The sequence below is a fragment of the Oncorhynchus kisutch genome, linkage group LG11 (assembly GCF_002021735.2).
Source record: "Oncorhynchus kisutch isolate 150728-3 linkage group LG11, Okis_V2, whole genome shotgun sequence".
NCBI classification, from domain to species: domain Eukaryota; kingdom Metazoa; phylum Chordata; class Actinopteri; order Salmoniformes; family Salmonidae; genus Oncorhynchus; species Oncorhynchus kisutch.
Genome location: NC_034184.2, coordinates 13,201,359 through 13,487,631, shown reverse-complemented (window position 1 = coordinate 13,487,631; position 286,273 = coordinate 13,201,359). Strand labels below are relative to the sequence as shown.

Here is a 286,273-nt window from a genome sequence, read left to right as displayed (position 1 = left end):
TCTCATTTTTATTTATTTTTATATTGTAAATATCCAAAATAAGCTTTGGCAATATGTACATTGTTGCGTCATGCCAATAAAGCGAATTTAATTTAATTTTAAAAATTGAGAGAGAGAGGGGAATGAGGCATGGATGGTTGGTAGAATAGGCCTTTATGGTGCCTGGAAAAAGAGTGTTGTGGTGTATGTCAGGGAAGAGATAACACAACCATCATACCTGGTCATGGTCTCAGTAGGAAAGAACTGCAGCTCGTTGTGGTCGAGGCTGAGGCGCGTGAGGGTGAACAGGCCTGCGAAGGCCTCAGTGGCCATGTAGTTAACAGAGTTGTGGCTAAGGCGCAACCACTTTATGTTCTGCAGGCCCTGGAAGGCCATGTTGGGGATATAGGTGAGCTGGTTGTGGGTGAGGGAGAGCAGGTTGAGGAACCCCAGCTGAGAGAAGGCCCCTGGCTGGATCTCCTCCACTCGGTTACGGTCAATCAGCAGCTGCTTCAGTGAGGAGAGACCGTCAAACGACTCCTGGAGATGGGAGAGGAGAGAGAGTGGGAGGAAGGGGGAATGAGAGGGAGGGAATAGAGTGGGAGGAAGGGGGAATGAGAGGGAGGGGAGAGAGTGGGAGAAAGGTGGAATGAAAGGGAGGGGAGAGTGGGAGGAAGGGGGAATGGGAGGGAGGGGAGAGAGTGGCGGCAAGATAGAGAGAGAGAGATAAAGGGAAATGAGATGAAGAAAGAGAGTGTGGAGCTTTTCATTTTCAATACCAAGTTCTCCCAGAAACATAGTCAAACCACAGAAACAGTCACATATAACACTGTGCAAATCTCTCTCACCTGATAGAGGATCTCCATGTTGTTGTTGGCCAGGTTGAGGAAGACGAGACGGCCCAGAGCACGGAACGCCCCCTCCTTCACGGTGCGGAGATTGCAGCGCTGCATGGACAGGTGTGTCAGGTACGGCGTGTGTTTGAACGCACCTGATGGCAGCTCTTGGATGTAGTTGCTTCTCAGATCCAGTTTCACTGTGATCTGATGGGGGGAAGGGGTTGATAATGATTGAGATTTGTTTGATATGATTTTGTTATTCAACCTGTAGTGTCCTCGGCTGCACGTTTTGGTTTTTGCCCTAGCACTACACGGCTGATTCAAATAATCAACCCATCACCAAGCATTATTTGAATCAACTGTGTAGTGCTAGGGCAAAAAACAAAACGTCCACCCAGGGGGCCCCGGGACATGGTCTGGGAAACCCTGCTGTATTCAAACAGGTTACCCCTTGAATTGTAATCATTAGGCTTACTTCATAAAATCCAAAATTTCAATGAGTCAGTCACATGGGGTTTAGGCTTACCTCGTCGATTGTGGAAGGCACCTCTGTCAGGTTTTTGTTGACACAGGTAACAGTGAGTGAGATTTGGTCACATATGCACTCCTTTGGGCACTTGCCAAGGAGCGCCCCCGGGATGGCCAAGAACAGTACCAGCAGAGACCTCAAGGCTACGGGGCAGTCCATCGAATACATCTGGAAAATCAAAGGAGATTCAACTGGCTGCGCAAATATTATTCTACTACAAGATAAACAAAGTTGACAGCCATTCCATATCCCACGTAGACCTATATGTTTTAGAGAGTCTCAGTCTTATCCTTTTATCGAGTTAATCTAATTTCTCAACCCGTCTATTTTTCGGATTAGAGTCATTTGGACTATTTGCTTTCTCAAGTCTTTGCAAGTATGCGTCGGTTTTCGCCGGTCTACATTCCACGGCTTAATTATCAACTCCGTGAGACGCATCTCGACTTGAAAAGCCGTTTCACACCTCGCCGCGTTAAAACTATCTATATACATGTATTTAAATGTGGTCCCAACAACTCCAATTACGCATACGGTTAATCCATTCGTAAAACGATATAAATCCGTATTTATTCAATATCCTACATAAGATAATAGTTATAATGTATCTTTATGCTAAAGTTCCCTAACTGATTGTAGGCTAAAACTCCACGAGACCATGCAGCTTTGGTCATTGGTCATTGTCTTACAACTGGACCGTTTTATCGTCATCTCTTCATTCAAAGACTCAATCACAGACACTCTTACTGACAGTTGTGGCTGCTTCGCGTGATTTATTGCTGCCTCTACCTTCTTGCCCTTTGTGCTGTGGTCTGTGCCCAATAATGTTTGTACCGTGTTTTGTGCTGTTGCCATGTTCTGTTGCCTTAGGTCTCTCTTTATGTAGTGTTGTGGTGTCTCTTTTCGTGTTGTGGTGTCTCTTGTCATGTTGTGGTGTCTCTTGTCATGTTGTGGTGTTGTGGTGTCTCTTGTCGTGTTGTGGTGTCTCTGTATGTCGTGTTGTGGTGTCTCTTGTCGTATTGTGGTGTCTCTTGTCGTGTTGTGGTGTCTCTTGTCATGTTGTGGTGTCTCTTTATGTAGTGTTGTGGTGTCTCTGTATGTCGTGTTGTGGTGTCTCTTGTCGTGTTGTGGTGTCTCTTGTCATGTTGTGGTGTCTCTTTATGTAGTGTTGTGGTGTCTCTTGTCGTGTTGTGGTGTCTCTTGTCGTGTTGTTGTGTCTCTTGTCATGTGGTGTCTCTGTATGTAGTGTTGTGGTGTCTCTTGTCGTGTTGTGGTGTCTCTTATCTTGTTGTGGTGTCTCTTGTCGTGTTGTGGTGTCTCTGTATGTAGTGTTGTGGTGTCTCTTTATGTAGTGTTGTGGTGTCTCTTGTCGTGATGTTGTGTCTCTTGTCGTGTTGTGGTGTCTCTTGTCGTGTTGTGGTGTCTCTTTATGTCATGTTGTGGTGTCTCTTTATGTAGTGTTGTGGTGTCTCTTGTCGTGTTGTGGTGTCTCTTGTCTTGTTGTGGTGTCTCTTGTCGTGTTGTGGTGTCTCTGTATGTAGTGTTGTGGTGTCTCTTTATGTAGTGTTGTGGTGTCTCTTTATGTAGTGTTGTGGTGTCTCTATGTAGTGTTGTGGTGTCTCTTGTCGTGTTGTGGTGTCTCTTTATGTCATGCTGTGGTGTTGTGGTGTCTCTATGTAGTGCTGTGGTGTCTCTTGTAGTGTTGTGGTGTCTCTTGTCGTGTTGTGGTGTCTCTTATCGTGTTGTCTCTTGTCGTGTGGTGTCTCTTTATGTCATGTTGTGGTGTCTCTTTATGTAGTGTTGTGGTGTCTCTTGTTGTGTTGTGGTGTCTCTGTATGTAGTGTTGTGGTGTCTCTTGTCATGTTGTGGTGTCTCTTTATGTCATGTTGTGGTGTCTCTATGTAGTGCTGTGGTGTCTCTTGTAGTGTTGTGGTGTCTCTTGTTGTGTTGTGGTGTTTCTTTATGTCATGTTGTGGTGTCTCTGTATGTAGTGTTGTGGTGTCTCTTGTCATGTTGTGGTGTCTCTTTATGTCATGTTGTGGTGTCTCTTTATGTAGCGTTGTGGTGTCTCTTGTCGTGTTGTGGTGTCTCTTGTCTTGTGTGTTTTATCCTTATTTGTATTGTATTTTCAATTCCAGCCCTCCTGCCCAGAGAAGGCCTTTTGGCAGGCCATCATTGCAAATAAGAATTTGCTCTTAACTGACTTGCCTAGTTAAATAAAGGTTAAAAAAATTTGAACATCTTGCGTAAAAAGCTTAAGACCTGTCTGAATATATGGGTAGAGCAACTAAAAAATTTAAAACTTGTCAAACCTGCCCTTTCCAATCACATGCGTCACCAGATTCAGACTGTGAGAAAATGTATTTAGAGGGTAGGCCTAATAGCCAATAATAGCAAGAATGGCATGAATCCCAATGTTTCTCCTAGTTTCATAATGGAAATTCACTAATTGAAAGTGTTTTTCCACATCTAAAGACAGTATTTGAATGATAGCCTACATACACACGTTTAAGCTATTTCATCACAATGAAACCGTTATCACCTTGTAGTGTGATGTCGCAGTCTACCTGAACCAAAACAATTCACTAAGTATGGAAATATGGGTTTGGGAGATTGTCCCTACCTGAAACGAGGAAAGTTTCCAGATAAATCAAACTAAAACGATGTAATCCTTGTTGACCACTAGCCTACTTGTTACTACTTAGCAATTGAAAAACTGTTTTAACACATTTTTCAAAGATGTCTCCACCTACAATGATCACAGACCGTTGTGAATTTTGAGTGAAAGAGAGAGTTGTGAGAGAGGGGGAGAAATAAGAGACGGTGGAATTTCCTAGGGCAAAGGCTGTGTGTCAGTGTCCCCCCGGGGATAAGCAGTTTAGACCGCAGTTGAGCTGGCACGCCGGCTGCGCACAAAGACGCGCAGTGTATTCACGGCTGGGCACAGGACTCACCGCTGCCGAGTGTCTCCTGTAAATAAACCAGGGGGAATGGGGGAATACATTTCCCTCTATTGGTTTTCTACCGTTACCTGGCTATTCCACGACAACTTTCCCACGTCTCTGTCTTTTTTAAATAAGGTATAGGCTGACAGAAAATCATGACAGTGTATTTGACCCATTCTGTCCAATCTCTAGAAGTTATTAAAGTCCGGCAGTTTTTTCCCATTATTAATATATTATCAATATCGGAAGGTCTCAACACAAAGTCGACGCTTCATTCTAACGCAACCTAGACAGCATCTCTCCACCATGTACCGTTTACTCACTCACTCTCGCTCCGTATTCGTGTCCCTGTTATTCAGCTCCCGTTCTTTGTACTGCCGTTTATTCTCTCACGGTCCCTGGTCTCTCTCCCATGCTCTTCCCCTGGCTGTACCCCATCCAAAATAAACTTCATTATCCCTCCATTCACTCTGACCCCGTCTTTCGATTAATTTCTCGTGAGTTTCAAAGTGCGCAGTAGAGCTGCGCCTCAGGGGATGTATAAACAGTATGCATATCGCCTAGCTACTGTACGGCTTCTATGGGGAGGCTTGAGGCAAACTAACCAGCCTCTCCAACAACTAAATGTCAGTGACTGGTGTTCCTATCAAATATTTACACCTCTTAATAGGTCTAATGTAGGCATACATGTGTTTAACATAGATGTTGAGGTAAATCCCTGGCAGTGAAAATAAACAAGAGGAATTGCCTCTGGTTTGAGGATTACCGTTTAAGTTTGATTAAAATGAATAAACACACCGAGGACTCTTGGAAAAGTAATATTTTATCACATCACTCACTTCATCTCAATACAATCAGATTAACATGAAAAACATCAATATAGTCCTGATGATACTGTACATCTATTCCAATGTTATACAGATCAATGTTCATTACATTAAAGTTGTAAGACACATGAGAATCAAAGGTAAATTCTATTTCCCCCATAAGTTCCCTTTCAACAAGTTAGTCTCCTGAGCTCCACATTGTTATAACGGCATACAGTACAAGAGCAATACATACATAGATGTCTATTCCTGTCCATACGGTGCGATGCACAGGCATACTGTAGTCCACTCCTCACCGTCTGATGCACAGTAATGAATCTGACCTGGTTGAACTCGGGAATAATATGGTGGGATAATATTAAGGCTGAGCAGTACAGACGTGGCCAGCTAGGTTAATCTAGAACGTAATACCATGTTCTTACTGAATCTGACCACCATTCTTGTTTGTGTACCCATCAACTTCAATATTTATTCTGTTTTTCAAATCACTTTCTCCCCACGATGTCTTTAGTTTAAAGGCTTAACGAAAATGTCCCTTTTTTGTAAAAAAAAAATTGTAACAAGATCAAATAGAAAAATAAAATTGAGGAAACCCTGTCTGAATAACTAGTCTTCAATACGTCTTCATTGGAGGAGCTTCATGAATCTAAAACGCACAGGTATGTATTGAGTGTAGGTAGATTGGTTTTCGTCCCCTTCTTCTGTCCAGTGTAAAGTATCTATGCGAGGTCCTCATGCAAGGATTGTCCCTTTATCAGTGCAGTGTGTGTCCTGAGTGGGAGTGTGTGCGTAGGTTGTGTGGCTTTGACTGGTTCATTTGGGCTGCAGGAGGGCTCAGCATTCCGGGGAGATCCTTCTCTCCAGTGTGGACTTGAGACTATCTCGGGCATGGCTGCAGGACTTCAGGGCTTTACCGTGCCTGTAGGTTGCATACACAGACGCATAAGAACTTTTACCTCCACGACAGTGGGAAAATCTAAGCTCATCACAAGATAAAATTAAAACAAGAAAATAAATGTATTTGAAAAGTTTCAAATAGTATTTATAGGAAATTATTTTCATATAGAAGTAGTTGATTAAGCCAAATACACAGAAAAAGTATTTAAAATACAAATGTCCTGTATTTGAACCCAGGTCTAATTACATCACAGTGCAATAAATGACTTTCCAATAGTCCCAGTCTATATTTATGTAATAAGGAATTCCCCTTGACCACCATATAAATACAATTCAAATTCTGTGCGTCTAGACGCCATTCTGATGTTATAGTGACAGTATTGAAATGTAATTTATTCCATTGTGATGTATTAGAAGATTAGATTTGTTATTTTTCTTCATGGAGGGACACCCTTGAGACCCCAAGGATCATGGAGCTGCCTACTATTCAATGTCTACAACCTACCCAGACAGACTAACGGGAACACACACACACCCTTACCTGGCGACAAAGGTGTCCAGCAGGGTGGCGTGGTCCTGGGGGAAGTAGTCCTGTTGGACAGCGTGCTCCAAAACCAACAGGTGACCAGGTAACACCTGCACCTTCTTCACCTTGCCCTCACCCTGGACAGCACAGATTAACATGGGAGCCATATACATTAGGGTTGGCATTACTGCTAATCAGAGTTGGGCTACATTTTTGTAGCCTGTCAAGTTAAATAAATCTCATAGAAAACAGGACATTTTTTGTTCATTTCCTGCAAGTAATGGATTTGAATGGATTGACCCAACATGGTAACTGACATGGCTGAGACTCAGTGAACGGTATAAGCATGTTGTACATAGTGTTGCTACCTTGAGGAGCCCCAGCATCACCAGTAGAGTGGACAGGAAGCTGTAGGTCTGCAGGGAGGAACCAGAGAATGCCTTCTTCAACAGGATGTCTGTAGGACAAGCAGCACAACTTAGTCACATTAAGAGTCCCACTCCAACACAGAGGCAGGATGCCGGACAGGACTTAGAGAAGAGGGTGTTTGACTGTTTAGGCTCACCAATAGTCTCCAGGACAGCCTTCTTGACCTCATGGTCATCACTGTACAGAGAGGAGATTCTCAGGAAGGCATCGGCAACCTTATCAGGGTCAGAGACATCCACCTGACCAGAGAAGTTTGCACAATAGATGTTAAAACCCAATGACAACTGTTATTGCCTTCTAACCTTACACAACAAGGCCCTCTTCAGATACACTTTAACTGTTGAAGTGTGAATGGCCCATGACCACAGTAATAATTTACGTGTTGCTGGATGAGTCCAGTCCTGTTGTCCCCCAGTTTGAGCAGTGTCTCAGTGGTGGGGGAGCTGAGGAAAGAGAGGATCTCTGGATGACAAGTTGGCTCAAGCTTCACTGGACTCTCGCTTTCATCCTTCACTCCATTCTCCTTCATCTCTTTGCCATTCTCCTCATCTTCAACCTCCTCATCCTCTTCTTCATCAGGCTCTCCCTCATCATCACTATAGAGCGTAAGAACAAGGCCAATACAGCATCTAGGACGATAGCTAAATGTTGTATAATTACACCTGTGATGACATCCACACACACCTACCTGAGAGATGCCAGTATGTCAGCCCTGTCCATGTTGTCCATGGTCTCCTTCAGAGCCTCACACCCCTCCTCCCCCAAACAGTTACCTGGACAAAAACAGATCATATATTATAAACAAAACACACAAAATGGATTTGTCATTAACACTTGGATCTATATTTCATGGCCATTCAGACTGATTGAAGTAGTGTGTGGTGAATAATACCATTGAGATCCAGTTTTTCCATATGGGGTTTGTCTTGTACGGCCTGAGCCAACACCAGTGCTGCAGCTTCCGTGATCTCCCCAAAGGACAGATTTAGCTCCTGAAAACAGGAATGAACAATCAGACAAGAATGGGTAATCCACCCACACACACACCTCTACTGACCTTAAGAGTGGGCAGTCCCTCTCTCAGGACAGCAGAGAGAGCGATGGCCCCTTCAGAACGCACCAGGCAGTCCCCAAAGTTGATCACCTGCACAGTCCTCAGGTGCCTCAGAGCCTGGGGACAGAGAGGGGAATAGATCATTATAAATTAAGAGAACTCGTAAAATAAAACCTTGTTAATACACTAAAATGTATATGATGGCCCCAATCAGCTAAATAACAATTTTGTCCTGCTTAGCACCAAGATGTTTGACTACAGCAGAGCACTAGGCAGACAATTTGGCAGTAATACCTGAGCCATAGCCAGTGCCCCTCTCTTGGTGAAGGTGTTGTCGTTGAGGTTGAGGATGCGCAGGTGGGGGTTGTGCTGCATGGCGGTGGCCAGAGCAGTCACCCCAGCATGGTTGATCCCATTCTGGGGCATGTGCACCTCCTCTAGGCTTCCCATCAGCTGATGAGAGAGGAGGAGGGAGATGGAGAAACAGAGCACGAGAGAAATTAGGGGGAGGGAGAGTGCACAAAAGAGAGGGGAGAAAAAAAAAGCAAGATATTAGGCCAAGCTGCATCTAACAAGCTCAGTGTGTGAACAAGAGACATGTCTTTATTACAGAGAATAATGATATGGGGATAGATCCTCATCATAAAGTTGCAGTTTGTGTCCGTTTGTCTGTACCTGAAATGCCAGGGCAAGGGCTGTGGCTCCTTCGTTCTCCAAGCGGTTTCTGCCTGCTTGGAACACTTTCAGTTTCAGTGGGGCACCGAGAGCACTGGACTGTTCATGACACTCAGTCAACGCTGCCGCCAGGATCTAACAGACAAAACACTGGTTACTTTGTGGCACATCCTAACAGTAGACCAGAAAAACGAATGATGGAGAAAAGTAATTGATGGCCTATGCTCCTAAGTCAGTAAGTACTAGCAGTCACACAATTGGTGTTTCCAAACTCTCACCTTGCCCCCTCCGATGCCCATGCCACAGTTGTTGAGTCTCAGCTCCTGTAGAGAGTGACACGCAGAGCTCTTCAGTAGAGTTTCAATGCCCTTTACCCCATCTGGTCCAAAGGCGTTATCACTCAGGTCAAGCTCTCGCAGTCTGGCCCCTGCTGTCATCAACGCACTGCCCAGGGACCTCTGAGGATGAAGAGAGACATGAAGAGCTACAGACTTGTGGAACATACAGTGGCAAGAAAAAGTATGTGAAGCCTTTGGAATGATCTGGATTTCTGCATAAATGTCATAAAATTTGAGTTTGTTATTCACAAGAAGCCTTGCCTGCTGTGAACCATGCCTCGAACAAAAGAGATCTCAGAAAACCCCAGATTAAGAATAGTTAACTTGCATAAAGCTGGAAAGGGTCACAAAATTATCTCTTAAAGTCTTGATGTTCATCAGTCCACGGTAAGACATTGCACTGTGAATGTTTACACTGTGTTCAATAAAGACATGAAAATGTAAAATTGTTTGTGTTTTAGTTTAAGCAGACTGTTTGTTTATTGTTGTGACTTAGATGAAGATCAGATCAAATTTTATGACCAATTTATGCAAAGTCCAGATAATTCCAAAGGGTTCACATACTTTTTCTTGTCACTGTATATCAGTATATGTATAAAATTAGATGAAGCACAAGGGGAGGTTGTTAGTGTTGACTCACCAGGGCAGTTGGGATTTCTGAGCGCAAGCGACCCGTGAACATATCACTCCAGTGGCAACTCTAAAAAATAAACAGTTAAGCAGGATGTAAAGAAATACACTCAACAGTAAAATGCTGACACCCTCCTAAGGATCATGGGGTGAATGGGTGACTTCACTATTTTCAGCAGTAGGCCCAAGTCAGTTTGCTTTGCTCATCCTGGGAGACAGACAATTGATCTCAAGCCTCTCTCCACCCAGTACCTGAAGTTGGTCTTTGCACTCCAAGGCTTTGGCGATAGCCTGCGCTGCCTCCACTCCCACTGTGTTTCCCTCCAACCGCAGGGCCCGGAGTCCCTGGTACTCCTCTATTTCCCGCACCAACTCCTTCACTGCAGAGACAACCAGATTCACCAACAGATGACATAAGACTATTATCAAAGCTGTTAACCGTGTTGGCATTGTTAGAGAACAATGCCATATTTAAGTCTCCTGTTGTTGACCAGTTTGCAATCAGTGCACTCACCAGACTCTGTGTTGTCCAGCTTCAGTCCCTGGCCCTTGTAGCTCAACTCTCCGTATTCTACATGAGTCTTGGACAGCGCCTCGGCCAGCAGGGCAATGTCATCGGAAGCCATGGTGGGGTCTGTCGTGTTGTATGAAAGTAAGAACAGTGAGTTGAATTGGCTCGCAAAGTACAGATGATTAACAATTTACTGACAATGAGTACCAGGCATTACCAATGACTATTATTACTGTGCTCATATGAATCAACTACTCAGCCAGGTAACATGAGGTTTGAGTTGCATAGCTAGATAACAAACATAACGGGAAAAGAGAATGCAGTAACGTAGCATTCTGTTTGTTAGTGTGACAAGCTACTAACGTTAAACTATAGTAAGCTAGCCGGCTGCTAGCACACCGACGTTATCCAAAATATAAGTACTCGTTCCTTTAGACGAGTTCGCCTAAAGAAGGTTCAGTTTTTCAGCTCTTACGACAGCAAATATACACAAAAACAACATATTTAATTGTTGACAAACATGTTACAGTACCGTAACGGATGATATATTATGATAGTCGCGTTGCCTCCTTCCGCGCGCTTGTTGCTACAATGATTAACGTCAATGTTTTTTCTTCTTTCAGTTTTTTGTACACAGGCCCACTAACTAGATTGCTCTTTTCCGCCACTTTGTGGAGTGGAGTTGCAACCTGTTTGCAATACAAGATTGGAGGGCAAAGAGCGCCTGAAAACAACCTTTCGAGAAGAAGAAGAGGATCAAGTATACTCACCGTACAAATCAGCAGTGGTGGAAAAAAGTTGAAAATTGTCATAATTGAGTAAAAGTAAAGATACATCAAAAGAAAATGACTCAAGTAAAAGTGAAAGTCACATAGCAAAATACTACTTGAGTAAGTCTAAAAGTATTTGGTTTAAAACATACTTAAGTATCGAAAGAACATTTTACGAATTACATTTACTTATGTATTAAAAGTATAAGTACAAGTATAAATAATTTATAATTCCTTATATTAAGCAAAGCAGATGGCCACATTTTCTAGTTTTTATTTATTTATTTGCGGACAGCCAGGGGTTTGCTAACCACGTTTCCATCCAACCATTTCAAGGGATGAATTACCTGACACATAAAAAAGTCATGACCAGCCTGATGAAAACAGGAAATGTCCAGGGCCAGATTAAGAAATCACAGGCCTTCCCGACTGTAGGCAACCGGTAACTTACAGAATCAAGGAAAAACATGAGTAAATGAGAGATACAAATGATATGTTGTGTTGTGGGGTGCATTTTCCTTCCAAGACACATTGAAGCTGTTCTGGCAGCTCGTGGTGCCCAAACACCCTTTTAAGACTCAATGTTGGTGTTTCCTTTATTTGGGCAGTTACCTACAGTGGGGAGAACAAGTATTTGATACACTGCCGATTTGGCAGGTTTTCCTATTTACAAAGCATGTAAAGGTCTGTAATTTTTATCATAGGTACACTTCAACTGTGAGAGACGGAATCTAAAACAAAAATCCAGAAAATCACATTGTATGATTTTTAAGTAATTCATTTGCATTTTATTGCATGACATAAGTATTTGATCACCAACCAACCAGTATGAATTCCGGCTCTCACAGACCTGTTAGTTTTTCTTTACGAAGCCCTCCTGTTCTCCACTCATTACCTGTATTAACTGCACCTGTTTGAACTCGTTACCTGTATAAAAGACACCTGTCCACACACTCAATCAAACAGACTCCAACCTCTCCACAATGGCTAAGACCAGAGAGCTGTGTAAGGACATCAGGGATGAAATTGTAGACCTGCACAAGGCTGGGATGGGCTACAGGACAATAGGCAAGCAGCTTGGTGAGAAGGCAACAACTGTTGGCGCAATTATTAGAAAATGGAAGAAGTTCAAGATGACGGTCAATCACCCTCGGTCTGGGGCTCCATGCAAGATCTCACCTCGTGGGGCATCAATGATCATGAGGAAGGTGAGGGATCAGCCCAGATCTACACGGCAGGACCTGGTCAATGACCTGAGGAGAGCTGGGACCACAGTCTCAAAGAAAACCATTAGTAACACACTACGCCGTCATGGATTAAAATCCTGCAGCGCACGCAAGGTCCCCCTGCTCAAGCCAGCGCATGTCCAGTACCGTCTGAAGTTTGCCAATGACCATCTGGATGATCCAGAGGAGGAATGGGATAAGGTCATGTGGTAATGAGACAAAAATAGAGCTTTTTGGTCTAAACTCCACTTGCCGTGTTTGGAGGAAGAAAAAGGATGAGCACAACCCCAAGAACACCATCCCAACCGTGAAGCATGGAGGTGGAAACATCATTCTTTGGGGATGCTTTTCTGCAAAGGGGACAGGACGACTGCACCATATTGAGGGGACGATGGATTGGGCCATGTATCTCGAGATCTTGGCCAACAACCTCCTTCCCTCAGTAAGAGCATTGAAGATGGGTCGTGGCTGGGTCTTCCAGCATGACAACGACCCGAAACACACAGCCAAGGCAACTAAGGAGTGGCTCCGTAAGAAGCATCTCAAGGTCCTGGAGTGGCCTAGCCAGTCTCCAGACCTGAACCCAATAGAAAATCTTCGGAGGGAGGTGAAAGTCCGTATTTCCCAGCAACAGCCCCGAAACCTGAAGGATCTGGAGAAGGTCTGTATGGAGGAGTGGGCCAAAATCCCTGCCGCATTGTGTGCAAACCAGGTCAAGAACTACAGGAAATGTATGATCTCTGTAATTGCAAACAAAGGTTTCTGTACCAAATATTAAGTTCTGCTTTTCTGATGTATCAAATACTTATGTCATGCAATAAAATGCAAATGAATTACTTAAAAATCATACAATGTGATTTTCTGGATTTTTGTTTTAGATTCCGTCTCTCACAGTTGAAGTGTACCTATGATAAAAATTACAGCCCTCTACATGCTTTGTAAGTAGGAAACATTGCCGATTTTTGCAGGTTATCAAATACTTGTTCTCCCCACTGTGTTCTCTGCCCACAACCGTAAGGCTCTCAAGAGAGTATTGAGGTCTGCACAATGCATCACCGGGGGCAAACTACCTGCCCTCCAGGACACCTTCACCACCCGATGTCACAGGAAGGCCATAAAGATCATCAAGGACAACAACCACCCGAGCCACTGCCTGTTCACCCCGCTGTCATCCAGAAGGCGAGGTCAGTACAGGTGCATCAAAGCTGGGACCGAGAGACTGAAAAACAGCTTCTATCTCAAGGCCATCAGACTGTTAAACAGCCACCACTAACATTGAGTGGCTGCTGCCAACACACTGACTCAACTCCAGCCACTTTAATAATGGGAATTGATCGGAACTGATGTAAAATATATCACTAGCCACTTTAAACAATGCTACTTAATATAATGTTTACATACCCCACATTATTTATCTCATATGTATACGTATATACTGTACTCTATCATCTACTGCATCTTTATGTAATACATGTATCACTAGCCACTTTAAACTATGCCACTGTTTACATACTCATCTCATATGTATATACTGTACTCGATACCATATACTGCATCTTGCCTATGCCGTTCTGTACCATCACTCATTCATATCTTTATGTACATATTCTTTATCCCTTTACACTTGTGTGTGTATAAGGTAGTAGTTTTGGAATTGTTAGCTAGATTACTTGTTGGTTATTACTGCATTGTCGCAACTAGAAGCACAAGCATTTCGCTACACTCGCATTAACATCTGCTAACCATGTATGTGACAAATAAATAAAAAAATGATTTACATATATACAGTACCAGTCAAAAGTTTGGACACACCTACTCATTCAAGGCTTTTTCATTATTTTTACTATTTTCTATGTTGTAGAATAATAGTGAAGCAATCAAAACCATGAAATAACACATGGAATTATGTAGTAACCAACAAAATGTCATTTTGAGAGTCACATAAGAACAAATTCTTATTTTACAGATATTTTACGGTTGTGATACAGCCCAGGATCGAACCCGGGTCTAGCACTGTGATGCAGTGCTTTCGACCGATGCGCCACTCTGTCCCCCACATATGGAATCATGTAACCAAAAAAGTGTTAAACAAATCAACTTATATTTGAGATTCTTCAAAGTAGCCACCCTTTGCCTTGATGACCGCTTTGCACACTTGGCATTCTCTCAACCAGCTTCATGAGGTAGTCACCTGGAATGGATTTCAATTAACAGGTGTCCATTGTTCATTAGAGTTAAAGTTCATTAGTTAACAGCCTCAGCAATTGCAGCCCAATAAATGTTTCACAGAGTTCAAGTAACAGACACATCTCAACATCAACTGTTTAGTGGAGACTGAGTGAATCAGGCCTTCATGGTCAAATTTCTGCAAAGAAACCACTACTAAAGGACACCAACAATAAGAAGAGACTTGCTTGGGCCAAGAAACACAAGCAATGGACATAAGACCATTGGAAATCTGTCCTTTGGTCTGGTGAGTCCAAATTTGAGATTTTTGGTTCCAACCGATGTGTCTTTGTGAGACACAGAGTAGGTGAACGGAAGATCTCTGCATGTGTGGTTCCCACCGTGAAGCATGGAAGAGGAGGTGTAATGTGTGGGGTGCTTTGCTGGTGACACTGTCTGTGATTGATTTAGAATTCAAGGGACACTTAACCAGCATGCCTACTACAGCATTCTGCAGCGATACGCTATCCCATCTGGTTTGCGCTTCGTGGGACTGTCATTTGTTTTTTCAACAGGACAATTACCCAACACACCTCCAGGCTGTGTAAGGGCTATTTGACCAAGGAGAGTGATGGAGTGCTGCATTAGATGACCTGGCCTCCAATCACCGACCTCAACCCAATTGAGATGATTTGAGATGAGTTGGACCACAGAGTGAAGGAAAAGCAGCCAACAAGTGCTCAGCATATGCGGGAACTCCAAGGCTGTTAGAAAATAATTCCAGGTGAAGCTGGTTGAGAGAATGCCAATAATGTGCAAAGCTGTCATCAAGGAAAAGGGTGGCTACTTTGAAGAATCTCAAATATAAAATATATTTTGATTTGTTTAACACTTTTTTGGTCACTACATGATTCCATATGTGTTGTTTCATAGTTTTGATGTCTTCACTATTATTCCCCAATGTAGAAAATAGTCTAAATCAAGAAAAACCCTTGAATGAGTAGGTGTCCAAACTTTTGACTGGTACAGTACCTATATGACCATAGTATTTACATTAGCAATTGCTGCACAGCTTAGTGGTGGATCAAATGAATGAAGGCTACCGTTGGCCTTGTATGTTTTGATCCAGAACAAATAAGATGAAATGTGAGTGAAATATGAATTAATGTTATTGTACATTGGTTGAAATCAAATCAAAACAAATGTTATTTGTCACATGTGCTGAATACAACAGGTGCAAACCTTACTGTTACAAGCCCTTAACCAACAATGTCGTTTTAAGAAAAATAAGAGTTAAGACCTAAATTTACTAAGAGTAAATGAAAGAGTAGGTGTCTAAACGTTTGACTGGTACTGTATCTTAAGATGAACAAACTAACTGTAAGTTGCTCTGGAAGGTCTCCCGAGTGGTGCAGTTGCCAGCTGTGCCACTAGAGATTCTGGTTTGTCTCTGGACCTACTCACTGTCACAGTCATACTCTGGACCTAGTTTTGTCCCATGGAATAAATGTTGTGGATCTTAATGTTTTTCCTCATAATCCTGGACTATCGGACCACCGTTTTATTACGTTTGCAATCGCAACAAATAATCTGCTCAGACCCCAACCATCAAAAGTCGTGCTATAAATTCTCAGACAACCCAAAGATTCCTTGATGCCCTTCCAGACTCCCTCTGCCTACCCAAGGACGTCAGAGGACAAAAATCAGTTAACCACCTAACTGAGAAACTAAATTTAACCTTGCGCAATACTCTAGATGCAGTTGCACCCCTAAAAACTAAAAACATTTGTCATAAGAAACTAGCTCCCTGGTATACAGAAAATACCCGAGCTCTGAAGCAATTCTTCCAGAAAATTGGAACTGAAATGGCGCCACACCAAACTGGAAGTCTTCCGACTAGCTTGGAAAGACCGTACCGTGCAGTACCGAAGAGCCCTTACTGCTGCTCGATCATCCTATTTTTTCAACTTAATTGAGGAAAATAAGAACAATCCAAAATGTATTTTTGATACTGTCACAAAGCTAACTAAAAAGCAGCAGAGGATGGCTTTCCTGCTGTACATACCTAATTCAGCAGTAATAAATTCATGAAATTCTTTGAGGAAAAGATCATGATCATTAGAAAGCAAATTACGGACTCCTCTTCAAATCTGCATATTCCTCCAAACCTCAGTTGTCCTGAGTCTGCACAACTCTGCCAGGACCTAGGATCAAGGGAGACACTCAAGTGTTTTAGTACTATATCTCTTGACACAATGATGAAAATAATCATGGCCTCTAAACCTTCAAGCTGCATACTGGACCCTATTCCAACCAAACTACTGAAAGAGCTGCTTCCTGTGCTTGGCCCTCCTATGTTGAACATAATAAACGGCTCTCTATCCACCGGATGTGTACCAAACTCACTAAAAGTGGCAATGATAAAGCCTCTCTTGAAAAAGCCAAACCTTGACCCAGAAAATATAAAAAAACTATCAGCCTATATCGAATCTTCCATTCCTCTCAAAAATGTTAGAAAAAGCTGTTGCGCAGCAACTCACTGCCCTCCTGAAGACAAACAATGTATACGAAATGCTTCAGTCTGGTTTTAGACCCCATCATAGCATTGAGACTGCACTTGTGAAGGTGGTAAATTACCTTTTCATGACATCAGACCGAGGCTCTGCATCTGTCCTCGTGCTCCTAGACCTTAGTGCTGCTTTTGATACCATCGATCACCACATTCTTTTGGAGAGATTGGAAACCCAAATTGGTCTACACAGACAAGTTCTGGCTTGGTTTAGATCTTATCTGTCGGAAAGATAACAGTTTGTCTCTGTGAATGGTCTGTCCTCTGACAAATCAACTGTATATTTCAGTGTCCCTCAAGGTTCCGTTTTAGGACCATTATTGTTTTCACTATATATTTTACCTCTTGGGGATGTCATTCGAAAACATAATGTTAACTTTCACTGCTATGCGGATGACACACAGCTGTACATTTCAATGAAACATGGTAAAGCCCCAAAATTGCCCTCGCTAGTAGCCTGTGTTTCAGACATAAGGAAGTGGATGGCTGCAAACTTTCTACTTTTAAACTCGGACAAAACAGAGATGCTTGTTCTAGGTCCCAAGAAACAAAGATATCTTCTGTTGAATCTGACAATTAATCTTGATGGTTGTACAATCGTCTCAAATAAAACTGTGAAGAACCTCGGCATTACTCTGGACCCTGATCTCTCTTTTGACGAACATATCAAGACTGTTTCAAGGACAGCTTTTTTCCATCTACATAACATTGCAAAAATCTGAAACTTTCTGTCCAAAAATGATGCAGAAAAATGAATCCATGCTTTTGTTACTTCTAGGTTAGACTACTGCAATGCTCTACGTTCTGGCTACCCGGATAAAGCACTAAATAAACTTCAGTTAGTGCTAAATACGGCTGCTAGAATCCTGACTAGAACCCAAAAATGTGATCATATTACTCCAGTGCTAGCCTCCCTACACTGGCTTCCTGTTAAGGCAAGGGCTGATTTCAAGGTTTTACTGCTAACCTACAAAGCATTACATGGGCTTGCTCCTACCTATCTTTACGATTTGGTCCTGCCGTACATACCTACACATACGCTACAGTCACAAGACGCAGGCCTCCTAATTGTCCCTAGAATTTCTAAGCAAACAGCTGGAGGCAGGGCTTTCTCCTAAAGAGCTCAATTTTTATGGAATGGTCTGCCTACCCATGTGAGAGACGCAGACTCGGTCTCAACCTTTAAGTCTTTACTGAAGACTCATCTCTTCAGTAGGTCATATGATTGAGTGTAGTCGGGCCCAGGAGTGTGAAGGTGAACGGAAAGGCTCTGGAGCAACTTGCTTGTCTCTACCTGGCCGGTTCACCTCTCTCCACTGGGATTCTCTGCCTCTAACCCTAGTACAGGGGCTGAGTCACTGGCTTACTGGTGCTCTTCCATGCTGTTCCTAGGAGGGGTGCGTCACTGGAGTGGGTTGAGTCACTGAAGTGATCTTCCTGTCTGGGTTGGTGCCCCCCCTTGGGTTGTGCCGTGGCGGAGATCTTTGTGGGCTATACTCGGCCTTGTCTCAGGATGGTAGGTTGGTGGTTGGAGATATCCCTCTAGTGGTGTGGGGGTTGTGCTTTGGCAAAGTGGGTGGGGTTATATCCTGCCTGTTTGGCCCTGTCCAGGGGTATCATCGGATGGGGCCACAGTGTCTCCTGACCCCTCCTGTCTCAGCCTCCAGTATTTATGCTGCAGTAGTTTATGTCTTGGGGGGCTAAGGTCAGTCTGTTATATCTGGAGTACTTCTCCTGTCTTATCCGGTGTCCTGTGTGAATTTAAGTATGCTCTCTCTAATTCTCTCTTTCTCTCTTTCTTTCTTTCTTTCTTTCTCTCTCTCGGAGGACCTGAGCCCTAGGACCATGCCTCAGGACTACCCGGCATGATGACTACTTGCTGTCCCCAGTCCACCTGGCCGTGCTGCTGCTCCAGTTTAAACTGTTCTGCCTGCGGCTATGGAACACTGACCTGTTCAATGGACGTGCTAACTGTCCCAGACCTGCTGTTTTCAACTCTCTAGAGACAGCAGGAGCGGTAGAGATACTCTCAATGATCGGCTATGAAAGCCAACTGACATTTACTGAGGTGCTGACTTGTTGCACCCTCGACAACTACTGTGATTATTATTATTTGACCATGCTGGTCATTTATGAACATTTGAACATCTTGGCCATGTTCTGTTATAATCTCCACCATGCACAGCCAGAAGAGGACTGGCCACCCCTCATAGCCTGGTTCCTCTCTAGGTTTCTTCCTAGGTTTTGGCCTTTCTAGGGAGTTTTTCCTAGCCACCGTGCTTCTACACCTGCATTGCTTGCTGTTTAGAGTTTTAGTCTGGGTTTCTGTACAGCACTTTGAGATGTCAGCTGATGTAAGAATGGCTATATAAATATATTTGATTTGATTTGAGTCCAGTCTCTATTGCAGCTGGCCCTGACCGGGAGAACCACGGGGCAGCACACAATTGGCCCAGTGTCGTCTGGGTACGGGGAGGGTTTGGCTGGCAGGGATGTCCTTGTCCCATCACGCTCTAGCGACTCCTGTGGCGGGCCAGGCACATGTATGCTGACATGGTCGCCAGGTGTACAGTGTTTCCTCCGACACATTGGTGTGGCTGGCTTCTGGTTTAAGCGTGTAGTGTGGCTTGGTTGGGTTGTGTTTCGGAGGACGCATGGCTCTCGACCTTCGCCTCTCCTGAGTCTGTACGGGAGTTACAGCGATGAGACAAGACTGTAATTACCAATTGGATACCACGAAAAAGGGGTAAAAACAATACATTGCTCTGGATGTAAGAGTGTCTGCTAAATGACTAAAATGTAAACATAATATTTTATAATCTATTCAAAGGGGTTATCTGTACCAAAATGATGTAGCTACTGTGCTGCCTGCATCACCAGGTCAATAGTCTGCCACGTGTTGAGAAATATCAACACTTTTTGACAGATCACTTCAAAATCTGTTCAATGATAAATGGATGACTGGATGGATGACAACTCTGACTGCGTGCTCGTCAATGCAACTCGTCAATGCCCCCTCCTAGCGGTCACATTGAATATAACTACACTCAACCAACCCACAGCTCTTTAGGACCAAGCGTCTCATAATCTTGAGCGCAATTTGGAGAAGTACTGTAGCTAGCTAGCTTTGACTGTGCAGAATTTTAGGTGAAAACTCTCACATGTTCTGTCCAGATACTGCAACCCGTTACCGGGAAAGTGAACAAATAAATATGTGTCTGGATGATTAATATTTTGAAGGTCCTTATATAAGTAGATATTCACAATTTAGTCCTATTTATTCTGGTAAAGCAGTCTTTGGAGAAGAACACGGTGTTGTTTTCGGTGAGTAGCTAACGTTTGCTAGTATGCTATTGCACTGTCAACTACCACAAGACGAATTTACAAAATACGAAGCTGTGTATATATATCTATGTCAGTCATTTGCTACTTATGTTGAATTGACCTAGCTAGCTAACTGGCTAGTTAGACAGCTAACTGGCTAGTTAGCCCTGGTGTTCAGATGCTGTCCCTGCCACCAGCAAGTTTGCTCTCCATAATAAATATAAAACATACGTTCTGTAATAAGTTGATTTGCCAGCTGATATAACTAGCTACTGTTATGCATTTTCTATATTCACTGGTTAGTTAATGGATATATTGATGTAGTGTCACTGCGGGTTGAAGTCGGAGCCTGAGACAAACCAAAGAGTTGACAGTGGATTAGCTAGCTACAAGCTAAAGTTAGTTAACTAACCTAAGTCGATAGCTAGCCACTTGAAGTTATCCTGAAACTTTCATCCCAAAATCGTTTGTATTGTTTCTTGCTATCCAAGCAATTGAGCATTTCCTAAACATGTATTATACGTAGTTCATCAGCTAGCTAACTAGGTATTGTGGTTCGGTACACCGTGTTTATTCTGCTGTATTTGCAGCTAACGCGTTACTCTCATCCGAGTTATTTTTAGGCAAGCGCGAGGATAGACATGCAGGTTATTATTAGAAGGCCTCAAAATGGAAGAAAGTGTTGCGGTTTGTCATGTCTGATGTACTCTGTACTTGTTGTCTGTGGCTTTTTAGATCTGACAACAGCGTACTTTGTCAATCATGAACATATTGTAATTTCATTCAAAAATAATATAACAATAAACCTGATCTATTCTTTAGCCATGGATATGGAACGACAGAAACGAAGGGAGGAAATCCAGAAAGCTATGGGCTTTATTCAGTAAGACATCTTAATATTTTTATTTTTATATATAGTCGGTACACATAAACACGAAGAACGTATGTGAGGTGGCACTGATTAATGTATCTCACATTTTCTCTACAGGTCCTCCTTGCCTTTCCCAGAGCCTGAGAATTATGCGGTACCTATGTGTTGCTTACAATGTTTATTCTCTTGCCTGACCCATCAATTGTATCCTTCCACAAATCTGCACTTTATCTCAGTTCTGAATGATCTTTTATCATCCTCATGATCTCTCTCCCCCCTGCCGCCTCCTATTCTTCAGGCTTTTTTGACCCAGTTGGTGTGTAACTTGCTGGACGAGGGAAACACAGTGTTTCGGGATGGGGAATGGAGGCAGGCAGCGCAGCATTACAGTGAGGGAGTCAACGTGGCCCGCTATGCTCAGGCAGAGGCACTGGTCATTCCCCCTGAGCTTCTGGAGAGCCTCTATGTCAACAGGGCAGCGGCACACTCTCAGTTTGTAAGACATACACACACTTAACAATATTGAAATGATTACCATATTCTCAAAAGTTGTTAAAGCAGTAATTATAAACTGGGTGGTTCAAGCCCTGAATGCTGATTGGCTGAAAGCTGTGGTATATCAGACTGTATACCACAGGTATGACAAAACATGTATTTTTACTGCTGTAATTACATTGGTAACCAGTTTATAATAGCAATAAGGCACCTCAGGGTGTTGTGGTATATGGCCAATATACCACGACTAAGGGCTGTGTCCAGGCCCTCGTTGCGTCGTGGATAAGAACAGCCCTTAGCCGTGGTATATTGGCCTTATTGCTTAATTATATCACGTCAAGCACTTTATCTATACATAATGGATCCCACATTTAAGTCAGTTCTTACACCCAGTCCCCATCTTCTCTCTCCCTTTCCACCTCCCCTCTTTCTGTTTGTCTCTCTTTCTCTGTCTGTCTCTCTCCCCCAGGGGGAGTTTGAGCGGGGCGTACAGGACTGCGATAGCGCGCTGTGCGTGTGTGAGGGCAGTCGCAGGGCTCTCTACAGGAAAGCTCTATGTCTGAGAGAGCTGGGCCGACTCAGGGAGGCCTATGAGTGTGGCACCGGGTGCCTGCTCACTGCCCCACATGTAAGTCAAGGCCACATGGCACCCAAGGGCACTTGAACTGTAGTTAAATTAAAATGATGAATCCTTGTAGGATTCATATGGGATCACCAATTTATTTCACTACATCATTTTTAGTTACTCACATTTCTTTAATGTGTCATGTCAGTTAGTCTTATAGTTTATGGAATGTACTTTGTGTCATACAGGACAGGCAGGTGGGTGAACTGGCCCAGGACCTGGCTAATAAACTGGGCCTGAAGGTTCGTAAGGCCTACATCAGCTCTCAGGTGAGTTCAGACACATCTTACTCTATCAATAGTAGGAATGCGCCCCTCAGATCCAAACGATATCTGCCACGGTCAATATAAATGTTACTGTTGTCTTCACAGGTGGAGTCCTCAACGTCAGGGAGGGAGAGCAATAGAGAGAATTCTTCACCCACAGGGGAGGTGAGTGTCTGGTTGTCTTGTTTTTTTATTTTTTTTCTCATTGCCATTTTCTTATTAAGGGCTAATGGGATGAATGGTTGTTTTAATTGTCCCAGGGTCATTAGGGTTTGGCCGGGGTAGGCCGTCATTGTAAATAACAATTTGTTCTTAACTGACTTGCCTAGTTAAATAAAGGTTAAAAACATGTTTATCAAGCCTTGTCTCTTTTTGTTTAGACTTCCGCCAACGGGCTAGAATCTTTGACTGACATTGCATCAGGTATGGCAGCACAACATGAAAACGTAACATCACGTTTAACTTGAATGATTTATTTGTCATTGTCATTATCGTTCTTCTCTAAAATTCCCTTCTCTCTATGGTCCTATTTCTTAATTTCTAGTTTTTCTTCGTCCCTCCTCCGTTCCAGCTGATCTGTCCAGTGCCCAGTGTATCCCTGCCCCTCTGGCCACGCCCATCCCTGTCAGTGACGAGCCCTCGAGCCCAGTGGCCATGCCCTGTGCTGACCTATCAGAGAGCCCCAGTACGGTCCTACCGCCCATGCCCTACTCCGTTCCCGTGTCGGAGCACATGGAGGAGTGCAGCGTGATCGCTGACGATCTGGACAGCCTGTTGGGGGACTGCATCTCCAAGAAAGTCAGCGAGGTGAGAGGGTTGCTACTAGGATCACTCCAAGACAGGATGCTGTTTGTGCTGTGCCCTCCCTCTGTTGACGGGAGAGGATGTACAGATAACACTATATGAATATTTTAAGAAAGTATCTCTGTGACTTGGCTGACCAAGGGTGCACATTTTAGTGGTTTAAAGGAGAAGTCTGCTTTTTTACAACCTAATCTCTAGTTTTGATGTAAATGGCATGTTATAGAAGGGTCCAGGTCTTCATTTTATTTATTTCTTTTCACTTTTTTGAGAAACTTACCCCAAACCAGAGATTCACTTCCTCGTTGTGCAGTATGCGGGCTCTGAAAAAACATGAACAAAACAAAAACTCTTAAACACCCAAATATGTGGTTTGTAAAACAGGAAAGCTCCCCATATAGTGATGCAGGTCTTTAGATGTTGTACACATGAAATTGTGCCATTCTGTACGTTATCCGCAACGTTATATTCAATTTTGTGCGACTCAAGCTGTTTCTCCTATGCAGCATTCCATTCTCTGTGTAGCCTGCTGCTAGAGTGGCTGGAGAGGAGTTGCTACAAAATGTAATATAATGTTCGGAATGATACAATTTCATGTGTACGACATCTAAAGTCCTGCATCACTATACTGAGAGCTTTCCTGTTTCTAAAACAACATATTTGGGTGTTTTTTGAGCTTTTGTTCATGTTTTTTCAGATCCCCCATACTGCACCCCGAGAATGAGAAAGTCAATCGCTGGTTTGGGGTAAGTTTTTCAAAAACAAGTGAAATCGCAAAAAAAGTATCTGGACTATTCTATAACATCCCATTTACAACCAAAATAGATTTGGTTGTAAAAAAGCAGTCTTCTTCATTAACTTCCACCACTGTACACAAGTACATTACACGGAGCACAGAGTTACAGTGGGTCAAAAAAGTATTTAGTCAGCCACCAATTGTGCAAGGTCTCCCACTTAAAAAGATGAGAGAGGCCTGTAATTTTCATCATAGGTACACTTCAACTATGATAGACAAAATGAGAAAAGAAATCCAGAAAATCACATTGTAGGATTTGTAATGAATTTATTTGCATATTATGGTGGAAAATAAGCATTTGGTCAATAACAAAAGTTTCTCAATACTTTGATACATACCCGTTGTTGGCAATGCCGAGGTCAAACGTTTTCTGTAAGTCTTCACAAGGTTTTCACACACTGTGGCTGGTGTTTTGGCCCATTCCTCCATGCAGATCTCCTCTAGAGCAGTGATGTTTTGGGGCTGTTGCTGGGCAACACGGACTTTCAACTCCCTCCAAAGATTTTCTATGGGGTTGAGATCTGGAGACTGGTTAGGCCACTCCAGGACCCTGAAATGCTTCTTACAAAGCCACTCCTTCATTGCCTGGGCGGTGTGTTTGGGATCATTGTCATGCTGAAAGACCCAGCCACATTTAATCTTCAATGCCCTTGCTGATGGAAGGAGGTTTTCACTCAAAATCTCATGATACATGGCCCCATTCATTCTTTCCTTTACACGGATCAGTCGGCCTGGTCCCTTTGCGGAAAAACAGCCCCAAAGCATGATGTTTCCACCCCCATGCTTCACAGTAGGTATGGTGTTCTTTGGATGCAACTCAGCATTCTTTGTCCTCCAAACAAGACGAGTTGAGTTTTTACCAAAAGGTTCTATTTTGGTTTCATCTGACCATATGACATTCTCCCAGTCTTCTTCTGGATCATCCAAATGCTTTCTAGCAAACTTCAGACGGGCCTGGACATGTACTGGCTTAAGCAGGGGGACACGTCTGGCACTGCAGGATTTGAGTCCCTGGTGGCGTAGTGTGTTACTGATGGTAGGCTTTGTTACTTTGGTCCCATCTCTCTGCAGGTCATTCACTAGGTCCCCCCGTGTGGTTCTGGGATTTTTGCTCACCGTTCTTGTGATCATTTTGACCCCATGGGATGAGATCGAGGGAGCCCCAGATCGAGGGAGATTATCAGTGGTCTTGTATGTCTTCCATTTCCTAATAATTGCTCCCACAGTTGATTTCTTCAAACCAAGCTGCTTACCTATTGCAGATTCAGTCTTCCCAGCCTGGTGCAGGTCTACAATTTTGTTTCTGGTGTCCTTTGACAGCTCTTTGGTCTTGGCCATAGTGGAGTTTGGAGTGTGACTGTTTGAGGTTGTGGACAGTTGTCTTTTATACTGATAACAAGTTCAAACAGGTGCCATTAATACAGGTAACGAGTGGAGGACAGAGGAGCCTCTTAACGTCTAGCGTCGAGCAATCCCGTATCCGGGAGCGTAATTATAGCCTCAAGCTCATTACCATAACGCAACGTTAACTATTCATGAAAATCGCAAATGAAATTAAAGAAATATATTCACTCACAAGCTTAGCCTTTTGTTAACAACACGGTCATCTCAGATTTTCAAAATATGCTTTTCAACCATAGCTACACAAGCATTTGTGTAAGAGTATTGATAGCTAGCATAGCATTAAGCCTAGCATTCAGCAGGCAATATTTTCACAAAAAAAGAAAAGCATTCAAATAAAATAATTTACCTTTGAAGAACTTTGGATGTTTTCAATGAGGAGACTCTCAGTTAGATAGCAAATGTTCATTTTTTCCAAAAATATTATTTGTGTAGGAGAAATCGCTCTGTTTTGTTCATCACGTTTGGCTAAGAAAAAAATCTGAAAATGCAGTCTACAACGCTGAACTTTTTACCAAATGAACTCCATAATATCGACAGAAACATGGCAAACGTTGTTTAGAATCAATCCTCAAGGTGTTTTTCACATATCTATTCGATGATAAATCATTCGTGGCAGCTGTGTTTCTCCTCGAAGCAAACGAAAAATACACGCAGCTGGAGATTATGCAATAATTGCAACGGAGGACACCAAGCGGCCATCTGGTAGATGTAGTCTCTTAAGGTCAATCTTCCAATGATTTGCCTACAAATACATCACAATGCTGTCGACACCTTGGGGAAACGACAGAAAGTCTAAGCTCATTCGTGACCCATACACAGCCATATAAGGAGACATTGGAACACAGCGCATTCAAAATCTGGGGCACTTCCTGTATGAAATTTCATCTTGGTTTTGCCTGTAGCATTAGTTCTGTGGCACTCACAGACAATATGTTTGCAGTTTTGGAAACGTCAGAGTGTTTTCTTTCCAAAGCTGTCAATTATATGCATAGTCGAGCATCTTTTCGTGACAAAATATCTTGTCACGGGAACGTTTTTTTATCCATAAATTAAAAGAGCGCCCCCTATATCCAAGAAGTTAAAGAAGTTGTTACAGGTCTGTGAGAGCCAGAAATCTTGCTTGTTTGTAGGTGACCAAATACTTATTTTCCACCATAATTTGCAAATAAATTCATAAAAAATCCTACAATGTGATTTTCTGGATTTTTTTTCTCATTTTGTCTGTCATAGTTGAAGTGTACCTATGATGAAAATTATAGGCCTCATCTTTTTAAGTGGGAGAACTTGCACAATTGGTGGCTGACTAAATACTTTTTTTACCCCACTGTATGTATTTCTGGTCTAGAAGGAGATTTAGAATAAGATGGATAATGTCATGTCTTTCTCCCTCAGTCACAAAGCCCAGTCCAGGGTGCTATCCCCACCAACCTCCCCAACACAGCTGTGGGTCTGCACCCTCCATACTCCTCCAGCCTCCCCGCCCCCTCGCCCCAGCTCCCCCCTGCCTTCTTCAGCTCCTCGGTCAGCCAGATGCCCTCCTTGGAGCCTTACCCCTCACTGGGCCAGAGGGACCAGACCTCCACACAGGCGCTGGACGCCCTGGGGGCCTTCTCCCCGGGGACAGGGGACATGGAGGGTAAAGGAGGGGTTGGAATTGGAGGCCTGGACTCACTCTCTGAGTACACTTTGCCTGGTGAGTGGATGAGACATATGAACAAGGTGTATGGGTCAGGGTGTGTGTGTGTGTGTTTGGGGATGTCAATTCCATCAAAACAGTAAAGCCATTGTAGCAGGCTTTTTGGCCATTATCCAGCCTTTTACAACCATACAGTTTAAATGTGCATTGGCTGTTTCTTAAACCTTCACTGGGACTGCCCAGCGACCCTGAACAGTCCTCGGGGCATTAGTTGTTGTTGAAGCTAGTCCGTGTCAGCAGCACTGCTGTAAGGCCATATGGTGTCTGATATCTGTGTCCTTGTGTTGCTGTTCTCCAGGGGGAAGAATCTCTCACAGCTTCATCCCTGGGATCTGCAACCACAGCTCCACTCACACGGTAAGACAGCAGCACAACGCCTGAACACCACGATGGATACTCAACTTCTTTCTCCTCTTTTATCATGACATGGATGTCTCTCTCTTACTCTGCTTGTGTTGTTCAGGCCCCAGATTACATTTATTCCGTTATTTCTCGCTGTTGAGATACATGCAAGTTATCGGAACTAGGAGTAAGTTGTGTTTTTTGATAAGACACTTAAATCTGTTGATGGATTGGCTTGTCTTCCCCCCTCAGAATGTCCCAGCAGGTACTAACCTCTCCCTGCTCTCCCGGAACCCACTGGCTGCCACCCACGAGTTCAGACAGGCCTGCCATGCCTGTTACAGCCGCATAGGTACACACTGATACCTTCACCTTTCTGTTCCCACTCCAGAATATGTTACGTTAATGATTTCTTTCTTTTATACTGAGCAGTATTAAGTCAATATTGTCTGTTACATCAATGCTAACATAATTGACCCTTGTGGGATAAATAAAGTATATTGAATTGAGTGCTGCAGTTGAATGTCCCCCTAATCTTCTCTCTGCAGGTCCACGGGTGATTGACTACCAGTACCAGCCAGAGGCGGCTCACCGCTGTAAGAGGGACGTGCTGCTGTGTCGCTTTAAAAACACAGACGACCCCACATGGAAGAGAGTCAGGCCTCGCCCCGCTAGAAACAACTTCCTCGGGGCCTTTGTGCTCTGCAAAGGTACGTGTGTGTGTGTGTGTGTGTGTGTACGTACGTGTGTTCACTCACTCAAATAAGCACTGATGGTTGAACGTCATCTCTCACTGCAGAATTTTGGCAGTAGTTTTTTTTAATGCCTGCTGCCCATTAGTGATAGTAAAGATCATCTACTCTCTACCTTCCTCCTCCGTCTCCCTGAAGAGGTCCAGGAGCGCCAGGAGTGCCAGTATGGGGAGAACTGCACGTTTGCATACTGCCAGGAGGAAATAGACGTGTGGACCCAGGAGAGGAAGGGGGCTCTGAGCAGGGAGCTGCTGTTTGACCCGCTGGGAAGCACCGAGAGACGGGCACTCAGCGTCACACGCCTGCTGCAGCTACACATGGGCATGTTCATGTTCCTCTGTGAGGTAGGGTGTGATACACACAGACCTCAACATGGAGAACTTTGAAGAATTCAGTATGTACAGAACATTCACACACTTTCTTCCTCTGCAGGAATGTTTTGACAGTAAGCCTCGCATTATCAGCAAACGCAGCAAAGAGAACTTGGCTGTCTGCTCAAACCTCACCGCCCGACATCCCTTCGATGATAACAAGTGTGTCTTCTAGAACTTTCTGTCCTTGAGTGTATCAGATCCAGACAAGCAGTTGATCTTAGCATAATCCAATTTCCCTCAGACAATATTACAGTCAGCTACTTCCACCCTGGCCCCTTCTATGTTCTTCTCGCCCTCTCTTTCTCCATCTAATTTCTCTCTTCCACGTCTCCTCAGGTGCCTAGTGCATGTGGTGCGTTCGGCCAACGTGCGCTACAGTAAGGTGCGCCCGCTGCACCCCCTCTGCCAGTTTGACGTGTGTCGCCACGAGGTGCGTTACGGCTGCCAGCGCGAGGACAGCTGCTCCTTCGCCCACTCCGTCATAGAACTCAAGTGCTGGGTACTGCAGCAGGACACAGGTACACATGTTTATATATATGCACACACACACACACTACAAAGGATTGCTGCAAAATAACCAAAGTTCATTCTATCATCTGTTACTTTGTCTCTCAGGTATCACCCACGAGGAGATGGTACAGGAGTCCAAGAGGCACTGGTACAGGCTAGAGCAAAATGCTCAGAGACAGAAGGTGAGCGTGAGATGGGCACCATGCCCTAATACAATACATAATTTTAGTTATTTTAAGGGCCTGATTTATAAAATGTCCCTCTCTCTTTCAGCCTATGCATGTCCCACACCAGAGCTGTGGTGGGGTAGGGGGAATTGGGGGGGGGGACAATCTCGGGGGTGGAGGGGTTGGCTCCGGAGGTGGAGGAGTTGGAGGAGGAGGGAGAGGCAGAGGGTTGAACCTGAAGATGAAGTTTGTCTGTGGCCAGTGTTGGAGGGACGGACAGGTCAATGAACCAGACAAGGCCCTCAAGTACTGCACTGCTAAAGCAAGGCACAGGTGAGAGACTAGGGCAGCCTGGGGCCATATCAAACTGACATCTGCACTTCTCTTGTCAATATAAGGCTGCCGGGCCTACCATCTGATTTATGACCAGGCCTGAACTGATCTTTATTGGATCAAAGGAATGTTAATGAAATAGGCCCATTAAAGGATTAACTCTATAGAAATACAAAATACCTCGCTCTGAATGGTCAATTTTACTAATTTGATAGGGGGAAAAATAACTCATTTTCTTTTGCCCATATCTCCTCCCTCTCTTCCTCTTTCACCCTCTCTCCAGCTGGACTAAGGAGCGTCGGGTATTGCTTGTGAAATCCTTTGAGAAGAAGAAGTGGGTCGTTGTGCGGCCGCTTCCCTTCTCCCGTACATACCCACAGCAGTACGACGTAAGTGTCTCCCGCTCCTTCACTCCCTCTTTTCTCCCCCCTCTCTCATACACAGCCACACAAGTATGACCTGAGTCACCCCTCCTTTTCTCCATCCCTCCCTTCTCTCTGGGTCTGTTTTTAATCTCTCCAGTCAGTCAGATCCAGGAGACCTCTCACATGCTGAGTACAGCTGACTGTCTATAGCCCACCTTATCCAATCTCCCATTTACCTCTGTTTCAGCAACCCTCTCATCCCCTATAACATTGCCTGCATATAATGTTTACCTAATAAGCATTTTTACCTTTTTTTCCGCAATAGGTTAGCTATTTCTTGCTAATACTTGTGAAGGAAAAGGGTTTCGGTTTCAAATAAAACCCAATAAAATTATTTGGGGAGTTTCTCCCATTCTTCTCTGCAGATCTGCTCAAGATCTGTCAGGTTGGATCGGGAGTGTCACTGCACAGCTATTTTCAGGTCTCTCCAGAGATGTTCAAGTCTGTGCTCTGGCTGGGACACTCAAGGACATTGAGAGAGACTTGTCCCGACTTGTGTTGTTTTGTCTGTGTGCTTAAGGTTGTTCTCCTGTTGGAAGTTGAATGTTCACCTCACTCTGGGAACCTGCTCCAGAGCGCTCGGGACTTCATCAAGGATCTCTCTGTACTTTGCTTTGTTCATCTTTCACTCGATCCTGACTAGTCTCCCAGTCCCTGCTGCTGTAAAACATCCCCACAGCATGATGCTGCCACCACCATGCTTCACCGTAGGGATGGTGCCAGGTTTCCTCTAGATATGACGCTTGGCATTCAGGCCAAAGAGTTCAATTTTGGTTTCATCAGACTAGACAATAATGTATCTTATGGTCTTTAGGTGCCTTTTGGCAAATTCCAAGCGGGCTTTCATGTGCCTTTTACTGAGGAGTGGCTTCCGTCTGGGCACTCTACCTGACCAAGGCCCTTCTCCCCCGATTGCTCAGTTTGGCCGGGCAGCCAGTTCTAGGAAGAGTCTTGGTGGTTCCAAACCTCTTCCATTTAACAATGATGGAGGCCACTGTGTTCTTGGGGACCTTCAGTGCTGCAGAAATGTTTTGGTACCCTTCCCCAGATCTGTGACTCGACACAATCCTGTCTCGGAGCTATACGGACAATTCGTTCGACCTCATGGCTTGGTTTTGCTCTGACATGCACTGTCAACTGTGGGACCTTCTATAGACAGGTGTGTGCCTTTCCAAATCATGTCCAATCAATTGAATTGACCACCAGTGGACTCCAAGTTGTAGAAACATCTCCAAGGATGATCAATGGAAGCAGAACTCAATTTCTGAATACTTATGTAAATAAGCTATTTCTGTTTTTAATTTTTAATACATTTGCAGTAGTAGTAAAGCATTGTGTTTAGTTAAAATAAAATGTGGGAAAGTCAAGAGGTCTGAATATTTTCCGAATGCACTGTAATTCTGTAATTTAGTTATGATGCTTGTAATAGCCTAAACACATTCAAATCCACGTCATAATATTCAGTGCCCTCTTGTTTTCTCCCCGCCTGTGAAATTTGTTGCATCTCACGCCTGCACTTATCTGACCAATCAAACAGCGCAGGTAGAGCAGCTTGCTAATTGGTGGAGTAAATGAATGAGCTAAATGTAAAAACTGTTGATTTCACATGTTAAAACATTACTGCGGCGGCAGTGGTGCGGCGGCAGTGGTGCGGCAGTAGTGCGGCGGCAGTTGTAGTGCAGCAGTAGTGCAGCGGCAGTGCAGCGGTAGTAGTATGGTAGTAATAAAGCAGTGTCTCCCTAGATGTGTGTCCATGTGATGAAGCAGAAGAAGTGCCACTACATCGGAAATTGTTCCTTCGCCCACAGTCTGGAGGAGAGGGACGTCTGGACGTACATGAAGGACAACAGCTGTAAGATTTTCTGTTGCTTTTCCTCTCGTGTTCCTCTCTTTTTGTGTGCCAAACAAATAATGTATCTGTTGGAAATGCTAACCCCCGTCCTGTACACAGTGAGGGACATGCAGCAGATGTATGACATGTGGCTCACGATGACCAATCAGAACAGACGCACTGACAGAAGCCTCATGACCCCGCCTCCGGAGGAGAAACAGGTTTCGATGACAACCGACTACACAGAGTCATTGGTGAGGGGCTTTCAAGTCATGAGTTTCATTAAAGACGGGTGGCTTTTTGTGTTGTTTGATATGGAAAGACCATTTGATTTGTCTCTGTCAGTCTGGGCAGCGGTTGTCGGAAGGAGGAGATATGTGAGTGTTGTCGTGCTGAGGAGGAGCTGGCCCTGGAGACGTGGATAGGAGACCCCGCTCCCACTACACCAGAGACCAGCTACAGTACCTACCGCCTGTGACATCAGTCTGAATGCAAACACACATACACACCTTACAGTACAACAAATTGCTGTTGCAACAGGCACCAACTCGTGTGACGCACACACACAGAAAGTTGTGTATAAGAACATTCACGCCCATAATCTGAAGGGTTTGGAAGTTAACTTCAATCTGAACCTCAGTGTATCTCTAACACGCTGCAGATGTCAATGTACTTTATGTGTCCATTATATTACCATTGAAGGCAAATATCGAATTGTCAGCAAAAAGAGAAGGCCCCAAAGTCGCCCCTTCTAACGAATACGGAGTGGCTGTGTGGCCGATACTTCTTCCTGGTGACTAAACAACCAAACAAATTGGCCTGCATAATATATATATTTAAAAAAGGTTTGTTCAAATCGCCCTAGTTTAAAAAAAATTCAGCTGTTCAGAAATATGAGGCAAATGCGCAGAACGTGATGTGGTTGTTTAGCTCTGGGAATGAGGTGCCCAGGGGGGCAGTGCATGGGCAGAATGGGGTGGTTGGATTCGGTCATGCAGCATCAAACTTAAAAATAAGCCCCTTATCTATGTAGCTAGGGGCAAATGTCTACAACCAATTCCTACCCTCCTTGTGGGAACCTAGAAAGAGGGAGAGAGAAATCGGACAGAAATGGTTTGTACGCCATTTTGTTTGTCCATGGGAGTTGGTGCTTCACTCTATTCGTCTGCCATATTGGTAGAGTATGAATGTAAAGCCAGTCGTTATGAGGAAGTCATAAAAATAATTATGGTTGTGGAATGTATTCGGAATACCCAAGACAAATCTTATATAACATTTAAAATGACCCCCTATCCCGCCTTTTATTAATAGAAATGGCACAGTAGTCTTGGTTATATACTGTAAGCAAGCTAGGCAGCCTTACCTGTGGCCAGCAACGACACGTATTCACATACACACTGAGTAGGCTCAGAATGGAGCAGTTTCATAATATTGCATTGGAGGGCTATAGGGAGTGACTGCAGACTCTTCACTCAGACCCAGTCAAACAACATACTGTACCGTATGCTTAAAACCTGGAGTTTTCACGGACTACATGAACAAGTCTGCGTCCTAGTTATAGCCTCTCTATAACAAGGCTCCAGATGTTATCCGGGTCAGGTGACGTGACTTCATCTGGCATGTCTACCACCAGTTTAACTAGGATCAAGTGAGGTTACCTTTGCCCTGTTAGCCCTCCAATGTAAACCTATGCTGATTTAGCCAGGGAGAAAAGATAAGCTCCAAATCACAAAGACTGAGTACAGGGACAATACATGGGGTTAAGATGCATATGACAGAACATTAGGGATTCCAATAAGGGATTCCACAAGAAAGGGGAGGGATTGTAGGGTAGTGCAACAGGATGGAGCTTGAATGGATCCTGGAGTATGGTGGCTTGGTCACATAGGTGGGCAGGTTAGGGGATGGGCACTGGACAGGTAGCTGGATCCTGGGGTGGGTGGGCACTGGACAGGTAGCTGGATCCTGGGGTGGGTTGGTGGCTGACAGGCTCGGGTATTGTGAGAGAGGGAGGGCATTATGGAAGCAATGATGAATACATAAAAAGTAAATTAAAAGTAAAATGACTACCCATAAAGTAGTCTAAAGAAGACTGACTATCTATAATGTAGGCCGACTACCCATAATGTTGGCTAGTGAGACTGTGTGTGTGTGTGTATATATATATATATATATATACACACACACACACACACACACACACACACACACACTAACTAACATTAATTCACAAAATATATCTAGGCAGGGACAGGTTTTTCCCATATGGCCAGCATCTTGTTCCCTTATACCCGCACCAGACATTATGTAATGGAGGTATGTCTGTATTCATATACATTATATATACATATTTACAGATATTGGTATACTACTAAAGATAATTGATAACTTAGCAGTTAAGCTTAATTAAATATAACCTAAAACTTGTATTGATTACATAGAACCTCTTGTTATTGAGCTATGCTATATGACATGTATCGCTGAACTAGATGACTAGTGATTTTATTGCTTCTGTGAGGGTCATTCCAGAGATGTCTGTAGGAGCAAGGTTGACTGATTCTCATAACAGGATATGAATTGAATGGTTTTAGCTAAGCCAAAAGAAAGGGGATTGGTTGGGTTAAATGTCAACATGAGGGACATGATCATCTCAGAACCCAGACAACGTATGGTGTGTACTTGCCATCTGATGAGAGATTTGATCAATGTGGAAGTAATGGGTCTGGTAGGGAAAGTGTTACTCAATTGGAAACAGTTTTTGATCTAATTAGTTTTTCCCATTGATCAATAAACAATAGAATGCCAAGGTACTCCCTTCTATAAACATCAGTGATTTAACAGATTCACCTAGATAGTAGAGTAGGTCAATAAACTGTCCAATCAGTTTTAGAGGAGTAACAAGAGGTGGGAGAGGCTTCTTCTGGAATGACCCAGGTATTTGCTTAACTGAGGGAACGTATTACTACTGCTACTACTACTATTATGATGATGATGAATTATGATGACGATAATGATTGCCATTATGACTATTTCTATTCTCCTATATGCTATTGATATACGTATATATGTTAATTGCTATGTATAACTCTCTTTATAAATGTATCCATGTATGAATATAATACTTTACTGTAAACAGACGTATGTGTATGTTAAACAGGACTGTCCAGCAGGCAGGCCAGACAGGGAAGAGTTCATAGTTTACCTTGCTCAAACTGGTACGAAGAACAACTCTGTTCAGTTTTAACATACTTGCTGACTGTGACCTCACTCCCCGCAAGTTGGTTACGTAACAGGAACACAAGCTAACATGGCATCAGTGTTCACAGGGCACCCTAGATAACAGCAGACCGGTTACTGGACCAGGTTGTTGCTGAAGATCTGATTTGATATAGTCTTGGTTGCTTGAGGTTAGTGGATTATAGGGGAGTTGAGATTGTATGGAAGATAAGGTTGGTCAGTCAGTCCAATGGAATGTGCTAGTGACACTTTGAATTTCCAAAAGCCATGTAAATCGCTAATGATTGTTTTCCTGACTGCTACCGAGTGAGATTATATAATCAATAATACTCTATCATTTATTTAGTCATTAACCCTGCTGGAAAAACTCCAAGCATACATTGACGTCTGTATACATCAGTATAGCACCTTATTCAATATATACCTATATAAAAGTATACATACCCCTATCATATAATCCTACTTTCTATGATACATATAATTATACTTAGACACCTGTATAATTAATTTAGATAAGTGGTTCTGGTTGTTTGAAAAGGTCATAGTCTGATTTCATTGGTTATGTGCACAGTGCACACCATACTACATAAGTCCTTGTATCTGCTCTGTTACTAGGTTTGAGGGGCCTCCTTTGTCATCACAGTGTGCGGTTACCAAACAAAGGGGTCAGAGACAGGCTGGCATTTTAGAAGTGTTCAATCAACAGCCTTTGTTGTTTTAACTGACTCATGGTTGTAAACAAACAGTTATATCAGAAGGGTCAATAATAATCTCAGGCCTTGTGCTTAGAGGGGACTGGAGGAACCGAAAAGTGGTCAGACCAGACTGTATCCAAACCCACCAGAGAGAACCGCATTCGATCATGAGACTGACTGATTCGTCTTGGTTTAAGAAGAGGCTTTGACCCCAAAAAGCTTAGTCAGATGTTTATTTCTCCTGTTGTCTTTCCAAGTAGAAGGCTGAAGACACTCTTGTAAACCTTGGTTCACTCCATGTTCATTATTGTGCCACACAGGCATTCCCTGTATTAAAAAAAGAGAGACACTTATGTGAATTGACACTCACCCAGCCACACCCACCCATAGCCATACTCACCCAGCCACACCCACCCATAGCCACAATGAGCTGATATTAATTTACATTAGCTTTCAGAGTTATTGGATTATTTTCAACTATTTGGAATAGGAACCAGAGTTTTAAGTGAAAAACAAGGCCTCTATTTGTGTTAACTCTGTTTTGTCTTTATTTTCTCTTTTTTTTTTTCCCTCCCTGGTTGGAAGTGAATTACGATGATAAATGGACCAAATCTCTTGAAGGTGTTTAACAATAAACAGAGTGTTTTAGAGAGATGGTGTGACTTTGTTTTTATTATTCTCCCCAAATGTTCAGTTTAGTGAAAGTATGAATGGATTATTGATAAATGTTTATCTGAAATCTGTCATCTGTTGTATTTGTTTCTATACTCGCAAAGTTTAGAGGGACCAGAGACACTTATAGGCTGCCAGTAGTTCTGAGATTTTAGTTACTGGTGAGCAATGTCTCCATGCTGAAACCCCCCCAAAAAACTGATCTACTGAATCCACAATGATCCTAGGATTCTGATCCAGTACTACTATAACCTGGCTGAGGTTGACTGAAGTGCTCAGTGTTTTGCACGTGCACAAGATAGGGCAGGTTGCCAGGATGCTTCACGTGTGTATGAAACAGGATGAGGGTGGCAGGTAACCTAGTGATTAGAGTGTTGGGCCAGTAACTGAGAGGGTGCCGGTTCGAATAAATTTGTCTGTGCCCTTGAGCAAGGCATTTAATCCCCCAAAAATTCCAGGTGTGCCGTACTACTATGGCAGGCTAACCCTGTACATTTTTATTTATTTAACCTTTATTTAACCAGGTAGGCTAGTTGAGAACAAGTTCTCATTTGCAACTGCGACCTGACCAAGATAAAGCAAAGCGGTTCGATACATACAACAACACAGTTACACATGGAATAAACAAAGTTACAATCAATAATACAGTAAAAAAATCTATATACAGCATGTGCAAATGAGGTAGAATAAGAGAGGTGAGGCAATAGATAGGCCATGGTGGCGATGTAATTACAATATAGCAATTAAACACTGGAATGGTAGGAAGTGCAGATGATGAATGTGCAAGTTGAGATACTGGGGTGCAAAGGAGCCAGATAAATAACTACGTATGGGGATGAGGTAGATTGATGGGCTATTTACAGTTGAGCTATGTACAGCTGCAGTGATTTGCTCTGACAGCTGGTGCTTAAAGCTGGTGAGGGAGATATAAGTCTCCAGCTTCAGAGATTTTTGCAGTTTGTTCCAGTCATTGGCAGCAGAGAACTGGAAGGAGAAGCGGCCAAAGGATGAATTGGCTTTGGGGGTGACCAGTGAGATATACCTGCTGGAGCGCGTGCTGCTATAGTAACCAGTGAGCTGAGATAAGGCGGGGCTTTACCTAGCAGAGACTTGTATATGACCTGGAGCCAGTGGGTTTGGCACTGTGATAGACTGCATCCAATTTGTTGAGTAGAGTGTTGGAGGCTATTTTGTAAACTACATCGCTGAAGTCAAGGATCGGTAGGATGGTCAGTTTATAGGTATTTGTAGTTGTCCATATATTTTAAGTAAGAACCGTCTAGAGTAGTGATGCTGGATGGTCGGGCAGGTGCGGGTAGCGATCGGTTGAAGAGCATGCATTTAGTTTTACTTGCTTTTAAGAGCAGTTGGAGGCCACGGAAGGAGAGTTGTAGGCATTGAAGCTCATCTGGAGGTTAGTTTACACAGTATCCAACGAAGGGCCAGAGGTATACAGAATGGTGTCTTCTGCGTAGAGGTGGATCAAAGAATCACCAGCAGCGAGAGAGACATCATTGATGTATACAGAGAAGAGAGTCGGCCCGAGAATTGAACCCTGTGGCACCCCCATAGAGACTGCCAGAGGTCCGGACAACAGGCCCTCCGATTTGACATACTGAACTCTATCGGAGAAGTAGTTGGTGAACCAAGCGAGGCAATCATTTGAGAAACCAAGGCTGTTGTCTGCCGATAAGAATGTGGTGATTGACAGAGTCGAAATCCTTAGCCAGGTCGATGAATACGGCTGCACAGTAATGTCTCTTATCGATGGCGGTTATGATATTGTTTAGGATCTTGTGCGTGGCTGAGGTGCACCCATGACCAGTTCTGAAGCCAGATTACATAGCGGAGAAGGTACGGTGAGATTCTAAATGGTCGGTAATCTGTTTGTTATCCTGGCTTTCAAAGACCTTAGAAAGGCAGGGTAGAATAGATATTGGTCTGTAGCAGTTTGGGTCTAGAGTGTCTCCCCCTTTGAAGAGGGGGATGACTGCGGCATCTTTCCAATCTATGGGAATCTCAGTCGATACGAAAGAGAGGTTGAACAGGCTAGTAATAGGGGTTGCAACAATTTCAGCTGATAATTTTAGAAAGACAGGGTCCAGATTGTCTAGCCCGGCTGATTTAACACATTTCACTACACCTATCCGGTATATGTAACAATATAAATAGAATGTTGATCATATAAAATTAACTGTCTGGGTGTGGACCAGAGAGAAGACCATCAATCCCACATTACATTTCTTGATTTGAAGAAATCCCTTTATTTGCATACTCAAAATAGACTGTTCAGGGGCAGAACGACAGATTTGTACCTTGTCAGCTCGGGTTTGAACTTGCAACGTTCCGGTTACTAATCCAACGCTCTAACCACTAGGCTACCCTAACTATGAAATAACACACATATGTACAGTGCCTTGCGAAAGTATTCGGCCCCCTTGAACTTTGCGACCTTTTGCCACATTTCAGGCTTCAAACATAAAGATATAAAACTGTATTTTTTTGTGAAGAATCAACAACAAGTGGGACACAATCATGAAGTGGAACGACATTTTATTGGATATTTCAAACTTTTTTAACAAATCAAAAACTGAAAAATTGGGCGGGCAAAATTATTAACTTTCGCAAGGCACTGTAGTAACCAAAAAAGTGTTAAACAAATCAAAAAAATATATATTTGAGATTCTTCAAAGTAGCCACCCTTTTCCTTGATGACAGCTTTGCACATTATTGGCATTCTCTCAACCAGCTTCACCTGGAATTCTAACAGTCTTGGAGTTCCCGCATATGCTGAGCACTTGTTGGCTGCTTTTTCTTCACTCTGCGGTCCAACTCATCCCAAATCATCTCAATTGGGTTGAAGTCGGGTGATTGGAGGTCAGGTCATCTAATGCAGCACTCCATCACTCTCCTTGGTCAAATAGCCCTTACACAGCCTGGAGGTGTGTTGGGTCATTGTCCTGTTGAAAAACAAATGACAGTCTCATGAAGCGCAAACCAGATGGGGTGGCGTATTGCTGCAGAATGCTGTGGTAGGCATGCTGTGCCTTGAATTCTAAATAAATCACTGACAGTTTCACCAGCAAAGCACCTCCACACCATTACACCTCCTCCATGCTTCACGGCGGGAACCACACATGCCGAGATCATCCGTTCACCTCCTCTGCGTCTCACAAAGACACAGCAGTTGGACCCAAAAATATCACATTTGGACTCATCAGACCAAAGGACAGATTTCCACCAGTCTAATGTCCATTGCTCGTGTTTCTTGGCCCAAGCAAGTCTCTTCTTTTTATTGGTGTCCTTTAGTAGTGGTTTCTTTGCAGGAATTTGACCATGAAGGACTGATTCACACAGTCGCCACTGAACAGTTGATGTTGAGATGTGTCTGTTTCTTGAACTCTATGAAGTATTTATTTGGGCTGCAATTTCTGAGGCTGGTAACTCTAATGAACGTATCCTCTGCAGCAGAGGTAACTGGGTCTTCCTTTCCTGCGGCGGTTCTCATGAGTTTCAGTTTCATCATAGCGCTTGATGGTTTTTGTGACTGCACTTGAAACTTTAAAAGTTCTTGAAATTTTCCACATTGACTGACCTTCATGTCTTAAAGTAACGATGGACTGTCGTTTCTCTTTGCTTATTTGAGCTGTACTTACCATAATATGGACTTGCTTTTTTACCAAATAGGTTTATCTTCTGTATACCACCCCTACCTTGTCACAACACAACTGATTGGCTCAAACGCATTAAGAAGGAAAGAAATTCCACAAATGAACTTTTAACAAGGCACACCTGTTATTTGAAATGCATGCCAGGTGAGTACCTCATGAAGCTGGTTGAGAGAATGCCTAGAGTGTGCAAAGCTGTCATCAAGGCAAAGGGTGGCTACTTTGAAGATTATAAAATATATTTTGATTTGTTTAACACTTTTTTGGTTACTACATGATTCCATATGTGTTATTTCATTGTTGATGTCTTCACTATTATTGTACAATGTAGAAAATAGTAAAAATAAAGAAAAACCCTTGAATGAGTAGGTGTGTCCAAACTTTTGACTGGTACTGTATATTGCCCTACTTTACCTACTTTAAGGAATAAATGGAATACTACTTCTATCTAATATGCATAATCCTATTTTCTGTGCAGAGAACAGTTTTCCCATTTTATGTCAGTATACACATAGATGAGTGACCTTCTGTATTTAGAAAATATACTGAACAAAAATATAAACGCAACATGCAACAATTTCGACAATTTTACTGAGTTACAGTCCATATAAGGAATCAGTCAATTGAAATCAATTCATTAGGCCCTAGTCTATGGATTTCACGACTGGGCAGGGGTGCAGACATGGGTGGGCCTGGGAGGACATAGGCCCACCCACTGGGGAGCCATGCCCAGCCAATCAGAATGAGTCTTTCCTCACAAAAGGGCTTTATTAAAGGTAGAAATACTCCTCAGTTTCATCAGCTGTTCGGATGGCTGTTCGGGTGGCTGTTCTCAGACGATCCTGTCGGTGAAGAAGCCGGAAGTGGAGGCCGGTTGGATGTACTATCAAATTCTCTAAACCGATGTTGGAAGTGGTTTATGGTAGAGATATTAGCATTCAATTCTCTGGCAACAGCTCTAGAGGACATTTCTGCAGTCAGCATGCCAATTGCATGCTCCTTCAAAAGTGGCATTGTGTTGTGTGACAAAACTGCACATTTTAGAGTGGCCATTAGTTCAAATCAAATTGCATTAGTCACATGCGCCGAATACAACAGGTGTAGACCTTACAGTGAAATGCTTACTTACGAGCCCCTAACCAACAATGCCGTTTAAAATACAGACAAGAAAGAAAAGTAACAAGTAATTTAAGAGCAGCAGTAAAATAACAATAGCGAGACTATATACAGGTGGGTACCGGTACAGAGTCAATGTGCGGGGTCACCGGTTAGTGAGGTAATATGTACATGTAGGTAGAGTTGTTAAAGTGACTATGCATAGATGATAACAGCAGAAAGTAGCAGCGGTGTGAAAGGGGGGGGGGGGGGGGGCAATGGAAATAGTCTGGTTAGCTGTTTGATTGGATGTTCAGGAGTATTATGGCTTGGGGCTAGAAGCTGTTTAGAAGCCTCTTGGACCTAGACTTGGGGCTCCGGTACCGCTTGCCGTGTGCTAGCTGAGAGAACAGTCAATGACTATGGTGGCTGGAGTCTGACAATTTTTCGGCCTTCCTATGACACTGCCTGGTATAGAGGTCCTGGATGGCAGAAAGCTTGGCCCCAGTGATGTACTGGGCCGTATGCACTACCCTCTGTAGTGCCTTGCGGTCAAAGGCTGAGCATTTGCCATACCAGGCAGTGATGCAACTAGTCAGGATGCTCTCGATGGTGCAGCTGTTGAACCTTTTGAGGATCTGAGGACCCATGCCAAATCTTTTCAGTCTCCTGAGGGGGAATGGGTTTTGTCGTGCCCTCTTCACGACTGTCTTGATGTGTTTGAACCATGTTAGTTTGTTGATGATGTGGACACCAAGGAACTTGAAGCTCTCAACCTGCTCTACTGCAGCCCCGTCAATGAGAATGGTGGTGTGGTCGGTCCTCTTTTTCCTGTAGTCCACAATCATCTTCTTTGTCTTTATCACATTGAGGGAGAGGTTGTTGTCCTGGCACCACATGGCCAGGTCTCTGATCTCCTCTCTATAGGCTGTCGGTGATCAGGCCTTCCACTGTTTTGTCATCGGCAAACTTAATGATGGTGTTGGAGTTGTGCCTGGCCGTGCAGTCATGAGTGAACAGGGAGTACAGGAGAGGACTGAGCACACACCCCTGAGGGGCCCCTATGTTGAGGATCAGCGTGGCGGATGTGTTGTTACCTACCCTCACCACCTGGGGGCGGCCCATCAGGAAGTCCAGGATCCAGTTGCAGAAGGAGGTGTTAAGTCCCAGGGTCCTTAGCTTATTGATGAGCTTTGAGGGCACTGTGGTGTTGAACACTGAGCTGTAGTCAATGAATAGCATTCTCACATAGGTGTTCCTTTTGTCCAGGTGGGAAAGGGCTGTGTGGAGTGCAATAGAGATTGCATTATCTGTGGATCTGTTGGGGCGGTATGCAAATTGGAGTGGGTCTAGGTATGGTGTTGATGTTGATGTGAGCCATGACCAGCCTTTCAAAGCATTTAATGGCTTTCCTATGTGAGTGCTACGGGGCGGTAATCATTTAGGCAGGTTAAGGCAGGTTAACTTTGCTTCCTTAGGCACAGGGACTATGGTGGTCATTTAGGCAGGTTAACTTTGCTTCCTTCGGCACAGGGACTATGGTGGTCTGCTTGAAACATGTAGGTTTTACAGACTCAGTCAAGGAGAGGTTGAAAATGTCAGTGAAGACACTTGCCAGTTGGTCCGCACATGCTCGCATTGCACGTCCAGGTAATCCATCTGGCCCCCCGGCCTTGTGAATGTTGACCTGTTTAAAGGTCTTACTCACATTGGATGCGGAGAGCGTGATCACACAGTCTTCCAGAACAGCTGGTTCCAGCTCTCATGCATGTTTCAGTGTTATTTGCCTCGAAGCAAGCATATAAGTTATTCAGCTAGTCTGGTAGGCTTGTGTCACTGGGCAGCTCTCGACTGTGCTTCCCTTTGTAGTCTGTAATAGTTTGCAAGCCTTGCCACATCCGACGAGTGTCAGAGCCAGTGTAGTATGATTCGATCTTTGTCCTGTATTGACGCTTTGCCTGTTTGATGGTTTGTCAGAGGGTTTAGCGGTATTTCTTATAAGCTTCTGGATTAGAGTCCCGCTCCTTGAAAACGGCAGCTCTAGCCTTTTGCTCAGTGAGGATGTTGCCTGTAATCCATGGCTTCTGGTTGGGGTATGTACGTCGGACACTGTGGGGACGACGTCATCGATGCACTGATTGATGAAGCCAGTGAATGATGTGGTGTACTCTTCTATGCCGTCGTAGGAATCCTGGAACATATTCCAGTCTGTGATAGCAAAACAGTCCTGTAGCTTAGCATCTGCTTCATCTGACCACTTATTTATTGATCTAGTCACTGGTGCTTCCTGCTTTAATTTTTGCTTGTAAGCAGGAATCAGGAGGATAGAATTATGGTCATATTTTCCAAATGGAGGGCGAGGGAGAGCTTTGTATGCGTCCCTGTGTGTGGAGTAAAGGTGGTCCAGAGTTTTTTTCCCTCTTGTTGCACATGTGACATGCTGATAGAAATTTTGTCAAACGGATTTAAGTTTCCCTGCATTAAAGTCCCTGGCTACTAGGAGCACCGCCTCTGGGTGAATGTTTTCTTGTTTGCTTTTGGCGGAATACAGCTCATTCAATGCTGTCTTAGTGCCAGCCTCTGACTGTGGTTATGTAAAACAGCTACAAAAAATATAGATTAAAACTATCTAGGTAGATAGTGTGGTCTACAGCGTATCATGAGATACTCTACCTCAGGCGAGCAATAGCTCGAGACTTCCTTAGATATCATGCACCAGCTGTTATTTACAAAAATACATAGTCCGCCGCCCCTTGTCTTACCAGACGCCGTTGTTCTATCCTGCCGGTACAGCGTATAACCAGCCAGCTGAATGTTGATAGTGTTGTCGTTCAGCCACGATTCCGTGAAGTATAAGATATTCGTTTTCAATGTCCCGTTAGTAGTTTAATCTTTCGTGTAGGTCATCTATTTTATTCTCCAAAGATTGCACGTTTGCTAGCAGAATCGAAGGAGGTGGAGGTTTATTCGATCACCTACTAATTCTCAGAAGGCAGCCTGCCCTCTGGCCCCTTTTTCACCACAGACTGTCCGTGGTGAGTAATCACAGTCCTGATGTCCAGAAGTTATTTTCGGTCATAAGAGACGGTAGCGGTAGTTACAAACAATGCAAATAAACAAACAAAAAAACACAATCGGTTGTGGACATCAGCCTTCTTCTCCGGCACCATTGTTACTTTTAGTTGTCCTCAGCACAAGGTGCACCTGTTTAAAGATCATGCTGTGTAATCAGGGTCTTGATATGCCTGTACAGCACTTTGTGACATCGGCTGATGTAAAAAGGGCTTTATAAATAAATGTGATTGATTGATTGATTGGTTGATTGATTGATGCCACACCTGTCATGTGGATGGGATTACCTTGTCAAAGGAGAAATGCTCACTAACAGGAATGTAAACAAATTTGTGCACAAAATTTGAGACAAAGCTTTTTGTGCATATGGAACAATTCTGGGATCTTTCATTTCAGCTCATGAAACATGGGACTAACACTACATGTTGCTTTTACATTTTTGTTCAGTATACTAACTGCAGCAGGAGGCAACTTCAGAGGTTTTTTGTAGAGCACATACAAAAGTTTGTATAACTATCCCAAGATAGAACAGAGCCTGTCATTTCCAATAGAAACAAATCAGTCACAGTGGGCATAACAAGCAAGGACAGGGGCAGGGCCAAGCACATTCTAGCGAGAGCCTATTGGCACGTTCTACCACATATTTGCATATTTCCATTAGGCAACGCCTACTCTGAAGTGCAATACGTCAATTCACCCCTTCCCTCCTTCTAAACAACCCATTTTTTTAAAACTTTTGCAAAGGGTAAAATCTACTAAACTTAATCAACTCTGTTCGTAACAGAATTTTGTTTTGGGAACAGGAAACTGTTTTGAGATCAAACGTTTAATTGATGAGACAATTAGTATAATGTCTGAAAAATCCATCTCGCCACATCGTCTCCAACTGCCGGCCATATTTGGTAGTGAGTGGAAACGCCAACCGGATGCTTGTCAATAGACCTTTTGCGCAACGTAGCAACGCCCACTTCCGCTCAACTTCCTACCCGATACAGCCTGATACAGCCTGATTGTACCCATACCATAATATTTTATCATTAATATTTATCATTACCTCAGTATATTAATATATTATAATATTATACACTGTATTATACACTGCTCAAAAAAATAAAGGGAACACTAAAATAACACATCCTAGATCTGAATGAATGAAATATTCTTATTAAATACTTTTTTCTTTTCATAGTTGTATGTGCTGACAACAAAATCACACAAAAATGATCAATGGAAATCACATTTATCAACCCATGGAGGTCTGGATTTGGAGTCACATTCAAAATTAAAGTGGAAAACCCCACTACAGGCTGATCCAACTTTGATGTAATGTCCTTAAAACAAGTCCAAATGAGGCTCAGTAGTGTGTGTGGCCTCCACATGCCTGTATGACCTCCCTACAACGCCTGGGCATGCTCCTGATGAGGTGGCGGATGGTCTCGTGAGGGATCTCCTCCCAGACCTGGACTAAAGCATCCGCCAACTCCTGGAAAGTCTGTGATGCAAGAGCGAGACATGAAGTCCCAGATGTGCTCAATTGGATTCAGGTCTGGGGAACGGGCGGGCCAGTCCATAGCATCAATGCCTTCCTCTTGCAGGAACTGCTGACACACTCCAGCCACATGAGGTCTGGGTTCCTCCTAACGCATTGTCTTGCATTAGGAGGAACCCAGGGCCAACCGCACCAGCATATGGTCTCACAAGGGGTCTGAGGATCTCATCTTGGTACCTAATGGCAGTCAGGCTACCTCTGGCGAGCACATGGAGGGCTGTAAAGCCCCCCAAAGAAATCCCACCCCACACCATGACTGACCCACCGCCAAACCGGTCATGCTGGAGGATGTTGCAGGCAGCAGAACGATCTCCACGACGTCTCCAGACTCTGTCACGTGCTCAGTGTGAACCTGCTTTCATCTGTGAAGAGCACAGGGCGCCAGTGGCGAATTTTCCAATCTTGGTGTTCTCTGGCAAATGTCAAACGTCCTGCACGGTGTTGGGCTGTAAGCACAACCCCCACCTGTGGACGTCAGGCCCTCATACCACCCTCATGGACTCTGTTTCTGACCGTTTGAGCAGACACATGCACATTTGTGGCCTGCTGGAGGTCATTTTGCAGGGCTCTGGCAGTGCTCCTCCTGCTCCTCCTTGCACAAAGGCGGAGGTAGCGGTCCTGCTGCTGGTTTGTTGCCCTCCTACGGCCTGGCCTCCTCCACGTCTCCTGGTGTACTGGCCTGTCTCCTGGTAGCGCCTCCATGCTCTGGACACTACGCTGACAGATACAGCAAACCTTCTTGCCACAGCTCGTATTGATGTGCCATCCTGGATGAGCTGCACTACCTGAGCCACTTGTGTGGGTTGTAGACTCTGTCTCATGCTACCACTAGAGTGAAAGCACCGCCAGGATTCAAAAGTGACCAAAACATCAGCCAGGAAGCATAGGAACTGAGAAGTGGTCTGTGGTCACCAACTGCAGAACCACTCCTTTATTGGGGGTGTCTTGCTAAATGCCTATAATTTCCATCTGTTGTCTATTCCATTTGCACAACAGCATGTGAAATTTATTGTCAATCAGTGTTGCTTCCTAAGTGGACAGTTTGATTTCACAGAAGTGGGATTGACTTGGAGTTACATTGTGTTGTTTAAGTGTTCCCTTTATTTTTTTGAGCAGTGTAATTCTTGTTGAAAATTTTGTTTATCCGTTCAGTTAGTGATTTTTGTAATTCTATCGTGTTCTGCGTGTTTTTTTGTCTCTATCTAGAAAACGTTAGCTACCAGTATCTAGCTAACGCTAATGCAAACGACGTTAACGTTATTAGTTGGTACAGCATCTTTATTGAAAGTTAAGAAATGAATAAGATTTCATTGAACCTTCTAGTGGGCTTCGACATCTGAAGAAGGGAGCAGTACCGTTGCTATTCCAGTGGAATATTACCATGTCACTGATGGGAAGCATCAACTGCATCTGGGCTGTGGCTCGCCTCACAAAACTACCAGTGTGGGCCTCTTGTGAAGGTGTGGGCCAAGGAGCAATGAGCTACTACTGCAATGCATCTTTCCTTTTTTTTGCTGTGACCCTCCACATTGTCTAACACCCTGTAGTCAATTTATTGTTAATAAACACCTCTGCTTCTTCTCCAAACAAAATATTATAAAGAGTTTATTTACAGTGACAAGAGAACAGAAAAATGTAACTGAATTATTTTAAATAATTAATTGCACAGACAGATTTGTTGGTTTGTTTCTCTTTCATTGAAAGATAAAGGATGCTGTCCCTTGTTATTTAGTATTTCCTGCCACAGAACTTTTGCATGTACACATAAGTAGTACCAGTCACCCTTCTCTCTAATTAGTGAGAACACCACTGGGTCTCTATGTATTCTCTCACCTGAAGAGTCTATGTGAAGCTGGTCTTCTTCACTGACGACAAATGTGCAGCCTTGAAAGTTGCTATGCAGCCTGTAGCCATCCAGGGGCAGTGAAGGGAATGGTGGTGTCTCCATATGGTGAACTATGTGTTACATTGTGATTGGAGGCTGCTGGTAAGACAGGAGGCTCCCCACCTGTACCTTTACAAAGTGGGAGTCGACTAAAGGCTTTTCAGCAGACATCCCCATGCTGCAGATCAATGGCTTGGATTGAGGGTCAAAGTTATTGTATGTCTCTTCAGGAGCGTTCCAAAATGGCTCTGTAGAGTTTAGAGTGCTGCAAAGCAGCCACTGTGGTTAGCCAATTTAAACCATGTACTTGAAACCACCTGAAATTAAATAATTTTATATCGTCAAAGTGTAATAGGATATGACCAGCTACAACCTACTATACTGGCTATTAGGGAATACTCACCTAATCCCTCCTTCTGCCATGTGATTTTTGATGGGCTTGGTGATGGTCATTTTGCCTATGGGCACAGGTTGTAGACCCTGTAAAAAGACAGTACAAGGGCTCTATTCTAAATCGAATCATGAGACAATTTAAGTTTTCATTAATTAATTTATTAGCAGCCGCTGTGATTATTATGATGTGATGATAAACATATGATGTTAATATGTGGTATAGCTATTAAAACATACCATAGTCCTTGGCTTATGCCACTGCTGCTCGGCCTTTGTGCAGCTGTGCACAGGTGGGACGACTGATGTTCCCATCTAGGAATAGTGTGCAGACTGGAATAGTAATGCAACTGTGTGGTTGCATAGTGCAGTGCCAGAAACACATGAACAGTGATGTTGTCATTGTTACTGGCTCAGAGTGCTTCAGTACAACCTACGTGGGGATATAAAAATAAAATGATTTGACAATAAAATCACTCAACATGTGTCACGACCAGCAAACAGACATTGACTGACACAACATGCAACAGCCACTAAATTCATTACAGCAATACGTGTTTAAACGTTCCATTAAGGGTATATTCCCTTGTTTAAATATAATTTAATGCGTCCAACATAACAGAGTTTACATAAACAGCAAGGAAGACAACTGAACAATTACTACACTAAGAACGGTTTCATAGACATGGGTTAGGCCTAGTCCTAGACTAAGCAATGCCTCTTAATGCAGATTTTCATTGACAGGAACTTCTTAGTCTAAGACTAGGCTTCATCTCTGACTGTGTAACCGGCATGTACAGTCGTGGCCAAAGGTTTTGAAAATGACACAAATATTAATTTCCACAAAGTTTGCTGCTTCAGTGTCTTTAGATTTTTGTCAGATGTTACTATGGAATACTGAAGTATAATTACAAGCATTTCATAAGTGTCAAAGGCTTTTATTGACAATTACATGAAGTTGATGCAGAGTCAATATTTGCAGTGTTGACTCTTCTTTTTCAAGACCTCTGACTGATGGCAGCCCATTCTTGCATAATCAATGCTTGGAGTTTGTCAGAATTTGTGGGTTTTTGTTTGTCCACCCGCCTCTTGAGAATTGACCACAAGTTCTCAATGGGATTAAGGTCTGGGGAGTTCTGGCCATGGACCCAAAATATTGATGTTTTGTTCCCCGAGCCACTTAGTTATCACTTTTGCCTAATGGCAAGGTGCTGGAAAAGGCATTGTTCGTCTCCAAACTGTTCCGGGATGGTTGGGAGAAGTTGCTCTCGGAGGATGTGTTGGTACCATTCTTTATTCATGGCTGTGTTCTTAGGCAAAATTGTGAGTGAGCCCACTCCCTTGGCTGAGAAGCAACCCCACACATGAATGCTTTACTGTTGACATGACACACCTTGTCTTCTTCTGGACAAGCTTTTTTCCAGATGCCACAAACAAGGGGGGGATTCATCAGAGAAGATGACTTTACCATAGTCCTCAGCAGTCCAATTCCTGTACCTTTTTTCAGAATATCAGTCTGTCTCTGATGTTTTTCCTGGAGAGAAGTGGCTTCTTTGCTGCTCTTCTTGACCACAGACCATCCTCCAAAAGTCTTTGCCTCACTATGCATGCAGATGCACTCACACCTGCCTGCTGCCATTCCTGAGCAAGCTCTGTACTGGTGGTGCCCCGATCCCGCAGCTGAATCAACTTTAGGAGACTGTCCTGGCCCTTGCTGGAATTTCTTGGGCACCCTGAAGCCTTCTTCACAACAATTGAACCGCTCTCCTTGAAGTTCTTGATGATCCAATAAATGGTTGATTTAGGTGCAATCTTACTGGCAGCAATATCCTTGCCTGTGAAGCCCTTTTTGTGCAAAGCAATGATGACGGCACGTGTTTCCTTGCATGTAACCATGATTGACAGAGGAAGAACAATGATTCCAAGCACCACCCTCTTTTTGAAGCTTCCTGTCTGTTATTCGAACTCATATCAGCATGACAGTGATCTCCAGCCTTGTCCTCGTCAACACTCACACCTGTGTTAACGAGAGAATCTCTGACATGATGTCAGCTGGTCCTTTTGTGGCAGGGCTGAAATGCAGTGGAAATGTTTTTGGGGGATTCAGTTCATTTGCATGGCAAAGAGGGACTTTGCAATTAATTGCAATTCATCTGATCACTTTTCATAACATTCTGGAGTATATGCAAATTGCCATCATACAAACTGAGGCAGTAGACTTTGTGAAAATGTATGTTTTGTCATTCTCAAAACTTTTGGCCACGACTGTAGTGTGACAAACAGCTGACTTTTCACCCTACACTCAAACTGTGTGGTTTCTCATTTTTCCTCATGGACCTGTAGCGGAAAACCCTTTTGCTGACCTCTCCTGTCACTCTCCTGTCACTTTTTTAAAAGAATGAGCATTCATGTCTGTAAAAGGCATGTCTTAAACTACATTACAGCTTTCAGTATATGTCTTTGTCTGGTCTGATAGGCAACTTGGCTATACATAGTTGAAAAGGTAACTGGAGACAACGTTTGAATCCTTTTTTCCACTTGGAGGTTGGTGCTTTGCTATTTGTCTTGGACAGACGATGTACAACCTTCACTGTAGTCTTTGGCAGCTCTTGCAAGCGCCTTGAGTAAAACAGTGCCATGGTTGGTAATTGCCAGCCACCTTACTAGTTAGCGTGTTAATAGCTAGCTAGCTAAGAGACAAAAAAAGACACAGAACACAATAATTGAATTACAAAAATCACTAACTGAACGGATAAACAGAATTTTCAACAAGAATGATTAAAAAAACGCTATAGAAATATGATTATATTAATTTACAGAGATAATGATAAAAGGAGCGACTTCGATGCTAGTATGGCTACAATCCAGCTGACAGGAAGCTATGTATCGAGCGATGCTGGGCCAATACCCGGACGACGCTGGGTCAATTGTGCTCCACGCTATGGTACTCCCAACTACGGCCAGTTGTAATACAGCCTGGATTCTAACCAAGGCGTCTGTAGTGACACCTCAAGTACTGAGATACAGTGCCTTAAACCGCTGCGCCACTCGGGAGCCCCATATATCTGTGCTTATTTTCTTTGGGTAAATATGGAAAACGCTTCAAATTGGCTTTCCATTTTATCAGACAAAAGCAGACACCTATCACGAATCTTCCCGTCGTTGGTATTATAATTGTGTGTGAATACCTGGCAGTAATTGGCTAGATCAGCCAGGATTGGGGAAAAAAACAATGGAAAAACAAGGCGCTAAGGGGCGGGACATACAAACCAGTCATGAAAAAAAGTTTTAGTTTTCTCAGTTCGTCAACATTTCGTTCTATATGTGATTTTTTTTGTTGTCTTCTGATGAACTAGGAAGCTTTGACAAACCTTGTCACCTTCAAATATCTGCTCCAGCTTTTAATTGATAGTCAGACCAGGTCATCTTTACAAGCGTTTAGAAAAGTCGAGAAATATGTCTTATTTTGAGATTCCTGAGATGTTCAAAGCTCTGCTTGAGGATCCCTTCACTATTCCTACCATTGATTGCAACGGTAAGAAGAAGCGAAATAATCGTATGTTTTTGTGTGCAAATTGTCAATAAATTGCATTGTGACTGAATGATCAGGAATAATGTTTTCCCAGCGCTGTAGTAAACGAATCCACGTGCGACAATGTTGCAACTCAAAACATATTTGATACAGTACGTTTGTTTTCAATAAATGTATCTTAACAGTCTCTTCGACTACAAATACAATATTTTGGAGTGATTTCTCACTGCGAATCCTATATATTGCGTAACATCAATAAAATCCTGGTGCCATTTTGACAGTGGTTACTAGAACGACCTCAGATTAGCCTCGTGTGTAAGGGCGTTGGGCCAGTAACTGAACGGTGGCTGGTTCGAGCTAGGCTATAGGTTTAGAGCGTTGGGCCAGTAAAAGACAGATTGCTGGTTCAAATCCCCGAGCCGGCAAGGTGGAACAATCTACCCTGCCTCTTGACCAAGGCAGTTAACCAAACCACTGCTCCCCTGGTGTGGATGTCGATTAAGGCAGCACCTCTTTGATTCAGAGGGGTTGGGTTAATGCGGAAGTTGTGCAATTGACTATAACCTTGTTCACACAGCAGGCCTTAACGCTCAAATCAGTTTTGGACTACTGACTGTTCAAACACCAAATCGGATGTGTGTGTTTTCAAACAGCAGTCGTTTGCTGACAAGGCTGCATTAGTTGTCATAGTAACGACGTGTGTGTAGGCTAATTGGTGGTGCTCGTGCTTTCTATCACTGAGAAGTTATATAGAAAGCTAAGGTGACAACAATACTGGACGTTTCCCAGTTGCTTTGAATGTTCAAAAGCATAATTTATTAATTGAAAGCCTCAAAGGATAAGATTATCCAACTTTCAAAATGATTCCTTTTTGGCTAGCCACAGTTGTCAGCTAAATAGCTAACTGTGCGCAGCGCCTCCAAAAATGAATCTATCAGCACTTAATTCATTGCACACACCTCAACTGCCAGGCAGTGCGAGGTGGGATATGTATTTTCCAAAACATGCATCCTGTTTGCAACAAGGCACTAAAGTAATACTGCAAAAAAAATGTGGCAAGGCAATTTACTTTTTGTCAATACAACACATTACTGAGTACCACTCCATATTTTCAAGCATAGTGGTGGCTGCGTCAATTTATGTGTATGCTTGTAGTCGTGAAGGACTGGGGAGTTTTTTTATGATAAAAAATACACGGAACGGAGCTAAATACAGGCAAAATCCTGGAGGAAAACCTGGTTCAATCTGTTTTTCACCAGACACTTTGAGATTAATTCCCCTTTCAGCTGGACAATGATCGAAAACAGGAGGCCAAATCTACATTGGAGTTGTTTACCAAGAAGACAGGTTATGTTCCTGAGTGGCCGACTTACAGTTTTGAATGAAATCTGTTTGAAAATCTATGGCAAAGACCTGAAAATGGTTGTCTAGCGATAAATATTTTTATGTTGTTGTTAATATTGGTATGAACATAACAAGATTCAACAACTGAGACATGAACTGAACAAGTTCCAAAGACATGTGACTAATAGAAATTGAATAATGTGTCCCTGAACAAAAGGGGGGTCAAAATCAAAAGTAACGGTCAGTACCTGGTGTGGCCACCATCTGCATTAAGTACCGCAGTGCATCTCTTCATGGACTGCCCCAGATTTGCCAGTTCTTGCTGTGAGATGTTACCCACTCTTCCACCAAGGCATCTGCAAGTTCACAAACATTTCTGGGGGGGGGGGAATGGCCCTAGCCCTCACCCCCCAATCCAACAGGTCCCAGACGTGCTCAATGGGGTTGAGATGGCCATAGCAGAACACTGACATTCCTGTCTTGCAGGAAGTCACGCACAGAACGAGCAGTATGGCTGGTGGCATTGTCATGCTGGAGGGTCATGTCAGGATGAGCCTGCAGGAAGGGTACCACATGAGGGAGGAGGATGTCTTCCCTGGAACACACAGCGTTAAGGTTGCCAGCAATGACAACGAGCTCAGTCCGATGATGCTGTGACACACCGCCCCAGATCATGACGGACCCTCCACCTCCAAATTGATCCCACTCCAGAGTACAGGCCTCGGTGTAACACTAATTCTTTCGTTGATAAACGCGAATCCGACCATCACCACTGGTGAGACAAACTGCGACTTGTCAGTGAAGAGCACTTTTTGCCAGTCCTGTCTGGTCCAGCGGCGGTGGGTTTGTGCCCGTTGTTGCCGGTGATGTCTGGTGAGGACCTGCCTTACAACAGGCTTACAAGCCCTCAGTCCAGCCTGTCTCAGCCTATTGCGGATAGTCTGAGCACTGATGGAGGGATTGTGTGTTCCTGGTGTAACTCGGGCAGTTGTTGTTGCCATCCTGTACCTGTCTCGCAGGTGTGATGTTCAGATGTACCGATCCTGTGCAGGTGCTGTTACACGTGGTCTGCCACTGCGAGGACGATCAGCTGTCCGTCCTGTCTCCTTGAAGCGCTGTCTTAGGCGTCTCACAGTACGGACATGGCAATTTATTGGCCCCATCTGCAGTCCTCATGTCTCCTTGCAGCATGCTTAAGGCACGTTCACACAGATGAGCAGGGACCCTGGGCATCTTTCTTTTGGTGTTTTTCAGAGTCAGTAGAAAGGCCTCTTTAGTGTCCTAAGTTTTCATAACTGTGACTTTAATTGCCTACAGTCTGTAAGCGGTTAGTGTCTTAACGACCATTCCACAGGTGCATGTTCATTTATGGTTCATTGAACAAGCATGAGAAACAGTGTTTAAACCCTTTACAATGAAGATCTGTGAAGTTTTTTGGATTTTTACAAATGATCTTTGAAAGACAGGGTCCTGAAAAAGGGACGTTTAATTTTTGCTGAGTTTACAAATGTAAATAATCCAGGTGGCCATTTGATTAGTTTAGTTGTTCAGCAGTCTTATGGCTTGGGGGTAGAAGCTGTTAAGGAGCTGTTTGGTCCTAGACTTGCCGTGCGGTAGCAGAGAAAACAGTCTATGACTTGGGTGACTGGAGTCTCTGACAATTTTATGGGCTTTCCTCTGACACCGCCTATTATTTAGGTCCTGGATGGCAGGAAGCCAAAAAAACCTAACAAAAAAACCTAACAAAATAGCACAATTGTTTAGGAGCATGTAAAACGTCAGCCGTCCTCTCCGGCGTCATTTTATACGGTATATTAGGACTATTAACAGCTTTTCAATCATTTGTGAAGCATCTATGAAGGCCTTGTAAAGGATTTATGAAGGTGTCATAAAGACATAGCAGTGGACAGCATCTCTGTTTTCTCTTCTTGTGCTGTGGTGTGGATGCTGGACTAGTTCTGTGTCAGAGGAGGCTGGTGGGAAGAGCTATGCTATACTGACAGTACAGCTAACTCCACTCTTAAAAACAACTACAATACATGAATGCTGTCCTTGCCTTTGCTTGATCAGTTTGAAAACAAATGTTTGACAACTCACAATTTAGAATCATGTTTTTAGTAAGGGCTTGTGCATTTGGTTTTCATGGTGTACATCAGTGGAGACTGCTGAGGGGAGGAAGGCTCATAATTAGCATTTTACATGTTTTATTTAACCTGTATTTAGCGAGGCAAGTCAGTTGCAGAACAATAAAAAAATAAAGAAAATTAAAATATAGGATAAAACACAAATCAGGCCAAGACACCAACACTACATAAAGAGAGACCTAAGACAACAACATAGCAACACATGGCAACACAGCATGGTAGCAACACAACATGGTAGCAACACAACATGGCAACAACATGGTAGCATCACATGGCAGCAGAACAACATGGTAGCAGGACAAAACATGGACAAAATATTATTGGGCATAATAATGGCTGGAATTGAGTATAATGGAATAAATGGAATGGTTTCAAACACATTAAAACCATGTGTTTGATGCCATTCCATTTGCTCCATTCTGGCCATTATTATGAGTCATCCTCCCCACAGCAGCCTCCACTGGTGTATATGCATATACATTTTTTAATTTAACCTTTATTTAACTAGGCAAGTCAGTTAAGAACAAATTCTTTACATCGGCCAAACCCGGATGACGCTGGGCCAATTGTGCGCAGCCGTATGGACTAGCCCGTGTCTGAATATATGTAGGCTGTTTAGTGTATAAATAATTGTAGTGTGTATAGTAAAGTATCATGCTTAATGTGAGTGACTGGCACAATATCGTACGGAGATATGTCCATAAATACAGTGACTGAAAAAAATGTGTCGTGGTAAAATGCCAGTAAAATAGCGACACCTGTCTCAAATCGCAAAGCTCCGCACCTCCCCCTGGCAATGCAGCAGAGCAGACCGGTCCTTCACTTGTACTCAATTTGAATAGTAGGCGATCACTGCGCAGTCTTCATTGGTTCTCCGTGTTTTGTGTTTTTGCATACGATGATGGCACGTGTTGCCATGTGAGAACGAAGCGAATGAACCAGGGCTCGGTTTCCTTTTATTTTAGACTTTAAATGATTTTGGGAAACCGGGTAATTTGTGACTCACAATTGCTATGTTATATGGCATAGGCTAAACAATAAAACAAATGTTATTTTCTCACAAAGGAGTCATACCGCCTATAGATTATTGTTTGATGCCCAGAATAGCTGGTCAAATAAATAGGCCTAAAAACACATTTGTTCCTAGAGAAATTTTGACACTGCATGCGTAAGGTACTGTCACTACACACAAACTGTACCAACATTTGCTTTCCTAAGTCTAAAGTATGGATATATATATCATTGAGGTTGTTCCACCCTCCCAACACGTTTCCTCTAATTTATGCAGAGTTACAACAGATATATAATATGGTCAACCAATGGTATATCACACCTTGCCTACGTTGCTCCGAGAATGTTAATATTCATAATGGTAGAGTAGAAAAACACCAATCAGAACAGGGCTATTGTATATTTTCTACTCAAGAGGTGTGGTTTCTGTTGACCAACAAAACGTTTTTTGTTGCGTTATTTGTAGAGTCAGTTCATACTCTGAAGAGGTAGTCTAATGTAGTATCGTTCGCTGTTACATTGTGACATTTAGCCAAATTGCAGTTTCACTAACAGATACTTTTGTTTTACGGAGAGGATATTCTGTTACATTCGCCTATGCTTCATTGTTGAATGAGTCTATCTTAAAAATTGTTTTTGCGTAATTGCCGTATAAAATGTCAGGAGAGCCGATCACCACCACACTGGAAACCTTCATGGGGTCACCGGGTGCTTTTCCCGTGGTATTGAAGAAAATAATGGAAATGCCCCCACCGAATTTACTCGAGGGCGACGATGGTAAGTCTACTCTAGATGCTTCTCTGTGTGGGGTTTGAACGCATCGTTTGTTCTAGGAAAATAACTGAGAAGAGGCCGAATTGTGCCGGAGAAAGCCGAATGCGAATACAACGTATGCAATGCAGGAAATTGGTACACAGACTCACACCCTTTCTGTTTGTTGTTTTTATAGTGTTATTATCTATAAGAATTCAGCTATCCCTTCATCTGAATTTAAACTAAAATTGGGTAGCTACACTTAAATTCTGGGGTTCGCAGACAGCACACCATTTTTAATGTCACGTACAGTGAAATGCCTTTCTTGCAAGCGCCAACAATGGAGTAAGCAATATCAATGTAGCACTAAAAATAGCATAAGGCTAGTTGACAGTAAACTCCTCTCTAAACCTCATCACAACTCCGTAACTTTACTGGAACCACTTTTAGTAGGTCACATTTTTCTGTCTCCTAGTGTCACGGTCCACTTTTCTACCAGATTCTGATGTAGTATTTCATCATATCTCCTCCATTGTTTGATCATGCAGGCTTCATGTTTCAAACTTGTGGGCTAGATTGTCACATGGACCACATTATTTATTTATGCATGTGTGTGTGTCCTGAGTGTTTTATCCACAGCCATTTACAATCTCCTGAATGATCATGTCAAATAAACCCTTTTCCAATGATTGTCTTCTCCTCCATTTTTTTTATCCACCCTGCCATAACTCATAAAATTAACCATTGCTTTTCTGTTTTACTGCCACAGACAATGACAAGGAGAAGCTGCTTATGGGGGACAATGTGGACCTTGAAGGAGGGAGTGGGATGGGTCCGTCGGCCGCCCTGACCCCTGCCATCTGGGATAAGACTATCCCGTACAATGGGGAGACCTTCCACCTGGAGTACATGGACCTGGAGGAGTTCCTCATGGAGAACGGCATCTCCACCTCACCCTCATCCCTGGACGATGCTCTCAACATGGAGAATGCAGCGAAGACAGAGATGCCCACCACCATGGCAGCCAAGACCAAGAGAGCCCCAGCCGCCCCCATTTCACTGCTGCCCATCCTGGAGCTGGATCAGTGTGAGGAAGAAGGGGTCACTATCACCCTCAACAGTATTGATATAGCAGATGAGACAGGTAGGCCGACATCTGTGAGACCTTTAGAGCCTTATGCATTTAAATATTAGTCTGTTAGTGTTGTTACACTGGTAGTTACATGGTATAATGTGTAAGTAATACAAAAAGTGAGAGAAAAAATGCATTAAAGATCAAAGTAAACCAAGTAAGTTGTTCTCGGTTCTGCTATAGACAGTCAGATAATCTGAGCACCAAGGACACACGACACATGTACAGGGAAACACTGTCGCTGCCGTAGATGGTAGAGAAAATAGATCGTAGCTATGCTGACCAACAGATGTGGGCTGGGCTCCGTGGAGGCCATCCTTATCAAATGTAGAAGTCTTTAACTTGATGTCTGCCAATTTGAGTCACTGGATTTATTCTAATCTACTCCAGTTCAGGATATAAACAGGATATAGCCAAATATATGGTTCTGGAACAGGATTTACATTACTTGCAGTCTCACATAAAAGAATGCCTCATTTACACCAGGAGCATTTATTTACCAACCCGTAAAACTGATAGTAGCATTTTCACATTAACACAAACGGTATACTTGAACCCTAATGCTTGGTCACCTGTGTCTCCCCACAGAGGTGGTGACAGACAAGGACAGGCTGACCCCTGAACCCACCGACCCAGAGGAGATTGAGGTGGACGTGAACTTTGACCCAGATCCTACCGACCTGGTCCTGTCCAGTGTTCCTGGAGGAGCGCTGTTCAACCCACGCAAACACAAGTTCTCAGAGGAGGAACTCAAACCTCAACCGATGATCAAGAAGGCCAAGAAGGTCTATGTACCTGAGGATTCTAAGGTAAATCAGTGACATGGAGGCTGGAAATGTGGGTTTGGTATGTAGGTAGGTGTACACAGCTTTTTCTAATTCCAAGAAGAGGAATTGTTTATAAAAAAATAGTAATATTTAATTTTGTATTACAGTACCATCAGTTAGTTCATAGAGCATTCAGCCATTTTGAAGGTCGCTTTAAATTACTTATCACCAGTGAGGGAAAACAAGAGTTTGCTTTTCAAGGACGCTTTCAATAACTTAGCAGCGACATTGAATTGAAAGCATGCTCTCAGCATCAAGATCGCTTTCAATAAAAACCTTGTTCTCTTTCTCCTGGTACTCTGCTCTTTCTCCCTCTACACCTCTATCTCCTCACCAGGATGAAAAGTACTGGCAGAGGAGGAAGAAGAACAATGTGGCAGCGAAGCGTTCGCGGGACGCGCGGCGACTCAAGGAGAACCAGATCACAGTGCGGGCGGCATTCCTGGAGCGCGAGAACACGGCGCTACGACAGGAAGTGGGCGAGCTACGGAAGGATTTTGCCCGCAGCAAGAATGTTGTGGCCCAATACGCGGCCAAATTCGGAGAGCTGTAAGGGTCCAAACACAGACAACCGCTGGCCTGTGCACACAGATTGCATCAGCCAGTCACTTCATTTTGGTCAGGTCACTAAGTAGTAACATCTTTAGTTTATTGTGGTCAGGAATCAGTTGTGAATACCCACTGTTGCGCTTCATGTGATAATGAAATGTTAACCCTCCCCTCTTCACCTCATGTTAACTCCTCTTCCTCTCCTGGTAAATCATCTACTTTTTCTCTTTTCTTTCAAGTGCACCGCTGGAAGACAAGTAGGCTACTAGTGATTTTATTTGTGGCAAAACAGTGAATAAATGAGTCGAATGGATTGATGGATCAGATGATGAAGAAGAACAGGAGGAGGAGGAATGTGGAAGACCCATGCTTATTGTTTTTAAAACTTGTGTGAGTAGATTTTCATATTTAAGTGCTTATTTCAATGCACTACAATGAGTGTATTTTTGATCATGTTCTGTACACCATTGGCCAGTAAAAAGATAATTGTGTTCATATTTTGAGGGATTGAAATTGGTGGGGTGAGGGTGGGTGATATTTTACTTAGTAAACTGAAAAGGATTTTTATCTTTTAGAGTTTTAGTCTAAACTAGCATGGCTTATACTTTTACTGTGAACTTTGGTCTCAATGGGACTTCCCCTGCAAAAGAAAAACAGCTAAAGAAAATGCATAAATAACCTTCAAATACAATAACTCAAGTTAATCAGGGGACTATTAATGCTTGGTAGTAGTTTTAAAACCATGTTAGGAAGACCTTCAATACAAATCTCTTAATGTACAATTACATGTTAAAACTTGCTCCAAACTGTGTATAATGATTTGTAATATTTCAAAGTCTCTCTGTCTTCAGTCTGTTGTCCATTGCTCTTGGATCCTTGTCATTTCAAGGAAATTGATTCACTCTTCAGGTTCTGTATTTTTTTGTGGTTTTTATTAAGAAATGCTTCGAAAAGTGGTGTACAGTATAGAACCCACAAATGTAAATAGTAGCAGAGCTATATTTTCCAGACTTTTTCCTTAGTTCGAAGTATAACTCGATACAAAAACATTATAAACCAGTTGACTTACAGTATCTATAACATAACTGTGCAATTGATGAGTTTTCTGCAGTTAGAGTATGTGTTCAACCAAAAGTAAAACTCCAACCTTGCTCCTGTTTACTACTTTGGAATGCTTGGAAAGCAGTTTATCCAACTTCTCTGGGACCTTGATCTTCTACAGACATACAGATATGGACAGTTACCACACTCAATGTAAAAAGGTGAAATGTTATTGTGTTTCTGCAATGAGTAGAATACATTTTAGTTACCTCATATGAAACCGGTAAACAGGCTACACATGAAATTTGGTTAAGTTTGTGTATGTTGACGGTTTTTAAAATAGCTTTTGATAAATGTTACTGTTTTTGAAATTCCTTTTGGTAAAGCCAGGTTTCTCAACTCATCGATGTGGTTTGAACTGGGCCTCACAGTTTCAACAAGGACCTCAAAGTGTCTTCAGCCAACTCATTGCGATGCCCAGTGTCTGTTTACATGACCATATCAGACCCCAAAACTCAAGTCTCTTTTCAGGGTTTCTGTCTCCTGGGTTTTGCTCTTTGGCCTGTGTGTTTCCGTGTTACCAAGCCCGCTTGTCACGTTCCTAATACCTGCTGATGTAATAAGAGGAAAATAGGTGAATACAGTGCTTCCAGCTCATGTTTGGGAAATTCTTTGAAGATTTACCTTTTGGAAAGTAGTCTGGATTTTATTTTTGTAAAGATATTTGATTGTTTTGTTTGTGTTGTGTGTGTTAACAGATAAGAACCTCATTCAAATGGAAACATTCATTTATTGGTTGTTTGCTAAATCTGGACAAGATAAGACAACCCTTTGTGTGTTAGAGGTCTTCCAGTCTTTAGACTACTCTAGGGTCAGTTTCCAACTAAAGTCATTATCACCCTGGCTTAAATAGCAGAAAATACTGGTTCTTCTATATGAATTCCGTTGGCTGTTATAATCCACTATAACTCTAGATTAGTGCTCAAAGCTGATATCTGCACAAAATGATGTGTAACATCATTAGGGCTTTCATTAATAATGTAGGAAAGCGTTCCAAGATTTTGATTTGGAAAAGCTGGTAGACGATGTAAGTTTTATAAAACATAAGATAATATCTTGATTTCCATAAACCAGTAAACAATGTCAGTAAAACACTGACTTGATTGGGTTACCGCTAAACATTAGCACACTTCCTGACATGTTCAATATTTTTGGGGAAAAAAGTATGCTACAACGTTTTAAGAAAATGTGCACATATGTTATACAACTGGTGCAGGGATTTTTTTTTAGAACTGTTGGAGAATGATCTAATCTTTTTTTAAACATTGTATACACATTTTGTGGCATTTTATGTGTGGATAACGTGTGCCCTGTATATGAATAAAGCATTGTTGAAAACTGAGCTTACAGTGAAGGTGTTGTTTTGTGGCTAAATTACATGTCTGTGTTTTAAGTGTAATATGACACCCTGTCTCGCTGCAGTACTATCTACTTTCATGAGGCACTGGGTAAAAGCTGACAGACATGAGTCTTTAGAAGAAACCAACCAGACAAAGGAACACACCATGAATAGCCTTTCAGGACAGAGTTTATCCATTGGCTCTTTTTTGGCATTTTACTTGGCCTTAAAATAAACTTCTGTCCATGCCAGGTGTTGTGTAACGCATTCAGTCACTGTTGTATAAGCCTCTGAAACGATGCCATCTGTTGGGGGAGATAGGGAGGAAGAAATGATGAGGAACTGGCCAAGACCAGCAAGTAATAGGGCTTGATTGAAATTGCAGCCGACAGTGCAGCCGACTATCGACTGACAGATCTACAACGAACCTTGCATCATAAATAACTAATCATTACTTATTGTAAGTCAGTCAGTCATAATTGACCCATGAAACATGAAGTTTTACCTGGTTGAATCAATGTTATTTCCATGTCATTTCCACACCAAAAAAATAATTGTGATGTTGAATCAACATGGCAAACTGATTGGACTTGCAAAAAGTCAACATTAGGGCATTTATGGCATTTTACTGGGCTTAAAAGAAACCTCTGGCCATGCCAGGTGTTGTAACACATTCAGTCACTGTTGTATAAGTCTCTGAGACTGGGAGAAACCACAAAATGCTGAATTTAACTCAACAAAAGGTTTAAATCTTAACTAGACATTGAACTGACATCTGCCCAGTGGGTAGTCCATGAGGTTATGCGATGGGACCAACCATAGAGTTAGTTAGAGGACTCATCTTTATTTGTCTCATTATGGTGTCTGACAGCATAGGCAGGACTATAGAGGAGTCATAAATAACTGCATATGTGGAGTGTTTCTGAAAGTGGTGTTGCAAAATAATTGGGAGGAGCAACATACGTGGGTGTATGGAAACAATAGCTAATTGGACAGATTGGTTGATACTCAAGTCTGTTTTGTTACTTCCTCATAGCATTTTAGCTAAGCCTAACTCTTCTCCTAACCTCCCACGTTAATAATCCTAACCAGTTTAGCTAAAATGCTACAAGAAAACAGCAAGCAGCCCCAAAGTCCCTCACAAACTTCTACAGATGCACCATTGAGAGCATCCTGTCGGGCTGTATTGCACCGTCCACAACTTCAGGGCTCTCCAGAGGGTGGTGTGGTCAGCCCAAAACACCATCGGGGGCACACTGCCTGCCCTCCAGGATATCAACAGCACCCGGTGTCAGAAGAAGGCCAAGAAGATCATCAAGAACCTCAGCCACCCGAGCCATGGCCTGTTAACCCCACTACCATCTAGAAGGCAGAGACAGCACAGGTGCATCAAAGCTGGGAACGAGAGACTGATACCCAGCTTCTATCCCTAGGCCATCAAACTGTTCAACAGCCACTGCTAGACGGCCTCCACCCAGTAAATCAAATCAAATTTATTTATATAGCCCTTCGTACATCAGCTGATATCTCAAAGTGCTGTACAGAAACCCAGCCTAAAACCCCAAACAGCAAGCAATGCAGGTGTAGAAGCACGGTGGCTAGGAAAAACTCCCTAGAAAGGCCAAAACCTAGGAAGAAACCTAGAGAGGAACCAGGCTATGTGGGGTGGCCAGTCCTCTTCTGGCTGTGCCGGGTGGAGATTATAACAGAACATGGCCAAGATGTTAAAATGTTCATAAATGACCAGCATGGTCATATAATAATAAGGCAGAACAGTTGAAACTGGAGCAGCAGCACGGTCAGATGGACTGGGGACAGCAAGGAGTCATCATGTCAGGTAGTCCTGGGGCATGGTCCTAGGGCTCAGGTCCTCCGAGAGAGAGAAAGAAAGAGAGAATTAGAGAGAGCATATGTGGGGTGGCCAGTCCTCTTCTGGCTGTGCCGGGTGGAGATTATAACAGAACATGGCCAAGATGTTCAAATGTTCATAAATGACCAGCATGGTCAAATAATAATAAGGCAGAACAGTTGAAACTGGAGCAGCAGTACGGCCAGGTGGACTGGGGACAGCAAGGAGTCATCATGTCAGGTAGTCCTGGGGCATGGTCCTAGGGCTCAGGTCCTCTGAGAGAGAGAAAGAAAGAGAGAAAGAGAGAATTAGAGAACGCACACTTAGATTCATTCAGGACACCGAATAGTACAGGAGAAGTACTCCAGATATAATAAACTGACCCTAGCCCCCCGACACAAACTACTGCAGCATAATTACTGGAGGCTGAGACAGGAGGGGTCAGGAGACACTGTGCTCTGCCCCTCATTCACCAGCCGGCTACCACTGGGTACTCTACCCTGCAGGTAACATAAACATTTGCATACAGTCCTTATCTTGTTAATAGCCTTGTTGCTCTACTTGTACTCTCAGTTATAGTATTGTGTACATTGGACTGGATTATGACTCTGTTTCTCCTGTTACAGAACCACTAGCATTCCACTATCTCTCCCACTTTGCATCCCATGTTCATCTTCTACTGTGATTGAATAAAGTTCCAGGGTGTATTAACTCTTGGACTGCTTTATGCCCCTCTAACCGGGGGCGGTGTCAGTTAGTCACAAACCAGTAAAATACTTAAAGCCGGGTCGCTCTCTTTCACATTTTGGATTATTGTGTGCTTGTGGACATTTACTGCATTGATTGATAGGAACTGGGAACATGAACATTTAGCTGCACCCGCTAAACTGTGTACGCAACAAATACAATTTTATTTGTCTTGCATTGCAACCAATCTGCCCAATTTGCTGTTGTTTCCATATGTTGACCCTCCCACTTATTTCACAATGCCCACTTTTAGACACATAGTGCTTTTTTTTTTACCCCTTTTTTGTGATATCCAAATTGGTAGTTACAGTCTTGTCCCATCGCTGCAACTCCTGTACGGAGTCAGGAGAGGCGAAGGTTGAGAGCCATGCGACCTCCAAAACACGACCCCGCCAAGCCGCACTGCTTCTTGACACACTGCTTGCTTAACCCAGAAGCCAGCCACACCAACGTGTCAGAGGAAACACCCTACAGTTGACGTCCTCGTCAGCGTGCATGTGCCCGGCCGCCACAAGGAGGTGCTAGAGCGCGATGGGACAAGGACATCCCAGCCGGCCAAACCCTCCCTAACCCAGACGACGCTGGGCCAATTGTATGCCACCTAATGGGTCTCCAGGTCGCGGCCGGCTGTGACACAGACTGGGATCGAACCCCGATCTGTAGTGACGCCTCTAGACCGCTGCGCCACTCAGGAGGCCACATGGTGCTTTTAAGTTAACTGTGAACTTGTAGAAAAAAGTTCCAATCATGACGTCAGTCATCTTCAGGTCAGAATGTTAGAGCTCTAGAAATAGGCCCAAGTTCCTGACTTGGAATTCCGAGTTGAATGACCGTTCAAAACCTCTTATTTTTTCCCCCAGTCAGAGCTCGTTTTTTTTTCTTGAGTTGTTTTGAACGCAGCAATACTCCACGAATGCAGTTACCCATACTTGCCATTGAGGCCATCTCCGTTTTGAAGAAGTCAATGTTCTTATTTTGTGTTGAAAAAAAGCATAAAGGTTAAAATGGTGATTTACCGTGACCCGCAGTGCTGGAGTCCTGAATCACATCTTGTGTCATTCATTTGTGGCCACTAGATGGCGGTGATATAGCTTAAAGCCATTTACAAACCATACAACTACATTTGAAAACATCCTAACTTCAGTGGTGTAAAGTACTACTTAAGTAGTTTTTGGGGGTATCTGTTCTTTACTTTACTACTTATATTTTTTGGCTACTTTTACTTCACTACATTCCTAAAGAAAATAATGTACTTTTTACCCCATTCATTTTCCCTAACACCCAAAAGTACTCGTTACATTTTGAATGCTTAGCAGGACAGGAACACTGTGAAATTCATGCACTTCTCAAGAGAACACCCCTACTGCCTCTGATCTGACGGACTCACTAAATACAAATTATTAGTTTGTAAATGTGTTGTGTTGGATCGTGCCGCTGGGTCTCCGTAACAAAACAAACAAAAAAAAGAAAATGATGCTGTTTTGCTAAATAAGGAATTTGAAATGATTTATACTTTTGATACTTAAGTATATTTTAACAATTACATTTACTTTTGATACTTAAGTATATTTAAAACCAAATGCTTTTAGACTTTTACTCTAGTATTTACTGGGTGACTTTCACTTGAGTCATTTTCTATTAAGGTATCTTTACTTTTACTCAAGTATAACAACTGGGTACTTTTTCCCACTACTGCCTAACTTCCCCTCACAGTCCCTTCAGTTTCGCTCAAGTCCCGTTAGTTTGGCTACTCAGCCTACCTTAGTTATCCCTCAACCGTCATAGACCTGCCATTCCCAACCAATCAGAGCGATTGGAAATGCACAACTGGACACTGCACCCGTCCACTCAGGTCAGCGTTATCCGAAGGGAGAACACACATGTTCCTTAGGACTGTTTATTGTCGACAGTAACACGAATGTCTGAATGTTGTGTGTGCATCAAAATAGCCATAACAATACGATTCCAAGTCATTCGGATTACCAAAACCATATAAACATCTTCAAAGGAAACAGCTGGGTCTGTGTGTGGTGGTGACGACTATCATGAGTACAGTGATGGGCCTCAACATCATGTTCTAACTGGACAGCACTATTGAGGACAGAACCAATCCATACGTTAAGTATATAGCGGGTGAGGGCATTTACAGCTCAATTTACTGCTCAAACAGGTGAAGGCATACCAGCCAATCGTTTTTACGTGGTCCTTCTAACCGTATTTAGTGACCAATAGTTTTTTATTTTTTATACATGGCCCGTCATTTCTCCGGATTTAGCGACCAATAGTTTTTACAATACGTCTATTTTCCATAAAATATGTTCGAATTTACAAAGTAGTTTCCATTGTGAAGGCAGATAAAGCATTTTTACAAAAAGCAATCACTTTGGCATGTAAAAACTAAACGGGTCGTCTAACTCCACCATTAAACCGATAAACAGTAGAATACAGCATTGTGGAGGCACATGCTTTTAACAAATTAACATGCAGAGGTTTATTAGATTTGCAAGTGATGGAACCATCCCTGAAAATCTCCCTTAAACAATGAGAGGCACCCCAGTTCATTGTTTGGGGAAATAGAGATTTGTGGGAAACTATTGCCAATCTTTCCCGATGGTAGTTCTTCCCAGTTCTAGTTTCATTATATGAAATTCGATTTCATTCATGTGTAAAACTCAGTTCATCCCATAAAATGATGAACACTAGATAATTAACCCAAAACTACAGGGAAAATGCAATCATGTGCATTGCAATAATGTAAAATAAAGCTTTATTGTATTGTCAAAACATGTTCACACACAAAGGTAAAAACGTTCATACAAAAAAACAGAAGCAAAGCACTCGTTGGACAGGCCTGTCTTCACCTCTTCTTGAAGCCATACTTCTTCCGTTCATAGAAAAGGTCAGTCTTTGAACTGCCCAAGTTCACAATCTTGGGGCATCCATCTCGCTGTCACATCCAGTAGAGAGGAGTAGAAAAAATTACTTGTTGGTGTATTCTCACATTACATTGACATTGTTCAAAATGACTATTACTTGTACAACCACACATTACTTGTACAAGCACATATCATTACTCAGCATCTCAGACACCTTTCCATTTTTCACACGACATTGATCAAGAACGGAATATGTCGAAGAAGCACAATATTGATTGATTCTGTATAGTTTATTGGAAACATTGCATACGGGAGCATTGAATGGTGTGAAGGTTTTTCTACACCTTTTATGAGAGAGAGAGAGCAGGTGACTAACGTCTTTCTCCTGGATGGTGCACTCTTTGCAGTAGTAAGCGTCAGACACCCCGGGTCCTCCACATATGACACAGCGCCCCTGGTACGACCCGTAGTTGCACTCGTCACAGATGCGCACCAGTGTGCAAGGCCTCACATACGAGTCACAGATCACACACTTTCCATCACCTAGGAGAGGAGGGAAGAGGGGGATGAGACTTTAATGCCGTGGCATTTTGAACTGGGGTAATTAAATATAAAAGTAAACCATGTGTTGATGATTACTGTCTCTATTCTAGGAGTTATGAGGGTAAATTAAAGGGCAGCAAATACATATGGGAGAAAGGGACAACATTATGTAAAATATGTTTTTGAAACTTACATTTCTCGCACAATCTTCCAATAGCTGAAAAGTAAACAATAGAACAAACAGTGAGTGAACATGAATAATGTAGCTAGCCAACAAAGCATTGCTCCATAAAGCTAAGGGTTATGCACTCAATAAGACATCTTACAAGCTCTCAAAAACTCAAGGGGCTTACCGCCTTCTCCCTAGTTAGCCATTAGCGTCGCCCACAACTGCCTCATGTGAACTACAATCCCGACGCTGTTTTTAACATTTAGAAACATCAATAATCACCGCTTGCTATACGGCTTTCGAAACATATAGCGCTTACCTTTCATCAGTGAGAAAGAAACGCACCATTTTTTAAAATAAAACTGCTACGTGTTTCACAGATTCATCCAACAAAACTACACTTCCCGATTCATGCTTACACACAGGTGTTTGGAGGAGCATGCTAGATAGCTAATTAGCAGAGGTGGTGGCCTCGCCTAACATAGACAAGCGTGTAACATGGAGATACGGCAGTGTGAGAACACTAACCCTATCAAGGTGTGTAGACTTTTTTTCTTCTTCAGCATTTCTCGCTGCTAAGTATCTTATGCTTCCAAAACCATACCACAAGCGATGCATGTTAACTTAAATGTTCAGACCGAGCGTCGGGGATCTTAACAAAAAAACTCCCCACTACAGAAGATGCCTTTGTCCAATGACTCATGTTTAATGGAACTGAGAGTCATGATCAAGAGCTATTATCTTACTAGCTAGTCTACTTAACCACCATCACATAGCTATAACGTTCAAATCAAATGTTTTGTCACATGCGCCGAACACAACAGGTGGTACCTTACCGTGAAACTCTTACTACAAGCCATTAACAATGCACTTCAAGAAAGAGTTAATAAAATTGACTAAATAAACAAAATTTAAAAAAAAATCCAATCAATAAAAAAGTAACAATACATTTACATAACAGCAACGAGGTCATATACAGGGGGTACTGGTACTGAGTCAATGTGCGGGTGTACAGGTTTGTTGAGGTATGCATAGGTAAATGCATAGATAAATTCCCTAGGGTAGCTGTTTCGGCCCCTTGCTTTTTTCAGTTTTTACTAACGACATGCCACTGACTGAGTAAAGCCAGAGTTTCATGTATGGGGATGACTCAACACTATACTCGTCAGCTACAACAACGACTGAAATGACTACAACACTCAACAAAGATCTGCAGTTAGTTTGAGTGGGTAGCAAGGAATTAGCCCCAAATATTTCTAAAACTAAAAGGATTGTATTTGGGACAAATCAGTCACTAAACCCTAGACCTCAACTAAATCTTGTAATAAATAATGTGGAAATTGAGCAAGTTGAGATGACTAAACTGCTTGGAGTAACACTAGATTGTAAACTGTCACGGTCAAAACATATTGATGCAGTCGTAGCTAAGATGGGGAAAAGTGATGGGGAAAAGCGATGCTCTGCCTTCTTAACACTATCAACAAGTCAGGTCCTACAGGCCCTAGTTTTGTCACACTTCGACTACTGTTCAGTCATGTGGTCAGATGCCAGAAAAAAATACTTTGGAAAATTGCAATTGGCTCAGAACAGGGCAGCACAGCTGGCCTTTGGGTGTTCACAGAGAGCTAATATTAAAAATATGCATGTCAATCTCTCCTGGCTCAAAGTGGAGGAGAGATTGACTTCATGACTACTTTTATTTATGAGAGACATTGACATGTTGAATGCACAGGGCTGTCTGTCTAAACTACTGGCACACAGCACGGACACCCATGCATACCCCACAAGACATGCCACAAGAGGTCTCTTCACAGTCCCCAAGTCCAGAACAGACTATGGGAGGCACACAGTACTACATAGAGCCATGACTACATGGAACTCTATTCCACATCAAGTAACTGACGCAAGCAGTAAAATTCGATTTAAAAAACCACCTCATGGGACAGCGGGGACGGTGAAGCAACACAAACATAGGCACAGACACGATAACATACGCACTATACACACACGTACACATGGATTTAGCACTGTAGATATGTGGTAGTGGTGGAGTAGGGGCCTGAGGGCACACAGTGTGTTGTGAAATCTGTGAATGTATTGTAATGTTTTACAATTGTATAAACTGCCTTAATTTCTGCTGGACCCCAGGAAGAGTAGCTGCTGCTAATGGGGATCCATAATAAATACACTGCTCAAAAAAATAAAGGAAACACTAAAATAACACATCCTAGATCTGAATGAATGAAATATTCTTAATAAATACTTTTTTCTTTACATAGTTGAATGTGCTGACAACAAAATCACACAAATTATCAATGGAAATCACATTTATCAACCCATGAAGGTCTGGATTTGGAGTCACACTCAACATTAAAGTGGAAAACCACACTACAGGCTGATCCAACTTTGTGTAATGTCCTTAAAACAAGTCAAAATGAGGCTCAGTAGTGTGTGTGGTCTCCACGTGCCTGTATGACCTCCCTACAACGCCTGGGCATGCTCTTGATGAGGTGGCGGCCAACTCCTGGACAGTGTGGTGCAACGTGGCGTTGGTGGATGGAGCGAGACATGATGTCCCAGATGTGCTCAATTGGATTCAGGTCTGGGGAACGGGCGGGCCAGTCCATAGCATCAATGCCTTCCTCTTGCAGGAACTGTTGACACACTCCAGCCACATGAGGTCTAGCATTGTCTTGCATTAGGAGGAACCCAGGGCCAACCGCACCAGCATATGGTCTCACAAGGGGTCTGAGGATCTCATCTCGGTACCTAATGGCAGTCAGGCTACCTCTGGCGAGCACATGGAGGGCTGTGCGGCCCCCCAAAGAAATGCCACCCCACACCATGACTGACCCACCGCCAAACCGGTCATGCTGGAGGATGTTGCAGGCAGCAGAACGTTCTCCACAGCGTCTCCAGACTCTGTCACATGTGCTCAGTGTGAACCTGCTTTCACCTGTGAAGAGCACAGGGCGCCAGTGGCGAATTTTCCAATCTTGGTGTTCTCTGGCAAATGTCAAACGTCCTGCACGGTGTTGGGCTGTAAGCACAACCCCCACCTGTGGACGTCGGGCCCTCATACCACCCTCATGGAGTCTGTTTCTGACCGTTTGAGCCGACACATGCACATTTGTGGCCTGCTGGAGGTCATTTTGCAGGGCTCTGGCAGTGCTCCTCCTTGCACAAAGGCGGAGGTAGCGGTCCTGCTGCTGGGTTGTTGCCCTCCTACGGCCTCCTCCACGTCTCCTGATGTACTGGCCTGTCTCCTCGTAGCGCCTCCATGCTATTGAACCCTACACTGACAGACACAGCAAACCTTCTTGCCACAGCTCGCATTGATGTGCCATCTTGGCCTTCTGTAGCGCCTTATAGTCAGATGCCGAGCAGTTGCCATACCAGGCGGTGATGCAACCGGTCAGAATGCTCTCAATGGTGCAGCTGTTTAACTTTTTAAGGATCTGGGGACTCATGACAAATCTTTTCAGTCTCCTGAAGGGGAAAAGGTGTTGTCGTGCCTTCTTCACAACTGTCTTGGTGTGTTTGGACCATGATAGTTTGTTGGTGAAGTGGACACCAAGGAACTTGAAACCCTCGACCCGCTCCACTTCAGTCCCGTCGATTTAATGGAGGCCTGTTCGGCCCTCCTTTTCCTGTAGTCCACGATCAGCTTGTTTGCCTTGGTCACATTGAAAGAGAGGTTGTTGTCCTGGCACCAGGTCTCTGACCTTCTCCCTATAAGCTGCCTCATCAGTGATTAAGAAGTCATGCTTGGCCACGCAGTCATGGGTGAACAGGGAGTACAGGAGCGGACTAAGCACGCACCCCTGAGGGGCCCCAGTATTGAGGATTAGCGTGGCAGATGTGTTGTTGTTGCTACCCTTACCACCTGGGGCCAGCCTGTCAGGAAGTCCAGGATCCAGTTGCAGAAGGTGGTGTTTATTCCCAGTAGGGCTGGGCGGTATACAGTATTTTATGATATACCGGTATTTATGCAGGGACCGGTTAGGGTTTTTACTTTACCTTCTGTACCGGTATTTGAATGTTTGGTTTGTTAAATGTGATACGCCATGTGTAATGTCAATATAGTTTACTTCGCTACTTGAGTCATCTCTCTCCGTTTTCTCTCCATGCCACTTTCCACACAGACCTAGCCACGCCCCGTCACTTAAGGGGCGCATTTGATGTTCCTCAACTACGAGACACTTGCATTCAGTCTGCATGATCAATGCAGCACATGCAACAATGTTGACGACAACAATGCTGTTTTCACTTTGCTTCTTAATATAAATCCACTAGTGTTCTAGAATGTTACTATTAGTTTGTTTCTTACATCAGCAAACAGCTAGTTTGTATTTTTTTTGCAAGTTGCCCTAAATCTTGTGAGACCCTAATTGTTAGCCGCTAATGCTAATAGCTAGCTAATAAATGTACTGAGTATGAGCAAAAGTAGCTAGCTAATACAAGTGATGGTGTAGACCTAAATCAGCATGCTGTTTGTGCAACAGTATCTTCTAAATCAAAAGAGGAATAAGCAAAGCAAGAATATGTTAGCAACATGAAGTAGGTAAGAGAAAACATGCAATGTAGCCAAAGCTTATAGGGTCCAGTAGGAAACACTTATCAACACTTTATTTCCTACCCTGTCACAATAACTCCTCGCCGGTATTTTAATTTACTGTCATCTCAAACAACACTGTATTCAAAGTGCCCACAATTATATTCTAACTATATAATTAGAATAGTCATTCTATTTCCATGATTCCAACAGTTTTGCTCTAATTCGCAAGTCAAATCGCAATTGCAACATTTGGTTAAAAATAAGTTCTACATTATTTGCCCATATCATGCAGCCCTACGTGGCAGTGTGGAAATTCTCAATTGAGCAGTGGTGTAAAGTACTTAAGTAAAAATAGTTTACGCCAAGTACTACTTAAGGCAGGTTTTTTGGTATCTGTACTTTACTATTTTTGACAAATTGTATTTTTACTTCACTACATTCCTAAAGAAAACACTGTACTTTTTACTCCATACATTTTCCCTGACACCTAAAAGTACTCATTACATTTTGAATGCTTAGCAGGACAGGAAAATGGTCCAATTCACACACTTGTCAAGAGAACATCTCTGGTCATCTACTGCCTCTGATCTGGAGGACTCTCTAAACAAATGTTTGTAAATTATGTCTGAGTGTTGGAGTGTGCACCTGGCTATCCGTAAATTAAAAAAGGAAATTGTGCAATCTGGTTTGCTCAATATAAATTATTCACACTTTTGATACTTAAGTATATTTAAAAAACAAATACTTCTAGACTTTTACTCAAGTAGTATTTTACTGGGTGGCTTTCACTTTTACTTTAGTAATTTTCTATTAAAAAGGTATCTTTACTTTTACTCAAGTATGACAATTGGGTACTTTTTCTACCAGTGCTGAAATTTGTTTTGGTTGAAGTTGATTTGAACAGTATAAAACAATCAGAATGGAGAAAGACTCATTGAAATCACTTAGAATGTATTTGTTGCCACCCGAGGGTCACACACTACTTACAGTGCCTTGCGAAAGTATTCGGCCCCCTTGAACTTTGCGACCTTTTGCCACATTTCAGGCTTCAAACATAAAGATATAAAACTGTATTTTTTTGTGAAGAATCAACAAGTGGGACACAATCATGAAGTGGAACGACATTTATTGGATATTTCAAACTTTTTTAACAAATCAAAAACTGAAAAATTGGGCGTGCAAAATTATTCAGCCCCCTTAAGTTAATACTTTGTAGCGCCACCTTTTGCTGCGATTACAGCTGTAAGTCGCTTGGGGTATGTCTATCAGTTTTGCACATCGAGAGACTGAAATGTTTTCCCATTCCTCCTTGCAAAACAGCTCGAGCTCAGTGAGGTTGGATGGAGAGCATTTGTGAACAGCAGTTTTCAGTTCCTTCCACAGATTCTCGATTGGATTCAGGTCTGGACTTGACTTGGCCATTCTAACACCTGGATATGTTTATTTTTGAACCATTCCATTGTAGATTTTGCTTTATGTTTTGGATCATTGTCTTGTTGGAAGACAAATCTCCGTCCCAGTCTCAGGTCTTTTGCAGACTCCATCAGGTTTTCTTCCAGAATGGTCCTGTATTTGGCTCCATCCATCTTCCCATCAATTTGAACCATCTTCCCTGTCCCTGCTGAAGAAAAGCAGGCCCAAACCATGATGCTGCCACCACCATGTTTGACAGTGGGGATGGTGTGTTCAGGGTGATGAGCTGTGTTGCTTTTATGCCAAACATAACGTTTTGCATTGTTGCCAAAAGGTTCAATTTTGGTTTCATCTGACCAGAGCACCTTCTTCCACATGTTTGGTGTGTCTCCCAGGTGGCTTGTGGCAAACTTTAAACAACACTTTTTATGGATATCTTTAAGAAATGGCTTTCTTCTTGCCACTCTTCCATAAAGGCCAGATTTGTGCAATATACGACTGATTGTTGTCCTATGGACAGAGTCTCCCACCTCAGCTGTAGATCTCTGCAGTTAATCCAGAGTGATCATGGGCCTCTTGGCTGCATCTCTGATCAGTCTTCTCCTTGTATGAGCTGAAAGTTGAGGGACGGCCAGGTCTTGGTAGATTTGCAGTGGTCTGATACTCCTTCCATTTCAATATTATCGCTTGCACAGTGCTCCTTGGGATGTTTAAAGCTTGGGAAATATTTTTGAATCCAAATCCGGCTTTAAACTTCTTCACAACAGTATCTCGGACCTGCCTGGTGTGTTCCTTGTTCTTCATGATGCTCTCTGCGCTTTTAACGGACCTCTGAGACTATCACAGTGCAGGTGCATTTATAAGGAGACTTGATTACACACAGGTGGATTGTATTTATCATCATTAGTCATTTAGGTCAACACTGGATCATTCAGAGATCCTCACTGAACTTCTGGAGAGAGTTTGCTGCACTGAAAGTAAAGGGGCTGAATAATTTTGCACGCCCAATTTTTCAGTTTTTGATTTGTTAAAAAAGTTTGAAATATCCAATAAATGTCGTTCCACTTCATGATTGTGTCCCACTTGTTGATTCTTCACAAAAAATACAGTTTTATATCTTTATGTTTGAAGCCTGAAATGTGGCAAAAGGTCGCAAAGTTCAAGGGGGCCGAATACTTTCGCAAGGCACTGTATCTCGCCTCTGGTGCTCTGAAAGTCCCTTTGATTGTAACATGTGGCCTTGAAGTGATTTTACCACTTGAGGTCACACAGAGAGGCTGCCAAGTGCCAACACGTGAATGTGGAATGACTTTGACATGACTGTGGTAGACACGTGTAGGCCAGGGTGGGTTAATGACTATGCCCACTTGCGTCGAGCCATCCCGGATCCGGGATCGTGAATACAGCCTCAAGCTCATTACCATAACGCAACGTTAACTATTCATGAAAATCGCAAATGAAATGAAATTAATATGCTAGCTCTCAAGCTTAGCCTTTTGTTAACAACACTGTCATCTCAGATTTTCAAAATATGCTTCTCAACCATAGCAAAACAAGCATTTGTGTAACAGCTAGCGCAACTAGCATAGCATTTAGCGTTAGCATCAGCAGGCAACATTTTCACAAAAAACTGAAAATCATTCAAATAAAATAATTTACCTTTGAAGAACTTCAGATGTTTTCAATGAGGAGACTCTCAGTTAGATAGCAAATGCTCAGTTTTTCCTGAAAGATTATTTGTTTAGGAGAAATCGCTCCGTTTGGTGCGTCACGTTTGGCTACCAAAAAAAAAACGAAAATTCACTCATCAAAACGCCGAACTTTTTTCCAAATTAACTCCATAATATCGACTGAAACATGATAAACGTTGTTTAGAATCAATCCTCAAGGTGTTTTTCACATATCTCTTCATGATATATCGTTCGTTGAAAGCCTCCTCTCTCCTCTCAATCACTGGATGACTGCGTGCAGCTTGTAGATTACGCACCAATTTAGACAAAGGACACCGGGCGGACCCCTGGTAAATGTAGTCTCTTATGGCCAATCTTCCAATGATATGCCTACAAATACGTCACAATGCTGCAGACACCTTGGAGAAACGATAGAAAGGGCAGGCTCATTCCCGGCGCATTCACAGCCATATAAGGAGACAATGGAAAACAGAACCTCAAATTCTGCCCATTTCCTGGTTGAAGTTTCATCTTGGTTTCGCATGTAGCATGAGTTCTGTGGCACTCACAGATAATATCTTTGCAGTTTTGGAAACATTAGAGTGTTTTCTTTCCAAAGCTGCCAATTATATGCATAGTCGAGCATCTTTTCGTGACAAAATATTGCGCTTAAAACGGGCACATTTTTTTATCCATAAATTAAAAGAGCGCCCCCTATATCCAAGAAGTTAAATCTAAATCGGCTTCCTATTTCTCAACAAAGCCTCCTTCACTCACGCTGCCAAACATACCCTCGTAAAACTGACTACCCTACCAATCCATGACTTCGGCGATGTCATTTACAAAATAGCCTCCAACACTCCACTCAGCCAATTGAATGCAGTCTATCACAGTGCCACCAAAGCCCCATATACTACCCACCACTGCGACCCGTATGCTCTCGTTGGCTGGTCCGCACTACATAGTCGTCGCCAGTCTCTGCCTGGCCGGTTCCCCTCTTTCCACTGGGATTCTCTGCCTCTAACCCTATTACAGGGGCTGAGTCACTGGCTTGCTGGGGCTCTCTCATGCCGTCCCTGGAGGGGGTGCGTCACCTGAGTGGGTTGATTCACTGTTGTGGTCATCCTGTCTGGGTTGGCGCCCCCCCCCCCCCTTGGGTTGTGCCGTGGCGGAGATCTTTGTGGGCTATACTCAGCCTTGTCTCAGGATGGTAAGTTGGTGGTTGAAGATATCCCTCTAGTGGTGTGGGGGCTGTGCTTTGGCAAAGTGGGTGGGGTTATATCCTTCCTGTTTGGCCCTGTCCGGGGATGTCCTCGGATGGGGCCACAGTGTCTCCTGACCCCTCCTGTCTCAGCCTCCAGTATTTATGCTGCAGTAGTTTGTGTCGGGGGGCTGGGGTCAGTTTGTTATATCTGGAGTACTTCTCCTGTCCTATTCGGTGTCCTGTGTGAATCTAAGTGTGCGTTCTCTAATTCTCTCCTTCTCTCTTTCTTTCTCTCTCTCGGAGGACCTGAGCCCTAGGACCATGCCCCAGGACTACCTGACATGATGACTCCTTGCTGTCCCCAGTCCACCTGGCCATGCTGCTGCTCCAGTTTCAACTTCCACCTGACTGTGCTGCTGCTCCAGTTTCAACTGTTCTGCCTTATTATTATTCGACCATGCTGGTCATTTATGAACATTTGAACATCTTGGCCATGTTCTGTTATAATCTCCACCCGGCACAGCCAGAAGAGGACTGGCCACCCCACATAGCCTGGTTCCTCTCTAGGTTTCTTCCTAGGTATTGGCCTTTCTAGGGAGTTTTTCCTAGCCACCGTGCTTCTACACCTGCATTGCTTGCTGTTTGGGGTTTTAGGCTGGGTTTCTGTACAGCACTTTGAGATATCAGCTGATGTACGAAGGGCTATATAAATAAATTTGATTTGATTTGAAACCCACTGGCTCCAGGTCATCTATAAGTCTTTGCTAGGTAAAGCTCCGCCTTATCGCAGCTCACTGGTCACCATAGCAACACCCACCCGTAGCACGCGCTCCAGTAGGTATATTTCACTGGTCATCCCCAAAGCCTACACCTCCATTGGCCGCCTTACCTTACAGTTCTCTGCTGCCAATGACTGGAACAAATTGCAAAAATCACTGAAGTTGGAGACATATCTCTCTCACTAACTTTAAGCGTCAGCTGTCAGAGCAGCTTACCGTTTGCTGCAGCTGTACACAGCCCATCTGTAAATAGCCCATCCAACCAACTACGTACCTCACCCCATGTGTTTTGTTTTTCTGCTCTTTTGCACACCAGTATTTCTACTTGCACATCCTCATCTGCACATAAATCACTACAGTGTAAATTGCTAAATTGTAATTATTTTGCCACTATTGGCCTATTTATTGCCTTACCTCCTTAATTTGCACACACTGTATACAGATTTTGTTATTGTGTTATTGACTGTATATTTGTTTATTCCATGTGTAACTCTGTGCTTTGCTTTATCTTGGCGAGGTCACAGTTGTAACTGAGAACTTGTTCTCAACTGGCCTACCTGGTTAAATAAAAGGTGGGGGAAAAAGTGTCCCGCTCCTTGAAAGCGGCAGCTCTAGCCTTTAGCTCGGTGCGGATGTTGCCTGTAAACCATGGCTTCTGGTCGATGCACTTATTGACGAAGCCGGTGACTGAGGTAGTATACTCCTCAATGCCATTGGATGAATCCTGGGAACATATTCCAGTCTGTGTTTGCAAAACAGTCCTGTAGCGTAGCATCCGCGTCATCTGACCACTTCCGTTTTGAGCGAGTCACTGGTACATCCTGCTTTAGTTTTTTTTATTGTAAGGATAGAAATATGGTCAGATTTGCCAAATGGGGGGCGGGGGAGAGCTTTGTATGTATCTTTGTGTGTGGAGTAAAGGTGGTCTAGAGTTTTTTTCCCCCTCTGGTTGCACATGTGACCAGTGATGCCAATTTAGCAATTCTGTTGAGCAACTTTTCAGACTACCCTCGCAACTATTTTTTTCAAACAATACCTAGCAACAAATTTAGCCACTTTAAAAAAATGGATTTGCAACTTTTGAAAAGTGACTTAAACGCTAAAATGTTCCCTCTAAATGACACAAAAACGACTTTCTCTGTCACACACTGTCACAACACACGTGCCTGGCTGCAAAAGTGCATTGTGAGTGACGTCAGCAGCAGGCGCTCAGCTCGTGCACGGCAGCAAAAGGCCTGCAGCAATTTCAGCAAATTGCAAATCATTGTTGGCTGACTGCAACATCAGTAGGGGTTCGACGAGCCAAACCCAATGAATAGTTGGTCAAGAATGTGGCCACTTTTTTTCTTTTTTTTTAGATGGCCAGTCAATTTGTGTAACGTAATGACGCAGTTTTACGTTATCACGCAATGACATCACAACGTCATTTAGCAACAAGTCAACCTTCCTCTAGCAACTTACCCTGAAAATTAGTTGGAAACACTGCATATGACATGCTGTTAGCATGGGCGGATGCAATAACGTTAATGGGTTGGTGAAGAAGCAGGTTATGGTCATGAACACAAGCATTTCGCTACACCCGCAATAAAATATTCTAAATATGTGTATGCGACCAATACAATTAGCAAATGAATGTGCTAACATTATGCTATCTTATCTAGCCAGACACTTTCAACAATGGGCAAGAGCTCGGCACTTATCATTGCTTATTAGAAGTAAGTACTAATGCAATGATAAACATCAAATAAACACCTTACCAACACCAGCTTGTTTTCTACAAAATATCAAATCTGGATGATGTTTAGCCATTCTCGCGAACGGAGGGAATACGATCGTTATTTTGAACTTTCAACTTTGACCCACAGAAACACGTGACATTTGAACTTTGTATTTAATTTAAGTTTAGTTTGTTTTTCGGATCATGTCATTTTTGTTTATTTCACGTTAGTTATTACTATTTCTATGGACATGTCAGTGAATTAATCCAGCTAAATTCAAGGAGTGAATATTACATATGAAACGCACAGAATTCATCCCGTGGTCATTTTAGCTACATTATTAACAACATATTAGATTAGACATTTCAGGGTTTCATTTGTGGCAGTCATATCGCATATTAGTTAAGAACAGTATATTCTATATACATCTCCGAATTAAAAATTCGAGTAGGATCTATAACATCTCTATTTCTAAAACAACTTTACACGTCCGTTCTATTTTCCTGCAAAGACACGCGACTTTGACAGCTGCGAAATCTGACGTCACCTCTGCTCGACACATCTTTGTCAGTGAACAAAATGGCGACCTACTGTCTTACCGTTGCTCGGCTCCAGGTAAGCGACAGTTTTTCACTAGTTTAATTGAATTTATGCGCCATCGATGTGTGAGAATTCACTCTTAAATACAAGTGAAAGCACATTGTTTGTGAATCTTATGTATAGATATGTTTGTTTGAGAGAGTACGATCAAATTCTTGTCGGCCACTGACCCAGGTCATCGTGTCCTGGGTTACCACGAAGCTCGCTAGCTAGCTTCGTCAAGGAGCTCAAGTTTGTCATTGACACACAGATATGGCTATTTAAAGACACTTGTATTGTGTACAGTTTGATGAATATGCTCAACTTTAAGATATTATCGCTCTCTATGTTATTTCAACCGAGGACACGTTTATTGATTGCAAGGTTAACGCAAGGTTAGGGTACATAGCAACCACACAGGGCGCTGGCATTCACGACGCAGTCTGGCCAGTGACCAAAACAACACCGCTAGAATAGTGTCCCCCATAGAGGTGTCATTGAAACAGTTTGTCATACGAGTCTTAACTGTTTTTTCATTTTTTTATCTCAAAGCCCAAAGGGAGTGATTGGCCTTATGCTAAACTTCGTCGGCTCTTTTTACTTCTATTTTGATATGTTATAGATATTTTATAGGTGTTTGCTGTTCCTAATATGGTTTCCTCCCCATACCTTTGAGTGACAGCACCTCCTTGTAGACACGGAAAGGCAAAATACAATTTCAATGATGTATGCTGTTGTAGTCAGGGATTTTCATTGAAGGACCCATTTAGGGCTGATTATTGACTAAACATTTGAATTTGCCAGATAATTTTCTTGATAATAATTTTCGAAATATTTTATATTTATAATCTGTTTCACCTTGCGTTAGAATCATTCTTTATGTGCTCAACAAGAAAATCTGTCTGTTTTTACTGACATTCGTACTATACTTTTTTCTGTTAATAACTCTGACTTTGCTGATGACTGCTTTATTGAGGAAAAATGTACTTACTGTGATTTTTGGTTGCCCCACCTAGCTATCATAAGATGAATGCACTAACTGGAAGTCGCTCTGGATAAGCGTGTCTGCCGCCTGCTAAAAGACAAAAATATATTGGACAGTCCCATTCACATACTGCACTCTGTACACACGCTTGTGCATAACTTCCTGTAATAAACCCACTCTTCATGCTTTATTTATTGTCTTGTTGCTGATGCAGGTGCTCTTTGTCATCCAGGGTGGGCTACAGTACTGCAATCAAAGACTTATCTAAATCTAGGCCCAAATTATTTTGATGTACATGTTGTTGTTTTTTGTTCATGTTGAATTAACTCTGTTGTCAGCTTGCCCTGGGCCAGGGTGTGCGGCGTCTGCATGTGTCTGCAGCCTTCAATGCCAAGGCCAAAGTTTCAATGAGCCGCTTTGAGCCCAGCAACTACGTCAGCTATGAGAAGCTCAATGAGAACGTCAACATTGTGCGCAAAAGGTCAGTTTACCCCTCCACCATTTACATCAGCATGTGTCCCTGTTTCATTCCATGCTTATAGTGAGATGGCCAACAGGCCAGGGTGCCAGTCTGTTTCTGACTTAGCCAACTTCATTGTCTTGCAAGGGCAATGATGGGACTGTAACCCAAGTTTTTTTTCTGTTCAGTGTCAGCTTTACAATTAAAGCTATTTGTAGCACTTGGCCTTTATATTAACTTAGCACCTTCTCTGCCTTCCTCCCTTCCAGACTCAACCGTCCCCTCACTCTCTCTGAGAAGATCGTCTACGGCCATCTGGATGACCCTGTGGGGCAGGACATCGCCAGGGGGCATACGTACCTACGTCTGCGGCCGGACCGCGTGGCCATGCAGGATGCCACGGCCCAGATGGCCATGCTGCAGTTCATTAGCAGTGGCCTGCCTTGTGTGGCTGTGCCCTCCACTATCCACTGTGATCATCTGATCGAGGCCCAGATCGGCGGAGCCAAGGACCTAGCGAGAGCAAAGGTGAAAGGTCAGGGAAGGCCTGAGCAGGGGATGGATAAAAAAAAAAATATATTATTTAACTAGGCAAGTCAGTTAAGAACAAACTCTTATTTACAATGACGGCCTACACCGGCCAAACCCGGATGAAGCTGGGCCAATTGTGCTCCGCCCTATGGGACTCCCAATTACGTCCGGTTGTGATACAGCCTGGATTTGAACCAGGGTGTCTGTGGTGACGCTTCTAGCACTGAGATGCAGTGCCTTAGACCGCTGCGCGACTCGGGAGCCCCAGGACCAGGTCGTCAGTCCTGGTGGCTGGATACAGGAATAGGGAATAATGTACCCATAATAATATTTGGCCTTTTCTCTTGGTCCTTAGGACATTAATGCAGAGGTGTATAACTTCCTGGCCAGTGCTGGAGCCAAATATGGAGTGGGATTCTGGAAACCAGGCTCTGGCATCATCCATCAGGTACTGTAACAAGGCTACTCTGAATATGACACTGAAGCCTCATGTTTCCCTGGTGTTAATTGCTGGCAGTGCACTCACTTGATAATAGATAAGCTGTCTTTATAGAATTAAGTTCCTAAAAATGTTGATATGAATTTCATTATTTATTCACATAAGATATTGCACCTTTTTATAATGAAGAGCAGAGCTATCTGTTTACAGTGGTAAGTGCCATAACTGACTCTTATATCTCACCCATTCAGATAATCCTGGAGAACTATGCCTACCCAGGGGTGTTGCTGATTGGCACAGACTCTCACACACCCAATGGTGGTGGACTGGGCTCCATCTGCATTGGAGTGGGAGGGGCTGATGCTGTTGATGTCATGGCTGGCATCCCCTGGGAGCTCAAATGTCCAAAGGTAAGTGGGATTCCCAGTTTATATTGAACACACTTATTTTTCCCCAGTCCCAGTAATGTAGTACAGTATGATACTACATAAACCTCACTAAACCATGTTCTCCTCCTGTCAGGTGATTGGGGTGAAACTGACAGGTAAGCTGTCAGGGTGGACGTCCCCCAAGGACGTGATCCTGAAGGTGGCTGGGATTCTGACCGTGAAAGGGGGTACTGGAGCCATTGTGGAGTACCACGGACCTGGGGTGGATTCCATCTCCTGCACAGGTCTACTGCACACTGTATTACTGTCATTATCTAACTAGGATGGTGACCAGCTGACCACCGCTGCTCTTTGGTCTAATGTACTTCTGTTTTTCTATTTATGGTGTGAGGAGCACAATCATCAATCGACAGTGTTCACTATCAAGCAACATTGTAGGACATTTTGTGTTTGTAGGAATGCCCATAGAAACCCCCAGCATATTGTGTGTTTTAGGAATGGCCACAATCTGCAACATGGGGGCTGAGATTGGAGCCACCACCTCTGTGTTCCCCTACAACCACCGCATGAAGACCTACCTGGAGAAGACTGGCCGCGGAGGTCAGTCCATCATTGCGTGATGTGCAATGATCTGTCAGGTGATGTGCTGAATATGTTTGTGTGAAGTTCTGGGACTGCATCCCAGAAGGCACCCTACGGGAAGGTTTGTCATTTCTTTATAAGAGATGCTTGATCCATTTATCCGACCCCGTTGCCCTCCCACCCCTCTCAGACATTGCTTCCCTGGCTGACGATTATGCTGACCTGCTGGTTCCAGACCCGGGCTGTGAATATGACTCGATTGTCGAGATCAACCTGGATGAGGTGAGTCCCCTCCCCTGCTCTTTCTCTCTCACATACACACACACACATCCAACCTGACCCGTGCTATCTTTCTCTGTCCTTCCTAGCTGAAGCCCCACATCAACGGGCCCTTCACCCCCGACCTGGCTCACCCCATGGCAGACATTGGGGCCACGGCAGTGAAGAATGGCTGGCCCCTGGAGGTCAAAGTAGGTCAGTGCAGTCTTCAGATCTTTTTGACCTCACAGCTGGCCACTGCGTCTCACCACCATGTGTCTCTGTTCAGACCTTAATATTAATTGGCTATAACTGTGATATTACTATATATACTTTCTGTCTTTAGCCTTATACACAGATGTATAGCTGTTCTATTCAATATGAGAAAGTAGACATGCAGTGGGTGGCTGCTTAATCTGTCCCCTCCCCTCAGGTCTGATTGGCAGCTGCACCAACTCCAGTTATGAGGACATGGGCCGCTCTGCCTCCGTGGCCAAACAGGCCTTGGACAAAGGGCTGAAGTGCAAGGCCGCATTTACCATCACCCCCGGGTCTGAACAGATCCGTGCCACCATCGAGAGAGACGGATATGTGAGTCCCTGGTACCAGTAGATGGGAAGGGGATATGACCAGGGTTCGAACTGCAGGGGTGTCTGGGGTGCTGATCTCTCCACCCAACAAATCAGGGCAACAGGATAACAGTTGTAAAATATTGTCGACATCCTCCTAAGTATCAAGGATGTTAACATTGGCCCAGCTCTGCTCTCTATTTTAAGGGCATCGCAAGTAGGGGGTTTGTAAATTGGAGCTCTGGATGTTGAGATCCTCAGCAGGAGGATACTGCTGTGTCCTGGGCTCCTCCTGACTGGCCTACTGCTAGCTCCTCCTGACTGAAGATGTATGTATGTTGTTCTGTAGTCCAAGATCCTCGGTGATGTTGGTGGAATGGTCCTGGCCAACGCATGTGGACCCTGCATTGGACAGTGGGATAGGTAATAGTCAGTTGACTTAATAATACGTATATTATCACCTCATTCATGTTCATTCTGTTAACATTCATTTTGAAGTTGAAAGTCTTCTATTAAAAGTGTCTTAAGATATTGCCTGTGTATCAAATGGCACCCTATTCCATATGTAGAGCAGTGCTTTTGACCATGGCCCAAGGGCGCTGGTCAAAAGTAGTGCACTATATATGGAGTAGGGTGCTATTTGGGACCGTGGTAAGTTGTTGTTTCTGTTCAGGCGTGATGTGAAGAAAGGAGAGAAAAACACCATCGTCACATCTTACAACAGGAACTTCACCGCTAGGAATGATGCCAACCCAGCCACACACGCCTTCGTCGCCTCCCCTGAGGTACTGTTAAGACTGAATACACAAACACCAGGGTTTCCGTTAAGGAAATGTGGCACTGGACATTTGATTGGCAGCATTTTAATTTACCGGACATTTGAGAAATTTACCAGACACATACATTGGGAGCGTAACCTGATTAGGGCATCAATTCATGGTGCTCAGGATGACAGAAATCACATTAAGATTAGGGTTATTCCTCTTAACAGAACATCGAACTCGAGGACGGAAGAGTGTGCATCCTTCTTACCAAATTCCAATATGTACTTTTCCTCAGCCAAAATGAGTAAAAAAAGACAACTGTTAATCTGCTAAATTGTAATTATTCGCTCCAATGGCCTATTTATTGCCTACCTCCTCATGCCTTTTGCACACACTGTATATAGACTTTCTTTTTTCTGCTGTGTCATTGACTTGTTTATTGTGTCATTGACTGTACGCTTGTTTATTCCATGTATAAATCTGTGTTGTCTGTCACACTGTTTTGCTTTATCTTGGCCAGGTTGCAGTTGCAAATGAGAACTTATTCTCAACTAGCCTACCTGGTTAAATAAAGGTGAAATAAATAAAAAAAATCTTTATGCTGTGCGCGTGTGATAAACACAACCACTAACAAAAATAGACACGAGCCAATTTAATTCCACAAAATCATGCAACCTATAGATCGATAAGCATTACATGTTATTTGTATTTCCATCAATGAATAGGCTAAAAAGCATTATTTTGTAATGTGTTTCTTTTTTTCTGGCCGGCGCCAGTTAGGGCCGTTGTCCTGTTGTATTAATTTTTTTATTTTTTATTACCGGCTAATAGATACCTTGACACACACACTGCTTCTTTGCTGATTCGCCTTCATACTGTTCTCACTCACTCCCATGATAGATATTGTACACTTGCTCTCACCGGTAAACACTACACACCACCAACTACTTTGTCCTCTCCTCATCCAGATCGTCACAGCCCTGGCAATAGCAGGAACCCTGGATTTCAACCCTGAGGTTGACTACCTCACTGCCGCCAACGGAGAGAAGTTCAAGCTGGAGCCTCCCAGCGCAGACGAGCTGCCCAAGTTGGACTTTGACCCTGGTCAGGACACCTACCAGCACCCCCCTGCAGAGGGTGGATCCAAGCTGAGGGTGGACGTCAGCCCCACTAGCACCCGGCTGCAGCTGCTGGAGCCCTTTGACAAGTGGGCGGGCGGAGATCTGGAGGACCTACAAGTCCTCATCAAGGTCAGGGGTCAAAGGGGGAAAACTAGGGTCTGTTCAGGAGGGTGCAAAGTTGCATATCTTTCTGATTTAAAAATATATTTCTGGTCAAACGTACTCTTTCTTGCATCCCACCATGCTCGCTCTCTCTGTCCATCCAGGTGAAGGGGAAGTGCACCACAGACCACATCAGTGCTGCCGGCCCCTGGCTAAAGTTCCGTGGTCACCTTGACAACATCTCTAACAACATGCTGATCGGAGCAGTCAACATAGAGAACGATGGCATCAACAAGATCAAGAACCAGCTGACGGGAGAGTATGGCGGTGTTCCTGACGTCGCCCGCCATTACAAGGTTAGCTCTCAGGATGATGAACCTTGACCCCTGGCTCAAACAACATCCTCACTTGAGATTAAAAAGTGTACCCTCGGGGGCCTCCCGGGTGGTGCAGTGGTTAAGGGCGCTGTGCCATCAGAGACTCTGGGTTCGCGCCCAGGCTCTGTCGTAACTGTCTGCGACCGGGAGGTCCGTGGGGCGACGCACAATTGATCTAGCATCGCCCGGGTTAAGGAGGGCTTGGCCGGTAGGGATGTCCTTGTCTCATCGCGCACCAGCGACTCCTGTGACGGGCTGAACGCAGTGCGCGCTAACCAAAGTTGCCAGGTGCACGGTGTTTCCACCGACACATTGGTGCGGCTGGCTTCCGGGTTGGATGCACGCTGTGTTAAGAAGCAGTGCAGCTTGGTTGGGTTGTGTATCGGAGGACGCATGACTTTCAACCTTCGAGCCCGTATGGGAGTTGTAATGATGAGACAAGATAGTAGCTACTAAAACAATTGGATACCACGAAAAAGGGGTAAAATTGAAAATAAAATAAAAAAGTGAGTGACACAGTGGTGTAAGGCACATCGCAGTGCTAGCTGTGCCATTAGAGATCCTGGTTTGAGTCCAAGCTCTGTCGCGACCGGGAGACCCATGGCATAGCGTCGCCCGGGTTAGGGGAGGGTTTGGCTGGCAGGGACATCCTTGTCCCATCGCGCTCTAGCGACTCCTGTGGCGGGCGCATGGTCGACAGGGGTATTGTGTTTCCTCCAGGTTAAGCGTGGCATTGTGTCAAAAAGTAGTGTGGATGCATGGAGAATGCATGGCTCTCGACCTTTGCAACTCCCGTACGGACTCGGGAGAGAGCGATGGGACAAGACTGTAACTGGATACCATGAAATTAGGGCAAAAAAATTTTGATTTAAATTTCCCTTTTGAAAGGATGCTGTGCGCCTTTCATAGACACAGAATACCCATAAACATTTGGCCATCAGTGTAGGAAATAGCAATGAGTGACTTCCATCCTCCTGTTGTGTTTGTTTAATGTTAATTCATTCTGTGTTTCCGCTCCTTAGCTGATTATAAATCCATAATAATACGTATATTATCACCTAATGTTGTGTTAGATCTTTTTATCAACTTAAGTTCTTTACAACATTACAAGTTTTGAACTTCTATTTATGGCCTGTAGGCCTCATTGACCTGAGCTCATACAACTTGTTTTTGAGTTAAAAAAGTGTAATTTATGGATTATTTTGACTATAACAAATACTCAGATTAAATATATTGTGCTATTTATCACAGACTGTTTTGTGTCAAAGTTTAACAAGGACTCTCCTCACCAGTGTCATGATCAAAGATATGATCAAGAGCCTCACATACAGTATATCGTTTGGTCATTGTGCTGCCACAGAATGAATTGTGAGCAAGGCCTTAAAATCTTTATATACCTGAGCTGCGACAAAAGTTCTATATATTATTAAAACTATGTTGCAATTATTTGTGAGAATGCCAACGTGTGGTTGCCATGGAAGCCAATCTATTTAATCTGAGTGTGTGTGTGCTCAAACACACATGCATGTGGGGGTCTGGGAGAGGAAGTGTGTCCATCTGATGAATGGGCATGTGCCTGAACTCAATTTTATACACTAAATGTAGTCTCACCCATTGATTTCTTATGACCGGTCATTTTTGACCAGGAACACCACAGGTGTACAAAAGATAAATCATTTTAAAACTCTTTTTTTTAAAAATGAAAATCCTACATTTTGTGTGTTCAGATGCCCTGCGTGAACAAAGTCATGGAACCTTATGACAATCAGATTAATTGAACTACATTTTTCAGAGAGAACATCGGTCCAATTTGACCGGAACACAACAGGAGGGTTAATAGTTTCCCTGATGTGTTTGATCTCTCCCAGGCCAACGGTCTGTCGTGGGTGGTTGTGGGAGATGACAACTACGGTGAGGGATCCAGCAGAGAGCATGCCGCCCTGGAGCCCAGACACCTGGGAGGAAGATGCATTATCGTCAAAAGCTTCGCCAGGATCCACGGTAACATTAAAGGCCAAAAGGGACCGTATGTGTTGTGTATGTGTGCACGCCTTTAGAACATTGCAACTACACTGCTCAAAAAATAAAGGAAGCACTAAAATAACACACCCTAGATCTGAATGAATGAAATATTCTTATTAAATACTTCTTTCTTTACATAGTTGAATGTGCTGACAACAAAATCACACAAATTATCAATGGAAATCACATTTATCAACCCATGGAGGTCTGGATTTGGAGTCACACTCAAAATTAAAGTGGAAAACCACACTACAGGCTGATCCAAATTTGATGTAATGTCCTTAAAACAAGTCTAAATGAGGCTCAGTAGTGTGTGTGGCCTCCACGTGCCTGTATGACCTCCCTACAACGCCTGGGCATGCTCCTGATGAGGTGGCGGATGGTCTCCTGAGGGATCTCCTCCCAGACCTGGACTAAAGCATCCGCCAACTCCTGAACAGTCTGTGATGCAACGTGGTGTTGGTAGATGGAGCGAGACATGAAGTCCCAGATGTGCTCAATTGGATTCAGGTCTGGGGAACGGGCGGGCCAGTCCATAGCATCAATGCCTTCCTCTTGCAGGAACTGCTGACACACTCCAGCCACATGAGGTCTAGCATTGTCTTGCATTAGGAGGAACCCAGGGCCAACCGCACCAGCATATGGTCTCACAAGGGGTCTGAGGATCTCATCGCGGATCTCATGGCAGTCAGGCTACCTCTGGCGAGCACACTGAGGGCTGTGCGGCCCCCCAAAGAAATGCCACCCACACCATGACTGACCCACTGCCAAACCGGTCATGCTGGAGGATGTTGCAGGCAGCAGAACGTTCTCCACGGCGTCTCCAGACTCTGTCACGGCTGTCACGTGCTCAGTGTGAACCTGCTTTCATCGGTGAAGAGCACAGGGCGCCAGTGGCGAAGTTGCCAATCTTGGTGTTCTCTGGCAAATGCCAAACGTCCTGCACGGTGTTGGGCTGTAAGCACAACCCCCACCTGTGGATGTCGGGCCCTCATACCACCCTCATGGAGTCTGTTTCTGACCATTTGAGCAGATACAAGCACATTTGTGGCCTGCTGGAGGTCATTTTGCAGGGCTCTGGCAGTGCTCCTCCTTGCACAAAGGCGGATGTAGCGGTCCTGCTGCTGGCTTGTTGCCCTCCTACGGCCTCCTCCACGTCTCCTGATGTACTGGCCTGTCTCCTGGTAGCGCCTCCATGCTCTGGACACCGCTGACAGACACAGCAAACCTTCTTGCCACAGCTCGCATTGATGTGCCATCCTGGATGAGCTGCACTACCTGAGCCACTTGTGTGTGTTGTAGACTCCGTCTCATGCTACCACTAGAGTGAAAGCACCGCCAGCATTCAAAAGTGACCAAAACATCAGCCAGGAAGCATAGGAACTGAAGTGGTCTGTGGTCCCCACCTGCAGAACCACTCCTTTATTGGGGGTGTCTTGCTAATTGCCTATAATTTCCACCTGTTGTCTATTCCATTTGCACAACAGCATGTGAAATGTATTGTCAATCAGTGTTGCTTCCTAAGTGGACAGTTTGATTTCACAGAAGTGTGATTGACTTGGAGTTACATTGTTGTTTAAGTGTTCCCTTAATTTTTTTGAGCAGTGTACATTGCTTCCTTCCCAAAATCCACCTAAATACAGGGATGCAAAGTCATTGCTTTTTGGCGATATTCACCGGTTTGATCTCAAAATAGACCATCCAAGTGAATCGTGTAGATCCGAAGGGGAGGGGGCGTGTCTCGTATCGAAATCATTGACTCTGGGCACAGAAAGTTAGATGTATGGAACATTAATTGTACCGTTTATCATAACATGCTCCTTTCTGAAGTAATGCCTGTTTATTTGCACCTACAGTACCAGTCAAAAGTTTGGACACCTACTCATTCAAGGATTTTTCTTTATTTGTACTATTTTTTTACATTGTATAATAAGAGTGAAGACATCAAAACTGAAATAACACGTGGAAGCATGTAGTAACCAAAAAAGTGTTAAACAAATCAAAATATGAGTTTCTTCAAAGTAGCACCCTTTGCCTTGATGACAGCTTTCACACTCTTGGCATTCTCTCAACCAGCTTCATGAGGAATGCTTTTCCAACTCTCTTGAAGGAGTTCTCACATATGCTGAGCACTTTTTGCCTGCTTTTCCTTCACTCTGCAGTCCAAATCATCCCAAACCATCTCAATTGGGTTGAGGTCGGGTCAATTGGGTTGAGGTCTGATGCAGTGCCATCACACTCCTTGGTCAAACAGGTGTTTTGGGACATTGTCCTGTTGAAAAACAAATGATAGTCGCTACAGAATTCTGTGGTAGCCATGCTGGTTAAATGTGCCTTGAATTCTAAATTACAGTGTCACCAGTAAAGCACCATCACACCACCTCCTCCATGCTTCACAGTGGGAACCACACATGCAGAGATCATCTGTTCACCTACTCACAAAGACACAGCGGTTGGAACCAAAAATCTCAAATTTGGACTCACCAGACCAAAGGACAGCTTTCCACTTGTCTAATGTGTTTCTTGGCCCAAGCAAGTCTCTTCTTATTGGTGTCCTAGTAGTGGTTTCTTTGCAGCAATTCAACCATGAAGGCAGTCTCCTCTGAACAGTTGATGTGTCTGTTACTTGAACTCTGACGCATTTATTTGGGTTGCAATTTCTGAGACTGGTAACTCTGAACTTATCCTCTGCTACAGAGGTAACTCTGGGTCTTCCTTTCCTGTGGTGGTCCTCATGATAGCCAGTTTCCTCATAGAAGCTTGATGGTTTTTGTGACTGCACTTGAAGAAACGTTCAAAGTTCATGTCTTAAAGTAGTGATGGACTGTCATTTCTCTTTGCTTATTTGAGCTGTTCTTGCCATAATATGGACTTGGTCTTTTACCAAAGAGGGCTATCTTCTGTATACCCCCCTTCCTTGTCACAACACAACTGATTAGCTCAAACCATCAAGAAGGAAAGAAATTCCACAAATTCACTTTTAACAAGGCACACCTGTAAATTGAAATGCATTCTGGTTGAGCGACTGCCTAGAGTGTGCAAAGCTGTCATCAAGTCAAAGGGTGGCTAATCTGAAGAATATTAAATATATTTTGATTTGTTTAACACTTTTGGTTACTATGTGATTCCATATGTGATATTTCATAGTTGTGATGTCTTCACTATTATTCTATAATGTATACAATAGTAAAAATAAAGAAACCCTTGAATGAGTCGGTGTGTCCAAACTTTTGACTGGTACCGTATGATGTGTAAGCAGTTGGCATGCCTAAAAAGGCTTTTCCAGAACCTTCTCAATTAAACTTTGACTACAAAGTAGGCCTATCTGGCAGAATGATATCATTATGAATCTGGTGGGCTTTTGTTTTGTAGACTCTCCCATCCCCAGACCTCAAAATGTCTCCCTTTGTGGTTTAAACATTGTTGTGGACTTAGAACATCCAATTTAGTTTTTCTACCTTTTTTTGTGTTTTGTTTTGAGAACCTGAAGGAGAAAACTAATTTGGCAACAAAGATTTTATAGTTCCCTATGTCTTCCTGTTGGTGGAGACATTATAATTTCATGTCATGATAAACCTTTAAGCTCCTAGGCCTCCTGAGTGGCACAGTGGTCGAAGGCACTATCGCAGTGCTAGCTGTGCCACTAGAGATCCTGGATCGAGTCTAGGCTCTGTTGCAGCTGGCCGCGACCGGGAGATCCATGGTGCGACTCTCAATTGGCCCAGCGCTGTCCAGGTTAGGGGAGAGTTTGTCAGGCAGGGATGTCCTTGTCCCATCATGCACTAGCGACTCCTGTGGCGTGCCAGGCGCAGTGCATGGTCGCCAGGTGTACGGTGTTTCCTCCGTCACATTGGTGTGGCTGGCTTCTGGATTAAGCGGGCATTGTGTCAAAACGCAGTGCGGGCTGGCTGGGTTGTGTTTTGGAGGACACACGGCTTTCGACCTTCGCCTCTCCCGAGTCCGTACGGGAGTTGCAGCGATGGGACAAGACTGTAACTACCAATTGGGGAGCAATTGACACAATTTTTCTGTCTTGTGAGTTGGGAAGTTAGGAGTATTCAGATTAACTTAATTATTCTCTGAACTGGCAAATGGATTTTCTTGCACTTCACAATGAATTTGTGTTTCTGTACTGGGGAAAAAGTTAAATTTTTGGGGGGATCCTCACCAGTTTGCTTTCCTGAAGCTAACCTTTTTTCTTTCTTCTATCTGCAGAGACTAATCTGAAGAAACAGGGTATGCTGCCCCTGACCTTCCAGATCCCTGCTGACTACGACAAGATCCGACCAGACGACAAGATCTCCATCAAAGGACTCGCAAACTTCACCCCAGGAAAGGTGAGTGGTGTAAATGCCAATCTGTAGGCTTTAGTTTCAGCCCATCATGATCACATCTGATTTAACTAATCATGGTCTAAATTAGACAAGATCCGAACCAGCCAGCTCCAGTGTTTAGGCTTGAAGTTTGTTTCCAGATAAGGTTCACCATGTATGTCTGTCTTTGTGTTGCTGCCCCCTCCAGCCCCTGTCTGCAGTAGTGAACCACAGTGACGGCAGCAAAGATGACTTCCAGCTGAACCACACCTTCAACGAGACACAGATCGAGTGGTTCCAGGCCGGCTCCGCCCTCAACAGAATGAAGGAGCTCCAGTAACTGGAGAGGGAGATCTACGGATACAGGGGGAGGCGTGGAGAAGATGGGGGACACTGGTTAGGCAGAGATGGGGGCAGGTTTTCAGTGTTTAAAGACATGGGATGTGTTTCAATCTTGAACGGCTTCCTTTCCTCCTCTCCTTATGTTCGTTACCCTGATCTGAAGGTACATTTTAATGACTATCTGCTCCATTTAACCAATCAGCGATAAGTAGGGAAAGGAGGAGAGGAAACTATTTAAAGAGTATTGAGACATGGCCATGGTAAAGAATAAAAGCCACACCCCCTCAGATTATATGAAGCTTCCGGTCCAATCATCAACCACTGCATGTGTCATCCGCTGCCCACACCGTAGAGAGTCCAACAACTTCTCATATGTAAGAGACATGTTTAACCTCGCAGTACAGACGACAGGAGTGCGTAGACACAGACCAGTACTACTGTACAGTTTAAGGTAGTGTCGTAGACTCAGATACTGTTTACAAAGGAAGACTTACCGCTTTTGAGACACACACCAACACGTTCTTCTTTGAGTGGAACGGTAACCTAACACACTGCCAACTGCAGCTCCTCCAGTTATCACAGCTGTTCAAACAGTCCATCCAAACTGTAGTCGCTCACCTGGTCTCTGAGTCTAACACTGTATCTGTCACAGGCTGCATGAGATATCTGCTTTAGTGATTGTGTGATGGAGTGTTTGCTTTGTCCTTTCAGCTCCATCCACACCCTGTAAGCTGCTGTTCATTTTCTTGTAGTCTCAAAGACTAGAATACACCGAGACTGGTTAACACACAGCAAACGGACATCTGTGTATGTATGTGTTGTCTATATATTAATTAGTGTGTATGCGTTAACTCTTCGTAACAACAGCCAATCTCCATAACACCCCTGTGCTTTTGAATCTTACTGAATATTACCACACTGGTCAAAGCTTCCAATATTTTAGAGTGATTACTTACCTATTTTTCCTCTAAAAGCTTGGATGTGCATTAAAGTGGTGTTTTGCTTGTTTTTTTATTTCGGTCTCCTCTGGAGAAATGTGTTATTTGGACTACCAGACTCTTTCGTGCTGTCCTGTGTATTTTTGAGTGCCTTTCCTTTTCTTTTGGGGGGGGTGTTGTTATGTTAGGGTGCAGAGTTTGTCCTGGTCAGGGAAAAATTCCTGGCCCTTATGTGTTTTTCATTGTGTCTTTATCACAGAAGTGAACCCCTGTGTCAAAGCTAGATACTGCTGGACCAGTAGTTCCCAACCAGGGGTACTCCAGGCAGAGAGAGATTCAGTTGGTGGTACAGTAACCGAAAAAGGTTAGAAACCACTGCACAACTCCCATTGCTTGGCAGTGAATGGGAACTCTCAAACACACTAGCTAACTCTGCCTAGAAACATTTCAACAATGAATTACACATTTTGTATGAATTTCTGTAAAGTTATTAACCACATTGAAACATTGACTCCAACAGCATTAAAATTGTGACCAAGGGCAGCAACTTTCTGAGTCTGTTGTGGTGTGTTCTGCTTTGTAATAATCTCCATTGTATACCATCACCACTCCCCTCCTGTCTACAGTATTGAATGTGTCTGGATCATGTATATTTAAATATTTTTGGTTTTCCAGTTTTTTTTCTCTGATGTTGAATAAATTAGTGTTATTCAGTCACGGTGGGTTGTAAAATAAACTGACATTTCAATGAATATAGACCACTGCTTCTGTGGGTTAAGTTGTGTTGTCTGGAGTTTTCCTTTGTTCATTTGTGTGTGGGGTTGAGCGAGAACCCAGCAAACCAACATTCGTTCTGCAAAAGTTCCCTGAACATTCGTTAGGTTGCGGCAAATGTTTTCATAACACCAAAACTGCCCAGTCATGCTGATGATTATAGAATGTTTGTATAAAACTTTTGCCTGATGTTGCAAGAACATTCCTCGAACACACTGAGTATACAATTACGTGATAATGCCCGAGAAGCTGGTGTTTGGCACAGGTAATTAGGCCTGAAACGAAGTCGAAGCATCGTTCTTATCCCTTGCAACATTCTTATCCCTTGCTTGCTAGCTAGGCAACTACGGCTAACTTAGTCACGTCAAAAAGTTCAGCCAGAATAACAGCAAAGTAACTGCGTTTGCAATTGTTTAAGCTCTTTTCTAGTGACATTTATTTGGATACATCCATAACAATGAGCTAATAAAGTGCGATTTCACCTGGCATAGAGAATGTGCTCTCTCATCAGAACGCCGTTGTTCACAGCTACAGTAGCACAATCACTTCAAATTGAAGCTGGAAAGACTGCAAATAAGCTGTGTTTCATTTGACCTTTTTGTTGTATATGTCCATATGTTTGTATGATTAAATGCTGGTCAAATGTCCTATGTATAAAATTAAAATGCAGTGTCTATATCACCCTGTAGTGGGCCTAGAATAATAGTCTGGGTAACACCTGCCTCTCTGTCCTTGACCCAATGTTCCCACAACCTAATGAAACATTCTGGGAACCTTTTAAGAACTGACTAAATGTGTTGTGGGAACGTTCTTGTAACATCAGGTGAAGGTTTTTTGTACCCTAAAATAAACATTGCATAATCATCGGCACAGTTTCTTTTTATTTTGGGAACATATATTTTGTGATGTCTCCACAATGTTCCCACCAGACTGTTCCCACAACCTAATGAAACATTCTGGGAACCTTAGGAACATTTGCCACAACCCAATGAAACATTTAAAGAACATAAAATATGTGTTCTGGGAACACAAAAACAAAATCGAAACTGTAGAAATGATAATGGACCTACATTACACAGTTTTTTTTTTACTGTCTCCAGCTCGCTAATAATCACCATAACAAAAGCTAGACAGTCAGGGAGAACCGAACATTTAAAAACCGATGGATAGAGGGCAATTTTTTTGGCAGATTTTGATGGCGAGGAAATAGAACACATTGTCAGAGCGGCCCTCCGTCCGGGCCTCGTTGAAGACCGAATGCAAAATTAATTAGTCCTAGAAGTCCTTATGGTCTCTTAGACCTATCATGTTATATTTTTTCACTCACAGTGACTATATCAGCATCTTATCTGACTGCTCTCATACAGTTTGATGTTATTTTTTAACAATATTTATTTGATCAGAGCTCACCGATGTTCACAATTGTTAGCCCACTTCTTCTATGATTAGGACTACTAGGAATTTATAGCCGCCTGGCCTATTACAATATACAAAACATAAACGCACCTGCAGTTTTCATTTTGTCGGCACAGGAACCCCTGTACCCTTTTCATTTTGCTCCCTAATCATCCAGACAGACCAGCTTGTGCCGCGCAGCCAGCCAGCCACAAGCAATAGGTATTCTCTCCACATGTCTGTGCAGGTTTATTTTTTATTTAATTATATAATTATCGTTATATAACCGTTAAGAGTCAAGACATCTGCACGTTTGACCGAAAACAGCTTGACATTTTACGGTAAGAGCTCGATAAATCAATAGCCTTTAGTTTGATAGTGCGCTTTAGGCTATATATTTTCTTATCGGTCCTATTTATATACAATTTACCACCCGGGTTAAATATTTGTATTCTATGTAAACTGTTATCTTGATGAATATTTTATGATGAGTAGACTAGCCTTTACATTTTTTTTTTTTTTTTTTGAGTGATCAATGTATTCTCCTGTTGTCTCAGCTGGTATGCTACACATGAGAATGTTCTGGAATCAAGATGCCAGTGGGATTCATTTTGGGAGCGAGTGAGAATCTAGACAACATTATATTTGAAACCGCTATTTGACAAATTAAAAAGGATTAGACAAATTAAAGGTGTCCAGAAAGGAAAAGAGCAGCGTCGTGAGTGTCACTGTCTGTGTGTGTAGTGTACTGAATATTTACGTGTGTCCCATGCTGATGATGCTAATGACAAGCAGCCACAGTGCCCTTCTGATTTTGGGAGGCGCAAGGCTAGTTGGGACAGCCTTTCTGTCTAGTTGAAGCCACTCTGGTCCGCCCTGGGGTTTCCAGTGCTCCAAAACGACCCAAATATCAGCGTACTGCCTATAATCCCATTATCTCTTTGATAGGTTTACAGTCACTCTCACTACTTTTACAAGCGAGAATATATTAAATGTTCCTAATGAGACACATACGATTAGATACACTTTATTGTTATATTAAGGTAGTTGTTATCAATATATCATGATGTGTCATTTAGTAGCTAATAATTCAAGTCAATAATAGTTTTCGAACTGTGTCTTTTTTCTGTGCCAAATTGTGACAGATATGTGTACACCTTCAAGTCAACATTGCACCAGCCTATGTGATGTTGTCATCAGAATAAAACCTGCCATCTTTCTTTGACACATGGATGGGGGACATTTGATTAATCCCTTTCCCTTAAATTAGTTTTGGGATAAAACAGAACACCTCCTCTTACCAATAAACTATAAAGGATGCCCATTCCTTGTTATTGGATCATTATTGATCTCTACCACACTAAACCCTCCTCTCTAAACCCTGGTATCCACCCTGTCTCCACCCTGACCCTCCAGTCAATAATGGGGCAGACTCTACTCCACCATGCAGGCAGCCATATTTAGATGGTGCCACTTGTCACATAGAAAGATGGAGAAGCCCTAGGGATGTGGTCTGCTACACATTTCACTCATCTTTTACATAGAGAGCACTGACAGACATCAGCAGGCAGACTCTAAGAGGGGAGGGCTATGGTAATAAGTCTCAAAATGACACAACAATGCTCCCAATGGCTAAATAATTTGAAATTGTCTAGGGATTCTTCAGTCAAAGAATCTGCTGGTTGCGCTGCCTCAGTCTGTTTAAAGGGTTTGACGTCTGAATACAAAATACAGTATAAGAGCAGTAACGTAATGCTACCCAGCTCTATGTGAATAGTGGGGTTGGTATTATAATAATGTATTCAATATTGGAGCTAAGGCTCTACTCGGCGAGGCTGGGTTATATAGACAGATATTTTGAAAACATTGAGGTCAGTGTTGGTGCTTCAAACCAAATCACTGTGTTATTGTTATTTCACTGAGTGTGTTGTTGTGTTGTCGTCCCTCCTTGTTTTGCAGTCTTTGAGGATTTATTCATATATTTATCTCTCTATTTCTTACACTTTTTTTCTTTCTCTCTTCCTCTCTTTCAAGGAAACCTCCAAGCTCCTCCATTGTCCCGCTTTCCAGACGCATCCTAACAGTAATACTACCACCTCCACTACCAGCACCACCTCCACCACCACCGACACATCACCACCACCACCACCTCCACCACCACCACCTCCACCACCACCGACACATCACCACCACCACCACTGACACACCAACATCACCCTTATCATGCTGGCAGTCTAGGCCTGTCTCCCAAGCTGTGTCCCACTCGAGACTGAGGCAGCTTCTCCCACGAAGCTTCACACCCCCAGGGGGACCACCACAGAGATGGCTGATTCCGACCCCTCATCCCCCTCCGATCCACCACAGCCTCTGAGCTCCCCCCGTACTCCCCTCTCCCTGTCCTTCCCCTTCCTCAGGCAGGGAAGTCGGGTGTGGGAAAGGGAGAGGAAACCCCCCTTGATGCCAGGCGAGCTACCCAGCCCTCTGCCCACCAAACGCACCCGCACATACTCAGCGTGAGTAGTAATAATCTGTGGTGGTATAAGTAGTAGTGTATGTGATTGTGTGTGTGTGTGCATGACCTTGAGGGTGACCTGGTCACTATTGGGGATTAAGGAGCCATTTTGGATGCAAGCCCTGAGAATACTCTGCAGGGGTTAATGTTAGGGAGGCCTGAGAATATTCTGCAGGGGTTAATGTTAGGGAGGCCTGAGAATAGTCAGCAGGGGTTAATGTTAGGGAGGCCTGAGAATAGCCTGCAGGGGTTAATGTTAGGGAGGCCTGAGAATAGTCAGCTGGGGTTAATGTTAGGGAGGCCTGAGAATAGCCTGTAGGGGTTAATGTTAGGGAGGCCTGAGAATAGCCTGCAGGGGATACTGTTAGGGAGGCCTGAGAATAGTCAGCAGGGGTTAATGTAAGGGAGGCCTGAGAATAGTCTGCAGGGGTTAATGTTAGGGAGGCCTGAGAATAGTCTGCAGGGGATAATGTTAGGGAGGCCTGAGAATAGTCTGCAGGGGATAATGTTAGGGAGGCCTGAGAATAGTCTGCAGGGGTTAATGTTATGGAGGCCTGAGAATATTCTGCAGGGGTTAATGTTAGGGAGGCCTGAGAATAGCCTGCAGGGGATAATGTTAGGGAGGCCTGAGAATAGTCTGCAGGGGTTAATGTGTGTTGTTTTTCTGCTGTGTGTCTCAGGACGGTGCGGGCCAGATCAGGCCCAGTGTATAAGGGCGTGTGCAGGACCTTCTACAGGTGCCAGGGTCATGGCTTTATAAAGCCCTCCAACGGTGGAGAGGATATCTTTGTACACATCTCTGAGTGAGTGGTTCTGAAGCATTAAGATTATAATTGTATGATAAAGCAATAAGGTATATTGTGATTATAATATCTGATATTATGTACAGCGCATAGCGGTATAACACTTGTCAGTCCTAAAGTGTTTTGGTGTAGATTATAATTGTCAGTCCTAAAGTGTTTTGCTGTAGATTATAATTGAACCTAGAATGTCCGAGACCTAGAGAGGTCTGCAGTCTCTCATAAAAATGATCTCCCTCGTTAGTATCGATGGAGAATATGTTCCGATGGAAGGCGACGAGGTCACGTACAAAGTCTGTTCCATCCCCCCCAAGAACCAGAAGATGCAGGCGGTGGAGGTGATCATCACCCACCTGGCCCCAGGAACCAAGCATGAGACCTGGTCTGGACAGATCATCAGCTCCTAGACCTCCACCTGCACCTTCAGAGAGGCGGTGTGGGGAAGAGTGTAGGGTGGGGTTGGGGAGGGAAGGTAGGAAGGAGCCTGGATAGGTAAAGGGAAGGGAAGAGGGAGAAGTGGAGTCCAGGGTAGGGAGAGAAGGCAGGGAAGGAAGGAGCCTAGAGAGGTAAAGGGGAGGGAAGAGGGAGAAGTGGAGTCCAGGGTAGGGAGAGAAGGCAGGGAAGGAAGGAGCCTAGAGAGGTAAAGGGGAGGGAAGAGGGAGAAGTGGAGTCCAGGGTAGGGAGAGAAGGCAGGGAAGGAAGGAGCCTAGAGAGATAAAGGGGCAAGGGGAGCAGAGGAAGGAGTGAATAAGTAAAGGGGTTGGAATGTGGTATAAGGCTTAAGATGGTTTTTATGTAGGTTTCAGTTGGAATGTGGTATAAGGCTTAAGATGGTTTTTATGTAGGTTTCAGTTGGAATGTGGTATAAGGCTTAAGATGGTTTTTATGTAGGTTTCAGTTGGAATGTGGTATAAGGCTTAAGATGGTTTTTATGTAGGTTTCAGTTGGAATGTGGTATAAGGCTTAAGATGGTTTTTACGTAGGTTTCAGTTGGAATGTGAATGAATGAATATCAAGGTTAACTTTGATTTAAGATTAAAGGTTGATGGTTTATTTAAGATAATTTTAAATAGCAGGAGTCGAGTAAGTTTAATAAATCACTGTTGTAGGGAAAACGTGAAACAGAGCATCAAATCTTCCTAAATTGTATTGTTTTTATTCATACTTTTAATTGATTGATTGACTTATTTATTTTCCATTTGTTATGACAGGTGAGGTAGATGTTGTTGATCAGATTATTTATAAATGTGTGTTTTTGTGCCAATATATACCTGGTCTAACCCATTACACAATTCACTCTGATGATACTGCCCTGGTAACACCTACTCCTTCAGTCTAATGTTGACCAATGACCATTTGTTCATCTTTGTAACAGAGTTACTGATGATTACTATATGTGGTTCAAACCCCATTTTTTATCATTAAAACCAATGCTATCCAGATTAACAGACACAGCTTTTTTTTTTTTAAATGGACATACGCTGTTGTCAATAGTCTCATACCTTCATCATGCAGTGTCCTTGTTTTAGCCTTTTGTAAACATAATTAGGGTTCTATGCATGTTTAATTACATGTTTGATTGCGACAAAAAGATATAGTAGCTAGTGTACTACATAACGCTCTTTTTCTGTTGGGAAACTGAAGTTTCACTGTGTTCAATAGCACTTTTTCTGTTGAATCATTGGGACAGCGGCTTGTCATTCCTACTGTATTATTCACATACCTGTGTGAACATTTGTTGATTATTTGCATTAATAAGTTAACTTGTGGTCAAAAAAAGTTTATTAGCAATTAAAATATTGCTTATTACAATGGTATGTAATATTGATAGTCTATTAGAGGGCAGACAAGGACAAGTAATCCTCAACCAATTTCTGAGAAATTCAAAGGTATACACAACACAGTACTTCACAAAACAGGTGAACTCTCAAGCTCTTTTAAGTGGGGGTGAAGTAATGGTTAAACCTGACCTGTTTTAACCCCTGATGTCATGCATCATACAGTATTTTGGACGATCCACTTTTTGGCACTGTAAATCCAAGATAGATAAGCCATGAGGACACTGCTTCGGTTTAAAACATGGTATAGATCTAAATCTTTCCAGTTATTTTTTATGAGGATGTCAACTTTGCTTCTGTCTAATCTATCCTCCAGACTGCCAACTATCCTCCAAGCCAGCATCAAAAAGAAAATATATTAAATAATTAAATAATTAAATACATACAGTTGAAGTCTGAAGTTAACATACACTTAGGTTGGAATCATTCAAACTTGTTTTTCAACCACTCCACAAACTTCTTGTTAACAAACTATAGTTTTGGCAAGTCGGTTAGGACATCTACTTTGTGCATGACACAATACATTTTTCCAACAATTGTTTACAGACAGATTATTTAATTTATAATTCAGTGTATCACAATTCCAGCGGGTCAGAAGGTTACATACACTAATTTGACTGTGCCTTTAAACAGCTTGGAAAATTCCAGAAAATGATGTCATGGCTTTAGAAGCTTCTGATAGGCTAATTGACATCATTTGAGTCAATTGGAGGTGTTCCAATGGATGTATTTCAAGGCCTACCTTCAAACTCAGTGCCTCTTTGCTTGACATCATGGGAAAGTCAAAAGAAATCAGCCAAGACCCGCACATGGGGACAACGATCATAGTTTTGGGAGAAATGTCCCCTGGTCTGATGAAACAAAAATAGAACTGTTTGGCCATAATGACCATCATTATGTTTGTGGGGAAAAGGGGGAAGCTTGCAAGCCGAAGAACACCATCCCAACCGTGAAGCACGGGGGTGGCAGCATCATGTGATGGGGGTGCTTTTTGCTGCAGGAGGGACTGGTGCACTTCACAAAATAGATGGCATCATGAGGAAGAAAAATTATGTGGATATATTGAAGCAACATCTCAAGACATCAGTCAGGAAGTTAAAGCTTTGCAAATGGGTCTTCCAAATGCACAATGACCCCAAGCATACTTCCAAAGTTGTGGCAAAATGGCTTAAGGACAACAAAGTCAAGGTATTGGAGTGGCCATCACAAAGCCCTGACCTCAATCCTATAGAAAATGTGTGGGCAGAACTGAAAAAGTGTGTGCGAGCAAGGAGGCCTACAAACCTGACTCATGTACACCAGCTCTGTCAGGATGAATGGGCCAAAATTCACCCAATTTATTGTGGGAAACTTGTGGAAGGCTACCTGAAATGTTTGACCCAAGTTAAACAATTTAAATACAATTCTACGAAATACTAATTGAGTGTATGTACACTTCTGACCCACTGAGAATGTAATGAAAGAAATAAAAGCTGAAGTAAATCATTCTCTACCCTTATTCTGACATTTCACGTTCTTAAAATATAGTGGTGATCCTAATTGATCTAAGACAGGGAATATTTACTAGGATTAAATGTCAGGAATTGTGAAAAACTGAGTTTAAGATGTATGTAAACTTCTGACTTCAACTGTACATACAGAGCCCATCAGAAACATGTGATCAGATTGCTGGTCAGTAACCAGACTTAGACTTTAAACCTGCTATTAAGCATTTACCTTAATAGATAAGGACCTCCTGCCCCAGGTCCATGATAACAATGCATGTACTGACGCACTCACACACACACCCCTAGACACATGCTTGAATGGACGTACAAACGCACGCACACCACACACACACACACACACACAAGCTGAAATATACACACAGAACTAAGTAAACCTAATGGTCTGTCCTCTTGACTTGGCATATTGATGAATGAGATGTTTGTGCAGGTAACGGGGGGGGGGGGGGGGGGGGGGGGCGTGGGAAATAGGGCCATAGCCGGACATAATGTTTGACAGGATGATCTACAAGGTGAGCTGTTTTGGTGAAACTCAGCTGAGATCACATTTAGACAATAGCCAGGCATTGGTGTGTTCTGTATCTGAGTAAACAGGTGAGTGTGTCCATCTGTTATGACTAGGTGTGCTAAACCTAACAATACTGCACGAGGCTGACGGCATGATGCTTACGGCTCCCCTCTATTCCTACCCTCACTGCCAAATGAACAGCATGGGTCATTGATCAATTGCAACCACTTACCCATTCCATCTAGCTTTGAATCTGAATTTGAAACATAACTGAGTTCCAAATGTTCTGACACTGAGTCCACCTTATGCCTACACATGGTTATGCTCTTATCTCGGCTGCCATTTGAAACAGAATGTAGAATTTAGAATTAGCTTTGCAATTAGAAACCCTAATTTCCTGTTTTACCATTGTTCGAAGTTAAGTTGGAGTGGTAGCTCTTCAGCTAAGAAAACGGTACATAAAGTCATGATGTTTTCATCTTACTGTCAAACAAATCACCCCAAAAAGTAGGCTATCTGCGCGTATTTGTCCAAGATGAAGGGAAAGATACATTTGTTACAAAACACCAATAAGTGTAAGGACATTCGGCAAATGTCATTAGGTCTACACTCTTGTAGCCTGAATGAATTGATGCGTCTTGCTGACTAAAGGACACCTGAATACATGCTGGAATACATTATTATTATTCTCTTTACATCATGACACAGAGGTGGAATGTTTCCGATTTCATTTGGAATAGTTTTATTTTCATATTTACCACTGTAGCAGTACAAATGACATTTTATAGAAATTATTTAGCCTTCCCTGGCCCCCAGTAATTCCCACTGCCCCATAGGCCTACATGCCCTCTACAGGCCTATGGCTGTGTACTGGACTGTGTGTATTGTGGTTGTGTGATGTGCAGGGTTAAGGGCAATTCAGAAAGCAAACCCAATTCCAGTGTACTTCTTGAACTGACTGGAATTGACACGATCCCTGATGATGTGAAGTGTGTGTGATTATTGGTTTTGATGGACCTTGGAACAATGGTGAGAAGGTTATTATTGTCTGACCACCTCCCTCAGGCTGTGTGTTGATTCCAGTTGTTCATTAACAGGTGCGTTAGGAAAGCACACGTGAGTTGCCAAATCTAAGAGGAACAAAGCAGGTGTGTAAATCCACATATCTTTTTTTTAAAACAAAGCAGTCAAGTCATAGTCAGTCATTACATTTAAAAAAAACATTGGGACATTCTGAGAGCTACATTTTCATAGCCTTCATAGGTTTTTGCACACAGATTTTATGTTTTCTTTTCAAACTGGAAAAAGTGTCTGGACTGAATGGAACATATGAAAGGAATATAGCGTCAGAATATTGAGATATTTGGAATACAGAATCAAAAGGGGTGACAAGTAACAATCTTTTTTGTTAAGTTTGAACTTTTTGGAATTAGTAGAACATTTCTGGCAATTGGATTTTGCCAACCCACAGCTCAAATGCCTTGTAATTGAACATCTCAAAAGAATTGACAAGAGAACAAGCCGTCGAGGCTGGAAAATCCAGACTCACTTTGTGAAAAGTTGTTACAGTCCTCAGAATGGCTTATAGAGGTTTGTCGCTGTGGGTCTGCTGGCTGGTGCTGATCGTAGGACGATGCGAGGCGACCTATCCACCATGTCTGGATGGAATCATGATGAACGTGGTTCTGCTGGATGACGACGTCTCTCCCTGGAGTATGAAGTTTGTCCGTGGTGCTGTGGAACGTGCGATACAGCACGACGCTGAACTCACCTGCTGTCCAAATGGTAAATGGAATCAGAATTGTACAACTGCAAATGAATAGTGAGATGACACAAGGTTGCTGGTTCATGTCCAACTGTGGCTGATCCCCCCCTTAATTGGTAGTATGCAAGCACTAATAGGGCAGGATATAAAACAACAACAACATAGGTTTTTAGGGGTATTCAACCAGGGTACTGCAGGGAGTCTACTAATTACACTCACTGGAGCATAGCCGCTGGAAGTAGGGGTGCTGAGCTCTGATAAATCAGAATTATAAAAGTAGTGTAAAGGGGGCCTTTACATCAATAAGTGCAACGTTTTGGGCAAAGACACAAACATCCACATCAAATTAAATATTTTTATTTTTCAAATAACATTAGAACAACCACTTTTTGTGCAGTATTCATTTACCATCCTTACAAACTACTTAATGTAAATGTACATTACTGTATTATACATAGGCTGGTGGTCATCTAGGTTTGTACCTGTAGGCTTTCCATCACCATGAAGAATAACAATGCACAATACAGTAAATGAGTATATTGAGACATCAAGTGGTTTGTGATGATGTGATGTGATGGTGTGGCTCAGTTGGTAGAGCATGGTGCTTGCAATGTTAGGGTTGTGGGTTCCATTCCCACAGGGGACCAGTGTGAAAATGTGGCTCTGGTTGAATGAATAGACCGTTTCAGTTTTCACATATAAATAAATTGCATTTGCAAAGAATTTCCACAAGTATTATCAGATCAACTGTTTTGTACAGATAATTATCAGACTCAAGTTACAAATGCTCGTAAACACTCAAACATTTAGTACATTTTTTAAAACACAAAAGTAGTGCACTGGGCCTTTACTAGTCCTCCTTCAGTGCGGGCAAAAATCCCCCCCACTCCTCGCACCCCCACCCCAATCTACTTCCTGCAAGTGCCGCTGGCTGCTGGCAAGCTTTCTTGACTTGGACATTCATTTTTGCCAACACATTGCTAACCTTTGTTTAACCAGCTAAACAGCTGCTATTAGTGAACATGTGTTTGGAGATACCGTTGTAGTTAAAAAAATAATAATAATGATAATATAAAAATAAAATAATTCTACACCTGCATTGCTTGCTGTTTGGGGTTTTAGGCTGGGTTTCTGTACAGCACTTTGAGATATCAGCTGATGTACGAAGGGCTATATAAATAAATTTGATTTGATTTTGATTTGATTTGATATTGGTCTCATACTCGTATTTTTAAATGTTATCGCAGGTGCAGCGAAATGCTATTAGTCTATGTTAGAGTTTACACTTCTTGCAATTATAATGTTGGGAATGGGGAGGTTGATTAACAAATCTATTAATAAAAACATGTTTATTACTTGACCTTGCCATTGTCATTCACCAGATGATAAGAGAAGACATGGGAAAAAACATGTTTTGCTAACATATGATGGGGGTCCCTGGGCAGGGGTCCCTGAGCAAGAAAAGGTTGAAGAGCCCTGGTTTATAAGGATATCCTAGGCCTACACTGTGTTATAGCTGTCATTAAGTGTTGATGTTCTTTGGCTTAATCACTATCTGTGGGTCCACAATCTGTGTTTTCATCATTATGGTGTATTGGCACTGTCTTTGCCAAGGAGTGAAGCGCAACCTGACTGCCAACTTTCGAGGGCTCGAGACTAGTTTGTACAGCAATAAAGGCTGTCGAAGCAGCACCTGTGAGGTGGTGGAGACCGTGAAGAACCTAAATGTGAGTGTTAACCACCTCACACACGCACGCAGAAACACAAACACATACTGTGTCGCTCAAATATTCACATATCTAAGCTGCTTCTCCTCTGTTTTAGAGGACAGGGGAGGTGGGCTGTGCTCTCCTGGGGCCCACCTGCACCTATGCAACCTTTCAGATGGTTGAGTAAGTGTGGATTTGATATGATTTGTGTTGTTGTGACACCATATCCCTTTCTATCCCTTTTACTTACCTCTATATATCGCTCTCTCTCTCTCTCTCTCTCACTCTCTCTCTCTCTTTCTCTCTCTCTCTCTCTCTCTCTCTCTCTCTCTCTCTCTCTCACACCCCTCTCTCTCTCTCTCTCTCACACCCCTCTCTCTCTCTCTCTCTCTCTCTCTCTCTCTCACACCCCTCTCTCTCTTTCCCTCCCTTTCTCCTTGTCTCTCTCTCTTTCCCCCCCTCCCTCCCTCCTCCTAACTCTCTATCTCTTTTGCACCTCTCTCTCTCTCTCTCTCTCTCGCTTTCTCTCTCTCTCCCTCACACTCTACCCTCTATCTATGTGTCAGTCTTGAGGTTGGTCTGGAGCTCAAAATGCCCATCATCTCAGCAGGCAGCTTTGCTCTGTCCTGTGACTACAAAGAATATCTGACTCGCATACTTCCCCCCGCACGCAAGATCTCCACCTTCTTCATCAAGTTTTGGGACTTCAACAATGATATCAAACCCAAGTGGTCCACAGCCTCCCTCTATAAGAAGCAGAACACTGAGGACTGCTTCTGGTGAGTGAGTCACTTGTGAGTCGCTTGTGAGTCGCCTGTGAGTTCCTTTTGAGTCACAGGTGTCCTGACTTGTTTGTGTAATTATGATGGAAAAGGGTGACGGTGGATATGAATTAGACATGTGATTCTGTATGCTAATCTAATGGACATTTAGATGACTTTGAGATGATTTATTTGTGTTTATTATATTTGCTTAGATGTGATGTTGATACTGATGTCATGGTATCTGCCCATCCCTCTTCAGGTATATCAATGCACTGGGTACAGCTTCAGCCCACTTTTCCTTACACATAAAAAAAACAAACGTCATAAGCAAAGCAGAGGACCTTAGAAAGGAATTAAGCTCCAAAAATAGGACAAGTAATTGTAAGTAAGCCCACAACATCTAACAAATCGGGAGCATTTGCACATACTGTCGACAGGGCAGTGAACAGATACCAACAGTCTCCATTTCTATTTCATTGACTCTCTCCTCTTCACTGTGCAGTGTTCATAGTGTGTGGGACACCAGAAGACATCGTGGACCTGAAGAATGGAACTATAGAGGATGATCCTAGTGTTGTTTTCATCCTGATCAATCTTTACAAGTTAGTCCTCTCTCTCTCGGTGTGTCTCTGTGTCTCTCCCCCTCTCTCCCTCGCCATCCTCACCACCTACAACATGTTCGCTGCTGACTACTCGGTGGGTAGAGGGGTGTGTACGTGTGTGTGCACGTGTGTGTGAGAGCCTTACAGCTCTTGATTTGGGTCTGGTGAACTGCAATGCTCTCGCTCTCCCCAGTCTGTTATTTGTCTTTGTGTTTTCATTTTTCCTTGTAAAAAGTTCAGAAAGGTTTAATATTGTAATCGCCATGCTTCAGGGAGTGTTTGAGAGCACCAGTGTTTTCAGTGTCATTGACAATGAACCCATGACTCCACACAGTGATAAGTACTACACCAATAAGTCCTCTATCCCTGCTATGAAGAACGTGTTGGTTCTCACCATGCCCAACACTAGGAACTATACTGTGGACACAGACCTGGGCAACAACGTGATGGTGAGACTCCCTGCTGGGTTGAGGCCCCGTCTATCATTGTACTCTGAGGTGTCCTATTCATCCTTTTCCCGATATTGTGTACTACTTTTGACCAGGGCCCAATAAATCTGCCTTCTGTCCAGATGAATGACTATATGGCAGCGTACCATGATGCAGTGCTGATGTTTGGTCAGGTGATGAGGAAGCTCTGGAACAAGCCTGAGTCTGAGCTCAACCCCATGGAGGTAGTCAACATCAACCACTTCAGAAACGTTTCCTTTGACGGTAAGAGACCAAGAAGCAACACATCAAGCTGTGTGGCCTGGAGATGTGGCCACCTGTGTGTGTGTGTGTGTGTATACATGTGTGTAGTAGTGGTGCGCTGGTCAGCTGTTTGTTCATCCACACACGCCCACAATTGGTAATAACCCATCCACAACCGCCTGATAAAGTGAAAAAAAGGAGGGTCCCCACCCGACCTTAACCCGCAAATATAGAAAATGCGTTGTAGGCCACAGTCAGACACAGCGGAAACAATTTTTCGACAGTGGGTGCAGTTTTATGACATTGGCTTTAGCTAGCCCAGATAGGTTCCCAATCTCCCAACTAGCTATCAAGAAGCCATTTCAGTGGTTCCACTAGATACCTCAGCCACAAAGCCATATTGTAAAAATTCATTTTTTATTTATTTATTTGTCTTAATTTAAGATTAGGTGTAAGGTTAGCAGTTTGGTTAAGGTTAGGGTTATGTTTAGGTTTCAGTTTAAAATCAGATTTTAAGAACAGAAGTTGTAGACATAGGCAGTGTTTATGACTTTGTGGCTGTAGTAACTAATGATGACCCCATTTCAGTTTATCAATGCAGACTGCAGGAAAAAGCTCTTCCAGGTGTTTGAAAAACGCAGAATTCTTCACCCCTCAGCCATCCTCACGTATTTTGTGCCCCCTCAGATTTTTGGGGTGCATGACGCACGCCCCTGTCTGTGTGTGTGTGTGTGTGTGTGTAGTTCTGTGTAGTGTAGTTCTGTGTATGTGTTTCCATGCAGGCATTGCAGGCCACTACAAGCTGGATGACTATGGGGACAGAGATGTGAATTTTTCAGTCATTTACACTACCACTGACAACAAGGTAGGTCAGCTATCATGCATATCATATGATTCTATTGTGTCAAAGTGAATGTTTTAACATAAGTCCTCTCCTGTCTCCTCCGCAGTATGAAACTTTATTTATATTCAACACCGTCTACAACTACACCAAGGTCGTTAACAGTAACCCATCATTCATCTGGGGCAGAAGCCTCCCAGATGACGCTCCATCCCAGCGTATGTGCTCAAACACACTCTCACACACACACACACACACACACACACACACACACACACACACACACACACACACACGACTCAACTTGTGCATCTGAGTCTGGCTTGTTTTTCCCTAATTCATGAGCCACAGCCGTTGTGACTGGCTTAGTTGGCAGCATTAACGGATCATTAGCTGTCATTCCTGATAGATATGGGACAATCCAGTACAGAACCGGTGTGGAGGGATCAAACTCCAGATTCAATGTACACTAATACCAACTCAATTACCCCCTGGCCTGAACACTCATTGAGACATTTTACAGTTCTGACGCAGTCCTTTTTATTGGTCTGCTCATCGTATCATAGACGTAGTAATGCCCGAGCGAAACCGTGTGTGTGTGTGTGCGTGCGTGCCTAGGTCTAACTAGTGCGGTGTGCCCCCCGCAGGTCTGAAGGCGCATGCTATCATTGTCATTGTGTTAGCTGTCACTGTGGTGGGGGTGGCTACCATCGCTTTCATCTTCTACAGGTAAGAGTTAGATAACAGATAGCAGCGCAGTGTGAGAGAGGTCTCGCTCATAGAAATATAATTACTAGAACAGGGGTATGGGGTTCCAGCCATCACATATAATTTACTTGAATGGGGATCTCCATTCAAGTAATTATATTTCAATGAGGGAGACCTCTCATACTTTGCTGCTATTTGTTACCAGGAGGAACAAGAGAGAGCGCCGGCTGAGGAAGAGATGGTCACACATGCACTCTGACCTCATCACCCCGCTGGAGTACAATGAACGCAGCCTGGTCTCCCTCAAGGTCAGCTTGTCATCAGTGTGCGATAACCCCTGAAAGTTAAGTCACATACTCCAGTACGTCTTCTAACCTGTCTCTGTCTGTTTGTTTGTCAGATTGACGAAGACCACAGAAAAAACACAAGTTATAATATCCACCAAGGACGCTATGACAAAAAGGTAACTCAAACTTTTGCATAAAACCACCAGAGCCGTAAATATACTATACAGTATACAGTACCAGTCAAAAGTATTACTGGGTATTACTGATAAGCCAGTGACTCAGCCCCTGTAATAGGGTTAGAGGCAGAGAATCCCAGTGGAAAGAGGGGAACCGGCCAGGCAGAGACAGCAAGGGCGGTTCGTTGCTCCAGAGCCTTTCCGTTCACCTTCCCACTCCTGGGCCAGACTACACTCAATCATATGACCCACTGAAGAGATGAGTCTTCAGTAAAGACTTAAAGGTTGAGACCGAGTTTGCGTCTCTGACATGGGTAGGCAGACCGTTCCATAAAAATGGAGCTCTATAGGAGAAAGCCCTGCCTCCAGCTGTTTGCTTAGAAATTCTAGGGACAATTAGGATTAAAGGGACAATTAGGAGGCCTGCGTCTTGTGACCGTAGCGTACGTGTAGGTATGTACGGCAGGACCAAATCAGAGAGATAGGTAGGAGCAAGCCCATGTAATGCTTTGTAGGTTAGCAGTAAAACCTTGAAATCAGCCCTTGCTTTGACAGGAAGCCAGTGTAGAGAGGCTAGCACTGGAGTAATATGATCACATTTTTTGGTTCTAGTCAGGATTCTAGCAGCCATATTTAGCACCAACTGAAGTTTATTTAGTGCTTTATCCGGGTAGCCCGGAAAGTAGAGCATTGCAGTAGTCTAACCTAGAAGTGACAAAAGCATGGATACATTTTTCTGCATCATTTTTGGACAGAAAGTTTCTGATTTTTGCAATGTTATGTAGATGGAAAAAAGCTGTCCTTGAAATGGTCTTGATATGTTCTTCAAAAGAGAGATCAGGGTCCAGAGTAACGTCGAGGTCCTTCACAGTTTTATTTGAGACGACTGTACAACCATTAAGATTAATTGTCAGATTCAACAGAAGATCTCTTTGTTTCTTGGGACCTAGAACAAGCATCTCTGTTTTGTCCGAGTTTAAAAGTAGAAAGTTTGCAGCCATCCACTTCCTTATGTATGAAACACATGCTTCTAGCAAGGGCAATTTTGGGGCTTCACCATGTTTCATTGAAATGTACAGCTGTGTGTCATCCACATAGCAGTGAAAGTTAACATTATGTTTTCGAATAACATCCCCAAGAGGTAAAATATATAGTGAAAACAATAGTGGTTCTAAAACGGAACCTTGAGGAACACCGAAATTTACAGTTGATTTGGATTTGACAGATAAGATCTAAACCAGGCCAGAACTTGTCCGTGTAGACCAATTTGGGTTTCCAATCTCTCCAAAAGAATGTGGTGATCGATGGTATCAAAAGCAGCACTAAGGTCTAGGAGCACGAGGACAGATGCAGAGCCTCGGTCCGATGCCATTCAAATGTAATTTACCACCTTCACAAGTGCCGTCTCAGTGCTGTGATGGGGTCTAAAACCAGACTGAAGCATTTCGTATACATTGTTTGTCTTCAGGAAGGCAGTAAGTTGCTGCGCAACAGCCTTTTCAAAAAATTTTGAGAGGAATGGAAGATTCAATATAGGCCGATAGTTTTTTATATTTTCTGGGTCAAGGTTTGGCTTTTTCAAGAGAGGCTTTATTACTGCCACTTTTAGTGAGTTTGGTACACATCCGGTGGATAGAGAGCCGTTTATTATGTTCAACATAGGAGGGCCAAGCACAGGAAGCAGCTCTTTCAGTAGTTTAGTTGGAATAGGGTCCAGTATGCAGCTTGAAGGTTTAGAGGCCATGATTATTTTCATCATTGTGTCAAGAGAGTTCCCACATATGCTGAGCACTTGTTGGCTGCTTGTCCAACTCATCGTTAAGTTTTCCCTTGATTCCCTTGGTCTCCCAATCCCTGCCGCTGAAAAACATCCCCACAGCATGATGCTGCTGCCACCACCATGCTTCACCATAAGGATGGTGCCAGGTTTCTTCCAGAAGTGATGCTTTGCATTCAAGCCAAAGAGTTCAATCTTGGTTTCATCAGACCAGATAATCTTGTTTCTCATGGTCTGAGAATCCTTTAGGTGCCTTTTGGCAAACTTCACGTGGGCTGTCATGTGCCTTTTACTGAGGAGTGGCTTCCGTCTGGCCACTTTTCCATAAAGGCCTGATTGGTGGAGTGCTGCAGAGATGGTTGTCCTTCTTGAAGTTGATCCCATCTCCACAGAGGAACTCTGGAGCTCTGTCAGAGTGACCATCAGGTTCTTGGTAACTTCCCCAACCAAGGCTCTTCTCCCACGATTGCTCAGTTTGACGCTGTGGCCAGCTCTAGGAAGAATCTTGGTGGTTCCAAGGCAAATGTGTTCTTGGGGACCTTCAATGCTGCAGAAATGTTTTGCTACCCTTCACCTATTTCATTTTTTTCTTATATATTTTTGCTATTTTACCCCCTTTCCTCCAAATTTCGATCTTGTCTCATCGCTGCAACTACCCAACGTGCTTGGGAGGCGAAGGTTGAGTAATGCGACTTCCAAAACATGACCCGCAAAACCACACTTCTTAACACCCTCCCCCTTAGCCAGCCACATTGATTCGGAAGGGTTGGGTTAAATGTGGAAGACACATTTCAGTTGAATGCATTCAGTTGTACAACTGACTAGGTATCCCCTTTCCTTTCCCAATGTGTCAGAGGAATCATTGTTCAACTGACGACAAGGAGTTGCTACAGCGCGATGAGCCATGTAAAGCCCCCCCAGGCCAAACACTCCCCTAACCTGGACGATGCTGGGCCAATTTTGCGCCGCCCTATGGGACTCCTGATCATGGCTAGTTGTGACACATCCTGGGATCGAACCCAGGTCTGTAGTGACGCCAGAAGTACTTTGATGCAGTGCCTTAGACCGCTGCGCCACTTGGGAGGCCCACAATTTTTTATGTGTAATACATTTGCAAACATTTCTAAAAACCTGTTTTTGCTTTGTCATCATGGGGTATTGTGTGTAGATTGATGAGGGAAAATATTTATTTAATCCATTTAAAATTAAGTCTGTAATGTAACAAAATGTGGGAAAAGTAAAGGGGTCTGAAAACTTTCACAATGCACTGTATATGTAGGTTCAAGCAACAACCATGGCTCTGGGACTGCTACAGAACCATGTACACTACCGGTCAAATGTTTGGACACACCTACTCATTCAAGGGTTTTTCTTTTTTTTCTACATTGTAGAATAACAGTGAAAACATCACAACTATGAAATAACACATATGGAAACATGTAGTAACCAGAAAAGTGTTAAACAAATCATAATATTTGAGATTCTTCAAAGTAGCCACCCTTTGCCTTGATGACAGCTTTGCACACTCTTGGCATTCTCTGAACCAGCTTCATGAGGTAGTCACTTGGAATGCATTTCAATTAACAGGTGTGTCTTCTTAAAAGTTAATTTGTGGAATTTCTTTCCTTCATAATGCGTTTGAGTCAATCAGTTGTGTTGTGACAAGGTAGGGGTGGTATACAGAAGATAGCCCTATTTGGTAAAAGACCAAGTCCATATTATGGCAAGAACAGCTCAAATAAGCAAAGAGAAATGACAGTCCATCATTACTTTAAGACATGAAGGTCAGTCAATACGTTGAAAGTTTCTTTCAAAAACGTTGAAAGTTTCTTCAAGTGCAGTCGCAAAAACCATCAAGCGCTATGATGAAACTGGATCTCATGAGGACCGCCACAGGAAAGGACCCAGAGTTATAACTGCTGCAGAGGATAAGTTCATTACCAGCCTCAGAAATTGCAGCCCAAATAAATGCTTCACAGAGTTCAAGAAAAAGACACATCTCAGCATCAACTGTTCAGAGGAGACTGCGTGAATCAGGCCTTTATGGTTGAATTCCTGCAAAGAAACCACTATTAAAGGACACTGATAAGGAGAGACTTCCTTGGGCCAAGAAACACGAGCAATGGACATTAGACTGGTGGAAATGTGTCCTTTGGTCTAGGTTCCAAATTGGAGATGTTTGGTTCCAACTGCCGTGTCTTTGTGAGACGCGGTGTGGGTGAACGGATGATCTCCACATGTGTATTTCCCAGAGGAGGTGGTGTTATGGTGTGGGAGTGCTTTGCTGTTGACACTGTCTGTAATTGATTTAGAACTGAAGGCACACTTAACCAGCATGGCTACCAGCATTCGGCAGCGATACACCATCCCATCTGGTTTGGGCTTAGTGGGACTATCATTTATTTTTCAAATCAAAATCAATACAAATTTGATTGGTCACATGGTTAACAGATGTTAATGCGAGTGTAGTGAAATGCTTGTGCTTCTAGTTCCGGCAGTGCAGTAATATCTAACAATTCCCCAACAAGAACCAAATACACACAAATCTAAAGGGGTGAATGAGAATATGTACATAAGTATATGGATGACCGATGGCCGAGGGGCATAGGCAAGGTGCAGTAGATGGTATAAAATACAGTCTATAAACTCAGCAAAAAAATAAACGTCCTCTCACTGTCAACTGCATTTATTTTCAGCAAACTTAACATGTGTAAATATTTGTATGAACATAACAAGATTCAACATCTGAGACATAAACTGAACAAGTTCCACAGACATGTGACTAACAAAAATGAAATAATGTGTCCCTGAACAAAGGAGGGGTCCAAATCAAAAGTAACAGTCAGTATCTGCTGTGGCCACCAGCTGCATTAAGTACTGCAGTGCATCTCCTCCTCATGGACTGCACCAGATTTTCCAGTTCTTGCTGTGAGATGTTACCCCACTCTTCCACCAAGGCACCTGCAAGTTCCCAGACATTTCTGGGGTGAATGACCCTAGCCCTTACCCTCCGATCCAACAGGTCCCAGACGTGCTCAATGGGATTGAGATCCGGGCTCTTCACTGGCCATGGCAGAACACTGACATTCCTGTATTGCAGGAAATCATGCACAGAACGAGCAGTATGGCTGGTGGCATTGTCATGCTAGAGAGTCATGTCAGGATGAGCCTGCAGGAAGGGTACCACATGAGGGAGGAGGAAGTCTTCCCTGTAACGCACAGCGTTGAGATGACAACAAACTCAGTCCAATGATGCTGTGACACACCGCCCCAGACCATGATGGACCCTCCACCTCCAAATCCATCCCGCTCCAGAGTACAGGCCTCGGTGTAACGCTCATTCCTTCGACGATAAACGCGAATCCGACTATCAACCCTGGTGAGACAAAACCGTGACTCATCAGTGAAGAGCACTTTTTTGCCAGGCCTGTCTGGTCCAGCGACTGTGGGTTTTGCCCATAGGCGACGTTGTTGCCGGTGTTGTCTGGTGAGGACCTGCCTTACAACAGGCCTACAAGCCCTCAGTCCAGCCTCTCTCAGCCTATTGTGGACAGTCTGAGCACTGATGGAGGGATTGTGCGTTCCTGGTGTAACTTGGGCAGTTGCTGTTGCCATCCTGTACCTGTCCCGCAAGTGTGATGTTCGGATGTACCAATCCTGTGCAGGTGTTGTTACACATGGTCTGCCACTGCGAGGATGATCAGCTGTCTGTCCTGTCTCCCTGTAGCGCAGTCTTAGGCGTCTCACAGTACGGACATTGCAATTTATTGCCCTGGTCACATCTGCAGTCCTCATGCCTACTTGCAGCATGCCTAAGGCACATTCACGCAGATGAGCAGGGACCCTGTACATCTTTCTTTTGGTGTTTTCAGAGTCAGTAGAAAGGCCTCTTTAGTGTCCTAAGTTTTCATAACTGTGACCTTAATTGCCTACCGTCTGTAAGCTGTTAGTGTCTTAACGACCGTTCCAGAGGTGTATGTTCATGAATTGTTTATGGTTGGAAGCATGGAAAACAGTGTTTAAACTCTTTACAATGTTACAAAGTTATTTGTATTTTTTAAAGTGACTAGTGATCAATTTATTAAAGTGCCCAGTGATTGGGTCTCAATGTAGGCAGCAGCCTCTCTGAGTTAGTGATTGCTGATTAGCATTCTGATGGCCTTGAGATAGAAGCTTTTTTTCAATCTCTCGGTCCCAGCTTTGATGCACCTGTACTGACCTCGACTTCTGGATGACAGCGGTGTGAACAGGCAGTGGCTCGGTTGGTCAATGTCCTTGATGATCTTTTTGGCTTTCCTGTGACATCGGGTGCTGTAGGTGTCATGGAGGGCAGGTAGTTTGCCCTCTGTGATGCGTTGTGCAGACCGCACCACCCTCTGGAGAGCCTTGCGGTTGAGGGCGGTACAGTTGCCGTACCAGGCGGTGGTACAGCCCAACAGGATGCTCTCGACTGTGCATCTGTAAAAGTTTGTCAGTGTTTTGGGTGACAAGCCAAATTTCTTTAGCTTCCTGAGGATGAAGACGCTCTGCTGCGCCTTCTTCACCACGCTGTCTGTGTGGGTGGACCATTTCAGTTTGTCCGTGATGTGTACGCCCAGGAACTTAAAACTTTCCACCCTCTCCACTGCTTTCCCTTCGTTGTGGATAAGGGGGTGTTCCCTCTGCTGTTTCCTGAAGTCCACGATCATCTCCTTTGCTTTGTTGACGTTGAGTGAGAGGTTGTTTTCCTGACACCACACTCTGAGTGCCCTCACCTCCTCCCTGTAGGCTGTCTCGTCGTTGTTGGCGATCAGCCCCACTACTGTTGTGTCGTCTGCAAACTTGATGATTGAGTTAGAGGCGCGCATGGCCAAGCAGTCGTGGGTTAACAGGATAATGACCTAACACATCTCCAGGTTGTGTACTGGCATATTGACCAAGAAGGAAAGTGATGGAGTGCTGCATCAGTGGTCTTGTCAGGTGTATTGTAGTCTCATGTTGCCAGACTCCATAGACTCGTCAAGTCCTTCACTTTGACACTTGAAGCAGGATCTTGAGGGAGCTGGATATGGAAGTCAGATGCATTGAGTCTATTGTTGTTGTCATGGTGATGAAGGTCAGGTGTACTGACTCAACTGCTGTTGTCATGGTTTCGGAGGTCAGGTGTACTAATTCTCCTGTTGTCATGGTGATAGAGGTCAGTGTACTAATGCTACGGTTGTTGTCATGGTTTCAGATTGTGATCCTGAAGGAGTTGAACCATTCGGACTGGAACTTTAATGAGAGTCAGAGGATAGAACTCAACTCGGTGAGTCATCGATTACACAGCAAGTCTGTCAACGTAGTGTAGGCTACTTAAGTGTATCAAGTATGCATTTTTATGTGTGTTCATGTGGTATCTTATTATTTTTGTTTTTGTATTAGATTTGATTATAACTCCTATTACTTATCATACCTATCCTTCCTGATTTACAGCTTTTGCGTATTGACTACTACAACCTGACTAAGTTCTACGGCACAGTCAAGTATGATCATGGTGTGTTTGGGGTGTTCGAGTACTGTGAGAGAGGATCCCTAAGGGTGAGAAACACACACGCAAACGGCCACATGCATGCACACACGCATGCACACACACACTTTGACTTTTCATCCTCTTCCTCAGTATGTGCTGAATGACAAGATCTCGTACCCGGAGGAAACCTTCATGGACTGGGAGTTTAAGATCTCTGTCATGTACGACATCGCTAAGGTGAGCTGGCAACAACTCTAGTCTGCTGTTGGTTTGTATGAGCTCAGAAGATGTCAACTCAAGATGACCTGTGAGATGACCTGACCCCAAGCTGGAACCTTAGACAAGAATTTTGATCTAGTCAATATTGATATACATTTCTGAAAGTGCTTCGATCCGTTTGGCAACATTGAGTCATTAAAATACAGTAAGTTGAAAGACAAAACCTCCTTCATCTCCACAGGGTATGTCCTACCTCCACTCCAGTGACATCCAGGTCCACGGCCGTCTCAAGTCCACTAACTGTGTGGTGGACAACCGCATGGTGGTCAAGATCACTGATTTTGGCTGCAACACCATTCTAGACCCAGGCAGAGGTAGGAACTATTTCTCCTGTAGGTCTAGCTTGCTAGCATAGTTAGCATTCATGCCATACACATCCCTTGAGGTCTGTCTGTATTAGGATATGTCCTCTTATTTTTTTTAGCTACTTTCTTTTACCTATCCTCCCCTATCCCGTATCCCCTCACTCTATTCTCCATCCTTCCACTCCCTTCTCCCCCCCCCCCCCCTTTATCTGGCCCTCTCTATCCATCAGACCTGTGGACAGCTCCAGAGCACCTGCGTAGACAGGGGATCTCCCAGAAGGGGGATGTCTACAGTTTTGCCATTATCGCCCAGGAGATAGTTCTCAGGAGGAGCACCTTTTACACCCAGGCCTGCTCCGACCGCGCAGGTAAAACACATTCATATATAACACTTTATATAGAAACTTGCAACAGAATCAATGCATCAGTTTCACTATACTGTAGTCACCCTTGTTTAGAATTTGTCACTTTGATGTGGTGCTGCATTTAATTCTGGGGAATTATTGACCCCCCAAATGTAGCATTGTTCAGTTGAGTGCCACGTAGGGTAGCAGAAAAACAAGACGCTCACATGTTGTTCTGTCTTCATCAGAAAAAATGGCCAGAGTGCAATACCCCAGCGAAATCTATTTCAGACCTGATCTGAATGTTGAGACTGCAGGAGAAAAGGATTTGGAGGTAAGATTGCCGTTTGTTTAAGTGAGAGTGAGAGAGTGAGAGTGAGAGACAGAGACAGACACTAAAATCCACTTGTGTTTTTTCTTTCATGCCCACAGATGTACATGCTGATGAAGATGTGCTGGGATGAGGACCCAGAGCGAAGGCCTGACTTTAAGAAGATAGAGAGCTCACTGGGGAAGATATTCAGGTACCAGCTACCTACTTTTATCTCTATTTTATTGGATAGAGCTAAACACTTGCCAGGGCATTTTATCAGAAAATTGTAGAATCAAATCAAATTTTACTGGTCACATTCACATGCTTAGCAGATGTTAATGCGAGTGTAGCGAAATGCTTGTGCTTCTAGTTCCGACAGTGCAGTAATATCTAACAAGTAATCTAACAATTTCGCAACAACTACCTTAAACACACAAGTGTAAAGTGTAAAGGGATGATGCACCTGTACTGACCTCGACTTCTGGATCATAGCGGGGTGAACAGGCAGTGGCAGCCCTGCGAGAGTTAACACGTTTAAATGCTTTACTCATGTTGGCCACATGTTGGCCACGAGCAAAGAAGTTGTTTAATTTGTTTGGGAGCGAGGCGTCGGTGTCCGCGATAGGGCTGGTTTTCTTTTTGTAATCCGTGATTGACTGTAGACCCTGCCACATATGTCTCGTGTTTGAGCCATTGAATTCCGACTGTACTTTGTCTCTATACTGACGCTTTGCTTGTTTGATTGCCTTGTGGAGGGAATAGCTACACTGTTTGTATTCAGTCCTGTTTCTGGTCGCCTTGCCATGATTAAAAGCAGTGGTTCGCTCTTTCAGTTTTGCGCGAATGCTGCCATCAATTCACGGTTTCTGGTTAGGGAAGGTTTTAATAGTCAACGTGGGTACAAAATCACCAATGCACTTGATAATAAACTCGCTCCCTGAGTCAGTGTATACATCAATGCTGTCTGGGGCTATCCGGAACATAACCCAGTCCACGTGATCAAAGCAATCTTGAAGCGTGGAATCCGATTGGTCGGACCAGTGTTGAACAGACCTGAGCACGGGCGTTTCCTGTTTTAGTTTCTGTCTATAGGCAGGGAGCAACAAAATGGAGTCGTGGTCAGATTTGCCGAAAGGAGGGCGGGGGAGGGCTTTGTATGCGTCGCGGAAGTTATAGTAGCAATGATCCAGAATTCTGCCAGCTCGAGTCGCGCATTCGATATGCTGATAAAATTTAGGGAGCCTTGTTTCCAGATTAGCTTTTTAAAATCACCAGCTAAAATAAATGCAGCCTCAGGATATATGGTTTCCAGTTTACATAGAGTTCAGTGAAGTTCTTTCAGGGCCATCCAGGTATCTGCTTGAGAGGATATACACGGCCGTGACTATAATTTAAGAGAATTATATTGGAAGATAATGCGGTCGGCATTTGACTAAGGAATTCTAGGTCAGGTGAACAAAAGGATTTGTGTTCCTGTATGTTGTTATGATCACACCACAAATCGTTAATCATGAGGCATACACCCCCGCCCTTCTTCTTACCAGAGAGATGTTAGTTTCTGTCTGCGCGATGCGTGAAGAAACCGGGTAGCTTGTTCGTTATTACTGCATTGTCGGAACTAGAAGCACAAGCATTTCGCTACACTCGCATTAACATCTGCTAACCATGTGTATGTGACAAATAAATTTGATTTGATTTAGCTGTACCGACTCTGATAACATATCCTGAGTGAGCCATGTTTCCATGAAACAGAGAATGTTACAATCTCTGATGTCTCTCTGGAAGGCAACCCTTGCTCGAATTTCGTCTATCTTGTTGTCAAGAGACTGGACATTGTACAAAGATGGTAAAATATCTCTGTAACATAATAAATGGTCAAAATGGAGTTGTAGAGGTATGAGTGAGAGGGAGCATGGTTATGGTTTGCAGTGCTTCAAAATAACATTCATATTTAATTACTGTAGAGAGACATTTGAGAAACAGCTCACAAGGGCAACACCTACAAGGGCAACACCACCTGGAAAAGTGGTGTGTGTGTGTATGCGTGTATGTGTGTGTGTGTATGACTGATCCTTTCTTCTGTTCTTCACAGTAACCTGCACAACCAAGCTAATGAGAGTTACATGGACAACCTGATCCGTCGTCTACAGATGTACTCCAGGAACCTGGAGCATCTGGTGGAGGAGAGGACGGCGCTGTACAAGGCTGAGAGAGACAGGGCCGACTGCCTCAACTTTATGCTGCTGCCTGGGTCAGTCAACAACAACAACAAAAATAAACATATCCAAACACAATTCAATGCTCCTGTTGTTTTATTAAGTGCAATGTTTTGACCAGAAGGTCTTTGCCAGACTGCACAACCAGAAAACCACTTTAAGACCAGCAAATTACTTCTCTCCATCTCTCTCCAGTCCTGTGGTGCGTTCTCTGAAGGAGACGGGCATTGTGGAGCCGGAGCTGTTTGAGGAGGTAACGGTGTACTTCAGCGACATTGTGGGCTTCACCACCCTGTGCCAGTACAGCACCCCCATGGAAGTGGTGGACATGCTCAACGATATCTACAAGGGATTCGACTGCATCCTCGACCACCACGATGTATACAAGGTTAGGTTAGGGTTGTGGTTTAGGTTAGGGATAGGGTTAGTGTTGTGGGTTAGGGTTAGGGTTGTGGTTGAAACTAGGGTTGAGGGTTAGGGTTGTGGTTGAAGCTAGGGTTGAGGGTTAGGGTTGTGGTTTAGGTTAGGGTTTCTGGTTAGGGTTGTGGTGAGAGAGTTGAACTGGGATGTGGACATGAAGCTAGGGTTAGGATTGTGGTTGAGACTAGAATTAGGGTTGTGGTTGAGGCTAGGGTTAGGGTTGTGGTTGACGCTAGGGTTAGGGTTGTGGTTGAGGCTAGGGTTAGGGTTGTGGTTGAGGCTAGGGTTAGGGTTGTGGTTGAGGCTAGGGTTAGGGTTGTGGTTGAGGCTAGGGTTAGGGTTGTAGTTGAGACTAGGGTTAGGGTTGTGGTTGAGGCTGGAATTAGAGTTGTGGTTGAGGCTAGGGTTAGGATTGTGGTTGAGACTAGAATTAGGGTTGTGGTTGAGGCTAGGGTTAGGATTGTGGTTGAGACTAGAATTAGGGTTGTGGTTGAGGCTAGGGTTAGGGTTGTGGTTGAGGCTAGGGTTAGGGTTGTTGTTTAGGCTAGGGTTAGGGTTGTGGTTGAGGCTAGGGCTAGGGTTAGGGTTGTGGTTGAGGCTAGGGTTAGGGTTGTGGTTGAGGCTAGGGTTAGGGTTGTGGTTGAGGCTAGGGTTAGGGTTGTGGTTGAGGCTAGGGTTAGGGTTGTGGTTGAGGCTAGAATTAGGGTTGTGGTTGAGGCTAGGGTTAGGGTTGTGGTTGAGACTAGAATTAGGGTTGTGGTTGAGGCTAGGGTTAGGATTGTGGTTGAGACTAGAATTAGGGTTGTGGTTGAGGCTAGGGTTAGGGTTGTGGTTAGGGTTGTGGTTGAGGCTAGGGTTAGGGTTGTGGTTGAGGCTAGGGTTAGGGTTGTGGTCCAACCAAGTCCAATCTTCCTTTTTGTCCTGTGTCAGGTGGAGACCATAGGTGATGCGTACATGGTGGCGTCGGGGTTGCCGCAGCGGAACGGTAACAGGCACGCGGTGGACATCTCACGCATGGCCCTGGACATTCTGGCATTTATGGGGACCTTCCAGCTCAGACACCTGCCAGGGCTACCTGTGTGGATCCGCATTGGGATGCACTCAGGTACCCCTAGCTCCCCAAGTCCCAATACTGAATTCATGACACCTCCCTCTCTCCTCTCTATATTATCAAGCCTCCTTGGTCTCTGCTCTTTCCTTCTCCCTCCTTCCTGTAACTTTCCTCACTCTTTCTCTCTATCTGTTATCAATACCCCTTTATGCTTACTACTTGTTCCCTAGGCCCCTGTGCAGCAGGAGTGGTGGGGATAAAGATGCCCAGATACTGCCTGTTTGGAGACACAGTCAACACTGCCTCTAGCATGGAGTCAACGGGACATCGTAAGCAGGCTACAGGAACACTAGAGATATCCATACCAACTCTATACAAACAGTTCATATCAGCTGTCATGGCAGGTAAGTAAAATACAACTCTGTCTCTCGCCATCCAGCCCTGAGAATCCACGTCAGTCAGCCCACCATCAGCATCCTACAGAGGACAGACTGCAAGTTTGAGTACGAGAAGAGAGGGGAGACTATCCTCAAGGTATGGACATGGCACATGCCACTTTGCCATTTGTCATGATAGAATCATACAGATTAATTTGTTCTGTATAAGTACTCTTGTCTACTGTGTTGAATATCATAGAAGATTGCGCATGTGTGTGTATGCCAGGGTAAAGGCACAGAGTTGACCTACTGGCTGACAGGTGAAACAGGAGAGGACTACAACCTGCCAACGCCACCGACAGCGTGAGTTATCCTCCTGCTACTGTAAATGCTAACCTATAACTGTACCTCACTGGAGCTACACGTCATATTTACATCTATATTATCAACTTCTACATTCTCTATACTGACGCTTAGCTTGTTTGATTGCCTTGCGGAGGGAATAGCTGCACTGTGTGTATTCAGTCATGTCGCCTTGCCATGATTAAAAGCAGTGGTTCGCGCTTTCAGTTTTTCGCAAATGCTGCCATCAATCCACAGTTTCTGGTTAGGAAAGGATTTAATAGTCACCGTGGGTACAACATCACCGATGCACTTGAAAATAAACTCGGTCACCGAGTCTGCGTATACATCAATGTTGTCTGAGGCTATCCGGAACATATCCCAGTCCACGTGATCGAAGCAATCTTGAAGCGTGGAGTCCGATTGGTCGGACCAGCGTTGAACAGACCTGAGCACGGGCGTTTCCTGTTTTTGTTTCTGTCTATAGGAAGGGAGAAACAAAATGGAGTCGTGGTCAGATTTGCCGAAAGGAGGGCGGAGGAGGGCTTTGTATTCGTCGAGGAAGTTAGAGTAGCAATGATCCAGAATGCTGCCAGCATTCAATATGCTGATAAAATTTAGGGAGCCTTGTTTTCAGATTAGCTTTGTTAAAATCCCCAGCTACAATAAATGCAATAAACTCTATACAAACAGTTCATCAGCTGTCATGGTAGGTGAGTAAATACAACTCTCCATCTAGCCCTGAGAATCCACGTAAATGCTCACCTATACATCTGTACATCACGAGAGCTACACGTCATATTTACATCTATATTATCAACTTCTACATTCTATGTCCTTCTCCATTTGTAGGGTAAACAGAGGTCATTAGAGCTAGATATATATGTTGATCTACCGTATATACTGTAATTAACTCCTACGTTCTTGTCCCTCCCTGCAGGGAGAACTGCCAGCGTCTGCAGCAGGATCTGGCCAAGATGATCCAGGAATGTCTGGACAACCGTTCGCTGGGGTCAGAGGTCATGGAGAAGAGGAATACCCTGTCCATGAAGCAGAGGAGGGCGGGGAGGGACGGAGGGGAGCAGACGGGCGAGGAGGAGGATGACAATGACCAGCCGGCATACCTCCATCTGGCTACCGTCGACAACTTCACTACTTTCTTATAGTTATTTTGATCAGGAGAAATATGGTTATTATTCCAATGTATGTGACCTTAGATTGTGTGAAAACTATCTACATAAGTACATTTGTGGTTCAGTGGTATAATTCTCGCCTGCAACGCGCGAGGCCCGGGTTCAATTCCCGGTAAATGCTTCTACTAAAATCAGAGTTTTTGTTTGTAATTAAACTATTTGTATGTTTTGCCTAGAAAGTTATAGTCGCTAGTGTTTGTATAAGATATAAACTGAATGTTTTAAATAGTTTGTTTGGTTCAAATTGAAAGACTAATTAATTAAACTTAAAATAAGAGCGAAGCGAATTTTGGTGCAAGACGATGTCTGTTCGCTAAATTATCTGTTTGAATAATGTATTGGGAATGGAGTCGTAATTAAAATGCTGAAAGTAAGGAAGAGTTAGTTGCTGTGTTGGCTACTAATTTTCAGTGTAAGTTGTGTTAGAATTTGGATATGTAGACGGGCGAGTCGGTCAAGGATCGATTCAGACAAGGTGGTAAATTGTATGACAAGCTACAGTTTATTCAGAGTGAAGATATCTAGAACAGCGTAATTACGGCTCTCCCGCTGGTTCGTACGGAAACGCAGACGAAGAAGAGGCCGATACAATCAGTACACCACTTATATATAGAACAGAAAGTAGGTTGATTCTGGAAGATCGGATCTTTGGATTGGTTCAGCTGGGGTGTAGTCTGTAGTCTTCCGCCATTGGCTCAGTTGTCTGTCCGTCATCGTAGAATCCTCTTCGGGCATACAACGTTCAGCTACAACGGAGATCATGTGTGTGTGCGCTGGTTTTGGCCATTAGTGTAATGCGGGAGCTATCCTGTAGGGGACCCCACAGGCTCTACTCTGAGTTGTAGCCCCCCATTAACAATAGTTTGGTCACCTACATAAGAAATAGCATTTCTCTACAGTTGCCAGAGGCAGGTAGATTTGGTGTGAAATAACGTAAAACTGCATAATTACGTTGGATACACAATAACGTTACTCAAATTGGTTTGACCGTTGTTCAGGTACACTCTTTTCTGTGCTTCTGGCAGTACACTTTTGATTGAGATATGTTGATTGATGTTGTAAGTTCTATTCAAGGGCCAACATTTGTGATAAATTGGCGTTTGGGTTATCGAACCCGTACTACTGCTGCTACAGACAGCCAACAATCATTTGCAATTCATTGAAAGTCGCTGCGGCTTGGGCTGGGCTGAGCGCCTGTTACTGACAACACTTACAATGCACTTTTGTCGCCACGGCAATGATGTTGTGACTGAGGGTGACAGAGAACATTGTTTGTGTCATGCTTTGAGTCACTTTTCAGAAGTTGATAAAAATGTCCAAATACATTTTTAAAAGTAGCTGTATATCGTCAGGGTAGTCTGAAAAGATGCTAAAACTAGCAACAAAATCGCTAGGTGGCCATCACTGATTGGTGGCGTTCGCTGGGCTATATTTGGCTATAAGAAAGGGAGATCTGAATGTTTGAATCGTAAAACATTGTGATAATGTATTCTGATGGTTGTTGATTCTTGGTTTGTTTATTTGTTTACTGTTTATTGTTGATTTTACTTAATTAAACACTATTATCTGATGTGTTTGAGTAAGATTCCTTCTTCTGGGACCGATGGAAGTTGTCTGGAATGTGTGGGTTGGAGGAGCTATGGGAGAACAGTTTACATTTTTGTTGAATACCTGGGATTGAATTGCTGGTTTCTTACGCTGAGAGATGTGCTGCATTTGCGACAGAGGAAAAAAGTGTTGCATTTGGATGGTGGTGATATCGGGATGGTTGTGTCTAGGGGGTAGCGTGTTCACTTGGGCATACATATACATTGATGTTGATCGGGGCTTGTGATTGATGATTTGAGGTACAGAGGAATTGTCATTGGGTTTGGTTTGTAGTTCGCTTTTGAGTTTCTGAATCGATGTAGCATAGTGAATGCTAGCTAGGTGTTTTGTGTTTTTCCTGGGAGAGTGGGTGTTTCATTGTCTCTCTTCTGGATTTGGATGTTTCCTGGGACTATAATCTTGGGGAGAGTGGGTGAAATTGAGGCCATAAAAGACCAAATTGAAAAGGATCTGGAGGTTTTTGTTTTTTCATTCATGTTTGCAAATACACACACATAAAACATTTGTTAGGACTATTTGTTGGTGTTTTTAAAAAACTGATTTGTTTTTTATTTCCTTTGGGTTTGGTGAGTTTTCCATTTGTTTTAGTGCAAAGGTATCTTAAAGGGGCACACTCACATGGAATTTTATGAGTTTTTATTTTGAGTTTTAATTACAAGTGATTCTTTTTTTTTTTTGATTAAAGGGTTCTTTAAAATGTCTAATGTGGTATGAAACATGACTATAAAAGGGTGGTATAACCTCTGACCTTATCATGGCTATCTCTTGTGGTCTGATCAGCCTCAGGGGAGGGCCATTTGGATAATGAATTTGTGGTCATTTGGGAAACTAGTTTTAAGGTAAATTAATTATAATGGAGTTTATAGCTCTTGGACATAATTATAGTAGGAGGTAGGACAAATTATGGGGAGCGGGGAAATAAACTCTAGTGAGAAAAGAGGAAGTGGTTCAGGATTCTGTTTTAAAACATTGGCTGTGAAGTTTTTGAATGGGCTATTATTGATTTGGTATTACAACAGAAAAAAAATCCTATTTATCATCGATAGTAAATAGGGGGAGATATGGTACATTGAGGTTTGGACAGGAGATATTTTAAGCCAATAGGGCAGGAAAATACATAGAAAAAGAGTGATTTTATAAGCATTAAAATTATTCATGAAAATAAATACGTTTCAGTTCTTAGGGATGGTAAATTACTGTAGATAAGGTATCCCACACTATGCAACATATATTAAATTATTGATGAAACTGATTTTAAGGATAACTCATGTTATTGTTAGATAAAATACTGTGGACCCCTGAAGGAAAGAGCTTATTAGTATAGGAAGGATTTGATATGGTTAGCATTTGGTTTGGTTTTATTTGACCATTAAAAGTTTTTTTATTTAAATAGTATTTGAAGTTAACAGGGATATATGACATCTGTGATGATTTAGGATTATTGATAGGTTGATTAAGTATATGTAAGGACTTTAGAGATTGCCACCATAGACATGTTTTTTCTCAAATCAATGATTTTAGATAAAGCCAAATAGTGAGACGCTTAGTTAATATTTGAAAGATAGGAGAGAAAAGGGTTACTGTTTAAATCTATAAATATATATTTAAGAACATATATAAGCAGCACAGATACCTCTTAAAGTAGATAAGACACTTGACAGCTGAACAATGACAGTTGCATTGATCTGTGATATGTGTCTCCAGGTGCCGATTACATCCAGATTTTTCTCTTTCACAGTTACAGGGAATGTTACTACTGATGAAACTATGAGTGATCTGACAGGCTGGTTAAACTCTAGGGATTTCAGTAGGATTAAGTGGCTCAGGGCTGACATCTGGTGGTTGTATGGGGGAATGACATTATGCTCTTTACCCTTACCAGAGCCAGGTAGAAGAGAGAGAGAATGCCAGATGAGTTCAAAGCAAGAAATCAGATCCTAGCAGGATTAGAGTCAAGTATTTTCTAGTGGTCCACTCTCAATAAGAATGTGAACTGGATCAATTATATTTATTATAATCCACAGCGCTTCATCAATTATACCAGAGATGTAATGAATGGCTTGGCAGAATAGAATAGTCTTGGATATGTTTGCTGGCTGAAAAGGGTGGGAGTGTATGGAGGTAATTTGGTGCCTGATGACTCAACTCCAGACAGATCAGTGTCCAAGGCCCTGGCAGAGGACTCTGGGGTGGATAATGCTCTGAGGAATTTTTTATAGTGTGTTTGAAAAATGAATATACGTCATAATCACTGTGTTTTGGGCAACCTTCACCTGTGTGAATGTTTTAGTTTTGTGTGGGTGTTGTGAGAAATAGTTGTTTAACATACATACATACATACATACATACATACATACATACATACATACATACATACATACACACACACACACACACACACACACACACACACACACACACACACACACACACACATACATACATACATACATACATACATACATACATACATACCGCATCCTGAGGAATACCAGGTTTTCAACTCAAGTTCTGATGTCTTGGAAAAACAGTTTGAGATTAGACTACAAATTATAGTAGCCTCAATAAAGGGGATGTCTTCTGATGAAACACCATCAAAACATGAGGTAAATGCCAGGCACATGGCTAGACATGGAATACAGAAGAAAATCAAGTTAAGATTGGCTGGAAGAAAACATGCAACTCAAATGTCATTCAAAGAAATAACCAAAAACAGTATTCAGTAATCAAATGTCATTCAAAGAAATAACCAACAACAGTATTCAGTAATCAAAGGTCATAAAAATAAATAACCAATAACAGTATTCAGTAACAGCTTCGTAATTATACAGTCCATTGACGACTCAAACAAATCTGTCCAGAGAGTTTGAGGATGCCTCCTTGAAATCAAGGCACCCAATAATCCATATTGCAAGACCATAAAAAATGCTCTTCCTTGATAACAAAAGCGCTTAACACCTCACAAGTGCACAAAAAATGCAAGATTTCCTCCATGAAAGCTTTCAACTGAAATCAACTCAAATGGTGATCTGTGGGTGTGTTGATGTGCAGAGACTAGAATCACTGTAGTTACAGTATTTGAAGGTTTGAGAGACAGGCTGTCTACTGGCTGTGAAAGTATTGGGCTACAGGTGCTAGGAGGTGATAATGGCCCGTGCCAAATCATTTGATTTCAGTTCTGCCCAGTGCATGCCGTTTGACAGGGTCTTCTCTCTTTTCTCCTCATTAACATTGTATTAAATACATCTGAAATAGGTCTCATAAAATGCTGTAATAATATACAGTGCATTTGTAAAGTATTCAGACCCCTTGACTTTTTCCAAATTTTGTTACGTTACAGCCTTGTTCTAAAATGTATTTAATTAAAACTTTTCCTCAATCTACACACAATACCCCATAACGACAAATCAAAAACAGGTTTTTAGAAATGTTCGCAAATGTATTACAAATAAAAAACATTAATATTTTATTTACATAAGTATTCAGACCCTTTGTTATGAGACTCGAAATTGAGCTCAGGTGCATCCTGTTTCATCTCACCCTCCTTGAGATGTTTCTACAACTTGGAGTCCACTGGTGGTAAATTCAATTGATTGGACATAATTTGGAAAGGCACACACCTGTCTATATAAGGTCCCACAGTTGACAGAGCATGTCAGAGCAAAAACCAAGCCAGGAGCTCGAAGGAACTGTCCGTAGAGCCCCGAGACAGGATTGTGTCGAGTCACAGATCTGGGGAAGGGTACCAAAACATTTCTGCAGCATTGAATGTCCCCCAAAACACAATGGCCTCCATCATTCTTAAATTGAAGAAGTTTGTAACCAGGGGGGCCCGCCCGGCCAATCTGAGCAATCAGGGGAGATGGTCACAGGTTCTTGGTTACCTCCTGACAGAGCTCCAAAGTTCCTCTGTGGAGATGGGAGAACCTTCCAGAAGGACAACCATCTCTGCAGCCCTCCACCAATCAGGTAGAGTGGCCAGACAGAAGCAAAATTCTAAAATTGCACTTGTGTAATTATTCTGAAAATGTATCCGCAGGCTTACAAAAGGGGTCCGCAGCTGCCAGTTGCCCATCCCTGCTCTAGCTTAAAATATCATGACAACAGCCTGGTCTCAAGGTGCCAGGGCCTATCATCACAACATGAGCAGAGAACAGGGTTGCACCAAAATGGCACCCTATTCCCTAATTAGTACACTACTTTTGACCAGACACCTATGGCCTCTGGTCAAAAGTAGTACACTATATATGGAATTGGGTGCCATTTTAGACGCATGCCTCTTTCAGGCACCTCTCTTTTCTCTTCCTGCCAAGGCCTAGAGTCAGGCTGGAGCCAGAGCAACAGGCTGAGAGCTCTGCTCTGCTGGCATGCACATGCCTCATGGAACACGTATGTTCCGGCAGGAAGCACTGTTGTGTCTGTGTGTGTGTGTGGTGGTGCAGGGCGGTGCACAATTGGTCCAGCGTCGTCTGGGTTAGGGTTTAGCCGGGGTAGGCCATCATTGTAAATAAGAATTTGTTCTTAACTGACTTGCCTAGTTAAATAAATAAATAAAAACAGACCATCCCCTGGCATGGCACAATGCTGTAAGAGCACACTACCCCTATATGTCAAGATAGAGGGTATTGGCCAAGGGTGGAAACTCAGAATAGTAGACATTAAGGAAATTAAAACAACCTCTGTCAACGTGTACAAGACTGGGACAGTCCTGTATGCAGGGCATCCTCATGCAGTTCAAGCAGACTTTTACGGGATCAAAGAGAGAGTACAGCAGGAAACGCTCTCTCTCTGTGACGACTTATCACACCTCTTCAAACTGTCCCCCTCCCGAGAGAGCTGGCTGCTCTACGGACTGACGTGAGAGAACTTAGAGAACACATGGCACCGAAGGACGAGGTCAGAAAGCTGAGGTGTGACAGAGAGCAGGACACTCCCCCAGAGAAGCCAGCTGAACAGCCCACCTCAGACCCGGGCCACAACGGGACAGACAACACAGGACCCACCAACCCAACAGATCCCACCCCATCCTAACAGCCCTTTTGTCGGCTCCCCCGATAGCCCTCCTTACAACCTGCCCACATCCACTGAGGACACACAAAAGCCAGAGATTGTGCTCCTCATTGACTCAAATGGCAAATACATTCATGAAGAAAAACCGAATACATTTCCCAAATACGAAGTGGCTAAACTCTGGTGCCCAAACACTAGGCATGCCCTGGAGCTGTTGTCAGAGGACGGACTAGGGTCCTCCAGCCACACCATAATTCACACAGGCACAAATGACCTGAGGGCCAGCAGGAAAGGGTGGCAATAGCACTCAAGGGAGTGATTGAAAAGGTTTTCTCCACTTTCCCCAACGCACAAGTGGTTATCTCCACCTGCTACCACGAAAATACTTTCACCCTGCCACCATACAGCGGGTGAATGCAAGCATTTTGCGAGACTGTTCCTCAAAAGCTAATGTCTACCTGGCCCACCACTACAACCTGGACTTGAACAGCGGTGTACCTGGTACCTACGACCAGGTACACCTCTACAAGGACGTCACCTTCAACCGTAGCCCCAGCACCTCACACAGGAGAAACAGAGCAACGGACACCCCGCTCAGACCAGAGAGACACCCTCAAAGACCTGCAAGAGCCCCTCCCAAAGGACCTGCACCAAGAGAACCCACGCCAAGAAGACCTACACAAACACCACAGCATCACCAGCCACACCCCAACCAAGACCACCCTAAGAAAAACAAGGCCACAACCTATATGCCCCTTTTGCCCACCCCATGCCCCCCGCCCCTGCAGCAAGGACCTCAAAATGACAGCGGGACACATGCCCAGTTCGTGAGCAGAGCAACAGGCTCAACCCCCACTATTACACCCGCCCAAGCCCCATCCTGCTACCTAAGAGGTATGTATCATATGCTCAACATGCTCTGCTCACACCTACTGGGATGGTCCAGGCCTAAACCACACAAAAACAACACTAGACACTATGGAACACAAAGCTTTTACTATCTCATCCTGGATTATACAAGGTCTGAGGTCATCTGCCTTTGCCCTAAAGAGCAGGAACCCAGACTTAAAATAAATTGTAAATACAGACATTGTCATCCTACAAGAAACATGGTATAAAGGAGACAAATCCACTGGTTGCCCTCAAGGTTACAGAGAGCTGGTAGTCCCATCCACCAAACTACCAGGTGTGAAACAGGGGGACGCTAATTTGGTATAGTGCAGACCTAACCCACTCTATTAAATGAGTTAAAACAGGAAATGTCCTCGTGTGCTACCTATATCCCCCAATAGAATCCCCATACTTTAACGATGACAGCTTCTCCATCCTAGAGGGGGAGATCAACAATTTCCAGGCCCAGGAACATGTATTAGTCTGTGGCGACCTAAATGCCAGAACTGGACAAGAACCGGACACCCTCAGCACACAGGGGGACAAACACCTACCTAGAGCTGACAGCAATCCCTCCCCCATATGCCCCCCCCAGGCACAACTATGACAACAAAATACGGGTCACAACTCCTGCAGCTCTGTCGGACGCTGGGTATGTACATAGTCAATGATAGGCTTCGAGAGGACTCCTATGGTAGGTACACCTATAGCTCATCTCTTGGCAGTAGTACTGTAGACTACTTTATCACTGACCTCAACCCAGAGTCTCTCAGAGCATTCACAGTCAACCCACTGACACCCCTATCAGATCACAGCAGAATCACACTCTACTTGTACAGAGCTATGCTCAATCATGAGGCATCAAAGCCAAAGGAACTGAATAAAATGAATAAATGCTATCGATGGAAGGAAAATAGTGTGGAAATCTACCAAAAAACAATTAGGCAACAACAAATTAAATTGCTTCTAGACAATTTCCTGGACAAAATGTTTCACTGTAATAGTGAAGGTGTAAACTTGGCAGTAGAAAACCTAAACAGTATATTTGACATCGCAGCTTCCCTATCAAATCTACAAATTTCAAGCGAACAACCTAAGAAAATTAACAACAGTGACAAATGGTTTGATGAAGAATGTAAAAACTTTAAGAAATTGAGAAACCTGTCCAACCAAAAACATAGAGACATTGCTCTTTATGGTTGTGAGGTCGGGGATCCGCTCCCAAACCAAAAATTCACAAAATGGGATGAACACCAAATTGAGACTTTGCATGCAGAATTCTGCAAAAAATATCCTCTGTGTACAACATAAAACACCAGGTAATGCATGCAGAGCAGAAAAGACGCCAATGCCCGCTAATGATCCAAATCCAGAAAAGAGCAGTTCAATTATACAACCACCACCAAAAGGAAGTGATTCCCAAACCTTCCATAACAAAGCCATTACCAGAGTGATGAACCTGGAGAAGAGCCCCCTTAGCAAGCTGGTTCTGGGGCTCTGTTCACAAACACAAACAGACTCCACAGAACCCCAGGACAGCAACACAATTAGGCCCAACCAAATCATGAGAAAACAAAAAGATAATTACTTGACACATTGGAAAGAATTGACAAAGAAACTGAGCAAACTAGAATGCTATTTGGCCCTAAACAGAGTACACAGTGCCAGAATACCTTGTCTTCTCTTGGGAGCCAGGTCTGAGCTGCACTTCCTAACCTCCTGCCAAATGTATGACCATATTAGAGACACATATTTTCCTCATATTACACAGACCCACATAGAATTAGAAAAAAAATCAAATTTGATAAACTCCCATATCTATTGGGTGAAATACCACAGTGTGCTGTCACAGCAGCAATATTTGTGACCTGTTGCCACAAGAAAAGGGCAACCAGTGAAGAACAAACACCATTGTAAATACAACCCATATTTATGTTTATTTATTTTCCCTTTTGTACATGAACTATTTGCACAGCATTACAACACTGTATATAGACAATGACATTTGAAATGTCTCTATTCTTTTGGAACTTTTGTGAATGTAATGTTTACTGTTAACTTACTGTTCATATCTATTTCACTTGCTTTGGCAATGTAAACATGTTTCCCATGCCAATAAAGCCCCTTAAATTGAATTGAAATTGAATTGAGAAATCGGGGGAGTGTGTGAGTGAGAGTGAAAGTGTGTGTGTGTGTGTGCGTGTTGCTGACTGTGGCCAGTTAGTTGATGTCCGTCTGTCTTTCTGTATAAATCTCACTAAATGTCAGACGCACCACAGGCCCATGTCTCACTACTGTATAAAGCATCAGACCAGTCAGAACCAGTCTAAACAATAACAACTTACTTATGAATCATATTCCACGTGTGAATTTCAAACCCTTTTTCATATTTGGATGAGGACATTGATTTGCAGTGCTTTTCAACCATTGTTTTTGGTCAAATCTATTTGACTAAGATTCATTCACTGCCATGACTTCAGTGGTGATTAGAACTAAAATACATTTTAAAATGATATTTATACAAAATGCCCTTACTAACATATCTGTCTCTAACATTTTGAAATGTTGGCATGATTTGCTTATGTTTCAATAATATTTGAAAATAATGTTTGAGCATTTATTGGTCGTTTTTTTCCCCAAAGCAACAATACAACATATATAAACAAACACATAATGGAATGTCAAGCTCGAAAAATACATTTCTCTCTAGTACATCCGGGATCCATGCATGTGAAAAAGCTGGAAGACAAGCAGAGAAAGGAGAAACCATCTTTAAAGACAGATTATCATGTTCATATAACCAATCACAATATTGAGAAACATTTCAAGTTGTGGATCAGCTTGGATTGGACGACATGGGAATCAATCTTATCACAGAAATGTCATGTTTGATGCTGATGGTGACGATGGTGACAGTAATAGTGTGTGTCCCCTTGTTGTGGATGGAAAACAACAACATACGTTTGATTGATTAATTGGTGTTTGGATAAACAAAAAAACGCAGCAGCTAAACTTTGTGCAGTTTTCCCAAACTATGTCCCCTTTACACTTCTACAAGTAAAATGGTGTGTGTGTATGTGAACTGTAAAATACATTAATACCTCTATTACACAAAAGGTCAGGGCTATTCCATGTCATTGCATTGGTAATGAGAGACCTTTAGGAGAGGGTTTGGATCAGTGGCAGCTCATTATTAGTCTTGGATATCCCAGATCTAGGACATTGTTCATGTGAGAGACATCTAGGACATTGTTCATGTGAGGGGCATCTAGGACATTGTTCATGTGAGAGGCATCTAGGGCATTGTTCATGTGAGAGGCATCTAGGGCATTGTTCATGTGAGAGGCATCTAGATGTGAGAGGCATCTAGGGCATTGTTCATGTGAGAGGCATCTAGGACATTGTTCATGTGAGAGGCATCTAGGACATTGTTCATGTGAGAGGCATCTAGGTCATTGTTCATGTGAGAGGCATCTAGGACATTGTTCATGTGAGAGGCATCTAGGACATTGTTCATGTGAGAGGCATCTAGGACATTGTTCATGTGAGAGGCATCTAGGACATTGTTCATGTGAGAGGCATCTAGGACATTGTTCATGTGAGGCATCTAGGACATTGTTCATGTGAGAGGCATCTAGGACATTGTTCATGTGAGAGGCATCTAGGACATTGTTCATGTGAGAGGCATCTAGGACATTGTTCATGTGAGAGGCATCTAGGACATTGTTCATGTGAGAGGCATCTAGGGCATAGTTCATGTGAGAGGCATCTAGATGTGAGAGGCATCTAGGGCATTGTTCATGTGAGAGGCATCTAGGACATTGTTCATGTGAGAGGCATCTAGGACATTGTTCATGTGAGAGGCATCTAGGACATTGTTCATGTGAGAGGCATCTAGGACATTGTTCATGTGAGAGGCATCTAGGACATTGTTCATGTGAGAGGCACCTAGGACATTGTTCATGTGAGAGGCATCTAGGACATTGTTCATGTGAGAGGCATCTAAGACATTGTTCATGTGAGAGGCATCTAGGGCATTGTTCATGTGAGAGGCATCTAGGACATTGTTCATGTGAGAGGCATCTAGAACATTGTTCATGTGAGAGGCATCTAGGACATTGTTCATGTGAGAGGCATCTAGATGTGAGAGGCATCTAGGACATTGTTCATGTGAGAGGCATCTAAGACATTGTTCATGTGAGAGGCATCTAGGGCATTGTTCATGTGAGAGGCATCTAGGACATTGTTCATGTGAGAGGCATCTAGAACATTGTTAATGTGAGAGGCATCTAGGACATTGTTCATGTGAGAGGCATCTAGATGTGAGAGGCATCTAGGACATTGTTCATGTGAGAGGCATCTAGGACATTGTTCATGTGAGAGGCATCTAGGACATTGTTCATGTGAGAGGCATCTAGGACATTGTTCATGTGAGAGGCATCTAGGACATTGTTCATGTGAGAGGCATCTAGGACATTGTTCATGTGAGAGGCATCTAGGGCATTGTTCATGTGAGAGGCATCTAGATGTGAGAGGCATCTAGGGCATTGTTCATGTGAGAGTCATCTAGGACATTGTTCATGTGAGAGGCATCTAGGACATTGTTCATGTGAGAGGCATCTAGGACATTGTTCATGTGAGAGGCATCTAGGACATCGTTCATGTGAGAGGCATCTAGGACATCGTTCATGTGAGAGGCATCTAGGACATTGTTCATGTGAGAGGCATCTAGGACATTGTTCATGTGAGAGGCATCTAGGACATTGTTCATGTGAGAGGCATCTAGGACATCGTTCATGTGAGAGGCATCTAGGACATCGTTCATGTGAGAGGCATCTAGGACATTGTTCATGTGAGAGGCATCTAGGACATTGTTCATGTGAGAGGCATCTAGGACATTGTTCATGTGAGAGGCATCTAGGGCATTGTTCATGTGAGAGGCATCTAGGACATTGTCCTTGTGAAAGGCATCTAGGACATTGTTCATGTGAGAGGCATCTAGGGCATTGTTCATGTGAGAGGCATCTAGGACATTGTTCATGTGAGAGGCATCTAGGACATTGTCCTTGTGAAAGGCATCTAGGACATTGTTCATGTGAGAGGCATCTAGGGCATTGTTCATGTGAGAGGCATCTAGGACATTGTCCTTGTGAAAGGCATCTAGGACATTGTTCATGTGAGAGGCATCTAGGACATTGTTCATGTGAGAGGCATCTAGGACATTGTTCATGTGAGAGGCATCTAGATGTGAGAGGCATCTAGGGCATTGTTCATGTGAGAGGCATCTAGGACATTGTTCATGTGAGAGGCATCTAGGGCATTGTTCATGTGAGAGGCATCTAGGGCATTGTTCATGTGAGAGGCATCTAGGGCATTGTTCATGTGAGAGGCATCTAGGACATTGTTCATGTGAGAGGCATCTAGGGCATTGTTCATGTGAGAGGCATTTAGGGCATTGTTCATGTGAGAGGCATCTAGATGTGAGAGGCATCTAGGACATTGTTCATGTGAGAGGCATCTAGGACATTGTTCATGTGAGAGGCATCTAGGGCATTGTTCATGTGAGAGGCATCTAGGACATTGTTCATGTGAGAGGCATCTAGGGCATTGTTCATGTGAGAGGCATCTAGGACATTGTTCATGTGAGAGGCATCAAGGACATTGTTCATGTGAGAGGCATCTAGGGCATTGTTCATGTGAGAGGCATCTAGGGCATTGTTCATGTGAGAGGCATCTAGGGCATTGTTCATGTGAGAGGCATCTAGGACATTGTTCATGTGAGAGGCATCTAGGGCATTGTTCATGTGAGAGGCATCTAGGGCATTGTTCATGTGAGAGGCATCTAGGGCATTGTTCATGTGAGAGGCATCTAGATGTGAGAGGCATCTAGGACATTGTTCATGTGAGAGGCATCTAGGACATTGTTCATGTGAGAGGCATCTAGGACATTGTTCATGTGAGAGGCATCTAGGGCATTGTTCATGTGAGAGGCATCTAGATGTGAGAGGCATCTAGGGCATTGTTCAGGTGAGAGGCATCTAGATGTGAGAGGCATCTAGGGCATTGTTCATGTGAGAGGCATCTAGGACATTGTTCATGTGAGAGGCATCTAGGACATTGTTCATGTGAGAGGCATCTAGGACATTGTTCATGTGAGAGGCATCTAGGACATTGTTCATGTGAGAGGCATCTAGGACATTGTTCATGTGAGAGGCATCTAGGACATTGTTCATGTGAGAGGCATCTAGGGCATTGTTCATGTGAGAGGCATCTAGATGTGAGAGGCATCTAGGGCATTGTTCATGTGAGAGGCATCTAGGACATTGTTCATGTGAGAGGCATCTAGGACATTGTTCATGTGAGAGGCATCTAGGACATTGTTCATGTGAGAGGCATCTAGAACATTGTTCATGTGAGAGGCATCTAGGACATTGTTCATGTGAGAGGCATCTAGATGTGAGAGGCATCTAGGACATTGTTCATGTGAGAGGCATCTAAGACATTGTTCATGTGAGAGGCATCTAGGGCATTGTTCATGTGAGAGGCATCTAGGACATTGTTCATGTGAGAGGCATCTAGAACATTGTTAATGTGAGAGGCATCTAGGACATTGTTCATGTGAGAGGCATCTAGGACATTGTTCATGTGAGAGGCACCTAGGACATTGTTCATGTGAGAGGCATCTAGATGTGAGAGGCATCTAGGACATTGTTCATGTGAGAGGCATCTAGGACATTGTTCATGTGAGAGGCATCTAGGGCATTGTTCATGTGAGAGGCATCTAGGGCATTGTTCATGTGAGAGGCATCTAGGGCATTGTTCATGTGAGAGGCATCTAGATGTGAGAGGCATCTAGGGCATTGTTCATGTGAGAGTCATCTAGGACATTGTTCATGTGAGAGGCATCTAGGACATTGTTCATGTGAGAGGCATCTAGGACATTGTTCATGTGAGAGGCATCTAGGACATCGTTCATGTGAGAGGCATCTAGGACATCGTTCATGTGAGAGGCATCTAGGACATTGTTCATGTGAGAGGCATCTAGGACATTGTTCATGTGAGAGGCATCTAGGACATTGTTCATGTGAGAGGCATCTAGGACATCGTTCATGTGAGAGGCATCTAGGACATCGTTCATGTGAGAGGCATCTAGGACATTGTTCATGTGAGAGGCATCTAGGACATTGTTCATGTGAGAGGCATCTAGGACATTGTTCATGTGAGAGGCATCTAGGGCATTGTTCATGTGAGAGGCATCTAGGACATTGTTCATGTGAGAGGCATCTAGGGCATTGTTCATGTGAGAGGCATCTAGGGCATTGTTCATGTGAGAGGCATCTAGGACATTGTTCATGTGAGAGGCATCTAGGACATTGTCCTTGTGAAAGGCATCTAGGACATTGTTCATGTGAGAGGCATCTAGGGCATTGTTCATGTGAGAGGCATCTAGGACATTGTCCTTGTGAAAGGCATCTAGGACATTGTTCATGTGAGAGGCATCTAGGACATTGTTCATGTGAGAGGCATCTAGGACATTGTTCATGTGAGAGGCATCTAGATGTGAGAGGCATCTAGGGCATTGTTCATGTGAGAGGCATCTAGGACATTGTTCATGTGAGAGGCATCTAGGGCATTGTTCATGTGAGAGGCATCTAGGACATTGTTCATGTGAGAGGCATCAAGGACATTGTTCATGTGAGAGGCATCTAGGGCATTGTTCATGTGAGAGGCATCTAGGGCATTGTTCATGTGAGAGGCATCTAGGGCATTGTTCATGTGAGAGGCATCTAGGACATTGTTCATGTGAGAGGCATCTAGGGCATTGTTCATGTGAGAGGCATTTAGGGCATTGTTCATGTGAGAGGCATCTAGATGTGAGAGGCATCTAGGACATTGTTCATGTGAGAGGCATCTAGGACATTGTTCATGTGAGAGGCATCTAGGGCATTGTTCATGTGAGAGGCATCTAGGACATTGTTCATGTGAGAGGCATCTAGGGCATTGTTCATGTGAGAGGCATCTAGGACATTGTTCATGTGAGAGGCATCAAGGACATTGTTCATGTGAGAGGCATCTAGGGCATTGTTCATGTGAGAGGCATCTAGGGCATTGTTCATGTGAGAGGCATCTAGGGCATTGTTCATGTGAGAGGCATCTAGGACATTGTTCATGTGAGAGGCATCTAGGGCATTGTTCATGTGAGAGGCATCTAGGGCATTGTTCATGTGAGAGGCATCTAGGGCATTGTTCATGTGAGAGGCATCTAGATGTGAGAGGCATCTAGGACATTGTTCATGTGAGAGGCATCTAGGACATTGTTCATGTGAGAGGCATCTAGGACATTGTTCATGTGAGAGGCATCTAGGGCATTGTTCATGTGAGAGGCATCTAGATGTGAGAGGCATCTAGGGCATTGTTCAGGTGAGAGGCATCTAGATGTGAGAGGCATCTAGGGCATTGTTCATGTGAGAGGCATCTAGGACATTGTTCATGTGAGAGGCATCTAGGACATTGTTCATGTGAGAGGCATCTAGGACATTGTTCATGTGAGAGGCATCTATGACATTGTTCATGTGAGAGGCATCTAGGACATTGTTCATGTGAGAGGCATCTAGGACATTGTTCATGTGAGAGGCATCTAGGGCATTGTTCATGTGAGAGGCATCTAGATGTGAGAGGCATCTAGGGCATTGTTCATGTGAGAGGCATCTAGGACATTGTTCATGTGAGAGGCATCTAGGACATTGTTCATGTGAGAGGCATCTAGGACATTGTTCATGTGAGAGGCATCTAGAACATTGTTCATGTGAGAGGCATCTAGGACATTGTTCATGTGAGAGGCATCTAGATGTGAGAGGCATCTAGGACATTGTTCATGTGAGAGGCATCTAAGACATTGTTCATGTGAGAGGCATCTAGGGCATTGTTCATGTGAGAGGCCATCTAGGACATTGTTCATGTGAGAGGCATCTAGAACATTGTTAATGTGAGAGGCATCTAGGACATTGTTCATGTGAGAGGCATCTATGTGAGAGGCATCTAGGACATTGTTCATGTGAGAGGCATCTAGGACATTGTTCATGTGAGAGGCATCTAGGACATTGTTCATGTGAGAGGCATCTAGGACATTGTTCATGTGGAGAGGCATCTAGGACATTGTTCATGTGAGAGGCATCTAGGGCATTGTTCATGTGAGAGGCATTGAGAGGCATCTAGGGCATTGTTCATAGTGAGAGGCATCTAGGACATTGTTCATGTGAGAGGCATCTAGGACATTGTTCATGTGAGAGGCATCTAGGACATTGTTCATAGTGAGAGGCATCTAGGACATCGTTCATGTGAGAGGCATCTAGGACATCGTTCATGTGAGAGGCATCTAGACATCGTTCATGTGAGAGGCATCTAGGACATTGTTCATGTGAGAGGCAATCTAGGACATTGTTCATGTGAGAGGCATCTAGGACATTGTTCATGTGAGAGGCCATCTAGGACATTGTTCATGTGAGAGGCATCTAGGACATTCGTCATGTGAGAGGCATCTAGGACATCGTTCATTGTGAGAGGCATCTAGGACATGTTCATGTGAGAGGCATCTAGGGACATTGTTCATCGTGAGAGGCATCTAGGACATTGTTCATGTGAGAGGCATCTAGGGCATTGTTCATGTGAGAGGCATCTTAGGACATTGTCCTTGTGAAAGGCCATCTAGGACATTGTTCATGTGAGAGGCATCTAGGGCATTGTTCATGTGAGAGGCATCTAGGACATTGTTCATGTGAGAGGCATCTAGGACATTGTCCTTGTGAAAGGCATCTAGGATCATTGTTCATGTGCGAGGCATCTTAGGGCATGTGTTCATGTGAGAGGGCCATCTAGGACATTGTCCCCTGTGAAAGGGCATCTAGGACATTGTTCATCTGTGAAGAGGCAATCTAAGGACATTGTTAATAGGTGAGCGGCATCTAGGACCTTGTTCATTGGTGAGAGGCATCTAGATGTGAGAGGCAATCTAGGGCATTGTTCATGTGAGAGGCATCTTAGGACAGTTGTTCATGTGAGAGGCATCTAGGGCATTGTTCATATGTGAGAGGCATCTAGGAACATTGTTCATGTGAGATGCATCCAAGGCAATTCAATGGGAGGCATTAGTGCATTGTTCATGTGAGAGGCATCTAGGGCATTGTTCATGTGAGAGGCATCTAGGGCATTGTTCATGTGAGAGGCATCTAGGGCATTGTTCATGTGAGAGGCATCTAGGACATTGTTCATGTGAGAGGCATCTAGGGCATTGTTCATGTGAGAGGCATCTAGGGCATTGTTCATGTGAGAGGCATCTAGATGTGAGAGGCATCTAGGACATTGTTCATGTGAGAGGCATCTAGGACATTGTTCATGTGAGAGGCATCTAGGGCATTGTTCATGTGAGAGGCATCTAGGGCATTGTTCATGTGAGAGGCATCTAGGGCATTGTTCATGTGAGAGGCATCTAGGACATTGTTCATGTGAGAGGCATCTAGGACATTGTTCATGTGAGAGGCATCTAGGGCATTGTTCATGTGAGAGGCATCTAGGGCATTGTTCATGTGAGAGGCATCTAGGGCATTGTTCATGTGAGAGGCATCTAGGACATTGTTCATGTGAGAGGCATCTAGGGCATTGTTCATGTGAGAGGCATCTAGGACATTGTTCATGTGAGAGGCATCTAGGGCATTGTTCATGTGAGAGGCATCTAGATGTGAGAGGCATCTAGGACATTGTTCATGTGAGAGGCATCTAGGACATTGTTCATGTGAGAGGCATCTAGGACATTGTTCATGTGAGAGGCATCTAGGGCATTGTTCATGTGAGAGGCATCTAGATGTGAGAGGCATCTAGGGCATTGTTCATGTGAGAGGCATCTAGATGTGAGAGGCATCTAGGGCATTGTTCATGTGAGAGGCATCTAGGACATTGTTCATGTGAGAGGCATCTAGGACATTGTTCATGTGAGAGGCATCTAGGACATTGTTCATGTGAGAGGCATCTAGGACATTGTTCATGTGAGAGGCATCTAGGACATTGTTCATGTGAGAGGCATCTAGGACATTGTTCATGTGAGAGGCATCTAGGGCATTGTTCATGTGAGAGGCATCTAGATGTGAGAGGCATCTAGGACATTGTTCATGTGAGAGGCATCTAGGACATTGTTCATGTGAGAGGCATCTAGGACATTGTTCATGTGAGAGGCATCTAGGACATTGTTCATGTGAGAGGCATCTAGGACATTGTTCATGTGAGAGGCATCTAGGACATTGTTCATGTGAGAGGCATCTAGGACATTGTTCATGTGAGAGGCATCTAGGACATTGTTCATGTGAGAGGCATCTAGGGCATTGTTCATGTGAGAGGCATCTAGGACATTGTTCATGTGAGAGGCATCTAGGACATTGTTCATGTGAGAGGCATCTAGGACATTGTTCATGTGAGAGGCATCTAGGACATTGTTCATGTGAGAGGCATCTAGATGTGAGAGGCATCTAGGGCATTGTTCATGTGAGAGGCATCTAGGACATTGTTCATGTGAGAGGCATCTAGGACATTGTTCATGTGAGAGGCATCTAGGACATTGTTCATGTGAGAGGCATCTAGGACATTGTTCATGTGAGAGGCATCTAGATGTGTGAGAGGCATCTAGGGCATTGTTCATGTGAGAGGCATCTAGATTGTTCATGTGAGAGGCATCTAGGACATTGTTCATGTGAGAGGCATCTAGGACATTGTTCATGTGAGAGGCATCTAGGACATTGTTCATGTGAGAGGCATCTAGGACATTGTTCATGTGAGAGGCATCTAGGACATTGTTCATGTGAGAGGCATCTAGGACATTGTTCATGTGAGAGGCATCTAGGACATTGTTCATGTGAGAGGCATCTAGATTGTTCATGTGAGAGGCATCTAGGACATTGTTCATGTGAGAGGCATCTAGGACATTGTTCATGTGAGAGGCATCTAGGACATTGTTCATGTGAGAGGCATCTAGGACATTGTTCATGTGAGAGGCATCTAGGACATTGTTCATGTGAGAGGCATCTAGGACATTGTTCATGTGAGAGGCATCTAGGGCATTGTTCATGTGAGAGGCATCTAGGACATTGTTCATGTGAGAGGCATCTAGGACATTGTTCATGTGAGAGGCATCTAGGACATTGTTCATGTGAGAGGCATCTAGGGCATTGTTCATGTGAGAGGCATCTAGGACATTGTGTATAAGAGGCATCTAGGACATTGTTCATGTGAGAGGCATCTAGGACATTGTTCATGTGAGAGGCATCTAGGACATTGTTCATGTGAGAGGCATCTAGATGTGAGAGGCATCTAGGGCATTGTTCATGTGAGAGGCATCTAGGACATTGTTCATGTGAGAGGCATCTAGGGCATTGTTCATGTGAGAGGCATCTAGGACATTGTTCATGTGAGAGGCATCTAGGACATTGTTCATGTGAGAGGCATCTAGGGCATTGTTCATGTGAGAGGCATCTAGGGCATTGTTCATGTGAGAGGCATCTAGGGCATTGTTCATGTGAGAGGCATCTAGGACATTGTTCATGTGAGAGGCATCTAGGGCATTGTTCATGTGAGAGGCATCTAGATAGGGCATTGTTCATGTGAGAGGCATCTAGATGTGAGAGGCATCTAGGACATTGTTCATGTGAGAGGCATCTAGGACATTGTTCATGTGAGAGGCATCTAGGGCATTGTTCATGTGAGAGGCATCTAGGACATTGTTCATGTGAGAGGCATCTAGGACATTGTTCATGTGAGAGGCATCTAGGACATTGTTCATGTGAGAGGCATCTAGGGCATTGTTCATGTGAGAGGCATCTAGGGCATTGTTCATGTGAGAGGCATCTAGGGCATTGTTCATGTGAGAGGCATCTAGGACATTGTTCATGTGAGAGGCATCTAGGGCATTGTTCATGTGAGAGGCATCTAGGGCATTGTTCATGTGAGAGGCATCTAGATGTGAGAGGCATCTAGGACATTGTTCATGTGAGAGGCATCTAGGACATTGTTCATGTGAGAGGCATCTAGGACATTGTTCATGTGAGAGGCATCTAGGGCATTGTTCATGTGAGAGGCATCTAGATGTGAGAGGCATCTAGGGCATTGTTCAGGTGAGAGGCATCTAGATGTGAGAGGCATCTAGGGCATTGTTCATGTGAGAGGCATCTAGGACATTGTTCATGTGAGAGGCATCTAGGACATTGTTCATGTGAGAGGCATCTAGGACATTGTTCATGTGAGAGGCATCTAGGACATTGTTCATGTGAGAGGCATCTAGGACATTGTTCATGTGAGAGGCATCTAGGACATTGTTCATGTGAGAGGCATCTAGGGCATTGTTCATGTGAGAGGCATCTAGATGTGAGAGGCATCTAGGGCATTGTTCATGTGAGAGGCATCTAGGACATTGTTCATGTGAGAGGCATCTAGGACATTGTTCATGTGAGAGGCATCTAGGGCATTGTTCATGTGAGAGGCATCTAGGACATTGTTCATGTGAGAGGCATCTAGGACATTGTTCATGTGAGAGGCATCTAGGGCATTGTTCATGTGAGAGGCATCTAGGGCATTGTTCATGTGAGAGGCATCTAGGACATTGTTCATGTGAGAGGCATCTAGGACATTGTTCATGTGAGAGGCATCTAGGACATTGTTCATGTGAGAGGCATCTCATTGTTCATGTGAGAGGCATCTAGGGCATTGTTCATGTGAGAGGCATCTAGATGTGAGAGGCATCTAGGGCATTGTTCATGTGAGAGGCATCTAGGACATTGTTCATGTGAGGCATCTAGGACATTGTTCATGTGAGAGGCATCTAGGACATTGTTCATGTGAGAGGCATCTAGGACATTGTTCATGTGAGAGGCATCTAGGACATTGTTCATGTGAGAGGCATCTAGGGCATTGTTCATGTGAGAGGCATCTAGGACATTGTTCATGTGAGAGGCATCTAGGACATTGTTCATGTGAGAGGCATCTAGGACATTGTTCATGTGAGAGGCATCTAGGACATTGTTCATGTGAGAGGCATCTAGATGTGAGAGGCATCTAGGGCATTGTTCATGTGAGAGGCATCTAGGACATTGTTCATGTGAGAGGCATCTAGGGCATTGTTCATGTGAGAGGCATCTAGGACATTGTTCATGTGAGAGGCATCTAGGACATTGTTCATGTGAGAGGCATCTAGGGCATTGTTCATGTGAGAGGCATCTAGGGCATTGTTCATGTGAGAGGCATCTAGGGCATTGTTCATGTGAGAGGCATCTAGGACATTGTTCATGTGAGAGGCATCTAGGGCATTGTTCATGTGAGAGGCATCTAGGGCATTGTTCATGTGAGAGGCATCTAGGGCATTGTTCATGTGAGAGGCATCTAGATGTGAGAGGCATCTAGGACATTGTTCATGTGAGAGGCATCTAGGACATTGTTCATGTGAGAGGCATCTAGGACATTGTTCATGTGAGAGGCATCTAGGGCATTGTTCATGTGAGAGGCATCTAGATGTGAGAGGCATCTAGGGCATTGTTCATGTGAGAGGCATCTAGGGCATTGTTCATGTGAGAGGCATCTAGATGTGAGAGGCATCTAGGGCATTGTTCATGTGAGAGGCATCTAGGACATTGTTCATGTGAGAGGCATCTAGGGCATTGTTCATGTGAGAGGCATCTAGGACATTGTTCATGTGAGAGGCATCTAGGACATTGTTCATGTGAGAGGCATCTAGGGCATTGTTCATGTGAGAGGCATCTAGGGCATTGTTCATGTGAGAGGCATCTAGGGCATTGTTCATGTGAGAGGCATCTAGGACATTGTTCATGTGAGAGGCATCTAGGGCATTGTTCATGTGAGAGGCATCTAGGGCATTGTTCATGTGAGAGGCATCTAGGGCATTGTTCATGTGAGAGGCATCTAGATGTGAGAGGCATCTAGGACATTGTTCATGTGAGAGGCATCTAGGACATTGTTCATGTGAGAGGCATCTAGGACATTGTTCATGTGAGAGGCATCTAGGGCATTGTTCATGTGAGAGGCATCTAGATGTGAGAGGCATCTAGGGCATTGTTCATGTGAGAGGCATCTAGGGCATTGTTCATGTGAGAGGCATCTAGATGTGAGAGGCATCTAGGGCATTGTTCATGTGAGAGGCATCTAGGACATTGTTCATGTGAGAGGCATCTAGGACATTGTTCATGTGAGAGGCATCTAGGACATTGTTCATGTGAGAGGCATCTAGGACATTGTTCATGTGAGAGGCATCTAGGGCATTGTTCATGTGAGAGGCATCTAGATGTGAGAGGCATCTAGGGCATTGTTCATGTGAGAGGCATCTAGGACATTGTTCATGTGAGAGGCATCTAGGACATTGTTCATGTGAGAGGCATCTAGGGCATTGTTCATGTGAGAGGCATCTAGGACATTGTTCATGTGAGAGGCATCTAGGACATTGTTCATGTGAGAGGCATCTAGGGCATTGTTCATGTGAGAGGCATCTAGGGCATTGTTCATGTGAGAGGCATCTAGGACATTGTTCATGTGAGAGGCATCTAGGGCATTGTTCATGTGAGAGGCATCTAGATGTGAGAGGCATCTAGGGCATTGTTCATGTGAGAGGCATCTAGGACATTGTTCATGTGAGGCATCTAGGACATTGTTCATGTGAGAGGCATCTAGGACATTGTTCATGTGAGAGGCATCTAGGACATTGTTCATGTGAGAGGCATCTAGGACATTGTTCATGTGAGAGGCATCTAGGACATTGTTCATGTGAGAGGCATCTAGGACATTGTTCATGTGAGAGGCATCTAGGACATTGTTCATGTGAGGCATCTAGGACATTGTTCATGTGAGAGGCATCTAGGACATTGTTCATGTGAGAGGCATCTAGGACATTGTTCATGTGAGAGGCATCTAGGACATTGTTCATGTGAGAGGCATCTAGGACATTGTTCATGTGAGAGGCATCTAGGGCATTGTTCATGTGAGAGGCATCTAGATGTGAGAGGCATCTAGGGCATTGTTCATGTGAGAGGCATCTAGGACATTGTTCATGTGAGAGGCATCTAGGACATTGTTCATGTGAGAGGCATCTAGGACATTGTTCATGTGAGAGGCATCTAGGACATTGTTCATGTGAGAGGCATCTAGGACATTGTTCATGTGAGAGGCATCTAGGACATTGTTCATGTGAGAGGCATCTAGGACATTGTTCATGTGAGAGGCATCTAGGACATTGTTCATGTGAGAGGCATCTAGGGCATTGTTCATGTGAGAGGCATCTAGGACATTGTTCATGTGAGAGGCATCTAGGACATTGTTCATGTGAGAGGCATCTAGGACATTGTTCATGTGAGAGGCATCTAGATGTGAGAGGCATCTAGGACATTGTTCATGTGAGAGGCATCTAGGACATTGTTCATGTGAGAGGCATCTAGGGCATTGTTCATGTGAGAGGCATCTAGGACATTGTTCATGTGAGAGGCATCTAGGACATTGTTCATGTGAGAGGCATCTAGGACATTGTTCATGTGAGAGGCATCTAGATGTGAGAGGCATCTAGGACATTGTTCATGTGAGAGGCATCTAGGACATTGTTCATGTGAGAGGCATCTAGGACATTGTTCATGTGAGAGGCATCTAGGACATTGTTCATGTGAGAGGCATCTAGGACATTGTTCATGTGAGAGGCATCTAGGACATTGTTCATGTGAGAGGCATCTAGGGCATTGTTCATGTGAGAGGCATCTAGATGTGAGAGGCATCTAGGGCATTGTTCATGTGAGAGGCATCTAGGACATTGTTCATGTGAGAGGCATCTAGGACATTGTTCATGTGAGAGGCATCTAGATGTGAGAGGCATCTAGGACATTGTTCATGTGAGAGGCATCTAGGACATTGTTCATGTGAGAGGCATCTAGGACATTGTTCATGTGAGAGGCATCTAGGACATTGTTCATGTGAGAGGCATCTAGGACATTGTTCATGTGAGAGGCATCTAGGACATTGTTCATGTGAGAGGCATCTAGATGTGAGAGGCATCTAGGACATTGTTCATGTGAGAGGCATCTAGGACATTGTTCATGTGAGAGGCATCTAGGGCATTGTTCATGTGAGAGGCATCTAGGACATTGTTCATGTGAGAGGCATCTAGAACATTGTTAATGTGAGAGGCATCTAGGACATTGTTCATGTGAGAGGCATCTAGGACATTGTTCATGTGAGAGGCACCTAGGACATTGTTTCATGTTGAGAGGCATCTAGATGTGAGAGGCATCTAGGACATTGTCATGTGAGAGCATCTAGGACATTGTTCATGTGAGAGGCATCTAGGGCATTGTTCATGTGAGAGGCATCTAGGGCATTGTTCATGTGAGAGGCATCTAGGGCATTGTTCATGTGAGAGGCATCTAGATGTGAGAGGCATCTAGGGCATTGTTCATGTGAGAGTCATCTAGGACATTGTTCATGTGGAGCGGCATCTAGGACATTGTTCATGTGAGAGGCATCTAGGACATTGTTCATGTGAGAGGCATTCTAGGGACTCGTTCATGTGAGAGGCATCAGGGACATCGTTTCATGTGAGAGGCATCTAGGACATTGTTCATGTGAGAGGCATCTAGGACATTGTTCATGTGAGAGGCATCTAGGACATTGTTCATGTGAGAGGCATCTAGGACATCGTTCATGTGAGAGGCATCTAGGGACATCGTTCATGTGAGAGGCATCTAGGACATTGTTCATGTGAAGAGGCATCTAGGACATTGTTCATGTGAGAGGCATCTAGGACATTGTTCATGTGAGAGGCATCTAGGGCATTGTTCATGTGAGAGGCATCTAGGACATTGTTCATGTGAGAGGCATCTAGGGCATTGTTCATGTGAGAGGCATCTAGGGCATTGTTCATGTGAGAGGCATCTAGGACATTGTTCATGTGAGAGGCATCTAGGACATTGTTCATGTGAGAGGCATCTAGGGCATTGTTCATGTGAGAGGCATCTAGGACATTGTTCATGTGAGAGGCATCTAGGGCATTGTTCATGTGAGAGGCATCTAGGGCATTGTTCATGTGAGAGGCATCTAGGACATTGTTCATGTGAGAGGCATCTAGGACATTGTCCTTGTGAAAGGCATCTAGGACATTGTTCATGTGAGAGGCATCTAGGGCATTGTTCATGTGAGAGGCATCTAGGACATTGTCCTTGTGAAAGGCATCTAGGACATTGTTCATGTGAGAGGCATCTAGGACATTGTTCATGTGAGAGGCATCTAGGACATTGTTCATGTGAGAGGCATCTAGATGTGAGAGGCATCTAGGGCATTGTTCATGTGAGAGGCATCTAGGACATTGTTCATGTGAGAGGCATCTAGGGCATTGTTCATGTGAGAGGCATCTAGGACATTGTTCATGTGAGAGGCATCAAGGACATTGTTCATGTGAGAGGCATCTAGGCATTGTTCATGTGAGAGGCATCTAGGGCATTGTTCACTGTGAGAGGCATCTAGGGCATGTTCATGTGAGAGGCATCTAGGACATTGTTCATGTGAGAGGCATCTAGGGCATTGTTCATGTGAGAGGCATTTAGGGCATTGTTCATGTGAGAGGCATCTAGATGTGAGAGGCATCTAGGACATTGTTCATGTGAGAGGCATCTAGGACATTGTTCATGTGAGAGGCATCTAGGGCATTGTTCATGTGAGAGGCATCTAGGACATTGTTCATGTGAGAGGCATCTAGGGCATTGTTCATGGTGAGAGGCATCTAGGACATTGTTCATGTGAGAGGCATCAAGGACATTGTTCATGTGAGAGGCATCTAGGGCATTGTTCATGTGAGAGGCATCTAGGGCATTGTTCATGTGAGAGGCATCTAGGGCATTGTTCATGTGAGAGGCATCTAGGACATTGTTCATGTGAGAGGCATCTAGGGCATTGTTCATGTGAGAGGCATCTAGGGCATTGTTCATGTGAGAGGCATCTAGGCATTGTTCATGTGAGAGGCATCTAGATTGTGAGAGGCATCTAGGACATGTTCATGTGAGAGGCATCTAGGACATGTGTTTCATGTGAGAGGCATCAGGACATTGTTCATGTGAGAGGCATCTAGGGCATTGTTCATGTGAGGAGGCATCTAGATGTGAGAGGCATCTAGGGCATTGTTCAGGTGAGAGGCATCTAGATGTGAGAGGCATCTAGGGCATTGTTCATGTGAGAGGCATCTAGGACATTGTTCATGTGAGAGGCATCTAGGACATTGTTCATGTGAGAGGCATCTAGGACATTGTTCATGTGAGAGGCATCTAGGACATTGTTCATGTGAGAGGCATCTTAGGACATTGTTCATGTGAGAGGCATCTAGGACATTGTTCATGTGAGAGGCATCTAGGGCATTGTTCATGTGAGAGGCATCTAGATGTGAGAGGCATCTAGGGCATTGTTCATGTGAGAGTCATCTAGGACATTGTTCATGTGAGAGGCATCTAGGACATTGTTCATGTGAGAGGCATCTAGGACATTGTTCATGTGAGAGGCATCTAGGACATCGTTCATGTGAGAGGCATCTAGGACATCGTTCATGTGAGAGGCATCTAGGACATCGTTCATGTGAGAGGCATCTAGGGACATTGTTCATGTGAGAGGCATCTAGGACATTGTTCATGTGAGAGGCATCTAGGACATTGTTCATGTGAGAGGCATCTAGGACATCGTTCATGTGAGAGGCATCTAGGACATCGTTCATGTGAGAGGCATCTAGGACATCGTTCATGTGAGAGGCATCTAGGACATTGTTCATGTGAGAGGCATCTAGGACATTGTTCATGTGAGAGGCATCTAGGACATTGTTCATGTGAGAGGCATCTAGGGCATTGTTCATGTGAGAGGCATCTAGGACATTGTCCTTGTGAAAGGCATCTAGGACATTGTTCATGTGAGAGGCATCTAGGGCATTGTTCATGTGAGAGGCATCTAGGACATTGTTCATGTGAGAGGCATCTAGGACATTGTCCTTGTGAAAGGCATCTAGGACATTGTTCATGTGAGAGGCATCTAGGGCATTGTTCATGTGAGAGGCATCTAGGACATTGTCCTTGTGAAAGGCATCTAGGACATTGTTCATGTGAGAGGCATCTAGGACATTGTTCATGTGAGAGGCATCTAGGACATTGTTCATGTGAGAGGCATCTAGATGTGAGAGGCATCTAGGGCATTGTTCATGTGAGAGGCATCTAGGACATTGTTCATGTGAGAGGCATCTAGGGCATTGTTCATGTGAGAGGCATCTAGGACATTGTTCATGTGAGAGGCATCAAGGACATTGTTCATGTGAGAGGCATCTAGGGCATTGTTCATGTGAGAGGCATCTAGGGCATTGTTCATGTGAGAGGCATCTAGGGCATTGTTCATGTGAGAGGCATCTAGGACATTGTTCATGTGAGAGGCATCTAGGGCATTGTTCATGTGAGAGGCATTTAGGGCATTGTTCATGTGAGAGGCATCTAGATGTGAGAGGCATCTAGGACATTGTTCATGTGAGAGGCATCTAGGACATTGTTCATGTGAGAGGCATCTAGGGCATTGTTCATGTGAGAGGCATCTAGGGCATTGTTCATGTGAGAGGCATCTAGGGCATTGTTCATGTGAGAGGCATCTAGGACATTGTTCATGTGAGAGGCATCAAGGACATTGTTCATGTGAGAGGCATCTAGGGCATTGTTCATGTGAGAGGCATCTAGGGCATTGTTCATGTGAGAGGCATCTAGGGCATTGTTCATGTGAGAGGCATATAGGACATTGTTCATGTGAGAGGCATCTAGGGCATTGTTCATGTGAGAGGCATCTAGGGCATTGTTCATGTGAGAGGCATCTAGGGCATTGTTCATGTGAGAGGCATCTAGATGTGAGAGGCATCTAGGACATTGTTCATGTGAGAGGCATCTAGGACATTGTTCATGTGAGAGGCATCTAGGACATTGTTCATGTGAGAGGCATCTAGGGCATTGTTCATGTGAGAGGCATCTAGATGTGAGAGGCATCTAGGGCATTGTTCAGGTGAGAGGCATCTAGATGTGAGAGGCATCTAGGGCATTGTTCATGTGAGAGGCATCTAGGACATTGTCATGTGAGAGGCATCTAGGACATTGTTCATGTGAGAGGCATCTAGGACATTGTTCATGTGAGAGGCATCTAGGACATTGTTCATGTGAGAGGCATCTAGGACATTGTTCATGTGAGAGGCATCTAGGGCATTGTTCATGTGAGAGGCATCTAGATGTGAGAGGCATCTAGGGCATTGTTCATGTGAGAGGCATCTAGGACATTGTTCATGTGAGAGGCATCTAGGACATTGTTCATGTGAGAGGCATCTAGGACATTGTTCATGTGAGAGGCATCTAGGACATTGTTCATGTGAGAGGCATCTAGGGCATTGTTCATGTGAGAGGCATCTAGGACATTGTCCTTGTGAAAGGCATCTAGGACATTGTTCATGTGAGAGGCATCTAGGGCATTGTTCATGTGAGAGGCATCTAGGACATTGTCCTTGTGAAAGGCATCTAGGACATTGTTCATGTGAGAGGCATCTAGGACATTGTTCATGTGAGAGGCATCTAGGACATTGTTCATGTGAGAGGCATCTAGATGTGAGAGGCATCTAGGGCATTGTTCATGTGAGAGTCATCTAGGACATTGTTCATGTGAGAGGCATCTAGGACATTGTTCATGTGAGAGGCATCTAGGACATTGTTCATGGAGAGGCATCTAGGACATCGTTCATGTGAGAGGCATCTAGGACATCGTTCATGTGAGAGGCATCTAGGACATCGTTCATGTGAGAGGCATCTAGGACATTGTTCATGTGAGAGGCATCTAGGACATTGTTCATGTGAGAAGCATCTAGGACATTGTTCATGTGAGAGGCATCTAGGACATCGTTCATGTGAGAGGCATCTAGGACATCGTTCATGTGAGAGGCATCTAGGACATTGTTCATGTGAGAGGCATCTAGGACATTGTTCATGTGAGAGGCATCTAGGACATTGTTCATGTGAGAGGCATCTAGGGCATTGTTCATGTGAGAGGCATCTAGGACATTGTCCTTGTGAAAGGCATCTAGGACATTGTTCATGTGAGAGGCATCTAGGGCATTGTTCATGTGAGAGCATCTAGGACATTGTTCATGTGAGAGGCATCTAGGACATTGTCCTTGTGAAAGGCATCTAGGACATTGTTCATGTGAGAGGCATCTAGGGCATTGTTCATGTGAGAGGCATCTAGGACATTGTCCTTGTGAAAGGCATCTAGGACATTGTTCATGTGAGAGGCATCTAGGACATTGTTCATGTGAGAGGCATCTAGGACATTGTTCATGTGAGAGGCATCTAGATGTGAGAGGCATCTAGGGCATTGTTCATGTGAGAGGCATCTAGGACATTGTTCATGTGAGAGGCATCTAGGGCATTGTTCATGTGAGAGGCATCTAGGACATTGTTCATGTGAGAGGCATCAAGGACATTGTTCATGTGAGAGGCATCTAGGGCATTGTTCATGTGAGAGGCATCTAGGGCATTGTTCATGTGAGAGGCATCTAGGGCATTGTTCATGTGAGAGGCATCTAGGACATTGTTCATGTGAGAGGCATCTAGGGCATTGTTCATGTGAGAGGCATTTAGGGCATTGTTCATGTGAGAGGCATCTAGATGTGAGAGGCATCTAGGACATTGTTCATGTGAGAGGCATCTAGGACATTGTTCATGTGAGAGGCATCTAGGGCATTGTTCATGTGAGAGGCATCTAGGACATCGTTCATGTGAGAGGCATCTAGGACATCGTTCATGTGAGAGGCATCTAGGACATTGTTCATGTGAGAGGCATCTAGGACATTGTTCATGTGAGAGGCATCTAGGACATTGTTCATGTGAGAGGCATCTAGGGCATTGTTCATGTGAGAGGCATCTAGGACATTGTCCTTGTGAAAGGCATCTAGGACATTGTTCATGTGAGAGGCATCTAGGGCATTGTTCATGTGAGAGGCATCTAGGACATTGTTCATGTGAGAGGCATCTAGGACATTGTCCTTGTGAAAGGCATCTAGGACATTGTTCATGTGAGAGGCATCTAGGGCATTGTTCATGTGAGAGGCATCTAGGACATTGTCCTTGTGAAAGGCATCTAGGACATTGTTCATGTGAGAGGCATCTAGGACATTGTTCATGTGAGAGGCATCTAGGACATTGTTCATGTGAGAGGCATCTAGATGTGAGAGGCATCTAGGGCATTGTTCATGTGAGAGGCATCTAGGACATTGTTCATGTGAGAGGCATCTAGGGCATTGTTCATGTGAGAGGCATCTAGGACATTGTTCATGTGAGAGGCATCAAGGACATTGTTCATGTGAGAGGCATCTAGGGCATTGTTCATGTGAGAGGCATCTAGGGCATTGTTCATGTGAGAGGCATCTAGGGCATTGTTCATGTGAGAGGCATCTAGGACATTGTTCATGTGAGAGGCATCTAGGGCATTGTTCATGTGAGAGGCATTTAGGGCATTGTTCATGTGAGAGGCATCTAGATGTGAGAGGCATCTAGGACATTGTTCATGTGAGAGGCATCTAGGACATTGTTCATGTGAGAGGCATCTAGGGCATTGTTCATGTGAGAGGCATCTAGGACATTGTTCATGTGAGAGGCATCTAGGGCATTGTTCATGTGAGAGGCATCTAGGACATTGTTCATGTGAGAGGCATCAAGGACATTGTTCATGTGAGAGGCATCTAGGGCACTGTTCATGTGAGAGGCATCTAGGGCATTGTTCATGTGAGAGGCATCTAGGGCATTGTTCATGTGAGAGGCATCTAGGACATTGTTCATGTGAGAGGCATCTAGGGCATTGTTCATGTGAGAGGCATCTAGGGCATTGTTCATGTGAGAGGCATCTAGGGCATTGTTCATGTGAGAGGCATCTAGATGTGAGAGGCATCTAGGACATTGTTCATGTGAGAGGCATCTAGGACATTGTTCATGTGAGAGGCATCTAGGACATTGTTCATGTGAGAGGCATCTAGGGCATTGTTCATGTGAGAGGCATCTAGATGTGAGAGGCATCTAGGGCATTGTTCAGGTGAGAGGCATCTAGATGTGAGAGGCATCTAGGGCATTGTTCATGTGAGAGGCATCTAGGACATTGTTCATGTGAGAGGCATCTAGGACATTGTTCATGTGAGAGGCATCTAGGACATTGTTCATGTGAGAGGCATCTAGGACATTGTTCATGTGAGAGGCATCTAGGACATTGTTCATGTGAGAGGCATCTAGGACATTGTTCATGTGAGAGGCATCTAGGGCATTGTTCATGTGAGAGGCATCTAGATGTGAGAGGCATCTAGGGCATTGTTCATGTGAGAGGCATCTAGGACATTGTTCATGTGAGAGGCATCTAGGACATTGTTCATGTGAGAGGCATCTAGGACATTGTTCATGTGAGAGGCATCTAGGACATTGTTCATGTGAGAGGCATCTAGGACATTGTTCATGTGAGAGGCATCTAGGGCATTGTTCATGTGAGAGGCATCTAGGACATTGTTCATGTGAGAGGCATCTAGGACATTGTCCTTGTGAAAGGCATCTAGGACATTGTTCATGTGAGAGGCATCTAGGGCATTGTTCATGTGAGAGGCATCTAGGACATTGTCCTTGTGAAAGGCATCTAGGACATTGTTCATGTGAGAGGCATCTAGGACATTGTTCATGTGAGAGGCATCTAGGACATTGTTCATGTGAGAGGCATCTAGATGTGAGAGGCATCTAGGGCATTGTTCATGTGAGAGGCATCTAGGACATTGTTCATGTGAGAGGCATCTAGGGCATTGTTCATGTGAGAGGCATCTAGGACATTGTTCATGTGAGAGGCATCAAGGACATTGTTCATGTGAGAGGCATCTAGGGCATTGTTCATGTGAGAGGCATCTAGGGCATTGTTCATGTGAGAGGCATCTAGGGCATTGTTCATGTGAGAGGCATCTAGGACATTGTTCATGTGAGAGGCATCTAGGGCATTGTTCATGTGAGAGGCATTTAGGGCATTGTTCATGTGAGAGGCATCTAGATGTGAGAGGCATCTAGGACATTGTTCATGTGAGAGGCATCTAGGACATTGTTCATGTGAGAGGCATCTAGGGCATTGTTCATGTGAGAGGCATCTAGGACATTGTTCATGTGAGAGGCATCTAGGGCATTGTTCATGTGAGAGGCATCTAGGACATTGTTCATGTGAGAGGCATCAAGGACATTGTTCATGTGAGAGGCATCTAGGGCATTGTTCATGTGAGAGGCATCTAGGGCATTGTTCATGTGAGAGGCATCTAGGGCATTGTTCATGTGAGAGGCATCTAGGACATTGTTCATGTGAGAGGCATCTAGGGCATTGTTCATGTGAGAGGCATCTAGGGCATTGTTCATGTGAGAGGCATCTAGATGTGAGAGGCATCTAGGACATTGTTCATGTGAGAGGCATCTAGGACATTGTTCATGTGAGAGGCATCTAGGACATTGTTCATGTGAGAGGCATCTAGGGCATTGTTCATGTGAGAGGCATCTAGATGTGAGAGGCATCTAGGGCATTGTTCAGGTGAGAGGCATCTAGATGTGAGAGGCATCTAGGGCATTGTTCATGTGAGAGGCATCTAGGACATTGTTCATGTGAGAGGCATCTAGGACATTGTTCATGTGAGAGGCATCTAGGACATTGTTCATGTGAGAGGCATCTAGGACATTGTTCATGTGAGAGGCATCTAGGACATTGTTCATGTGAGAGGCATCTAGGACATTGTTCATGTGAGAGGCATCTAGGGCATTGTTCATGTGAGAGGCATCTAGATGTGAGAGGCATCTAGGGCATTGTTCATGTGAGAGGCATCTAGGACATTGTTCATGTGAGAGGCATCTAGGACATTGTTCGTGTGAGAGGCATCTAGGGCATTGTTCATGTGAGAGGCATCTAGGACATTGTTCATGTGAGAGGCATCTAGGACATTGTTCATGTGAGAGGCATCTAGGGCATTGTTCATGTGAGAGGCATCTAGGGCATTGTTCATGTGAGAGGCATCTAGGACATTGTTCATGTGAGAGGCATCTAGGACATTGTTCATGTGAGAGGCATCTAGGGCATTGTTCATGTGAGAGGCATCTAGGACATTGTTCATGTGAGAGGCATCTAGGGCATTGTTCATGTGAGAGGCATCTAGATGTGAGAGGCATCTAGGGCATTGTTCATGTGAGAGGCATCTAGGACATTGTTCATGTGAGGCATCTAGGACATTGTTCATGTGAGAGGCATCTAGGACATTGTTCATGTGAGAGACATCTAGGACATTGTTCATGTGAGAGGCATCTAGGACATTGTTCATGTGAGAGGCATCTAGGGCATTGTTCATGTGAGAGGCATCTAGGACATTGTCCTTGTGAAAGGCATCTAGGACATTGTCCTTGTGAAAGGCATCTAGGACATTGTTCATGTGAGAGGCATCTAGATGTGAGAGGCATCTAGGGCATTGTTCATGTGAGAGGCATCTAGGACATTGTTCATGTGAGAGGCATCTAGGGCATTGTTCATGTGAGAGGCATCTAGGACATTGTTCATGTGAGAGGCATCAAGGACATTGTTCATGTGAGAGGCATCTAGGGCATTGTTCATGTGAGAGGCATCTAGGGCATTGTTCATGTGAGAGGCATCTAGGGCATTGTTCATGTGAGAGGCATCTAGGACATTGTTCATGTGAGAGGCATCTAGGGCATTGTTCATGTGAGAGGCATCTAGGGCATTGTTCATGTGAGAGGCATCTAGGGCATTGTTCATGTGAGAGGCATCTAGATGTGAGAGGCATCTAGGACATTGTTCATGTGAGAGGCATCTAGGACATTGTTCATGTGAGAGGCATCTAGGACATTGTTCATGTGAGAGGCATCTAGGGCATTGTTCATGTGAGAGGCATCTAGATGTGAGAGGCATCTAGGGCATTGTTCATGTGAGAGGCATCTAGGGCATTGTTCAGGTGAGAGGCATCTAGATGTGAGAGGCATCTAGGGCATTGTTCATGTGAGAGGCATCTAGGACATTGTTCATGTGAGAGGCATCTAGGGCATTGTTCATGTGAGAGGCATCTAGGACATTGTTCATGTGAGAGGCATCAAGGACATTGTTCATGTGAGAGGCATCTAGGGCATTGTTCATGTGAGAGGCATCTAGGGCATTGTTCATGTGAGAGGCATCTAGGGCATTGTTCATGTGAGAGGCATCTAGGACATTGTTCATGTGAGAGGCATCTAGGGCATTGTTCATGTGAGAGGCATCTAGGGCATTGTTCATGTGAGAGGCATCTAGGGCATTGTTCATGTGAGAGGCATCTAGATGTGAGAGGCATCTAGGACATTGTTCATGTGAGAGGCATCTAGGACATTGTTCATGTGAGAGGCATCTAGGACATTGTTCATGTGAGAGGCATCTAGGGCATTGTTCATGTGAGAGGCATCTAGATGTGAGAGGCATCTAGGGCATTGTTCATGTGAGAGGCATCTAGGGCATTGTTCAGGTGAGAGGCATCTAGATGTGAGAGGCATCTAGGGCATTGTTCATGTGAGAGGCATCTAGGACATTGTTCATGTGAGAGGCATCTAGGACATTGTTCATGTGAGAGGCATCTAGGACATTGTTCATGTGAGAGGCATCTAGGACATTGTTCATGTGAGAGGCATCTAGGGCATTGTTCATGTGAGAGGCATCTAGATGTGAGAGGCATCTAGGGCATTGTTCATGTGAGAGGCATCTAGGACATTGTTCATGTGAGAGGCATCTAGGACATTGTTCATGTGAGAGGCATCTAGGGCATTGTTCATGTGAGAGGCATCTAGGACATTGTTCATGTGAGAGGCATCTAGGACATTGTTCATGTGAGAGGCATCTAGGGCATTGTTCATGTGAGAGGCATCTAGGGCATTGTTCATGTGAGAGGCATCTAGGACATTGTTCATGTGAGAGGCATCTAGGGCATTGTTCATGTGAGAGGCATCTAGATGTGAGAGGCATCTAGGGCATTGTTCATGTGAGAGGCATCTAGGACATTGTTCATGTGAGGCATCTAGGACATTGTTCATGTGAGAGGCATCTAGGACATTGTTCATGTGAGAGACATCTAGGACATTGTTCATGTGAGAGGCATCTAGGACATCGTTCATGTGAGAGGCATCTAGGGCATTGTTCATGTGAGAGGCATCTAGGACATTGTCCTTGTGAAAGGCATCTAGGACATTGTCCTTGTGAAAGGCATCTAGGACATTGTTCATGTGAGAGGCATCTAGGACATTGTTCATGTGAGAGGCATCTAGATGTGAGAGGCATCTAGGGCATTGTTCATGTGAGAGGCATCTAGGACATTGTCCTTGTGAAAGGCATCTAGGACATTGTCCTTGTGAAAGGCATCTAGGACATTGTTCATGTGAGAGGCATCTAGGACATTGTTCATGTGAGAGGCATCTAGATGTGAGAGGCATCTAGGGCATTGTTCATGTGAGAGGCATCTAGGACATTGTTCATGTGAGAGGCATCTAGGGCATTGTTCATGTGAGAGGCATCTAGGACATTGTTCATGTGAGAGGCATCAAGGACATTGTTCATGTGAGAGGCATCTAGGGCATTGTTCATGTGGGAGGCATCTAGGGCATTGTTCATGTGAGAGGCAATGTTACAGATACAGGTATCCTGTGTGTGTGTATTTGTTTTCTTTCATTCACAGGTGTCACTAATCAGTCGCCACTGAAGACACACCTGCTCCTTTTCCCTTACCCAATCACATCCCCTTTCCCTTTCCCTTGGTTTAAAAGTATCCCAATCAGTTCTCTCTGGAGATCTCTCTTCTGTTTTTGCACCTACATGTCACCTTGTCCGTTATCTGTGAGTATTGTATTGTTATGGTGCATGACTGTTTGTTGGTGGGAAAAGGGGATAACCAGCCATGTCGCCCATGGGCCTACATTACCCATAGGAAAACAGTGTCTAAATACCCTAGTTAGAACTGGCGGATCACCCCCTGTATTTTTGGTTAGTTAGCCAGCTGTTCCGAAAGCAGGCTAGACTAGCTTAGGGGTTTGTTTGGATATACACTGCTCAAAAAAATAAAAGGTAACACTAAAATAACACATCCTAGATCTGAATGAATGAAATATTCTTATTAAATACTTATTTCTTTACATTTACATTTTGACAACAAAATCATACAAATTATCAATGGAAATCAAATTTATCAACCCATGGAGGTCTGGATTTGGAGTCGCACTCAAAATTAAAGTGGAAAACCACACTACAGGCTGATCCAACTTTGATGTAATGTCCTTAAAACAAGTCAAAATGAGGCTCAGTAGTGTGTGTGGCCTCCACGTGCCTGTATGACCTCCCTACAATGCCTGGGCATGCTCCTGATGAGGTGGCGGATGGTCCCCTGAGGGATCTCCTCCCAGACCTGGACTAAAGCATCCGCCAATGATGTCCCAGATGTGCTCAATTGGATTCAGGTCTGGGGAACAAGCGGGCCAGTCCATAGCATCAATGCCTTCCTCTTGCAGGAACTGCTGACACACTCCAGCGACATGAGGTCTAGCATTGTCTTGCATTAGGAGGAACCCAGGGCCAACCGCACCAGCATATGGTCTCACAAGGGCTCTGAGGATCTCATCTTGGTACCTAATGGCAGTCAGGCTACCTCTGGCGAGCACATGGAGGGCTGTGCGGCCCCCCAAAGAAATTCCACCCCACACCATGACTGACCCACCGCCAAACCGGTCATGCTGGAGGATGTTGCAGGCAGCAGAACGTTCTCCACGGAGTCTCCAGACTCTGCCACATGTGCTCAGTGTGAACCTGCTTTCATCGGTGAAGAGCACACTGCGCCAGTGGCGAATTTGCCAATCTTGGTGTTCTCTGGAAAATGCCAAATGTCCTGCACTGTGTTGGGCTGTAAGCACAACCCCCACCTGTGGACGTCGGGCCCTCATACCACCCTCATGGAGTAGGTTTCTGACCGTTTGAGCAGACACATGCACATTTTTGGCCTGCTGGAGGTCATTTTGCAGGGCTCTGGCAGTGCTCCTCCTGCTCCTCCTTGCACAAAGGCGGAGGTAGCGGTCCTGTTGCTGAAATATTGCCCTCCTACGGCCTCCTCCACCTCTCCTGATGTACTGGCCTGTCTCCTAGTAGCGCCTCCATGCTCTGGGCACTACGCTGACAAGACAGCAAACCTTCTTGCCACAGCTCGCATTTGCCATCCTGGATGAGCTGCACTACCTGAGCCACTTGTGTGGGTTGTAGACTCCGTCTCATGCTACCACTAGAGTGAAAGCACCGCCAGCATTCAAAAGTTACCAAAACATCAGCCAGGAAGCATAGGAACTGAGAAGTGGTCTGTGGTCACCACCTGCAGAACCACTCCTTTATTGGGGGTGTCTTGCTAATTGCCTATAATTTCCACCTGTTGTCTATTCCATTTGCACAACAGCATGTGAAATTTGTTGTCAATCAGTGTTGCTTCCTAAGTGGACAGTTTGATGTCACAGAAGTGTGATTGTCTTGGAGTTACATTGTGTTGTTTAAGTGTTCCCTTTATTTTTTTGAGCAGTGTATATTATTTCTTTCCTTGGGTCCAGCTCAGCCCCCTTTCCCCCACACCCCATTACCGTGTGTTTAAAATAAACCTGAAGTGTTTGACGGTAGATTTATGTTGTCTGTGTTTTTTGTTTGTTCTCACTGTTACCTTTTCACTGGGGTGATTTGCATGAGATATGTTACGGGTCTCGTTTCCATCCCCCCTAGACTGCAGGGCCAAAGGGGTTCGTAACAGGCAACTAGGGCATTGTTCATGTGAGAGGCAACCCATCTTCCTAGGGAGACTAGCTCATCATCAGAACAGCTGGGTTATGCCGCTGAACAGATCATGTCCCAGGCAGGACACAAAGGCCCCAGGGCAATATCAAGCTCTCTGGCATCACAATCAGTATTTCAAACAAACAGAAGCCAACTGTTTTTGATGGGGAGCAAAAGTTCAAGACCTGCTTTTTTCTCTACATATTGTAAAAATCGAATAATTTTAATTTTTAATTTTTATAAAAGTTAGTTCATCCTTGGCCTTTGGTTACTGTGTTGAGTTTGGGGTAAGGAATGCCATGCTGTGAAATAGCCCTGGATCCCTTTTGATCACACGGTCTACTACTGCTACTAGCACCACCAGCCAACAACACTAGCATGGATCCTCACCCATTCACGTCCTTGGAACATTGACACAAGACTGTCATTCCCTTATGCACTCATTCAGGGTGGTATTTCTCTCTCCTCCCTCCTCCTCCTCATCCTGCACCTCTGAAGCCTTCCCTCAAATAAAAATGTGGAGAATAAAAAACGACAAAAAATAATGAACAGATTGATGTATCATGGAGAGAGAGAGAACATATGGATGATAGAGTGAATGTGCTTGTGAATTACATTTGGGAGACGTGTGTGTGTGACATTTGGAGTGTTGCCTCCCGAGTGGCACAGAGATCTAAGGCTGTGCCACTAGAGATTTTTTTATTTTTACATTTTACCTTTATTTAACTAGGCAAGTCAGTTAAGAACAAATTCGAATTTTCAATGACGGCCTAGGAACAGTGGGTTAACTGCCTGTTCAGGGGCAGAACGACAGATTTGTACCTTGTCAGCTCGGGGATTTGAACATGAAACCTTTCTGTTACTAGTCCAACGCTCTAACCACTAGGCTACCCTGCCGCCCCTGGGTCGATTCCAGGCTCTCTCGCAGCCAGCAGTGACCGGAAGACCCATGGGGCGGCGCACAATTGGCCCAGCGTTGTCCGGGTTAGGGGAGGGTTTGGCGGCAGGGATGTCCTTGTCCCATCGAGTGTTAACGACTCCTGTGGCAGGCCGGGAGCCGTGCACGCTGACACTGTCGCCAGGTGTACGGTGTTTCCTCCGACACATTGGTGCGGCTGGCTTCCGGGTTAAGCAGGCATTGTGTCAAGAAGCAGTGTGTGGCTGGGTTGTGTTTCGGAGGATGCGCGGCTCTCGACCTTCGCCTCTCCTGAGTCTGTACTGGAGTTGCCGCGATGAGACAAGACTAACTACCAATTGAATACCATGAAATTGGTATCCAATTTAAATGGACATTTGGAGTGTTTGAGTGGAGAATGCCGAGACTAAGATCAAAGGATGCTGAGATCATCTTGGATGAGGAGAAATGTCACACAGGGACAGATCCATATCCTGCTACTTCAGACCTTGGTCGAAGTGAATGGTGGTGATAGATATACTTCTACATTGTACACCATTCACCTATCTGACGCATGTGTACCCGTGTGTGTTTCCTGTGTGTCAGTCTCACCTTGGTCTTGTGGCTCTGTTCGGTGCCCAGGCCTGAGCCAGGTGTGTGTAGCTCCTTGGACACCACACAAAGAAACTCTGCCTGGTTCTCTGTCCCATAGCTGTATGACGAACCAATGTTCACCATCTACCACACGCACACACGGAGAGAGAGAGGAGAGAGAGAGCGAGTGAGTCACACACACGGAGAGAGGAGAGAGAGCGAGCGAGTGAGTCACACACACGGAGGAGAGAGAGAGGAGAGAGAGGGAGAGAGAGCGAGTGAGTCACACACACGGAGAGAGGAGAGAGAGAGAGCGAGTGAGTCACACACACGGAGAGAGGAGAGAGAGAGAGCGAGTGAGTCACACACACGGAGAGAGGAGAGAGCACGAGAGATGGCCCCATATCACAGCAGGCAAGTCCATGGATGCTCATGCAGAGAGCAGGGACAGATGAGAAGGACAGCTTAGCAGCACTACAACTACGGGCAGTGAGACTGAACTGTACACCCTGTCACAGTGACGGCAATGTTTAGCATTACAGCATCACTCAATACTCTTTACTAAACTGTCATTGTGCCAACATATGGTAGCTTCTATTGGAACTTACTTAGCTCCGCATCCTTTTTGCATCTCCTTCCCCTTATGATCACTGGTCTGTGTTTGCAACACAACATGTCTGTTTAGATCAGTCTTCTTCTGAGGGGATGGAAATGTGAAAAGGAGGCTGTATTTGTGAGCAGATTAGGACTGGGCCTTGGTCTCTGATTGGTCTTCCTCTGAGGATCTGATTGGCTAACAGAGAGCAGGAAAGGAGTTGATTGGTTGGGAGGGTGGTAGAGCAGAGGAGCAACGAATCCAACCCACAGTCCAGAGCAGTCCAGTGCGGGGCTTTCTGCAGGCGCGTACGCTGACCTGCTCAAACTTCCAGCCGTCCGACATGGTGGAAACCATCTGAGTCAGCTCCTCCTCCTGGCACTGCAACACCCGGTACACATGTTTAGGAGGCACCTGCTGATAGACGGAGAGAGAGAAGTGTGGAGAGAGAGATATGTAAACACTGCAACACTCAGTACACTTGCTTAGGAGGCATCTGCTGAGAGAGAGAGAGAGTAAGACAGAAGAGGATAGGGAGAGCTAGAGGGGTGGTGGGTGAAAAGGAGGGGGTAAAGGGAGGCAGTGTGTGTGTGTGTGTGTGTGGGCAATGGGCAGTGTATAACTGTATAATACAGAGAGAGGAAGATAGAAAGATACATAACAGAAATACTAGAGAGGAGACATAATTTAGACAGGACAGAGGGGATGGGTGGAATATACTAGAAAATACAGAGGGAAAAATGGCAGAACTTTCTGCACAAAGCACTGGTTTTGAGTCTGTTGTTTTAACCTGTAGCCATCTTGTATTTGTGTATATCTCGGCCGCTTATGTACAGTGTGCGTGTTTGACCTGTGTGACTTTACAGTCCCGCTCCAGGATCCGCTCCTTGATCAGTTTGATCAGAGGAGTGATGTTGTAGAACTCAGCCTCCTCCAACACACCTGGGAGAGGGAACACACACAGGACAGACAAGACAGAGAGAGAGAGAGAGAGAGAGAGAGAGAGAGAGAGAGAGAGAGAGAGAGAGAGAGAGAAAGAGAGAGAAAGAGAGAGAAAGAGAAAGAGAGAAAGAGAAAGAGAGAAAGAGAAAGAGAGAGAAAGAAAGAGAAAGAAAGAAAGAGAGAGAGAGAAAGAGAAAGAGAGAGAGAGAGAGAGAGAGAAAGAGAGAGAGAGAAAGAGAAAGAGAGAGAGAGAGAGAGAGAGAGAGAGAGAGAGAGAGAGAGAGAGAGAGAAAGAAAGAGAAAGAAAGAAAGAGAGAGAGAGAGAGAGAGAGAGAGAGAGAGAGAGAGAGAGAGAGAGAGAGAGAGAGAGAGAGAGAGAGAGAGAGAAATCAGAACCATGGACAACTAAATCATACTTATCTTGATTGGACTAAATTGTTTTTGGTAGTTTTTTTGGTAGAACTTGTTCTCAACTAGCCTACCTGGTTAAATAAAGGTGAAATATATATATATATATATTTGTTTAACACTCTTAGACTAAGCATAGTTTATTAGATGATGTTGAAATGTTTTCGACTTGGGTAACTCACGTAATTCTAAATCAATAGTTGTTTAGTAGTCCGAAAATGTGGGAAACATTACTTGCTTGACCATGCTGTAGGTAATGTAACTGTTTGTTACATGCAATATTCTTTGTGGACGTTGCCGGAAAGAGGTTGCTCTCCGGGTGTGATGAAACAAAGGTGTGGTTGAATTTATTCTGCCACTAACTTCTTATTGTCTCGGCCTTAGACCTATATATCACGGTGTCAAGGAATATGAACTAACAGGTTATAGAGAAAGCAACTCAATTATCACAACACATAGGTTGAAGTATGGCTTTTTTTCTGGCTTCCCCAGTGATTTTTACCCACACACCACTGCTGCATGCTTATTGCTAGTCTTACAATGCATTAAAATGGCATAACACATTATGTAGTACATGTCAAAAAATACCAAACGTAATCCAGTACCTTCTTCAGCCAACTCCTTGTTGTAGACTAGTTTGCCGTGTCGCAGGTAGTTGAGGATGGGGCCAAAGTAGGTGGGGTCTCTGTCTATCACATAGGCCCCTGTCTCATCCTACAGTAGAGGAGAACCATAGGAATTACTAGTATGAATAGGAGATCAATATTAAGTGCTATTCTAGTCTATTGGGTTTTGGTCAATATGTAGGATTGAAACCCCCTTGCGATTACCTGTTATACACTAACAGCAAAAGTCCTCTTTTGTTGAGAAGGACGATAATTAGTGATTGAGTCCCTCTTACAGCCTAGGGATGGGGGGTAGAGAGAGATAGGGGCTAAGAATGAAGAGAGTAGCACAGAGACATGGAGAGAAGAGAGGGAGTTGGAGAGAGAGCCTGTTACATTACATTCCAACAAGTCGGTTAGTCACATTTCTGCCCTGCTCGAGCTGCCCCAGTCAACTGTAAGTCCTGTTATTGTGAAGTGGAAACATCTAGGAGCAACGTCTTAGCCCTGAAGTCGTAGGCCACACAAGCTCACAGAATGTGACTGCCGAGTGCTGAAGCGCATAAAAATCGTCTGTCCTCGGTTGCCACACTCACTACCGAGTTCCAAACTGCCTCTAGAAGCAACGTCAGCACAATAACTTTTAGTCTGGAGCTGCATGAAATAGGTTTCCATGGCTGAGCACACAAGCCTAAGATCACCATTGCCAATGCCAAGCGTCAGCTGGAGTGGTGTAAAGCTCGCCGCCACTGGACTGGAAACGCGCAGTGGAAACGTGTTCTCTGGAGTGATTAATCACGCATCTGGCAGTCCGACGGACAAATCTGGGTTTGGCGGATGCCAGGAGAACGCTACCTGCCCTAATGCATAGTGCAAACTGTAAAGTTAGGTGGAGGAGGACTAATGGTCTGGGGCAGTTTTTCATGGTTCGGGCTAGACCCCTTAGTTCCAGCGAAGGGAAATCTTAATGCTACAGCATACAATGACATTCTAGATGATTCTGTACTTCCAACTTTGTGGAAGGCCCTTTCCTCATTCCTTAAAGAATGAGAGCCTGCAGATCAGATCAGAATGAGAGAGAGGGCGTGAGAGCGAGATGGGCCGGAGGGATGGAGGGTAAGTGAGGCACTCAGTTGAAGGAAGATGAGTCTTGGGAGCCAGGCAGAGAAAAGGAGAATGGACGTTGACGAAAGCTGGCAGACACTGGAGAATGGATGAGGGTGAGGGAGATAGACAAGGGCAGAGGTAGAGGTGCTGGGGAAAAGGGGGCTGGACAGGGACAGGGAGAGACAACTCAGAGCAACTGCAGTTGAGGACAGACAGACAGACACCTCCTCATTGGACATGACAGTATGAGTTTTTTAAAATTATTTAAAAAATGTAATCTTTATTTAACTAGGCAAGTCAGTAAAGATCAAATTCTTATTTACAATGACGGCCTACCCCGGCCAAGCCCGGACGATGCTGGGACAATTGTGCGCCGCCCTATGGGACTCCCAATCACAGCCGGATGAGATTCAGCCTGGATTCGAACCAGGGACTGCAGTGACGCCTCCTGCACTGAGATGCAGTGCCTTAGACCGATGTTGTCATGTATGATGACAACACCAGAATATCTCAGTACCATTGCTATGAATGAAACATGAACGCACATGCACACAGCGAGGGTGAAGATTAAAAATGATCTACTCTCTCTCTGTATTTTCTGTCCTGTATGTTCAGCCACACCACCACCGGTCGGCCCATTAAACAGCCGTCACGGAAATGTCAACCCTCACCTGGTGTGTTAATGGTTTACCCAGCGTTTTCCCAAGGAACTACACAGTTTGCCTAGCCTAGTTCCAGGTCCCTATGGGGGCCTCACTGGGTCCCACAGGAAATACCTGTTAGGAAAACAGGGGTGTTGTTTGTCTCAACACAGACAGACACACATACAATCATTTGACTTATTCTAAGGAGAAAACAATAACTGGAACCAGAGTGAGAGAGGAAGGAGAGGAGAAGCAACACTCATGGACATTAGTGCACTAATCAAATCAAGCTTTATTTATATAGCTTGCACTTCAGAGTGAGAGAGGAAGGAGAGGAGAAGCAACACTCATGGACATTAGTGCACTAATCAAATCAAGCTTTATTTATATAGCTTGCACTTCAGAGTGAGAGAGGAAGGAGAGGAGAAGCAACACTCATGGACATTAGTGCACTAATCAAATCAAGCTTTATTTATATAGCTTGCACTTCAGAGTGAGAGAGGAAGGAGAGGAGAAGCAACACTCATGGACATTAGTGCACTAATCAAATCAAGCTTTATTTATATAGCTTACACTTCAGAGTGAGAGAGGAAGGAGAGGAGAAGCAACACTCATGGACATTAGTGCACTAATCAAATCAAGCTTTATTTATATAGCTTGCACTTCACAGGAGAAAATAGAAACAAGCAGAAACATTTACTACACAACAAACATAAGAGGATAAAAAAGAAAAGTAGAACAATAAAAACTGTAAGACTAAAAAGCACCCTAAGGAAAAGCAAAGCTAAAAAGGTGTGTTTTAAGATCACAGTTTGGGCTCCCTCAGGTTCTCTGGCAGGCTATTCCAGTGTTTGGGGGCATAATAACTAAAGGCTGCCTCTCCATGACTCTTGGTCCTTGTCTTTGGGATAGTTAAAAGGCCAGTTCCAGAGGACCTGAGGGACATATTGGGTACATAACTTAAAAGCATGTCTGACATGTATTGGGGTGCACAATCATGGATTGATTTAAAAACCAATAGAAAAATCTTTAAATGAATTCTAAAACTCACAGGCAGCTAGTGCAGAGACTTTAAAACCGGTGTAATGTGTGCTCTCTGTCTGGTCTTGGTCAGTACCCATGCTGCAGCATTCTGTACATTTTGCAGTTGACCAATGGCTTTCTTGGGTAGACCAGACAGGAGAGCATTACAGTAGTCAAACCTGCTTGTAATAAAAGCATGGATGAGTCTCTCTGTATCAGCCTGAGATAGAAACGGCCACATCTTGGCAATGTTCCTCAGGTGGTAAAAAGCAATTTTGGTCAGAATCTAAAATGAGGGGTAACATACATAAACTTAACCGGACCCAAAATGGAACCTGGTGTAACGCCACGTGATAGATTTTCTCTGAGTTATGTTCACCAAGGGTGACAAAAAAAACTCTTGACCAGTTAAATAGCTCCTAAACCAATTTAGAACTGGATCAGAGAGGCTAAGCCACTTCTTCAGTTTGTCCAGAAGGACATCGTGGCCAAAAGTGTCAAATGCAGCACATAAATCCAAGAGTACAAGGACAGAGAGCTGTTTGGCATCTGTGTTGGCTCTAAGATCATTTACCATTTTAACTAAGGCTTTCCCTGTTTTATTTATTTATTTATTTAACCTTTATTTAACCAGGCAAGTCAGTTAAGAACACATTCTTATTTTCAATGACGGCCTGGGAACAGTGGGTTAACTGCCTGTTCAGGGGCAGAACGACAGATTTGTACCTTGTCAGCTCGGGGGTTTGAACTCGCAACCTTCCGGTTATTAGTCCAACGCTCTAACCACTAGGCTACGCTGCCGCCCCTGTGCTCTTGTAGGCAAAAAAAACAGATTGGAATTCTTCTAAAATAGTTGGCACTTTAAAAAAAACAATTTAGCTGTTTGAAAACCAATTTCCACAGAATTTTACTTAAGAATGGAAGGTTGGAGATTGGCCGAAAATTGCTAATAGCTGAAGAATCTAGATTACTCTTCTTCAGAAGGGGCTTCACCATAGCAGTTATTACTGCAGTGGGGAAAGTGCATATGAACAGGGAGTGATTAACTATAGCTTGCACTGTTTTGAAGAAGGTGGTGGGGATAGGATTGAGAAGGAAGGTACAAGGCTTAAGATGTGATATCACTTTCCTGAGCATGTCTGTGTCAACCAGGGAAAATAAATCCATCGTGCCTTTACGTGGTAGGCTAGGGTACATATCAAATGTCTCATCAGGTCTTGCTTGACTCATATCCAGCTTAATGTCTGAAATAAACTAACCACATCTAGATGTGGAGGAGAGCAGGGTAGAATTGATCAGGCCATCAATGGTCAAAGAAGAGCACTCAAAATGATCTGATTATTAGTGATCAAGTTAGAAAAATAAAAGGTCACACACAAAGACGATGCGCCTCATCTATTCATTGTGGCCACTGGTGCAGGAGCCAGTCAATTAACAGTACAACACTGGGTTAAGCATGTGGCCAAGGGACGAGACCATCTGTAATCATAGGCTACAAACAGACAGAAAGAATAGACAGTCACTCTAAAATGAATCATATTATACACTCCTACTGCATTAGTGATGTAATACTTCAGAAAGTATTCATACGTTTTGACTTATTCCACATTCTGTTGTGTTACAGATGGAATTCAAAATGGATTAAAAAAATGTTTTACAAATCTCACCCATCTACACACAATACCCCATAATGACAAAGTAAAAACATATTTTTAGAAAGGTTTGCACATTTATTGAAAATTAAAAAGAGATCTCATTTACATAAGTATTCACACCCGAGTCAATACATGTTAGAGTCAACTTTGGCTGCTGTTACAGCTGTGAGTCTTTCTGGGTACGTCTCTAAGAGTTTTGCACACCTGGATTGTACAATATTTGCAATATAAACTCTGTCAAGTTGGTTGTTGATCATTGCTAGACATCCATTTTCAAGTCTTGCCATAGATTTTCAATACGACTTAAGTTGAAACAGTAGCTATGCCACTCAGGAATATTCAATGTCGTCTTGGAAAGCAACTCCAGTGTATATTTGGCCTTGTGTTATCGGTTATTGTCCTGCTGAAAGGTGAACTTGTCTCGCAGTGTCTGTTGGAAAGCATAAGGTTTCCCTCTAGGATTTTGCCTGTGCTTAGTTCTATTATTATTATTTTTATCATAAAAAAATTCCTAGTCCTTGCCGATGACAAGCCTTCCCATAACATGATGCAGCCACCGCTATGCTTGAAAATATAAAGAGTGGTACTCAGTGATGTGTTATGTTGGATTTGCCCCAAACATAGCACTTTGAATTCAGGACATCATGTTCAATTCTTTGCATTTTTTTTGCATTTTTACTTTAGTTTCTTACTGCAAACAGGATGTATGTTTTGGAATATTTGTATTCTGTACAGGTTTCCTTCTTTTGTCATTGAGGTAAGTATTGTGGTGTAACTACATTGTTGATCTATCCCCTAGTTGTCTCCTATCAGCCATTAAACTCTAACTATTTTAAAGTCATCATTGACCTCATGGTGAAATCCCGAGCAGTTGCATGTTTGTAGTGACTGAGTGTGTTAATACGCCATCCAAAGTGTAATAAACAACTTCAACATGCTCAAAGGGATATTCAATGTTACCCATCTACCAATAGGCGCCCTTCTTTACGAGGCATTGGAAATTCTCCTTGGTCTTTGTGGTTGAATCTGTGTGTGAAATTCACTGCTGGAATGAGGGACCGACAGATAATTGTTGTGTGGGGTACAGAGATGAGGTAAACATTCAAAAATAATGTTAAACACTATTATTGCACACAAAGTGAGTCCATGCAATGCATTATGTGACTTGTTAAGCACATTTTTACTAAAGACATTTCAGCTTTTCATTTAATTAATTTGTAAACATTTCTAAAAACATAATTCCACTTTGACATTATGGGGTATTCTGTACAGGCCAGTGACATCTCAATTCAATGCAATATGAATTTAGACTGTAACATAACTAAATGTGGAAAAAGTCAAAGAGGTGTGAATACTTTCTGAAGGCACTGTATACATGTAGATTTTTGAAAAATACTACGCCACCACCCCTCTAGTCTCGAAAATCCGACCCTAGGTAACAGGTGTTCGAGCATAGACACGCTACACAAGCCTGAATGAGGCAGCACTTGCACATCCATCTGACCCACTTGTCATTGCAGTACCAGAGCCATATCTGGTGGGGGTACCATTCACTCATTCGTCTTGCCTTATCAGATTCGGATGTCATCTTGATCAAAGCGAAGACAAGCGCTTGATCAATTATCTTCTTACCGTGTCCGAATGCAAGTCCTTTTGTTGACAGAGCCGATAGAGAAAGGAAGTCTGTTCTTTGAGTAGGGTATGCCGCGTTGTGAGGAATACGGTACCGCCGACGTTCAAACGGACCCATTTCCCGTTATTTCCCACTGTTGGATTGACTCCACAACCGTTCCCGATGCTGTGCGTTTCCGGTCCACTTGATTCGGTAGCGCTCGAGGTGGTCGTATTCTCGCTTACCTCGCTGCCTCGATTGTTATTGTTGTTGTTATTATTATTGTTGTTATTGTAGCACTGAGGTGTCGGCAACGAGCCGACTGCTGATACAGCCTGCGGCATCGATTTCCTTTTTTCCTCCGTTGCCATTAGGAAAAATAGCAATGTATGCAATAGCGTGCGTACCCACCGCCGTCAATGTTCCTCTCTTTCTCAACAACACTTGTTGAGAAACAGTGTACCTCGTTGTCTCGAGCTCCGCCCAACGATGTATATATATATACACACAGATTACTAACAGAGGACGCTGTTTTGAAGCCAACTAGCCAAGGCACCTTCATTTTTGTATTCCTTCACAGAGCCCCACAGTGGAGGTGTCATAATACCCATAAAACCTATCGGTCAAACAGGGAAATGGTTCCAATCGTTTTTCCACCATTCATTTTTCCCATAGGGTATTTTTAGAAACACTTAAAACAAGGGATGAGTTTCGTGTAAACTTACCCTGGCGTGAAGTTTTGATAATGATGTAAATCTCTCTAGCAAGGTGACTTTTATCAATATATTTGGCTCTATTTACTCTCAGATTCGAAAATGCTAATTAGCATCAAAGTAAGACATCATGCAAAACTGAAAATCCCTGCAAGCTCCTGCACATCATCTCTAGCGGAGACCTTTGCTAACAGTTATTGTGTCAATTAAAAACTTGCACAAGACAGTTCACAGAATTGTCAAATTAAATAAATGTAGCCAATTTATTCATTACTACATTTAGCTAACATTAGATAGTTAATCCAGATATTCTTACCTTTGCCTCAATTCGGCACTCTCATCCAGATCATCATGTGATTTGTAGTTCTTCATGATAGCTACATTAGTAGCTAATAAGCATTTCATTTTTGGGGGGTAAATACAGGTGAATATATTGATAAAAGTCACCTCGTCCTAGAGAGATTTACATGGCTATCAAAACGTCACACCAGGAAAAGCCTACACGAAACACAGCCCTTATTTGAAGTTTTTCTAAAATCCCCTATGGAAAAAATGAATGTTGGAAAAACGCTAGGTTTTATGGGTATTATGACTCATACTATAGTACTCTATGGTAAAAGCACATTTTGGACTCGATAGAAATGCATTTATTGTCACGTTTATTCTATTACAGACACCTTAATGTATACTTTAAAATTGTATTATGTGAACTAAACATTCAAATTTAAATAAAACCATATCAGTGGAATTTTTGATAGTACTAATGTCCCCACTAAAGACATGTAATTTTGTAATTGAAACATTTAATTGAACTACTGTGGAATTGCATTCATTCCTATTGTGTGGAATTGCATAAATTCCTATTGAGGACTGCTTCTTCGGGGAGTATCAATATGGTGGCTTCAGAAAAAACACACAAACATGAGAATGTTGTACAGACAACTAATTCCCTGATTATTGGCATCCGGTCATCACTTTTGGTTCAAGTCAAGACCAGGGAACCAAACTGGCACAAAATGAGAAGTCTGAGCTGGTATCATTGTGTGTAAATGTCAATATTGGCCCGTAGGCTACATGTTCCCCAGCCCCGACTGATACAATTTACTGGACTGCACTGTAAACATAGAACCACGTAATGACCTCTGCCTGCTCAGTCATTAAGGAATATACACCACACAAATGAACACACATTATACAAAACTAACAATCACATAACAAAGACAGTATAATCAGTGCATCTAACCATTTCGTTTACAAAAAAAAAAGCCTTGGGTAAGTGTCTGGTGGCCACTTCTTCCTTTATTCCCTAGCCCCGCTGTGCTTTCAGACCCATGGGTCATTTTCATTAAGCACCAAATGGAAGATAACTGAATTAAATAGAGAGGGACTATCTGGACTTGTCCAAAAAGAAACCCTTATTTTCATCTTCCATTGTAAAAAAAATGAAGTTGCATGCCCTTATGAACACAACCTAGACCCCTCTCAGGGCTGGTATAGTGACAGAGTTGGCTTCATGGTGATGAAGCTGAAGTTATATGACTGCGGCAGACCCTTGTGGGCTGTGCTGTTGAAGTGGCTCCAGGAGAACGGAAGCAGGCCCCCCTGAGTGGTGGGACCGTTCACCGCCTCGCCTGCTAACTGACGTGCCAGGTGGAAGTCTGTCACCTAGGAGAGGGAAGGAGAGAGAGTGAGAGAGCGCGAGAGAGAAGGAGAGAGAGGAGATAATAAAAAATGGCCCTGTTTTACTTGAATGTTATTTTAGTATTGTGATGTACCATAGGAGTATAAATTGTGCCATCATGTTCCCTTTGATATTATTTTATGAGTGCGAATGCGTGGACATGGTGGTAATTGAACCCTGACCTTGGTGTCATAGCAGCCTCCTGGACGTGGTTTCTTCAGCCTCAGGTCATTGCGACAGCAGATGGTTTTACAGGGATGGCCCTTGGAGTAAGGGTCTTTCCTGTAGTCTGGAGACACAGTTCAAAAGCACTGAGTTCAGAGGTTGGAACAGCAGGTGTGACAATCTAGTAGACCCACACAGCAAGATGATCTATCCTCCTTGTGGGGTTGAATAATTTAATCTCCACCTGAATTCTCATTCTATTAATAGGGATAGCTTTAGCAGACCAGAATGAAAGGCCCGATTCTCTCCAGTCCGATTACGGTTGTAGCAAAAAAGATTAGACACTACAGGGCCAGTGGTCCTGCAGGCCTGGCATTGCCTGCATCTGCCTAATTATAAAAGAACTACAGTTACCAACCCATTCCTGAGAAAATCATACTCAAATCAAATTTTATTGGTCACATACACATGGTTAACAGATGTTAATGCGTTTGTAGCGAAATGCCGGTGCTTCTAGTCCGACAGTGCAGTAATATCTAACAAGTAATCGAACAAATTCACAACGACTACCTTATATACTCACACACACACACACACACACACAATGTAAGGGGATGGAATAAGAATATATGGATGTGCGATGGCTGTACGACATAGGAAAGATGCAATAGATGGTATAAAATACACTATATACATATGAGTAATCTAGGATATGTAAACATTATTAAAGTGGCATTTTTTAAAGTGACTAGTGATACCATTATTAAATCCATGTATTAAAGTGGCCAGTGATTTGAGTCTGTATGTTGGCAGCAGCCTCTCTGTGTCAGTGATGGCTGTTTAACAGCCTGATGGCCTTGAAATAGAAGCTGTTTTTCAGTCTCTCGGCCCCAGCTTTGATGCACCTGTACTGACCTTGACTTCTGGATGATAGCGGGGTGAACAGGCAGTGGCTCGGGTGGTTGTTGTACTTGATGATCTTTTTGGCCTTCCTGTGACATCGGGTGCTGTAGGTGTCCTGGAGGGCAGGTAGTTTGCCCCCGGTGATGTTGTGCAGACCGCACTATCCTCTGGAGAGCCTTGCGGTTGAGGGCGGTGCAGTTGCCGTACCAGGCGGTGATACAGCCCGACAGGATGCTCTCGATTGTGCATCTGTAGAAGTTTGTGAGGGTTTTAGGTGACAAGTCAAATTTCTTCAGCCTCCTGAGGTTGAAGAGGCGCTGTTGCACCTTCTTCACCAGGCTGTCTGTGTGGGTGGACCATTGCAGTTTCTCCGTGATGTGTACTCCAAGGAACTTTTTAAAAACGTTCCACCTCCTCCACTGCTGTCCCGTCGATGTGAATAGGGGATGCTCCCTCTGCTGTATCCTGAAGTCCACGATCATCACCACCTCCCTGTAGGCTGTCTCGTCATTGTTGGTCATCAAGCCTACCACTGTAGTGTCTTCTGCAAACTTGATAATTGAGTTGGAGGCGTGCATGGCCACGCAGTCATGGGTGAACAGGGAGTACAGGAGAGGGCTGAGAACACACCCTTGTGGGGCCCCAGTGTTGAGGATCAGCGGAGTGGAGATGTGGTGAGGGTAGGAAACAACCTGGGGGCGATCCGTCAGAAAGTCTAGGACCCAGTTGCACAGGGCAGGGTTGAGACCCAGATTCTCAAGCTTAATGATGAGTTTGGAGGGTACTATGGTGTTGAATGCTGAGCTTTAGTCAATGAACAGCATTCTTACATATGTGTTCCTCTTGTCCAGATGGGATAGGCAGTGTGCAGTGTGATGGCGATTGGATCGCCTGTGGACCTATTGGGGCGGTAAGCCAATTGGAGTGAGTCTAGGGTATCAAGTAGGGTGGAGGTGATATGATCCTTGACTAGTCTCTCAAAGAACTTCATGATGACAGAAGTGAGTGCTACAGGGCGATAGTCATTTGGTTCAGTTACCTTAGCTTTCTTTGGAACCGGAACAATGGTGGCCATCTTGAAGCATGTGGGGTCAGCAGACTGGGATAGGGATTGATTGAATATGTCCGTAAACACACCAGCCAACTGGTCTGCACATGCTCTGAGGACGCGGCCGGGGATGCCGTCTGGACCGGCAGCCTGGCGAGGGTTAACACGTTTAAATGTTTTACTCACATCGGCCACGTTAAAGGGGAGCCCACAGTAGCGGGCCGTGTCGGTGGCACTGTATTGTCCTCAAAGCATGCAAAGTTGTTTAATTTGTTCGGGAACGAGGCGCCGATGTCCCTGACGGGGCTGGTTTTCTTTTTGTAATCCGTGATTATCTGTAGACTCTGTAATATACGTCTCGTGTTTGAGTCGTTGAATTGCGACTCTACTTTGTCCCTATACTGACGCTTAGCTTGCTTGATTGCCTAGCAGAGGGAATAACTACAGTTTGTATTCAGTCACGTTTCCAGTCGCCTCGGCATGATTAAATGCGGTGGTTCGCGCTTTCAGTTTTGCGTGAATGCTGCCATCAATCCACGGTTTCTGGTTAGGGAAGGTTTTAATAGTCACAGTGGGTACAACGTCTCCATTGCACTTCCTAATAAACTCACTCACCGAGTCAGCTTATACGTCAAGGTTATTGTCTGAGGCAACCCGGAACATATCCCTATCCACTCGACTGAAGCAATCTTGAAGCGTGGAATTCGATTGGTCAGACCGGCGTTGGATAGACCTAAGCATGGGCGCGACCTGTTTTAGTTTCTGCCTATAGGAGGGGAGCAACAAGATGGAGTCATGGTCAGATTTGCCAAAGAGAGGACAGGAGAGGGCCTTGTATGCATCACGGAAGTTAGAGTAGCAGCGGTCCAATGTTTTGCTCGAGTGGGTGCAACAATCAATGTGCTGGTAGAATTTAGGTAACCGTGTTCTCAAATTAGCTTTGTTAAAATCCCCAGCTAAAATAAATAGAGCCTCGGGATATATGGTTTCCAGTTTACATAGAGTTCAGTAAAGTTCTTTCAGAGCCGTCGAGGTATCTGCTTTGGGGGGATATACACGACTATAATCTAAGAGAATTTAGAGAATTCTATTGGAAGATAATGGGGTTGGCATTTGATTGTAAGGAATTCTAGGTCAGGTGAACAAAAGGACTTGAGTTCTTGTATGTTGTTATGATTAAGCCATGAGTCGTTAATCATGAGGCATACACCCCCGCCCTTCTTCTTACCAGAGATATATTTCTTTCTGTTGGCGCAACGAATAAAGAAACCGGTGGCTGTACCGACTCCGACAACATATCTCGAGTGAGCCATGTTTCTGTGAAAAAGAGAATATTACAATCTCTGATGTCTCTCTGGAAGGCAACTCGTGCCCTAATTTCATCCACCTTGTTGTCTAGAGACTGGAGTTTGGCGACGAGTATGCTCAGAAGCGGTGGATGGTGTGTTCGCCTTCTAAGTCTGACTAGGAGGCTCCTCCGTCTGCCTCTCCTGCGGCGACAACGTTGTTTTGGGTCGGCCTCTGGGATTAGAACCAATGTCCAGGGTGGAGGTCTGAACAAAGGATCCACCTCGGGAAAGTCGTATTCCTGATCGTAATGTTGGTTTGTTAACGTCGTTATTATATCCAATAGTTCTTCCCGGCTGTATGTAATAACACTTAAGATTTTCTGGGAATAAAAATGTAAGAAATAATACATAAAAAAAACAAATTACTACATAGTTTCCTAAGGATGTGAAGCGATGTAACGCTCGTCGTTGTAAGGATGGTTGTGCCAAGATGCAGCGTGGGGTAGGTTCATCATTTTTATTAATGTTAACCAGCAGCAAAACAAGAATGAGTAACCAACGAAACGTACAGCCTTGTAGGGCTCAAAAGCAACAATACAAAAACAAGATCCCACAAACAACAGGTGGGAAAAGGCTGCCTAAATATGATCCCCAATCAGAGACAACGATAGACAGCTGCCTCTGATTGGGAACCATACCAGGCCAACATAGAAATGCAAAAACCAGAGATCACACCCTGATCTAACCAAAATAGATAATAAAAAGGATCTCTAAGGTCAGGGAGGGACAGTACCCCCTCCCAAAGGTGCGGACTCCGTCCGCAAAACCTGACTCTATGGGGGAGGGTCCGGGTGAGCATCTAGCCTCGGTGGCGGCTCCGGTTTGGGACGTAGACACCGCTCCGCTCACGGATCCCTCTGCTTCCATGAAACCGAACCGTGGATCATCGCCGGAGGCTCCGGACCGTGGATAGTCGCCGGAGGAACCGGACCGCAGATCGTCGCTGGAGGAAGTGGACGGTGGATCATCGCTGGGGACTCCGGACTGGGAACCCTCGCAGGAGGCTCCGGACTGGGAACCGTCGCTGGAGGCGCCGGACTGGGAACCGTCGCAGGAGGCGCCGGACTGCAGACCGTTGCTGGAGGCTCTGGACTTCTGACTGAAGCGGGAGGCTCTGGATTGCACACCATCGCAGGAGACCTGGTGCGTGGAGCTGGCACAGGACGTACCGGGCTGGGGAGATGCACAGGAGGCCTGGAGTGTGGAGCCAGCACAGGACGTACCGGGCTGGGGAGACGCACAGGAGACCTGGAATGTGGAGCCGGCACACGACGTACAGGGTTGGGGAGACGCACAGGAGGCCTGGTGCTTGGAGCTGGCACAGGACGTATTGGGCTGTGGAGGCACACTGGAAACACGGTGCGTAGAACCGGCACACATTGTACTGGAACGATAACACGCTCCTCAAAGCGAGTGCGGAGAGCTGGTACACATTGTACCGGAACGATAACACGCTCCTCAAAGCGAGTGCGGAGAGCTGGCACAGGACGTGCAGGGCTGAGAAGGCGTACTGGAGACCTGGTGTGTGGGGCCGGCACAGTCTTCACCAGGCAGCTAGCACAATCCTCAAGACGAGTACGGAGAGCTGACTCAGGTGGCATTAACCTGAGGACACACTCCTTAGGGCGAATGTCGTGCCTCATGCACCAACACAACAGCTCTCTCGTAACACTCTCCTCCAATTTCCCCATCAACTCCTGTCTCTGATTCACTCCCTTCACTCCCCTCCAAGTTCACCTTCCTCTCCCAGACTGGCTCTGGTTCAACCCTCGGATCCGCAGACCACCCCGTGTGGATGGGCTCTGGTTCACACCTTGGCTCCACTGACCAACCTGTGTGCCCCCTCCCCAAAAGAAATGTTGAGGCTGCCTCTCGGGCTTCCATCGTGGTCGCAAACCCCGGTGTTGTCGTTGTTGTTCCTTCGCTGCCTCCGCCTGCTTCCATGGCAGGCTTCGGTCTCCTGCCATGATTTCGTCCCACGTCCAGGATGTCCTCCACTCCTGGCTTTCCTCCCTGGCCCATGATCCCTGCTCCTCCTGGGCACGCTGCTTAGTCCGTGGGTGGTGGGATCTTCTCTAACGCTCGTCGTTGTAAGGATGGTTGGACCAAGATGTAGCATGGTGTAGGTTAATCATTTTTATTAATGATAACCAGCAACAAAACAAGAAAGAGTAACCAACGAAATATTCAGCTCAAAAGCAACAATACAAAAACAAGATCCCACAAACAACAGGTGGGAAAAGGCTGCCTAAATATGATCCTCAATCAGAGACAACGATAGAGCTGCCTCTGATTGGGAACCATACCAGGCCAACATAGAAATGCAAAAACTAGAGTACCCACCCTAGTCACACCCTGATCTAACCAAAATAGAGAATAAAAAGGATCTCTAAGGTCAGGGCGTGACAAGCGAGGTGACCATCTGTCGGCGCCATCTTGAAAGGGGCTGCAGCACTCACTGTTGTATCTCATGATGTGTTTGAGGGAGGCGAGGTCTGTAACCCTGGCCTGATCCCTGCGGAAGATCTTGGCTCTGGGACAGAGGTCATAGGAGAAGTCCTCTCCATGCTTCCTCCACATGACCCCGTAGCCACTCAGGTTGTAGATGTCTGCATGGAAGGGCACGTTGTAGGACGCCCAGTAGCCTGCCGGAGGGAACAGGAGAAAGACAAGAATAATGTACGAATGGTGAAGTAGGGATATATCAGATACTGAGAGACTGAAACAACCAACATGATTCATTGATTGATATATTTTTTTAAAGGACCAATGCAGCTGTTTCATCTCAATATCAAATCATTTCTGGGTAAGAATGAAGTACCTTACTGTTATTGTTTTCAATGAAAATGGTCAAAAAGAAACAAAAATAGTTTCTTAGCAAGATCAATTTCTCAAGCAAGAATTTCGCTACGACTGTCTGGGAGTGGTCGGATTAGGGAGAGGAAAACTAGCTGTTATTGGCAGAGAAGTTATACTGCCTGGTGATGTCTCTTACACTAAAAAGGGCATTCTCATAATTTTCACAATTACACAGTATTTTTCCAACCTCAGTGTGGAAATACATATAAAACACAGGAAACCTCTATTTTGACTGCACTGGGCCTTTAAGTGTCACACATATTGGTGCCCAGATGACATGGGTTTATAATACATTATTATTACTTGAAGCAATATGCACATAAAACTATTTTATTTTATAATCATGGCTATAACAGCTGCCATTTAATTACATTAAACAAACAATGCATTATCCTTCTCCCCCCAGGCATTGAAAATACATTTTGCAACATATCAGCTTGCCAATCAATTAATAACATCCCATAAGACTTTATTAATCCTAGAGTGTCAATTAGGATGGCATGTAACCCATGTATATCCACCAGTTTAGCGTTATATCAACAGACTGAAATGAGACGGTCCCTTACCCTGTCGCAGGGCCTGTGTCTGGTCAGAGTGTACCACCAGTCCTGGTATCTGCTCTACCACAGTCAGAGCCCCATCCCTTATACTCCTCCCCAACGACACCCTGCTCAGATCCAGCACCATGTACTGGCTGTTATAGGTTCCTGAGGAGGGGAGGGGAAATGTAGTTGTGTTAAACTTGGTTTGGTGTTGATTATCTACTGGTTATTACAGGTCCTTGAAATGAGGAGAAACGAGTCACCTCCTGATATGCAGTATGTCATGGCTTGGGACTGTGGTGAACACATGCACTACACTGGAGCATGCAGATACTCAGAAAAAAAGAAGGGGATAAAATTGTATTTGAACTAGGAACTGGTGAGCAGAGTTTGCATGTATACGATCATAATGGGAACGTATCAGGTGTCACTTTCTTGGTATAGTAGGTGCCAGAGACACAGAGGCTATGGCCAGTCAGTCCTCTCATTGAGAACAAGCTGTACTGTTCCTCCTAAGCAACAAGTTATGTCATCTCCTACTGTGGTGGCTCTATTAACAAAGACAGACTACAGTACATCCTTAGAGAACAGGACGGTTCCATCATCTGTGGTCAGGAACCGTCTGTGGTCAGGGCCTAAGGCAATACATCACATAGCCGTTGTGCGCCCGAAGACGTGGATGTCGATTAAGGCAGCCCCCCACACCTCTCTGATTCAGAAGGGTTGGGTTAAATGCGGAAGACACATTTCAGTTGAAGGCATTCAGTTGTACAACTTACAGGGTATCCCCCTTTCCTTTTCCTTTAACATACTACGCCATTTACCATACTATGCAACAATCAATTCAACACAAACTACAATCCTTAACAAGTACAGTAGCACACAAATCACAAAGTCTATACTCACACCACACCTAAACACAAGCTCATAGGTTATTCATGCAAGTACAGGTTATTACACAAATCACAAAACCCAATCCTACAAAAGTCCTCCACACCCCAGGCATTACCGGAGTTGTACTTAGAGAAGATGTGAGCCCACTGCTCCCCAGTGCGTGCCAGGGCGTGTGCCAGCCGCACCCTCTGCCAGGCCAGCAGGCTGTGGGGCGTGACCAGGGTGAACAGAGAGGTGTTGAAGACACTGTTGGTGGTCTGAGTCATCAGCAGCCCACTGCCCAGCAGGTAGAAGTCATCCAAAGATGTCAGGAAGCCTGGGAGGAGAGAGGAGATAAGTGCATGGCTAGTTAGGAAAGGAGAGGGGACATGAAGGGGTGAGGACATGTGGGGAATTGGAGTGGGATGTGGGAGTAGTATAGCCTAGCATCCCTTGCACTATAGTGTAGAGAAAAAAGAAGTTGGGCTAAGGACATATGTGAGGTGTAACATTCCTAGCACCACAGGGTAATTAAAAATGTCATTATAATGTAGTAGATTTCAGTCCCGAGAGACTGTGGTAAGCTTGTGCACAGAAGGGCTAAATGGATTCAAATCCTAGCATCCGGATTGCATTTTAGTAGCTTTTAATGTAGTGTGTTTCTGCACTGAGTGAGATAACATTCCCTGCTTAACTCTAAAAATAGCACTTTTAAGCCACTTCAGTTTTAATGGTGATGGGGCCTGTAAGATAATGTATGACAGGGAAAATGGCAAATCTTCAATAACAGCACTTAACCCCACCAGGCTACGAGTTTACATTAATCAACCTTCCGTTGCAACTGTATATTACTAAACTTTCCAATTTTCAAGACTGGTGGAGTCTGTATTGTACAAGAAAGTCTCAGGCTGCTTTTTTCAGCCATATTAGGTAGATGGGTGCTACACATGGATAGTGAATAAGAAGAGTTCTCCCCAATACCACAATATCAGCCAGCAGCATAATACCCTGCATCCCACTGCTGGCATGCCTCTGAAGCTAAGCAGGGTCAGTCCCTGGACGGGACACCAGATGCTGCTGAAAGTGGTGTTGGAGGGCCAGTAGGAGGCACTCTTTCCTCTGTTCTAGTGACCACATAGAGTCAGGACACCCATTTAACGTCCCGTCTGAAAGACTGCACACTACACAAGGCAATGTCCCCAATCACTGCCCTGGGATATATATATATATATATATATATATATATATATATAGCACTTTTTTTATGGCCACCTAATCATCCCCAGCCTACAATTGGCTCATTAGCCCCTTCTTCTCCCCTGTAACTATTCCCTGAGTCGTTGCTGTAAATGAGAATGTGTTCCCAGTCAACTCACCTGGTAAAATAAGGGATCAATACAAGATAAAACACTATATAAATTGCTTTATCAATCAAATTCAATCACTCATGTTCCTTTACCAGGGTAGCTGCTGAAGGATATCTTGCCCGTGGCGATGTGTGTGTCGGCCAGCCTGAAGTCCCAGTGTTTGTAGATACGCATGGTGGAAGCGTAGTTGAACCAGCTGGAGTGGGCTAACAGCAGGTTCTCAAAGCCTGGCAGAACCTAGAGAGAGAACAGGATAAAGACACCAAACACATGGTGTTACATCGCAGACTTAAAGTGTACCGTCCTCACTACCTCATGCATGAACTGAAGAGAAAACTGGACGTGAGAAAGGTATCAATCCACTCCTGTAGAAAAATGAAAGCTCAATAAAAAAGGAATCTACATCATTATAAACCAATATTCTTTAACAGTGGCTGAATATCTTTTGTAGATTATGGAAATCGCATTGTATAACTCCACTAATGAGGATGATATGCAAGTCAGCTATAAATAAACTATAAACACCACCAGTCATGAGCTAAACAAACAACCAGACCTAGCCAAATTCACTTGACTCCTGACCTTTATGAGAGCTGAGCAGTGGCCCATTCCCGGCACAGGGCCTCGGGAGGAGTTGAAGCGTGGAGTCAGTGCTGGAATCAGGTCCAGCAGGTCTCCAACTTCATTCAGAAACTGCAGCGCAAACATAGACAGAGGCTAGGATGTGGAAAGGTGGAAGAAAAGGGTCAGTTGGAATTTGCATAAAGGATTGGGAACTGTTTTTGTTTGCAATTAGGGGGTTGTGACTATTCAGATACCATTAGGTTGGAGGAAAATCTGATGCTCGCACACAGAAGATTATCGTCAAAACACAATTCCCTTCAGTTCTGACATTCAGTGCCTCACACTTTTCTCTCGCTCCCACACACACAGAACACACACACACCTCTCTCTGCCTGCTCTTGGCCCAGTATGCAGCTCCAGCCTGTAGCCCATCCAGTTGAGCCAGGATCAGTCCTGCATGTAACCACAAGGGGTCACTGTTTCTCCTCAACTTCACCTGCTCTCTGGTCCAGTAGTCCTGTTTACTGTGGACCGACTCAGGTATTCAGTCATTATAATCATTATTATAGACTTTCATCTGTTACATTGACTGCTAAAATTGACTACATTTGGCTGTCATGATATTTGATGTAAAAAAGAAAATATGCGATTCCACGAATGGTGGTCCTCAAGAGCTTTTGACAGTGATTTGGTAGTCCACAGAACGGAAAAGATTGTCTATAGCATAAATGGGAATCTTACATCATGAAATCTTTCAAGGGGTCCAGAATCTTCTCATCTTTAATCATCTGGGGATATATGTTGGCATAGTGGCTAAACATTTGCCTGATGGAGAGAGAAAGCCAGGGTCCAAATTTCTTCAACATTTCCTGAAGGATTTCCACTCTCAAAAATGATGTCTATAATGAATGTATAGGCGTGAACAGGGCTAAACAAAGATAACACGAACATCAGTGTAATTTGTAACAAAGCAGTGAAAGCACTCACTCTGCGGTGAGGAACCCTTCCAGATACCCAGCCAAGAAGGAGGTGGTCTCATCACTCTCGGGGGTCTCCCCGTACCCTGCCCGAATCTCCAGCACCCCCCAGCCCGTCAAGAGGAGAGTGTCATTGTAATAGCCATAGGCACCCCCTTCTTTCTCCAACACCCCCTCATTCAGAATCACACTCTTCTGGGCAGCATCCCAGTACACAGTGGCCTCTTGGATCTCTACCACAGGGGGACAGGGATGAATAACACACCATATTAGAAGAACACTCATGGGTGGTGGATAGAAGCTTAGCAAAAGTGTCTTGTCTGTGTATTCAGCTGAATGGATCGTATGGATTGAAGAATAGGTATATTGAGCAAATGCATTGCATACAATAGGCCTATTACCAGGCAATGTTTACCTCGGAGTGGATGTTCAAATAGTTACAATGTATTTTATCAATCCATTTTACTGACTTTCACACTGTATAGAAATACTGAGTGGAATACAGAATAAAAAAATATAATTATGCAAATAGGGCGGTAAATATTATTGTGTATGATTTTTTGGGATCTGCGTCACCAAGAAAGAAAGAAAAAAGTGTCTGGCAATGTAGCCTACGCACCATCCAAAATGTTCACTCTGGGGGTTCTCTGCTACTACTCGTGCGAATTATACCTGTCTGACATGACATGTCAATCAAACCTTGCCACAATTCACAAGAGGTTGTACCGCTCCGATCCACCTATGCTTGCACATTTATGCAGTTTCTTGGATGCAATGAATGAACAACATACGTTGAACATAATTTATCTAATTTATTAATATCGAAAGGCAAAGAGCAATATTGAAAAATATTGAATGAAGACTTACGGTAAGTTTGCACGAGGGCTGCAGCCAAGACGCACAAAATAACAAGGAATTCTCTCTGCTCCCCTCTCAAAGCCATGTCTTAATTGATCTGTTCTAATGTTAATAGAATGATACGTTTAAAGTGCCTATTCTAAAGGCAATAACATATGACATTTGCTGGTCACTCCAGCGTCAAATTTAAGTTCAATTGGGGGAATCGACTTAAATTCATGTGGGACCTAACCAGATAATAACCTAGACATATGATTGGACGAACGTTAAGAAGCGCTCTTCAATTGGCTAAAGGCTACATGATAAACATCAATTTACCTTTTATAGGATGTTTGGCTACACATTTCCAACTACAATCCGATACTGAAAAAATACAGTCTTCAGGAAATATTCATACCCCTTGAAATTTTCCACATTTTGTTACGTTAGCCTTATTCTAAAATGTATTAAATAAATAGAAATCTACACACAATACCCCATAATGACAAAGCGAAAACAGGTTCTTATTGTTTTTTTCAAAAATATTTTAAAAATACCTTATTTACATAAGTATTCAGACCCTTTGCTATGAGACTCGAAACTGAGCTCAGGTGCATCCTGTTTCCGTTGATCATCCTTGAGATGTTTCTACAACTTGATTGGAGTCCACCTTTGGTCAATTCAATTGATTGGAAATTATTTGGAAAGGCACACACCTGTCTATATAAGGTCCCACAGATGACAGTACATGTCATAGCAAAAACCAAGACATGAGTTCGAAGGAATTGTCTGTAGAGCGCCTAGACAGGATTGTGATGAGGCACAGATCTGGGGTAGGGTACCAAAAATGTCTGCAGTATTGAAGGTCCCCAAGAATACAGTGGCCTCCATCATTCTTAAATGGAAGATGTTTTGAACCACCAAGGGCCTTGGTCAGGGAGGTGACCAAGAACCTGATGGTCCCTCTGACAGAGCTCTAGAGTTCCTCTGTGGAGATGGGAGATCCTTCCAGAAGGACAACCATCTCTGCAGCACTTCACCAATCAGGCCTTTATGGCCAGACGTAAGCCACTCCTCAGTAAAAGGCACATGACAGCCCAATTGGAGTTTGCTAAAAGGCACCAAAAGACTCTCAGACCATGAGAAACAAGATTCTCTGGTCTGATGAAACCAAGATTGAACTCTTTGGCATGAATGCCAAGCGTCACGTCTGGAAGAAACCTGGCACCAATACTACGGTGAAGCATGGTGGTGGCATCATGCTGTGGGGATGTTTTTCAGCGGAAGGGACTGGGAGACTAGTCAGGATCGAGGGAAAGATGAACGGAGCAAAGTACAGAGAGATCCTTGATGAAAACCTGCTCCAGAGTGCCCAGGACATCAGACTGGGCTGATGGTTCAACTTCCATCAGGACAATGCTTCGGGACAAGTCTCTGAATGTTCTTGAGTGGCCCAGCCAGGGCCTGGACTTGAACCCGATCGAACATCTCTGGCTAGACCTGAAAATAACTGTGAAGCGACACTCCCCATCCAACCTGACAAAGCTTGAGAAGATCTGCAGAGAAGAATGGGAGAAACTGCCCAAATACAGGTGTACCAAGCTTGTAGTGTCATACTCAAGAATGCTTTTTTATTATTTTTATGAATTAGCAAAAAAAATTAAACCTGTTTTTGCTTTGTCATTATGGGGTATTGTGTTTAGATTGATAGGGGGAAAAACGATTTAATACATTTTAGAATAAGGCTGTAAGGTAACAAAGTGGAAAAAGTCAAGGGGTCTGAATACTTTCCGAATGCACTGTATATAAACGCAACATGCAACAATTTCAATGATTTTACTGAGTTACAGTTCATATGAGGAAATGAGTCACACAAAATAAATTCATTAGGCCCTAATCTATAGATTTCACATGACTAGGCAGGGGCGCAGCCATAGGTGGGCCAGGTAGGGCATAGACCCACCCACTTGGGGCCAACCCACTGGGGAGCCAGGCCTAGCAAATCAGAATGAGTTTTTCTCCACAAAAGGGCTTTATTACAGACAGAAATACTCCTCAGTTTCATCAGCTGTCTGGGTGGCTGGTCTCAGATGATGCTGCAATGGAAGAAGCCAGATGTGGAGGTCCTGGGCTGGCATGGTTAAACGTGGTCTGCGGTTGTGATGCCGGTTGGATTCTCTAAAATGACTTTGGAGGTGGCTTATGGTAGATATAGAGATATGGTAGAGATAAATGAACATTAAATGCTCTGCCAACAGCTCTGGTGGACTTTCCTGCAGTCAGCATGCCAATTGCATGCTCCCTCAAAACTTGAGACATCTATTGCATTGTGTTGTGTGACAAAACTGCACATTTTAGAGTGGCTATTATTGTCCCCAGCACAAGGTGCACCTGTGTAATGACCATGCTGTTTAATCAGCTTCTTGATATTCCACACCTGTCAGGTGGATGGATTATCTTGGCAAAGGATAAATGCTCACTAACAGAGATGTAAATACATTTCTGCACAAAATTTGAAAGAAATTAGCTTTTTGTGAGTATGAAACATTTCTGGGATATTTTATTTCAGGCCAGGAAACATGGGACCAACACCTGCACATCATCATCTGCACATCTATCACTCCAGTCTTAATTGAGCTAAATTGTAATTACTTGCTACTATGGCCTATTTATCGCCATTTGCACACTATATATAGACTTTCTTTCTTTTTCTATTGTGTTATTGACTGTACGCTTGTGTATTCCATGTGTAACTCTGTGTTGTTGTTTGTGTCGCACGGCTTTGCTTTATCTTGGCCAGGTCGCAGTTGTAAATGAGAACTTGTTCTCAACTAGCCTACCTGGTTAAATAATGGTGAAATAAAATAAAAAAATAAAACATGTTTGCTTTAATATTTTTGTTCATTATAAATGTTAAGACAAGACAAATCATTTACATATATTCAAATGTTTGTGTGAAATCATCCATCGTTGCATTTAGTCGTTGACACTGTTATTTATAAACAATTTAATGGACAAAAATGTTTCACCCCAGATGGGACTCGAACCCACAATCCCTGGCTTAGGAGGCCAGTGCCTTATCCATTAGGCCACTGGGGCTTGTTATGAATAGAACGGGATCTGGCCTTTATATCATTAATTAACCAGGGGCAATATGACGATAGATCTGTGACAATCAGATAATGACACTGAAAAAAATATTTCACGGGGAAACAGTATTCGGTAAACAAAGAGACGCTATCACCATGGTGATGCGTTCGCGTGGATGGCTTAAACTAAACAAACTAAACAGCGGGGGCATTTATCAAGTGTTTACATTATTACAAGGATGAAATGTAGACTTTGTCCAACTATAAAGAATCCAATGGTATGTAGTTACAGTAAACATTCATAAAAATGCAAAGTGATTTGATATCATCCAACTCAAATGCTGTGTTTCCATTTGTAAATTCTTCCATTATTACCTGTTTAGACAAAATGGATCTGTAGCACTTGCGCAGTAACCTGCATGTCTGTAAAAAGCCGCTTGCTGGGCTAGAAAGAGAAGGGAAGCCTCTGCTAACCAAAGATAACGAATTAGCTAGATAAATAAAAGCGTTGTACAGTCATTTAGCTAGCTATTTTAATATATGATTAAATAAACGACGAAGATAGTGGCGTAATATTGTTGCTGTTGGTAATCTTAGTTTGCAATGCTATGCTAACTTTAGCTAGCTACGTAGCTAACGTTACTTGACTATTATTTCCAAAGCTGCAAAATAAGAAGTTATCAATCTAACATTAATCCTCTACAATATATATTTGTCTCACAATATATAACGCAGCTGATGACGAAGATGCTGCTTTTTGGCAACACCTTCTGTCCAAAGAATACCCCAGCTGATGTCGAAGATGCTGCTTTTTGGCAACACCTTCTGTTCTGCAAGTCTGTTTCTCTCTCACGCCCAAAAACATTCGGCACAATGTGCCTCTGTTGTCTTTTATGTGAAGGAAGTTTCTACATCCCCCCTCTTAATTTGTTGAGTCTAGTTGGATTGGTCTACGAGGGAAATAGAGTTGGGTCTTGAGTATGGAGCCCCTGTTATGAACATTGGGGGCCATAGCTTGACATTTGAAGACGGACAATGGATTGCTGGTAATTTATCATCAATTAAATGTAGTAGAAAACTGCACTGCTACTGTAATAAGTCTGATCTATCTGATCACCACAGATATTTGCATTTTATTTGTTTTCTTTTTCATTTGCTGTTTTGTTTCTCGCCTCAACAGTCTGAAGGGAATGTATCTGGGAAGGAGGCGCAGACTGAAAAATAGCAACCTATAGCTTGAAAAGGAGAACAACCTACTCAGGCTGAAGATTAACCTCCTGTTGGACATGGTAGATTCTCATCAGCTTGAAGCATACCATTGAATACAGTTGCATAGATACAGTATAAGCCATACAATACAGTATGCTTATACAGTATAAGCCATACAATTAACCTTGAATACGGGATTCCCTTTATAGGCCATTATTAATAATTTATCGGAGCAAGTAACTGATTCCCTTTTTCTTAAGTTGTCAGAAACCACTGCAGAGTATCACCTGATGGAGAAGGAGCTGGAAAAGATGAAGATTCACAGTCGAAGGAAGAAGTGATGAATAGAAAATTACAGACAGGTTCCCAGTGAAACCTGAAAATGAAGAAGGGAATAGATAAAGGATCGTGAGTGTTAGTGACCAATTAATTGTATTTGATTTATTTTACCTTTATTTAACTAAGCAAGTCATTTAAATACAAAATATTATTTACAATGAAGGCCTACCCCGGCCAAACCCTAACCCGGATGACGTTGGGCCAATTGTGCGCCGCCCTATGGGACTCCCAATCACAGACGGTTGTGATACAGCCTGGAATCGAACCAGGGTCTGTAGTGACGCCTCTAGCACTGAGATGCAGTGCCTGACACAGAACCCAAACCGTCTGCGTGCGTGCGCCATCGTGCATACATTTATTTTGTCCCCCTACACCAAACGCGATCGTGACACGCAGGTTAAAATATCAAAACAAACTCTGAACCAATTATATTAATTTGGGAACAGGTCGAAAAGCATTAAACATTTATGGTAATTTAGCTAGTTAGCTTGCACTTGCTAGCTAATTTGTCCTATTTAGCTAGCTTGCTGTTGCTAGCTAATTTGTCCTGGGATATAAGCATTGAGTTGTTATTTTACCTGACAATTAATCCACAGATAAAACGGTCAACTGAATCGTTTCTAGTCATCTCTCCTCGTTCCAGGCTTTTACATCTTTGAACTTACAGTGGGGCAAAAAAGTATTTAGTCAGCCACCAATTGTGCAAGTTCTCCCACTTAAAAAGATGAGAGAGGCCTGTAATTTTCATCATAAGTACACTTCAACTATGACAGACAAAATGAGAAAAAAAATCCAGAAAATCGCATTGTAGGATTCTTTCTACTTTATTAAAAGGTTTTAGATACATTTCAGAAAGCTATGTTTTGTTTGTTTGCATACATGTCTGTATAAGTATGCAAGTGCCCATACTAATGCCACCGTCTGATGTGGTATTTTCTAGAGGTAGTGGCTGGTATTGGTGATTTATAGTGGTTAGTATTGGTGATTTATAGTGGCCGGTATTGGTGATTATAGTGGCCGGTATTGATACAAGTATTGTTTTGAAAACCTTTAGCACCAGAATGAACAACACTTTCAGAATTGTCTGATTAATTCAGCGTAACAGCATGACCTTAGAATTTTTAGAAACCCAGGAGTGACAGGGACTATATTCTAGATGTGGAGGTCACACATCCAACATGTCTTCAGGACTATATCTTGGGTTATTACCGCCTCTCTCTCAGTTTCCTGTGGTTTTGTGTCACAGGTGAGATGATTGTTATTACAATGTAATTGCTAGATGGTTATTGTTACACCAGATGCTGAATGTGGCTGCAAGCTGTACTGCACAGACAAACGTCATTAGAGGTATTTAATTCTATGGCTCAATAACTTTCACAAACTGGCCAAGTCCAAATTCGGTAAAGACAATCATAATCCAAAGGCTCAGTCAGTCATACATTGAGTAAGCATTGCAGGTCAGGCTACACCGGTGTGTGGGAAAACACATAGACCTTTTGACCGAGTATGGTAATGAATTGACCAAGAGTGATGTTTGAATTATTAGTCATTGTACCAGTACAGTGTGAGCCACAGAACCTTTCTTCCAAAATATATCATTGATCGGTTTGTGAGGGTTTGAGAAATGCGTCTTCTTGGCCAACTTACAGACCCACTCCTTCCTCCTAGAGAGGACCATCCTCTTGAGGGACAATGGGAGTCAGTACAACCAAGAGGATGAGTGCTGGACCCCTGATGGTGGCTGGCTGGGGCTGGATGGTGGCTGGACCCCTGTTGGTTGCTGTGGCTGGATGGTGGCCGGGGCTAGAATTTGCCTGGGGCTGGATGGAAGCTGGGGCTGGATGTTGGCTGGGGCTACTCATCTGTTTCGTCGTCACTGGGTTCTCCTACGCCTCCCCCAAAGCTGTCAGTGTCTCCTTCAAGGAGCTGATGAGGGACTTTGATGTGGGCCACAGCGACACGGTCTGAATCTCCTCCATCATGCTGCCCATGCTCAATGGATCAGGTCAGAGGTCAATCATAGAGTTGTTACAGGGGCCTCTGAGAGCTTGAATCGTATACGAAACAAAGCTGTCAGATGTAAAAAAAATAATATAAAAAACGTTCAATGGGAGAAACAAAACAGAAATATGAGTCTCTTGCAGTTCTGCATCATTTCATTAATAAATACACATGGCCTGTTTGTCTGTGAACGCCTTCTGCCCAGGCCCAGTGTCCAGTATCACGGTCAACAGGTTTGACAGCAGGTCGGAGGTTTGCTGGCATTAGCAGGCATGGTGGGAGCTTCCTTCACCACCGCCATTAAACAGCTTTACCTTTCAGGTACTTGCAACATATCACAATACACACTACTAATCCCTCTCTCTATCCAGCTCTAACGTGTAACTTCCCATAGTCTGTATACAATGATTTCGTTCCAGGCCCCCAATGACTAATGCTCCGTGTTCCTCTCTGTCCTGTCCCCCCTGGGTCAGGTTCTGCTAGACCACTATGGCTGAAGGGAAGGCTTTCTCATCATGGGGGACTGCTGCTCAACTGTGGCGCGTTCATGAGACCTCTGGAGAGGAGGAGGAAACGGGAGAAGGGAACGAACCAGCGCTGAAAGAAAAGTTTCCTTCAAAAGTAGGAAAGGAGAAGAATGGAATAGAAATAGAATAGAAAATAAGCTTTTGGACTTAAGGGGGATGCCTGAACAGGGGGCTGTTGATCTTCACTGAGTGGACAAAACATTTGGAACACCTTCCTAATATTGAGTTGCACCCATTTTTCAGTCGGAATAGCCTCAATTCATCGGGGCATGGTCTCTACAAGGTGTCAAGCGTTCCACAGGGATGCTGGCCTATGTTGACTCCAATGCTTCCCACAGTTGTGTCAAGTTGGCTGGATGTCGTTTGGGTGGTCAACCATTCTTGATACACACGGGAAACTGTTGACCGTGAAAACCACAGCAGTGTTGCAGTTCTTGACGCACTCAAACCGGTGCGCCTGGCACCTACTAGCATACCACGTTCAAAGGCACTTAAATCTGTTATTTTGCCCATTCACCATCTGAAGGGCACACGTACACAATACATGTCTCATTTGTCCCAAGGCTTGAAAATACTTCTTTAACCTGACTCCTCCCCACATGCACAAGTACAGTGAAATGCCTTTCTTGCAGCTCTAACCCCAACAATGCAGGAATCAATAACAATGTAATACTAAAAAAAAACATAAGGTAGGAAAAAACACACACACTAAATAGAAATAAGAATATGAGAAAGTAAGAAGCTATATACAGGGTCAGTAGTGAAATACAGGGTCAGTAGCGAAATACAGGGTCAGTTCCAGGGTCAGTAGCGAAATACAGGGTCAGTTCCAGGTTCAGTTCCAATACCATATTTACAATATGCAGGGTTACTGGAGTGATAGAGGTACAGTGCCTTTAGAACGTTTTCATACCCCTTGATTTATTCAAAATTTTGTTGTGTTACAGCCTGAATTCACAATACCCCATAATGACAAAGTGAAAAGATTTTTTTGAAACGTTTGCCAATTTATTGAAAATGAAATACAGAAATATCTCATTTACATAAGTATTCACACCCCTGAATCAATACATGTTAGAAGCACCTTGGCAGCCATTACAGCTTTGAGTATTTCTGGATAAATCACTAAGAGTTCTGGATTGTACAATTTGCACATTATTTTTTTATTTTTTATTCTATTAGTTCTGTGAAGTTGATCGTTGTTAGACAGTCATTTTCAAGTCTGGCTAGATTTCAAAGCCGATTTAAGTCAAAACTGTAACTCGGACATTCAGGAACATTCAATGATGTCTTGGTAAACAACTCCAGTGTATAATTTGGCCTTGTGTTTTAGGTTATTTTCCTGCTGAAAGGTTCATTTGTCTCCAGTGGCAGTTTGAAAGCAGACAGAACCAGGTTTCCCTCTTAAGATTGTGCCTGTGCTTAGCTCTAGTCCGTTTATTTTTTTATCAAAAAAACTCCCTAGTTCTTGCCGATCTGCGCATGGGGGCCGTGAACTTCCTACAGGACTGGCGCGCAGAAGAAATGCTGTCAAATCAAATGTATTTATATAGCCCTTCGTACATCAGCTGATATCTCAAAGTGCTGTACAGAAACCCAGCCTAAAACCCCAAACAGCAAGCAATGCAGATGTAGAAGCACGGTGGCTAGGAAAAACTCCCTAGAAAGGCCAAAACCTAGGAAGAAACCTAGAGAGGAACCAGACTATGAGGGGTGGCCAGTCCTCTTCTGGCTGTGCCAGGTGGAGATTATAACAGAACATGGCCAAGATGTTCAAATGTTCATAAATGACCAGCATGGTCAAATAATAATAATCACAGTAGTTGTCGAGGGTGCAGCAAGTCAGCACCTCAGGAGTAAATGTCAGTTGGCTTTTCATAGCCGATCATTAAGAGTATCTCTACCGCTCCTGCTGTCTCTAGAGAGTTGAAAACAGGAGGTCTGGGACAGGTAGCACGTCCGGTGAACAGGTCAGGATTCCATAGCCGCAGGCAGAACAGTTTAAACTGGAGCAGCAGCACGGCCAGGTGGACTGGGGACAGCAAGGAGTCATCATGCCGGGTAGTCCTGAGGCATGGTCCTAGGACTCAGGTCCTCCGAGATAAAGAGAGAATTAGAGAGAGCATACTTAAATTCACACAGGACACCGGATAAGACAGGAGAAGTACTCCAGATATAACAAACTGACCCTAGCCCCCCAACACAAACTATTGCAGCATAAATACTGGAGGCTGAGACGGGAGGGGTCAGGAGACACTGTGGCCCCATCCGATGATACCCCCAGACATGGCCAAACAGGCAGGATATAACCCCACCCACTTTGCCAAAGCACAGCCCACACACCACTAGAGGGATATCTTCAAACACCAACTTACCATACCATAACATTTTTACCAGGAAATAGCTTTTGATTTCTATGATATAGCCTACAGTCTATATGTGGTGTTCAACGCAGGCCTAAACTGCATGAGACATATAAAACGTTGTAGCATTATGAAGGGCTTGTTATTAATTCGTTATTTTTTTACTTGGTCTGTAACACCATGGGCCAAATAGGTGACTGTAAATTGTATTGTGTTGTATGATGCAAGAAACCACTTTACAAAATAAGAAAGAGAGAGAGAGAAAGAAAGAATTAGAGAGAGCATACTTAAATTCACACAGGACCCCGGATAAGACAGGGGAAATACTCCAGCTATAACATACTGACCCTAGCCCTCCGACACATAAACTACTGCAGCATAAATACTGGAGGCTGAGACAGGAGGGGTCAGGAGACACTGTGGCCCCATCCGATGATACCCCCAGACAGGGCCAAACAGGAAGGATATATCCCCACCCACTTTGCCAAAGCACATCCCCCACACCACTAGAGGGATATCTTCAACCACCAACTTACAATCCTGAGACAAGGCCGAGTATAGCCCACAAAGATCTCCGCCACGGCACAACCCAAGGGGGGGCGCCAACCCAGACAGGAAGATCACGTCAGTGACTCAACCCACTCAAGTGACGCACCCATCCTAGGAACGGCATGAAAGAGCACCAGTAAGCCAGTGACTCAGCCCCTAATAGGGTTAGAGGCAGAGAATCCCAGTGGAGAGAGGGGAACCGGCCAGGCAGAGACGGCAAGGGCAGTTCGTTGCTCCAGAGCCTTTCCATTCACCTTCACACTCCTGGGCCAGACTACACTCAATCATATGACCCACTGAAGAGATGAGTCTTCAGTAAAGACTTAAAAGTCTATGCCACGCTGTTGAAGGAATTCTAAATTCCTCTGATTTATTTCCCAATCAAAATTAAACACTCTGTCAATGCATTCGAAGGGTTTGTAAGACCCTATATTTTATAAAGAATGGACAGAGCCCCGGTCTTAAAAGTCAGGTAACAGCGTTTAATTCAAGAGAGTACTGCTTCATACACATTTTGCCACAGGTTATTAACTGAAAATGACGTCAGTGTTTTCTAAATGTTCTATCTCTTCTTGACACTGGTAGAGAGGCCCTATAGTTCTCGAGCCTTCCCTCCTCGCCTAAAGCCACGGTCAGTCAGTGTAGATAGCATTCTAGACAGTCCGTCCCTGCCATCTGGAGATAGTTAATTCATTTGTACCAAGGCATTGTTCTAAACTCCTGACTATATTATATACAATTGGGAATGGGAGCAAGAGAGAACATTCATACATGTACAGTACATGATAGCATTTGGACTAGTCAGTCCTGATTGAAATGTATACATAATTAGTCATCATTGATAACAATTCCCTTAACATATCCACCCTTTGATTAAATATTATACATTCAATCACACATTGTAGTTATATTGTAATATTAAAAAGCCCATTTCTATTTTTATTAGAGATATTTCTTGTCATCAAAACATCACCTAAACATAACCCAACACTTGCATTCGCCCTAACTGTTTCTCAGGCCTACATCAGAATCATAACTCTTCTTATCAGGATTTTCGTTACAATCTTCATTAAAAAACAGTCTAATATTGAGATGGGATACTGATACCGTGCTTCTCCACCTGCATTGCTTGCTGTTTGGGGTTTTAGGCTGGGTTTCTGTACAGCACTTTGAGATATCAGCTGATGTACGAAGGGCTATATAAATAAATTTGATTTGATTTGATTTGATTTGATACAACCTAGCCTCCCTAAACATAAAAAATGGTCTCATCAAATATAAATTCCCCACAAATAAAAGATCCAGATTCGTCCACTTGTTCTGTAGACATGCAGTCAGTCCTCCACGGGTCAAAACCTGGAATCGGCCCATACCGCACCATCTATTGTCATCGATTTCTCCAGAGTCCTGGAAATAAGGCCTCGCACACAGGGAATTAGACAACAGCCACATAAAACTAAAACAGTCACACAGGTGAATGTAGCCCATAACACAGTGATCATAACATTTTTCCATTTTCCAAACGTACTATCAAACCCAATTAGTCAGAGAAGTATCCACCCCAGAGTTTTCTGCCAAACCGTGAGCCAGGGTGGTCAAACCAGCTGAGGCTTCGGGCACTGATTCGTCCGGAGCTGTGTTATTTGGGATGTAAGCACAAACATGGTCCTGATAATCACGCATACTTCTCCCTTTTCAGCCATTAACATATCTAATGCAATTCTATTCTGCCAAGCCATCCAGCTGGTTGCTTCAGTCTGTTCTGCAAAACCTTTAATAGCATCTCTGGTATACTTGTTAGAGCGCTGTTGATTATCATAAATATAATTAATCCAGTTCACGTTCTTATTGAGAGTAGACCCCCCGGAAATGCTTAACTCTAATCCTGCTAGGATCTGATTTCTTGCTTTGACTCATCTGGCACAACCCCTGGAACCCCAATGTTATCAATGTATACTTAGTCAATAAGAGACCCGGATGGAATAGCTCTTTTCTCCCATTTGGCTATACTTCATGTCTTGGTGTTGAATGAGTGTGAAAGGCATTACAATGGAGCATAATCCTGTCCAATCTGTCGGTAAAACCTCGCCCTGACATCATTTCCCAAGAGTACTGTACCGGGCCAAACGGTAATAATCTCCTCCGGTCACTGTAAAGGGAGGAACCTGGGGATTTAAATAGTGCAAATCAATACAACTGTCATTATCTGGCATTCCTGCTTTCGTGAACAGCTTTACCATACCGGCCTAAACTCCTCTACCCAGAACCGTACTAGGGTGTCGACCAAGACCTGGTCATATCCATACCACAACCCTAGATCCTCCTTCATTTTCAGTTTAAAGGGTTAGGCGTATCTTTATGCAATACATCCCTCTCTCCTCTCACCTTCACTATACTCTACCTTCTTCCATACTGGGTGATTGGATTCATATAGCCCTCTCTCGCCAAATGAGCTATGACCTGTGTCCACGATCAATATGGGAACCTGCACCGATATATGCCATAATGGCTCAGAGTCCTAGACTGCCATGTAGTTAGACTCCATTTTGATCTACATAAAACTCCATTGAGAGATCCTTCCCAACCTCTACTCTAACTTCCTGTCTACCCAGATCTAGGGATCTCTTATGCTTATTTTGGAACAAAATCCTCATCGTCTAAACCATGGGTCAAATTACCACTCTCCGCATACTCAAGTAGGACGTGCTGTATCAGGAATATGTCACCCACGATAAAACAGCTCAGACGAACAGCTTCCATGTGAAGCCCCACCCTGTCCCCGAGAACACATCACTTAGCAAGAGCCAGACACATCTTCACTTATATGAACAAAAACAGGGGTGAAAAGACAGGGAGGGTTACTTCATTCGAGAAATGGCCCCCGGAATTCTGTTAATTCCAGTTCTCCTCTCGAACACTGTTTATTGTTCGACAGTGTCAATGTGTCTTACCCTCCCGCCGTGCGATATGAATCCGGGTAGCTCTTTCAGCTAGCTGTCACCAGGAGTCCTTGGTATGGTCCCCCCAACAAGCCTCTGGGACTGGATTGAGTGACTTCACCTGTAGTTCACCTGTAATGCATAAAATCCTGGACATACAGGCTTGGTTAACAAACAGTTTCTCATATGTTTTATCTGATTATATCTTTAGCTAAAAAATGTTTTTATTTATTTATTTATTATTAGTTTCTTATCCAATAGGCCACTACTTACCCACCCCCCTTTTGATACCTGGCTCTGCCCAGGTATCAACCTTATATACCCTAAATAATGACTTAGGTAGGATTAGTAAATTATCCTTATTTTCTGACATTATCATGTATGTCCAATTCTCTCTTGGGCATCCATTCATCCCAATCCTGTATCAATTCTCTGTCCAGTGGCTTATCTAGTTTAAGAAGTACTATGTGCTATTTATATATGTTCTTAAATATATATATTTACCGATTTAAACAGTAATTCCTTTCTCTGCTATCTCTCAAAATGCCACTAAGCGTCTCACTGTTTGACTATCTAAAATCCTTGATTTTAGAAAAAAAAACGTCTATAAGTGGCCATCTCTAAAGTCCTTACATTTCCTTAATCAATCTATCTTAATCCTTACAATAATCCTAAATCACCACAGATGTCCTATATTCCTGTCAAATGTAATACTATTTAAAAGACCTCCTAATGGTTAACCAGAGCCTGAACAAATGCTAACCAAATCGAAATCCTTCCTACACTTTACAAGCTCTTTACTTTAGGTATTCTATCTGACAATAACATGGAATACCTTATCTACAGTAATTTATCACCCCTATTTATTCTCTATGATAAATATAACAATTTTCTGTTGTAATATCAAATCCATAATAGACCATTCAAAAACTTCACAGCTAATATTGTAAATCAGCTTCAGTGATTCAAACAATAATTCTAAACCCCAAACTAAACTCCATTATAACCTTAAAATTAGTAACCCGACTGACCACAATTCCTTATACAAATGGCTCTCCCCCGGGGCTGATCAGACCCCAAAAGATAGCCACGATAAGGTCAAAAGGTCATACCATATTAGACATAAAGAACCCTTTATCCTACAAATAAAAAATAATCACCTGTGTAATTAAAACCCATAAAATAAAACTCATAAGGTTCTATATGTGAGCGTCCTCTTTAAAATACCTTTGCACTAAAACAAATAGTTCTAACAATTGTTTTATGTGTATATATTTGCAGACCTTTTTCAATTTGGTTGTTTATGGCCGCTCTCTCCCCAAAATTATAATCCCAGGAGGCTTCTAAAAGTGAGACACAACACGCCTAACTAGCATTCACTATGCTACTTCGATTCAGAAACTCAATAAAGTGAACTATAACTAAACCTAATGATAATTCCCCTTTGACTCAAATCATTAATCATAAGTTTTAAACATCGTCTACGAATATGTTTACTTAAATGAACATGCTACTCTTAGATACAATTAAACCTGATAACATTATTATCCAATGTATTACTTTTTCCCTCTGCCGCAAATGTCGTACATTTCTCAGTGTAAGAAATCCCCGATATTTAATAAATATGCATTCGCATTCTCCCATGGCTCCTTTAATTGACTTATTTTAGGTAACTCCCATCCGTCCCGGAACAAAGAATCCTACCTAAACACGCCAGAACACAATGTTTAACTAAGTTAAATCAAACCCTAAAATTGACCATAACCAGTAAACAAATAAACAAATCACCCCTATTTATTCTCTATGATAAATAGAACTATTTTCTGTTGTAATATCAAATCCATAATAGCCAATTCAAAAACTTCACAGCTAATATCCCGAAACATATGCAGTTATGTTTTTCTATAGAGGTTGCTTTTCAAACTTTAAATATCCTAACATGGTTCCACACTATGGAAACAGTGCTCAAATTCACTGGTGTTAAATAAACAATCAAACCTGGAATCGACAACCATCAGAATCCATTGTCACAATGTTTTATGATTCCGACATCCAGTCTCCCTCTCTCATAGCCTAATTCAATCCAAATAAACGCCACAAATCTTATGATGCCTACCTAACGTATCAGCTGCTAGTTTTTAGCATCTTTCCTGACTATCCTGGCGACTCTCAAATTACTTTTAAAAATGTATTTCGTAATTTTTATCAACTTCTGAAAAGTGACTCGAACCACTAATGCACACATTAACAGACAAACAATTTTCTCCATTACCCCCATTCACAATGTAATTTCCGTGGCGACCAATAGTGCTTTGCTAGTGACGTCATCATCAAGCGCTCAACCTCAGCCCAATTCGCAGCGACTTTCAATGAATTGTAAATAATTGTTGTTCGATAAACCAAACCTAATTTATCACATCTGTTCAAATCTTGAATTATAATTTACAACACCAACCAATATCTCTAAATTCACTAATTTTATAAAACATTTCGATGGACATAAATCGTAATTGTCTTTTCGTTGTTTTTGTTTTTTTAACAGGGAAATCCCCTTAACCCAAACTTTTACTACAACAACGAAACCTAATAATTCTGATAATCCCTTCACATCATTTGTTTTAAATCTCTCGATGTTTCATGTAACTCATTCAGTCTATCTTCAAATTGTCATCCCAAAATATTTTATACACTGCCATACACTCAAACCACTGTGATAACCGTGCACTGTCCCTTTAAGATAAAACATTTTATTTTTTCCCCGCAATGAAAACGGAAAACAGATCATGTTTAGAATACGTTACTTTTTGTTCGAATTCAATGGCGATGCCTAATCAAAAATCAATACTTGGGAAAACAATCACAACTTTTCACGATTAAACTATTCTTACCTATTTTATAGTCCAAAGCGTTGCACCATATAGCCCCATTTGAGTGTCTAGCAATTCCGTTGCTGGCTGTAGCATCTTTTGAGGAAACAACGCCACAAATCTGCCTGCCTCTGTAAAATATATATTCCCTATTCAGATTGCATTCAGTTTTAAATTCTAATCATCAAAGTAAAACCAACCCAACTTCTCAACTTACTATACCCTAACATTTAAACGTACCATGTTTTGTGCTAAATGTATCATATGTCAGTCGATTCATAAATAGCTATAACGTCCGGATAGCACGAAATTGTATCGTATCTCTCCGTTATTCCCTACATTTAACTTTAGGTGCCTTTCTCTTCTATGATACATTTATTTAAATACGACTCCCCTCTCAATACATTATTCCACCAGATCATTTTGGGCAAAATAGCGTATTACCTCAATTGTCTCGCCATTCTTTTTAATGCCTTTTTTTTTCAATTCAATCTAAAACACATAATAAACGTTCCTTTTTTTACCCGATTGTCGCCTCTGACTTTCCCCACAGTTAAATTACAACCTTGTTGACGACGTTTGCAGGGAGTGTTACACTCCCGGGCGAAATGTCCAATTTTGTTACCATTAAAACATCTTATATTTTTCTTTTGACTCACCTTATCCACTTTTCTCGACTTTATTCCCTTCTCTAACTCCATTATACCTCCCTCGGCTTCAGCGGGATCCACATACATGGGTGGTAATTTCACAGGTAGCTCCTGCGGCCGTATTCTTATAACCACTATTTCGTCGACTGGATTATCTCTGTATTGTTGGTATAATCGAGGAAGATGACGTTTGTTACCCTCACCTCCACCCAATTGGTTGCTTTTTCATCTGCGGGAGCGGAGGGCAGCGCCTCTCGAGTCTTGTCAGATTTAACCTTTTTTCCTGCGCGTCCAATTCTCTTTTTGCTTCCGAAAGCCAAACTCCGGCTGTGTATAACCCCTGTTTATTCTGCTTTTTCACATTATTTCCACATTCCTTATGTATCTGTTTTATAAGGGATTCCAGCTTTTCTACATTTAGACGGCCATCAAAATCGTATTTCTTTCTCCATTTTAGACCGAAATCAATGTTTCTCTTGTCTCTCTGTTCCATATAACGCTCGTCTCCCGTTAGTTCCGGGGCTTCTTTTGAGGCATTTCCACCCATTCTTAATCCTTACCGTTACTAGTAGCTATGGTATTTAATCACTTATCTATGCCTTACTATATTTTAATTATAAATTCTATGTGCGTGTCTTTCTACGAATTAGCAATTTACCGTTACTTAATTAATTTGAGTGCTTTTCTGTCTGACTATGTGTGTGCCTCTTTAAAAATAATCAGTATGTATTTTCCTTCCTGTGAACCGCGTCCATAGAAGACTTTTGACCGGACATTTACATTTCACCCATAGGATATTCTTTTTGGGACTTTCAACGTTAATGTCTCATATCTCACTACTCTAGACTAAGTTAACCTCTCCTTTTTGGATATTAATTTCTTTCAGCATCGTACAGGTTCAATTATTCTGTTCGCCTAGAATTACCCTGCCTTCTCACCACGCCTAATTTATCCTCACCTGTTATATATATATATATCTTATCTGCTACTTCTTGATAGTCAGACTACCTCCCATATACAGATAGACTACTCAGGTTCAAACTTTATTTAGGTATGTTTTTTGAATGAATGGTTATCCTATTTGTACGGAACAAGCGTCCTAATTCTCCAATGCGTACTATATCCCTTCCTTAATAACCTTCTGGCTTGCAAAACCAGGATTTATTAAGCTCTAGTTTATTTATGGTAGTGCACCTTACCACAGGTCAATTTCAGACCTGTTTCCTTCCTATCGATTTTGGTTAAAACCCAAGGTAGAAACCCATTTTATTTGTTCAGAATATTCAAGCACCTATTATTGATCAAATTCAACTCCTTTATAACATTTTAATCAATAATATCCTAAATAATCCCTCCAAAATTTGAGAATAAAGGCTACTGACCTGCTGCCGACTGGGAAAAGCACTGTTCGTTTGGATCTGTCACCGTACCTGCCATCTGGGTTAAACACCGGCCTGTTTTTAACCTCAATCCAGAAGCCAGGTCTTTTTTTTTTTATTGATTAACGTGCACGTTTTTTTCCGGCGTACGACCTCCAGATGGCAGGGACGGATTTTTAGATCCCGGCTTCGAAGGACCAATTGTTGAAGGAATTCTAAATTCCTCTGTTTTATTTCCCAATCAAAATTAAACACTCTGTCAATGCATTCGAAGGGTTTGTAAGACCCTATATTTTATAAAGAATGGACAGAGCCCCGGTCTTAAAAGTCAGGTAACAGCGTTTAATTCAAGAGAGTACTGCTTCATACACATTTTGCCACAGGTTATTAACTGAAAATGACGTCAGCGTTTTCTAAATGTTCTATCTCTTCTTGACACTGGTAGAGAGGCCCTATAGTTCTCGAGCCTTCCCTCCTCGCCTAAAGCCAAGGTCAGTCAGTGTAGATAGCATTCTAGACAGTCTGGAGATCTGTCATACATTCATACATGTACAGTACATGATAGCATTTGGACTAGTCAGTCCTGATTGAAATGTATACATAATTAGTCATCATTGATAACAATTCCCTTAACACACGCATAGACGCAAGAGATTAAACATTAGTTTGCACTATATAGATAAACGTTTATTCAGTGAACGAATCAATATTATATCAGCCCCTTGTCAATGTAACAAACCAAAACACATAACTTTGTAAGATTGAATCAGATTTTGTTGTAGGAATAGCCAGAGCGCAAAGGAGTAGAATTCTGTTGGCGGGGGTAGTTTACAAGCGGTGAGCCACGCGTGTGCACATTTGTTCATATTCTTTGCTAGTTAGCGAGTTATTAGCCCAGTTATACATAAGTATAGGTCAGTAAAGGGGAGTTACGGCTTCCTACAAGCGCTTAAAACGTGTAGGCTACATTTCAAGCTGTCTTTGAAAAGACAGTCTTAAGGTAAAGAGCTTGTCACTGAGTTCCCTGAATTCCTATCAGACCTTGTAGTCCTAGCAGATAATATAAAAAAATTTGGTGACTTTAATATTCACATGGAAAAGTCCACAGACCCACTCCAAAAGGCTTTCGGAGCCATCATCGACTCAGTGGGTTTTGTCCAACATGTCTCTGGATCTACTCACTGCCACAGGCATACTCTGGACCTAGTTTTGTCCCATGGAATAAATGTGGATCTTAGATGTTAATGTTTTTTCTCATAATCCTGGACTATCGGACCACCATTTTATTACGTTTGCAATCGCAACAAATAATCTGCTCAGACCCCAACCAAGGAGCATCAAAAGTCGTGCTATATATTCTCAGACAACCCAAAGATTCCTTGATGCCCTTCCAGACTCCCTCTGCCTACCCAAGGACTTCAGAGGGAAAAAATCTGTTAACCGCCTAACTGAGGAACTCAATTTAACCTTGCGCAATACCCTAGATGCAGTTGCACCCCTAAAAACTAAAAACATTTGTCATAAGAAACTAGTTCCCTGGTATACAGAAAATAACCGAGCTCTGAAGCAAGTTCCAGAAAATTGAAACAGAAATGGCGCCACACCAAACTGGAAGTCTTCCGACTAGCTTGGAAAGACAGTATCGAAGAACCCTCACTGCTGCTCGATCATCCTATTTTTCCAATGTAATTGAGGAAAATAAGAACAATCCGAAATGTATTTTTGATACTGTCACAAAGCTAACTAAAAAGCAGCATTCCCCAAGAGAATGCTATATTTTACCTCTTGGGGATGTCATTCAAAAACATAATGTTAACTTTCAATGCTATGCGGATGACACACAGCTGTACATTTCAATGAAACATGGTGAAGCCCCAAAATTGCTCTCGCTAGAAGCCTGTGTTTCAGGCATAAGGAAGTGGATGGCTGCAAACTTTCTACTTTTAAACTCGGACAAAACAGAGATGCTTGTTCTAGGTCCCAAGAAACAAAGAGATCTTCTGTTGAATCTGGCAATTAATCTTGATGGTTGTACAGTCGTCTCAAATAAAACTGTGGACCTCGGCGTTACTCTGGACCCTGATCTCTCTTTTGACGAACATATCAAGACTGTTTCAATGACCGCTTTTTTCCATCTACATAACATTGCAAAAATCTGAAATTTTCTGTCCAAAAATTATGCAGAAAAATGAATCCATGCTTTTGTTACTTCTAGGTTAGACTACTGCAATGCTCTACTTTCCGGCTACCCGGATAAAGCGCTAAATACGGCTGCTAGAATCCTGACTAGAACCAAAAAATGTTAGAATATTACTCCAGTGCTAGCCTCCCTACACTGGCTTCCTGTTAAGGCAAGGGCTGATTTCAAGATTTTACTGCTAACCTACAAAGGATTACATGGGCTTGCTCCTACCTATCTTTCTGATTTGGTCCTGCCGTACATACCTACACATACGCTACAATCACAAGACGCAGGCCTCCTAATTATCCCTAGAATTTCTAAGCAAACAGCTGGGGGCAGGGCTTTCTCCTATAGAGCTCCATTTTTCTGGAATGGTCTGCCTACCCATGTGAGAGACGCAGACTCGGTCTCAACCTTTAAGTCTTTACTGAAGACTCATCTCTTCAGTAGGTCATATGATTGAGTGTAGTCTGGCCCAGGAGTGTGAAGGTGAATGGTAAGGCACAGGAGCAACAAACAGCCCTTGCTTTTCTCTGCCTGGCCAGTTCCCCTCTCTCCACTGGGATTCTCTGCCTCTAACCCTATTACAGGGGCTGAGTCACTGGCTTACTGGTGCTCTTCCATGCTGTCCCTAGGACGGGTGCGTCACTTGAGTGGGTTGAGTCGCTGACGTGGTCTTCCTGTCTGGGTCGGCGCCCCCCCTTGGGTTGTGCTGTGGCGGAGATCTTTGTGGGCTATACTCGGCCTTGTCTCAGGATGGTAAGTTGGTGTTTGAAGATATCCCTCTAGTGGTGTGTGGGCTGTGCTTTGGCAAAGTGGGTGGGGTTATATCCTGCCTGTTTGGCCCTGTCTGGGGGTATCATCGGATGGGGCCACAGTGTCTCCTGACCCCTCCTGTCTCAGCCTCCAGTATTTATGCTGCAGTAGTTTATGTGTCGGAGGGCTAGGGTCAGTATGTTATAGCTGGAGTGTTTCCCCTGTCTTATCCGGGGTCCTGTGTGAATTTAAGTATGCTCTCTCTAATTCTCTCTTTCTTTCTCTCTCTCTCTCTCTCTCTCTCTCTCTCTCTCTCTCTCTCTCTCTCTCTCTCTCTCTTTCTTTGTAAAGTGGTTTCTTGCATCATACAACACAATACAATTTACAGTCACCTATTTGGCCCATGGTGTTACAGACCAAGTAAAAAAATAATGAATTAATAACAAGCCCTTCATAATGCTACAACGTTTTATATGTCTCATGCAGTTTAGGCCTGCGTTGAACACCACATATAGACTGTAGGCTATATCATAGAAATCAAAAGCTATTTCCAGGTAAAAATGTTATGGGATTTTTAAAAACATTCTTAAATTTAACCTTTATTTAACTAGGCAAGTCGGTTAAGAGCTCATTCTTATTTACAATGACAGCCTACCGGGGAACAGTTGGTTAACTGCTTTGTTCAGGGGCAGAACGACAGATTTTTACCTCGTCAACTCAGCGATTCAATCCAGCAACCTTTCGGTTACTGGCCCAATGCTCTTACCACTAGGCTACCTGCCGGATTTGCTCTATTGGTTTTGTTGGTAGGCCTATATTATACTCAAATGCCACAATAGCTTATTGGCTACTGTCTAAAACTGTACGGGTACGGCCTCAGTGTTCACTGTTGAAGCACGCCGTAGGTGGCACAAAATTCTCACACTTAAAAATTTGCTCAGTGTTCCAAAAAATTTGAGGGAAAATTGTTCTTTACCAATGACAAGCATCACCATGCTTTAAAATATGAAGAGTGGTACTCAGTGATGTGTTGTGTTGGATTTGTCAAAAACATAACGCTTTGTATTCAGGACATAAGTCAATTTATTAGCCACATTTTTGCAGATTTACTTTAGTGCCTTGTTGCAAACAGGTTGCATGTTTTGAATATATATATATTCTGTGCAGGCTTCCTTCTTTTCACTCTGTCATTTAGGTTAGTATTGTGAGTAACTACAATGTTTTTCATCCATCCTCAGTTTTCTCCTATCACAGCCATTAAACTCTGTAACAGTTTTAAAGTAACCATTGGCCTCATGGTGAAATTCCTGAGCGGTTTCTTTCCTCTCCAGCAACTGAGTTAGGAAGGACACGAGTACCTTTGTAGTGACTGGGTGTATTGATACATTATTCAAAGTGTAATTATAAGCATTTCGCTACACTAGCAATAACATCTGCTAACTATGTGTACAGTCGTAGCCAAAAGTTTTGAGAATGACACAAATATTAATTTTCACAAAGTTTGCTCCTTCATTGTCTTTATATATTTTTTGTCAGATGTTACTATGGAATGCTGAAGTATAATTACAAGCATTTCATAAGTGTCAAAGGCTTTTATTGACAGTGACATGAAGTTCATGCAAAGAGTCTATATTTGCGGTGTTGACCCTTCTTTTTCAAGACCTATGCAATCCGCCCTGGCATGCTGTCAATTAACTTCTGGGCCACATCCTGACTGATGGCAGCCCATTCTTGCATAATCAATGCATGGAGTTTGTCAGAATTGGTGTGTTTTTGTTTGTCCACCGCCTCTTGAGGATTGGCCACAAGTTCTCAATGGGATTAAGGTCTAGGGAGTATCCTGGCCATGGACCCAAAATATCGATGTTTTGTTCCCCGAACCACTTAGTTATCACTTTTGCCTTATGTCAAGGTGCTCCATCATGCTGGGAAAAAATCAGCATGACAGAGTGATCTCCAGCCTTGTCCTCGTCAACACGAGAGAATCACTGACATGGTGTCAGCAGGCAGGGCTGAAATGCAGTGGAAATGTTTTTGGGGGATTCAGTTCATTTGCATGGCAAAGAGGGACTTTGGCCAGGTCGATGAAGAAGGCTGCACGGTACTGTTTAAATGTGTAAACATTTCTAAAACATAATTTGACATGGGTATTGTGTGTAGGCCAGTGACACAAAATCTAAATTTGATCCACAACCAAATTAGGAAAAAGGCAAGGGGTGTGAGTACTTTCCAAAGGCACTGTAGATATGTATGGGGTAAGGTGACTAGGCTTCAGGATATACAGTATGATAGAGTAACAGCAGCATAAATTATGATTGTGTGTGTGTGTGTAGAGTCAGTATAAATGTACTGTATTTGCATGTTATGTGTGTGAACAAATTATGAAGTGTTTGTGTGTGTGTTGGAGTGTGTAGAGTCCTGTGAGTGTGCGTAGAGACAGTGCAAAATAAAATACAAGGGGGTCAACTTAGTCCGTGTAGCCATTCTGTTAGCTATTTAGCAATCTTATTGCTTGTGAATATAAGTTGTTTTTGGAGAACAACCTGGTCTCATAGACTAGACGTAACATAGTAAATGGAAATAAGGGACACTCAAATTAGTACGATAAGTTACATTTGGTATGGTTACATAAGACAAACCTTACTTCAGGTAAACCCAAAGGTTGTGAGTTCGAATCACATCACATAAAACTTGAGCATTTTAGCTAATTAACGACTTTCCAACTACTTACTACTTTTTAGCTACTTTTCAACTACTTCACATTTTAACTAACCCTTCCCATAACCTTAACCGTTTTAGCTAACCCTTCCCCTAACCTTAATTCTTTAACCTCTAAACTTAACCTTAACCCCCAGCCTGGCTGACGTTAGCCAGCCAGCCACCTGGCTAGAATTTGTAACATATCATACATTTTTGCAAATTCGTAACATATTGTACTTTTTTTTTTAAATGTGCATATTGTACAAATTGTAATTAGTAACATAACATCTGAAATGAGTGAAGGACATCCACAAATTAATACATACCATATGAAACGTAACATATCATACTAAATCAAAAACAATTTGATTTGTCTCATGCGCAGAATACAGCAGGTGAACAACAGGTGAAATGCTTACTTACAAGCCCTTAACCAACAATGCAGTTTTAAGAATATATATATTTTAATTAGAAATATAATAAATAATTAAGGAGTAACAATAAAATAATAGTAGCGAGGCTATTTACAGGGAGTTCCGGTACAGAGTCAATGTGCGGGGGCACCGGTTAGTCGAGGTAATATGTACGTGTAGGTAGAGGTAAAGTGACTATGCATGGATAATAGACAGAGAATGGCAGCAGTATAAAAAATTGGTTGGGGTGGGGACAATGCCAATAGTCCGGTTAGCCATTTGATTAACTGTTCAAGAGTTATGGCTTGAGGGTAGAAGAAGTTAAGAAGCCTTCTTGACCTAGACTTGGCGCTCCAGTACCGCTTGCTGTGCAGTAGCAGAAAGAACAGTCTATGACTAAATGGAGTGTCTCCGATTTACATACAGAATAATACGAAATGCTCTGAGACCAGAATGCAGTGCCTGGTGTCAGATTTGATGCACCGGTACCGCTTGCTGTGCAGAATCAGAGTCTATGGCTCGGATGGCTGGAGAATTTAACAATTGTCTGGGCCTTGCTTTCCCACCTCCTGATATAGAGGTCCTGGATGGCAGGGAGTTCGGCCCCAGTGATGTACTGGGTTGTCCCCACCACCCTCCATGCACCATGTGATCTTGGGCAGTGCTGTTGCCTAACCAAGCAGTGACGCAGCCAATCAAGATACTCTCATTGGTGCAGCTGTATAACTTTTGGAGGATTTGAGGGCCCATGCCAAACTTTTTCACTTCCTGTGGGGGAAGAAGCGCTGTCGTGCCTTCACAACTGTGTGAGTGGACCGTTTTAAGTAGTTTGTGATTTGGACACCTGGCTCTGGCTGGCTGGTAAGGTGCAATATTTTCTTATTCAAAAATGACCGCCACATAAAATAATTAGGGCGGTGCTTACTAAAGCAACGCACTTACAGATATGTGTTTTCATTGGCTATGTTTACTTTCCGTCCACTCTGCATGTATTTTGGAGATATGAATGGTCTGTTGACAAGCCTGTCAAAATTCCTGTCTAGCGATTGGCTGAATATTGCATCATCACAGCCTTTCACTCTTGTTGCTCTGAAGCGGGTAAAGTATTGTGCATTTGTCTAGCAGGAGACAAGTATTTTTTTGTGAAGGCCTTTTCTTTGGAAAATAAACACTGTTTTGCTGGAAACAGTGAAGTGATTTATTTTTTAAATACATTTTCTTTGTTAGTTGTTCAAGTTCCTGTACCAAATATGCCAAGAGGCGGTAAGTATCAAACGCCGTCATTTTTGCTAACGTTCCAAATGTAGCTAACGTTAGCTAGCCATACAACGGAACATTACCTTAAAATAAATATAGCTAACTAGCGTTAGCTAGCGACTTGGAAGGATCTTGCTAAATTTATGTTTTGTTGAGGTTCCCCGTTTCGTGAGAACTGACATCGCTTGCTAGCCACTAGCCATAGAGCAGCAAATTGACACCTGGCAACTTGATTTGCCAGATAGCCATCTAGCTACAGTAGTCACTGTACGCTAACGTTAACTATGTAACGTTAGTTGTTAGCTTGCTAGCTGTTAGGCTACTGTCACTAGCTAATGTTAGCAAAACTGTTCATCTGGCTAGCACCATGTGCACCCGGTTGATTTCATCCATTTACGTTCATGTCAGTATCATGTTTCTTGGCAAGCATTTACTGTCCCCCCTGATAGTAATGATATGTGGCTAATGAGTTATGCCACAAATGTATCCAGGCAGCTTAGAAGTTAAATCACTTTTATGGATTGGATTCTGACATCTGTAGTTAACCATGCCGCAGTGAGTAAACGTCATGTCTGACTCATCTCTTGTTCTCTGTTATCGCTACAACATGCCACGCGCTCTCTCATTTGGGGTTTTAAGGTAAAAAAGGTCACAAGGGTCGGGGAAAGCAGTTCAGCAACCCAGAAGAGATCGACAGACAGATGAAAGCACAGAGAGAGCTGGTGAGTAAAGGACCCATGTCTCTGAGGGGATATCAAGTTTTTGTACCTTTTGTGAGTAACAAAAGCTCTAGACCAGTAATGGGTAACTTTTGATGGGGGTGGGTGCTACAAAATATCTGAACTCGGCATGAGAGGCCGCAGTGGCTTGCAGGTCTGTATACCTACATCCATACCCACACATTTTTTTTATTTAACCAGGTAGGCTAGTTGAGAACAAGTTCTCATTTGCAACTGTGACCTGGCCAAGATTAAGCAAAGCAATTCGACACATACCCTTGTAAAACTGACCATCCTGCTGATCCTCGACTTTGACAATGTCATTTACAAAATAGCCTCCAATACCCTACTCAATAAATTGGATGCAGTCTATCACAGTGCCATCTGTTTTGTCACCAAAGCCCCATATACTACCCATCACTGCGACCTGTACGCTCTCGTTGGCTGGCCCTCGCTTCATACTCGTCGCCAAACCCACTGGCTCCAGGTCATCTACAAGACCCTGCTAGGTGAAGTCTCCACTTATCTCAGCTCGCTGGTCACCATAGCAGCACCCACCTGTAGCACGTGCTCCGACAGGTATATCTCTCAGGTCACCCCCAAAGCCAATTCCTCCTTTGGCCGCCTCTCCTTCCAGTTCTCTGATGCCAATGCCTGGAACGAACTACAAAAATCTCTGAAACTGGAAACACTAATCTCCCTCACTAGCTTTAAGCACCAGCTGTCAGAGCAGCTCACATATTACTGCACCTGTACATAGCCCATCTATAATTTAGCCCAAACAACTACCTCTGTACTACTGTATTTATTTATTTATTTTGCGCCTTTGCACCCCATTATTTCTATCTCTACTTTGCACTTTCTTCCACTGCAAATCTACCATTCCAGTGTTTTACTTGCTATATTGTATTTACTTCACCACCATGGCTTTTTTTTTTGCCTTTACCTCCCTTATCTCACCTCATTTGCTCACATTGTATATAGACTTATTTTTCTACTGTACTATTGACTGTATGTTTTACTCCATGTGTAACTCTGTTGTTGTGTGTGTCGAACTGCTTTGCTTTATCTTCGCCAGGTCGCAATTGTAAATGAGAACATGTTTTCAACTTGCCTACCTGGTTAAATAAAGGTGAAATAATTTTTTACATAAATAAATAAACATACAATCAATAATACAGTAGGAAAAAAATATATACAGCATGTGCAAATGAGGTAGGATAAGAGAGGTAAGGCAACAAATAGGCCATGGTGGCGAAGTAATTACAATATAGCAATTCAACACTGGAATGGTATGGTGTGCAGAGGATGAATGTGCATGCAGTCCTAGCCTTTCCCAAAAATGTGAATAATATTAAAATCTATTTTTCATGTACATGAATGAATAAAGCCTACATGTGTAGGTGATTTGCATGTTTTCCAGGGGTTGCGTTCAGAAATCTGCATTTTCAAAACGCAGACCATAAAAAAATCTGTTTTAAACTATTTCACCTGTGTTTTATATCCAAAGTAGTGTTGTTTTTTTACTTCAATAGTGATCATTAGTGTGCAACTATAGTTTTCATTCACAGAAAATACATTAGTGCAACACACTTGGCAGAAAATAGCTTCATCTTTATCAATGACAACGAAGTGCAACGAAGTGCAACGCTATTTGGCTAGCAGGAAATTAGCTGTCAATGAAAAGGGAAGGATTTTTTGCAAAAATGATGCATGGCCATCACATTTCTAATGTTTATCATAGAAAGAATGTAGCCAGCTACATTTAATGTTTTGCTTGAAGTTAATCTTGCATTTTACCTGAGAAAAGTAGCACAGAAATATAGCTATACATCAGTCAGAGTGCTGTCTGCTGATAGAATGGCCTTGAAATCTTATCAGTGACGTGTAATTGAAGCACAAAATTAGTCTTCTGCCAAGAAGAAATTACAATTGGAGTCATTTTAGATATGCGTTTGCAAAATGCAGCAAGATATTTCATGGGCTTTTTCTCTTTCGTTTTCTCTCTGTGTTAACACAACCCCTGTTGGCTACAGCCTCGTTAGCATTGGTTTGGATACATATGGGGGGGGGGGGGGTCAAACTTTAATGAAACTTTTAATTACATAAATATAGGCTAAATGTCATTTTTGACAAATATAATGAAGGATATTTAATGTCTAAAGGCTTGATTCTGACGACATACTCAAGGCATAGTTCGTTCAGATCAAATCACTAGACCGGAGAGTGAAGGATAGTGCTCGTTGTGTGAATTATGTCGACCCAGAACTGTCCCAGAGTCTGTTTTGAACTGTGTAGATATATATTTTTTGTAATCCCAGGGACGACGGGACTCGTAGTATTTGGATTTAATGTTGCAATATATTTTATAGGCTACAAATGGTGGCCAATCATCCACAAGGACATCCTTAAAGGGGCAGTGTTTTGAGAAAGTCTTGAATATGCAAAGAAGACAATAGACAGTGTAGCCTACATTTTTGTCAGATTCTCTATGGTAAAAAAAAGAGTAACGCATTTTATTTTGTAAATTGGTTCCTTGCATCATACAATGATGTAAAATATTAGTTACAAACTATAATTTTTTTAAGGGGGGGAACTTATTTGTCCAAAGGACAAATTTAAGTATGTATTCTGCTATTCTAACTCTCAAAAGTAAGTTGAGAGCCCGACTGAGTTGCCCCATCTCTGCTCTAGACAGATCCAGTGGTGGAAACTACCCATTTGTCATACTTGAGTAATTTTCTATTAAGGCATCTTTCCTTTTACTCAAGTGAAAGTCACCCAGTAAAGTACTACTTGAGTAAAAGTATTTGTTTTCAAATATACTGAAGTATCAAAAGTAAATGTAATTGCTCAAATATACTTAAGTATCATTTACAGATAGCCAGGGGAACACTCTGACATAATTTACAAACGTAGCATGTTCTCTTGATAAGTCTGTGAATTGGACCATTTTCTTGTCCTGCTAAGCATCCAAATGTAATGAATACTTTTCGCTGTCAGGGAAAATCTATGGAGTAAAAATTATATTTTCTTTAGAAATGTAGTGAAGTAAAAGTAATCAAAAATGATGATTTAAAAACAGATACCCCAAATATGGACTTAAGTAGTACTTTAAAGTATTTTTTACTTAAGTGCTTTATACCACTGGACAGCTCCATGTATTTTTATACAGTGTTCTAGCTTCAAGTGCAGGGAGAGATATGACCCCTGGGTTTACATTTTGGAAGGTGCTGGTGTCTTAAACTGCACTTTGTAGTTGCAGGTGAAACTCTGAAAACAAGGAAATATTCAAAGACATTCCTCCACTTTTCGTACCGAGTGAGAAATGCCTCCTGCATGTGTGTAGATATTTGTGTTGTTTGGTCACAGTGCGCTGTTAGGTTCTTCTACATGTGGTCACGGCACTTACAAATGACTAGTTCCAGCAATGACGTAGGGAAATGGAGATGTCCATCAGCTAAATGGCAAGGGAACTCTCCACTCGGTGCAAAAAGTGGATTTAACATTTGTTTTTGAATATTCTCTGGTTTTTGGAGTTCCCCCTGCCCTCCAAATCGAGAATGAAGGCGGTATCGCCAAGTAAAGGTTGGTTGAAAATGTGTTTACCATGCTATAGCCCAGCTCCTTGACTTCCTGCACCAGCTAATTCGGCTGGTAACATTGACATATATACTCCAAGGTATGAGAAATGCATTTCAAACACAGACATGATGGCTTTAACATGATCTAATAGGTGTGTGTGTGACAGGAGGCGAATGGCGGGGTAGAGAAGGAGGAGGAGAAGTCATCAGGATCTGACGACAGCAGCAGTGAAGAGGAGGACATTGTGAGTGAGGGCGCTCCTTTTTAATGTCTAGTTCTAGGCCTCCCGCCAAGGAATTAGAAGTGTTGATGTGGGGTTTTACTAAGACTTGTGAAGATTCTCCTACTCACTTTGAAAGTGTTACCTGCCAACACTACTGTAGTCAGAGCTGCAATGTTGACTCTGTTCAGTGTCTTGACGTTCTCTGTTATTACAGAACAAGAAGAAGAGTGGAGTGGAGGGATTGATCGAGATTGAGAATCCCAACCGCATATCGCAGAAAAGTAAGAAGGTGACCGAGCTAGATGTCAACGCACCCAAAGAGCTGTCACGCAGAGAGAGGTGGGGGTCCTTCAAGTCTCAGGCCTATGCCTAAAATTAAATGACTGAAGGTAGTAATTTCAGAAATAACCCGTTTTGACTTGGAAGCGTTTGGGTTAGTGAAGGTCTTGGGAGTAGGTGTCGGCAAGAAGATATATTTAATTTCCACTCAGCACGCCCAGTTAAAATTCAGATGGAAATGATAACAGCAAATGTGGTGGGGTTGTTAATAGACCTTGGACTTTTTGATAGCAGGACTTTGTTACACTCTGTCTCAGGGAGGAGATTGAGAAGCAGAAGGCAAAGGAGCGCTACATGAAGCTGCACCTGGAGGGGAAGACGGACCAGGCACGGGCTGACCTCGCCAGGCTGGCCATCATCAAGAAGCAGAGAGAGGATGCGCAAAAGAAGAGGGACGGCCTCAAAAAAGGTGAGGGATTACACATCTACTGTGCTAGTACTTTGTGCTGTAAAGTCCGCTAGGTATTTGTTATTTCTCAATGGTAATCTGAGACGGCCATACAGGAACTGCTGTGTTAATTCAGACAGACTGGTTTAAGTGTTACTCCTTTTGAATTCAGTGCCTAACAGACTGTCTTTATCTGACGATTTCCTAGAAAAAGAAGCTGAAGACTCCAAGTCCAAGCGTTAGTCCCCTGTCTCCCGAGGACTTGGCCTGGCAAACGTTCTGGGGAGGCTGGAGAGACGAGAGAAGATTGTAGGAGGGAGGGGAGGGGACCAATATGAGGGTTGTCGGCTCAGGGGTACCATGTGCTTCGGCTCCTGCCCTTCATCTCCGATGAGAGAAGGGTGTGAGCGGGGTGTTTTTGGAGGACACGGGAAGGGGGGGGGGGGGTGGAGGTGCACTTTGGGTACGCCTGTTTAGTTGCTCTGAATTATGTGAGGTTACAACGGCAGGTGTTCAAGTGTCTTCACTCCTCCCCAGTGTTCTTATTCTAAAGCTGCTGGAGATCATTCTTTAATTTTTACATTTTAACACTGTTTACTTAAGAATGGGAAATGTTGGGATGATGAGGGGTTTGTATACCTTCTCCTTCATCTAACCTGTTTTAAGGTGATTCAAGAGGAGGTGGTTGGGATTGAGGAACACTAGTCAGATCCATGTTATATAGGAAGTCTATGTACTCTTTATTTTTGTCTTGTTCTGGCCTTTGTCTCTACCGGCTGTGTCTTCATTCACAACCTGACCATTTTAAAGGCCTTTGGCCACAAAGGAAAGATGTTGGAAAGAGCTGTCCCAGAGGCAGTAGTGTTTGACAAAACATATGTCAAGGAATCAATCAGCCTTTATGCCACTTACTTGTAGGCTGTTCATTTCCTGGAGATTTTATTCTGTTGGATGTGTTGGTTTTTCTGCCCAAACATGTTCAGCTGTTTGAGCTGTCACCTTGCTCTAATTTCTCTTTAAACCACCTGGCAGTGTAGCATTTAGTAAAAATGTGAAATTGGTTTAAAACGGGGCATAATGATATTTCACAATAATAAAATTGAAAAAGCATTGCTATAGCCTCCTACTGGATGTCTCTTTTTCAGCACTATGGGTCACTATGGCTTTCTCTTGAAAGGGACCATTATTTTGTTCCCTTTAACAGTTAACACAGGACCAAGTCAATGGTCGCGTTCCCCTGCTCAGACATTGCATGCATCAGCCAATGGTTGCGTGCCATGTCATCGACTGCTGTCGGGGACCAGATTGCTATTACATCCAGACATTATAAGATCTGGCAGGCATCAGCAACCCCTGGGCAGAGGAACTCGCCCACTGTGTGTCTGGTAGTCATGACGGTGCTATGCTGTAGTGCAATGGTTGGAACCTGATATGCCTTTAACAGGAAAGCAATATTCTCTGAATGGAGGTTGTGGCGAAAACTAATTTCTCTCTTGAAAACATACAGTATATACAAAGTGTTTTAATGTTTATTAAAAGGACTCTCCAGGACTGAAAGGATTGGTCGGATAATTGGTTGACTCGTCTATTTGAATTTTGTTGTATAGAAATAAATACATTGATAGATGAATAACTATTTGAATTGGTTTTGATTTTAATGGACTTACACAAAACATCCATGGTCTAGACCTGTGGTTTCCAACCTTTTTCACTTACTGTATTACGGGGGAAACCGCTGGTCTATACCACATCAAATATGACATTTCAGAAGTTATAGGCCTATGTACATTTGACGGTGGTTGTTTTTAGGCCTGTACACCATTGTATAGAAGTTTGTCCTTGCACTCCACAAAGCTATTCAGACAAAAGATCTGCGTTTGCTTCAAATGCTGATGTGAATGCTCTGATAGATGGTGTGAAAAACTCAGACTCCACTGCTTGGCTTCTATGGTGTTGTGGAACAGGAGTGATGACACAAGATTATGATACTGTAGTGCTGGGTTTCCCAAACTGTCCTGGGGCCCCCCCTGGCTGCATGTAAACATTTTTTCCCTAGCACTACACAGCTGATTAAAAATAATCAACTCATCAAGCTTTGATTATTTTAATCAGATGTGGGCAGCTGCAAGGGCAAAAACCAAAACATCTACCCAGGGGGGGGGGCCCAGGACCGAGTTTGGCAAACGTTGCTGTAGTGCACAGGTGTCAAACTCATTCCACAGAGAGCCTAGTGGCTGCGGGTTTTCGCTCCTCCCTTTATACCTGACTGATGAATTAAGGTCACTAATTAGTAAGGAACTCCCCACACCTGGTTGTCTAGCTCTTAATTAGGCCCTCCATCGAACCAGTTTGACACCCCTGCTGTAGTGTATTTGGGTGACAGCACTGATGGTCTCTATAATGCATACAGGTCCAACACATTATTGTATGTATATGGGCTGAAGATTGTTGCTCATTCATTTTCAACACTTCACCCCATACCTATAACTAGCAATTTCACTTTTGCCACCAGGCTGCAGTATTTGAAAAGACCATAACTGACAATCTGCACATACACCTACATGCAACTTTACTGCTATTGTAGATACACTGGAAATGTTTAGAACTGCATGCAATCTGTATTTATCCAGTGGTGTGTCCAAACTATAATATAAGCCTATGAAAAACGGATAGCTAGGATAGATGGCTGTTAAATCGCCACTCACATACCATCATTATTAGATTCAATATGAGAAGTCCTAACCAGATGTCAATAATGTTTCCTCTTCTCACATCATGATCCGGTGTGTGCTGTGGACAGACTGCTTCCATTTACAGAAGTGTAGACAACAGAATCCAGGAGATGTCAGATGGCCCAGTATTAACCCATAATATCACCATAAAGAAAGACCTACTTAGATTCTCCTGTAAATTAAGTATCATGCATGTCTTCAAGTTTTCAGGAAGGATTGATGTTGACAGAGGCCTCTATTCAGTCATGCATTTTAAAAAGACAATGTTAGGTGTCTGTCTTTTTACTACCACAATCTACTACTGTATGTATGGTGCAACCTCAACCAACATATACTCAGTTACAGAGCCTTCAGATAGTATTTATACTCGTTGACTTATTTCGCATTTTGTTGTCTTATAGCCTGAAAATCTCACCCGTCTACACACAATACACCATAATGACAAAGTTAAAACATGTTTTTATACATTTTTGCAGATGTATTGAAAATGAAATACAGATATGTCATTCACATAAGTATTCACACCACTTGAGTAAATGCTTTGTAAAAACACCTTAGTCAGCTATAATCGCTGCCATTCTGGGTAAATCTAAGAGCTTTCCACACTTGGATTGTGCAACATTTGCCCATTATTCTTTTTTAAATTCTTCAAGCTCTGTCTTCTTGATTAGCAACTCCAGTATAGATTTTTGCCTTGTGTTTTAGGTTATTGTCCTGCTGAAAGGTTAATTAATCTCACAGTGTCTGGTAAAAAGCAAGTTTTGCTGAACCAGGTTTTCCTCTAGGATTTTGCCTGTGCATACATCCATTCAGGATAAAAAATAAACAGGAAAAACTCCCCAGTCCTTATAACGATTACAAGCCAAGCATACCCATCACATGATGCAGTCACAACTATTCTTGAAAATATGGAGAGTGGTACTCATTAAAAGTTTGTATTCAAGACAAAAATTGAATTGCTTTGACACATTTTTTGCAGTAATACCTTAGGATGCATGCCTTGGAATATTTTTATTCTGTACAGGTTTCCTTTTCACTCTGTCAATTAGGTTAATATTGTGTAGTAACTATAATGTTGTTGATCCATCCTCTGTTTTCTCCTATCACGGCCGTTAAACTCTGTTGAAGTTTTGAAGTCACTAATTGGCCTCATGGTAATATCCTTTGCGGTTTCCTTAATTAATAATTACTGCTTTTAAAAATGTTACCTATCTACCAATAGGTTCTCCCTTCGAGGCATTGGAAAACCTCCCTGGTCTTTGTTTCAAGTTTTAATGTCACATGTACAAGTACTGTGAAATGCAATTCTTGCAAACTCAAAACCCAACAATGTAATAATCAATAACAATGTATTACTAGAAAAAACACACGAGAAATAAGAAATATGAAGAACACAATAAGTAAGTAAGCATACTATATACAGGGTCAGTTTCAAAACCATATTTACAATGTGCAGGTTATTGGAGTAATGGAGGTAGATACAGTTGAAGTCAGAAGTTTACATACATCTTAGCCAAATACATTTAAACTCAGTTTTTCACAATTCCTGACATTTAATCATAGTAAAGATTCCCTGTCTTAGGTCAGTTAGGATCATCACTTTATTTTAAGAATGAAATGTCAGAATAATAGAGAGAGATTTATTTCAGCTTTTATTTCTTTCATCACATTCCCAGTGGGTCAGAAGTTTACATACACTCAATTAGTATGTGGTTGCATTGCCTTTAAATTGTTTAACTTGGGTCATATGTTTCGGGTAGTCTTCCACAAGCTTCCCACAATAAGTTGGGTGAATTTTGGCTCAATCCTCCTGACAGAGCTGGTGTAACTGAGTCAGGTTTGTAGACCTTGCTCGCACACACTTTTTCAGTTCTGCCCACAAACTTTCTATAGGATTGAGGTCAGGGCTTTGTGATGGCCACTCCAATACCTTGACTTTGTTGCCCTTATGCCATTTTGCCATAACTTTGGAAGTATGCTTGGGGTCATTGTCCATTTTGAAGACCCATTTGTGACCAAGCTTTATCTTCCTGACTGATGTCTTGAAATGTTGCCATCTATTTTGTGAAGTGCACCAGTCCCTCCTGCAGCAAAGCACCCCCAAAACATGATGCTGCTACCCCCGTGCTTCACGGTTGGGATGGTGTTCTTCGGCTTGCAAGCCTCCCCCTTTTTCCTCCAAACATAACAATGGTCATTATGGCCAAACGGTTCTATTTTTGTTTCATCAGACCAGAGGACATTTCTCCAAAAAGTACAATCTTTGTCCCCATGTGCAGTTGCAAACCGTAGTCTGGCTTTTTTACGGCGGTTTTGGAGCAGTGGCTTCTTCCTTGCTGAGGGGCCTTTCAGGTTATGTCGATATAGGACTTGTTTTACTGTGGATATGGATACTTTTGTACCTGTTTCCTCCAGCATCTTCACAAGGTCCTTTGCTGTTGTACTGGGATTGATTGTGGACTTCAGGAAACAGCAGAGGGAACACCCCCCTATCCACATCGATGGAACAGTAGCTGAGAGGGTAGCAAGTTTTAAGTTCCTCGGCATACACATCACAGACAAACTGAATTGGTCCACTCACACAGACAGCATCGTGAAGAAGGCGCAGCAGCGCCTCTTCAACCTCAGGAGGCTGAAGAAATTCGGCTTGTCACCAAAAGCACTCACAATCTTCTACAGATGCACAATCGAGAGCATCCTGTCGGGCTGTATCACCGCCTGGTACGGCAACTGCTCCGCCCTCAACCGTAAGGCTCTCCAGAGGGTAGTGAGGTCTGCACAACGCATCACCGGGGGCAAACTACCTGCCCTCCAGGACACCTACACCATCCAATGTTACAGGAAGGCCATAAAGATCATCAAGGACATCAACCACCCGAGCCACTGCCTGTTCACCCCGCTATCATCCAGAAGGCGAGGTCAGTACAGGTGCATCAAAGCTGGGACCGAGAGACTGAAAAACAGCTTCTATCTCAAGGCCATCAGACTGTTAAACAGCCACCACTAACATTGAGTGGCTGCTGCCAAAACACTGACAATGACACTGACTCAACTCCAGCCACTTTAATAATGGGAATTGATAGGAAATGATGTAAATATATCACTAGCCACTTTAAACAATGCTACCTTATATAATGTTACTTACCCTACATTATTCATCTCATATGCATACGTAGATACTGTACTCTATATCATCGACTGCATCCTTATGTAATACATGTATCACTAGCCACTTTAACTATGCCACTTTGTTTACATACTCATCTCATATGTATATACTGTACTCGATATTATCTACTGTATCTTGCCTATGCTGCTCTGTACCATCACTCATTCATATATCCTTATGTACATATTCTTTATCCCCTTACACTGTGTATAAGACAGTAGTTTTGGAATTGTTAGTTAGATTACTTGTTGGTTATTACTGCATTGTCGGAACTAGAAGCACAAGCATTTCGCTACACTCGCATTAACATCTGCTAACCATGTGTATGTGACCAATAAAATTTGATTTGATTTGATTTGCACTTTTCGCACCAAAGTACGTTAATCTCTAGGAGACAGAACGCGTCTCCTTCCTGAGCTGTATGTAGGCTATGTGTCCCATGGTGTTTATACTTGCGTACTATTGTTTGTATAGATGAACTTGGTACCTTCAGGCGTTTGGAAATTGCTCCCAAGGATGAACCAGACTTGTGGAGGTCTACAATTTTATTTCTGAGGTCTTGGCTGATTTCTTTTAATTTTCCCATGATGTCAAGCAAAGAGGCACTGAGTTTGAAGGTAGGCCTTGAAATACATCCACAGGTACACCTCCAATTGACTCAAATGATGTCAATTAGCCGATCAGAAGCTTCTAAAGCCATGACATCATTTTCTGGAATTTTCCAAGCTGTTTAAAGACACAGTGAACTTAGTGTATGTAAACTTCTGACCCACTGGAATTGTGATACAGTGAATTATAAGTGAAGTCATCTGTCTGTAAACAATTGTTGGAAAAATTACTTGTGTCATGCACAAAGTAGATGTCCTAACCGACTTGAGTTAAAAACTAGAGTTTTTTAACAATAAATTTAATGACTCCAACCTAAATGTATGTAAACTTCCGACTTTAACTGTATATATAGAGTTAAGGCAACTAGGCATCAGGATATAAGATAAACGAAGTAGCAGCAGTTTGTATGTGATTGGGTGTGTGTGTCTGCACGATTTGATTTGAGTGGGTGTGCATGTGTGTCGTGTCAGTATAAATGTATGTGCATGTTATGTGCGTGTGAGCAGATGATGGAGTGTGTGCGAGTGTGTACGGCCCTGTGAGTGTGCATCGAGACAAAAATAAAAAGGTCAATGAGGATACAAGGTTAGCTCCGATAGTCTGTGTGGCTATTTTGTTAGCTATATAACAGTCTTATGGCATGGGGATAGAAGCTGTTTAAGACCCTGTAGGTGCCAGACTTGATGCACTAGTATCGCTTGGCGTGCGGAAGCAGAGAGAATAGTCTATGGCTTGGGTGGTTGGAGTCTTTCATGATTTTCCGGGTCTTCCTTTCACACTGCCTAATATAGATGTCCTGGATGGCAGGGAGCTCGGCCCCAGAGATGTACTGGGCTTTCCGGGACCACTCTGTGTAGCGCCATGCGATCGAGGTCGATGCCATACCAGGCAGTGATGCAGCCAGTCAAAATGCTCTCAATGTTGCAGCTGTAGAACTCCTGGAGGATTTTAAGGGCCATGCCAAACTTTTTCAACCTCCTGAGGGGGAAGAGGCGCTGTTGTCCCTGCTTCATGACTACGTGTGTGTTTAGACCATTTTAAGTCTTAAGTGATTTGGACACAGAGTAACTTGAAGCTCACGACCTGCTCCACCGTGACCCCGTCAATGTGGATAGGGGTGTGCTCACCCCCCCGTTTCGTGTAGTCCACGATCAGCTCCTTGGTCTTACTGACGTTGAGGGAGAGGTTGTCGTTCTGGTACCACACTGCCAGGTCATTGACCTCCCTGTAGACCGACTCATCGTCAGCGGTGATCAGGCCTACCACCGTCGTGCTGTCAGCTAACTTGATGATGGTGTTGGAGTCATGCGTGGCCACGCCGTTGTGGGTGAACAGGGAGTACAGGAGGGGACTAAGCGTGGGGCCCCTGTGTTGAGGGTCAGCATGGTGGAGGTGATGTTGCCTACCCTCACCACCTGGGGTTGGCCAGTCAGGAAGTCCAGGATCCAGTTGCAGAGGGAGGTGTTCAGACCCAGAGTCCTAAGCTTGGTGACGAGCTTGGAAGGGAGCGTTGGATGACTCTGTGGAGGTCATAGCGGGCCTTCTTGTACTTATTCCTGTCTTCAGACGTAGCCTCAGGGATGTCTACGATAGCTATGTGTGTGGTATCCCTGTCTTTTAGTTTAGCACCAACCTTGGTGTTAATCCAGGGCTTTTGATTGGAAAGGCAGCAACCCTCACCGTGTGGACAACAACGGCGATACATTTTCTATTGAAGCCGGTGACATTGCAGATAATTACATTTGTGGGGTACAGAGATAAGATAGTCATTCAAAAATCATGTTAAACACTATTATTGCGCACAGTGTGAGTCCATGCAACTTATTATGTGACTTGTTAAGAAAATGTTTACTCCTGAATTGATTTAGTCTTGCCATAACAAAGGGGTTCAATACTTATTGATTCAAGACATTTCAGCTTTTCCTTTTAAATTAGTTTGTAAACAAATATATATCTAAAATAGACATAATTCCACTTTGACGTTATTGGGTTATTGTGTGTTGGCCAGTGACAAAAATCTAAATGTAATCCATTTTAAATTCAGGCTGTAACACAACAAAATGTGGAACAAGTCAAGCGGTGTGAGTACTTTCTCAAGGCTCTGTAAATAGGCAGATTACAATATCTAGATGGATATACATCTATGACTCAGATAGATATTACATGATAATGTTTCACATTGTGATATTGGAGGCAAAAAAACTCTTCCCCCTGCTGTTGCTTCAGTTGAAGCAACTTCCTCTTCTCTCAGACTTGTGTGACAGTCACATTTCCGAAACAAGAACGAATACTGCTGGATGACAGAGCCACACACTCACAACACACACAGAAGAAAAGCACTTGCATTGGTGCTTGCTAATTGAAATAGTACAGTCACTGGCAAGGTGATACCCGACTGAAGTCCTGGCTGGAGTTCAAGACAGAAGGATAGTTTGTAAGAGGAGGGTTGACTCCTGTGCGATAATGCTGAAATCATTCAACCTCTTAAAGCAGTTAGGATCTGTGGGGAAGTAAGTACTTTCATGTGCCATTTTGGACTTTTTTTGGGGGGGGGTTAGTTATTACAGAAAATAGAGCTAACAATATAAAATGGGGAATACAATCATGAGTTAATGTACTTCTGTAACCAATGCTACATGTATCAAGTTTTGTGACAATCTAAACTCCAGTCTGGTTCTAAGTTTTAGTCTTATTTTCACTGTGAGCACCTGTGTGTTGAAGGGAAAACCTTTAGACAAACTTTTGGTGAGTGAGGAGTTTGTTAAGAAGAGTGAGCTGAGTTCTGCTTAGGACAGGGCATCTTTGGTGTCTGAAGTAAATCTGAATTTGTTATTGTCAGGCCATCCTTAGTATGAAAGTAAGAAGAACAGAACTGTAATGTTTAGTCTGGATGAGTGAGAGATCAGTCATAACAATGAACAGTTGTTTTAGATAGTGTAATGGGCGAGATGACAGTGTGCAGTGTGTGTGTTTAAATCATGTTTTACTTTGTATGTGGCCTGTGACATAATGGGTTAATGTGTAAACTTGAAAGCACACCCCCGCCCACAAGATATCCCATGTATCTCAAAAGTCAACTGTGCCCCTGGCTGACCTTTGACCTAGTAATGTGACATTTACAAAAGCCAAATCTACATGTGTATGTAGTAGATTATGCTGCAGATTAGCTGAAATATGTCATTGGACACCCACGTTGGGTTGTTGATACCCACGCTATCCTGGCTGAGAGCTGAGGGTGTCTGCAGCAGGTTGCCACAGACCAGCTGTGTGTTTGCAGGCCTCTTTTCCACTGACGTGTTTTCAGAATATTGACAAGCCCTGCTAACTAACAGGGCGGTTGCACCAGTAGAGTGCCACTTCAGATGAGCAGCTACCTACACTCATCTCACTGACTGACTGACTGACTGTAACTGTAACTATCAAGACACACACACAGGCAGACACCTTTGAACTTTTGTTTAGTTGAAGAAAATAAAAAACTGTTGGAAAATGCTTGAATGTAGAAATACTCCTCCAGATATTCTAGAAAAAATGTAGTGTCCATCTGGTGTTGTAACAGGAAAGTTGAAATGAGAGTGAGTGACACAAAAGAGGGAACTTGCTCTTGATGTCATAGGTACTTTCACAAAGATGGTGGGAATATCTCCTGTTATAGGTTTCAATCAAAAGACACAAAATCATATGTTTAGGTGTTAATCATGTGACCTAGCTTTGACCTGGGTTGGGGTTCAAAGCTACACTGCAGCTGTTTCACTGCTATCAATCACACTGCTCTCTATGAGCCCAATTCAGACTTAGGAAATGCACACATTTCCTATGCACTTCTCAGTATTTGGTATTCAGATGTACCTTCTGCAGGCGCATAATGGGCTTTGCAGATGTGGGTCCCCTGCGTGGGCTGAATTAGTTTAATAAAATTGCTAAAAATACTCCCACTTGCTGGCCAACAGATTTTCTCATGGAGTTTTCATTCAGTAGAGTTTTCTGTACATTTATCTTAAGCCATCCCTTTAAATAAGGTGTACCTTTACTTATAATTGTGTCGATAGACTCACTAGAATACATGGAGAGAACAGGTTCAGAATTTTGGGATCAATGACAGGAAGCCAAGTAAATATATTCTTCTTCTCAACTGTCCAGTCATTGTGAACCATGTGCCAGGCTCTGGGTTTAAACTGCTATGTGTAGTCTGAGTTCCATAATGATTCAAATAGGCTACATGTCCCAAATTATTGCACAACGTTAGCCTAATATTATCATGTCACGAACTTCAAAATTAGTGTTAGGGAGTTAGGGATTCCTAAATATGATCCCCAATTAGAGGCAACGATTACCAGCTGCCTCTAATTGGGAACCATACAAAACCACCAACATAGAAATACACATTCTAGAACACCCCCCTAGTCACACCAAGGTGGCATAGCAGTTCAGACGTCTTTTGTCCTCGTCTTGTCGTGTCCTGTATATATATATATATTTACAACTTTTTCACATACATTTTATTTTTATTTTCCATCAACTCATCTTCAAAACACTCTCCTGCAACCCGCCTCACCAATGTATATTTATAAAAAAGTATTATTTACCTCAGATCTGTAATCCTCCAAGAAGCTAGCCAGACTCCAAGAAGCTAGCCTGAAACTAGCCAGAAGCTAATCCAGAAGCTAGTTCAGAAGCTAGTTAGCTCCTTTACTGGCAAATCGTTAGTATTCAGCTAACCACGGTTTGTGGTCATCAGCTATCCTTTAGCTCGAAAATCTATCGCCAGTTCTGTACGGCGCAGCGCGGCTCGGAACGGAACATACCGGACCAATTTTTCTCTCCATGTCCCTGGATTTCGACTGCTCTCTGGACATTCATACCCGGATCTCACAGCTAGCTAGCTGCTATCCGTGTGACTATCGGCCTTCGTCGATTCCGGAGCAAACATCAATTATTCCGGAGCTAGCAAGCTCCGTCAATCACTCCTGAGTTCCATCAATCACACCTGGGCTGCAGTCACCTATCCGGACCCGTTTTACTGCCTTCGCGGAGCCCCACCGGGCCTTCACAACTGGACTGCCGACGTTATCTACCCGAAGGAGTTATTCGGCTGGCTCCTCCGTCGCGACATTACCTGAACGCCCATCTGCGGCCTGCTAACCGTTAGCTGTCTTACCGGCTGCTATCTGAATAGACAATCGGACAATTTTTTTTATTTTTTTATTTTTTATTATTATTATTATGTTTTCTTCTTGGGCCTCTATAACTATATCTATTGTTTTTAGTTTTGTTGTTGTTGTGTGATTTGGATTAATCCCCTCTACCACACGGAACCCCACTAATCTACTGACGGAACGCAAGAGGTGGCTAACAACAGACCTCCATCCTATGCTAGCTTGCTACCGATGCCCTGGCTAGCTGTCTAAATCACCAACCAACCTCTCCACTCACCGGACCCTTTTGATCACTCGACTAAGCATGCCTCTCCTTAATGTCAATATGTCTTGTCCATTTCTGTTCTGGTTAGTGTTTATTGGCTTATTTCACTGTAGAGCCTCTAGTCCTGCTCACTATACCTTATCCAACCTATTAGTTCCACCACCCACACATGCAATGACATCTCCTGGTTTCAACGATGTTTCTAGAGACAATATCTCTCTCTTCATCACTCAATACCTAGGTTTACCTCCACTGTATTCACATCCTACCATACATTTGTCTGTACATTATACCTTGATGCTATTTTATCGCCCCCAGAAACCTCCTTTTACTCTATGTTCCAGACGTTCTAGACGACCAATTCTCATAGCTTTTAGCCGTACCCTTATTCTACTCCTCCTATGTTCCTCTGGCGATGTAGAGGTGAATCCAGGCCCTGCAGTGCCTAGCTCCACTCCTATTCCCCAGGCGCTCTCTTTTGACGACTTCTGTAACCGTAATAGCCTTGGTTTCATGCATGTTAACATTAGAAGCCTCCTCCCTAAGTTTGTTCTATTCACTGCTTTAGCACACTCTGCCAACCCGGATGTTCTAGCTGTGTCTGAATCCTGGCTTAGGAAGACCACCAAAAACTCAGACATTTTAATTCCAAACTACAACATTTTCAGACAAGATAGAACTGCCAAAGGGGGCGGTGTTGCAATCTACTGCAAAGATAGACTGCAGAGTTCTGTCCTACTATCCAGGTCTGTACCCAAACAATTTGAACTTCTACTTTTAAAAATCCACCTCTCTAAAAACAAGTCTCTCACCGTTGCCGCCTGCTATAGACCACCCTCTGCCCCCAGCTGTGCTCTGGACACCATATGTGAACTGATTGCCCCCCATCTATCTTCAGAGTTCGTGCTGCTAGGCGACCTAAACTGGAACATGCTTAACACCCCAGCCATCCTACAATCTAAACTTGATGCCCTCAATCTCACACAAATTATCAATGAACCTACCAGGTACCTCCCCAAAACCTTAAACACGGGCACCCTCATAGATATCATCCTAACCAACTTCCCCTCTAAATACACCTCTGCTGTCTTCAACCAAGATCTCAGCGATCACTGCCTCATTGCCTGCATCCGTAATGGGTCAGCGGTCAAACGACCTCCACTCATCACTGTAAAACGCTCCCTGAAACACTTCTGCGAGCAAGCTTTTCTAATCGACCTGGCCGGGGTATCCTGGAAGGATATTGATCTCATCCCGTCAGTAGAGGATGCCTGGATATTTTTTTTAAATGCCTTCCTAACCATCTTAAATAAACATGCCCCATTCAAGAAATTTAGAACCAGGAACAGATATAGCCCTTGGTTCTCCCCAGACCTGACTGCCCTTAACCAACACAAAAACATCCTATGGCGTTCTGCATTAGCATCGAACAGCCCCCGTGATATGCAGCTGTTCAGGGAAGCTAGAAATCATTATACACAGGCAGTTAGAAAAGCCAAGGCTAGCTTTTTCAAGCAGAAATTTGCTTCCTGCAACACTAACTCAAAAAAGTTCTGGGACACTGTAAAGTCCATGGAGAATAAGAACACCTCCTCCCAGCTGCCCACTGCACTGAAGATAGGAAACACTGTCACCACTGATAAATCCACCATAATTGAGAATTTCAATAAGCATTTTTCTACGGCTGGCCATGCTTTCCACCTGGCTACTCCTACCCCGGACAACAGCACTGCACCCCCAACAGCAACTCGCCCAAGCCTTCCCCATTTCTCCTTCTCCCAAATCCATTCAGCTGATGTTCTGAAAGAGCCGCAAAATCTGGACCCCTACAAATCAGCCGGGCTAGACAATCTGGACCCTTTCTTTCTAAAATTATCTGCCGAAATTGTTGCCACCCCTATTACTAGCCTGTTCAACCTCTCTTTCGTGTCGTCTGAGATTCCCAAAGATTGGAAAGCAGCTGCGGTCATCCCCCTCTTCAAAGGGGGGGACACTCTTGACCCAAACTGCTACAGACCTATATCTATCCTACCGTGCCTTTCTAAGGTCTTCGAAAGCCAAGTCAACAAACAGATTACCGACCATTTCGAATCTCACCATACCTTCTCTGCTATGCAATCTGGTTTCAGAGCTGGTCATGGGTGCACCTCAGCCACGCTCAAGGTCCTAAACGATATCTTAACCGCCATCGATAAGAAACATTACTGTGCAGCCGTATTCATTGATCTGGCCAAGGCTTTCGACTCTGTCAATCACTATATCCTCATCGGCAGACTCGACAGCCTTGGTTTCTCAAATGATTGCCTCGCCTGGTTCACCAACTACTTCTCTGATAGAGTTCAGTGTGTCAAATCGGAGGGTCTGCTGTCCGGACCTCTGGCAGTCTCTATGGGGGTGCCACAGGGTTCAATTCTTGGACCGACTCTCTTCTCTGTATACATCAATGAGGTCGCTCTTGCTGCTGGTGAGTCTCTGATCCACCTCTACGCAGACGACACCATTCTGTATACTTCCGGCCCTTCTTTGGACACTGTGTTAACAACCCTCCAGGCAAGCTTCAATGCCATACAACTCTCCTTCCGTGGCCTCCAATTGCTCTTAAATACAAGTAAAACTAAATGCATGCTCTTCAACCGATCGCTACCTGCACCTACCCGCCTGTCCAACATCACTACTCTGGACGGCTCTGACTTAGAATACGTGGACAACTACAAATACTTAGGTGTCTGGTTAGACTGTAAACTCTCCTTCCAGACCCATATCAAACATCTCCAATCCAAAGTTAAATCTAGAATTGGCTTCCTATTTCGCAACAAAGCATCCTTCACTCATGCTGCCAAACATACCCTTGTAAAACTGACCATCCTACCAATCCTCGACTTTGGCGATGTCATTTACAAAATAGCCTCCAATACCCTACTCAACAAATTGGATGCAGTCTATCACAGTGCAATCCGTTTTATCACCAAAGCCCCATATACTACTCACCATTGCGACCTGTACGCTCTCGTTGGCTGGCCCTCGCTTCATACTCGTCGCCAAACCCACTGGCTCCATGTCATCTACAAGACCCTGCTAGGTAAAGTCCCCCCTTATCTCAGCTCGCTGGTCACCATAGCATCTCCCACCTGTAGCACACGCTCCAGCAGGTATATCTCTCTAGTCACCCCCAAAACCAATTCTTTCTTTGGCCGCCTCTCCTTCCAGTTCTCTGCTGCCAATGACTGGAACGAACTACAAAAATCTCTGAAACTGGAAACACTTATCTCCCTCACTAGCTTTAAGCACCAACTGTCAGAGCAGCTCACAGATTACTGCACCTGTACATAGCCCACCTATAATTTAGCCCAAACAACTACCTCTTTCCCAACTGTATTTAATTTTAATTTATTTATTTATTTTGCTCCTTTGCACCCCATTATTTTTTATTTCTACTTTGCACATTCTTCCATTGCAAAACTACCATTCCAGTATTTTACTTGCTATATTGTATTTACTTTGCCATCATGGCCTTTTTTGCCTTTACCTCCCTTCTCACCTCATTTGCTCACATTGTATATAGACTTGTTTATACTGCATTATTGACTGTATGTTTGTTTTTACTCCATGTGTAACTCTGTGTCGTTTTATCTGTCGAACTGCTTTGCTTTATCTTGGCCAGGTCGCAATTGTAAATGAGAACTTGTTCTCAACTTGCCTACCTGGTTAAATAAAGGTAAAATAAATAAATAAAAATAAATAAACACCCTGACCTAAACCACTATAGAGAATCCAAGGGCTCTCTATGGTTAGGGCGTGACAATCCACTAATGCTAGCGACCCCAGGAACAATTTACAAGGCCGTGACAGAAGACAGAAAAGTAAACAGAATGGAATGGAATTATGCAAAATGTCGGATACAAATTGAAGGAAACTAACACTAAAGTGACAGTTATAAATGTATGTGGGAATTACTGATGGTGGCTCCCGATAGTGGCTAATATTTAACATGGTACAAATTCTAAACTAAAACTGAGAAAAGCCCGACATACAGTACCAGCTAAATACTACTGTAGGCAGGTGGGAGCAACACATTGGATAGGGTGAGTTACCTATGTACAGTATGTACACATACTCACACACACACACACACACACACACACACACACACACACACACACACACACACACACACACACACACACACACACACACACACACACACACACACACACACACACACACACACACACACACACATACATACATTCACACACATACAAACCTACTCATTCAAGGGTTTTTCTTTATTTTTTACAAATTTCTTAATTGTAGAATAATAGTGAAGACATCAAAACTATGAAGTAACACATATGGAATCATGTAGTAACCAAAAGAGTGTTAAACAAATAAATATGCTTTATACTGTATTTTAGATTCTTCAACGTAGCTACCCTTTGCCTTGATGACAGCTTTGCACACTCTTTGAAAGTTTCTTCAAGTGCAGTTACAAAAATCATCAAGCTCTATGATGTTTTTGGCGCTCATGAGGACCTCCACAGGAAAAGACCCAGAGTTACATCTGCTGCAGAGGATACATTCATTAGAGTTACCAGCCTCAGAAATTGCAGCCCAAATAAATGTAACAGACACATCTCAACATTAACTGTTCAGAGGACACTGTGTGAACCAGGCCTTCATGGTCGAATTGCTGCAAAGAAACCACGACTAAAGGACACCAATAAGAAGAAGACTTGCTTGGGTCAAGAAACACGCGCAATGGACATTAGACCGGTGGAAATCTGTCCTTTTTAGATTTTTGGTTCCAATAGCCGTGTCTTTGTGAGACGCAGAGTAGGTGAACGGATGATCTCTGCATATGTGGTTCCCGCAGTGAAGCGGGGAGGAGGTGTGATGATGTGGTGGGAGCTTTGCTAGTGACACTGTCAGTGATTTAGAATTCAAGGCACACTTATTTATTTATTTATTTACCTTTATTTAACCAGGTAGGCAAGTTGAGAACAAGTTCTCATTTACAATTGCGACCTGGCCAAGATAAAGCAAAGCAGTTCGACAGATAAAACGACACAGAGTTACACATGGAGTAAAAACAAACATACAGTCAATAATGCAGTATAAACAAGTCTATATACAATGTGAGCAAATGAGGTGAGAAGGGAGGTAAAGGCAAAAAAGGCCATGATGGCAAAGTAAATACAATATAGCAAGTAAAATACTGGAATGGTAGTTTTGCAATGGAAGAATGTGCAAAGTAGAAATAAAAAAATAATGGGGTGCAAAGGAGCAAAATAAATAAATAAATTAAAATTAAATACAGTTGGGAAAGAGGTAGTTGTTTGGGCAAAATTATAGGTGGGCTATGTACAGGTGCAGTAATCTGTGAGCTGCTCTGACAGTTGGTGCTTAAAGCTAGTGAGGGAGATAAGAGATTTTTGTAGTTCGTTCCAGTCATTGGCAGCAGAGAACTGGAAGGAGAGGCGGCCAAAGAAAGAATTGGTTTTGGGGGTGACTAGAGAGATATACCTGCTGGAGCGTGTGCTACAGGTGGGAGATGCTATGGTGACCAGCGAGCTGAGATAAGGGGGGACTTTACCTAGCAGGGTCTTGTAGATGACATGGAGCCAGTGGGTTTGGCGACGAGTATGAAGCGAGGGCCAGCCAACGAGAGCGTACAGGTCGCAATGGTGGGTAGTATATGGGGCTTTGGTGATAAAACGGATTGCACTGTGATAGACTGCATCCAATTTGTTGAGTAGGGTATTGGAGGCTATTTTGTAAATGACATCGCCAAAGTCGAGGATTGGTAGGATGGTCAGTTTTACAAGGGTATGTTTGGCAGCATGAGTGAAGGATGCTTTGTTGCGAAATAGGAAGCCAATTCTAGATTTAACTTAACCAGCATGGCTACCACAGCATTCTGCAGCGATACGCCATCCCATCTGGTTTGAGCTTAGTGGGACTATCATTTGTTTTTCAACTGGAAAATTACCCAAAACACACCTCCAGGCTGTGTAAGGGCTATTTGACCATGAAGGAGAGTGATGGAATTCTGCATCAGATGACCTGACCTCTACAATCACACAACTTCAACCCAATTGAGATGGTTTGGGATGAATTGGATGTTATTTCATGGTTTCATAGTTATATATTTTGGTTACTACATGATTCCATATGTGTTATTTAATAGTTTTGATGTCTTCACTATTATTGTACAATGTAGAAAATAGTAAAAATAAAGAAAACCCTTGAATGAGTAGGTGTGTCCAAACTTGTTACTGGTACTGTATAATTGAAGCATTATAACGCACACAAATCAACTCTCTTTCTCCTTTCTCTCTCTCTGTCTCTCTCTCTCTCAATTCAGTTGCAATTTAAGGGGCTTTTTGGCATGGGAAACATATGTTTACATTGCCAAAGCAAGTGAAATAGATAATAAACAAAAGTGAAATAAACAATAAAAAATGTACAGTAAACATTACACTCATAAATGTTCCAAAATAATAAAGACATTTCAAATGTCATATTTTGTCTACATACAGTGTTATAATGATGTGCAAATAGTTAAAGTACGAAAGGGAAAATAAGTAAACATAAATATAGGTTGTATTTACAATGGTGTTTTTTAGTCACTGGTTGCCGTTTTCTTAGAGACTCTGCGTCCATTATTTGGTGTTTCACATTGTACACTGAGAATATTTTTGCGGGAATTCTGCATGCAGTCTCAATTTGGTGTTTGTCCCATTTTTTTTATTCTTTGTTGATGTGTGGACCCCATTCCTCACAACCATAAAGGGAAATGGGTTCTATAACTGATTAAATTATTTTTTTGCCAGATCCTAATTGATATGTTGAATTTTATGTTCCTTTTGATGGCATAGAAGGCCCTCCTTGCCTTGTCTCTCAGTTTGCTCACAGCTTTGTGGATGTTACCTGTGGTGCTGATGTTTAGGCCGAGGTATGTGGAGTTTTTTGTTTGCTCTAGGGCAGTGGTTCCCAAACGTTTTATAGTTCCGTACCCCTTCAAACATTCAACCTCCAACTGCGTACCCTCTCTAGCACCAGGGTCAGCGCACTCTCAAATATTGTTTTTTGCCATCATTGTAAGCCTGCCACACACACGCTATACAGTACATTTATTAAACACAAGAATGAGGGTGAGTTTTTGTCACAACCCGGATCGTGGGAAGTGACAAAGAGCTCTTATAGGACCAGGGCACAAATAATAATTTTGCTCTTTATGTAGCCATCTTACATATAACACCTTATTTGTTCATAAAAATTGTGAATAACTCACCACAGGTTAATGAGAATGATGTGCTTGCAAGGATGCACATAACGCTACAATGTTGGGTTGTATTGGAGAGTCTCATTCTTAAATCATTTTCCATACACAGTCTGTGCCTGTATTTAGTTTTCATGCTAGTGAGGGCTAAGAATCCACTCTCACATAGTACGTGGTTGCAAAGGGCATCAGTGTCTTAACAGCACCATTTGCCAAGGCAAGAAACTCTGGCAGTGGCTTCTGATTAAATTCCATTTTCACAGAACCGCTTGTTGCAATTTCAATGAGGATATCTTGTTCAGATATCGGTAAGTGGACTGGAGGCAGGGCATGAAAGGGATAACGAATCTAGTTGTTTGTATTGTACGTTTTAGGAAAGTACCTGTGTAATTGCGCACCCAACTCACTCAGGTGCTTCGCTATATCACATTTGACATTGTCCGTAAGCTTGAGTTAATTTGCACACAAAAAATCATACAATGATGGAAAGACCTGTGTTTTGTCCTTGTTAATGCAGACAGAGAAGAACTTCTTAATCATAGCCTCAATTTTGTTTCCGCACGTTGAATATAGTTGCGGAGTCTCGCGGTAATCCTAGATTCAGATCATTCAGGTGAGAAAAAACATCACCCAGATAGGCCAGTTGTGTGAGAAACTCATCATCATGCAAGCGGTCAGACTAGTTATGAAAACGTTAAGCTCGTCTCTCAATTTTAAAAAAAAATCTATACTTTGCTCCTTGATAAACAACGCACTTCTGTATGTTGTGAAAGCGTTACATGGTCGCTGCCCATATCATTGCATAATGCAGAAAATACACGAGAGTTCAAGGGCCTTGCTTTAACAAAGTTACCCATTTTCACTGTAATGTCCAAAACGTCTTTCAAGCTGTCATTCATTCCTTTGGCAGAAAGAGCCTCTCGGTGGATCCTGCAGTGTACCCAAGTGGCGTCGGGAGCAACTGCTTGCATGAGCGTTACCACTCCACTATGTCTCCCTGTTATGGCTTTTGCGCCATCAGTGCAGATACCAACACATCTTGACCACCAAAGTCCATTTGATTTCACAAAGGTGTCCAGTACTTTAAAAATAACCTCCCATGTTGTCCTGGTTTTCAGTGGTTTGCAGAAGAGGATGTCTTCCTTAACTGACCAACCGTAAACGTAATTGACATATACCAGGAGCTGTGCCAGGCCTGCCACGTCTGTTGACTCATCCAGCTGTAAGGCATATAATTCACTGGCATGTTTGCGAAGCAGTAATTGTTTCAAAACATCTCCTGTCATGTCACTGATGCATCGTAAAACAGTGTTGTTTGATAAAGGCATTGTCTGTATATATTTGTTTGTCCTTTTCCCTCAGCATTGACCCAGCCATATCCGCGGCAGCAGGAAGAATTAAGTCCTTCACAATAGTATGAGGCTTGCCTGTCCTAGCCACTCGGTAGCTCACCATATAAGAAAGTTCTAGCTCCTTCTAATTAATGGTATCTGTTGCTTTTATACATGTCTTACTGCTCGAAAGTCGTCTTTATTCTCGCTCCAAAAACTCCCGTGGCTTATTTTTAAAATTGTCATGTTTCATTTATAAAGGTCTGTGCAAGAGGGAAGGTTTCCGGCGACAGAGTAACGGTTAATGTGATTGGATGTTAATTATTTGACTAGGCTACCTGTATTTGACATTGTGTTTTTTTCTGAACAGTAGATGGTTTAATTTTATTTTTGGCAGTGAAACGAGGCTACTCAGGTGAGAAAAAAAACTCACCCAAATGTATAGCCCCGTTGGAAAATATAAATGTACTGTTTAAAAATGTGAAGAATAAAAAAAATAAGATATATATAAAAATTCAAATCACATTTTTATTTGGCGTACCCCCGACGGTATTGGTGCGTGTACCCCAGTTTGGGAGCCCCTGCTCTAGGGCAATGGGGTCTAGATGGTATTTGTATTTGTGGTCCTGGCGACTGGACCTTTTTTGGAACACCATTATTTTTGTCTTACTGAGATTTACTGTCAAGGCCCATGTGTGGCAGAATCTGTGCAGAAGGTTTAGGTGCTGCTGTAGGCCTTCCTTGGTTGGTGACAGAAGCACCAGATCATCAGCAAACAGTAGACATTTGACTTCAGATTCTAGTAGGGTGAGGCCGGGTGCTGCAGACTGTTCTAGTGCCCTCGCCAATTCGTTGATATATAGATTTAATAGGGTGGGGCTTAAGCTGCATCCATGTCTCACCCCCCGGCCCTGTGGAAAGAAATGTGTGTTTTTTGCCAATTTTAACCGCACACTTGTTGTTTGTGTACATGGATTTTATAATGTCTTGTGTTTTTTCCCCAACACCACTTTCCATCAATGTGTATAGCAGACTCTCATGCCAAATGGAGCCAAAGGCTTTTTTTAAATCAACAAAGCATGAGAAGGCTTTGCCTTTGTTTTGTTTTTTTGTTTGTCAATTAGGGTGTGTAGGGTGAATACGTGGTCTGTTGTACAGTAATTTGGTAAAAAGCCAATTTGACATTTGCTCAGTACATTGTTTTTACTGAGGAAATGTACGAGTCTGCTGTTAATGATAATGCAGAGTACTGTCCCAAGGTTGCTGTTAACGCATATCCCACAGTAGTTATTGGGGTAAAATTTGTCTCCTTTTTTGTGGATTGGGGTGATCAGTCCTTGGTTCCAAATATTGGGGAAGATGCCAGAGCTAAGGATGATGTTAAAGAGTTTAAGTATAGCCAATTTTAAATTTGTTGTCTGTATATTTTATCCTTTCATTGAGTATACCATCAACACCACAGGCCTTTTTGGGGGTTGGTCTAACACTTTTTGGGTTAGTCTTTAATAGTTGATTCTAATATTTCTCTCTCTCTCTCTCTCTCTCTCTCTCTCTCAGTCTTTCTCTCTCAATTCAATTCAATTCAAGGGCTTCATTGGCATGGGAAACATATGTTAACATTGCCAAAGCAAGTGAAGTAGATAATAAACAAAGTTAAATAAACAATACAAATTCATCTCTATCTCTCTCTCTCTTTGCCTGTCTCTCTCACTCACTCGCTGTCTCTCCATCTTCACCTGTAAGTAACCTAAAACAGTGGGTTAGGGCAGTGGTTCTCAACCATGGGTACTAGGACCCCTGGGGGTACTTGACGTATCCACAGGGGGTACTTGAGAAGACTCATGAGACCATAGGCCTACTGGTAAAGTGCACATGAGGGGGTACTTCAGGGGCACTCCAGGCAAAATTCAGTTGCTGGTACAATAGGGTGAGGGGGGAGGGCCCTGGCTTGAGCAGTAGCCCTCATCAGCCAACTTCCCCTCCACCCCCCCCCTCTATCTGGCCTGCTTCCTATCTAAACCACAGCAGCCCACCGCAATAGCCTCCACTCTAACTTTAGGATGTTGATCTCATCTGACTGACAGTGGAAGAGCTACATGTGTACTAATCTCCCATAGAGCTGCACTTTGCTGGACCCCAAGAAGAGTGGCTGCTGAACTAATGGGGATCCATAATAAATGCACATACTGCAACACACTGCAAAACAAAAACGGCCTGAAAGCCTTTTTAAATTCTTATCAACAGATCACAGGATGCCACTGACCTTCTCACAGAGGATCTGGTTATGGTGAGTTAAATCTGATTATAAAGGGGGATAGAGGATCTCATTATGGTTAGTTGAGGCTGATTATATAGGGGGATAGAGGATCTCATTATGGTGAGTTGAGGCTGATTATAAAGGGAGATAGAGGATCTCGTTATGGTGAGTTGAGGCTGATTATATAGGGGGATAGAGGATCTGGTTATGGTACGTTAAGGCTGATTATAAAGGGGGATAGAGGATCTCGTTATGGTGAGTTGAGGCTGATTATAAAGGGAGATAGAGGATCTCGTTATGGTGAGTTGAGGCTGATTGTAAAGGGGATAGAGGATCTCATTATGGTGAGTTGAGGCTGATTATATAGGGGTATAGAGGCTCTGGTTATGGTGAGTTAAGGCTGATTATAAAGGGGGATAGAGGATCTGGTTATGGTGAGTTGAGGCTGATTATAAAGGGAGATAGAGGATCTCATTATGGTGAGTTGAGGCTGATTATAAAGGGGGATAGAGGATCTGGTTATGGTGAGTTGAGGCTGATTATAAAGGGGGATAGAGGATCTGGTTATGGTGAGTTGAGGCTGATTATAAAGGGAGATAGAGGATCTCGTTATGGTGAGTTGAGGCTGATTATAAAGGGGATAGAGGATCTCGTTATGGTGAGTTGAGGCTGATTGTAAAGGGGATAGAGGATCTCATTATGGTGAGTTGAGGCTGATTATAAAGGGGGATAGAGGATCTGATTATGGTGAATTAAGGCTGATTATAAAGGGGGATAGAGGATCTCGTTATGGTGAGTTGGGGCTGATTATAAAGGGGGATAGAGAAGGAGGGGGATAGAGGAGGATATAGGATTTGGTTATGGTGCATTAAGGCAGATTATAAAGGGGGATAGCAGTCGCTCAGTTCACTACGTGAATTGTGAATACATTTGGGACCTAGCTCACACTGTGAACATAAGACACACTCTATATCTGTCATTTTCATTGGTCTTAGGTGGAGCAGCGGGTGGAGCCAGCCAAGAAGGCAGCGCAGGTTATTCACAAGAAGCTGCTTGGCTGTCTGCAGAGTCAACTAGGGCTGGACACAGAGAGACGAATGGTAACATCTCCTCTTTTTCACCTTTCATCCCTTCCCTTTGACTTGACTTACATCTGTTATGATTATCAATACAAAACTATGTCTCTCTCCAGAAAAAGCTCCCTCTCATGCTGCTCTCTGTTAGCATGGCTGAGAGCTTTAAAGACTTTGATGCAGACTCTTCTATCAGGTACTTTATGTAGCCAAACCATTTATTCATCATCCAAATGATCAGTCAAACATTAGTCAATTAATTAATCAGCCTATTTCCTCTCTGATAGGAAAGTGTTGGAAATGTGTTGCTTCATGGAGAACCATCTGGCCAAAACACTGGCTGAATTTGAGCTGAAGCTGGAGAAGGAGGTTTTGGAGCCTCTCAATAAGCTCAGTGAGGTAAGGGCTGCAGGAGCAAGAGGCTTTCAGACACTTTTGGACGAAAATGAAAGTTTGTGATTATGTAGTATCACATCAAATCAAATGTTATTTGTCACGGGCGCCGAATGCAACAGGTGTTACCTTACCTTCACCTTACCGTGAAATGCTTACTTACAAGCTCTTAACCAACAATGTAGTTTTAAGGAAAAATACTTACTAAATAAAGTAAAAAAATAAAAGAGCAACAATAAAATAACAATAACCAGGCTATATACAGAGGGTACCGGTACTGAGTTGAGGTAATTTGTACATGTAGGTAGGGGTAAAGTGACTATGTACAGTGTAGATAATGAACAGCGAGTAGCAGCAGCGCCAAAAAAATACAAATAGTCTGGGTAGCCTTTTGATTAGTTGTTCAGCATATAAATACTAACTCTGTTTCCATCTGTAGGAAGACCTTCCAGAGATTCTCAAAAACAAGAAGCAGTTTGCAAAACTCACAATGGACTGGCACAATGCACTCAACAAGTGGGTCACACATTCTGTGTGATTGTATTTAGCACTTTAAGATGTTTTATTGTCACATACACCGGATAGGTGACAGACCCTATATGTTCCAGACCAGTGGAGGTAGTGGTTGACACAGTTCCATTTATTCCATTCCAACCATTACATTGAGCCAATCCTCTTATAGCTCCTCCACCAGTGTATAGTTCCTTTATACATCTATAATAACTACCTTTGATCAGTATCTACATTGTGTCCTCTCGTTTGCTTTCTGGCTTCTGATCATGAATGACTTTGCCCCTTCAGGTCCCAGGCCAGTACGGGCCCTCAGGCAAAGCAGGACGGGCTGAAAGAAGAGGTGGAGGAGGCCTGGAGGAAACTGGAGAGTATCAAGGTGTTGGATGGTCACTCCTTTTACGTGTTACTGTTTAAGACACTTTGTTGTTTCCTGCGGTAGTTTTAGCCTCTTACATACTGTTGATATGGTTATTCATTCTCTACAGGATCAGTACTCTGCAGATCTCTATCACTTTGCCACTAAAGAAGAGGCCTATGCCAACTACTTCATTCGTGTGAGTGTGGCCCGCTAATTGTCCTCTCTTTCAAGTTGTGTTTTACTTTGGTTAATTATCATGTGCTATTAGGAATTAAATTTGATAAGTGCCTGGTTTGTGCCCTCTCAGCTGCTGGAACTACAAGCAGAACATCATAAGAATTCCCATGACTTCCTGGAACGAAACATCACTGAGCTAAAAGAAAGCCACAATCAAACAGGTGAATAGTGTGTGTGTGTGTGTGTGTGTGTGTGTGTGTGTGTGTGTGTGTGTGTGTGTGTGTGTGTGTGTGTGTGTGTGTGTGTGTGTGTGTGTGTGTGTGTGTGTGTGTGTGTGTGTGTATGTATGTATGTATGTATGTATGTATGTGTATGTATGTGTGTGTGTGTGTGTGTATGTATGTATGTATGTATGTATGTATGTATGTATGTGCAATACCAGTGAAAAGTTTGGAGACAACTACTCATTCCAGGGTTTTCCACTAAATAAATGCTTCACAGAGTTCAAGTAACAGACACATCTCAAAATCAACTGTTCAGAAGACACTGTGTGAATCAGGCCTTCATGGTCGAATGTCTGCAAAGAAACCACTACTAAAGGACACCAATAATAAGAAGAGACTTGCTTGGGCCAAGAAACACGAGCAATGGACATTAGTCCGGTGGAAATCTGTCCTTTGGTCTGATGAGTCCAAATATGATATTTTTGGTGTCTTTGTGAGATGCAGAGTAGGTGAATGGATTGTCTCTGCATGTGTGGTTCCCACCATCCATGAAGCATGGAGGGGGAGGTGTGGTGACGTGGGGGTGCTTTGCTGGTGACACTTTCAGTGATTTATTTAGAATTCAAGGCACACTTAACCAGCATGGCTACCACAGCATTCTGCAGTGATACACCATCCCATCTGGTTTGCGCTTAGTGGGACTATCATTTGTTTTTCAACAGGAGAATGGCCCAAAACACACTTCCAGGCTGTGTAAGGGCTATTTGACCAAGAAGGAGAGTGCTGCATCAGATGACCTGGCCTCCACAATCACCTGACCTCAACCCAATTGAGATGGTTTGGGATGGGTTGGACCGCAGAGTGAAGGAAAAGCCGCCACAAGTGTTCAGCATATGTGGGAACTCCTTCAAGACTGTTGGAAAAGCATTCTTCATGAAGTTGGTTGAGAGAATGCCAAGAGTATACAAAGCTGTCATCAAGGCAAAGGGTGGCTACATTGAAGAATATTTGTTTAACACTTTTTTGTTTACTACATGATTCCATGTGTGTTATTTCATAGTTTTGATGTCTTTACTATTATTCTACAATGTAGAAAATAGTCAAATAAAGAAAAACCCTTGAATGAGTAGGTTTGTATGTGTGTGAATGTATGTATGTGTGTGTGTGTGTGTGTGTGTGTGTGTGTGTGTGTGTGTGTGTGTGTGTGTGTGTGTGTGTGTGTGTGTGTGTGTGTGTGTGTGTGTGTGTGTGAGTATGTGTGTGTGAGTATGTGTACATACTGTACATAGGTAACTCACCCTATCCAATGTGTTGCTCCCACCTGCCTACAGTAGTATTTGTCCAGTGTGTCACCAGTATGTGTTACCACAGACTCCCAGAAGAACAACTCTAGGGGGAAGGTATACGGGGAGCCCCTGCTGACTCACCTGTATGACAGCGGCAGGGAGATCGCTGTTCCCATCCAGGAGTGTGTTCACATGCTGCTGCACACCGGCATGAGGGAGGAGGTGAGGACTGAAATTATTAATCTACTACATGGTATTCATGTGAATGGGATTTAATTCATTAACTAGCCAGTCTGCGATAATGCCCTCCTGGATAAAATTGGTCTCTATCTCTCTCCCTCCATCTCTCTCTCAGGGTCTGTTTCGTCTGGCGGCAGCAGCCTCGGTAGTGAAGAGACTGAAGAGCAGTCTGGATGGAGGAGTCATGAACCACAGCGAGTTCACTGACCCTCACGCAGTCGCAGGTCAGAGAGAATGTCCCTGTTGAAACTACTTATTCAAGGTTTTCAAGTTTCAAATGTGTTTACTTGACAGTACAACAACACGTAGGCATTAAGCAGCATCTTCTATTTTTTCAATGTAGGGGCTTTGAAAAGCTACCTGAGAGAGCTGCCTGAACCTCTCATGACCTTTGAACTCTACAATGATTGGTTTCAAGCAGCAGGGTAAGGTCCTTGATTGGTCTACATGTTAGAAGCATACAGTTTATAGTGTCTTTATAAAATTTCTCTCTCCTCATAAAACGTCTCTCTGCCTGTCCCCGTCATTATTTAGGAAGAAAGAATTGACAGACAAACTTGAGCAGTTTAAAATTGTGCTGAAGAAGTTACCATCAGAAAACTACAACAACCTCCGGTACATAGCTCTCTCAGATCTTGACCAGTGGAGGCTGCTGAGGGGAGGATTGCTCATAATAATGTATGGAACGGAGCAAATGGAATTGCAACAAACCATGTGTTTGATGTATCTGATACCATTCTACTCAATTCGGCTCCAGCGATTACCATGAGCCCGTCCTCCCCAATTAAGGTGTCACCAACCTCCTGTGATCTTGAAAGATTCCTGTGTGAAGTTATAAACACTCAAGAATGATGAAGGGTGTGTGATGATTGTGAATATCTTCCTATCTGCCTCTCTCTCTCTGTCTCCGTCTCGCTCTCTCTGTTTCTCTCTCTCTCTCTCTCTCTCTCCTCTCCTCTCTATTAGGTACCTGGTACAGTTCCTGTCATGTCTGTCAGAGCAGCAGGCGGTTAACAGGATGAGTCCTAGTAACATTGCCATAGTACTGGGTCCCAATCTGTTGTGGCCTCACATGGAGGGGTGGGTACTACTGACATGGTGACAGAGAGAGGAAATTGAACCACACTGTCTAGCTATCATAGCTGTCATAATAGCCCCATGTCTAAGTGTTGTTCCTGATGTCACTTTCTGTTGTTACTAATCTGATTAGGTCTGTGTTATTTAGTAGTTGACTTTAACCTCTTTTCTTTCTCCCTCCCTCTCTCTTTGTCTTACTTCAATTTTCCTCTCCTCTGTCCAATTCTATACCGGCGTCTATTTTTCTCTATTTTCCCCTCTCTCTCAGGGAGGCAGCGTTGTTGGACATGGCGTCTGCCTCCTCTGTCCAGGTCGTGGCGGTGGTTGAGCCTCTCATAAAATACTCCAGCAGCCTGTTTCCAGAAGGTACAGTACCACCTTCAATGTTCTGTTTACTTGTGTTCCGGGGAGGAGTACTGGGAGTCCTTTAAGTGATGAGTTGGTTTGCATGACATTTGTGGAAGTTCGCCACTATGATACCAGAGCGAGCTGCCTGAATGCCTTTTGACCATTCATATTTATCTTACTGTGTTGAGCTAAGCTAGGTAGGTCTATGGATCTTTTATGCAACATGACCTATGTTGTGTTCCTTTCCAGAGGTGGACTTTGAGATACCTGACCTTCCTGGGGTCTCAGATTTGACCTTGTTAGAACCTGAACCCTCAGAGTCTGGGAAAGAGAACCTTGCCAGAACTACCTCCTCCTCTTCCTTATGCTCTTCCTCTACCCCTTCTCATCCTTCTCTCTGTAAAACAATCAGGTACCACACACACAGACAGAACAGGAATGAAACATTGTCAATAGGCATTTGAACAGAGTTTACTTGTTCACTTTTGAATTATAACAGTGTGCTATCTAACACCAACCGTCTCCTCCTCAGCTCAGGATCACAGAACAGTGGAGGTCTATTCATCTTCAAGTCAGGCTCCTTTGTTCATAGAACCACCACCTGGGGGAACTCTGCCTCAGACCCACCTAGCTCAACCCCACTTACCCGTACCTCAGTCCAGACCCAGAGCACGTTCCCCATCTCAAGCCCAACACTGGTTCACAACACATCCCCACTACCCAGCCCCAAACTGTCTCCTGGCCCAACCCTGGTTCCTTTCCCACCACCGGTGTCTGTCTGCAGTCCGACCCAGAAGCAGAGCCCTGAATCAGAATCACTTGAACCCATCTTAGAGGCCCCACCGGACTCCCCCAAAGCTATACTGACAATCACCTCATCATACAAACGTAGGTGACCCTCCACGGCCATTCCATGACATGCTAATGGTGCATAGTAAAACACAGAACTCATGTGGTAGCTAGCTAACGCTATTTATTGACAGCGCTGAAGTCATCCACAGAGCTCATGTGGTGTGTCACAGTCCAGCTCAGCATAAGTGGCAAAGTACTGCTCCACTTTCGTACACAGGAAGCCACGTTCTATGGCAGCAGTGGCCAAAATTACCAACGGCTTCTAATGACGAAACTGTTGTCATAAATAACTGTTGCACTACCACAACCAACAGGTTTAGTTTCAAGTCGATGTAAAGACAAATACTCTTAATATAATAATGCACATATATAGTCACAATAAGACTTATCCTCAATCAATCCTCAACACCCAACTACCTCTTCCTCTCTTTTCACAGCGAGGAGTTCCTTCTTTCAGCATAAGCGGTCCATCCCTGGTAAAGAGCAGATGGTCGCTACATACTCCAGACCCAGCACCCCAGCACCTCCAGCCCCAGCAGAGGCACCCAAAACCCAGCCACACCCTGCACCCAAGCCCCTAGCTCCGGTCCTGAAGAAGGCCCCGAACAAAAAGGGTGCAATTAGGCCCCCTCAAATCCCACCACCCAAGCCCCCAGTACTGGTGAGCAAACAGGTGACCTCTATAGCGCAGTGATGAGGTAGAGATATAGAGTGTCATCTAAGCGTGTGTAAAGAAGTTTTCTTATGCTTTAGGTACAAATGTAGACTGTAACCTGACATTTGGTGTCACCTTGTTTGGTTGCGTATCAAGGCCAGAGATGTATTGGGCTTCTGCAGCCAGGTCCAAGTGCTTTGTAGCTTGAGCTATACAGTTTCTTCAGAAATCATTCACACCCCTTGACTTTTTTCATGTTGTTGAGTTACAGCTTGAATTTAAAATAGATTCCATGTAGATGTTTGTGTCACTGGCCTACACCCCATAATGTCAAAGTGAAATTATGTTTTTCAAAATTTGTACAAATTAATTACAAATGAAATGCTGAAATGTCTCGAGTCAATAAGTATTCAACCCCTTTGTTATGGCATGCCTAAATAAGTTCAGGAGTAGAAAAGTGCTTAACAAGTCACATAATAAGTTGAATGGACTCACACTGTGTGCAATAATAGTGTTTAACGTGATTTTTGAATGACTACGTTATCTGTAAGGTCCCTCAGTCGAGCTGTGCATTTCAAACACAGATTCAACCACAAAGGGAGGTTTTCCTTTGCCTCACAAAGAAGGACACCTATTGGTAGATACAGTTGGTTAAAAAAAAGCAGACATGCCAAAGATGCTTCTACAAAGTATTGACTCAGGGGTGTAAATTCGATATTTCTGTATTTAATTCTCAATACATTTGCAAACATTTCTAAAATCATATTTTCACTTTATCCTTATGGTGTAGATGTAGTGGGTGAGATTGTTGTGTCTGGAATACGAGGGATGTTGAGTAGTCTTTGAAGCCTCTGTATATGCATGATGTGTTGTGATTGATTTAGAGCTGTTTTGTAGTACAGTATGTTTTCAGACATGTAAATAAAGTATTAATGCTAATTAAAAACATTTTATTGCATTTATTATTATCATTATAGAAATATCATTGGTGTCAACAGCAGCACAGTTATATGGATAGAAGACACTGCTTTAAAAAGAGGATTCAACCATTAGTTGACAGAATAGTAGACAAGCAGGTGACTATCAATTCAAAAAGCAATATGAGTTAGACCCATAATGAATTTGAGAAACATTTCGAAATGGAGTATGATGTTAATATGTGAACTGTCCAAACATTATACTTATACTACAACATTGTACAAAATTACCTTATTCTAACTTCTGAGTACATTTCTCAGGGTTTGTGCTTCACACTGTATCTGTAGACCAATAAAAAGTGTAAGCACCAGCCAAAATATGATTATTTTCCTGTAGTTAACGTCATGTTCTAAGACTTAAGATCTCACTCTTGGTGTAGTGTTTGAATGGTTAGAAATGGCTACTGCTTCATCTTTGTGTCCTGCCTGTTGCCTTGAATAGTTCTATGAAGTCACACATTGAGCATTTTGCTCAGGAAGTCCAAACTGACTATATATAACCAGCTGTTAACAGACTTACACACTGTTGAGCAACATCTTTAGTGTTTCCATGGTAACTCCTCTGTGTCCAACAACCACTTTCTCTGGTACACTCTGACACTTTCTACCCCATCTCTTTGTTCGCCACTGGTTCCAGTGACCTCTTTTAAAAACTATTATTAGCCTGTTCAAGCTCCTTCCATACAGTATGTTCGCTTGGAACTGTCAGCCTCCATAATCTTTCAACAAATAATAGCAAAGTCTTTAAGTGAGTCTTCTGACGACTTATAAAATTCAATTTCTCCAATGAATATTAGAATATGATGAAGAAGGGTTCAAGGGTGACTCAGGTCAATAAGCTAGCCTCATTGATAGAAAAAAATGTTTTTCTTAAGACAAAAGTATTTACAAGGAATTAAGCAATAATCCCAAATCTGTAGTAGGTACTTCTGGTTAAAATAATTGTTGTCCATTTAGTCTGTCGGTTCTGTTCAGACTTTGATTTCCTCCTCCTCATCAGGGGTAATGCAGATGTAAGGTGTTTTCTTCATGGTCTGGCCCATGGTCACCTCTCCCTCCAGATCCACCCTCTGCTGCCCCTTCAGGGTCCCTCCAACTCCGTAGAGCACCCCCAGCACATCTGTGGCACCCTGGAACCTCTCACTCTCCATAGCAGGCCTCTGTCTAGACGGGGAGCCCATCACTAAATCAGGCACCGCCCCTTTAAGATGCTGCCCACCTCCATTCATCTCCATTCTCCTAGCCTCCTCTTCCTCCTCTTCCCACTCCATCCCATATGGACTCTTCCTGCTGCTACAGTCTTCTCGAAGCAGAGAATCCACCAATGAGGCAGTGGTGGCATCCATCTCCGAGTCCATCTCCGAGCCTTCATTGGTCACAAACCCAAATGCAGAGCAGCTTGGCTCCTCTGCCACCCAGGCATGGCTGGGCTCTAGGTGGCCGTTAGGGCTGTCAATCAAACCGAACACCTCGCTCATGAGGGAGGGCCCCAGGTCAAAGGTGAAGGAGGCCATGGAGGTCAGGGACTCATACTGGGTCATGTGACCGGGGTCAGAAGTCAGGGTGGGGTATGCGGAGGACTTCAGGAGGGCGGAGACATCGGTGAGCGAGCAGCCATGGGCATTGGGGGTACAGGAAATAGATCCTCCCTGTTGCGACTGACGCTCTGCTGAACGGGAGAGGCGGGGCAGAGTGGCGAAACCTGACTCCAAACCTGAGGGGGAGGAGAGACGGAGGAGGAGTTTAGTCCTAACATTTTGGTTTGTGAAAGATTATTGACAAGAAACTTACAAATCTAAAAATCTATTTTACAGGATGTATAAATCAAATTCCAGTTGGCACCCTAGTCCTACCTTCATGAATAATCTCAAAGAAGCTATGCTAGTCTGTCCTGGGAAGTAAAGTGGACTATGCTAGTCTGTCCGGGGAAGTAAAGTGGACTATGCTAGTCTCTCCTGGGAAGTAAAGTGGACTATGCTAGTCTGTCCTGGGAAGTAAAGTGGACTATGCTAGTCTGTCCTGGGAAGTAAAGTGGACTATGCTAGTCTGTCCTGGGAAGTAAAGTGGACTATGCTAGTCTGTCCTGGGAAGTAAAGTGGACTATGCTCAGTCTCTCCTGGGAAGTAAAGTGGACTATGCTAGTCTGTCCTGGGAAGTAAAGTGGACTATGCTCAGTCTCTCCTGGGAAGTAAAGTGGACTATGCTCAGTCTCTGCTAGGAAGTAAAGTGGACTATGCTCAGTCTCTCCTGGGAAGTAAAGTGGACTATGCTCAGTCTCTCCTGGGAAGTAAAGTGGACTATGCTCAGTCTCTCCTGGGAAGTAAAGTGGACTATGCTCAGTCTCTCCTGGAAAGTACAGTGGACTATGCTCAGTCTCTGCTAGGAAGTAAAGTGGACTATGCTCAGTCTCTCCTGGGAAGTAAAGTGGACTATGCTCAGTCTCTGCTAGGAAGTAAAGTGGACTATGCTCAGTCTCTCCTGGGAAGTAAAGTGGACTATGCTCAGTCGCTCCTGGGAAGTTAAGTGGACTATGCTCAGTCTCTCCTGGGAAGTAAAGTGGACTATGCTAGTCTCTCCTGGGAAGTAAAGTGGACTATGCTCAGTCTCTCCTGGGAAGTAAAGTGGACTATGCTAGTCTCTCCTGGGAAGTAAAGTGGACTATGCTAGCCTGTCCTGGGAAGTAAAGTGGACTATGCTAGTCTCTCCTGGGAAGTAAAGTGGACTATGCTCAGTCTCTCCTGGGAAGTAAAGTGGACTATGCTCAGTCTCTCCTGGGAAGTAAAGTGGACTATGCTCAGTCTCTCCTGGGAAGTAAAGTGGACTATGCTAGTCTCTCCTGGGAAGTAAAGTGGACTATGCTAGTCTGTCCTGGGAAGTAAAGTGGACTATGCTCAGTCTCTCCTGGGAAGTAAAGTGGACTATGCTAGTCTGTCGTGGGAAGTAAAGTGGACTATGCTAGTCTGTCGTGGGAAGTAAAGTGGACTATGCTAGTCTCTCCTGGGAAGTAAAGTGGACTATGCTAGTCTGTCGTGGGAAGTAAAGTGGACTATGCTCAGTCTGTCCTAGGAAGTAAAGTGGACTATGCTCAGTCTCTGCTAGGAAGTAAAGTGGACTATGCTCAGTCTCTCCTGGGAAGTAAAGTGGACTATGCTCAGTCTCTCCTGGGAAGTAAAGTGGACTATGCTCAGTCTCTCCTGGGAAGTAAAGTGGACTATGCTCAGTCTCTCCTGGGAAGTAAAGTGGACTATGCTCAGTCTCTCCTGGGAAGTAAAGTGGACTATGCTCAGTCTCTCCTGGGAAGTAAAGTGGACTATGCTAGTCTGTCCTGGGAAGTAAAGTGGACTATGCTCAGTCTCTCCTGGGAAGTAAAGTGGACTATGCTCAGTCTCTCCTGGGAAGTAAAGTGGACTATGCTCAGTCTCTCCTGGGAAGTAAAGTGGACTATGCTAGTCTGTCCTGGGAAGTAAAGTGGACTATGCTAGTCTGTCCTGGGAAGTAAAGTGGACTATGCTCAGTCTCTCCTGGGAAGTAAAGTGGACTATGCTCAGTCTCTCCTGGGAAGGTAAGTGGAGAATTCAGAAAGGAACTTCCATAGATGCTCTCCCATCACCAACAGAGGGCAGTGTAAACTATGTCATCAAAGAGTGATGAGTCTTCTGCCAGTTTCAAACACAAGCTCTATCTCTTGAGTTAGACATCACCTCTTAGGCATGTTGTTCTCAGGCCAGATCACTCACATGACCTGTCACACACTAGTGCTCTCATGGCCTACTGGAAACCAACTAGATGCAAGGTACGTTAAGAAACGACTGCATACCCACATAAAAAATACTATAGTTTACTATACTGCCCTAACAAGCAAAAAGGCAGTAACTGCTCATTGCGTGGAACTGAGAAAAATAGCTTTTATTTACCTTGGTTTCACAGTAATCTAGTACAGTTACTGCTAAAAATGACCCCTCATTATCTCCAAAACACAATAGAGGCAGGATACTTGTCCACGTGATTAAGCATGTATTTAATGTAGCAAAATGACATTAACTCATTTTTGACCAAATGAGCAGGTCCTTCCTTTCTGCTTGGTAGGGCAGTATAGAATACTATAGTACTTACAATAGAATTCTATAGTATACTGTAGAATCCTATACCCCATACTGTAGTATCCCTGTAGTGTAGTGCTTACTATATACTTTTTTGTATACTGTAGAATACTATACTACACAAAGTACTATCCCTTGATCATGTAGCACTTACTTTAGAACTTTTAGATTGATTGAAGTGCTAGCTAGCTTTACTGCTAGCTGCTAACTTTGTTGATGCTGTTTTGATTTGAACGTGCTGTCCTTGGGAAGCTCATGCCGGGGATTTTCTCTGAGGTCCCCCCTTGATCGCGTAGTGCTTATCTGGTGTCCTGTGTGAATTTTTTAATATATATTTTTTCTCTCTCTCTCTCTCTCTCTCTCTCTCTCTCTCTCTCTCTTTTCAACTCTCTAGAGACAGCAGGAGCGGTAGAGATACTGTCAATGATCGGCTATGAAATGCCAACTGACATTTACTCCAGAGGTGCTGACTTGTTGCACACTCGACAACTACTGTGATTATTATTATTTGACCATGCTGGTCATTTATGAACATTTGAACACCACCCCTCATAGCCTGGTTCCTCTCTAGGTTTCTTCCTAGGTTCTGGCCTTTCTAGGGAGTTTTTCCTAGCCACCGTGAGACATGAGGGTATTACAGTTTTTTACAATCACTTTGGCACTAATTTCAGAACCTTTTTTCTAAACTCTAGACACAAAACTCACAAGCAATTTCCAATTGCTTGGACACAATACACATAAAGCTAAGATAATTTGTTCATTGCACTAAAATCACCTGTTCAAAATGACAACTTACCATCAAAGTATTACCATTTCAAAATGAAATTCACACATTACATCTGAGATGACTGTCTATTAATTTCATTACAATGATCTAACTATCAATTGATACAACTGCTCAAAATGATAAGCAACTGTTGCATGACTCTGAATGCAAAGTTTTATGGAAACTGATTAACAATATTACATGTTCAGATCATGAAAGTTTCAGGATAACGAGATCCACTGACACCAATTACTGTGGAACATGAACCAATTGGACTAAATTGTCTATGGATGTAATATTTCATCATCATTCTTTATCAGATGCTGTTTCTATGGTCCCATGTAACACTTTTCCAGACCATGTTTTCAGATTTGACATTACTGTACACTCACCGGCCACTTTATTAGGTACACCTATCTAGTACTGGATAGGACCCCCTTTTGCCTCCATAACAGCCTGAATTATTCACGGTGTTGTACGTTAAGAGATGCCCTTCTGCACACCACTGTTTTAAATGCCTGTTATTTGAGCATTTTTGGCCTTTCTGTTAGCTTGAATAAGTCTGGACATTCTCCTCTGACCTCTCTCATTAACAAGGTGTTTTTCCCACAGAACTGCCGCTCACTGAATGTGTTTTGTTTATCGCACCATTCTCTGTAAACTCTAGAGACTGTAGTGCGTAAAAATCCCAGGAGGGCAGCTGTTTCTGAGATGCTGGAACCACGATGTGTGGCACCAACAATCATACCACGATCAAAGTTGCTGAGATTACGGAGCTTGCCCGTTCTGATGTTTAGTCGAACATCAACTAAAGCGCTCTACTCTATATACTCTATATATTGAGTTGCAGGCAGTCACATGATTCACTGTTCGAAGAAGCAGGCTATTTGCGTTAACATGCAGGTGTACCTAATAAAGTAATTGCTTTTCCAATACTGCCAACTCGTTACTGATGATTGATTTCACATTGTGGTACGAGAATATATGGAAATGAGTGGTATCCACCTACAACAACATAGCGATAACACGGAACCGGCAGGTGATCCAGGTCACAACAGAGGTCAAGCAGTGGGAGGACGTGGTGGTCAAAGGAATGGCAGGGGACAAGAACCTCTTCTGAGAGGTGGTCGTGGGCCTCGTTTAAGAGATGTGGGGGAATGTGGTAGAGGACAAGGCAGCGGCAGCAATGAAATCCGAGCAATAGTTGTAGACCATGTCGTAAATCGTGGCATGACAATGACTGAGGCAGCTACAATGATTCAACCAAACCTCAGAAGATCAACCGTGGCCTGAATCATCAGAACTTTCCGCAATGAGAACCGGTAAGTCTTCAGCATGCACTAAACATTAGACTACTCTCAATTGTCAAATGACTGTATACTGCATGCCAATGTGTACCACAGAGTAGGTGATGTGACTAAATGTGTTCTCACTGTACTTTTCCTTGCAGAATTGAGACTAGGCCAAATAGGTGAGGCAGAGGCAAAATTCTGACTGACCAACAAGAGCAGGCTGTGCTCAATTTGGTTCAGGACAGAAATTATATTCGCCTTACATAAATTCGACAGCACATCTTGGACAATGAGGACTTGTTCAACAATGTGGAAGCCATAAGTTTGCCAACTATTGCACGCATGCTGAAAAGGCACCAGGTGTCTCTAAAACAACTCTCAGCTCTCCTTGTAACCTTCCTTGATGAGCTAAATCAGGTCTGTAGAGCTGATGGTGTGACCTATGTCATTGTGTGGGATAATGTCAGGTTCCACCATGCTCAAATGGTGCAAGCATGGTTTCAGGGCCATCCACAATTTACCATCCTGTACTTACCCCCATGTTCTCCTTTCCTTAACCCGATTTAAGGAATTTTTCTCCACATGGAGGTGGAAGGTATATGATAGGCGCCCTCACAAACAAGCCACCCTTCTCCAGGCCATGGATGACGCATGCAATGACATCACGGCAGACCAGTGTCAGGCCTGGATTCGCCATGCCCGAAGATTCTTCCCAAGATGTTTGGCTAATGAAAATATCCATTGTAGTGTGGATAAGAACCTGTGGCCAAATCCACAAGATAAGGTTGATGGAAATATAGAAGTACAATAATCAATCCTTTGTTTTGCTTTTTACAGTAAGCCAGGTGCAGTTGACATTTTACTGTATTTTTTTTTCTTTGTAGCTAATTATTTTTGCTTAGGTTTCTTTGAATCAATGTTGTGATTTTATTGTATTTCAACAATACATTTCAGATTTTGTTCAATGATTCCACTGTCTGTGGTATTCTCTTTACTAGTCCTTTTACAGTGATGTATTTACGTGTAGAACCATAATGAAACATGTATCACATTTTGCACTATAATATTTAATGATTGAACGAACAACTACACAGTGAAACTATCGGTATCTTGTGTGTGGGTAATCTAAATAGTATAGTATTTCATGATAAATAGTTATTTGAACCAATGATTCTGTAAGTGCAAGGTTTCTTTAAAGATATTAATGCACAATGCAATGTTTTGAACATTGGATATCCTGTGTTACAAGTGATGACCGTTTTGTGTCTAGAGTTGTAAAAGATTACCACAAGGTTCTGAAATTAGTGCCAAAGTGATTGTAAAAACTGTAATGTCAGTCACACTGGGCCTCAGACCAGACGCATAGCAGCACAGTCATGTCTGGCGTGTCTCTCACACAACAAGCTGCTGAGGGTTGGTGATTCATCATGACAGCTGTTTTTACAGCTTGTCCAATGGCAGCTACTGCTTCTATGACTGACCATGTATCAAATCCAAGTCTCTTGCATGCAACAAGACTGTTAGCCTGCTGAGCTAAAGCTGAGACTTTAGGTCCAGGAGCTACTACAAGCCTCCACAGGTACAGTTGCATGTTCACTTATTGTGTGGATGCATGCATACAGTGTGAATGTGTATCTCTATGTGTGTATATTTATTTTACCTTTCATTTAACTAGGCAAGTCAGTTAAGAACAAATTCTTATTTACAATACCTACCGGGGAACAGTGGGTTAACTGCCTTGTTCAGGGGCAGAACGACAGATTACCTTGTCAGCTCGGGGATTCAATCCAGCAACCTTTCAGTTACTGGCCCAACGCTCTAACCACTAGGCTACCTGCCGCCCCAAATGTATCTGAATGTGTGTGAATGTGTATGTTTGTGTGTGAGTGTGTATATGAATGTGTATGTACATATGTGTGTGTATATGCATAGGTGTGTGTGTGAATGTAGGTGTACAGTAAGACTCACCATAACCATAAGTGGTCTCCTCCAGGGAGGTAGGAGAGGCGGGGAAGAGGTTTTTAGCAGGGCAGCCATTTGGTGAGTCCACATCCAGTCGGGGGAGGGACACTGCATTCTTGATAATGGGGGATATGGGAGGGGGTGGCGGGGACAGGTCCTTGGATCCTCCCCTGGGACGCTCTGGTGTCTTCCGAACACGCCGGAGGGTCCGAGAGAAGAACGCCCCAATCTTGTTGTCAGGGCTTGTGACAGAATCAACATCCCCGTTTCTGTTGGTGGCCCCCCCATGGTTGCTGAGGAACGAGGTGTCCCCGAACACGTCCCCTCCGCGGCCCACGTGCATGGTATGTTGGAAGTCCCCCAGCGGCGGACTGATCATGTCCAGGGTGAGGTCACCTTTGAAACGACGTTTCCCCTGAGAGCCGGCCACCAGGCCCTTCAGCCCAGGGATCTTCCCCAGGTTCATGGTGATGGCCAAGGGTACGGTCTTCTAAAAATGACAAAAATCCCTTTTAAGTCCTCTAAAAAATGGGATGAAAATTTAGTTTCAAATATCTTTAGAGAAACTGTTACTGGAGAGTTGCTTTAGAAATGCTCCCAGGGGGATTGTGTGTTTCAAAAGTAATGATTGTGATCGTTTAGGTTTTGAATAGAATTTCAACATCAGGTTTTGTAGGGTCAACCTCAGTAATGGAGAAATCTATTGTATTCTCTTGTTATCATGTGCTGTTTGCAATTTCAGTCCCATTTGCTGCTGTTTGTTGTCATCCATATCCAGCTGGAATAAGTGGAGAGAAATGGAGGAGAAAAGTATGCCGTTCAGTTCCTGGAATCCGCCTCCAGTTTGAGTGTGGTCAGAGACGCTGGGCTCGACAGTTCTTTTGGGCTTTGGGTTTATAAAACATCAGCTCAGGAAGAAGCCCAGTACCAGCTGCAAATATCCCTCCTGCGGTTGTACACTGGAACCATTTATTAAAATGAAGCAAAAAAAATGTATTTGATTCTCCATCTAGGAGAGGCTCAGATTCAGCTATAACAACAGTCTAGGTATTCTGAGGGGACTTTCTTTGCTAGAGATTGATTTGGTGTATTGACAGAGAACCAGGTAGGGGTCTGGCAGAACACTTCCCTAACTGGAACATTCAGTTAGAAAGTAACTGGATCAGCTTTTTCTACAGACCCTGCCCTTCTGTTAGACATCAAAGTTCCGGGTTCCAAAGTCCATTGTTCTGGAACTTTCTAAATTTAGACCACAGTAACTCTCCTGTCGCTGCTCTCGTGAACAAATTAAACGTCAGTCTGGTTTTTCTGGGAGTTTCAGGGTATTTTGTTTCTCTCTCGTCCTGTGTCTTGCTACAACGTGAGGGCTAATTAATCATATCACGTCATATTTCACTGAAATACTTGTTTTATCTGTCTTTAAGAGCAGGGTAGGGACCCTCATTCAGCACTTCAAACTGATGTCACCAGCAGCAGGAACCTCGTATACAAACATGCAAAGTTTGTTCTACCAGATAAAAAACACAGGGCCAAAAGTGCACAAAATACTGACAAAAGTCAGCGAGGAAAATCACTATTCTGACTTTAATTACACAAAATACACCAGTGGGTCAACGCTGGCAGGAGACGGGCAAATCATTTCCCTGTGTTATCTTTAACCAGTGGAGTAATGGATATCGCTTTCCGAAATATTTTGATAGTGTAGAGTACACTGACAAGGTCTTCTGGTTCTTTTAAGTGCTTTCCACTGCCGAGGCCCTCCCACGCGCAATAGCCTGGCTTTATTAATGACTTGGAACAGACCTCTGAATGGAATTGCGTCACGGTTAAAGCAGACTTTCAATTTGCTCCTAACTACAGTCCCAGGTTCTCTCTAGGTCTGGACTGGCTGGCGTTTTAAGAGGGGCAGCTGGGAGCAGCAGAGGGAGGAAGCACACCTCACACCATAGACCAGAGGAGCGAGAGCAGTACCAGGGGACTACTCACCAGACTTCTATTAGGTGTGATGTTGAACCTCTAGAGAGCACTAACCAGACAGTCATAACCAGACTTCATACAGTCAGAGTTCACGCCACTACCTCAACATCTCTTACTAACTCTCCTGTGTGACTGTGAGCCGCAGAGGCGAAAGCAATCATGCCCTTCTTAGCCTGTGTGTGAATATGAAGCAGACACTCCTCAGTTTCAATCATGTATTTCAAGAGGAGGAGAGGTACCTTGACTCCATCATACTTTACTAACAGAAGGTCCTGGAGCTCTGCTCTACTGTAATCCTGTTTCAGTCAGAGGATCTTTGGCCCACGCTCAGTGGGGGTCGAGTCTGTCCTTACCAGACTCGAAGGGGCTTGGAAAGAGAGAGATAGAGGGCCACTTAGTTGACCTTTGGTCTGACTCCTGCAGACACAGCTGTAGCACAGAGGTTTATCCCCACCTGTCTATAAGGCACGCTCCTATATGTCTCCTATACGTCTCCTATACATCTCCTATATGTCTCCTATACGTCTCCTATACGTCTCCTATATGTCCCAGCATCTCCCCCCTGCCCTGTCCTCCTCCTCCTCTCCTTCTGGTCATTTGTTTTCAGAGGCACGCATATCCAGGCATCTGAGCAGGGCTGAAACCAAACCCTGTTATGTTAAGTCTCTAAAAGGTAATACGTTTAATGCAGTAATCCGGGCGGCTGTCTGTGTTTTCAGAAGCAAAAAGGGGGGACTTCTCTGGGGATTGGTTGTGGCCTGGATTAGCCCCTAATCCCTGGATCTCTTCTTCCCCTCGTCCGACCGTCCAGACTCCCTCTTTTTGGCCTTTCTCCTCCTTCCTTCTGGGCTCTGTCCTGGCTCTGACCTCCCTCTCTATGGGTCTGTGCTGGTTCTCTCTTCCAGGCCTGATCTCCGCTGGTTATCTGGATCTGGGAAGCGAACTTGGCCTCACTGAAAACATGTCGTCTGCTGAGGGCGAGACAGGGAGTTATATATGGTAGGTCATGGTACCCGGTGCATGGGCAACGCACACACAGGAGTATAGTGAAACATAAATCATCTTGTGTTTGGAGTGCAGCTGGTACGGTCAATTTTGTGTATTCACCAAATTTTTTACTCCTTTTTCTACTCTAGTCTGTTTTCCTGCCACTACCCAAGTAGTAACTGCTACAATAGTTTCTGTTTTGACAGTAATTCAACTGGCTCAAAATTTCTAAACAAATTTCAAATAGGCCAAAATGATACAAGTGGAGAATTCAGGGGGTTTCCTGAACATCTGTGCTTTAGGCTACACCACAGACCCATCCATCCATTCCTCCTCCAGCATGTATCTGCCATGCCTGTGAGCCAAGCTGAGGCATGGTAGATGTTCACTGCCTGGCATGTGAGGTATGGTATGGTATGGTGGCGTGCCAAATGGCACCCTAGTCCCTACTTTTGAACAGAGCCCATAGGCCCATAGGCCTCTGGTCAAAAGGATTGCACTGTAGTGAATAGGGTTCCATTTGGGATGCACCCTAGATGTAAACCAGAGAAGCCCGGCTCTAATAGGAGTTGTGTGCGTGAACAGATTCCTGGGAGCAACATCTCTGGCCTCTCTCTCTCTCTCTCCATCACATCACATCAGAGACGGACAAGGAGAACCAAACCACCTTCAGGTCTGAGACTGGCTGGCTGTGTTACTGTACTGGATCAAGTTCTCAGGGTTTGGAGAGATACACGCACAGACACACAAACACACACGCAAAAATACACAGCTAGATCAAAAGACTGGAGAGATGCGGTGTTTATTATCATGAATCTTGCCCTGTAGGCAGAACTGAGCGACTTCTGCTAGATGGGCAAGCGGCAAATAAAAAATTGGCTATATGGTAAAAATGTATGAAAACATAAATGTGCTTTTCTCTTCATTTAATGTTAAGGTTAGCCATTAAGGTTAGCAGTGTGGTTCGGGTCAGGGTTAAGGTTAGGGTTAGGTTTAGGGCTCCCCCAGAACAAGATGACAAAAAACACTAACCTGCTCTCAGTTATCTCTAATTGAATTGATTGAATGAGTCAGGATTTTATACAGAATAATGACTTGTCAGGTATCCCAACCAGTGTTCATTTGACCCATCTCCTACTTGCCAAACTCCAGTCCCGTTTTTAATTCCCCTCCCTCACTAACTTAACCAGGTGAACAAACATACAAGATAAGACTGCATTTCTTCACTCCCCCTGCGACATCCAATTACCTTACATTCCTCTTAGCTGTTGCTCTATTTGAATCCAAGGAAAAGAGAGCAACACTTCTCCTAAACTAAGAAAACATTTTTGCTTCTTCAACAAACATCCATAGCTTCTTTTAATCTCTCTCCACCCCCCTCTTTACACTTCTTTCTCTCTCCAACCCCCACTCTTTACTATTCTCTCTCTCTCTCCAACCCCCACTCTTTACTATTCTCTCGCTCTCTCCAACCCCCACTCTTTACCCTTGTTTCTCTCTCTCTCCAAACCCCACTCTTTACCCTTGTTTCTCTCTCTCTCTCTCCAACCCCCCCTCTTTACCCTTGTTTCTCTCTCTCTCTCTCCAACCCCCCCTCTTTACCCTTGTTTCTCTCTCTCCCCCCCCTCTTTACCCTTGTTTCTCTCTCTCTCTCCAAACCCCCTCTTTACCCTTGATTCTCTCTCTCTCCAACCCCCCTCTTTACCCTTCTTTCTCTCTTTCTCCAACCCCCCTCTACCCTTCTTTCTCTCTCTCTAACCACCCCTCTTTACCCTTCTCTCTCTCTCCAACCCCCACTCTTTACCCTTCTCTCTCTCTCCAACCCCCATTCTTTACCCTTCTTTCTCTCTCTCTCTAACCACCCCTTACCCTTCTTTCTCTCTCTCTCTAACCACCCCTCTTTACCCTTCTTTCTCTCTCTCTCTCCAACCCCACTCTTTACCCTTCTTTCTTTCTCTCTCTCTCTCTCTCTCCAACCCCACTCTTTACCCTTCTTTCTTTCTCTCTCTCTCTCTCTCTCTCCAACCCCACTCTTTACCCTTCTTTCTTTCTCTCTCTCTCTCTCTCTCTCTCTCTCTCTCCAACCACCCCTCTTTACCCTTCTCTCTCTCCAACCACCCCTCTTTACCCTTCTCTCTCTCCAACCCCCACTCTTTACCCTTCTCTCTCTCCAACCCCCCACTCTTTACCCTTCTTTCTCTCTCTCCAACCCCACTCTTTACCCTTTCTTTCTTTCTCTCTCTCTCTCTCTCTCTTCTCTCTCTCTCCTCTCTCTCCAACCCCACTCTTTACCCTTCTTTCTTTCTCTCTCTCTCTCTCTCTCTCTCCACCCCCACTCTTTACCCTTCTTTCTTTCTCTCTCTCTCTCTCTCTCTTCTCTCTCTCTCTCTCTCCACCACCCCTCTTTACCCTTCTCTCTCTCCAACCACCCCTCTTTACCCTTCTCTCTCTCCAACCCCCACTCTTTACCCTTCTTTCTCTCTCTCTCCAACCCCACTCTTTACCCTTCTATCTTCTCTCTCTCTCTCTCTCTTCTCCACCCCAACTCTATACCATTCTCTCTCTCCCACCCCCACTCTTTACCCCTTCTCTCTCTCTCCAACCACCCCCTCTTTACCCTTCTTTCTCTCTCTCTCTAACCACCCCTTACCCTTCTTTCTTTCTCTCTCTCTCTCTCTCTCTCCAACCCCCCCCTCTTTACCCTCTATCTCTCGCCAACCCCACTCTTTACCCCTCTCTCTCTCCAACCCCTACTCTTTACCCTTATTTCTCTCTCTCTCCAACCCCCACTCGTTACCCTTCTCTCTCTCTCTCCAACCCCCACTCTTTACCCTTCTCTCTCTCTCCAACCCCCACTCTTTACCCTTCTCTCTCTCTCCAACCCCCACTCTTTACCCTTCTCTCTCTCTCCAACCCCCCCTCTTTACCCTTCTCTCTCTCTCCAACCCCCCTCTTTACCCTTCTCTCTCTCTCCAACCACCCCTCTTACCCTTCTCTCTCTCTCCAACCCCCACTCTTTACCCTTCTCTCTCTCTCCAACCCCCACTCTTTACCCTTCTCTCTCTCTCCAACCCCCCCCCCCCCTCTTTACCCTTCTCTCTCTCTCCAACCCCCACTATTTTCCTTTCTCTCTCTCTCCAACCCAACTCTATACCATTCTCTCTCTCCACCCCCACTCTTTACCCTTCTTTCTCTCTCTCTCTCTCTAACCACCCCTTACCCTTTCTCTCTCTCTCTAACCACCCCTCTTTACCCTTCTCTCTCTCTCCAACCCCCCCCCCCTCTTTACCCTTCTCTCTCTCTCCAACCCCCACTATTTTCCCTTCTCTCTCTCTCCAACCCCAACTCTATACCATTCTCTCTCTCCAACCCCCACTCTTTACCCTTCTCTCTCTCTCCAACCACCCCTCTTTACCCTTCTTTCTCTCTCTCTCTCTAACCACCCCTTACCCTTTCTCTCTCTCTCTAACCACCCCTCTTTACCCTTATTTCTCTCTCTCTCCATCCCCCCTCTTTACCCTTCTCTCTCTCTCCAACCCCCACTCGTTACCCTTCTTTCTCTCTCTCTCCAACCCCACTCTTTACCCTTCTTTATTTCTCTCTCTCTCTCTCTCTCTCTCTCTCTCTCTCTCTCTCTCTCTCTCCAACCCCACTCTTTACCCTTCTATGTCTCTCTCTCTCTCTCTCTCTCTCTCTCTCTAACCCCACTCTTTACCCTTCTATCTCTCTCTCTCTCTCTCTCTCTCTCCAACCCCACTCTTTACCCTTCTATCTTTCTCTCTCTCTCTCTCTCTCCAACCCCACTCTTTACCCTTCTTTCTTTCTCTCTCTCTCTCTCTCTCTCTCTCTCTCTCTCTCTCTCTCCAAACCCCCCCTCTCTCTCTCTCTCTCCAAACCCCCCCTCTTTACCCTTCTATCTCTCGCCAACCCCACTCTTTACCCCTCTCTCTCTCCAACCCCTACTCTTTACCCTTATTTCTCTCTCTCTCCATCCCCCCTCTTACCCTTCTCTCTCTCTCCAACCCCACTCGTTACCCTTCTCTTCTCTCTCTCCAACCCCCACTCTTTACCCTTCTCTCTCTCTCCAACCCCCACTCTTTACCCTTCTCTCTCTCTCCAACCCCCCCTCTTTACCCTTCTCTCTCTCTCCAACCCCCCCTCTTTACCCTTCTCTCTCTCTCCAACCACCCCTCTTTACCCCTCCTCTCTCTCTCCAACCCCCATTCTTTACCCTTCTCTCTCTCTCCAACCCCCACTCTTTACCCCTTCTCTCTCTCTCCAACCCCCCCCTCTTTACCCTTCTCTCTCTCTCCAACCCCCACTATTTTCCCTTCTCTCTCTCTCCAACCCCAACTCTATACCATTCTCTCTCTCCAACCCCCACTCTTTACCCTTCTCTCTCTCTCCAACCACCCCTCTTTACCCTTCTCTCTCTCTCCAACCCCCACTCTTTACCCTTCTCTCTCTCTCCAACCCCCACTCTTTACCCTTCTCTCTCTCTCCAACCACCCCTCTTTACCCTTCTCTCTCTCTCCAACCACCCCTCTTTACCCTTCTCTCTCTCTCCAACCACCCCTCTTTACCCTTCTCTCTCTCCAACCCCCACTCTTTACCCTTTCTCTCTCTCCAACCCCCACTCTTTACCCTTCTTTCTCTCTCCAACCACCCCTCTTTACCCTTCTTTCTCTCTCCAACCACCCCTCTTTACCCTTATCTCTCTCCAACCCCCACTCTTTACCCTTCTCTCTCTCCAACCCCCACTCGTTACCCTTCTTTCTCTCTGTCTCCAACCCCCACTCTTTACCCTTCTTTCTCTCTCCAACCCCCACTCTTTACCCTTCTCTCTCTCCAACCCCCACTCTTTAACCTTCTCTCTCTCTCCAACCCCCACTCTTTACCCTTCTCTCTCTCTCCAACCCCCACTCTTTAACCTTCTCTCTCTCTCCAACCCCCACTCTTTACCCTTCTCTCTCTCTCCAACCCCCACTATTTTCCCTTCTCTCTCTCTCCAACCCCAACTCTATACCATTCTCTCTCTCCAACCCCCACTCTTTACCCTTCTCTCTCTCTCCAACCACCCCTCTTTACCCTTCTCTCTCTCTCCAACCCCCACTCTTTACCCTTCTCTCTCTCTCCAACCCCCCACTCTTACCCTTCTCTCTCTCCAACCCCCACTCTTTACCCTTCTCTCTCTCTCCAACCACCACTCTTTACCCTTCTCTCTCTCTCCAACCCCCACTCTTTACCCTTCTCTCTCTCTCCAACCACCCCTCTTTACCCTTCTCTCTCTCTCCAACCACCCCTCTTTACCCTTCTCTCTCTCTCCAACCACCCCTCTTTACCCTTCTCTCTCTCTCCAACCCCCACTCTTTACCCTTCTCTCTCTCTCCAACCCCCACTCTTTACCCTTCTCTCTCTCTCCAACCACCACTCTTTACCCTTCTCTCTCTCTCCAACCCCACTCTTTACCCTTCTCTCTCTCCAACCCCCACTCTTTACCCTTCTTTCTCTCTCCAACCCCCACTCTTTACCCTTCTCTCTCTCTCCAACCACCCCTCTTTACCCTTCTTTCTCTCTCCAACCCCCCCTCTTTACCCTTCTTTCTCTCTCCAACCCCCCCTCTTTACCCTTCTCTCTCTCCAACCCCCACTCTTTACCCTTCTCTCTCTCTCTCTCCAACCACCCCTCTTTACCCTTCTTTCTCTCTCCAACCCCCCCTCTTTACCCTTCTCTCTCTCCAACCACCCCTCTTTACCCTTCTTTCTCTCTAATCCCCTTTTACCTTTCTTTCTCTTTCCAACCCCGTATTGGGAGTTCACACCTCTTAAATGTACATGTTCCTTGTTGCGTCAATCAAAGATTGTGGATAAATGTCGATAGTTCTGTCTCTGCCAAAGGGATCACATGGGAGGAATATGGGGCACAGGTACAATTGGCCAGGGTTCAAATAAAGGGATCTCATTGGACAAGGCCAACTTGTAAGGAATACCTCATCATAAGATTCAGATTTGAGGTGTTTGCTCGGTCTTTTGGGTCCAATATGCACAAGTAAGACCGGCGCCTGGCTAAAACTGAAAACCAAACATCTATAGAGGCATGTGATGGTTTAAACAGGTGTACTGAATAGATCAATTAGACCTGCCTGGTGTTGCAAGCTAAGCACCAAGAGCACATTGCTATTGAGTAACAAACATGTTACCACAGAGCCTACCCTCTCCATTGATCTGCCTGATTCCATCTAGTGTTTCATGAGTTAGCTGTGAAGCTAACAAGCTCTCCAATCAATTATATTGGGTGATCTCCCTAATGAGGTCAGAGTAATGAGACCTTTGTTTTAAGTAGTGTTGCTACCCTTACATTTGGAGAGGCTGCATCATTAATGTGTTGATATGTCAGTTAGTGGGTCCCCCTATGCAACAGTGAAATAACAGAGGTGCCTTATTGCTATTATAAACTGATTACCAACGCAATTAGAGCAGTAAACCTAAACGTTTTGTCATACCAGTGGTATATGATCTGATATACCAGGGCTTTCAGCCAATCAGCATTCAGGGCTTGAAACATTCAGTTTATAATACATATAATTTGTGGACAATATTGTTGATCTGATAAGACCTAAGCATAGACCTGTTATATATTGCAACACAAGCAACCCTAAAATATACTGCAGGCCAGATTATGTTTCATGACAAATGATCTATGGACAGACCCAAGACACTTATCCCACAATAACATATGTGCATGTTAGGCTAAAGTTAGGCTACAGGACCATAGAACCGTATACATAGACTGCATACATAGTTCCAGATATAAAATATGATGACTTGATTGTGAATAGACAGTTAGGTAACATTAAACAATTTAAACAAACCAAAACAACTTTACCCCATACTTTACTTTCATTTGACACAGTGAGTCTATGGATATTTGAGAGATTACATTTATAGAAGGTTAGTGAATAGCCTTCATACTTAAACAAATAGCCGAATGAAATGGTAAAATGCATAAGCAAAACAAAAAGTTGAGCGCAAAGAAAAACTTACCTGGGCAAGTAGGCTAAGAGACATGGACACAGATAGGACACGATTAAATGCCAGTAGTTTTTTTTTATGATAACCCACAAAATCCGTATTTATAATTCAGAATGTATCATAAAGTACTGTGTCTTCTTGTGGCCGGTCTCGTAGCTGCACAACGCCGCTAGTGCAGTCAGCTTCAACAGAGTATCGGTGAACAAGGGGCGGGCTAGTCAAAAACTGACGTGGCCATCGTCGAATCAGCAGCAGAGAACATGCAAGGGGAATATACTGTATGAACGAGCACGCTTTCCAGCGAGCACATATTCCAAAATATAGCCCCAATGAGCAAACGTTTTAAGGGTTCGTTTACAGTATGATTCATCTTTATATGTCCCATCATATAGAAAGACACCTGTACACCTGAAGCTGTAGTGGGCAGGCTACATCTCCCAAAACGAGTTATCAATTGACCTGACTATACTTACCGTTTAGAACCCTCAGGTGTCACAAGCCTGATGTCAAATTAAACCATTCTGCCCACAAACCTGTCTCTATCCTCAGTCTGTGACGTCTTAAACACCAACAGATTAATGTATTTATAGATTATATGATTTATTTAATTCTTCATTCAATTTTCATGGCACAGAGTAATGAAACTGATTTCCAATATCTCTTTAGAAAGCACCCACAGAGGCATCCAAAGCCCTTTAAAAAATTTTTTTACTTGATTTATTTCACCTTTATTTAACCAAGTAGGCCAGTTGAGAACAAGTTCTCATTTACAACTGCGAACTGATAAAGCAAAGCAGTGCGACACAAATAACAACACAGAGTTACACATAAACAAACGTACAGTCAATAACACAAAATAAAAGAAAAATATAAAAAAATATATGTACAGTGTGTGCTGACCTGTTCAACGGGATACTACATCCTTATCAAGAGGAAGTGTCCTCAGATGGTCTTCAAAGCATTTCATGTCCTGGCTGCTAAATAGTTAACATTCCCAGCTTCTGGCAAGGCTGTTACAGTGATGATGACACCCCCTCTTCATGTTTTACCACTTCCCCAACAACACACCCACACACAGACACACACACACCACACACACCAACTCCGCACAACTGTTAAAACCAAGCCAACACCCTTCCTCATCTTATCACTAACTGGAAGGGAACATCCACTCAAAAAACAATATTTTATTTAGTCCGCTTTTGATACAGTACCAAAAAGTTTAGCACGTCAGCAGTTAAGTTTCAACATATTAGCCAAGAAGCAAAGTGTCACCAGTGATGTGGCTGGTGACACATGTTCCCTTTAATAGTACCCCCTCGGTGCTGATCTATTGTCAGTTTTGCTTTTCACCCTCACATGTTTGTGGTAGTAGTCCTGAAGAACAATAAGCTGATCCTAGATCTGTTCTTAGTAACAATGTCTACCTCAAGCCTTCACTGTGGTGTCTGCCCGGCCATTGTGAAACAGATTCCTGTAGAGCAGGGCATGTGAGGATGGCAGGGCTGTATATGGTCTGTGTTGTGCTCTACTCTTGATGCCTTGGTACTTTAAAAAAATAATTTATTTCAGCCCAGAGTAGGGTCAGTGCAAGTCTGGCTGACACCCAACTCGAAGTCCTCCTGACTGCTCAGTGATCGCGTGAGTCATGTCAACCAGGCTAGGTCAAAGCCCTAACGATGTTATGATCTTGGGACATTGTTCACTGCCGTTACATCAGCAATTTCAAGCCAACCGATTCGACTTTCCAATCTGGTTTAACACAGAATGGATGAAGGCATGGCATCAGGCAACTTTTGTCTTATCGCTATCTCACTCTTTTCCGCTCCCTCTCTCCACCTCCCTCAATTCAAGGGGCTTTATTGGCATGGGAAACATGTTAACATTGCCAAAGCAGGTAGATATACAAAAGTTAAACAATACAAATTAACAGTAAACATTACAATAGACATTTCAAAAGAATTAAGACATTACAAATGTCATATTATGTATATATACACACACACAGTGTTGTAACAATGTACAAATGGTTAATGTACAAAGGGGAAAATAAATAAGCATAAATATGGGTTTGTATTTACAATGGTGTTTGTTCTTCACTGGTTGACCTTTTCTTGTGGCAACAGGTCACAAATCTTGCTGCTGCGATGGCACACTATGGTATTTCACCCAGTAGATATGAGAGATTATCAAAATCTGGTTTGTTTTTGAATTCTTTGTGGATCTGTGTAATCTGGGGGAAATATGTGTCTCTAATATGGTCATTGTCACAGGCCGGCTCATAGCCTGTGGCAAAAATGAGGGGACACGAACAACAGGTATAGGCCAATCAAAAAGGTTCTTTATTATAAACCAAACTATTAACTTTAAACAAAGAAAAGGGAATGAGGTGTGAAAGTATCATAATGTAGAGTGTATGTAAAGTGCAGGGATGCATGAATCTGTGAATATGACAGTGAAAACTACAAAGGAACAAACAAACAGGATCATACCTGGAGGAGCAGAGAGAGAGACAAGAGTGATTAGTGAAGCAGTTTAAATACCCTGAGCCCAGGTGACTCCAATCACTAATGACCCTCTGCCTGCAGGAGGAACCGCCCCTGCACTGCAGAGGGGCCATGACACCCCCCTCCTTAAAATGAAGGTCCCACCCTCAATTCACATTTCGGCCCAACATATTCAAAACAATAAAATTCCACAATTTAAAAAAAGGATGCCAGTCCCGGCTCCTAGTAGAGGCCCTGTGTCCCCCAACTGACTGTCCGCCCCTCAAACTCGGCAGCCCTGGTACCTGGGGAGCAATTTAAGAGGAAAGAGGTGCAGACAGCCCGTAGGGGGCAGCAGAGAGAAGATACAAACTAGGTAAAAGGAGCACGGGACAGAGCATCAGCAATGATATTATCCTTACCACTAATGTGTCTAATATCAAGGTTGAATGGTTGCAAGAACAAAGCCCAACGCATCAGGTGCTGGTTGGGATTTTGCAGGGACCTCAGAAAAATAAGTGGGTTGTGGTCAGTGAACACAGTTAAAGGGGTCAAACCAGAACCAACATAGACCTCGAAGTGCTGTAAAGCCCAAATGAGACCTAAAGCCTCCTTTTCAATTACAGAATAGTTTTGCTGATACTTATTACATTTACGGGAGAAGAAACTGATTGGACACTCAACATTGTTATCATTCTCCTGGAGAAGCACAGCCCCAGCACCGATTTGACTGGCTTCTACCTGCAATTTGAAAGGTTTCCCAAAATTTGGTGCTGCCAACACAGGTGCCAAACACAAAAAAGCCTTAACTGCATCAAATGCCTCTTAACAATGGGTGGACCAGATCAATTCAGCCTTGGCCTTCAACAGATCGGTCAGTGGGGACAATACTAGCGAAAAGTTTACAGGAAGCACGGTAGTAACCCGCCATTCCCAGGAAGCGCATCAGTTCTTTATTTGTGGAGGGCTGTGGGAACTGCTTCACAGCCTGGACCTTGGCTTCCATGGGACAGACAAAACCCTGACCAACAACCTTGCCTAGGTATGTGACTGTAGCTTTGGCAAACTCACATTTTGCCAAATTGATAGTCAACGTGGCCCACACCAGTCTTTCGAACAGGGCTTGCACTCTCCAATCATGCTCCTCCCAGGAGTCTGAGTAGACGACCACGTTGTCCAAATACACGGCACACCCTTCCAGACCTGAGACCACCCGATTCAATAGCCTCTGGAAGGTGGCTGGAGCATTCCGCAAGCCGAAAGGCATCACTGTATAAGAGAACAAACCAGATGGAGTTATAAAGGCAGTAATCTCACAAGCTCTTTTGGTAAGGGGTACTTGACAATATCCCTTTAAAATATCAAATTTGCTAACATACTTTGCTGACCCAACTTGATCAATACAGTCCTCCATCCTAGGAAGAGGGTAAAGGTCTGCTTTAGTAACATTGTTAACTTTTCTATAATCAGTGCAAGGTCTGAAAGTGGAATCAGACTTTTTGACCAAAAGACAGGGTGAAGCCCAAGTTGAATAACATGGCTCCGCAATACCATTGTCCAACATATACTGCACCTCTGTTTCCAATTGCAGTCTCTTCTCAGATACACGATAAAATCTGATAGGCTTAGCATCTCCGATGTCTATATCATGGTCAATTAAGTGGGTTTGTGATAGTGTGTCAGAAAACAAAACAGGGTCGTTTCTAATAAGAGCTACCAATTCATCACATTTCTCAGAGTCTAAATGATCTATCAAAACCCCAAGGTTTTGCAAAGTCTTTAGTTTTTCAACCGACCTTGTAAGACCTCATCCGAAACCCTAACATCCTCTTCTCCCCCCTCCACCAAATGAAAGCCACAAGATGCAGTGACTGGAGCAGCAGTCAACGCTGACCTCACCGCTGGAGGGCCTTCTACTTTGCTTAGATCCCGGGTGTGATAACATTTTAAACAGGTTCACATGGCATAATTTAGAGGACTTCCGACAACCAGGGGTTTCAATAAGATAGTTCAAATATGACACTTTACGCAACACAGTGAAAGGACCACAGTATTTTGCCTGAAAAGGTGAACTTACAAGAGGCAGAAGAGCAAGTACACGATCACCGGGACTAAATTCACGCAGCTCAGCCTGTCCGTCATATTTCAGTTTCATTTTCCGTTGGGAAGATTTTAGTTTCTTTCACCAGTTCAATAAATCAAATCAAATTTATTTGTCACATACACATGATTAGCAGATGTTAATGCGAGTGTAGCAAAACGCTTGTGCTTCTAGTTCCGACAATGCAGTAATAACCAACGAGTAATCTAACCTAACAATTCCAAAACTACTACCTTATACACACAAGGGATAAAGGTGTAAAGGGATAAAGAATATGTACATAAAGATATGAATGAGTGATGGTACAGAACGGCATAGGCAAGATGCAGTAGATGGTATTGAGTACAGTATATACATATGAGATGAGTAATGTAGGGTATGTAAACAAAGTGGCATAGTTTAAAGTGGCTAGTGATACATGTATTACATAAAGATGCAGTAGATGAGTACAGTATATACATATACATATGAGATGAATAATGTAGGGTATGTAAACATTATATTAAGTAGCATTGTTTAAAGTGGCTAGTGATATATTTTACATCAATTTCCATCAATTCCCATTATTAAAGTGGCTGGAGTTGAGTCAGTGTGCTGGCAGCAGCCACTCAATGTTAGTGGTAGCTGTTTAACAGTCTGATGGCCTTGAGATAGAAGCTGTTTTTCAGTCTCCCGTTCCCAGATTTGATGCACCTGTACTGACCTCGCCTTCTGGATGATAGCAGGGTGAACAGGCAGTGGCTCGGGTGGTTGTTGTCCTTGATGATCTTTATGGCCTTCCTGTGACATCGGGTGGTGTAGGTGTCCTGGAGGGCAGGTAGTTTGCCCCCGGTGATGCGTTGTGCAGACCTCACTACCCTCTGGAGAGCCTTACGGTTGTGGGTGGAGCAGTTGCCGTACCAGGCGGTGATACAGCCCGACAGGATGCTCTCGATTGTGCATCTGTAGAAGATTGTGAGTGCTTTTGGTGACAAGCCGAATTTCTTCAGCCTCCTGAGGTTGAAGAGGCGCTGCTGCGCCTTCTTCATGATGCTGTCTGTGTGGGTGGACCAATTCAGTTTGTCTGATGTGTAAGCCGAGGAACTTAACTTACTACCCTCTCCACTACTGTTCCATCGATGTGGATAGGGGGGTGCTCCCTCTGCTGTTTCCTTAAGTCCACAATCATCTCCTTAGTTTTGTTGACGTTGAGTGTGATACAACTTCAACGTAAAACCATTTACATAGTCAATAAGGTTCCGAGGTGGTTCCTCCGGCAAACAACCATCCTGCAACACTGCTAAAGGCCCACGCACCTTATGACCAAACACTAAGTCATTTGGGCTAAACCCTGTGTTTTCCTGCACTACTTCACGAGCAGCTAGTAACAGCCAAGGTAACCCCTCCTCCCAATCTGCAGACAGTTCTGTACAGTATGCACAAAGCAAGGATTTTAAAGTTTGATTGAAACGTTCCAAAGCTCCATGGCTCTGGGCATGGAACGCAGTAGACTTGTTGTGTTTAACTTCAAGCTGTTTGAGAACCTGAGCAAATAAATGGGAGGTGAAGTTAGTCCCCTGATCTGACTGGATGATTTTTGGAATCCCAAATGTTGAAATAAATTGAGTTAACGCTTTAACTACTGATTTTGAAGTTATGGTACGCAAGGAAAAAGCTGCCGGATATCTAGTTGCTTGACACAACAGATAATGAGTAGCTATGACCTGACTTGGACCTTGGCAAAGGCCCAACACAATCGATAATAAGATGCTCAAAAGGTTGCCCTACGGCTGGTATTGGATACAAAGGTGCTGGCTTTACAACCTAGTTTGGCTTGCTTGTACGCTGACAAGTATTACAAGTTCTAATAAACTGTGCTACATCCCACTTTAAAACGTGGCCAGAAAATATAATGAAATATGCGATCATAAGTTTTACGAACACCCATATGACCTGCCACATCACCATGTGAAGTTTGCAACACTTTTTTCGCAAAGTAGTAGGTACAACTATTTGAAAGACTGGTTCTCCTAGAACCTGATCATAGTGTGGAATCCATTTCCTGACCAACAGCCCATCAAGAAGAAAATAACACTGAGAACTATTCCTCACCACTGACTCAGGAACAACTTTATCAAACATATCAGCCGAGGTAGTATCGGCCTTTTGCTCAGCAATCAATGAATCTCTAGACCTAGTCAACTGTTCTGTCTGGAGTTTGACTGGCAACTCAATACTTTCTGGCATACTCTCACTCTCCTTACGAGAGGCCGCGCGGGTAACTGCACAAACTGGAAATACCTCACAATTTTGATCCGGAGATTCCCTTGCAGGGGACACTGAAGGTTGCTTCTTAAAGATGTTTAGTTTGCCATCTGCCCACACCTTACCACCTGCCAAGTCATTCCCCAAAATCAGTTGGACTCACTCTACTGGCAACTGGGGTCTAACCCCAACATCTACATCACCCTCTACCAGACCACAATCTAGGGTAACTTCATGTAAAGGACAAGAGAATGGAAGTAAACCCATACCACATACCATTACACAACTGCTAGTATCAGACTCTAGAGAACGGCAAAACAGATTCCAGAATAAAATACAGTGTCTCTTAAGATCTTGATTGAAACATTTGTTGCCATCTACCAGGGACACTACACCATCTGAAATAAAGGCTGAAAAATCAGTGGGAAGACAGAATCAAACTCAACTAGTGGCTGAAAAATCTCACCCTGGTGGTCAGAGGCTGTAACAGGAGCTGCCATCACAGTGGGTTTAACTTGACCTGACATTTTTGATTTAAGCAGAGGACAATCTTTCTTCCAATGTCCTTCAACTAAACAGTAGCGACAGGTATTAGCATTAACCTGTGCTTTAAGTCCTCCAGACCCAAACTTCTGCTGAGGCCTTTGGAAAGAAGCCCCAGAAAAAGGTGACCTACTATTCCTAGGAGTAAAGTTATTTTTATGGTACATGTCACTGTTTGACTCAAAATGGCTTTTATGTGTTAGCCTGTACTCATCTGCAAGGATTGCTGCATCACTTGGAGACTTAACTTCGTTCATTCATGTATGTAGCAACCTGGTCAGATACAGAATTTTTGAACTGTTCTAACACAATCAAATTAGATAGACCCTCAAAAGTACTAACTTCAGAAGCTGTACACCAACGATTAAATGCAGAAGTCAAATCACAAACAAACTCAGAATAGGTATCACGTTCTGACCTTTATTTCCTTTGTTTTGTATTTATTTAGTATGGTCAGGGCATGAGTTGGGTGGGCAGTCGATGTTTGTTTTTCTATGATTTGGGGATTTGTATGTTTCGGCCTAGTATGGTTCTCAGAGGCAGGTGTCATTAGTTGTCTCTGATTGAGAATCATACTTAGGTAGCCTGGGTTGCACTGTTTGTTTGTGGGTGATTGTCTATGTTGATTGCTTGTGTCATCACAGTTCTCATTTAGCTTCACGGTCACTATTTGTTTATTGTTTTTGTATTCAGTGTTCAGTACTTTAATTAAATATCAAGATGAACACAAAACACGTTTTGGTCCGCCTTTCCGCCAAAAGAAGTAAACCGTGACAATAGGTTTGTGAATCTAACTTTTTCCTGTAGCGAAAACGTTGATGATATGCCTCTGGCACAAGCTCGTAGACCTTCAGAACTGCTGATTTAACTTTAGCAAAATGTTTACTGTCAGCTACACTCAGTGCTGCAAAAGCCTCACGTGCTTTACCTGTAAGTACACATTGCAACAACATAGTCATGTCCAAATCTGACCAAGCTCTTAGCTTCCGCAATATGCTCAAAGCAAAGTAAGTGTCTGGATCTGACTAATCAAATTTAGGCAACAAACGAAGATTCTGTGAAACATAAAACTGTAGTAGTCCGTTTGGTCTATTAGCATTTCTCAATCGCACTCTCTAACTGCATTTGCAACAGCTCGCTCTGCTGCTCAAAAGTTAAGGGCTAGACTGAAAACTTGCACCCTCACTACTAGCAGAATGACCCCAAAAAACACCAATTTCTTTAAGACCCTGCTTTAATCTAGTTAACAGTATTTCATTTTTTATCAACAATCTCAATCTGATGATGTTCAGCAATTTCCATTAACTGCTCCTTAGTACACAACTCTAAGGCTACCTCTGAAGGAGCTTGAACAAAACTACTCAGAATGGAAGACATTTTCCTCAACCAGTACAACTATTACAAATGCTCCAAAAAAACACACAACTCCCCTGCTGTCAGTCTGGGTTCAAGGACAGGAGCCACACCCCACTATTTTCCCAAAACTACTAACTAACTGGCCCTGGTCTTCGTACAGTCACGTGGTGGGGTTTTATGCACACAAAACCAGTGGAGTGGAAAAGACAACCAGAAATTGTTCTTAAATGACTTGCCTGGTTAAATAAAGGTCAAATAAAAAATAAAAAAACCATGGAGGTGCTCCCGAGCCGATGTAAGGGACAAGGGAAAGGGATGCTCTACCCACGTTCACTGCCACCTAAAACAAAAACACCACGAGCCTCCTATTGACACTCGCTGATAAGCCTGAACAGGGGAGGACTCCCACCTGAACAAAACTCAGAAAAACCCAGAGTGAATTGATAACCAAATTAAACTACCAAGCTAAATAAACCAAAAGAACACATGGCTCTCAACTCTCTTCAACAATATTGGCCCAACCAAAACATCCCCTCCAACAAAAAATTTGGCAATCTGAAATAAACTAACCCAACAAGTTAACTACAAAATAATCAAATAAGCCAAATTACAAATAAACAAACATATCAATAATAAGACAGACAATCTAGACAAAACATTAACCAACTCTGACAAAATGTCAGATAAAGTAAACTAAAATACTAAAGTACAATTAACTTTAACTTACGGACGAGCCCCCACTTGTCACAGGCCGGCTCATAGCCTGTGGCAAAAATGAGGGGACACGAACAGGTATAGGCCAATCAAAAAGGTTCTTTATTATAAACCAAACTATTAACTTTAAACAAAGAAAAAGGAATGAGGTGTGAAAGTATCATAATGTAGAGTGTATGTAAAGTGCAGGGATGCATGAATCTGTGAATATGACTGAGTGAAAACTACAAAGGAACAAACAAACAGGATCATACCTGGAGGAGCAGAGAGAGAGACAAGAGTGATTAGTGAAGAAGTTTAAATACCCTGAGCCCAGGTGACTCCAATCACTAATGACCCTCTGCCTGCAGGAGGAACCGCCCCTGCACTGCAGAGGAGAGGCCGTGACATAGCATTTTAGTTTGCTCTGTTTTTTTGTTCATTCTTTCCAATGTGTCAAGTAATTATCTTTTTGTTTTCTCATGATTTGGTTGAGTCTAATTGTGTTGCTGTCTTGGGGCTCTGTGGGGTGTGTTTGTGTTTGTGAACAGAGCCCCAGGACCAGCTTGCTTAGGGAACTCTTCTCCAAGTTCATCTCTCTGTAGGTGATGGCTTTGTTATGGAAGGTTTGGAAATCGCTTCTTTTTAGGTGGTTGTAGAATTTAACGACCCCCTTTCTCCTGGGGTGACAGGTAAACTAGTGGTTAGAGCGTTGGGCCAATAACCAAAAGGTTGCTAGATCAAATCCCCGAGCTGACACGATAAAAATCTGTCGTTCTGCCCCTGAACAAGGCAGTTAACCCACTGTTCCTATGCCGTCATTGTAAATAAGAATTTGTTCTTAACTGATTTGCCAAGTTAAATACAGGTAAAATATCCTCCACCTCTCAATTTCAATCTCCCTCTCTCTCTCCATCTTCTTCTCCCTCTATTCATCTCGCTATCCTCCACCTCACCCTCTCCATCTTTACAGCTCTTTCTCCATCTCCATCTCTCTCTGCATCTCCCTTTCCATCGCCCTTTCTCCATCTCCATCTCTCTCTGCATCTCCCTTTCCATCGCCCTTTCTCCATCTCCTTTTCTCCATCTTCCTCTCTCCACCTCCCTCTCGTCATTTACCTCTCTCCATCTCCCTCCCTACATCTTCTTCTCCATCTCCCTCTTTGCATCTCCCTTTCCATCTCCCTCTCCATCTCTCTCTCCATCTCCCTCTCTCTATCTCCGTCACCATCTGCCTCTTTCCACCTCACTATCCTTCTCCATCTCTCCACGTCCATCTCTCCATCTCCCTCTCTCCATCTTCTTCTCCATCTCCCTCTCTGCATCTCCCTTTCCATCTCCCTCTCCATCTCCCTCTCTCCATCTCCATCACCATCTCCCTCTCTACATTTCCATCTCCATCTCTCCATGTCCATCTCTCCATCTCCCTCTCTCCATCTTCCTCTCTCCATCCCCCTCCTTCTCCCTCTATCCATATCCCTCTAAATCTCCCTCTCTCCATCTCTCTCTCCATCTCCCTAGCCTACATCTCCCTCTCTCCATCTCTCTCTCCATCCCACTCCATCTCCCTCCCTCAATCTCCCTCTCTCCATAACCCACCCTCCATCTCCATCTCTGCATCTCCCTTTCCATCTCCCTCTTGCCATCTCCCTCTCTCCATTTCCTTCTCTCCTTGTCCCTCTCCATCTCCCTCTCTCCATCTTCCTCGCTCCATCTCCCTCTCTCCATCTCTCTATCTCCCTCTCCTTTTCCTTCTCTCCATCTCCCTCTCACCCTCTCCCTCGCTATCTCCTTATCCCCATCTCCCTCTCTCCAACTCCCTCTATCCATGTCCATCTCTCCGATTCCCCCTCTCCATCTCCATTTCTACATCTCCCTCTCTCAATCACCCCCTCTTACTCCATCTCCCTCTCTCCATATCAAATCTCCATCTCCCTCTCTCCATCTCCCTTCACCATCTCCTTCTTCCTCTCACTCTCTCAATTTCCATCTCTCATCCCTTTCTGCATCTCCCTCTCTCCATCTCCCTCTCTCCAACTCCATCTCCTTCTCCCTCTCCATCTCCCTCTCTCCCTCTCCATCTCTCCCTCTCCAAACCCCTCTCTCCATCTCCCTCTCTTCATCTCCCTCTCCGTCTTCTTCTTTCCATTTCTCTCCATCTCCATCTCTCCATCTCCCTCTATCAATCTCCCTCTCCATCGCCCTATCTACATCTCCCTCTCCATCTCCCTCTCTCCATCCCTCTCCATCTCCCTCCCTCAATCTCCCTTTCGCCATCTCACTCTCTCATCTCACTATCTCCATGTTCCTCTCTCCATCTCCCTCTTGCCATCTCCCTCTCTCCATCTCCCTCTCTCCACCTCCCTCTCAATCTCCCTCTCTCCATCTCCCTCGCTCCATCTCCCTCTCTCCATCTCCCTCTCTCCATCTCTCTATCTCCCTCTCCTTCTCCTTCTCTCCATCTCCCTCTCACCCTCTCCCTTGCTATCTCCTTATCCCTATCTCCTCTCCTTCTCCATCTCCCTCTCTCCAACTCCCTCTATCCATGTCCATCTCTCCAATTCCCTCTCTCCATCTCCATTTCTACATCTCCCTCTCTCAATCTCCCTCTCCATCTCCCTCTCTCAATCTCCCCCTCTTTCTCCCTCTTTCCATATCAAATCTCCATCTCCCTCTCTCCATCTCCCTTCACCATCTCCTTATTCCTCTCACTCTCTCAATTTCCATCTCTCCTCCCGTTCTGCATCTCCCTCTCTCCATCTCCCTCTCTCTCCCTTTCCATCTCCCTCTCTCCATCTCTCCCTCTCCAAATCCCTCTCTCCATCTCCCTCTCTTCATCTCCCTCTCCGTCTTCCTCTTTCCATCTCTATCTCTCCATCTCCCTCTATTCATCTCCCTCTCTCCATCTCCCTCTCTCCATCTCCCTCTCTCCATCTCCCTCTCTATCTCCCTCTCTCCATCTCCCTCGCTCCATCTTCCTCTCTCATCTACATTTCTACATCTCCCTCTCTCAATCTCCCTCTCCATCTCCATCTCCCTCTCTCAATCTCCCCCTCTTTCTCCATCTCCCTCTCTCCATCTGCCGTCACCATCTCCTTCTTCCTCTCACTCTCTCAATTTCCATCTCTCCTCCCTTTCTGCATCTCCCTCTCTCCATATCAAATCTCCATCTCCCTCTCTCCATCTCCCGTCACCATCTCCCTTCACCATCTCCTTCTTTCTCTCACTCTCTCAATTTCCTCCCTTTCTCCATCTCCCTCTCTCCAACTCCATTTCCTTCTCCCTCTCCATCTCCCTCTCTCCATCTCCATCTCTCTATCTCTCCAAATCCCTCTCTCCATCTCCCTCTCTTCATCTCCCTCTCCGTCTTCCTCTTTCCATCTCTCTCCATCTCCATCTCTCCATCTCCCTCTATTCATCTCCCTCTATCAATCTCTGTCTCAATCTCCATCTCCCTCTCCATCTCCCTCCCCCAAGCTCCCTTTCGCCATCTCACTCTCTCCATCTTCCTCTCTCCATCTCCCTCTGTCCATCTCCATCTCCCTCTTTCCATCTCCATCTCCCTCTGTCCATCTCCATCTCCCTCTTTTCATCTAGCTCTCTCCATATCCCCCACGTCTCTCCATCTCCCTCCCTCCTTCTCCATCTCTCCATCTCCCTCCCTCCTTCTCCATCTCTCCATCTCCCTCTCTCCATCTCCCTCTCTCCAACTCCATTTCCTTCTCCCTCTCCATCTCCCTCTCTCCATCTCCATCTCAATTCAATTAAATTCAAGGGCTTTATTGGCATGGGAAACATGTGTTAACATTGCCAAAGCAAGTGAGGTAGACAACATACAAAGTGAATATATAAAGTGCAAAACAACAAAAATGAACAGTAAACATTACACATACAGAAGTTTCAAAACAGTAAAGACATTACAAATGTCATATTATATATATATACAGTGTTCTAACAATGTACAAATGGCTAAAGGACACAAGATAAAATAAATAAGCATAAATATGGGTTGTATTTACAATGGTGTTTGTTCTTCACTGGTTGCCCTTTTCTCGTGGCAACAGGTCACAAATCTTGCTGCTGTGATGGCACACTGTGGAATTTCACCCAGTAGATATGGGAGTTTTTCAAAATTGGATTTGTTTTCGAATTCTTTGTGGATCTGTGTAATCTGAGGGAAATATGTCTCTCTATCTCTCCAAATCCCTCTCTCCATCTCCCTCTCTCCATCTCCATCTCTCCATCTCCCTCTATTCATCTCCCTCTATCAATCTCTGTCTCAATCTCCCTCTCCCTCTCCCTCTCCCTCTCCCTCTCCCTCTCCCTCTCCCTCTCCCTCTCCCTCTCCCTCTCCATCTCCCTCCCCCAATCTCCCTTTCGCCATCTCACTCTCTCCATCTCCCTCTGTCCATCTCCATCTCCCTCTTTCCATCTCCCTCTCAATCTCCCTCTCTCCATCTCCCTCTCTTCATCTAGCTCTCTCCATATCCCCCACGTCTCTCCATCTCCCTCCCTCCTTCTCCATCTCTCCATCTTCCTCTCTCAATCTCTCTTTTCATCTCCTTTCTCCATCTCCTTTTCTCCATCTCCCTCTTGCCAGCTCCCTCTCCATCTCTGCATCTCCCTCTCCATCTCCCTCTCCTTCATCTCCCTCTCCCCATCTTCTTCTCTCCATCTCCCTCTCTCCATCTCCATCTCATCTCCCTTTCTCCATCTCCCACCTTCTATCTCCCTCCCTCCATCTCCCTCTCACCCTATTTCTCACAATCGCCTTCTCCCTATCTCCCTCTCCTTCTCCCTAACCATCTCCCTCTCTCCATCTCCCTCTCTCAATCTCCATCTCCATCTCTCTCTCTCTCTCTCTCAATCTTCCTCTGCTTCTCCCTCTCCATCTCCTTCTCTCCATATCAAATGTCCATCTCCCTTCACAATCTCCTTCTTCCTCTCACTCTCTCAATCTTGCTCTCTCCTTCTCCCTTTCTCCATCTCCTTCTCTCCATCTCCCTCGCTCCATCTCCATCTCTCCATCTCCCACCCTCCATCTCCCTCTCTCCATCTCCCTCTCTCCATCTCCCACCCTCCATCTCCCTCCCTCCATCTCCCTCTCCATATCCCTCTCACCCTCTTTCTCGCTATCTCATTCTCCCTATCTCCCTCTCCTTCTCCCTAACCATCTCCCTCTCTCCATCTCCCTCTCTCCATCTCCCTCTCTCAATCTCCTTCTCCATCTCCCTCTCTCCATCTCCCTCTCTCAATCTCTTTCTCCATCTCCCTCTCTCCATCTCCCTCTCTCAATCTCCTTCTCCATCTCCCTCTCTCAATCTCCCCCTCCTTCTCCATCTCCCTCTCTCCATCTCCCACCCTCCATCTCCCTCGCTCCATCTCCATCTCTCCATCTTCCCCTCTCCATCTCCCTCTCTCCATCTCCCACCCTCCATCTCCCTCCCTCCATCTCCCTCTCCATATCCCTCTCACCCTCTTTCTCGCTATCTCCTTCTCCCTATCTCCCTCTCCTTCTCCCTAACCATCTCCCTCTCTCCATCTCCCTCTCTCCATCTCCCTCTCTCCATCTCCCTCTCTCAATCTCCTTCTCCATCTCCCTCTCTCCATCTCCCTCTCTCAATCTCCTTCTCCATCTCCCTCTCTCAATCTCCACCTCCTTCTCCATCTCCCTCTTGCCATATCAAATCTCCATCTCCCTCTCTCCATCTCCCTTCGCCATCTCCTTCTTCCTCTTCCTCTCACTCTCTCAATCTTGCTCTCTCCTTCTCCCTTTCTCCATCTCCTTGTCTCCATCTCCCTCGCTCCATCTCCATCTCTCCATCTCCCACCCTCCATCTCCCTCTCTCCATCTCCCTCTCTCCATCTCCCACCCTCCATCTCCCTCCCTCCATCTCCCTCTCCATATCCCTCTCACCCTCTTTCTCGCTATCTCATTCTCCCTATCTCCCTCTCCTTCTCCCTAACCATCTCCCTCTCTCCATCTCCCTCTCTCCATCTCCCTCTCTCAATCTCCTTCTCCATCTCCCTCTCTCCATCTCCCTCTCTCAATCTCTTTCTCCATCTCCCTCTCTCTTTTCCACTCCCTCCATCTCCCTCTCTCCATCTCCCTTCGCCATCTCCTTCTTCCCCTTCCTCTCACTCTCTCAATCTCCATCTCTCCTTCTCAATCTCCTGCTCTCCATCTCCCTCTCTCTTTTCCACTCCCTCCATCTCCCTCTCTCCATCTCCCACTTCATCTCCCTCTCTCCATGATTGTCTCTCCATCTCCCTCTCTCCATCTCACACTCCTTCTTCCTCTCTATCACCCTCTCTTTCCTTCTTCTTTCTTCTCCATTTCTCCTTGTTTTCCAACAGGCTTTCTCTTCCTACCCCTCCTCTCCATCCCAAAACAAACAACCCTGTGCTGAAGCATGCCAGCTATTCGTCCAAAAGAGCCACACACACTTTAACAACATGGCAGGCTTCAGGCCAGCTAATCATGAATTGTTTTTTTTGGAAAGCTCAGTTCTGATTAATGACCTGAAGCTGACTTTTCACTCAGGACTCTGGCTTCTCAATTAACTTGAGGGAAAACAAACAGTGTGTGTTGGAGTCCAGCGTGCCGTGTTCCATGCTTCTAAGATAAAACACAGGATGTTTAAATCACTGAAAGCTATTCAAAGCCCTGCTCGGCTATTTTCACTCACTCAGTAGTTTCCATCCAGATTTCCCCATCATAGTATTTGTGTGTAAATGTAGCCATGGTAAATCTGAATGTATATGATGGTAACACCCTACATTATCTTTTAGGATAATTGTCTTGATTGAGGAATGGGTTTTGTCTGTGTTTTTTTCATACTTGTATTGACTTCCAACACTCTCTTTCTGTCTACATCTCTTTCTCTCTTCCTCTCTCTACTCTGTCTCTGTGTCTACATCTCTATATCTCTGTCTCCTCTCTCACTCTCTCTCTCTACTCTCTGTCTCTGTGTCTACATCTCTTTCTCTCTGTCTCCTCTCTCCCTCTCTCTCTACTCTCTGTCTCTGTGTTTACATCTCTTTCTCTCTGTCTCCTCTCTCACTCTCTCTCTCTACTCTCTGTCTCTGTGTCTACATCTCTTTCTCTCTGTCTCCTCTCTCTCTCCCTCTCTCTCTACTCTCTGTCTCTGTGTCTACATCTCTTTCTCTCTGTCTCCTCTCTCCCTCTCTCTCTCTACTCTCTGTCTCTGTGTCTACATCTCTTTCTCTCTGTCTCCTCTCTCTCTCCCTCTCTCTCTACTCTCTGTCTCTGTGTCTACATCTCTTTCTCTCGGTCTCCTCTCAATTCAATTCAATTCAATTCAAGGGCTTTATTGGCATGGGAAACATGTGTTAACATTGCCAAAGCAAGTGAGGTAGATAATATATAAAGTGAATATATAAAGTGAAAAACAATACAAATTAACAGTAAACATTACACATACAGAAGTTTCAAAACAATAAAGACATTACAAATGTCATATTATATATATACAGTGTTTTAACAATGTACAAATGGTTAAAGGACACAAGATAAAATAAATAAGCATAAATATGGGTTGTATTTACAATGGTGTTTGTTCTTCACTGGTTGCCCTTTTCTCGTGGCAACAGGTCACAAATCTTGCTGCTGTGATGGCACACTGTGGAATTTCACCCAGTAGATATGTGAGTTTTTCAAAATTGGATTTGTTTTCGAATTCTTTGTGGATCTGTCTCTCTCTGTCTACATCTCTTTCTCTTGGGCTGCCTCTCTCTGTCCTCTCTCTCTACTCTCTGTGTCTTACATCTCTGTCCCTTGGGCTGCCTCTCTCTGTCCTCTCTCTCTACTCTCTGTGTCTACATCTCTGTCCCTTGGGCTGCCTCTCTGTCCTCTCTCTCTACTCTCTCTGTCTTACATCTCTGTCCCTTGGCCTGCCTCTCTCTGTCCTCTCTCTCTACTCTCTGTGTCTACATCTCTGTCCCTTGGGCTGCCTCTCTGTCCTCTCTCTCTACTCTCTGTGTCTACATCTCTGTCCCTTGGGCTGCCTCTCTGTCCTCTCTCTCTACTCTCTGTGTCTACATCTCTGTCCCTTGGGCTGCCTCTCTGTCCTCTCTCTACTCTCTGTGTCTACATCTCTGTCCCTTGGGCTGCCTCTCTGTCCTCTCTCTCTACTCTCTGTGTCTACATCTCTGTCCCTTGGGCTGCCTCTCTGTCCTCTCTCTATACTCTCTGTGTCTACATCTCTTTCCCTTGGGCTGCCTCTCTCTGTCCTCTCTCTCTACTCTCTGTGTCTACATCTCTGTCCCTTGGGCTGCCTCTCTCTGTCCTCTCTCTCTACTCTCTGTGTCTACATCTCTTTCCCTTGGGCTGCCTCTCTCTGTCCTCTCTCTCTACTCTCTGTGTCTACATCTCTGTCCCTTGAGCTGCCTCTCTCTGTCCTCTCTCTCTACATCTCTTTCCCTTGGGCTGCCTTTCTCTGTCCTCTCTCTCTACTCAATTCAATTCAATTCAAGGGCTTTATTGGCATGGGAAACATGTGTTAACATTGCCAAAGCAAGTGAGGTAGATAATATATACTCTCTGTGTCTACATCTCTTTCCCTTGGGCTGCCTCTCTCTGTCCTCTCTCTCTACTCTCTGTGTCTACATCCTTGTCCCTTGGGCTGCCTCTCTGTCCTCTCTCTGTACTCTCTGTGTCTACATCTCTGTCCCTTGGGCTGCCTCTCTCTGTCCTCTCTCTCTACTCTCTGTGTCTGCATCCTTGTCCCTTGGGCTGCCTCTCTGTCCTCTCTCTCTACTCTCTGTGTCTACATCTCTGTCCCTTGGGCTGCCTCTCTGTCCTTTCTCTCTACTCTCTGTGTCTACATCTCTGTCCCTTGGGCTGCCTCTCTGTCCTCTCTCTCTACTCTCTGTGTCTACATCTCTGTCCCTTGGGCTGCCTCTCTGTCCTTTCTCTCTACTCTCTGTGTCTACATCTCTTTCCCTTGGGCTGCCTCTCTCTGTCCTCTCTCTCTCTACTCTCTGTGTGTACATCTCTGTCCCTTGGGCTGCCTCTCTGTCCTCTCACTCTACTCTCTGTGTCTATATCTCTGTCCCTTGGGCTGCCTCTCTCTGTCCTCTCTCTCTACTCTCTGTGTCTACATCTCTGTCCCTTGGGCTGCCTCTCTCTGTCCTCTCTCTCTACTCTCTGTGTCTACATCTCTTTCCCTTGGGCTGCCTCTCTCTGTCCTCTCTCTCTACTCTCTGTGTCTACATCTCTGTCCCTTGAGCTGCCTCTCTCTGTCCTCTCTCTCTACATCTCTTTCCCTTGGGCTGCCTTTCTCTGTCCTCTCTCTCTACTCAATTCAATTCAATTCAAGGGCTTTATTGGCATGGGAAACATGTGTTAACATTGCCAAAGCAAGTGAGGTAGATAATATATACTCTCTGTGTCTACATCTCTTTCCCTTGGGCTGCCTCTCTCTGTCCTCTCTCTCTACTCTCTGTGTCTACATCCTTGTCCCTTGGGCTGCCTCTCTGTCCTCTCTCTGTACTCTCTGTGTCTACATCTCTGTCCCTTGGGCTGCCTCTCTCTGTCCTCTCTCTCTACTCTCTGTGTCTGCATCCTTGTCCCTTGGGCTGCCTCTCTGTCCTCTCTCTCTACTCTCTGTGTCTACATCTCTGTCCCTTGGGCTGCCTCTCTGTCCTTTCTCTCTACTCTCTGT

The 286,273-nt window shown here is 43.6% G+C and overlaps 13 protein-coding genes, 4 long non-coding RNA genes and 1 other non-coding gene across 34 annotated transcripts in view; 9 read left to right on the top strand and 9 right to left on the bottom strand.

Moving 5' to 3' along the window:
* The window catches only part of chadlb (chondroadherin-like b), an 8,271-nt gene extending 3,469 nt beyond the window's left edge, over window positions 1-4,802 (bottom strand). The window contains exons 1-4 of one of the 2 annotated variants that reach the window (XM_020495680.2): window positions 4,613-4,802; window positions 1,345-1,515; window positions 828-1,022; window positions 218-519 (exon numbers count right to left, since the gene is read on the bottom strand). In XM_020495680.2, coding sequence (XP_020351269.1) covers window positions 218-519; window positions 828-1,022; window positions 1,345-1,515 — 668 coding nt within the window. In that variant the 5' untranslated portion in view covers window positions 4,613-4,802. The remainder of the gene's footprint in view (window positions 1-217; window positions 520-827; window positions 1,023-1,344; window positions 1,516-4,612) is intronic. The other variant, XM_031835329.1, reaches the window with a different exon arrangement.
* A 292-nt stretch (window positions 4,803-5,094) lies between these two features.
* On the bottom strand, window positions 5,095-10,839 carry LOC109899989 (ran GTPase-activating protein 1). The gene is made up of 15 exons (XM_020495682.2): window positions 10,709-10,839; window positions 10,180-10,299; window positions 9,918-10,045; window positions 9,676-9,735; window positions 8,976-9,155; window positions 8,698-8,832; window positions 8,317-8,475; window positions 8,026-8,139; window positions 7,861-7,960; window positions 7,657-7,741; window positions 7,348-7,564; window positions 7,105-7,207; window positions 6,908-6,996; window positions 6,555-6,676; window positions 5,095-6,035 (listed from the first exon to the last, which is right to left on the bottom strand). Exons 2-15 carry the CDS (start codon window positions 10,289-10,291, stop codon window positions 5,951-5,953), a joined length of 1,689 nt encoding a protein of 562 aa, XP_020351271.1. The 5' UTR covers window positions 10,292-10,299; window positions 10,709-10,839; the 3' UTR covers window positions 5,095-5,950.
* Window positions 10,840-19,983: 9,144 nt separating this feature from the next.
* Window positions 19,984-36,503, top strand: zc3h7bb (zinc finger CCCH-type containing 7Bb). 2 transcript variants are annotated; one of them, XM_031835326.1, is made up of 22 exons: window positions 19,984-20,231; window positions 21,054-21,114; window positions 21,220-21,256; window positions 21,401-21,598; window positions 22,067-22,225; window positions 22,411-22,491; window positions 22,594-22,653; window positions 22,869-22,911; window positions 23,033-23,295; window positions 26,882-27,182; window positions 27,484-27,542; window positions 27,780-27,879; window positions 28,076-28,237; window positions 28,418-28,623; window positions 28,712-28,812; window positions 28,990-29,171; window positions 29,269-29,345; window positions 29,437-29,663; window positions 29,947-30,052; window positions 31,832-31,940; window positions 32,040-32,173; window positions 32,265-36,503. In XM_031835326.1, the coding sequence occupies exons 2-22, from the start codon at window positions 21,056-21,058 to the stop codon at window positions 32,298-32,300; spliced, it is 2,700 nt and encodes an 899-aa protein (XP_031691186.1). In that variant the 5' UTR covers window positions 19,984-20,231; window positions 21,054-21,055; the 3' UTR covers window positions 32,301-36,503. The 2 variants fall into 2 exon arrangements, with proteins under 2 accessions (XP_031691186.1, XP_031691187.1); XM_031835327.1 differs by having other exon boundaries at window positions 19,985-20,231; window positions 23,060-23,295.
* A 14,839-nt stretch (window positions 36,504-51,342) lies between these two features.
* LOC109899991 (thyrotroph embryonic factor) lies at window positions 51,343-61,917 on the top strand. 2 transcript variants are annotated; one of them, XM_020495685.2, is made up of 5 exons: window positions 51,343-51,717; window positions 57,736-58,110; window positions 58,687-58,907; window positions 59,263-59,474; window positions 59,714-61,917. In XM_020495685.2, exons 1-5 carry the CDS (start codon window positions 51,639-51,641, stop codon window positions 59,733-59,735), a joined length of 909 nt encoding a protein of 302 aa, XP_020351274.1. In that variant the 5' UTR covers window positions 51,343-51,638; the 3' UTR covers window positions 59,736-61,917. The 2 variants fall into 2 exon arrangements, with proteins under 2 accessions (XP_020351274.1, XP_020351273.1); XM_020495684.2 differs by lacking the exon at window positions 51,343-51,717 and adding an exon at window positions 56,627-56,990.
* A 5,341-nt stretch (window positions 61,918-67,258) lies between these two features.
* On the bottom strand, window positions 67,259-79,583 carry LOC109899992 (PHD finger-like domain-containing protein 5A). 2 transcript variants are annotated; one of them, XM_020495687.2, is made up of 4 exons: window positions 79,480-79,583; window positions 68,123-68,146; window positions 67,731-67,929; window positions 67,259-67,457 (listed from the first exon to the last, which is right to left on the bottom strand). In XM_020495687.2, the coding sequence occupies exons 1-4, from the start codon at window positions 79,529-79,531 to the stop codon at window positions 67,433-67,435; spliced, it is 300 nt and encodes a 99-aa protein (XP_020351276.1). In that variant the 5' UTR covers window positions 79,532-79,583; the 3' UTR covers window positions 67,259-67,432. The 2 variants fall into 2 exon arrangements, with proteins under 2 accessions (XP_020351276.1, XP_020351275.1); XM_020495686.2 differs by having other exon boundaries at window positions 67,763-67,929.
* Window positions 79,584-79,585: 2 nt separating this feature from the next.
* LOC109899993 (aconitate hydratase, mitochondrial-like) lies at window positions 79,586-94,989 on the top strand. Its single transcript, XM_020495688.2, has 17 exons — window positions 79,586-80,055; window positions 81,343-81,485; window positions 81,734-81,992; window positions 82,351-82,443; window positions 82,686-82,844; window positions 82,957-83,107; window positions 83,319-83,423; window positions 83,596-83,687; window positions 83,774-83,879; window positions 84,097-84,254; window positions 84,582-84,655; window positions 84,906-85,017; window positions 85,965-86,246; window positions 86,384-86,575; window positions 88,465-88,597; window positions 92,834-92,955; window positions 93,140-94,989. The coding sequence occupies exons 1-17, from the start codon at window positions 80,020-80,022 to the stop codon at window positions 93,269-93,271; spliced, it is 2,349 nt and encodes a 782-aa protein (XP_020351277.1). The 5' UTR covers window positions 79,586-80,019; the 3' UTR covers window positions 93,272-94,989.
* Window positions 94,990-96,537: 1,548 nt separating this feature from the next.
* Window positions 96,538-101,134, top strand: LOC109887680 (cold shock domain-containing protein C2-like). The gene is made up of 4 exons (XM_031835325.1): window positions 96,538-96,721; window positions 98,415-98,893; window positions 99,573-99,695; window positions 99,937-101,134. Exons 2-4 carry the CDS (start codon window positions 98,703-98,705, stop codon window positions 100,097-100,099), a joined length of 477 nt encoding a protein of 158 aa, XP_031691185.1. The 5' UTR covers window positions 96,538-96,721; window positions 98,415-98,702; the 3' UTR covers window positions 100,100-101,134.
* Window positions 101,135-104,261: 3,127 nt separating this feature from the next.
* Window positions 104,262-105,204, bottom strand: LOC116376175 (uncharacterized). Its single transcript, XR_004211572.1, has 2 exons — window positions 105,093-105,204; window positions 104,262-104,673 (listed from the first exon to the last, which is right to left on the bottom strand). It is a non-coding gene; the product is annotated as an uncharacterized LOC116376175 (long non-coding RNA).
* gucy2cb (guanylate cyclase 2Cb) lies at window positions 105,095-125,579 on the top strand. Of its 2 annotated transcripts, none has more exons than XM_031835324.1 (27): window positions 105,095-105,328; window positions 106,923-107,035; window positions 107,133-107,200; window positions 107,584-107,796; window positions 108,041-108,162; window positions 108,284-108,383; window positions 108,718-108,832; window positions 108,955-109,096; window positions 109,858-109,940; window positions 110,026-110,134; window positions 110,564-110,645; window positions 110,830-110,932; window positions 111,025-111,087; window positions 118,080-118,151; window positions 118,319-118,423; window positions 118,506-118,592; window positions 118,816-118,948; window positions 119,170-119,307; window positions 119,532-119,617; window positions 119,716-119,807; window positions 121,689-121,847; window positions 122,008-122,065; window positions 123,163-123,337; window positions 123,514-123,612; window positions 123,723-123,817; window positions 123,947-124,023; window positions 124,943-125,579. In XM_031835324.1, the coding sequence occupies exons 1-27, from the start codon at window positions 105,121-105,123 to the stop codon at window positions 125,166-125,168; spliced, it is 3,123 nt and encodes a 1,040-aa protein (XP_031691184.1). In that variant the 5' UTR covers window positions 105,095-105,120; the 3' UTR covers window positions 125,169-125,579. The 2 variants fall into 2 exon arrangements, with proteins under 2 accessions (XP_031691184.1, XP_020351279.1); XM_020495690.2 differs by having other exon boundaries at window positions 122,008-122,200.
* A 9,728-nt stretch (window positions 125,580-135,307) lies between these two features.
* LOC109899996 (BTB/POZ domain-containing protein KCTD5) lies at window positions 135,308-174,341 on the bottom strand. Of its 8 annotated transcripts, none has more exons than XM_020495696.2 (7): window positions 173,744-174,325; window positions 167,683-167,791; window positions 166,578-166,669; window positions 166,046-166,144; window positions 165,151-165,276; window positions 164,034-164,142; window positions 135,308-135,443 (listed from the first exon to the last, which is right to left on the bottom strand). In XM_020495696.2, exons 1-6 carry the CDS (start codon window positions 174,092-174,094, stop codon window positions 164,068-164,070), a joined length of 852 nt encoding a protein of 283 aa, XP_020351285.1. In that variant the 5' UTR covers window positions 174,095-174,325; the 3' UTR covers window positions 135,308-135,443; window positions 164,034-164,067. The 8 variants fall into 8 exon arrangements, with proteins under 8 accessions (XP_020351285.1, XP_020351286.1, XP_020351284.1 ...); XM_020495697.2 differs by having other exon boundaries at window positions 166,046-166,141; XM_020495692.2 differs by having other exon boundaries at window positions 135,340-135,443; window positions 165,998-166,144.
* Window positions 174,342-175,213: 872 nt separating this feature from the next.
* LOC109898928 (phospholipase B-like 1) lies at window positions 175,214-187,452 on the bottom strand. Its single transcript, XM_020493980.2, has 11 exons — window positions 187,437-187,452; window positions 186,775-186,997; window positions 186,529-186,612; window positions 186,170-186,311; window positions 185,806-185,940; window positions 185,316-185,460; window positions 183,993-184,193; window positions 183,008-183,148; window positions 182,042-182,227; window positions 176,300-176,406; window positions 175,214-176,101 (listed from the first exon to the last, which is right to left on the bottom strand). Exons 1-11 carry the CDS (start codon window positions 187,450-187,452, stop codon window positions 175,919-175,921), a joined length of 1,563 nt encoding a protein of 520 aa, XP_020349569.1. The 3' UTR covers window positions 175,214-175,918.
* A 3,175-nt stretch (window positions 187,453-190,627) lies between these two features.
* On the bottom strand, window positions 190,628-190,700 carry trnar-ccu (transfer RNA arginine (anticodon CCU)). The gene has a single exon. It is a non-coding gene; the product is annotated as a tRNA-Arg (tRNA).
* A 315-nt stretch (window positions 190,701-191,015) lies between these two features.
* Window positions 191,016-192,325, top strand: LOC116376173 (uncharacterized). Its single transcript, XR_004211570.1, has 3 exons — window positions 191,016-191,736; window positions 191,871-191,979; window positions 192,160-192,325. It is a non-coding gene; the product is annotated as an uncharacterized LOC116376173 (long non-coding RNA).
* Window positions 192,326-212,588: 20,263 nt separating this feature from the next.
* Window positions 212,589-219,708, top strand: LOC109899997 (28 kDa heat- and acid-stable phosphoprotein). Of its 2 annotated transcripts, none has more exons than XM_020495699.2 (6): window positions 212,589-212,827; window positions 213,461-213,543; window positions 217,292-217,369; window positions 217,563-217,687; window positions 217,945-218,096; window positions 218,290-219,708. In XM_020495699.2, exons 1-6 carry the CDS (start codon window positions 212,815-212,817, stop codon window positions 218,316-218,318), a joined length of 480 nt encoding a protein of 159 aa, XP_020351288.1. In that variant the 5' UTR covers window positions 212,589-212,814; the 3' UTR covers window positions 218,319-219,708. The 2 variants fall into 2 exon arrangements, with proteins under 2 accessions (XP_020351288.1, XP_020351287.1); XM_020495698.2 differs by having other exon boundaries at window positions 212,601-212,827; window positions 218,284-219,708.
* Window positions 219,709-226,854: 7,146 nt separating this feature from the next.
* On the top strand, window positions 226,855-249,020 carry LOC109898929 (SH3 domain-binding protein 1). Its single transcript, XM_031835312.1, has 18 exons — window positions 226,855-227,095; window positions 240,864-240,906; window positions 241,872-241,976; window positions 242,069-242,145; window positions 242,237-242,348; window positions 242,782-242,858; window positions 243,144-243,231; window positions 243,341-243,409; window positions 243,521-243,611; window positions 244,986-245,122; window positions 245,256-245,364; window positions 245,484-245,565; window positions 245,675-245,755; window positions 246,107-246,220; window positions 246,486-246,583; window positions 246,815-246,977; window positions 247,098-247,453; window positions 247,855-249,020. The coding sequence occupies exons 1-18, from the start codon at window positions 227,049-227,051 to the stop codon at window positions 248,109-248,111; spliced, it is 2,106 nt and encodes a 701-aa protein (XP_031691172.1). The 5' UTR covers window positions 226,855-227,048; the 3' UTR covers window positions 248,112-249,020.
* On the bottom strand, window positions 248,809-268,193 carry LOC109900000 (cdc42 effector protein 1). 3 transcript variants are annotated; one of them, XM_020495706.2, is made up of 3 exons: window positions 268,065-268,193; window positions 257,176-260,114; window positions 248,809-250,763 (listed from the first exon to the last, which is right to left on the bottom strand). In XM_020495706.2, the coding sequence occupies exons 2-3, from the start codon at window positions 257,633-257,635 to the stop codon at window positions 250,021-250,023; spliced, it is 1,203 nt and encodes a 400-aa protein (XP_020351295.1). In that variant the 5' UTR covers window positions 257,636-260,114; window positions 268,065-268,193; the 3' UTR covers window positions 248,809-250,020. The 3 variants fall into 3 exon arrangements, with proteins under 3 accessions (XP_020351295.1, XP_020351293.1, XP_020351294.1); XM_020495704.2 differs by lacking the exon at window positions 268,065-268,193 and adding an exon at window positions 267,177-267,413 and having other exon boundaries at window positions 257,176-260,117; XM_020495705.2 differs by lacking the exon at window positions 268,065-268,193 and adding an exon at window positions 267,177-267,413.
* LOC116376171 (uncharacterized) lies at window positions 254,541-255,826 on the top strand. The gene is made up of 3 exons (XR_004211569.1): window positions 254,541-255,237; window positions 255,366-255,624; window positions 255,776-255,826. It is a non-coding gene; the product is annotated as an uncharacterized LOC116376171 (long non-coding RNA).
* A 1,296-nt stretch (window positions 268,194-269,489) lies between the features above and the next one.
* LOC109900001 (uncharacterized) lies at window positions 269,490-276,660 on the bottom strand. 2 transcript variants are annotated; one of them, XR_004211568.1, is made up of 4 exons: window positions 276,622-276,660; window positions 270,722-270,919; window positions 270,073-270,155; window positions 269,490-269,656 (listed from the first exon to the last, which is right to left on the bottom strand). It is a non-coding gene; the product is annotated as an uncharacterized LOC109900001 (long non-coding RNA). The 2 variants fall into 2 exon arrangements; XR_002256537.2 differs by lacking the exon at window positions 276,622-276,660 and adding an exon at window positions 271,030-271,344.
* Between the last annotated feature and the right edge of the window lie 9,613 nt (window positions 276,661-286,273).

Excerpts from the sequence above, each read along its gene's own strand:
- LOC109899989 (XM_020495682.2), bottom strand. The coding sequence starts at position 10,291 with ATGGCTTCCGATGACATTGCCCTGCTGGCCGAGGCGCTGTCCAAGACT. Across the intron at positions 8,140-8,316 it reads GGGCACTGGCTATGGCTCAG|GCTCTGAGGCACCTGAGGAC; the intron begins GTATTACTGCCA and ends CTCTGTCCCCAG. Across the intron at positions 6,036-6,554 it reads CTGGACACCTTTGTCGCCAG|GCACGGTAAAGCCCTGAAGT; the intron begins GTAAGGGTGTGT and ends TGCAACCTACAG.
- zc3h7bb (XM_031835326.1), top strand. The coding sequence starts at position 21,056 with ATGGATATGGAACGACAGAAACGAAGGGAGGAAATCCAGAAAGCTATG. Across the intron at positions 28,238-28,417 it reads GGCCTTTGTGCTCTGCAAAG|AGGTCCAGGAGCGCCAGGAG; the intron begins GTACGTGTGTGT and ends GTCTCCCTGAAG. Across the intron at positions 28,813-28,989 it reads CATCCCTTCGATGATAACAA|GTGCCTAGTGCATGTGGTGC; the intron begins GTGTGTCTTCTA and ends ACGTCTCCTCAG.
- LOC109899991 (XM_020495684.2), top strand. The coding sequence starts at position 56,870 with ATGTCAGGAGAGCCGATCACCACCACACTGGAAACCTTCATGGGGTCA. Across the intron at positions 58,111-58,686 it reads TGATATAGCAGATGAGACAG|AGGTGGTGACAGACAAGGAC; the intron begins GTAGGCCGACAT and ends GTCTCCCCACAG. Across the intron at positions 59,475-59,713 it reads GCGGCCAAATTCGGAGAGCT|TGCACCGCTGGAAGACAAGT; the intron begins GTAAGGGTCCAA and ends TTTTCTTTCAAG.
- LOC109899992 (XM_020495686.2), bottom strand. The coding sequence starts at position 79,531 with ATGGCTAAACATCATCCAGATTTGATATTTTGTAGAAAACAAGCTGGT. Across the intron at positions 67,930-68,122 it reads TGGAAGATTGTGCGAGAAAT|GTGATGGAAAGTGTGTGATC; the intron begins GTAAGTTTCAAA and ends CTCCTCTCCTAG. Across the intron at positions 67,458-67,762 it reads GCACCATCCAGGAGAAAGAC|CGAGATGGATGCCCCAAGAT; the intron begins GTTAGTCACCTG and ends TGGATGTGACAG.
- LOC109899993 (XM_020495688.2), top strand. The coding sequence starts at position 80,020 with ATGGCGACCTACTGTCTTACCGTTGCTCGGCTCCAG. Across the intron at positions 83,688-83,773 it reads TCGAGATCAACCTGGATGAG|CTGAAGCCCCACATCAACGG; the intron begins GTGAGTCCCCTC and ends TGTCCTTCCTAG. Across the intron at positions 84,656-84,905 it reads TGCATTGGACAGTGGGATAG|GCGTGATGTGAAGAAAGGAG; the intron begins GTAATAGTCAGT and ends GTTTCTGTTCAG.
- LOC109887680 (XM_031835325.1), top strand. The coding sequence starts at position 98,703 with ATGGCTGATTCCGACCCCTCATCCCCCTCCGATCCACCACAGCCTCTG. Across the intron at positions 98,894-99,572 it reads CGCACCCGCACATACTCAGC|GACGGTGCGGGCCAGATCAG; the intron begins GTGAGTAGTAAT and ends TGTGTGTCTCAG. Across the intron at positions 99,696-99,936 it reads ATCTTTGTACACATCTCTGA|TATCGATGGAGAATATGTTC; the intron begins GTGAGTGGTTCT and ends CTCCCTCGTTAG.
- gucy2cb (XM_020495690.2), top strand. The coding sequence starts at position 105,121 with ATGGCTTATAGAGGTTTGTCGCTGTGGGTCTGCTGGCTGGTGCTGATC. Across the intron at positions 110,646-110,829 it reads ATCGCTTTCATCTTCTACAG|GAGGAACAAGAGAGAGCGCC; the intron begins GTAAGAGTTAGA and ends ATTTGTTACCAG. Across the intron at positions 123,338-123,513 it reads CCGCATTGGGATGCACTCAG|GCCCCTGTGCAGCAGGAGTG; the intron begins GTACCCCTAGCT and ends CTTGTTCCCTAG.
- LOC109899996 (XM_020495692.2), bottom strand. The coding sequence starts at position 174,094 with ATGGCAACGGAGGAAAAAAGGAAATCGATGCCGCAGGCTGTATCAGCA. Across the intron at positions 167,792-173,743 it reads AGGACTTGCATTCGGACACG|GATGAGACAGGGGCCTATGT; the intron begins GTAAGAAGATAA and ends CCTCTACTGTAG. Across the intron at positions 166,145-166,577 it reads GGGACTGTAAAGTCACACAG|CAGGTGCCTCCTAAACATGT; the intron begins GTCAAACACGCA and ends TCCGTCTATCAG.
- LOC109898928 (XM_020493980.2), bottom strand. Across the intron at positions 185,941-186,169 it reads CCAAGAGCAGGCAGAGAGAG|CCTCTGTCTATGTTTGCGCT; the intron begins GTGTGTGTGTGT and ends TCCACATCCTAG. Across the intron at positions 176,102-176,299 it reads GAGGCTGCTATGACACCAAG|GTGACAGACTTCCACCTGGC; the intron begins GTCAGGGTTCAA and ends TCCCTCTCCTAG.
- LOC109899997 (XM_020495698.2), top strand. Across the intron at positions 217,370-217,562 it reads GCAGTGAAGAGGAGGACATT|AACAAGAAGAAGAGTGGAGT; the intron begins GTGAGTGAGGGC and ends CTGTTATTACAG. Across the intron at positions 218,097-218,283 it reads GAGGGACGGCCTCAAAAAAG|AAAAAGAAGCTGAAGACTCC; the intron begins GTGAGGGATTAC and ends ACGATTTCCTAG.
- LOC109898929 (XM_031835312.1), top strand. The coding sequence starts at position 227,049 with ATGCTGAAATCATTCAACCTCTTAAAGCAGTTAGGATCTGTGGGGAA. Across the intron at positions 240,907-241,871 it reads TCACAGAGGATCTGGTTATG|GTGGAGCAGCGGGTGGAGCC; the intron begins GTGAGTTAAATC and ends CATTGGTCTTAG. Across the intron at positions 245,365-245,483 it reads TGACCCTCACGCAGTCGCAG|GGGCTTTGAAAAGCTACCTG; the intron begins GTCAGAGAGAAT and ends TTTTCAATGTAG.
- LOC109900000 (XM_020495706.2), bottom strand. The coding sequence starts at position 257,635 with ATGAACCTGGGGAAGATCCCTGGGCTGAAGGGCCTGGTGGCCGGCTCT. Across the intron at positions 250,764-257,175 it reads GGAGACCACTTATGGTTATG|GTTTGGAGTCAGGTTTCGCC; the intron begins GTGAGTCTTACT and ends CCTCCCCCTCAG.